Source organism: Python bivittatus, unplaced genomic scaffold (genome assembly GCF_059951505.1).
Source record: "Python bivittatus isolate LINGU-HERP-01145 unplaced genomic scaffold, Pbiv_v1 ctg000410_np1212, whole genome shotgun sequence".
Taxonomy (NCBI): domain Eukaryota; kingdom Metazoa; phylum Chordata; class Lepidosauria; order Squamata; family Pythonidae; genus Python; species Python bivittatus.
Genome location: NW_028277067.1, coordinates 5,428,773 through 5,655,803, shown reverse-complemented (window position 1 = coordinate 5,655,803; position 227,031 = coordinate 5,428,773). Strand labels below are relative to the sequence as shown.

Sequence of the window (227,031 nt, the reverse complement as noted above, 5' to 3'; positions counted from 1 at the left end):
ATTTAGCTTTGAGCAACTATCTGAACGGACAAGGAGTAGGCTGTTATTTTATTTCCTACCAGTATACCTTCTTGCACGACTGCTTTTGTGTGGCTTCTCTGGAATGCTCACCTGGCTTCAATCTACTATTTGCTTTCTTGCCTTTGCTTCCAATTTCACATTCTGTAGAATTGCCCTGATGCAATCGCTGACATCTGTCTATTTTAGTCTTCATCATCTTTAATAATATTAAAAACTTAATATTTGAGCTTTGCTTTTGTGCTCTGAATAGGGTTAAAGGCAGCTCATGACAGGAGATGGATTTTTTTTCTGGCAAGAAGGGAGAAGCGTCACCTATTTATTTTCTACATATCAAGCTTGCATCTTGCAGCAAGGTAATGCCAAAAATGTGAAATCCCTGCACGCAACAAGTTTTAGCACACCTTTCCTAACCATGTGCCCTTATGATATGTATTAAAAAGTAAACAATTACACTTTCTTCTTTTTGAGAAACCTTCATGCCATCCACTTGATTTTCTCACCCTGTTCTTATCCTCCCTGCCTTTCTAGAAAGCTGCATTTACATTTAAAATTTCTAGGCCACTCAATTCCAACGGCTCTGTGCAGCAAAACATATAAAAATGGTAAAAACTAACCTAACCCCCTGCAAAGATAGTGTCATCTGGAGGGAGCAACAACTGGCTCTCTCCCCCACCCACAGTGATAAAAGCAAACAACCTCACTCCCATCACCCTAACTCAAGGAGAAGAGCCATATTTTTAATGCTCTTTTAGAAGTTGGTGTGGTGGGGCCCGTGCAAATCTCCGGTGTGGGGGGTGGGTGGGATGTTGTTCCAGAGCGCAGGGCCTGCAACAGAGGATGCTTGCCTCCTCCTGGGTCCTGCTGGATGATATTGCTTGACTGATGGGATCAGGAGTGAGCCAATATTCCCTGGATTGATGAGTCCAGGAGTGAGCCAACGGGGCAGGCAGGAACTATGGGAAACAGGCGATCCTCAAATAACTTGGCCCTATGCCATCTAGGGCTTTAAAGGTAACAATCGGCATCTTGAATTTCACACAGAAGTCAAGTGACAACCAGTGCAGTTCACAGAGCATGGGTGTCACATGGACATGCCATGGTTGATATCTCACTGCTCTTGCTGCTGCATTCTGTACCAGCTGTAGCTTCTGAATTATTCTCAAAGGGCAGCCTCATATAGAGTGCATTGCAGTAGTCCATCTGTAAAGTTACTAAAGCTTGAGTGACCAGAAGAAGGGACTCCCATTCAGGAAAGGGCACAACTGGCCCCAAAAAGTGAACCTGCATGAAGGCCCTCCTGGCCCCAGAGCTCCAGATTGTGCACTAGACCTGAATGGGGTAGTATGACCCTGTTCAGGGCCAAAGGCAGAAAATCCTCAGCACCAGGAAGCTCAAACACCCACAGACATCAATCACGGCCACTGATAGGAATCTACAACTAACCACAATGATAAGAAAATGATGAAATATGTATTATGACATCACAATGCAACATGCATTTTTACTTGCCCCTCCTTGCCACCATCACCCTCCACCCCTGTTTGTATCCTTATTAGTTTTTTGGAAGTTCTCAGCAACTTTTGATACTATCAACCATGATAATCCTATCTGAACTACCTGATAGGAGGCACTGTTTTACAGTACTGTACTATAGCACTGGTAGGGGGACGCGGTGGCCCAGCGGCTTAATGACGCTGAAAGTTGCCGGCCAGAAATGGTCGACACTTCAGTGGTTCGAGTCCAGCCTTTGCGTTAAACAGGGTGAGCTCCTGTTTCCTCCCCAGTTCCTGTCAACCCAACAGGTCGAAAACTCACATGAGTAGATAAATGGGTACTCTCACTCCGGTGGGAGGAAAAATGCTGGCGGCACCTTGCAAAAAAGGAGTTGGGAGCAGTTGCCGGTAAGCGCGAAAAACCACGCGTGCCCAAAAAGGGCGCAAAGCAACGGAAAGCCGCCTCCTGTGCTTGCCAGCTGGGCTCTGCTCTAGGAAGGAGGCTCTGGCAAACCACTTCCGAAAAACAATTGCCTTGAAAACTGCAAGGACTCATCCAAGCAGTCACTGCAGGGTCAGCAATGACTGAGCGCAGACAAAAAAAAAACAACGATAGCACTGATCCTTTCTGGTGGGCCACATCCAGAATGTGATCCTTGGGAAATAATATTTGACATCTAGGTTGTTGATCTAGCCAGTTCCATATGGTCCCATCTTGTAGCTTATGTGGTTCAATATTTTTATAATTTTGTTAGAAATAAAAATCTGTAGGTTTGGAATAAAGTACCCTGGGCATACTGATGATACTCAGATCTGCTTATTGCTCATTACTATCTAATTCCAGAGAAGCAGTTGATTTCCCTCGATGTTCCCCAATATGGTGTAGAAGAAGGAAAATGTGGAAATTCAATCAAAATACAGGTATGTTGATCAGCAGGAAACAATGCTGATGGTTCCAGTCTGCTCTGGGCAGGTTTGCACTCCTTCTAAAAGAGCAGATCTCTTTCAAAATAATTATGTTAAGACATGGAATGAAGTTAAAAAGGATACGTTAAGATGGGATAAATTACAATTGTCATTACTGGGGAGAATTTCTGTAATTAAGATGAATGTTTTGCCTAGAATGTTATTTTTGTTTCAGACAAGATCTGTTTTGACAACTGATGTACCAATGGCAGAAAGACTATCAAAATTTGTGTGGCAGGTGATAAAACCCCGAGTTAAAAACAAAGTATTACAAGATGCTAAAGTTCCTCTTTCTTTAGCATCTTGTAATATTTTGTTTTTAACTTTGGTTTGGTTTGGTTTGGATTTACCTGACTTGAAACTATATTTTGCAGCTTGTTGTTTACTTTGGATGAAGGAGTAGATAATGCTGAGAAATGTAAGATTATTAGAGTTAGAAGAACATGATTTGAGATTTGGGTGGCATGGTTATTTATGGTATGATAAAGATAATGTTAATGTGGATTTAAAAATCACTTTGTTAGACGCGCAATACTGAGAATATGGAATAGATATACAGTGGTACCTCGGGTCACGAACTTAATTCGTTCCGCGACTCTGGTCGCGACCCAAATTGGTCGCGACCCGAATCAAATTTTCCCATAAGGTTCAATGTAAATACGGTTAATCCGTTCTGACCCCTCCGAATCTGGTCGCCAACCAATTTTGGTTGCGACCCGAATCAAATTTTCCCATAAGGTTCAATGTAATTACGGTTAATCCATTCTGAACCATATGTTGTTGTTTTTTTAAACCACAAAAATATGACACAAAGTACAGCACGAAGAGAGAGAACACTAACCTTGCTCGATGCGACTTCTGGCGTGGAGGACAGGAAGGCAGGTGGGGAGGCGGTTATTGCTTGGAGGGAGATTCCCCCTCCCTACAGGAAGCCACGACCATGTGTCACGGCAGGGAAAATGGCCGCGGATCCTGTTCGTTACCCGATCCAGTGTTCGCGAACAGAAGCAAAATTTTGCGAACGGTGCTGTTCATGACCCAAATTGGTCGTGAACAGAAGCATTCATGACCCGAGGTACCACTGTAAATCTAGGTTGTGTCTGAAAATACCTTTGTGGCTTTCATCACAAGAAGCATATTACAGAAGAGAAATTATAACTAAACATAAATGGTTAACCTATGGTGACATATTAGAATCTCCCCAGGGAGAAATCAAAATGAAATCAAGAGAAGATTTGATATTTAGAAGGATACACATGTCAGTGGGTTTCCTATGTATAATTATTAGAAAGATTTAAAGTAGATAAAAGGACTTTTGGTTTTGAATGGTGTAAGACTAAATTTGAAAAATGGGAGAATATGTGGTTGAAAGGACTGAAATTTACATTATGTTATAATGTTAAAGAGAATTTCTATAAAATGATGTATCATTGGTATTTGTCACCAGAAAATTGTCTAAAATGTATTAAGGCATTTTGAATGTATGTTGGAAATGTAAACAACAAGAGGGGACTTTTTAATCATGCTTGGAGGACATGTAAAAAAGCTAAAAAAAATTGGACCCAAATACATGCATTAATTCAGAGGATTTTAAAGATTAATATACAGCTGAAGCCAGAGATGTTTCTTTTGGGACTTTTGGGACTGATTGACAAAAGTTTGGAAAACACTCATGGAACTTTGTTTTTATATCTGATAACAGCAGCAAGACTTTTATATGCACAACGGTGGAAAGATTCAACATTACCCACAATGGGAGAGTTGATAGTGAAGATGATGGAGCTTGCTGAGATGGCTAAATTGACAGATCTGGTTAGAGAAAAGACATTGATTAATTTTAATGCTGATTGGAAACCCCTTTTGGACTTTTTGCGTGAAAGAGAAAAAAATGAAATTATGATATATAGATTTGATGATTAGAAAAAATAATAGATGATAGAAAAAATGGAAAGTTATGTTGTAACCATAAAGGAAGAGTTTTATTTAATTTTTTACCTACAACTGTTGTAAAAGAAAATTGGAAGTTCATTTCTTTATATTTCTTTTTCTTTCTTTTTTTCTGTATTTCGGGCTTTCTTCTTTCTCTCTTTCTTTACTTTCTCTTTTTCCCTTCTTAAATATTAGGTTCTGTTAGTTTTCATCTTTCTTGCCTAAACATTTAATGAAGTCATTATAAAAATAAATAAATAAAAAAGCAGATCTGCAGTAATCTGGAAGTGCTCCTTAAATCTTCAGCTGCTGTGGATTCCCGGGTGGTGAAGACAGCAAAGTGTATGTTTGCACAATTGCACCCAGTGCATCAGCTGCAACCTCTCCTGAGCTGGTTGGACTTGGCACCAATTTCCTCTGCTTTGGTTGTTCCCCATCTACTGCGATGCCAATTGTCCAGTACTTCAATTAATGTGATATGCTAAGCGAGGCTGCTAAGGAACGAATAACATCATTAACATAATATACACATGCTGTATATTTCCAGATATTTTATAAGATTTTGTTTTTAACTCTAATGGCTAAGAATTAGGCTATCCTAGGTACTGCCTTTCTGTTTGTACCTGATAAGTATAATTATGCCTGGGGAGCATTGTTTTTTCTGCTCTGTCCCTATGACCTTTTGTTGCATTCATCTCATCCCCAGCCCATAAGTGAGATAGTCTTAAGCCAGCTACAGTAATACCTCGGTTCACGAACGCTTCTGTTCATGAACAATTTGGTTCGCGAACAGCAACATTCACAATTTTTTGCTTCCATTCGTGAACTCCGCATCAGGTGACGAACTCGGCCTGCGACCATCTTCCTTGCTGTGACACATGGTCGTGGCTTCCTCTAGGTGAGATCGCGGTCGCAGACAGACACTTGCTGTGAAGCTTTTTGCTGTGAAGCTTTTTGGTGTCGTCTCAAGCAAGGTTAGTGTTCTCTCTCTTCATACTGTACTGTACTGTACTTTGTTTCATATTTTTGTGGTTAAAAAAAAAATACATATGGTTCAGAACGGATTAACCTTATTTACATTGAACCTTATGGGGAAATTTAATTCAGTTTGCGACCAATTCAGTTGGTGACCAGAATCGTGGAACGAATTAAGTTCGTGAACCGTACTTATCGAACCACTGTATACCCATGCTGTATATTTCCAGGTATTTTATAAGATGTTGTTTTTAACTCTAAGGGCTAAGAATCAGGCTATCCTAGCTACTGCCTTTCTATTTGTACCTAATAAGTATAGTCATGCCTGGGGAGCATTGTTTTTTCTGCTCTGTCCCTATGATCTTTGGTTGCATTCATCTCATCCCCAGCCCATAAGTGAGATAGCCTTAAGTCAGCTATTGTCAGCCCTTCAAGGTAGTCCAGACCAGGAAACCAAAACCAAGAATACTAACACCTGCGAGGGCTGAGAGAGAGTGATTGGCCTAAAGTTATCCAGTGAACTTCCATGGCTGAAGATGAACTAGAACCTGAGTCTTCCTGCTCCTAGTCCAACACTTTAACATTACACCACAATAGCTGTTCTTTTTTTTTTTTTTTTGGCCAATTCATTGATGGATGGAAAGCACTTCAACTGAGCACCTGTCTGGACATCAAGATCACTAGGAGAGGTCCTTCTAAGGAAGCTATACTTTCTGAGGTCTATGTGGGACGTGGTCTTCTGCTATGTTGCTCCCAAGCTTTGGGATATGCTTCCACAGGGATTGTGTTTACCTCCCATTCTTTCTGCTCTCAGGAAAAGAGTCAAGGCCTTCTTCCTCAGCCTGGTCTTTTCAGTAAGCAAGTTTAAGAGCAAATTTAACTGAATTTTTAAGTGTTTTATTATTAGTCACCCTGAATGCCATATAGACAGAAAGGTGAGATGTAAACTGTGAAAAAAATAATATTAAGCCAAAATATGATTGGCTAATTTGTGGGATAATGTGTAATACAAACTCAGTTTATGGTTAGTTTATAGTTCAATGTGTTGTGCAGGCACAGGCCATTGGAATAACCATGGGTCAGTCAATCATGGGTTACTACATTGTATAGAGACAAGCCAGCAAGAGATTGAGGAACAGCATTTTTCGTTGCTACAGAAAATTGATATTTATATATTCCTTTAGGAAATGTTTAATACATTTGTTTTTTGTTTTCGATTTGGCATAGAATATACACAGTCATGCCAAAAGGCAAGACCTAGCACATACCAAATCTGAAAGGATATATGGTTCCTGCCATTTTCTCTTAAGACTAACATTTAAAATCTAATAATAAAACATTTTTAGATCTAATCTCCATTTTGGCTAAGTTTTAGAACTGAAACTGCTTTAATCAACTGGTGGGTGGCAATTGTGTGGATGAGGAACAGTAACTGAAGCTCAGCCCTGGTAAGATGGAAGTTCATATTTCATCTAACTGAGGAGGTAATGCTCAACTAGCATAGGATAATGTTACATCTGGCTATGTTTGCATAACATTCATCAGCCACTCTTCTGTGAACCATGGATACATTATTTTCCTGTGAATCCAATGTCAGATGATCATGGTCAAACCTGGAGCAGCCATCTTTAACAATATCTCAGTTACACTTACAGTGGTTGTTATGTCATGTCATGTCATGTCATGTCATGTCATGTCTTTATTTATTTATTTATTTTAGTATTTACAAATGTAAAAAAAAAAAGTGTTATGGCCAGACCAGAATTGGAGCCCCCAAGCCTTTTGTGTTCCTGTTTCATCTCCCCATGCTACCATCAGTAACAGGAGAAAAGAAACAGAGATAATGTGCCTGGAGAAGTTGCCCTGATCTCCTGACTCAGTGGAGGGAGGACTAACCTCAACTTTCTTTTGGGCCTGGATAAGAGCAGGAACCAGGACAAAGTAAATAAACTTGGGAACAAGCTTTGTACAACATGCTAGGCCTTTCAATAACTTGGTTCAGCAGTTTATTTGAATATTCAAGTTAGTAGTTTAGAAGTACTGTTTAAACAGATAACGTTTTGACAGTGGAGGAACAAATGATCTCTGACCATCTGAGGCTGTTGATCCAACTGTAACCTTTTCTGGATAGTCTAGTCATAATTATACTACCATTCCAAAGTAAATTAAGTTGAAGAACCCTGAGAATGGAGAGCAAAAGTCTTGAAGTTACCTCCCAGTAGTTAGTGTCTGAATAGCAGACTGAGTAGAAGCACAGGACACTTGGGTTTCATCTTTCCTAGAAATATGAACTGTAGACCTAGTTCACATGATATGCAAAGTCATATGACTGGGTTAGTTCAACATACTAGGCTTAATTGATGATGGCTAGTTCGTGGCTCACTGTGGTATGCAAAGTGAACATTGTGGTTATAGTTCAGTGTATAGTACAAACTCAGGCAACTGGATTGACTTAATGAACCAAGGTTCAGTGAATCATAGGTTAGTATGTCATGACGATGTATCCAGAGTTGTTTGACTTATTGTGTACACATCCACATAAGTTCTTTGCAACAGCTGAACCCTGCATATTCTCACAAAGTTGGCAGAATCTGGGCACTGAATCAATTTATTACTAGCTTCCCCGTGGTTACTTCAAGTCACTGCAAATCTAGCATTTTCTCTTGAAGTGCTGCAGCTCTGTAAAACCTCTGGCTAGTTGTTTCCCCTGTGGTAGGAACGCCAGTCTCATCTAGCTATGTTCTCTCACCTTTAGTGCTGTTCTGTACATTTCACGTGGCCATGAGGGTGGAAAGTTTGTGAGTATGATTATCTTCACACTAGTTTTTAGCTTGCCTTTTTTTTAGACTTCTGCATGAGTCTGAACATGTTTGGGCTTTTTAATGAGTAGCACAGAGGGGCTATACCACTGTGAGGTCTGAAACATCTATTCTGAATCATGTTCAGAGTGTGCACAGCACCCCCGCAATTGATCTGAATGCTATTTGTTGGTGATTGACAATGATGATGATTATGTGCCACCAAGTCACTGTTGACACTTAGCAACCACATAGATGGTTTTTTTCCATGAATTTGTTGGTGAAGGGAGACAAACAAAGACCATCATTTTCCTCTCCTCGTAAGCTTCTATAATGCTTTTGTTGGAAGAGATACTGGATTAAATATCTCCAGTTGCTAGTTTGGACTAGCTTTTTTTCTTACATCTTTAGCAGCAAACACTGCTTATTTTAGCCTTGACTTTTCAAAGCGGGGGGGGGGGGGATTTTATAAAATGACATTGGCAATCCTCTTCCCCCCTCCCCCAAATCCTAGTTTCAGTTTGAACTGTGAACTGTTATTTTTCCAGAGTCAGGGTTCTGTTTTTAATTTTTACAAAAGGTTTTTCGAACTTTGAGACAACACTTTTCAGTATTCCCAGTCAGCCTGCTGGCTGGGATATTTAATAATCACAATAGGCGTGAAGGGCATTTCATTGAAGAAATCTGTTTTACATTACCTGAATATATTAGTGACAAGTTTAAATTCAACAGGTTTTCCTCCATTTGAACATCTATATTTGAGCTCCTGGATTTTAAGTACAGTAGTAAAAATGAGGCACTAAAGAATGAAATAAAATTCTGAGAGATGTGATTAAACATAATTAAGCACACCCATAAGCACACTTCCCTGGTTTCTGAAAGAAAGGGTACAATCTCAGGCTATTAAATTGATGTTCTAATCATCTTTGGGAATAGTGTGATATGTATGCATATTCGGAAATAAATCCCATTTTTTCACTGACCAGTTGTCCTTAACACACGCGTTAAGAATTATCACCTAAGAACTACAACTCCCAACAGCCTTTGCAGGCAGAAGTTAGTTTTAGCCAATCTGGACGAGTCTCTTTCTAAGGTGCGAAGATGGCGGATCCCAGGCGGTAGAAGCAGTGTGTTTCTTTGATACGGAAAGGATTGCTGGTAAGTCTAATATGGGATATGCATCCTTCTGTTTTAGTATCATAAATGAACCCTAGAGTGATTCTCGCTGTTTAATTTTTCCCGCTTTAGTCCATCAGATTTCGTATCCCAGATACGGTAGTAGAAAATAAAGAATAGTAATTTATTTCAGTTCTGGGGTAAGTGACTTTATCTTTAGGGTTCTATAATTTGTTAATTAATTTGTTTCCTGAGTCCGCCCATCTGCTTGAAATTTAAGATCACGGTGTTATATGTGACTGCTTGGCAGTAAGTCCACTGAATTCTCTGGAACCTTCTTGAAACGAACATATTTAAAATTACAATTTAAATCACCTCACAGATCAGTTATCACTGGTGTGCGAAGTGAGTGTGCTTAAGAACCTAACGATGCCTTTCTGATTCAGACCAAAGTCTGTCTAGTTATATGTTATGTGCTTATTTCTAAGTGTAATTCAAGCATAACAATAAAAAACACAATACACTATAAACAGTATAATAAAATAATAATCAATATAGGTACATTATCTAATCACAGCACTACCATAATTTAAATTAAGTTGTTTGTCTTTTGAGAATTCCAGTATATAATAATCTCCAATGGAGACTGCCCACCAGCAGGAATGTGGTACATTTTCTAATAGGAGTTTTAGGCTGTAGGATCTTATTAGAGGTAATGTTTAAATACAAGAAGTGTAATGATCCTAAATATTTTACAAATATTTGTAACTAAATAAAAGTGTAAGGATCCTAACTTGCTTGTAATCACAGATTTTGTACTGGGTTCCCAGTTGCTTGATCATGGAAACATAAATGGTAATTCACAGCGGTTATTAAGAGATCAGCAGAAGATACTTTCTCTTTGATTTCAGTTAATTTGGGTTAATTTTTGTATGATATCATACCTAGCACTTATTTTTTCTTTTTAATACAAATAAAGGTTGCACTCCTGTAATATGCAGTGTAAGATTTATTGCATAATCTTGCAGTGTTCTAAACTGAAGAGTATTAAAAGCATATACATTCTGGTACAGTATTTTATTCTCCATTGTGCATAGATTTTTTGACAAAGCTGCATCACTTACTATATTGTTCAAACTGGAAATAGCCACTATTGGAGATTTTTGGAAACTGAGACTTGTATCTAAAGTTTTTTGTAGATTGCAAGTCTCAGCTTTTGGAAACCCAAAATGACAGATGCTTTGATAACATGGTAAGCTACAATGCATGATTAAAAAGCTGTGTAATATTTTGTGTATGTATGCATGTGTGCACACCCAAAATACCAGTGTTAACCAAGCTTTTTAGCTTGGCATGTAATGTAAACACCACAGCTGGATTCAGTGGGACTTACTTCCAAGTAAATGTGATGGAAAGGATTTGTTCTCAAAACATAATGTACATTTGGAAATGTAAAGCAAACAAGTGGGGACTTGCATTTTTGAACAACTGTATTACTGTTCAGTATATTTTACATAGGATGAATCTCTGCCCCAGAAGCTTACAGTCCAAAATATGTATTCTAAGCATCCACTCAGTAATAACACTTTTTGATGAGTGTCCTTGTTTTTCCTCAGGGCAAAGTATGAAATGGCTCTTCTGTTCTATGGTATTCAGTGATCTGGTGTATTAACATTTTTTCTTCCCCCTTTCTGTTTGAGAATTGCTGCGTGAATGTGCTGGCTTTTCAGATCTTGCTATATATCAAGCACAAATACTGGCTAGTGTTATTGCTGTTGCAAAAAAACAACAGGGCTGTTCAATAAGATGAATTAAAAGAGATTTGCTAAATTGGACTAAATTGGTTTGCATATTGTATTCAACTGTAGTAGTGGATTATTGGTAAAATACATTGTGCTGGAATTGTACAACATGCCAAGCCATAAACATAGCATACCAGCCACAGTGTGGAATTCATACAAAATGGAAAGCCAAAATCAAACTAATCACATTATGGTTTAGCACAAGATTTGAACTGGTCTGAAAAATAATCGTAGTTCAGCTATCTGCCAACAGTGGTCAGCCAGATATTTTCAGGAAGGTATAACATGCAGAATGTTTATAGCCATTGTAATTAATAGTCACTTATAAACTTCCTTTTTGTAAATCTGTCCACCAACTTTTAAAATCCCATGAGGCTAATGACTTATTTTCAGTTCTTTATTTGTACAAAAACTCAGAGACAACTCTATTAATAAAATGAATATGTATGTATATATATTCTATTAGTGGTGCCATGTGTATATGAACAGCTTTGTGCCCAAAAAGATGCAGCCCCATCACGTCCAGGACAGTCTACTGAACATGGGTATATAAAACACCATAAAACATCCATAATAACTGTGTGTATGATACCTTATAAGCTAAAAGAAGAATATACTACATAATACCAAACAGCTGTCCAAAAAAATCCAGTTCCAGATGATGTGCAGTCATTCCTTAAAGGCTCTGGAAGAGTATAGGTAATCCTTGCTTAACAACACTAATTGGGATCAGAAACTCCATTGTTAAGTGATGCAGTTGTAAGTCAAAAAACTATGTGACCACATCACTTAGCAATGGCAGTTCCACCAGCCTCGGTTGCTATCATTAAGCAAGGCCCTCATGTGACTGTGTCTTCTGACTTCTTGCCAGCTTCCCCGTTAACTTTTCTTGTGGGAAGCTGGCAGGGAAGGTCACAAATGGCGATCACAGACTGCAGGGATACTGACAACTGTAAATATGAGGTCCGGTCATAACTATCACTGGTTCAGCATCGTTGTACGTTTGAACAATCGCTGAACAAGTGGTTGTTAAACAAGGACCACTTGTAAGGTCTTCACTATCTCCCTGAATTGCATCACTGAGGGATCCACTCTGGCTTCCAGAAGGTGGCTGTTTTAAATATGGATGCCATAGCTGAAAAAGTATTTTCTGGCCCCAGCCCTTCCACCTCAAAATTAATGTAGCATAAATGTACAATTTAAGAGAAATTAACAACATTAAGGGATGTATATCTTTAGGATATATCCTATTTAAGTAATGTATCTTTGCTGATCAATTATTTGCAACAATCCTAAACATAAGTAGAAAATGAATACCACTAAATACTACTGAGCACAGTACAATTTGCATCTAATTAAAATATTATTTGGATTGCGTTGTATAAAAGCAAAAAATCCAGAAAATAAAGATATGACTAAGAAATAATATATTTAATATACGTATCTAAAATTAATTAGGTGTGTGATCATGACTGTGAATGATAATTCTGTGTAACTAGTTTTTTTCAGTGTATCCAAACATTTTCAGAAGTGTAACTTTTCTTCCTCATATAGGTTGGTTGTTGAATGACATCTGAATTTTGCTTCCTCTTGTGTAAATGTCAAATATAGCTTCCTAAGAGGAACAACTTGCTGAAGTCAAATGTTCAGTCAAGTTAGGGTTAATACACAGCAAATTGTAAGGAATGTGCTATGGGTTCCAATCATAATACAACCCTGAAATGTATTACTGGGCCTGAGAAAGTGCTCCTTTAGGCTAAAGAAGAGTTGTGGTCTCCCAGATGCTGGTGAATTCCAGCTTCTATCAGTGTAGCCAAGAGTTGTAGTTCAGTGCCTGTTGACATCTAGAAGGCCACATGTCTGGGCCAAGTCTTAGGAGTTGTGAAAGCCTTGTCCAGCATGCGATGTTACAGGTTTGTTTAATGGCCTGGAAACCTGAAGCTTGACAGTAGTATGTGATTGAGTTGCTGTGAATGCTTTCTTTATTTCTTTCAGGAGAGGAAGATGATGAAAGTAGTCAATCTCAAACAGGCCATCCTTCAGGCTTGGAAGGAAAGGTGGAGTGATTATCAATGGGCCATAAATATGAAGAAATTTTTCCCCAAGGGGACTACATGGGACATCCTGAACTTAGCAGGTCTGGTTCATACCTTTTGTACATCATAAATGTTAAGCTGTGGGTTGTTCCTAAATGGTGTGATCTCCAGTGAACAACAAATTGCTGTGAACGACAAGTTGTTTCTTGTTTTAGCAGCACATACATTAGTATTTGACTACTCTGGTCATTCAGGCAGTCTCAGCCATACAGTGGTTTCCAGAGCCTGGTAAGTGCAGTGCTAAATCAAGCTTAGTTACTATAAGACATTCCATCAGTGATGTCATGTTAGAAATTATGCAGGTGGTGCCAGGGATTCAAAGTAGCTATTATTTTCCTTCAGAAAAGAAATCATTGTCCTATCATCTGCTTATATATACTACCTAGAATACTTTGGTAAGTAGGTAGCTATGAATTATGAAACAGATCAATTAAAAAATGGGGGTTGTGGCCTTTTTAAATGCCTGTCTCTTCCCTCATGGTATGTGAAAAAGTCAATATATTTTTGTTGTTATTTAAGATTCAGGCTAATAAGAAAACTGAATCACTGTGGGACTATGCCTTTGGTGTGATTAAATATAGTTAAACATTGCTGAACTTGCAACAATGTGTCATGCAAATGAATACTCTGAATTCACTGATTATTTTAATATTTTACTGTTTAATATTTTGGAGACTTAAAGGCCTCACTAAGGCTTTTGTCCATGCCTAACATTAAGGCATCACACCAAGGACTTTGGTCTGTGCAGGGCAAAATAGGAAACACTGATTTTCATCTTCATACTGTGTGAACAAAGGCAGTCCATGCTGGGTGAAGCAGTGAGCTACTGCTTCATACCTCACCTTCCATGGGGTGGCTTCAGTCGTGCTCACCCTCTCTTGTTGGGAAATGCATGAAGCAGTTAATATACACCCATCTTTGTAGATGCTCCAAGTGAAACACCTTCAAGGGCAATTCTGTCAAATTCTGGCTGCTCAGTATCTGCGTTCTTTGGAGAGTATCCTGTTTCAGGCTGAATGCACATACACCAACTTTATTTGCAAATAATCACACACTTTGCAAAAAGTAGTCACACACAGGGCAGGCAGAGAGCTGGCATGTGCAAATGCCTGTATGCTCCAGAAATGAATATGGGAAGTCCAGGTCTTGCCTGAGAGCTGGGTAGTTAGAGACTTTAGTCCAGGGCCAGTGGAACATGGGTTCAGAGGCTGAAATATAGTCCACAGAATACAGGATGTTAGTTAGCCCGCCAGCCCAGATCAAAGACCCAAGGTTCAGATTACAAGGAGGAATCAAGGACACAGGAACACATATCCAGAGTTGATATGGTTGTTCTCAAAAAGAGGCTGGCAGCTGCTCTGATATAGATTATCGCAGATGTGCCTCAGTTATGGGCAATTGTGCCCTTTGCTTCTCAAGGAATTGAGCGGAGTATCTCTGCTTGTTTCTCTGGAGTTCCTGATGCATCCCTGGGCTGGGTGCTTGGCTGGGATCAGGACCCTCATCAGCTGACTCCTGCATCTGCCCCTGCTAAGTCAGTCTCAGGTAATTGATTCCTTACTAGATCTGGAGGCTGCCATCCCTCAGCCTCTGAATCTAGTATGAATTTGAGTTGGAGGAGACCATCACGCATGGGGCAGCTGAATCAGAGATATGTTTGTAGGAGCTTCAGTTGTAATGCTTACAAATGTAGTTCTGATCATGCTTTCGTCTTTGGGAACAGTATGAGGCTGTTGAGACAGAGTTCTGTAGGTTGAAGGGGCTGATGGGCTGGAGGTTTTTCATTCCTGCACTAAATCCAGGCTTATTTTAAAATGGTTGCTTGAACAAGACAGCCAGTTTCGTAGATAAGTAAAGTAATCGTGTCTTTTTTGCTAATTCCTGGATTGCTTTCCTTCCTTTTTAAGCTTATTTTACATTTCAGTAGTAGGAGTAAAAAAAAACTGATCAGGAAGAAGCTAGGAAGTCATCAGTTAACAATGCATATTGATATGTTTGCATATCAGGCTAAGGTATAGCTGCATGATTTGTGATTTGAAACTGTCAGCCTTTTGGGTAGGCCACGTCAGGAAACAGATACCATAAGAACTACTGGAACACTACTTTAGGTATAATAACAGAATCTATATAACAGATTCTCCCTCCCCCCTCATATACCAAAGAAAATCAAGGTGGGGCAACCTTGAGTTTCTTTTTCATCCCCTCCTCTCTTTCTGGTCTAAGCCAATGTTTGTGTAACAACTCTTCTTCCATTCCTTCTTCAAGACTATCCCTGTGCTCCTTTAACCAACTGCACTTTACTGTACTAAAACCATTTTTTTTTCCGTTGACTACCCACATTCACACCTCACATTAATCCAAAATTAAACACTTTATGGCAGCAAAATGTGTAATTTCTGTTTATTTTTGCCGTTCCAACAACTGTTAAAATGAAACAAAAATATACTTCTTAAAAAAAATAACAGCGGGTATAGGAAATGGACTTAATTTTTATTCTTGCTTAGATGTTGTCAATCAGCTTTTGCTGGAACTAGGCCTATTCCTGGCTTTGGGTTCCTTATGAGAAAGGTGGGCTAGAGATGTCTTGATCAATACCCCTTCTATATCTGATGACACTTCACTTCCTTATTTTGGAATTATTATAGCATCTTCATTTGTACTCAGACTCAATATAAGCTGCTACTGATATTGCAGTTGCCTACTCAGGTTTGAAAAAACATGGGGATAGTTTGCCAGGAAACACATAAGAATGTGGGTCTTTGTAATTGAAAACTGCTCAGCTGCAAATCTGAGATGTCCAAAGAGAAAGAAATTTCCTACTGCTTTGCCGAACGTGTGTGTAAAATCTGGCTTGTGGCCTGGCTGCCCAGCTATAAACATTTTCTGGCTGTGTCCCAATCTTTAATTCAGATTTAGTACAAAAGCAGCCTAGCTTGTGGACAAATTATGGTTTGTGCAAGCCTTTGTTCTTTCATTTAGAGAAAACAGTATGGCTTGTTACACACTGTAATGGAAAGCTTCTAATCTCCCTACCTGGGAGCCATGACTACAGAATTGATTTGGAACAAGTTCATTTTTGAGGTATAGATAGGTTCTCAGTATGTCTTGGTAGCTTTCTTGCCCCCTACAAATCCTCAATCTGTTCTGGTTTGCTTTTGGAACTCCACTCATTCTTTTTTTTTCTTAAAGTTGCTCCAACTTTAGCATTAAAGAGACGAAGAGGTCCTGGAATAAATAAGCAGTTAAATAGAATTTAGCTTTCTCATAAAATTGTAGCTCTTGAGGTTCTTAGAAGATTAAAGGTAGAGTTTGTAGCTTCCAACTTCTTTCTTAGTTTTCAGAAATATGTTAAAAGCTTCTGCTTCTGTTTATGACTTACTGAATATTAGGATTCATCTAAAGACAAATAAAATTTGACTGCTTCAAAGCTGGTTTAGTGAAACAACCCAGCTTGATAATTCATAGGTTGAAGTAGACTTCTGTCAATAAATCATAGTTAAGACCAATGGTAGTTTATCCATTTTGAGAAATATAACTAACAGTACTTATTTAAAAATGGAAGACTTAAAATCTACGTGTCGACAATTAGGAAAAGAAAAGTAATAGGTCTTCATAAAATTACTAGAAATTCTGTTGGAGAAGGTAAAATGTCCACCTGGAGCTCTGCATAAATTAATTAAATTTTGTGTTATCACATAGATTTCTGAGTTTTTCCCACTTATTGATCAATATTTGCATTCCTTTTCTACTTCTTTTTTAAAAAGATGGCCTTTTTATGATAATCCTAGTATCATTTCTTGTATGGTACAAGCTTTGGAATTTGAAGTCTGCTCAACATTTTTTTAAGGCTATAAAGCTTTTAAGGCTGGGTTCTGTTCTGTTTAATTTTGTAACACACCATCTGGATTAATAATGAAATCTAAACAACCATGATTATTATTAATACTTCTGTGTGACAGCTGTAGTTTTCCAACTGAGCTTCAGAAAAAGAATTTTCGCTCTTTGTTTAGACAGAGCACCTTTTTTTCCTGCATAATTGTACAAACAATCCACCCTGTAAAAGCCAGGGGTAATTATCAAAAGTGTGAATTTGTAGAAATGAGAGATTAAGCATGGAGTTAGCATGGAAACTTCTTAAGAACTACAGAAAATGGATATCAGAAGCATCCTTTCTGGTGACCAGAAGGCAGTACTAAGGTTGTCAAAATCAGTTTCCTTTCCCTCAACTGATTGGCCTCCAAAAGTATTAGGATCAATTATGTGAATTTTCTGAAAGGTTGCCTATAAAATCAGGCTATCCTATTAGCTTGTGCTAATCTTCAATTTGCACTATAAATTTTCCTGATACAAATTACTTTGTGCATATATATCTAGTTTACATACAAGAATGTGCATAATTAGTGAGGTAGGGTGAAACATAAAGCAGTGGAAACTTTATTGAGACTACAGCTTCCAGAATTCGCAGCAAGTACGGCCACTCTGTAACTGCTTTAGGGGCAACCCCAGAATACAGATATCTATGAAGAGGTGTAAATAGTGGGATTATGTGAGCTGAATGGTTGCTAAGAGTAGCACTCCTGGCAATGCCTATTGATTGCTGAAAGTTGGAAGTGCTTAACGGTTGGAATTGGAATAATGACAGTGGATGCATGGGACAGTCCATCAAAACAATTGCTAGGAGGGTCACTAACTCTTGAAAAGATGTGGAGTTTGAAGTATCAGTTTCCTTGGGCAGAGGATTTCTCTGACAGTGTTTGTTACTTCTAGACCAGAGGAAGGTTTCTGTGAGCTATTTTTTCCTTTGTTAGAACCCTAAGATTCAGTAACTAGAATTCTAATGCACAAGATGTAAGTGTAAAATAAAAAGAAAAGGAATCTACTGTATATGGTAGGGTTGTTTGGGAGCCTGGTGACTTCTTTTTATCCAGGCTCTGTCCTAAAGAATGTTAACATCTGTTGGCATTCTCCTAAAAGATTGGTGGAGAAGACATACAAATTCTTGGTGTGTGTGTGAGTGGTGGAAAGAACAACAGAGTAGTGATTAAAACCACATTGTAAATGTACAGTACCAGTGGTGGCATATGTGGTGAAAGAAGGCTCATGAATGTATCAGCAGAAGAAGAGGCAAGGTCCTGTATTTATAAGAAGACAAAAGTAGATGGCTAGAGAAGTCATGCAGTGTGGAAGCAGAGAAAACTGTGTGTGGAAGAAGAAGAAGAATGGCATAAACTATCATAAAGGTTATGATTATGGACTTTCATTGTGTAGTAGAGAAAGAAGTACAGTGGTACCTCAGGTCACGAACTTAATTCGTTCCGCGACTCTGGTCGCGACCCAAATTAGTCGCGACCCGAATCAAATTTTCCCATAAGGTTCAATGTAAATACAGTTAATCCATTCTGACCCCTACGAATTTGGTCGCCAACCAATTTTGGTCGCGACCTGAATCAAATTTTCCCATAAGGTTCAATGTAAATACAGTTAATCCGTTCTGAACCATATGTATTTTTTTTTAAAACCACAAAAATATGACACAAAGTACAGTACAGTACACTATGAAGAGAGAGAACGCTAACCTTGCTTGAGGCGTGGAGGACAGGAAGGCGGGTGGGGAGGCGGTTATTGTTTGGAGGGAGAGTCCCCCTCCCTACAGGAAGCCACGACCACGTGTCACAGCAGGGAAAATGGCCGCAGATCCTGTTCGTCACCTGATGCGGAGTTCGCGAACGGAAGCAAAATTTTGCGAATGGTGCTGTTCATGACCCGAATTGGTCGTGAACAGAAGCATTTGTGACCCGAGGTACCACTGTATAAGAGTGCATGTAGAAAGGGAGATAGCAGAGTTGTGAAGGATATGGATTGTGGATAGGACTTTTGCTTGCATTTGTTGAATGGGTTCATTTTTTGGTTTGTGGAATTGGTAGGAAAGTATGTTTGGGTTGAATGGCTTTGGATCCATGAGTTGTTTTGTTTTAAAGAAGCTTGGGATTACTGGTATAAATAGTGATTTTATGGAGGTAGTTAAAAGATTTCTTTGGAGCCGTTGACAAATTATTTACAAGATATATTTACCATTTGTGTTTACAAACTCTTTAATTTTGTTGTATTTTAATGAAGAGGAATCTGTATTATCTTTGTTACTGCCACAACTAGAGAACAATATGGTACAATATGGTATTCTTTCCACTGTGGGAAAGAAGAGTTGTCACCAGGGTTATTCCCATGCTATCTTTTGCTCTTTTCTTTTGCTATTTTGAGTAAAGTGACTTAGGAGTAATGATGTTATTCATTGTTTTTGTAGTTGGATTTGAATTGGTATTTAAGTTGCTGAGTTGGTGCTTTTATATTTGGGCAGGTTTTTGTATAGGTGCTTCATTTTATCAAGTAGGATTTGCATTTGCAGAAGGGATGGTTGATCAGCAGCTTCTAGAGTAGATGGTAGTTCCATAATAGTGGTTCTTTCAGGAAATAGATGGTCAGGCAGATTCTCCCTGTACTTTGATCTGGCCTGATTTCCAGCTAAGTGGGAAGGCACATCAATAACTCCTTTTTTCACTTGTCCTGTCAATTCCAGGTCAGTTGTAAATAAGATCACTATCTGGGTGATCTGATCCTGGATGGTGAGGCTGATCTGATTTGTATGTCAGAAACCCAGTTGGAGAAACTAGGTGATGTCATCTGGGTGCAGCTGCTCACCAGATGTCTGGATTCAGAAGTAGAAACAGGAAGCAGGATGGGGAGAAGATGTGGCCATATCATTGCTAAAGATTCTATCCACTTTGCAAGGCCTAAGGTGCAAGAAGCTAAGAACTCAAAATATGTTTACCTGAAATTGAGTGAGACAGATTGATTATGGATACTGTACAATACTTTGGTAAACTTTCAGGTTATTCAATTAATTGGAATAAGCCTAATATACTTGCTACTGATTCTAAGGTTTCCATGTATTCATTTAAATATCTTGAAATGTTTATACCTAGAAAATGTCTTTGTTGCTAGAAGCTAATATTCTTTAATCAGATTAATACTAGTAAAACATATGGTTAAAAATCCCCATGAGTTTATGGGGAAGAATAAATATAGCTACAATTAATGCTAGTCTAAGATTAATATATATTCTTAGAGGAGTTACTATATTTTTAGCTATAAAATATTAGATTTATAAGATACTGAGAAAGGTTTTATGGAATTTAGTTACTCCTAAATTATGGTATTCATATGATTGGGGTGGGTGGGTTAATTTTTCAAGTGATTTTGGGGCTGACACGGCCTTTTAGTAGTTTGGAAGCCCTCTTTGAACCTTTGGTAGCAAATTGTGATTGATCGATCAGTTTAACTTATATAGCTGCCCATCTCTCAAAGCCAGTGACTCTGGGCAGCTTACAACAGAACTAATAAATACCTAAAACCATTATCATTATTAATTATTAAAAACTATAAAAACAAATACCAAAAAAAAAATAGACGGAGAGATTTTAATAATAACGGAGCCACCTCACCAGTTCACCCATCTCTTGAGGTCCCCAGGCCTGCTGATATAACCAGGTCTTGAGGGACCTTCGGAAGCTCAGAAGTGATGAGGCCAACCTCACCTCAGTGGGGAGAAGTTTCCATAGTGCGAGTGCCACAGCAGAAAAGGCCCACCACCTAGGGCCTGCCAAATGTAGCTCTGTAGACAACGGAACCAGTAACATGCCCTCTCTGCTGGATCTGGTAGGATGGGCAGATGAAAACAGGGAGAGGCAGTCCCTCAAATAGCCTGGTCCCATGCCATGAACAGCTTTAAAGGTCAACACCAGCACTTTGAGTTAGACCCAGAAACAAACTGGTAAACTTTGTTTTCAGACAAAGTTGCTTATGTTCATGGTCATATTCACAGCACCATTTAATGCATTTAATGCAATGATATTGTTGGATCAGTTTCAGTCTGTGAACATGGTGCTTAAATGAGTTTGAGCAACCACATGTCCCTGAGAGATCAGCTGAAGGAAATACTGTCTATGATCATTAATATCTCTCTCAGCAGTGTGGAGATACCGCCAGTCTTAAAGGTGGCAGTGGTATGCCCCCTCTTACAAAACCAATAATAAATTCCTTGTTTTTTAATAACTTTGGACCATTTTTGAGTCTTCCATTTCTGGCCAAGGTGATTGAGAAGATGACAGTGGAACAACTTCAGGTGCTCTTGGATGAAACTAATTATCTAAATCTCAGGCAATAACATGGAGATGGTTTGGGTTGCCCTGATGGATTATCTGTTAATGGAGCCAGATAGGGGAAACCTGTCCCTTCTTGTGAAGCTTGGTAGCTTCTGACATCATTAACTGTGGTATCCTTCTGAACCACCTTTGAGACTTGGGGGTTGAGGCGTGGCTTTGTTGTGGTTCTGCTCCTACCTCAAGAATAGGTTTACATAGTAGTACTAGGAGACTTCCACTCCATTCTGCATCATTAAGGTATGGACTGTGATAGGACTTGATTCTATTCTCCATGATAGTTACCAACTTTATGAGACTGCTGGGAGTGATTGTAAAAGGTTATAGAGCTCAGTGCCACTTTTATGCAAATGACACACAGGTCTCCTTCACTTTTCCATTTTGTCAGGTTTGCTGGGCTCCTGATTGGTTCCTGCCAGGACTGTGCTATAGTCTGCGTTAGTTGTAACAGATTAAAATGAAATCCAGGCAAGTCTGAGGGTTTGGTGGTTGGAGAGAGGGTTCTTAACCAATTTGAGGGAACGTTCTCTGTCCCAAAGGAGGGCATTTTCCCTCTTAAAAGTCAGGTCTGTGGTTTGGGGGTGATCTGAGACATGATGTCCTTGCGTGCTTAGGTTAATGCAGTGGCTAATGTAACTTATTGCCATCTGCAGATGACTTATCAGCAGGACCCCTTTTTTGTTGTTGTGGATGACTTAGCCAGTTACCCATTTAGTGGTTACTTCCTGATTAAATTATGGCAATGGGGTCTACATGAGGATGCCTTTAAGAAGTTATGGAAATTGTAATTGGCCCCAAATTTGGCAGCTGGGCTTCTGGTGGAGGTTTTCTGGAGAAAGCATCTAATACCTGCTTTGGCTAAAGGCGCATTGGGTTCTGGTCACTTTCTGTGCCAAATCCCAAATGCTTGTTGATACCTATAAATCCTTATGAAGCTCAGAATCCTCCTACCTGAAGGAACAACTTCCTCCCTATATTGTTACCCAGAAACGTGCTCTGTAATATGGCTGTTTATGGGTGTTGCCCAAGAAAGAAGGCTGCCTGAAATCAACCAGGGCTAGATAGTTTTTGGTTATGTTATTTTTATTTTCTGGTTCTGGTTTTATTTATTGGTCCTATTGTTAACTGTTGTGGGATGGTCAGTAGATTGGGAATATAAATAAACAGGCTAAATTTAGAATTGAGAATTCTATATGCTTACTATAGAATTAAGGATTCTTAAGGAGCCTAGAAATTTGTATGAGTGCTAGAATTGAGCAGAGTTTATAGTCCTTCCACTAAAACAATCATGCCTGGTTTAACTTTATTCTTTACTCCAGTTTTCTTAATTCCAGAAATTGCTGTTATTTTGCTGGGAGATACGCAGATAAATTTGTTAGTGCCATATTTAACCAGCTGTGAGACAAAAAGCTTACTTTTCTTCTGCCTATCAGTGTTCTGGAGCAGCATTTCTTAAACTTTTTTCTCTCAGGACTCCTTCCCATTTTTAAAAATTATGGAGGACCCCAAAAGAGCTTGTGTTTGAATGGGTTATATTTATCAGTATTTACCATATTAAAATTTAAAATGGATGCATTTGCTGCCACTACCATTTCTCACGATTGTTTGATAGGATTTTAATATTGTATTATTTTTCGACATAGGCTGTCAAACAATTTTGATTTCGAGGACCCCTGAGAGGGTCTTGGGGACCCCCAGGAGTCCTAGGACCACACTTTAAGAAACACTGTTCCAGAGCATGTAAATTTGTGATAGGCTTTAATTGTTAACTTTTCAAAATCTCTTAATTTTTAGGTGCTTTGCAAATAATTTAACACTGATGATCTGTGAAACTATGATTAATGTTCATGGGAAATACATATGTGGATAAATAAATGAAACTTTCTGACAACAGGGAATTCTGGCCCTATTATATAAATGGGAGAATGAATGAAATTTTGGGGGTAAGAAAAAACTAATTAATGAAGACTGCAGAATAGCCTGTGTTGAAGAATCTCCCTATCCCCTTCTATGTTCATCTGTAATCATTCAAATAATTAAAAGTTTTCTCAGCACAGGAAGCTTTTTATAGAAAAGAAACAAGCAAAGAGAAATGGTTAACATATTAAGACTTATTAATACAGGAAGATGGACAGTTTAAGATGAAGTCAGGAGAACAATTAACTGCAGAGGGATTTCGTTTTCAATGGTTTTCATATGCACAGTTTAGAGAAAGATTTAATAAAGATTAAAAGGTAATGGGAATTGAACAACACGAAACAGAATTTGAAAATGAATTGTGTACAAATGATGAACATGTGATTACAAAAATGTATAAGCTTTTGAAATTTGAAACAGAAGAGGAACAAGTTAAAGATTGCATGATAAAATCGGCTAAGAATGCTGGTTATAGTATGCAGATGGATTAATGGGAGAGAATGTGGATAAAGGGACTAAAATTCACATTGTGTTATAATTTAAGAGAGAATTTTTACAAAATGATGTACCACTGGTATATGACACCAGAGAAATTATCTAAGATGTATAAAGGTACTTCTAGTCAATGTTGGAAATGTGAAAAGCATGAAGGGACATTTTACCAAGCATGGTGGACTTATGAAAAAGCAAACAAACAAATAAATAAGGAAGCAAATACATACGATGGTACAAAGAATTTTGAAGATTAATACTGAGATGAAACCAGAATTTTTTTTATTGGGACGTATGGATAATCAATTAGAAAAGACTTATGGAAGATTGATTTTATATATGGTAACTGCAGCAAGATTTTTATATGCACAAAAATGGAGAAATAATGAAATAGTCACAATGGAGGAATGGACTGTGAAGATGGCAGAACTAGCAGAAATGGCAAAACTGACCTGTTTAGTCATGGACAAAACAATAAGTACTTTTATAAAAGACTGGAAACCTTTTATGAACTTTTTACTGAAAATGGAAAAAAGTGAAATGGTGATTTCTGGATTTAAGGATTGAAAAAAGATTGAATAAGGGCCTGGAGGGATTATTGTAATATTAAGGAGGGAGGAGGAATAGTGAGTTTGTAATTGCTGTAAAGAAGGGTGGAAGTTGCTTTAACTTTTTCTTTCTTTCTTTAACTGTATTCTTTTCTGCACTTTTTCTTTTTTTCTTTCTTTTCTTTATATACTTCGGTATTTGTCTTTTAGCTATGTAAAAACTTTTAATAAAAATTTAACTAATTAAAAGTTTGACTGAACAGGTACAGTTTGTATGGTTCTTTCTTCTTTATTTTTATTTAACATTCTTAATATATACCATTAACCACACCATCTTTAAACTTTAAAGAAACAAAGAATACAAACTATGAAAGAAAAATAGAAGAAAAAAAATTCTTACATTTTATACTTGTCAGTAGTCACTGATTTACTAGTAAATACACTAATATAATCAGTACAAAATAGTATTGTAAAAGATACAAAATCTCTACCGTAGTAAGACATATTGCTGCATTCTTTGATTAGTAGAAAATGTTGCCTTTTCCAAAACAGGTAATTCACACATATTCAACAACCATTCCTTAACATCTGGAATAATATCACATTTCCAATTTTTCAGTATGATTCTTTTAACCACTCCTATGCTTGATACAACCATAATTCCTGATAAACAGTCAGATTCCAAAGCTTTGATATATAGTTCAGCATCATATTAACAATTTTAACATTTAAAGATTTCCCCATAAATGAATATGCTATCCCCAAAAGATATCAAATGATCACATGACTATATCATATGGGTCAGTATCTGGTTCTTTCTTCTTACCAAATCCTGTGTGCTGGTAAGCTGTCATGGGGAAATACGTGCCAGCAGCATTGTTTTGAGGTACACTTTGTGTCAGTCCTTCAGCATCTTCCTGTCTCATTCCTAGGAAACATCAGAGCATAGAGGTGATGCCTGACAAAGATTCTGCTCCATCAGAGGCTGCAGAACTTACATATGGCCACGTCCTTTGACTGTAGCATATGTAGCACATGAGAAGAAGATGGTGGCAGCAGTGTCCATTTCCTACCCAGAAGTCCTTGTTGAACAAAGAATAATTTCTTTTCCACCCTTGAATTCTGTTTCTGTTATCCTGCAAAATACTGCAAGATTATACGAGTTTGGTGATTCCTGAAAGTGATCCAAATTTCATGAGAGATTTTAGTAGACGAAACTATGGTCATTGTTATTCTTTATGAAAATTATTGTACTTTTCTGGCATGTGTTTCTTTTCTTTTTTAAATTATAGAAGCACTTCTTGAACAAGCCATGATTGGCCCATCGCCAAACCCATTACTCCTGTCCTACCTGAAATATGCCATCAGTTCTCAGGTAATAATCCCATAATAAATCCTTTCATTTTCAGAGGGTGTAAATTAATGGATTAAATATTACTTTTAGCTATAGGACTGAAGTGTCTTTGAAAAAGAAAAAATCTGAGCTAATCCACTTTTAAGTAGGTCATGGCACAATTTTCCTGCTGTTTTCTGTTTTAAAGCAGTTGGGCAATTTTCTTGTTCTTTCTTAATTTGTATAAATTATTCTCACTTTGCTAAATTGTAAGAAGGGTATGTGCGGGGCATTGAAACTCCGCCCCTGATTTTATTCACATGTCTACTTCACTGATTTCACTTTAAAAAAGCAACTCTTAAGCGTTATTGAGAGTCACTTTTTTTAAAGTGAAATCAGTGAATCTCAGTAAGTTGCTTTCATGGTGATCTGCAGAATTGTAGCAGATATTTGGCATTATTGTGAGGAGAGGGTTCAGATGTTTGGATGAATTAAACATGAATGTTTAATTCATGCTTCTGTAGCTAAAAAATAAAAAAAAATCTTCTATAGCCAAAAAAATAAAAAGAGTTGTGAAAGCCTTAAAATAGAAATTGGTTAGTCTTAAAGGTGCTATCAGACTCTTCCTGATTTTGGGCTAAAATGGCTCCTTTCCTACAATGCAAGCATCTGTGATTCTGAAAGAGAATGTTAGATAGCTTGTACAGATTTTGTGACAGTGATGGTGATGATGTGTTTTCCTGCTGCATGTTCCCAAAATGAAACAGGTGAGTGTTTTTTCATTGCTATGAATTGCCCCATTGCTGTGAGATTTTTCGCAAATTTGCCGCAAGAGAAGCTTTTTGGTTTAATTTTGAACTCTCCTTTTTTCTTGTGCTGCTCACTATAATGTTGATGTGAAACAATACATCATTGTCTAAAAATGTCTGTTTATATTTGTGCCAGACCAGTGCTTCAGCAAAGCTGTATTGCTGTTAAGTGACCTTGCTGCCCCTCACCCACTTTCCACAGCAGTTGAAATGGCAGACTTTGTTTATGGGTTTGTTTGTTTGTTTGTTTAAATGTTAGCTCTAGCCTGTAACCATCTCCCCCTTTCTCTCTCTCTCGTCTTGTTTACAGATGGTGTCATATTCTACTGTTCTGATGGCCATCAGCAAGGTAGTATTCAAACATTTCTCTATCCTCCTCCTCTGAATTTTGTCATTCTGTTCTTTCCTGGTATGGACCATATAGAGGGCACCAGTGTATATTCAGAGCCACCAGAAACCTGTTCAAATATGACATCAGGTGTACAGCTTAGCAGGTTTTGTGAACCAGGGAGAAGTGTTAGTTTCCCTTAGAGCCTTACAGCAAATTCTAGTCCTTGTGGCTGAGTGCAACATTTTACCATTGCTTCTATTGTTCATATCTGAAGATACAGTACCATGAATACTGGGCCTCTATGTATACCTTGGCAAGTTTTGCAAAACAAGAAAAGGAGGACAGTTTAAAGGGATAAAGTCTTATTCACTTAGCAGCATTACCTAGTTGTCATCTACTTGCTTGTATAGACTTGTCTTCCACAAACTTTCTTCTTCCTCAGTCATTCAACGAAGAAACTAATATATGTAATTCACAAAAAAAGCGTAAAAAATATGAGGTGCAGATATAATCCATTAGCCTAACTGGTTTTCATTTCAGAGTCTTGGGACCTTTTCAGAACTGGGTATGTGAAATTATAGACCCCCAGAGATTTTATATGTGTAGGCCTGTAGGTCTGAAGTCAGCCCTCAAATGCCACAATCATTGTAGTTTTTCCCTCCCCTTTCTGAGATGTATTTATACAATGTATAGGCCACCCAACTCCCAATGATTTTGGGCAGTTTACAATCCCTTACTTGCCACTTCCCAGCACTGTATTAAACTTGGAATTTTAAGACTTGAAGCATCTATATCTTTGCTATGCTCCAATCCTGTGTTTTAAGGCTGAATTCATACACTCTGGCAAGCCTAATATAGCTTATGCAGTTTGGCTTAGCAGTATTGTGTAGACTCAGCCATTGTAGTTTTCAAATCACAGTATATGGCTTAGCATGTGGTGTGAATCCAGTTAATTGTGACTTAGTAAAGCACAGTTAGATTAAGCACATAGTGATATAACAAAACAAGGGAACTTATCCTAAATGTAACTGTTTAGCGGTTAGCAGTCAAAATCAAAATACGAAGAATATGTTTCTTCCAGCATTTATTTTTAGAATTTCTAAAAATTTCTAATAGAACCTAATTCAAAACATGTTCCATAGAAGGCTGGATGCAAGACTTGTCTAAAATGGACTGGTCTTCTCCTCCCCTCTTGCCTGGTTCCCCTCCATTTTGCAGGAAGATTCAAAATCAGATGTGGCCGAAGTTTTTAGAGTGCCATTATAAAATCTAATCCAGGTAGAGTGAATAAAAAATATAAAAGGTAAAGATTCAATAGGTGGTGATAGTCTTCCAGTTTCAGACTGGACTGCATTTCCATTTCAAGAATGGAATACTTGGTGATACCTTGATAAAGCGGAAAACATTGTACCTCCATTGGAGACTTAACTGTAAGATATACAGTATGAGAACATTTTAATGAAACATGGGAGCATAATTGTCTATTTATAATATTTGGTAAGGCACTGATCTCTTGAAATAAATTGCTTTAGAAAAAAATTGGTAGGAAACATTAACTTGCAAGACTCAAGTCCATGTTCTTAATTTTTGTATTATTTAAGACCAGTTATTTTGTTTTTGTGGTCCCTATTTTAGTTTGATGACTTCTCCCGAGATCTCTGTGTCCAGTCATTACTAGAAATTATGGATATGTTCTGTGACCGTCTCAGGTAGGGAATGAGCTGTATCTTTAGGTGCGTATGTTGTGAATGTAATTCTGAATAGACAGGAGACTGGCTTTGTCAGGCAGTGGCTCACCAAACATCTGCTGGTTGCTAGGATCATTCTTTTGACTGTGATGTTACAATCAGAAAATGTATTTATGTATGAATGTTTGGAATGAGTTCAGTTTCCACCCCTCTCATTTTGGTGTTATCACTTTGGTCTTCTCTATTCAGTGTGTACTCTTGACAAAACTCCCTGTCACAGAAGCAAATTCCTTTTTTTAATCTTTGAAGCCAAGTGATTCATAGAGGAAGAACCACTGTTAGCAAAAAGAACCAAAGTTCTTTTTTAAAAAATGGAGAAAAGGAGACCCACAAAGAAGCAGAAGATTAAAACATTGGAAAAACTGTAAAAACACAAATGGATCATACTAATATATCTGAGATAAACGAAATGATACATTTACAATCATGATAGATAAACTGCATATAAGTAGACAATGCAATTTCTGGTTTAGTTGGCATAATCTGAGTAAGAGATTTCTTATGTTTTGAAATAAGGCCACATAGATCAGGTTGCTTGACGCCTGTTAGTAATGCTTTAATTGTATGCACTCATATATTCTTGTAACTTTTCAAAAATTCATTGATAGACCATAGAAATTCCAATACTAATAAATGGAATTCATAAGTCTGAAATTGGTCCACTCCTAACACATGCATCAACTAAACACAATATCTACTAACTCTTAAGACATAAGTAATCTGTGTTTTTATATTTATATTTATATTTAGCTGAGAGCATACAGTGAGGCCCACTTCACCCATAACTCGCCTCAAGCACATTCTTGATCAGTCCTGAAGATTGTGATAGCATACCTGAATTGGAGGAAGCTTCTTAGCTGGGCAGATCCAAGTCTTTAAGCAATAGGGAACCACTAACCTACCTGTGATAACTGGCTATTGTTTCAGACTTATTCAACAATTGCCTAAGCTGGTGGCTTTAGTGAGCTAGATAAAAAATATATAGGACACAAAAAAGAACAGGAAGAACAAAAAATACTTTGCTGTGCTGTTTGTGTGAGGAGAAGCATCTGGATTTTAAAAAGCCAGGCAATTAGCAATTGAACAAATATATGTAGTGTAGAGTGATAGCTATTGGAAACTTTATCTTCATAATCTTTAGGATTTGAAAAGTGCTTATTTTTTTAAAAAATGACACAAAATAAACTGACTATAACACAGAATATCATGTACCCTGATTCCCTCCTACCTCCTTTTCAATGTTCCTGGGAGAATCACAATTGTTCGGTAAGATATTTTTTTTCTGGTTTTATCTTTGATTTCAAAGAATAAAACCCCTTAAGGATCTTACCTTTCTAAAATCAGATTAAATGTGTTATTAGAGCTAACAGGTGAGGGTGCTGGAGCGGATTGAAATGTGAGGAAACAAACTTTCTTTTCCTATAAGAAAATAGAAACAATGAATATTAAATTGCCACCAGAACACTGATAAACACCTGTTCCAGCCAGATACAAAGCCCACTACTTAATCCTCTCTCTGCTTAATTCAATGTTCTGCTTTTTAATTTGATCAGAACTCTTCAGCTCTGAAGTGCTTGTCCCATCAACAAGATTTTTCTCTCAATCCTCATCTGCTTTTTGGGCCCAGCCATGTTAATCATAGGGTTGAATAATTTCCCTTTTTAATTTGTTTAAACAAAGACATGAACTGTAATGGAAGTGACAGCCTGCACTATAGTGCCACGGTGTGCAAGACATTCAGTTTCACAACTTTGATACCCCTGGTTGATAATATAAATCCCCCAATATTTTACTCTTTCCTGGGGATGCTGTGAAATCCCCAAAAGAAAAGAGTGGACAGGAGTTTGGTTAGAAGAATCAAAGTAGTAATGCTTTGCATTATATAATATTTTGGGATATTCAGATTACTCCTATGTTGTAGTAATCCTATGCCAACATTGCAGATGGAAGGCTGAGACTAACCACCATGCAAGTTCACCAGGGAAGTCAGATTTGAAATGGGTGTTTTCTGATTGGCAAGTTATTCTCATAGTGGGATACTCACAAGTCTTCTGTTGTTCAAGCCACCATGTTGAACACAATTTTGCTGCTTGTACTCTCTCTTGCACCATTTTGCTCTACTGCTTTCACGGCTGAGTTCATCACTTCCATAAAGGCAGTTGACCTCCTGTTAAACTACAGCTGAGTATCAAATAACTCTCTGCTGTTTACCATGGACATCTATGACTTTCTTTCCATTTAACTGCCTTCTGTACTGTACAGAAGCCATGTTATCAGACACATTTGATAGGACTCAGTAGCCAGAAGACCTTGCAGCAGCATGGCTTTTTAAGAATGGGCAGTGGCTATTGAACTGGGAAGTCAGTAATAGATAGGCAAGTGGAAAGGAGGTCACAGAGATCATTGGGGCTTTCAGAAATAGGGCCATCCTATCTTTTCTCCTTCATAGGTGAGATTTATCTGGCTACCATGACAATTGAGTGATGATGAAAACCGGAGCTTTCTTTCACATTCCTCTTCCTATTATCACATATCTTTTGTCTTTCTCTGCATAATAGCCCATATTCAAGTAGGGGAAGCCTTTGTCTGATATATTTTTGTCAGATTTCTCCTCCACCACCTCCAAAGAAGCCAGGATTACATTTATGTTTCTGAAGATCATGGAGATTCTGCAGTAAGTGTCTGCGTGCCAAGGAAGACAGTCTTGTTGCTAGAGATGATTTGTTTTGTCCCTTCCTTACTCTGCTTGCAGCTGCCATGGTAAGGCAGAAGAATGCATTGGCCTCTGTCGTGCCCTGATGAGTGTTCTCATTTGGATGCTGCGGTGTGCTGCCTTCTATACAGAAAAGCTGAAAGAACTGCTGGAGCAGGGGGCTGCAGAGAACCAGCTCAAAATGTGCTTGGAGCGTCTGGTGAAAATCCTGGGGAGCACCAAAAATCGGGCCCTGATTCATATCGCCAAGCTGGAAGAGACATGTATGTGGCCAGTGTTCATATGGGAAAGATTTTTTGGGGCGGGGGGGTATTATGAAAAGAACTACACAGTGCAGATTTTAATACAAATGTTTAGTCCCTAGGCTTCAAACTCACGTGTGCCTTGAATTTGTTGGGGCTCTTTATAAGGCTCGAAGCAGCACAGCAACTTTCTTAGTGATGCTGATTTTTTCTTGTTTGTGTATCCACAAAACTTCCAGTGCCCTTCCCTGAAACTTCAGGGAAGCAACAGCCCACTTAAGTTAGGTTCACGTGCTTGGTTAGATTAAGATGAGGTTAGGACTTTGGATCACAGCCGCAGATCAGTAGACTGAACTGATATAAAGCAGATCCTTATGTACCTCTTAAGTCCAGCAAAACTACATGTGCCTGCAAATAGGTGAGGCTGTTAGTACAACCAGGAAGACTGGAAGTCTCATCCTTGGTTCTGATCCTGTCCATCACTATTGGATGGACACTATCAGACACTATGGGTCTGAGCAATAAATACATTTAATAAGATTCATGTTGCATACTACTGGGCCTTTTTTTCCACCCAGGTTACAGTCTACCAAATTTCAAGTCATTTTCTAAATGCTTGTGTGTGAGTCAGTGAGAGAGTGAGTGTGTACGTATAAAAAAGAATGGTCTGGAAGGAAAATAAATGAGTTACATTTTGGATTGTTGCTTATCTGTTTTAGTTAAATTGTTGAATTGGGCAAAATATCTGATTGAAATGTAGCCTTTATGGTGTTTTGCGTAGCTTCCTGGAGTGCAATTGAACAGTCCCTTGTCAAACTGGGAGAGAGTTTGGGACATATTAACAACAATCAGTTGCGGAGTCAAGTGGAAGAATGCATTAATCTTGTCAAAAGGTGAGCGAGCAACAGCTACAGGATAAGGAATAAGCGGTTTTCCCCTCCATATGCAAGTGAAGCTAGACAAATCTCTCATTTCTTTGTGTCACAATTCTCTACACAGTATCCCTACCATGCTCTCAGTTCAGTCAGAACAGCTAAACAAAACGGGCTTCCCCACCATACATGCTGTGGTGCTACTAGAGGGAACCATGAATCTGACTGGAGAACCACAGCCTTTAGTCGAACAACTGATGATCGTGAAAAGGATGCAGGTATGGATGGATCATAGAGGAATTCTCAGTGTCACTGTACTTGTCTTTCTGTTTGGCTTTCTTTAGATAAAGTGTGGTAGAGTACTTCCATTTTCAACTATCAGTGAAAGGTTCTCTCTGATAAAGAAAAGCATCTATTGTCTAGCATGTTGGGCAGGATTGGCTAGAATCTTTTTCTCTGACAAAAAAGACGAGGTTCATACAACATGCATAACCTTAGTATGGTTTGGTTGATTGATATAGGATATATAATGTGTTGAACCCAACCAAATGGCTTAGCGTTATGTGTGAGCCTATTGTTTTGTTTTGTTCAACAATATACAGTGGTTAAAACTGTGAATTGCCTGATATATGACCTGGCCATAGTCTTCTATATGCAGAACATATGTATGTGGTGGAGTGTTGAAGTAGGTCATTTCCCCCATATTCGTTCTGCGTTGGTACAGCCCAAGATTAGTTCACCATGTAATAACTATCTAGAGTAGAGTGAACCACCTTTTTGGACTGGGGCTGCAGTGACCCACAAGGAACTGTTCAGGGAATTTCACAGTGGGTAGGCTGGTGAGTGAGGCCATGACACAATCATGTATCTCTTTACATGCTCCATATCTGGTATCTCAGACACACATTCTCTTTTCAAGAAATGGAGAGACATTAGATTCTCTACTTTGGTCCTCATTTTCTGAGGCTACCTTCCTTCCAGCAACTAAGGGGTCCTGGTATGAAGCATTTGGGCTACTATGTACTCTTGATTCTCTTGGGGTTCCCGGCTCAATCTCTGGCCATATCACCATTTCAGCTATTTTCTAAGTGGTAAATCTTTCCCCCTATCTTTTTGGCAAGCATAGCATTGATGACATTCTCCTAAAATTTCAAACATGTCCATCAATCTCCAAAGGTTGGAGACCTGAGGGAAGGAACGTTTTCCCTTTTCATTTGCCATGGTGTGAAAGATGCTTAATTGGCTTGGTGAAAAAAGAAAGATACTGCTCTTTTCAGAAACTCTGTTTCATATCATTGGCTACCAAGTTATTTCTGAGTTCTTGGCAGCAGGAAGCATTTTGAGAGAGCAGGAATCTGTACTATCTGTGTGAGGTTGGGTGAAATGGAATTTCTAGAAAAGCTTTGGATAGGCTATACATTTGCATATTTAGCTTATGGTGAAGGCTAGGTCTTTTTATGTTATAAGTGTCTTCCTTCTGATCAGACCTGCAGTTTGCTGTTATTTTCTCTGCTCTCGGCTAGCATATCCCATCCCCGCTCTTCATTCTGGAAATCTGGAAAGCCTGCTTTGTGGGGCTGATTGAATCTCCTGAAGGGACAGAGGAGTTGAAATGGACAGCCTTCACTTTCCTCAAGGTAAGGCTCTCTTAGGCTTGATTGTCAGGGAGAGAGAGCTGGGCTTAGCCCTTCAGTAGTATTCTGACTGGGAGGCTGGGTGTGTTCATGGTGAACATTTGGCTTCCAAAAAAGGTGAGAGAAGACAATAGCTGAACAGCAGACTCTTTGCATGCAAGAAGTCCCTGGTTCAGTTCCTGACATTTCCACATACAGAACTACAAAAGACTTACGTATGAAACCTTGAACTTAATGCAGTAGAACCAAACTAGATGGACCAATAGTCTGACTTGGTATAAAGCAGTTTCTTTCTCTCCTAATAGAATTGTTTTAGCCGCTTGTCTCTGTTGGTTCCAACAGTATGACTTAGGTGAGAGGAAGGAATTTAATATGAACTCTTTTCAACTCTTTAAAACAATTCTCTCTATTAGGAGAGAAAGAAACTGCTTTATACCAAGTCAGACTATTGGTCCATCTAGTTTGGTTCTACTGCATTAAGTTCAAGGTTTCAGACATAAGTCATTTATAGTTCTGTATGTGGAAATGTCAGGAACTGAACCAGGGACTTTTCTGTTACTCCTTTGCAAGTATGGTTTTGCAGCTGTTGGCTTTTTCTCAATCTTCTGCCAGCTTTCTCTGACATTGCACAAACCTGGTTAAATATCTAGTTAATCTTTCTTGCATTTTAACCCATTCATGCTTGTTTAGCTATGATTCTGGAGAGAGAGAGAGAGAGAGAGATTTCCGTTGGTTAATTACTTTTGTGGGGTTTTTCTTCATTGTAGCGGGGGGGGGAAACTGAAAAATTATGGCTGTGTCAGAAGTACATTCAGATGGCTCTTTAGCTTTCTATATGAACTAGGGCTGCTTTTGTAAGGTTGTTTTTGCTTTTTCTGCAATTGCACAAAGTTACTTTAAGAAGAATGGGAATGAAGATGGAGAATGTCTCAAGAACCTGACCATTCAATGCTAGCTTCTAAACCAGGAAGATCCTTACTTTGATATCATCTGACCCTCAATGGGAATTTTAAAATCCAGTAGAAGTAGCCTGTTCAGACTTCTGACAAGAGAAATCTTTTTTTCTTCCCTGTGAGGAATAGTATGTTGGACCAGAAAGGTGGGAGAAAAAAGGGGATGAGATAAAGAGAGAGAAAACATGGAATGACCTTACTCATTTTGGCTGTGGCCCTGTTCATTGATGGCATGAATTCCCCAAAAGATTCGCTCTTGCTAGAAAAACACACACACACTCCTAGTTCAAAAATTTTATTAGAGACTGCCTATAAGCTAGAAATCATTTGCCTCAGTAGGGCTTAGCCAAGTGAGCTGCCTCTGTGTGTGTTCAGACAGGGAAGGGATGCATTATCAAGCCTTGCAATAAGCAGCTAGTAGGAAGTCTCTGCGCTGGCAATCTTTGATATGGCCCACTAAGAGTCTGGCTTTCTGCCTTTGCTTAGTTCTGCTGAGCAGAATCTTCTGCTTGCTGCACTTTGGTATCTCATTCCTGCAACTGCCCTTGGCAACTCCAGGTCAGACTGTGCTGAGGACCTTGATCAGGTACAGCTGCTCCTGGGGGCAGTATACCAAAGATTAGAAATTTCCTTTTAAAATAGAAGGACCTACCTGATTTGTGTGAAAAGCCTTTCTTTACACACTGTGGCATAAATTGTGGCATAAGTACCACGGCCAGGTTAATTCTTGACTTTGTGAGTGGCTTTGATTCTACATAAATCGAAGATCTATTCTTTCTGTGTGTCTGATGACATTCATTGCTATACTAGTAACCTGAAGCCCAAGTTGTTTTTTGTTCTTCCTTCTGGGCTGTTGTCTTTTGGTAGAGCGTGGAGGAGCCTGCATTTAGCTGCATAATATTTTTTGTAATATAAACATAAGCCAGATGGCTGTGTCTGTCTTCTCCCTGGCTTTCTTGGTAAACACACCATGACGCTACTAGATTCCCCAAAAGACACTCAACAAATTGCAACTTAACATTCCCTGCTTGTTCAATAAATCACTACTGCAGCTCAAGGACATCACGTAACCAATTGTCCATGCAGAGATGAATACATTAAGAAGCATGAAAGAGACAAACAGATATACACAGGCACAGCCTGTGAACAAATTGGAATATTCTGGAATAAAGTAAAGTAAAAGAGAACGGTTAACTTCTGAAACTTAACATTGCATGGAAATCAGATTAAAGACATCAGAGCTTTCCTTTATTTTTTGTACCTTTTCCACAATGGTTGTGTCATTGTTGTGTCTTTAAAAATAAAACAAATGCTTATTGCCATTCAGCCAATGTCATAGCTAAACATAGATTTAAATTTGACCTTTCTATCTCCATCATATCAGAAAATCTTCAGATTTGTCCCAAAAATATAGACATTTACAACTGCATGGCATGTAATAGATGGATACAACAGCCATGCTCTTGTTGAACCTCTCCTGAGGTATTAACTGAGCTAGTTCAATGTCACAAAATGTTCACAAATATTGTAACTTTGCCCAGGCCTTTGGTGAGGTGACCGAAGCCCCCTTTAGATTGTCTGCATTGTTTTCTTTGTTCCCATCTGGTTTTGTCATTTTGCCATCTTTACTCTTTATTTGTTGTTGTTGTTGTTTTCTTGTTTTGAATGTTTTAACAATTTGTAAACTGCCCAGAATTGCTGGGAGTCAGACAGCATATGGAGGAGGAGGAGGAGGAGGAGGAATAAAGGCTAACAGAATCTTGAAAAATGATCCAGTGTTTATGGGGGGAATGGGAATAGGTTTGTATGGGAAAAACAATCTCAGATGGAATCTGAGGACATGAAGATCTTTGTATTCTTAGGAGGACAGAGGAGAAAAGGATAGGGGAAAAATACTAGGAGCAAAGATTGCTAAGAAGCTAATTTTGTTCTTTTTTTAGATTCCACAAGTCTTGGTGAAACTGAAAAAGTATCCTCAAGGAGAAAAGGTAAAAATATACCAGAGTTACATTTATGCATTGTTTTAAGGTGTTTCTGTTTTGTTTCCCATATTTGATTTTTAAATATGGGAAACAAAACAGCAACAAATCCATCATAACCTCCCAATTTGTAATGAAAATTGCTAAGGCTAGTGGTGACTTTAAGATCATGTAAAGTTCAGGAATGTCCATGTCAATGATTGCTAAGAATGAAGTCCCCATATTGAGGAGCGGTGTAGTTTTGATTGTTGGTTTGATTGTTAGTTCTTAGGGCAAAGAGGAAATTAACAGTGATTTTATGGCTGACTTGGAATTTGAATCTAGGTCTCCCCAATTTATTTTAGGAGGCTACATGGTGATCTTTTAAAAAAATTAAATGAGGATAGATCAAGCTCACCAACAGCTTTAAGTTTTAACCCGTTCTTAAGATTCTCCCTTTTAAAATTGGAAATCATAATTTGCTGCTACTTCTTGTTTTGCTGCTGCTGCTGCTGCTCCTCCTCCTCCTCCTTCTCCAAAACACACACACACACACACACTCAATCCGCCTAACTCCATACTTAAATTCCACTTAAAGCTGGAAATGACTAAAGAGCCTCTGTCCCAAAGCACCAATCATTTTTTTATCCAAGGTAATCACATAAAATGTAGATAACAATATACTACATACAAAGGTAGGGGAAAAGAAGTAATGCTTCCCTGCTTTGTAAAATTTCACTCTGTACACAGAAAGAAACAGAAAAACTGACCAGGTTATTAAATGGGGAATAATTATTTTTTAGCCCCATTAAATGTAAAAAATGTATATTCCAGTTACTGTGAATTATTCAGCAGTATATCTTATTGAGATGCACTGTCTCAGCTTACATTTATAAAGAATTGGGGGTAGTTACCAGTGCTCAGTTCCTAGATTCTTAAAGATCTAAGGGAGAAGATACTGTGCTGTGTGCTGTTGCAGGATTTCACAGAAGATGTGAATTGTGCCTTTGAGTTCCTACTGAAGCTGACACCACTCCTGGATAAAGCTGATCAACGGTGCAAGTAGGTTCCTTTTCATTGTAGCATCACAGATTGAAGAGGTAGAACTTTCTGCTTAGAATGAGAGCTTTTGTCTCCATGACCAGTCTCCAATGCTGCCAGGAACATGGCAAGACTGACTTGCAAAATAAAGGTTACATTTGGCCAAAAGCTCAACTGGTTTTAGTTTTTAAGAGCAAGCAAACTCCCATTAGTAACTGAGAGGAGAGGCAGCCAGACAGGAAAAAATGCACGATTAAGATGGGAATAGTATGTAGGCTTAGTAGACCAGAGGAGGGCTAATAGTGGGGAGAGCAGCCAATGTGATTGACAGATGGGATAAATCCAAAGAATTAGCCTGGGTACTATAGGTGGTATTGTTGTTACATGACAGGGTGCGAATAATTGAAAATCTGGGAAAGTTTCAGGTCAGACTCTGAAGTTGATTAACCACTGATGTATGCTTGCTTCACCAATGTGTATGCTGTTTATATTTATACAGGAAGAGAAGTATCCTACTATAAGTGAGTTGAATTGTTCCATTCCTCAAATTTTGGAGTCTAGCCAGCTTATGGAAGACATGATGTCTGTTAGGCCTTCTGCTTTGGAGTGGGCTGGTTTCTGCATTACATGCAATTGAGGGAGAAACAGAGAACACAACTGGAGTTCTCTAAAAGAAATGTAGGAGTAGCTGCTGAGCACTCCATTGGAAGAGATCACAAAGAGTACATGCTTTTTATCCTTTAACTGATATGTAGTTGGCAAGAGGTGGGGAGTTTGAACAAAAGTTTGTTTTTCTACATCAAATTAACATTTTATATTAAATTTTGTGCCTCTTCTATTAAAAAAGCTAATAGCAAAATGCCTAGTGAGAAATTAATTGTTGCTAGACTCTATTTTGTTTTTGCTACTGTAACTACTTTTCTGTTCAGATAGAAGTCAGATAAGAAGTCAGATTGAAATCATGCAAGTGTTTAGCAAATGTACATTCTGAATACATGAATTGTATGACTGACTTCTGTGAAAAAGGATGTTGTTCAGTGTTAGAAGCATCTGCTTTGTGTGTAAAAGATCCTAGGTTCATTTTCTCACATTGGGTAGGGCTGGAGATGTCCTCTGTCTGGAATTTTAGAATTGCTGCCAGTCAATGTAAAAAATTCTGTGCTAGATGGATCCTTGGTCTGAGTTGGTATAAGACAGGAACTTTCTGTGTTCTAAATTCTAGAATGCCAGTTCCTCCAAGTATTTAAGGCAATTAATCAGTCAATCAATCAATCAATCAATCAAAAGAGGGACTCCTAATTAGAGCACTCCAGAACACTGGAGCCACCCAGAGAAGGTTTTGATGCAGTCTAGATTTATGTCTCTTTAGGGCCTCTAACTGATTTTTGCTCATATAATGTCCTGTTTTCTTATGTTTACTTGCCAACAGCCACCTGCTGACTTTTGAAGCTGAATGGAACTATGAATGTTGGGGTCCCAGACCAAATCCTTCATAACGAGTAGTCAACATTGACAATTTTAAAATATAAGATGGCACTATTTGTTTTGAAAGGAGGATCTTTCAAGTCAAATCACTAATGTGTCCCACCACTACTTGATAGGAGAGGTATCACAGATTTTTGAAACTGGTGAAGGGCCAGGCAAAACAGAATAGACCTGTTAACAGTGAGTTGTGTGCAAGTTTGTTGTTGACATCACAACTAGAACTGTTTGTTCTGTAAGATAGATTAGAACCCAAACTCCCCAATGTGTCGAACAGTTAGTATTGCTCCTTCATAAAATAGAATTTCAAATCAGTTGGATCTAATTTTCTTGTACCAAGCTCTGAACGGTTTGTTCAGTCCTGAAGGTATAAGCATAGGCCCAGGAAGTTTTTTTCCCCTTATGCTCGATCCTTTACTCAGCACTGCATAATCTGTTCTAAATATTTGATGAGATGATTTTTATGTTTCTTGCCTTTTGTTAGATAAGCGGTCCTTTATTGTTTCTGAGATAGCTGGATTCTGTGTAGTATTTGTAAGTAGCTAATAAAGCCCACCAAAAGTATATTGCAGATTTGTTTATAACTTGGAAGTACGTTATATGTTCTATGCTCATCAGATATGTATTGAAATTTGTGGTTTGGGACCATAATAAAGTTACTTATTTACTGTATTTGATAAGATGGCTTCCAAGATGTTCTGAATGAAATGGGCAACTTCTGAACTATAGGATTCTCTGTTTTTGTGTTCTATGCAACATCCTAAAAATATTGACTTTCACTTTTTAAAATTTTATTTTAAGCAGGCGCCGGAATTAATGTTGCTAGTAGCTGTTGTGTGGCTTGATTGGTTTTGTTTTAGTGTCTTGTGTGAAACTAAGCATTTTGGTTTGTAAACAGTAGTTTAGGCCTGAGAATATTTTTGTGAGTCCAACTAATTTGCATTATGTAGCAAACTGTGATTAATCGGAAGGTCATAGAATTGTAAAGTTGGATCACAAGGTTCATCATCCCTCTGGAATATTCAGTAAAACTGATTAAAGCACCCATGACAAGTTGCCATGCAGCCTCTATTTAAAAAATTCAAGAAATGAAGAACCCACGGCATACATATGTTACATCTTTCATCATCAAGAAGTTTTCCCTTATATTTAAATGAAATTAGGTAGCTGCAATAAGTTGCAATAGTTTAGGGAAACATTTGTTTTATTTCATTTAAAACATTTGGGTAATATTTCGCATTTTAAAAATTCATGAACCATAGTTTATTATAAATGTATGAACCAGGTCAGTGACTGGGCAGGAGCTCAAAGATGTCCAAAAAGAATTCAGTTTGTTAAGAAACTGCTTTCTGACTCATTGGCTAAAGCAGAATACAGGTAGTTCTTGCTTAGTGACCACAGTTGGGACAGCAGTTCCATTGCTAAGTGCTGCGGTTTCTAAGCGGAAAATCACGTGATCGTGACGGACCTACGACATCACTTCCCATTCGTTTGTTAAGCAAGTCACTGCAGCTGCTAACTAAAATATCATGTGACTGCAACTTACATTTTACTTACATGTTCTCCATTAATTTTGCTTGTTGCAAGCTGGTTGAGAAGCATGCAAACGGTGATCATGTGACTGTGGGATGCTGCAACTGTCATAAATGCATACCAGTTGCAAAGCGCCCAAATGGCGATCATGTGACCATAGGACACTGTGACAGTCCTAAATGCGAAGATAGGTCACAAAGCTGTCTTTTTTACACTGTCATAACTTCGAACAGTCACTAAATGAGGCAATTGGTAAGCGAGGACTACCTGTACTGTATCTAAAGCAAGCACGTAATACAAATGTGCCTTGTTTATATAATATAATAGTCACAGACTGGTAATTTGGTATGCAATGACAGATTTTGCAGTATATACATTTGGAAGGCATTAGGATGATGAAAGTTGGACATAAGCATAGTGTTTGGAAGACTGAGCTGACAAGAATTGTATGTCCTTCTCAGCCAGGAAGCTGACTGAGTTAGCTTGGCTGTATCATCATATCTCTAGCCTAACTATGCACAGGAGGTTTTGTGAGGTTAGTTTGACATTATCTCTGTGTAAGCCACCTGGGAGAACAGGAAGCAATTGAACATGATAAAGTCAATTTAAACTGTTGTAGATTCCATGTACCAATTGCTGGAAGCCGTCTTTGAAGTCCTCTATGGGTTTATTGTTAGTCAACAATGAAAGTATAGGATTCTCTGCATTTGCTGATTACATGTGACCGCCTGGTATAACATGACACTTCTGGTCACTCCTAAGAGGATCAGAGTGGAATACATGAAAGAGTGTGGTTTTTGGATTCACATAACTTAATTAATCCTGATCAGTATTGTTAGGGCACTTTCATGCATTTTTTATTGATAACATTGCTCTTAAAAAATTTTCAAACCTGTCTCCCCCCATACTTGGCATTAGAGCCAATTTTATATCTAGTCCTTCATACCAGGAGTAGATCAAAATACAAATAAAAATGTAAAGCAACAAATAGAACAGCACAGCAATATTTACTGCATGAAACCAATATTATAATAGTTGAGAGGCCATGGAAAATAGGGTAGGTCTTTTCTTGTCACTAAATAGTGTTAGTAGCAAATTTCTCTTCCTGACTCTTAAAGAAGGCGTTGCCACAGAAAAGACTCTGTTGTCATTTGCCACTTCTTTTTAAATAGTTGGGGCACCCTAAGAAGAGCCTTTGTGAAGACAGGTTCATGTGAGAGGAACAGATTATGAATGGATCCATAAAAATAAGGGAAGTGTGAAGCTGTAAAAAAGACTAAAACAGAAAAGGTGCCTGGACCAGATGAGCTACTGGGTTCTTACTATAAATGCTTTTAGGATGAACTTTTACAACCATTACAAAATATAATGAATTCTATTTTACAGAGGGGAAAGATCCCAGAGAGCTGGAAAGAGGCTAATACAGGTAGTCCTCGCTATCTGACCACAATAGGGACCGGAATTTAGGTTGCTAATTGATTTGGTTGTTAAGTGGAGCTGATTTTACTACCTTTTTATGACAGTTGTTAAGTGAATCACTGCAGTCATTAAGAGAATCACATAGTCGTTAAAACAAATGGTTCCCCAATGGATATTTTTACCAGAATTTACTTAATGACCATGCGATTCGCTTAACAACCATGTGATTTGCTTAACAATCATGGTAATTCGCTTAATGGCTGTTGTAAAAAAGTTTGCAAATCACGATCACATGACCACGGGGGTCGTAAAGCACTTTTCCCAAGGCCATCATAACTCCAGACCATTGTTAAATGAATGGTTGTTAAGCGAGGACAACCGGTATAGTATTAATACCTAAGGAGGGACAAGATTTGACTTTAACAAGAAATTATTGGCCAATATCATTATTGGATAATGACTATGTTTACAACGATTTTGGCTGTTGAAAATAATTTTGCAATTTTGAAAGATTATTTAATTCTTAATGCATATTAATATTCTGTTTCATTTTCATATTTGCAATCATTGATTTGCCTGAGATGGCTAATCTTATGAGAACAAAAAGATAGGAATTTTTACTAGGCACAGCTTTCTCCTAACTTTTATAGCTTTATATTTGGGGAGATGTCAAGTTGTCTTGTTCTAGAAAATTCCTTTTGTGAGATGTTTGTCTTTCCTTGTTTCTTGCTTTTCTCACAACATCTAAGGCTATTCCTTGTTGATATCCTCTGTATGTGATATCTCACCCATTGTGAAGACTGGTATCTTGGTGATCCAATTTTGATGTTACGTCTGTGGTTTTGGGTTTCAGCATTTTCCCAAGCTTGCTTTGGTTATCTTGAAATTTCTAACTGTAGATTGAAATAGTTGCATTCAGATAAAGGCCTCTTACTATAGGTAGCATACATAATTCCTTAGAAAGGCACATTCTAAATTGTATCCCCAAATCCCTACATTTTGTAATCCCAGCACTGTGGGTTATGATTGGACATAGAGCAGGAGTCACTAAAATTATTTAAATGCTGGTGAGATAGCAACACAGCAGGCATGTGTAGAACTATGTGCCGTTACTTAACATCTGAAAAGGCAGTATCATGTATTATATATTTTAGAATAGTATAATCTGGAGACGGAAGATCACCAGCTGCCTGAGATCGAAGGAGGATCTGCCACTTCCCCAGATGTTCCCTTCTATATACCTCTTCCCCAGCAGCAGAAGTGCCTGTGCACTCACTCTCTGGCCAGCTGCTCTCTAGAAATGTCACTATGAAACATCTTTAGAGTGATACATTGTGAAGTGGCTGCAGCATTTACCTGAACAGGCAAATACCACTGCAACTTTATAATGCATTGCAATTTGAACTCCCTCAGAGTGATGCACAGAGTAGTGTGCTATAGCATCAAGCTGTGCCTAATGGTATGGGATTGGGTATTAGAACTGTCAACCGTAACATGTTAACACAGGACATCTCCCCTCATTCTGGAGGGAGGAGTAACTAAGGGGAGAGGGATTTGGGTGTTGTAGGTGAAAGGACAGACCTGAGGGAAACTTGGAGTCCTAACCTAATGAAAATCTCCATATGTCAGAGTGAGAGGTTTATGAATATATATTTAATGCCGGGAAAGGCAAAGATTCACAGTCTATAGATATATTAAGGAAGTCAATCTTTAACCATTTTAAGTTACTTAATAAAAGCTAATTCAGATTCTTGTTTGAGTGCTAACAAAGTGGCTGTGCTGGTGTATATCTTCTACAATTCTTCCAAGTCATGTTACCTTAGCCATACTGTACATAAGGAAATAGGGGAGAAAATGGAAGAATTTCCAAACCAGGAACGGTTTTGTAGCAAAATAAAAAACAATAGATCCACTAGAGATATTCCTGGATTAATGCAGATTTTTCAACAGAGGTGTTATATGACTATAACAGCTCTGAACAGTTACTAGGTAGGACACAGCATTTTGTACCAGTTGTAGCTTCTGGATAGTCTTTATGGGCTGCCCCATGTAGAGCAAGTTGCAGTAATCTAGTGACTGATGCTAGTGCCTCCCATTCAAAGAAAGGTTGAAGCAAGATAAACCTCTGACAGGTCTAGTAAACTAAGAGGGTTGTGCTCTCCTATCCAAGTCTTGCTACAAGTTATCCATAAGAGCAACCAATGCAGTTTCTGCTCATGCCCAAGTCTGAATCCTGGCTGGAAGGGATCCAGATAATTCATTTCATCTGTAACTGGCACTCCATCTGAACAACCTCCCAGCAGAAGGGAAGATTGGAGACAGGATGATAATTATCTGGGATGACTGGGTTGGGAGAAGGCCACTTGAGGAGAAGGTGCCTTTTTCAAGGCTGCTGGCATCTCCCCTCAGTTAAAGAAGTAGTCATCACTGTTGGTAGCAAACAGATAACTCTGGCCAGACTGTCACCATCCAGGATGGATTACAATTTCAGCAGAGGCATTAGCCTCACCTGATAAAAAGAGATCTGTGTTCTGTTCAAGCCTTCAGAGTTAAAACTGGATTCCTTACCTGTGAACCTGGGTGGGCAGTGCATTCCCAAAGAAATAAACTGTTGTAAGTCACTGATAGGAAGGCCTAAAGCAAGCAGTGGGTGAAGGTAGAACTGAAAGTGGATGGGGCCATTATTCTGTCAATTCCCTTCCAGCACCTTTTTTTCTTCTTCTTCCTCACAAGGCAGGCTATTGGAAAAAGGATAGTTAATTCTTACCAACAAACTGAAATGCTTGCAAATGGCTTTTAAACCTTGATTGAAAGGTGCAAGTTGCCCATTCTTGTAACCTTGTCTAGAACAAGTTGAGCTACTTCCTTAAGAAAATTCAAAAGGATGTGCAAAACTCACCAATTCAGGAGGCAGTTAAGCAATTTCTAGAAGTAAATATCTGGAATATTTCAAAATCATTTTCAGTTTGGAGGATTTACTTTTGGGAACTCCCTCTCCCACCCCCTCCTCCCCCGCCATAGCAGTCTCCAGGAAGTGATTCAGTGTGGCTTTGAAACATTCCATTTCCAAAACACTGAGTTTTGCACATTTCTAGAATACATAAGAAAATGTAAAGCATGCAGGTCTCAATAGCACAAATGACCAAGATGCTTCCCAGGTGTGGGAACTTTTAAAAGTGATTGTTTTACCTGCTAGTTTTGTACTTTTTCCTATAGCCATGAAAACAAGAAGCTTCCTCATTAGTTTCTTTAAAACAACTACATTCCTGCTCTTCAGGGTAACTTCCTGCAGAAATAATAGTGATTTAAAATGGTTAGAAACAGCAAAAATAATTTGGTGAGTCAAAGCTACACAAACACACAAAGTTGACATTTTAAATAAGGATTCCTTTTACACCTGTAAATTCCCAAGTGTTTTATCCAAGAAGTCCTAATGTCTTCCTTACGTTACCTGCCATTAAGCATTTTCTCTTTGTCGTCTAAGATCCAGCCGGATAACATTCACTTTTGTCCTTTGCCGTGTTCCTTCAGAGATTTGTAAATGAGTTTCTTCTGTTGTTCCAGCTGTGACTGCACAAACTTCCTTCTCCAGGAATGTAGCAAGCAGGGTCTGCTTTCTGAAGCCAACATGAATAATCTCATAGCAAAACGGTATGCTTGTCTACTTTGCATGAAAAGAACAAGAGCCAAGTGCGAGCAAAAAGATCAACAGGGATGGCCATTAGCAGTGTACAGGCTGCCCATCCTCAGCCCTCGCTCTAACCCTTTGTTAGGTTTCAGTTATGAATTGTAGCGGAAGTGGAGAGTAAGTTCTTGGCTGACTTACCATAGCCCAAGGCTGTCCTTCAGCCTCCCAGGAGTCATATATTTTTTCCCGAATTTCTTAACTCCCAAGGGGTAATACTTTCAACCATTTAACAAGATGTGAGAAATTTTGCTTATGTATGTGCAAGTGTAAAGGAATGTTAGTGTGGTCTCCTGTTCTTGATCATGTAATCACGCCAATATTAGTACAGGTAGTCCCCAGTTTAAAAACAGGTTCTGTTCCCAAGATCTGTCCTTAAGTCGAATTTGTATGTAAGCTAGAACAGTATTGTATAGTACTGTATAAGTAGTACTGTGTAATGAACTTGAACCGTTGTGTATTTACAGTGGGGCAAAAAAGTATTTAGTCAGCCACCAATTGTGCAATATCCCACTTAAAAAGATGAGAGAGGCCCGTAATTTTCATCATAGGTATACCTCAACTATGAGAGACAAAATGGGGAAAAAATCCAGAAAATCACATTGTCTGATTTTTAAAGAATTTATTTGCAAATCATGGTGAAAAATAAGTATTTGGTCAATATCAAAAGTTCACCTCAATACTTTGTTATATATCCTTTGTTGGGAATGACAGAGGTCAAATGTTTTCTGTAAGTCTTCACAAGGTTTTCACACACTGTTGCTGGTATTTTGGCCCATTCCTCCATGCAGATCTCTTCTAGAGCAGTGATGTTTTGGGGCTGTTGCTGGGCAACCCAGACTTTCAACTCCCTCCAAAGGTTTTCCATGGGGTTGAGATCTGGAGACTGGCTAGGCCACTCCAGGACCTTGAAATGTTTCTTACGAAGCCACTCCTTCGTTGCCCGGCGGTGTGCTTGGGATCATTGTCATGCTGAAAGACCCAGCCACGTTTCATCTTCAATGCCCTTGCTGATGGAAGGAGGTGTTCACTCAACATCTCACGATATATGGCCCCATTCATTCTTTCCTTTACACAGATCCGTCATCCTGGTCCCTTTGCAGAAAAACAGCCCCAAAGCATGATGTTTCCACCCCCATGCTTTACAATAGGTATGGTGTTCTTTGGATGCAACTCAGCATTCTCTCTCCTCCAAACACAACGAGTTCAGTTTAGACCAAAACATTCTACTTTGGTTTCATCTGACCATATGACATTCTCCCAATCCTCTTCTGGATCATCCAAATGCTCTCTAGCAAACTTCAGACGGGCCCGGACATGTACTGGCTTAAGCAGGGGGACACATCTGGAACTGCAGGATTTGAGTCCCTGGCGGCATAGTGTGTTACTGATGGTAGCCTTTGTTACTTTGGTCCCAGCTCTCTGCAGGTCATTCACTAGGTCCCCCCGTGTGGTTCTGGGATTTTTGCTCACCATTCTTGTGATCATTTTGACCCCACGGGGTGAGATCTTGCATGGAGCCCCAGATCGAGGGAGATTATCAGTGGTCTTATATGTCTTCCATTTTCTAATTATTGTTCCCACAGTTGATTTCTTCACACCAAGCTGCTTGCCTATTGCAGATTCAGTCTTCTCAGCCTGGTGCAGGTCTACAATTTTGTTTCTGGTGTCCTTCAACAGCTCTTTGGTCTTGGCCATAGTGGAGTTTGGAGTGTGACTGTTTGAGGTTGTGGACAGGTGTCTTTTATACTGATAACAAGGTCAAACAGGTGCCATTACTACAGGTAATGAGTGGAGGACAGAGGAGCCTCTTAAAGAAGTAGTTACAGGTCTGTGAGAGCCAGACATCTTGCTTGTTTGTAGATGACCAAATACTTATTATCCACCATGATTTGCAAATAAATTCTTTAAAACTCAGACAATGTGATTTTCTGGATTTTTTTCCCCATTTTGTCTCTCATAGTTGAGGTATACCTATGATGAAAATTACAGGCCTCTCTCATCTTTTTAAGTGGGAGAACTTGCACAATTGGTGGCTGACTAAATACTTTTTTGCCCCACTGTAACTCGAATTTTGCTACAGTAGACTCCGTTCTTAACTGTGGGTTGTCCATAAACTGGGCATTCTTAACCTGCGGACTACCTGTATTTCAAAGAAATCTCTTCATTTGAATATTTCTCCTTCAGGAAAAAAAAAAATCTTGAAAGCAGATTGCATTTTAATCCAGGAACATTTTCCTTCATGCCTTTGAGACTGTGAAGCATGTGAAACTGCACACCTTAAGTTCAAATAAAATACCTTTCTGCCCAACTTCTCATTCTAAATCTGTCACATGATTTTTGTTTCATTTAATAAATATGTAGAAACACTATAGAGGCTAACCACAAAGGTATTAAATTTAAAATATTATTACAATGGACTAGTGAGTTGAGTTTTACTTACACACTGAAAGGTCTCACATGCACCACACTTATAAAACCAGTAATATTTACATGTATTAAAATTATAAGCAATAGAAAAATAGCTCACCTCTGTAATACTTGAAAACCATACAGCTATTGCAGAGAAAACATGCTGTTCCTTAAAAAAAAAAAAACACTGTAGTTTTGAGGATCTACAGCAACATTTTTTAGCCTGCTACCCTCTGGCTGTTTTGGACTATGATTCTCAAAATCTCTTGGCATTAACTATGTTAATTAGAACTAAGGGAGACGAAATCCAAAATATCTAGAAGGCACTAGTTTGTATCCTGTTTGTGGTCTATGGTTCGAGAGCATAGTTTTCTCATATAGCGAGAAGCACTGTTAGCTCTCCAGAATCATTTTGTGTTTTCATTAGTAAAAACAAGTAAGCCAAACTGAGGTGGAAAATCCTCCCATTTGTCATAAGAAATTGATCCCATGAGGACAAGAAATCTTTTTTTGTTTTGTTTTAAGACAAAACTATAGTTTTTGGGAAAGATAAACTGACCTAACCACAATAGTCAAGTTTTAAGACAATTAAAAATTTGCTGTTCTGAGTGTTCACCACAAAAATGCATGTGTGGTATGAGCTGAGGGAGGCAAGGGTTGACATTATAATCTGTTTTCACTAAGACAGTCTTAATATTTTTAACTGCAACCTTGGATGTCTTTCTTCCTTTCCTAACCAGGGCTGCTGATCGAGAACATGCACCACGTTTAAAATCTGCTGAAAATGCTAATATACAGCCCAACCCAAGCCTCATCTTGCGAGCGGAACCTACTGTTACCAATATCTTAAAAGTAGGTCCTGTTTTGGTGCTGATCCTATGCATGTTTGCCCAGGAGTAAAGTCTTTTGGACACAGATGTGTTTCTGAGTAAACATAACTAGAACATGCAATTCTTTGGCTGTATTTCAAGAAGCTTAGGGCACTTTTTAAAATTTTGTAAGGTTATTTTCAGATTGTTACGTGGTTTGTCAGTGGTTAACAGTAGACCTAATAACTTAAGGAAGTCTGAACCAGTGTTTCTCCAACTAAAGGAGTTACTTCAGCTACCGTGGGATATTGTTTTTCTCTGAAAATATTAGCATCTGTTTGTCGGTGTAATAGGATTATGTTGATGTTTAATATATATCGTCACAAACTGATTATGACTCTACAATACTAGATTGGTTACAAAAATATGTAAATGTACATTAAAGGTTTGTTTATTTCAATTAATGTGAGGAATCTGTGCTTGCTCAGCTCATGATTTTTGTTGAAACTGATAGGTAAGGGCTCCTTTTGTTCTGTATTTATTGTAAGGTTATCTCTAAACACATATACTTTTTAGCAATCTCTGGAAGAGAAGCAGTAGATTTAATTTCATTTTCTCCATTCAACAAACATGCCAAAGCATAGTTGGCCCAGATCACCTGCAGTTTACAAGCCAATTTGAAACTGTAGTTTATAATTCTGGTGTGTTAATCAGTTTACACATAATACCAAGCTATAATTGGTGCTTGTTGGAAAAGCCATAGTGGCCTTGTTCTCCCATAGGGTTAAACCAAAATTACAGCACATTATGGCTTAGCATTGTGAGCAGTTCAGGCAAATGCAGTTAAAATTCCTGAATGTCATGGCATAAATGAAGCCAGAATCAAATTCTATCCTAATTCTGTTTTCACCGTTAGAGAAAACTTTAGTAATTCTGTCTAGCCATCATACACCACTTAATATCTCTTTACTCAGTTCAGAACTCAGTATAGGGACTGTTTGTGATGAAACACAAGTTTAAACCACATGAACTGCAGACCTAAATGCCCTTCTAGCCAAATCCCTCTAAATGCGGCTATCAGATTTTAAATATGAAGGGAGGAAAGGCAAAACCAGATGCTAAATCTGATTCATAACAGGTGTAGGCAAAGGTAAGGTAAAATTGCTCCCCAGACTTCCCAACACCAGAGTGGAATTTTTCTAGAGAAGAAAAGGAGCCTGGGCTTCCTTCCTGTGTGGTTACACATATCTAGGGTCATCTTGTTAAGGGGCAAGGAGCTGATCTTTCTTTTAGTCAAATCTCTTGTTTTGTGCTTCTAATAAAGACCCTTCCTCAGATCCACTATCCTTATTTTATTTCTTGTTGCACCAGACAATGGATTCAGATCACTCAAAATCCCCAGAGGGGCTGCTGGGGGTCTTGGGCCATATGCTTTCGGGGAAGAGCTTGGACCTACTGTTGGCGGCTGCAGCAGCTACAGGAAAGCTGAAATCCTTCGCTCGGAAATTTATCAAGTGAGTGTATATGATTAGTTATTGAAAGCCAGAGTTGTCTGTTATTTTCCCATCCTTTAATAAACTGAAAAGTGTGGCATAATACCATCATTTGGTGAGGTTCTTTGCTCCTGGCAATGGCGATCAGTGAAGGTTTGCTGTGGAAATTGCAATGTGACATCATTTTACTTGAGTAAATTGATACAGGGAGCAGGTGGTAACCTTTTTGTGACTTGAGACTGCACTTTCAAAAGTTATTTGTGAGAGCGGCTAAGGGTCATAGTGGTAAAACAGCCACATTGCTAAAGGGGAAGAGGACAGAATTTTCTGTTTACTTCCCCCCCCCTTTTTTTTTAAAGTGGGGATTTTAACTAAAATTGGTTTAATGCATTGATTAGAAAGTTAAGATTGTATTTCACCTGAGATTGGGGGGGGAGGTTGCTGCAAATCACAGATTAAAAGGGCTCCTGTTATTCATTGGTACAATATATTGTGGGGCTGCAAAAATGGGATTGCTTCCTTCCACTCCTGCCTTATAGTGGTGAGCAAAAGAACTATAGGACTACTGTACTCCTTGAAGATTACATTGTAACCTACAACGTGATCAGAGCTTCACCTAAGTCCTATTAATAGATAAAGATATTCTGGTTAAACAAACAACACCCAAAACAATTTACTGTGTCCTGTCTTTATTGAATGTATTCAGCCAACATTCCCTGTCTTTGTTAGACAAAGTATGTGAAGACCTTAAATAATCAGCTCTCTTAAGAGAGTAAATTGGATTAGATTTCCAGTCAATGAGATGACAGTCAGATGTGAGCTTGAGGGGCCCTTCCTTACTGTAAAACAGAATTGTCACCATCAGAGTTTGTTCTTCATGACGCAGGTTTGTGGAAGTCAGCTGTGCCCCCTGTAGAAGAGATCTGTGTGGATCTTTGGAAAAAGGTTGTCAGTGCTCAAGAGGCTGGATAGAGCTTCAGAACTATTGCCAGAGTCTTTGGCCTTCATCAGTCCATCATCATACAAATAAAGAAAATGCAGCATCATTGCTGTTCTTCCTATGGATAGTCATACTGTACTATAAAAGTCACCCCAAGAGCAAAGTATACAATATGTGGAAGATTGTGAAAAATCCCAGGGTAAGACCAAAGGATCTGCAGGCCCTTCTTGAATCCATAATAAGGAAAACACTGAATAAGAGTCGTATATATAGGAGGATACCAAAAAGGGAATCACTGTTCTCCAGAAAACACATTGCTGCCTACCTCAAGTTTGCCAAAAACTATCTGGTTGATGATAGATGAGGTGAAAGTTGAACTTTTGGACATTAATGAAGAGGGAGAAACTCAAATGCTGCATTCCAACAAAAGAGCCTCGTCTCAGTTATGAAGCATGGCAGTATCATGGTTTAGCTGGTTTACAGCCTCAGGGGGGTGTACACTCCATTATTGAGGGAATAATGGATTCTGGATTGTATCAGCAAATGCTATCAGGGTATCCAATCCATCTGTGAGCTGAACCTTAAATGAATGTAGGTCACACAGCCCAACAGTGATCCTACACACAAGGTAATCTGCAACTGAATGGCTGAAGCAGAAGCAATTCCACATTTTGGAATGGCTGAATCAAAGCCCTGAATGTTACTGATTTGAAATGTTTGGTGTGATCTGAAAAGAGCAGCTCATGCAAGACAGCCAAACATACCAATGAGTTGAAGCAGTTCTGTAAAAAAGAGTGGGCCAAAATACTTCCAACCTGACACGATCAAAAGGTACAGGAAATGCTTGCTTAAAGTAATTGCTATTAGTGGTGATGCCACCAGTTAATAAATCTAAAACTTCACATATATTTTCCAAGAAGTCAGTGAAGACATGACATAGCACACTCTTGTGTGTGTTGTCTGTTTGACCAAGTCTCTATCTACTAATAGGTCATTGATGAAGCTCAGATAACATTGTAGGTCATACTATTGCAGGATTACAGCTGCTTCTAAAGGGTCCACAAACTTTCTCTCACCATGTGAATAATCCAGGCACTAAATAAATGTAGAATTATTTGCTTCCCCCATTTTTGCCAGAGAAGATAGAGCAACTCTCTTGCCTGTCTTCTTTTTCCTCTCCTCGTGTTCAAGCTGAGGTTTCCGTCTTTTTTGTAAGCCAGTTTGCGTCTGCCTCGGTGAAGGGGCTCTTCTATTGCCACTTACAGGACTGTTAAGCTTCCTTCGGGTAGCTGTTTAGGAATATACCTGGAACTTTGCTGCTTGAATTAAAAGCGAGCATTTTTTCTGTAGATGACAGGCAGATTTGTTTTTGATATTGCAGCTAGGAGACAGAGCAGAAGGAGCCATGCAGTGCTCTGTTTTTGTCACAAAAGCCTGATATAAATCAATCTATTCTGTCCTTTCTACAGGGTTTAGGTATATTAGACCTTATGCTGAAAGCTAGTTGTAACAGCATGTATTCTGCTGTCAGAGTCGTTTAAGAGCTAATTATAGTCAGCTAACAGTTCAAGACCCAGATACCCGTTTTTCATTCATGGCACAAGCAGAAAACAAGTGGGATAATTTAACACAGTCCAGAAGTCAAGCTGGGAGAATAGTCACTGGAGGTCAAAGTTCACAGGGTGTGTTAAGGAGTTGGCAGGAACAGTTTCTGAGCCGTACTTCCAGGGTAAGGGGCGCATTCAGCTCCTGAGTGATGCGCCAGGAACTGCACTCAAAAAAACAAGCAGGATTATTAAACAAAATGCGATCTCTTCTTATTTAAAAGTATTAACCTTCAGTCAGTGAAATGCCATTAATAATTTATCATCTGTGTGTTTTATATTTTTCCTCTCTGATTAAAAATGATAATTTAATGGCAACGTTGGGGGTTCTGGGGGTTTTCTGTACATAGCCCTGGAACTCCAAGTTGTAACACCTCTAATCAATTTAAGAATGGCAGGATCTGTGCACCAGTACCAAGAAGGCAAAGGTGAACTCAAATATTGTTTCAGTGCCTATTAGTCCCTTAGTAGAGGCTTTTGCCCAGGAAGCACCAGACCTCCCTTCAAGCACAGCTTGTGCTACTTAGCTGTAATCAAATCACTGCAACAGCAATCAATTCTTGAGTAAACTTTCATTACCAGTTTATCTGCTGCCTTTTTGCCTTAGAGATGTCTTTTTAAATATTTATTTATTAATTATTGGTGGACTGTAACAACCAGAAGATATGATGAAATACAACCAAAAATATAACAGTGCTAATATAATCAGAAAAGAATATACTGCAGAGTAATTAAATGAGTGACCTTTGAAGAAACTAAAGATATATCCCTAAAGTGTTAATATAAAACTAGCTCAATCAAATTTATTTCTCTATTTCATAGGTTCAGTAGATTCCTCCTCCTCTTCTTATAAGGACTCTTTCAAGGGGGCCACGAGATCCACAAAAAAAGTTAACATGCAGTTGTGGAATAGGCTACTGAGTGCACAGCTTGGCATCCCACATATAGTTGAAAGTTTGTGAGCAAGACCTGGTGATTTGCATGATAACTTACGCACTGACTGCAATGATGCCGTAAGGCTAATGCTGCACTCGGCCAAAGCGATGCTGTCAGCTGCTCTAATATGATATAAATATGTATGAGTTTCATTTCGGGAATCAAATTTGCAAATGAAAGATATGGGAATACTGTGGCACTGCACATTGAATATTTTGCTTGTAATGGCTGTGTTTCTCCTGTTATGGCAGCAGCTAGAAGGAATGAGTGAGTCACACTTGGGTAGAAAAGGGCTACATGAGAAAAACCAAGATTAAAGAAAAGAGAGTAAATAAGCAGAGTGATATTTCAACTTTGAAGCTATGGTGGGAATCTGACATCAGAGCCTCCAAAATGCCTAAATCCTTGTTGGGATGAAGAGCAGTCTATTTTCTCTTCCCTTCCTTTTTGGAAAGAAGTATTCTTTATGCCAGCTCTAGGGCTAGTATACATTTCTTATCCTGTGTAGGGCACGTTAAAGTCTGGAGGGTTACTGGATTGAGTGGAGCTACAGTCCTGCCACCACCTGCCTCTTTGGTCACCTCCATTATTGGTGAAGACTGGTTCCAGGAAGAGGCTGAGGAGTGATCTTCTAATATAGGACTTTTTTTCCAAGCCAGAACTTTTTCCAACCTTGGAGAAGGAAAGTCCAGAGGTCCCTGAAACATTCTGATAACTATTGTGACATTGCAGCTTAAGAGAGAATGGAGCAGGGTTTAGCTAGGAAGGTTTTACCTGAATATGATTGCTACAGAGTAAAGGATTACTACAGCAAAATAATGCTGATAGTCATGGCCTACCTAAGTCTGCAGATTCAGAATTCCTGTATTTTGACTTTGCTTTTTTCCTCATTTGGAAAATGGAAATAATTGTGATCAACCTGATCTTTTTATTATTTTGCACATTAAAGGGATCAGCTTTTTTAAAATGTCAAAGAACAGTTTAAAAACTGTAATTTCTCTCATATTTTCATTCTTTACACATTTCAGGCTCAATGAATTTACCAAACATATCAGTGGAGAAGGCTGTAAGTCCTCTTTCCTTTTGTCTTTTTTTTTTTTTTTGGCCATCAAGTGTCTGCTATAGCTATCCCTGAAAGTCCAGGCTTTCATGGGTTAACCAGAAAGGGCTGCCAGGGAAGGGGGCCTGGGTCAGGGAAGAGTTGAAAGTGAGCATGGTGCCTGGCAGCGTAGGCTGGCCCGGCATAGCATTCCTGATGCAACAAGGGGGACATTCAAGTTATGACTGGGGTCTCTTTGTCTTTTTGGCTACCACGTGCACCAGCCATTCCTCCAATCCCAAGAATAGTGACTTTGTGCACTTTGGGTGGGGTGCTCAACCCTGGAGAAAAAGGGTTAACTTGCAGCTGTGTGTCTGCTTCCTTCCCTCCTCCTTCACACACACACACACACACACACCCGGGGGTGGGGGGACCTTAGGCTTTGTGCACCCATGTGGCTGAAGTCCTTTGGATGGAGTGATGTTTGAATCCCACTCAGCCCAAGATAAGGAGTCTGAATATGTTTGCATGTGATTACACACGCAAAAGCTCTCTGACCTTCCACTGGACAAATGAGGAAAGGAGTGCTCAGTTGTTGAATTTTTTTTTTTTTTTTGTCCTCATTTGTTTGAATACTGCAGCTTCAAACTAGGGCCCTCCAGATCAATTGGATTTCAGTTCTTATAATCCTCCAACCAAGAATTATGGGAGTGGAAATCCAACACAGCTTGGGGAAGGCTGTTTTAGAAGTTGAGTGTGCTTTAATCATAAACTGTTCTGGAGGGACTGATAACATTTCAGAAGCCAGAAAAAGGGAACTGAACAGGCTTTCCATCAGTCTTTTAATAGTGCCTCTTGTTCTCTCCTTTGTCACTTAGCATCACGCTGTACAAAGTTATAAGATAATGCTGGCTTTGGGGTTATCTCAATACACAAATTACAGCAAAAGACACTGATTTTCTTTATTACTTATGCATCTCTTTCATTAAGAAATATTTGAAGTCTGGGGGAAGGGAGAGAAGGAAGTGTTTAACTGTTTGTTTCCCAAAATGTTTGGTGTCCTATGTGTCAGAATCCTTTTTCTTTTGGGAGAATTGGGTACAAAATGTGAATGTTTTGCTATAGGTGAATGAATAAACGAAGTAATGCACAGAGTATTAGCTGTGGTAACTAAAATTTTTGGAAATTAAATTCCCATTTATCTGGAGGACCATAGTTGGTGAGATTTGATGTATTCAAATGAATGAAAATGAGTGAGTTGGCATACCCCATTAATGGTGCTAGTAAATGCATGTGATGATAGCTACAAAGCACTTCTAACACATCATACATCAACATTTTGCTTTTTATATGACAAGCTGATTGTTCTAAATGTTATCCCTTCCCTCCCCATCTGAAATCTAGCTAAGGGAGCCTCAGTCCGAGCACTTCTCTTCGATATCTCATTCCTTATGCTATGTCATGTCGCCCAGACCTATGGCTCTGAGGTAGGAACCTTCTGGCTTTTGTATTACATAACAGAGGAGAGAAAGTGGTGAGAGAAAAGAACTCAGGTCATGCTCAGATGTTCATTTCTGAACATGTGCAGAGTATCTTTTCTTTGCCATTCTTTCTTCCCTACACTTTTCACTTTAATATTACACATGCTGGCTAGGATTTTTGGGTTTCTATTCCCAAAACATTTGAAGAATACCAAGTTGGAGAAGGCTGGATTTCAATTTTTTTTTTTTAAAAAAATGAATAATAATTAGAGCACAGGGTTGATGCCCATCAGTCTAGAAAAAGTTACACATCCATTTCTAAAGTCCTGGAGTTCTACCAAACCATAGTCAGACAGCCTTCAATTGAAGAAGTCTTGGGACAATAGTGAATCTTCTCCACAGTGGCCATGTTGTCAAAATTATTCCAAGAGTGAAACATAAAATTGTTCAGGAAATCACAAAGAGCCACATCCAGACCGCCAGTACCTCGGATACAGTCAACATTCATGATTCTGTCATCTGGGTAAAAATGAGTAGCAAGGTAGAAGCCATTGCTCATTAAGAAGAACACAGGTATTTGTTTTAAATTTGCTATAAAGCTTGGATGGGTAACCCTCCAGATTTCTGAAGGAATGTTCAGTGGACAGGTGAGCTGAAAGTGGAACTTTTTGGTTTACTTGTCCAAACGCTGCATCCCACAATAAAAACTTCATGCCACCTATCAGACATGGAGATGGTAACATCATGACTTGGGGATGCTTTGCTGCTTCAGGACCTGGATAATGTGCCATCATTAAAAGAAGTGTGAATTCTTCTTTGTATCAGAATCCTACAGGAAAATACCAAGCCATCTGTCTGATGCTGAAGTGCAAGGGAATCATGCAGCAAGACAGTGGTGGCAACCATGCAAGCCAAGAGAATGGATGAAAAAGAGCAAATTCAGTGTTTTGGAATGGTCAAGTCAGAATTCAGTCCTGAACTTCATAGAAATGTGGTGGTGGAGCTTGAAACCAGTAGCCGATGCCAGAAAAGCCTCAAATGTTACTCAGTTGAAGCAGTTGTTCCTTCATGAATATGGGCCAAAATTCCTACACGGTGGGGTGAAAGACTGATCGCCAAGAAACAGGGTTATAGCTATTGCAGCTAAAGGTGGTATACCCAGTTACTGAATCTAAGAGGGTGATTACTTTTTCATGTGGATATGTCACAAGCTGCGTGACTTAATTTATCAAAGAAATGAAATAAACACCAGAGTTTGGTGTTACCTATTCACTCAGTAGGAGTGATACTTGCCAGTAGGACCCACATGAAACTCTGATAACATTCAGGGGTAAGGATACTGCAGGCAGAAGATCCAAGAGAGCAAATATTTTTTTCACACAACTATAAAATCAGCGTTATTGTAATTTGGAAGGCTGAGGCTGGGAGAGAAGAATGGGAGTGGCTTGCTGTTATGCCCTACTTATTGCATTTAGGACAGGGGTCGGATTCAAATAAGAGGCAAGATTCGCAGCTGGTCCTCTCACCCACTGTTCTATGCTAGCTGCTCAGTTGAACGGGAATCATATGAACACACGCTGTTAGCACTGAAACCGAGCTGTTTTCTTTCCTTATGTCTGAGCATTTTAAAAAGGACATTTTTACAAACTATGGAGGTCCCTGACACTGATGAGCCGTTGGGCTGGAGGTTTGGAAGAGAACTTCTTTCATTTAAAGCAGAAAAATGAAGCATTGCCTAGAAGTTTCACCTGCATGTGTCTGAACATGGGAAACAATGTCATCCAAGTATTGTAGTACTAGATTCAGATCTTCTTTCTGACATTTGTGTCCCTTCTCTGCTGCCCTCTGGACATTGGAAATGAAATTATCTCCTGGGATTCTACTCTTGTCCATAAAATTGCAAAGGAGATAATAAAACAGAAGTTTGCAATAGTCAGTTACCTCTGATGATTGAGAATGGCCTTGAAGGAAACAAAATGGGGAAGCTTTTGTAAATCAGATGGTAATGCCTTTTCTCCCTCCCTCTCCCAAACCTTGTTGTTCCCAAGTTCTTTATATGTAATGGCATGCAGTGCCAGGCAACAATAAAAAGTTATGGCGTTAGAAACTGCGGACCGTTCTTTTCACCCAGCACTTCATGTACTAAAAATTGTGTATCTTTTTGTTTGCTGTTAGTAAGCCACATCTCCAAACAGATGGATGAAGGAGATTTATTGTGTAAACTAGTAATAGCAATTGTAAACATGAAAGCCATTAAAATCAATAGAGTCCGCAGCAATAAAATGTTACAGACCTACATATCGACAGATAGTTTAATTACTGCATGTGTTTAACTCTAAATTGCTCCCAAAATTATGTTAATTTGGGGAATAGACTTCTTTTGTGTGTGTGTCTTAAAGCCTCTTCTTTTCATTTCGGGAGTGAGATAACTGTTCCTTTCCCTCCAGTGTGCTATTTGTACAATGCAGTAGCACACCACAAACATATTTTCAGGATTATCCTGTGGTTGTCCAGCTACTCACTAGAGGGTGCTATTGTCCTTACCTAAGATTTCATGCTACATTATTTTTTGGTCGGCTGCTTTCAGGTGATCCTGTCAGAAGCTAGCCCTCCAGGAGAAGTGCCTTTCTTTGAAACCTGGATGCAGACGTGCATGCCAGAAGAAGGGAAGATTCTCAACCCTGACCATCCTTGCTTCCGACCCGATTCCACCAAAGTGGAATCACTAGTAGCTTTGCTGAATAATTCTTCTGAAATGAAGTTAGTGTAAGTATTTACATCGGTGTGATATTTTTAGTGAGGAACCCCTAGTCTTTGGAAAAAACAGGCTGAAAATTAAGTAACATACAAGAAAAAAGACAGGCCTTTCATTGAAGGGCTGTTTGTTGTCTTCCCTTTGTTGCCATAGTTCTTGTATTCCTGAACTGCAATTTCTATAAGCAAAATTCTAGTCCTTACATGACAGGCTGCACTAATATGACTTAAGCATTGTGCCCAGAATATCTGAAAATCTCCAAATATATATAGAAACAATTCATGCAAAGAGACTAGCATGAATTCTCCTGTGATACTTAGAAACTTTATTCAGTTTTCAGTGTTCATTAGGCATTACTAATATATTTTTGTAACAATAGGCTAGAAAACTGGTTAAAAAAAAGTTGAAAGTTGAGAATATTGAACTTGGCATCCAGTATGCCCCTATGTAGCCAGCAAACATGTAATCACAACAAGCCACTTTTTATTTTCCCTTCAAGAATTCTTAGATAAAGGATTTGGGTGAGTGGGGAGCTGGATAAGGGAGAATAATGCCTTGGGAAAGTTTTTATATTCCTTTTGCTTTTTTTGCCTCCTTCTATATCCCTGCAACTGAGAAGGCAGATGAAATGGCAAGAAGCATGTCTGAGCATCTCTGCTGCCATCTTGGAGATCCTGAATGCCTGGGAAAATGGGGTTCTCACCTTTGAATCAGTCCAGGTATCTGCCTTGCCCAGAGATTGCATCAACACACATATGTGCCACTTTAAGTCCTTTAAAAACTAGAAACGTGTGAAGGGAAACACTGAATCAGAAGAACCTGGGTTGTACTAGAACTGGGGTGATCTCTCATTGGAAAAAAAAGCAGCTGCTAGGCTAGGGAAAATTTGTCTAGCTTAGTGTTATCCTCCATGTGCTTCTTTCCTGGGTAATGTGGAAAGTTTTAAAAATATATAAGGAGAAAGTTTTCAACCATGGATTCTCTTGCTGGGAGTCTGAAATGATGCAGTCTAACAGTAGTGGTATCACATAATCCTCCTGATTTTATGGTATGTTGATACATTCTTTCTGTATGCTAGTAGGTCTAGAATGGATAGAATCACAGTAGGATTGGACAGCCTGGAGGATGTGAAGTAACCATATTCAGGGACTTCCGGGGGAGGCATGGTGAACTAAGCATATCTCCAAAAGAGTGGAGATGACCCTGGCAAAGACTGAAGAACCAGCAAGTAGACCAGTTCTTTGGAACCTCTTTAGACAGGGAGAGGACGGGAGATTACCCACATGTGCTCTAGACGGCTGCTCCTCATGAGGAGACTGCAGAACAGCTGTCTCCTATGGGTTTGGGCACCAGGAGACGAAGGGATCAAGCCATCATGCTCACAAGCGTGGCAGAGCCTTTTAAAGGACACTGGGTTTGCTAACCTCAGTTAATCGCTTTCAGAAATTGCCTATTTAACTATCTTGACATTATTAGACACCTTTGGAATAACAAGTTTGAAAAGCCACCTGGTGAGTTTACCTTCATTCTTGAACAAAAGAAAAATTAACCATAAGTTTAAGAATTTAAAGAATTGGAAGTAAATGGCAAAAAGCTAAGTAAAACTTATAAATGAATTAAGAGTCCAGACAAATTTGGAATATTGAGATTTTTACTATAAGGTTTTGGAAATAATTATGTAAAATAAATCGCCTTTTGTGGGAACCAAATTGTTTTGTCTATCTTACATTATAGCAGAGATTTGAGACTTTATGATTTCAGAAATTGAACACTAGAAGGGACTAAAAACTCTAGGCAGAAAAGGAAAAGGAAAAAAAAAGTGTAAACTTGCCTTTGGTTTTCGGTTAATACGGGGATTTACAAAATGACACAAAGCATTATAATAGTTGAAATACTCCAGGAGATTTTCAAAGAATGCGTCCAGGAATTAGTAGCTGCAATGTCAGTAATGTCAGCAGTGATGTTTGCTTCTATGCGTAGACTATGTCCAAAAGATGTTAATGAAGTAATGACAGATGTGAAACAAATTTTGCCTGATGCAGAAATATTAGCACCAGAAATACTGGATAGTTTTAAAAAGTGTGGATTATAAGCCTTATTTGCCGGGGCATCTACCTTAGGGAATATTCTCACCTCCAAAGTGAGGTGGGCTCCACACCTCCTTATTTTCCGGAAGTCCCTCAAGACCTGGCTGTGTCATCAGGCCTGGGAGTCTCAGGGACCGATGAGATCTTGAGGTGACTCTGTTGCTTATTGAACATCTTGCATGTGCTTTTTTAAAAAAAAAAATCTTTTAAAAAATTTTTTTTTAATATGGCTGTGTTTGACATGTTTATTGTTTTATACTTTTTTTGCTGTACGCTGCCCAGAGTCACTTCTTGTGAGATGGGTAGTCATATAAATTTGATAAATAAATAAATAAGACAGAGAAGGCAGCTAAAGTGGAAACACAAATGACAAGCCAAGAGAGTGACCCAGATAAGGACTTTCTGCTGGATATACAAAAGAAGTTGGTTAAAGCTTTGAAAATTGAAGTGGAAATACAAATGATAAACCAAGAGAATGACCTGGATAATGATTTTTTTACTGGATTTAGAAAAGAGGTTTCCTAAAGCCTCAAAGAAGCCTTTGGGATGGGAAAAAGAAAAATTGAAGAGGAACCAAATCCTGGAACAGCATCTGAATGAATTAAAGATCAAGATTGTCAGAAGTAAAAGGAAGGACTGTAAAGTTGGTTTGTTTGACCAAGTTTAAAATGAGACATGTTTCTATAAAGCTCTGGAAACCCTGTACAGACTTCTTGCTGACACCAGGACTGAGAAGTTGATGATTTATGGATTTGCATATAGATAAGGGATGAGTTATAGGAAGAAGAGATATTTGTTTGTAACCTTATAGGGGATGAAGAGTTATTAAATTTGTTTATACTTCTTGTGATGAAGATCTGAAGTCACTTCTTTATATATTTTCTTTTTCTTTTTTCTTTTTTTCTTTGCATTTTTTTTCTTTCTTTCTATTTCTCCCCTCTCCGAGTTTAGTTTGTATTTGCTTTTACTATTGTAATTAAAATCATATATATATAGATACAGATATAGATATGAAAAAAGCATATTCAGCTGAATATCCTTACAACTCTGTGGGAGGAGGGGTTGTAAAAAGAGTGTAGGCAACTGGAAATTGTGTACCTTCCCCTTTATTTCTAAAGCATCTCATTGTCCAGATGGGGAGAGATTGTTTAAAAAGCCCTGTGTTTGGAACAGCTGGGTGTGGTGGTGTGGTAGTGTGCTGGGTGTGTAGAGGAGAGGCAGAAGGAAGCAAGGGAGAGAGCAGCAGTCAAGGTTTGTGGAAAGGCCAGGAGCATTGTCCTTTTAAAGGAGCATTGGTGCCTGGGAATAGTAATAGATATTCTAGGGATAGCAGTAGTGTTTAATAGTTAGAGTAGTATAATAGTAAGTTGAGCGATAGAAATATAGGTTAGGTGAAAACTGTATTAGTGGGACACCTGGGTAGAAAAAAGAACACTTTTGTACTGTGAATATTGGTTTTATACATAAAGGAACCCCAATATAAAAAGGGGAGAGAAAAATCTGTGTGTGCAGTGTCTCCTTGGGAATATCTCGGTGAGTGTGGGTAATCCACCCTTGGATATTAAACAAACCCGTGACAAACTCCCTTGTAGATATTCACGCTAAACACAAAGAAGTATTTTTGAACAGCTGTGTATAAGATGTGAAAAAAGGGCTTGTGTGTGCACCCATATCCTCAATGACTTTAATCTGACATTGATTATAGGACTATACGCTGCCATGTTTCTAACAAAATAATTCTGAAAATCAGAAGCCAAGGCCTTCCTCATTTCAGACCTACACCCGAGCTTATTTTATGTATTTGTTCAATGTATATACAGTAGCTGCCCATCCCACATACGTGGCTCTACAAGAAGGAATATTGCTGAAAAATCTGTCCCAGTTCAAGCCTCCTGCTCTCTGTTCCATAGCATGAATAATTTCTGTTATTCTGTATGTTAGAATTCTCAGCTACCTTCCTGACTCCTTTCCCTCCCATCCCAGAAAATCACAGATAATATCAAGGGAAAGGTGTGCAGCATGGCAGTATGTGCTGTGGCTTGGCTTGTGGCTCATGTCCGAATGCTGGGCTTGGATGAACGAGAGAAGTCACTGCAGATGATTCGACAGCTGGGGAACCCCCTATATGGTGAGAACACCCTGCAATTCTACAGTGAAAGGTAAGCAGCAGATCTCTGGTCTCTTCAAGAGGAAAGCATGGTACACTGCATTTAAAGCAGACTTTTCCAACGTTGTGTTGGAGTACAATTCTCATGACTCCCAGCCAGCATGCCTATGGCTAACAATTATAGGCACTGTATTCAAATTCATTTGGAAGCTGCACTATGGGGAAGTTTGCTTTAAAATATGGGGTGAAGGCGGCATATGCACTGCAAGATATTGATGTTGTACTGTTCTACTTTGTGCCCCATCTGCATCTCCTGCTTATTGGTATGTTTGTAATTTCAGTGTGATAAGGTGTCTTACATAGCACTGAATTCTGCATCCCAAATGTTAATCCATTATACATTGTGTTGCTTGAAGCTTGAAGACTGTAGACTGTAGAATAGGGCAGTCTGAAGAGTTAAGCAGAGCATCCTTTGGATGATCTATATTCCATTCCCCCAGCTACATCTGATATGATTGTTCCAGTCCTTGTAGGCTATAATGCTTTAAAAGTCTTTTTTCCCCCCTACTTCCTTTGAAAGGGTTGTTTAGAGTATTAATTACAAAATAGCATCGAAGCAAACCATAAAAAGAAAACAAGTTTAATAACTGAGTATTTATCCTCCTTCTTCCCTATCCAGAGTGGTGATCATGAGTTCAATCCTTGAGCACATGTGTGCTGATGTTGTTCAGCAGACAGCTGCACAGATTAAATTCCCGGCCACAGGGGTTGACACCATGCCCTACTGGAATCTTCTTCCTGCCAAAAAACCTATAAAAGAAGTGCTGATGGGTGTCTTCTCCAAGGTCCTGGAGAAAGGCTGGGTAGACAGCCATTCTATTCATATCTTTGATACTCTATTGCACATGGGTGGTGTCTACTGGTTCTGCAACAATCTTGTCAAGGTATGAAAACAATGAGAAATATAAGTGAAGGTCAACAATTTGGAGGATTAAAAAAGAAGTTTACTAAATTGTTGGGGTATTGGGCTATTGGTGGTTACTATTTCTGATGGCTGTGTATTAGCCATCACAGATCCAGTATCAGAGGCAATATTCATCTCAGGACCAGTTGCTTGGGAACGTTAGTGGGAGGCTGCTGTTGTACTCGGCCTTGCTAATTATGAGAGCTAGTTCTGGCAAGATCAGAAGCAAATTGCTTAAAACCAGGACTATTCTATTACTATAACAAGGGACATACAGAAACACTTCCTTCTGTTCAAAAGAGACAAGCCTCAAGCCTATTGCATTGCCTGAGCAGGAAAAAAAAGGTACAAGAATTTCAACTTTTATTTCACTATGAATACAGCTTGCATTTAATAGATAGCAGTTGTAGGAATTCTTTCATAATAGCTTCATTAGTTCTTGAAGTAAACTACCAGAAATCTCTGTTCTTCAATGTCTACTGGTGACACTTGTTCTGATATTAGAGAAACCTGACACATGGGTTTCTCCAAGGTTTTTAACTGGCATTGTGGGAATAGAATACTAGACCATATAGGCCTTTGGTCTGATCACATGGAACACATGAAATAGGTGAACTAGATTAGGATCTTCAGCTGTTGGAGGGTTAAAACCTACACTGAACAAATTGTGAGTGCTGCAAATCAGTGGAAAATAAGGGCAAAATTTACTCCTTTTTCTCCTTTGCATTATTGCTTTTGTTTCCTCTCCTTTTTCAGGAACTCTTGAAAGAGACACGGAAAGAGCATGCAATGCGGGCTGTGGAGTTGCTCTATTCTATTTTTTGTCTAGACATGCAGCAATTGACACTCACCCTCTTGGGACACATCTTGCCCAATTTGCTTACGGACTCTTCCAAATGGCATATGCTGATGGACCCACCAGGCAAGGCTCTTGCCAAGTAAGAGACAGATCCCAATGAACTACACCAAAAAACCCCAGATACCTGCAAGCTGAAACTTAATGTAAATTAGATGCACAGGTGCCGTGTGCCTTGTTTTGTTATTTTTGGAAATGGAACAAATGTTGTACTGAAGTGTTATCTCTTCCTACCTGGATATTCTGCATAGTCTCTTCCCTCAATATTTGCAAAACGTTTGTTCATACATATTCTTCCAAATTATGAGAATAAAGAGGGTTTGTTTTTCATTTTTCAATTGCAAGTGAATGCATTCTGCTGAGTGTAAAGGAATGTGAAATAGTGATAGTCAAAAGTTAATGATAGTGATGCGGTATGACAAAAGTTTAATGTAAATTTATGTACTGTTAAGAATTGTACATTTATAAGTGCAAAGTTTGGGACTAACATATACAAGAATCCCTCTGTCTTTAAACCTGGCTGCCAGATCCTGCTAGAAATCGTGCTGTGATGCCTTGGGATCAGAGGACACCATCTTGTTTTCAGAATTGTATTCTCACACAAAATTGTATTCTCTAACAAAAAACAAAACAAAACACCACCTGCAGTGGAAAGGGTGCCATTTAGTAACTAATTTCAGCTTGCCCAGGCTCCTAATACCTACTCAGTCTTCCCCAACCTGCAAGTCCCAGTACATTTGGAGGACACGAAATTGAGGAAAGTTGCTCTACACTCAGTTTCTGTTTTATTTTTTTTTTGTGGCACACATTTTCCATGGTCAGTATGACAGTTTTTATTTTTTCTCGGATACCAGTGAATGATTGGGGTTTGGGATTAGGATAGGAATAAAGCCTATTTATTTATTGATGGAAACATTCTAAATATGATGTAGGATTCCATGATCTCCTAATACAATTTGAGATTGTCAGTGCATTTCCTGGATCTTGTAAAAAAGGTGAAAATTTAATGTAACCTAGCCTTGAAGTTGACTTCTTTTTTGTCCCCTACCAGGTTATCTGTGTGGTGTGCTTCCAGTTCTTATTCCTCCCACAATAAGGGACAGGTATCTGCCTGGCAGCGAAAGAGGCACCGAGAAGATATAGAGGTACATTGGAAGTACACTGAGATATTGGGGAAGAAGAAAACTGTCTGGAGATTGATCAGAGGGAATGAAGTTGGTGAATTTGAAAAGATGATAAGAATGAATGGTTGAGAGCAGGGTCGAGAATCTTTTGTAAATGATAACTTGGTCTTCCAGGCATTTTTAATTAAAGCATCTAAAAATAGTAGATGGTTCTGAAAATCTTCATAATGCCAGGTATGAATATGAGACTCTTACTCAGTTCCTGTGTTCCTGATTAAAGGTAGAATGAAATTGCACCAAGGAGGCGATCTCACTCTGAGCTCTAAGACATAGATACATCTTGACTGAAGCAAATAATTTGGGGGGTTTTTTTGTTTTTGTTAAGTGGAAGATTGGTCATTATTAATTCTGATCATAGAAATGCTGTCTGCTTTTTTTTTTTCTTCTCAAGCTATATAAGCTAGAAGCTTAGTGCCTTTTAAAAAACCAAAAGCCAACATTTTTTCAGAACAATGCATTTTGAGAAGTCACATACAGTGTTGTGTGTGCAGAGTCACAGAATACACACAGCAACATCTAAGGCTATTTTGGACATTATATTTTCCTATTTGCATTTAAAAATATATGTAAGCTCAGGACATCTACCCTTCATGATGCCAAAATAATTCATTGAATTCCAGTCAGTGCTTTTCATACTTGGGTTTAAAATATTAGCAATTTCCAAAACTAATGCTATACTACTAACAGTAACTGTTATTGTTCTTGGAGAGTTGGTTTCAAATGAGGTATTTGCAGATGTACTTTGGATTCTGCATCTACCATACTACATAAAACTCTTATTGAAAGTTAAGCAGAGGTTCAAACCATAATATGTGAGTTATAAAAAGTTTTACTTGGTTTTCTTCTATAATATCCAGAGGGGCTATAGAATTTTGAATAGATTGTCTGGAGCAAAAATGAGGATGGATAAAAGTGGCCAAGATTAAATTCAAGATGGAGATTGGGAAACTGGCTGATTTGCTTAGTAATATGTGGCCTATTCTGGAAGGAGGTGGTCTGGCCTGTGGGCTTGGGCAACCAGAAAATTTTTAAGTTGTTATGCTAGCAGTGTGTCTGTTTAAGCATTCAGACCTTGCTTCAGTTACTCATGTACTAGTTACATACTAGTTTCATATAGATTTTACTACTACAATGATTTAAATTGGATTGCATTTGAAGATAGCTTGGAAGCTTCAACTTACGCTGCCCAGTTGTTGATAGGGCTAGGAAATGTAAACATGTCACACAAATTTTATATCAATGGCTCTGATTTCTAAATATTGGAATTAACAAATGGATAAATATGGGGGTTAGTTTTTAAAGTTTGAGGATAAGGTTTAAGGAACCACCTTCACCTTAAGACCATTTTTGCATGTGGTGCCTCTGTACTTTACACTGGCCTTAAAAACATGATTAGTGTTGAGATCCTGAGCTGTCTTAATACTTCTTTACATGTATCTTGACAGCAAAGCTTATAGATTGCCACTGTAATTATGATAATTCTTGAAGTGTATCTTTTTTTAGAATAATTTTTATTAAAGTTTATATAATACAAATAAAATTAATACAATCTACATAGTATAAAACATATAAAAAGAAAAAAGAAAAAAAATTTAAAGTGCAGAAAGAGAAAAGAAAAAAGAAGAAACCTCCCCCTTCATCCCCAGCAAGTATAATCAACATTAACATCTTATCACCATCTCATAAAAAGAAACTAACCATCTCTTCATCCTATATCTCACCCCCTTCTCTATAAACCAAACTTTAAAACCTCATCACTCCATCTTAATCAGCAAAAGTCCATTAAAAGTTATCAGAAATAACATAACTATTACAAACTATATCTAATAAACCCAGTTTGAATCCTTTCTCTTACAATAATTACATCTTTTCTATTTAAACAAATTCCTCCTATCTTTTCTCTTCAAATAAACAAAACCTGGTCCTAGTCAACAAAAATCCATTAAACATTACCGAAGATAGCAGTCCATTTATTTTAGCCTTGATCAAATAAACCAATTTTATATTCTTTCCTCTTTCTCCCAAGAATCTTTAGTCCCCTCAAACAATGTCCCAACATCTGCTTTCTCTTCATACTCTCCTTATCTCTTCTCCCAGAATTGTCAACATCTCTAACAAGCCCCTTTTGTAATTCCAGTGTAAAAGGTTATCCACATCCCTGTTCATATTCTTACTGTCTCTTCTCACAAAATTGTTAACAACTCCAACAAGCCCCTTTTGTAAATCCAATTTAAGGAGGTTATCCATATCACTCTTCTGGTTTAGTATTTGTGTGTCTTAAATCTCACATAAAGGATCCATTGATATATTTATATCCTTCTGATGCCCTCAAGTGACCAATCTTCAAAGTTGTCAGTTGCATATATAAATGTAGGAAGTTTCCCATGGGAAGGATTCTAATAGTCAATTTCAAAGTTCTAATTCAAGTTCATCTGAACTCTTAATTTATAAAACTTTCTAAAATCAATACAATGCACAGTGCTGTATATTCCAAGGAATTTTTTTTTTTGCAAAACCTTAAAGTAGTAATTAAAACTTCTTTCTTAAAGGATTGAAGAAGAACTCACCCAGTGAATATGATCAAACTTGCGGTTCTGAAGGTCCTCAATCTTTAAAAAGCAGTAAAAATGTTACAAAATTAAACTCCAAAGTGTTTAAGAAGTGAGGTTTGGTCAAACCTTGAGTCCATACAAAAGCTACATTAATGGCTATGAGCTTGGTGGAATCCTGCAACTCCCAGCTGTTTGCAAGCGATCACAAAAATGTCAGTTTCTGCTGTCTACTCATAAAAAAAAAAAAAAAAAAAGCTGCCCAGAGTATGTATGGGGAATCTCAAGATCTCTCCTTTCTCTGGAGAGATTTCAGCTGTCCAGATCCAGTATCCAGCTGCCGTTTTCGGCCGTAATGTCTGTAACTGTCCATGGGACATCAGTTCGCCATTCCCTTACCAGAAGTCTCTCAATTCTTTAAATGTATCTTACATACTTTGTAATTTAAAGTTACCTTCAGTAAGTACCCTTCGGTGGGACTTATTTCTAAAATATTTGTATTTTCTAGGACTGTACAGTGCTTCAGAAATAATTTGGAAAATGTGATTTGGAATGCATGGGGGCACAAACGTAGCACCTCTTTGCAGCTCTTAAAAGTAGTTGTGATTTTTCCCAGGCTCATGCAGCTGGCCTCTGTAGCTGCTATATGATTTCATGAAACGATGCGCTTATTTTAAGGAGTTACAGAGAGGTGCTTCATTTATGTCCCCACACGTTCCAAAGTATCTTTTTAGAATCCAACCCTAACTATTGTACAGCCCTTGTAATTGTACTGTTAGAGTCCTCGCTCCTGATATAAGAGCAATGGCTTTTCAGATGTTGTTCAACTATATCACCCAACATCTCTCTTTATTAGCTATGCTGGCTGAGGCTACTTATGAGTTATAGTTTAGTAACAACTAGGAGTTGTAATTACCATTATGCATTAGATCAGTTTTCACTTATCTCAGCCCTACAAGGTAAGTCAGTATTATGTTCATAGATTTGCAAAAGGAATGTTAGGGCAGAAGCAGTCTTTGAATGAGAGGCTTATGGGCCACAACTCAGGTTCTTACCTGCCATACAGTTCTTTCTTTCTTATACTTCTAGTGGCTTTCTAGTCACTTCTCTTCATCCTTTGTGAAAGAAGGAAGTATCAAAACAGAGTGTGAATCATCCTTAATTAGTTTGACATGGGCTCTGAGTTTGAACTACAAGTACATACTTGAATGAGAGGATGAGGCCCAGAATGCCTGCTTTGGTTTGCATTTCGTTAAGAGTAACCACAGTTTGGTCTTGGGGGTCATCCTCTTCCAGGATTACATCAGTCTCTTTCCACTGGATGATACTCAGCCATCAAAACTCATGCGCCTGCTCAGCTCCAATGAGGATGACACCAGCATCCTGTCCAGCCCCAGTAAGTGGAATCACGGTAAGGAAACTTTCCTGGAATTTGCCTGATTAAAACTCATTCAACTTGCTTGTTTTGTGCCCCCCCCCCCCCACCATTGCTTCGAGAGAGCACTACAGTGTGTTTCCCAGATCCTTGCACATCCTGGATATTGAAATCTGCCATATCTGATTTGGTGATATAAATCTCAGAGGTGGTTAATACCTCTTTGAGGATGCACAGTCCACATAGTTTTGAAGAAGACACTGAGGGAGTATTTATTAAAGAAACCTGTTTGTTAAAGAAACTACATTTATATCCCACTGTTTGCAATAATTACTGGGCTTGGCATAGTGGCATAGGTTTGCTTCTGAACTCAGTCAACATTTGTTTATTGCTAGATTTAGATTCCACCTTTCCTTCAGTAGCGCAAGGCTGTATACATAGTGTTTCCCTTCCCACTTTTCCCCACAGCAACAACAACCCTGTGAGGTAGGTTGGACTGAGAAAGAGAGGGACTAGCTGAAAGTCATCCAGTGAACTTCTGTGGCTGAGGATGACCTTGAACTTGGGTCTCCCTAGCATCAGTTGAACGCCTTAACCACCTTACCACACTGATTATTTAGGCCTGTTCAATCTGATTGCATAGCCAGACCACCTTGGTCTGGATTGACTTGAGAAGCACTGGGACATAGGAGGATTAGTCTCTAGGGGAGATGCTGTACCTAAGTTGGATTACAATGAAGCCATTCCATCATGCTATTGGACAAAACAGCTCAGAAACTTTTAATGGTACAAACTGCTAGCTTGTTCTTGAGTATTGATGGGCATTAGATATCCAACTGTGTAATACAGGTAGTCCTCAGCTAATAACAGTAATTGGGACAGGGAACTCTGTCGCTAAGCGATGCAGTCACAAAGCATGATGTCGTGACTGCACTGACTTATAACAGCAGTTCCGGCAGTTCCAGTTCCGGTTGCAGTTGTTGTTTGTTTGTTTGTTTGTTTATTTTTAAATTTATATGCTGCCCGTCTCTCCCAGAGGGTGACTCTGGGCAGCTTACAATTAAAGTAACAGTAAAGTTACAGTTGTTAAGCGAATCCCACATGGTCATTAGGCGCGATGTCATGTGATCACCATTTGCGACCTCCTGCCAGCTTCCCCATTGACTTTGCTTGTTAGAAGCCAGTAGTGAAGGTCGCAAATGGCAACCACATGACTGCAGGATGCTGCAATGGCTGCAGCTTCAAGGACCAAGCATAAGTCTCCTCATTCAGCACCGTCGTAACTTTGAACAGTCACTGAACGAATGGTCATTAACTGAGACTACCTGTACCTGTATTGCCCCAATGAATAAAATGCATTTTCGAGGCCGAGTCGCCACAATTTTTCCATGCTTTGTTATGGAAAGGCAATGATTTGAAACAAATTATTTAAAAAATAGAAATAAATTTTAAAAAGCCTTTTCCCTACTGTTGCTCTCTAGTTATGTTCTCATCATTGCTGCATGACATACTCAACCCATGACCCTGTATCAGAATCCATTACAATTGTATATGATGCTCTGAGAAAGAGTCAGGATGGCTTTCTGGCAGGCTGCACTGATAGAAAGTCTTTAATGACATTTCATCGTGTTAAGACGTAAATGTGTTAGCTATTGGACCATCAGGTGAAAGCAAGAAGAAGGACTGCTTTCCTCTACCAACTCAGTTATCAACTCAGAAATGGGAGGATCAAATGAAAAGATGCTGTGACAGCAAGACATTAGTCAGAACTCCATAGAAATGGGGAATGTGATTGTTCATCACTTTGGCTTCTTGCCCAATTTTTTTTGTTGTCGTAGTATTTGAGATTTCCTCTTATTTCATTATCCTTCCTTGTGATTTCACTTTTTCCTTTATAGCATTGCAATTTGGGAGTTTTTAATTCCCTAATACTTTCTTTCATAGAAGTGGTTTGAGGTTCCTCTTTCTTTTCTGCTGTGATGGATGGAAAAGAGAGCTTAATAGGAAAAAACAAAAGAGAGCAGCCAAAAAGAAAGAGGACAACTCTATAGGATAGCTCTATAAGCAAGAATAAATAAAGTGGGGGGCAGTAATGACAGAATTGGAATTAGAAAGGAAGACCAATTAGACCTACTCTCTGAAGCCGATCATCCAAGGAAACTAACCTAATTGGAAATGCTTCACCTTAACTTAATTGTGAACCACTTCAGAATTACGTGTAATCAGAAGCAGTATACATTAACGTGTTCCTCCAAGAGAGGAGACAGAAGGGAGTAGCAGAAAAGCCAGTTGCAGCCTTGTCTAGACTCACTCGGCTAACATACAGCAGCCATAACTATGCTAATGAGAATACTTTGCATTTATATTGGTCTTTCCCAAGTTAGTGCCCTCCAAAACTACTGGGCCACAATTTTTATTATTCCTAGTCATCTTTGGTCCTCAGAGATGTAATCTGGCATATCTAGAGGGCAACCATTTGGCAAAGGCTGATTCATATAATGCTCGTAAGTGTTTAAACTTTTTCACGTACCAGCTTCTCTGTAATTCTTCTGATAATCTCACAAGATTTATCCGTGTTGTCATCTCCATTGTTATGAAGCCTGCTCTACAAGCTTTCCTGAGAGTAGAGTTTCCTTCTGAAAGTTCCAGTGGAGCACTGCAAAATATTTAATGTGCTGTTAAAACCAAGTGGAATAATAACATCAGACGTTCAGAATGACAGTCTACTTAATTAAATTGATTTGTTCAATATTGACAAAGCAGAAACCCAGTGTCACCCTGTTTTGGTCAGCCAAATCTCTGTGACTGATTGCCACAAAAGGGGAAGTGGCAGGAAGTTCTGTTGAGGCAGATCTTCTGGACTGGTGGGCACAGGTAGACTTTAGAAAGAATGTAATAGTAGTTACAAAAACCTACTCACTAGAAGGCAAATTTGTGGAATGGGTTCCTGCCACGTGCTGTTCTACCTAGTATGCTCTTTATCACTGTAAATTACTTGTATCTTTTTTGTGGGCACACTTATAAGCAAAACACTGGGCTGCAGCCCCCCGTCATTTTTTTCTCCTAAAAGTGCTTATGAGGCTTAATGGGGCTTAGAAGTTTTTCTTTATAAATAAAGATGATGCTGGATGCTAGCACTTTTAAAAAAGAAAAAACTTTATTAAGTGTACTTAATTATTATAATTAAAAGCATCTAAAAAAGTCAGGTTGGCAGTGCTGGTAGGCCTGTGGAAGCACATGGGCACTACATTGACTAGCCCTGATCTGGTAGAAGAGTCTGCCTTGTTCAGTCTCTTTGTCTTCATAAGTGAGTTGCTGGTTATGGAAATGGGATATTTTCTCTTCTTTCAGCAGACCGCACAATGAGCACGTCACTCTCTGCCTCACAACTCCACACAGTCAGCATGCGTGATCCTCTCAACCGAGTTCTTGGTAAGCTCTTCTGCTCTTACTGGGTCCTGGGAAGAAAATTCCCCAAGGAGGCCAGAAGACTACCTTGTCCAACAGCCCGTATTGCGCAGGGACTTGGCAAACAGAGGGATGACTAGGACTGTCAACTATTTTATTTCAGTCCACGATCAGAAATGTGAAAAGAAAACATTATACGCAGAACAGCGAAATCTGTGTGATATCTAAAGGCCAAAGAAACTAAAGCAGTTGTATGAAGCAGAGTTTTGAAAGGTACCATTTCAGTCTGGAATTGTAAACAAAGAAACAATTTCCAGAACAATAACCTAGTTAATCCCCTGCAACTGTGCAGCAAAGACTTTGTGGCATCTTCTTCATAATTATTGAGGCGGAATTCAGTATTCTTCAGTGTAGTAGATGTCAAGTAGCTAGGACTGTGCCTGTAAGCAGACTTGCTAAGAAATTCATTTCACTGACTTATTTCTAAATCAATATGCATGAGCTTATGCTCCGTGGGATTGAACTGTGATCCAAGAAAGCTGTTTTAAATCTCATTTCTGCAGTGAATTCGCTGTCGTGACCTTACATGAATTGTAATTTCTTGAAACCAATACAGCAGGTGGCGACTCCTAGCCAACCTTGATCTCAAAAAACTACGCAGAACTGGAATGGGTAAAAATATGGAAGGAGGCAGTGGCAAACTTCCGTATTGTTGCCAAGAAAAAAAATGTGAATGTTTTTGTGAATATAGTCACAAAAAATCAAGCTTGACTCAAGGGAGGCTCCACATTTACCCTTACCTTGATGCCTCATAAGATTATCTGCTGTTGTGCCAAAAGTTGAGGAAATAATAATTGAAATCTTTTTTGCTATTCTTCTGTCCCTCCCCAGACTTCATTCATTTATTCATTTATCAAATTTGTATGCCGCCCAAGGACCGTTACTAATTTTTTCCCCATATGCATTCTACTCCCCAGCCAACCTCTTCTTGTTGATCTCCTCTATCTTGGGAGCCAAGACAGCTGGAACACATACCCAGTTTGTGCAGTGGTTCATGGAGGAATGCGTGGATTGCTTGGAACAGGGAAGCCGTAGCAGCATCCTACAGTTTATGCCTTTCACCATGGTGAGCCATTTCCATTTATCTATCAGGCAAGATATTCATTGTTCTTCAGGCTTTTCTCTTGAGTGTGGCTTCCTAACGCTATTACCTGTGAGCCACCGTCTCTAGCATGATCTTAACAAATAGCCTCCCACCTCCCATTAGCCTTTCCACTAGCCACCGTTCTGCTACTGCCATCCAAACCACCATCTCCTGGTGAGTATGGAGTGTTTTTTCAAGTGAAGTCACTTCTGACATTTGCCCAATAGCTTTTTGTGTTTCTGAATCCTAGCTTAAAGTGTCACTTCCAAAGCACTTCCTCCTGGATTTCACCTTTGCTGAGGACATGGGCTGCAGAAGCAGCAGCCAACTCTGATTTGCAAATCTCCAATAATATCTTGCAAATTGTCTGTAAGGATGTCTCTTCTGTGTGTTTGATTCTTCTGACACTAGAGGGAGACAGCTGGCAAAAAATAATATTGTTGAAAGCAATGAGAATGGTTTAAGTGGGGATTATTTGTGTTTACCTGAAATTAGGCCAGTTGCATAGAGTAGGAATTATTTCTTGAGTAAAAATGCAGTGGGTTGAGGCATAAAATCCGTGATCTTTTGATGTAAGAAAATGTAATGGAAAGAATGCTGTTGGTATCTCATCTTTGCATGGGTACTTATACTACTACACTGATTAATTTTGTAGATGTTTGAAGATGCAAGAAAAAATGAGTAGCATATTTTATTTATATAAACTTTCATTTTTCATGGAAGAATGGTCATCTTAGAAATTGAATAGTACCCATATTCAGTCTCAATCAACCCCCTGTGCAATTTGATGAAACGATCAGACTGTAAAGTAAAATTACTACAAATTTAATTTATTTTTAGATATGTATAAGTAGCAACATAAAAAGAATATTTTAAACAGCGGACTTTATTATTACAGTTGGACTGTCAGTACTGAACTAATCAGAAATTATAAAAATAGGTCTTTTGTTATTACTAAAAAAAAATGCAGGATATAAATATTTATAAATATTTCCTGAATCTAAAAAAATGTAAAACAACAGCAACCAAACCCCATACCTCCATATTTGTAGAAAACCTATTAAGGGAGCAATGCAATCAGTTTTTTTTTTTATTTTGAGAAAAAAATGCTTCATAGAGAAGCGTATTCATTTTTATTCTTTCAACTCAACAGAATGTAAAAGGGGCTCAGGACTCGACCACCCATCAGCTATTCTCTTTGGGATCGGCATGGTTATGCAGAGTGCACTAAAGGAGCAAGATATGTTAAGCCAAACAAATTAGAAGCATAAAATGAGAAAAAGAAAAGGAAACATAACTAAAACTAGTGTATTCCAACACCATTTTCATTATCTTTCTATCCTTGCAAATCATCTTAGGGTTCTACCACATTCCTACACTTCTTCACATATTACTTTTTATTCTTTAACCTTCTTCTCTCTTGCTTTGAGGATCTCATCAACTTTATACAAACCAATTTTATCAGTCTTCCCATTGCTCTCTGTCCATTTACTCTTCTTTCTTATATTTCTTTTGTAATTTCTTCCTCATTTATTCTCTCTATATGACCAAACCACCTCAAGATCTTTCATACTGGTCATTCATTTTTGTATTTAGTCTCCATTCATTCTCGACCTGACCAGTTTTTGCTTTACCATCATGTCTTAAACATCCCCATTTCAAGTGTATCCAACTTTGATATTTCTCTTGACATACCCAAATCTTACCTCCATACAATAAAATAGGCAGAAACACAAATAGTTATAGTGTATTCACTTCTTTTGACAAATATTTACATGTCTTAAAATTCTTCAATTTTCCATCTTTAGTAAATATTCTGCTTGCTTTATTTTTCCCCATTCATGTACAACTTGGAGTTGTTTACTCAGTTTTCTTTGTCAAACATAACTAGCTTGGTCTTCAGTGCATTAAACTTTCAGATCCATACTCCTTGTTGCATCATACAGTCAGATATTTACTGCAAATTTGCTGTTCCAAGCCAACAACACAGCATCAACTGTATATGAAAGTATGCATGCATTTATGTCCCCAACACACCTCTAATGTCACCACAAGCATTCCATATAAATTTATTCATAAATGCATTAAACAGTCCAAGGGCCATTACACATCCTTGTCTTACTCCCTGCTTAATATTGAACCATCCCCTAGTATTGCATTTATTTCCACACATGATTTATTTCCGTCATACACCATTCTTAGATATTTAACAAGCAACATTCAATGCCACATTTGTGTAGGACAGTCCATAATCCAAGTCTAGTCACTTTGTCATACACTTCATCTAAATCAACAAATGTACAATAACATTTCTTTATCATATTTGTACATTTTTTCAGCAAGCAAACATTATGCAGCATCTGCCTGTCATAAAGCCATACTTGAATCTGTTGTACTTTTTCAATCAGAATTCTGCCAAACATCTCTCCAGGCACACTTAACAAACTAATTCCACACTTGGTTTTTACATTCATACTTTTCCCCTTGTATAATAATGGCATTTTTCCAATTGTCAGGCCCAAATGCAGTCTTAATGCCTGTGCTCGATGAACTACACAGCCAAACTATAAGCAATCCACCTCCCTATTTTAATATTTCTCCAATTATGCTATATACATCTGAAATTTAGTCATGCTGGTTGCCATTTACATTCTAAGTCACAATTTTCCACATGACGTGATCATCATCAGAATTGGCCCATAGATAATTGACTGTTGCTATCCATCTTGGCTTTGATCAGTTGAGGCTTTTGTATCAGATGCTTTTTAGAATGATAGTAAAGCTATGTTGCAAGTGCAGCCAAAGCCCAGTTTTACTCCAAGGGTGCTTATGCTCTTCTGTGCAAACTAGCATCTTTAATCTAGAGATTACCATGCACCCCAGCATACTCGTGCCCATATTCTGCCACTTAGAAGATTATGTGCTGATGCACACTGAGGATGCAAATTTAACCCCCCCCCCAAAAAATTAATGAGATAGGTCCTAGCTATTACTGACTGCCAGGACAAGGAGCTTGCTGGATAGATGTTCTTATCATCTTCATGTTTAGAAACAGGTCTCACTGGTAAAACCAACTCACCTACCTTTTCTTCCCTCTCACTCACATCTATAATTTCCACCTTTTTCTTTACCAATCATAAAACTCTGGATGATATGAGATATGGGGCGTATGAAACTCTGACTATTCAGAAAGCAAGAAAAAGGAAGAAACCCAGATCAGGGAATTCATACTATCTTCTTTGAAACAACCACATAATATCATTTCTTTTTGCTTTAATATTTTCAATAAGTAACAGCTTATTTTTATTACTAATATTTATAATACAGTACATCTTTCTGTGATACTGGTCCAAGGTGATAAATATTTACAAATGCATAGAACGCATTAATTAGTACACATACATACATTTATAGAGCATGATATACAAACTGAACATTATTTATAGATAAGTGCTTCAATTTTTTGCAGATTGATTCTTCAAGGAGATAAGTGGGCTACTTGGAGGAGGCTTTTTGCTAATGTTTACTTGTTGCACTTGTATTACCTTGGTCAATTGACTTGTTACTCCTGGACAGGTCTCAGAATTGGTGAAAGCATCAACCATGTCCAGCCCTAAAATTGTACTGGCCATCACAGATCTCAGCTTGCCTCTGGGCCGTCGAGTGGCTGCCAAAGCCATTGCTGCTTTATGATCCTCTGGTCACTCTACAAGGGCAGCCATCAGCTGCAGATGCAAAATCACAGAGACAAGAAAAAGTGAAGAAAACTCTTTGCAAAGCTGCTCTGCAGAAGCAGGAACGGCAGCAATGAGAGAAGCTGATGAAGCAGATAACCGAGTTGGCTTCCAGTGCACATCCAGAATCCTCCACCAAGAACCCCAGGAACTTGCCATGGTTGCTATTCCAAGGATTGAGTTTTTTTCTGCTTTCAAATAGCATCATCACTCCACGCCATCAGTGACAGCTATCTTAAGATGTTCATTAATATTTGTAAAATAAAATAAAAATTCTTTTGATTTGCCTTATTTTACAAGCAACTTTTTCCTCCCATTTATTCTCAAATGCCTGAAAGGAGCTGCATTCTCAATCAACATGACTGGAACAAGGTATTGTTGAAGTAATTTTTTATGCTGACCATTTACCCGTGGTTTCAAAAAACAGTTGCGCAGATCTTTATCAAAAGTTATTTTTTAAAAAAGCAATAATATAGATGGTTTTCAAGAAAAGCCTGAATGTATTAGGCTCTTTCCTTTTGTTTCTATGTGCTGATTTTGATTTTTTGATAGCTTTTGCTAATCTGAATTGTTTTATAATGCAAAAGAGTAACCTCTTTCTGCTTTTTCCCAGAAATTCACAATTAGAATTATGTTAAAACAAAGCTGCTGAATTCCTTTATTTTGTGATCACAGGTACAGAGTTTGATTATTGGTTCAACATAATGGCTTAAGAATAGACTCTGAAAAAAATTTTTTTTTGAAAGTTTGAACAAGAAGCACAACTACATGCCATCTCGTAAGATTTACCAAACAGAGTGATTCAAAATAAGCATGTATGCAAATGGCACAATTCCCAGTATATCACTTTCTTTCCTTGTGTAGAATATATCACATATATTTCACATATCAACAGATATGCTTTTCTGATTTAAAATGGTACAAAGCTTGCAATGACAGTACTTCAATGTTAAGTTTTACTATGGTTTTAGATTTCTGGTCTGGCTTGAGAAAAATCTCAAACTCCCAATACAATCTGGAAATTCCAGAATTTCTGAAGGTGCTAGCTCATCTTCAACGGCCTCTCTTTTATTACACACATGAGCAACACACAGCCCCTCATGCATTCTTTTTTATCTCTTTGGCAGGATTAGGAGTACTTAAAAAAAAAAAAAAAAACTAGTTGAAGGAATGTGTTCACTAGTAAGACGCTGCATCCCAAAAAAGCAGTTGTCTTGTAGAGTTGACCCAATAAGAAGTGTCTCTTCAACATACCATCTTAGGAATTCTGTCGTGTTTCCTGGGCAGGCTGCTAATGAAATAGGCAGGGTCCATATTGAATCATAACCCCTCCTACTTTCAAGTATATTGTGTTATGTGACACTTAAAGCAGAAAGCACATAGGCCTTATTCTGTTCCCTCCTTATTGCAAGTTGTCACTTTGCAGCCATGATACCTATAGATAGCACGTTTTGTTTTGGCTTCAGTGGACTTTTGCTGCCAAGTACCCTACCTAAAAAAATATCTCCAGCTTTGCAAATACTGTACATGGCGTGTTCTTTTCACTTCTGCTGTCTGCCTGGAGCCTGTCTGCTTCCCCCAGTGATGATCTCAGATAGCAGCCAGCGTTTGTGCTTTCAGCGGGAGCTGACACTCAACTGTTACTTTTCCTTTTTTTGCAGAAGACTAGGTATAATCTGATAACTCCAAAACCTTACTAGTGATGAATGTATTAAGTTGCAATCTCCATTTTGATGTTGACTTTAAAGTTTAGGTCTTGATGGTCATAACACCTGGCTTAGCACCTTTCTCTGCTTCATCCCTGGCTTTTTCTACTATCTAGTCTGATGTAGAATTCTAGGGCATTTCTAAGCCTGCACACATACACATTTATATGGCATTTTGGTTCATCCTAATAAACCTGTGGATTGTGCATTCTGTTTTCTTACCAACCTCTTAGCATAAAAATCTTAGCAGTATCCCAGAATTCTGAATCCCCCAATGAGACATGATTATTGCAACAGTATTGTCTGAGTTTATTTTCTGTGTATGCCTGTTCAAGAACATTCTGGGTGTCATCACGTCTCTTGAATGTGGCTCTCTGTCCTTCCCACAGCCCCTCTTCAGTTCAGTTCCTAAGACGTGAATGGGATACTCTTCTTACATAAGCATTACATAAGAGTTTGCAGGGTTTCCAGTCAGATTGTAGACAGTTTGATTGGTGCATGAGATGATTGTCATGTGTGTTGCAGCAAGCAGGCAGGCAGGAGACAATCGGGCAGTGGCCAATTCACATGAAAAGGTTGGCCAATCCCTGAAGGGGAACACTGCTGATCTGCAGTCCAGATGAGGAAATTTGACAGGAATTGCGGTTTGAACTTGACATAAGGAATAGCTTTGACTTGGTTAGCTTGGGGTCTAGGGAGAACACATTGCTCTTGGGGCATGAGTTGTGTTTCCTTCCTGTTTGGCTGCATGAGGAAGCAGTGGTTGGGCTTGAAAGACTCTGCAGAACATCATTGCCAGCTTTGGGACTGGAGCTGTACATTTGGAATATTCTCAGGCTGACTCAAGGCAGCGGTTACATTGTACTGGAAAATGCTTACTTGCAGCTTCCGTCTTCCGATTTCTTGCAAACAAACGTTTAAAAATTAGATGACTGGCCTCTGATTCCTAGCTAATGCAACTTCCTGGAGTTGGGTGGCTTTTGAAAGATAGATGGAAGGGCTATACATTATGCAGCACTGCAACCAGAAGAAAGTCAAGAGTCAATTGCTGACTGACAATTGTGTTGTAAATCAAAGGTGATGGGTTATTTAGAATATGACTCAGGTCTTTGCCATGTGGAACATGCACATTTGCAGAACCACTCTTTAAGGCTTGGTAAGTATGAACATACACCAATCTTCCAAATACAGTGGTACCTCGGGTTACGAACTTAATTCGTTCCGTGACTCTGGTCGCAGCCCGAATTGGTCGCAACCCGAAGCCAATTTCCCCATAAGGTTCAATGTAATTACCGTTAATCCGTTCTGGCGTGGAGGACAGGGAGGCGGCTATTGCTTGGAGGGAGAGTCCCCCTCCCTATGACCACGTGTCGGGCGGAAAAATGGCCGCGGACCACGTGTCGGGCGGAAAATGGCCGCGGACCACGTGTCAGGGGCGGAAAAATGGCCATGGACCACGTGTCAGGGGCGGAAAATGGCTGCAGACCATGTCACGGGAGGGAAAATGGCCGCGTATCCTGTTCGTACCCCGAGGCGGAGTTCGCAAACCGAAGCAAAATTTTGTGGCCGGAGCTGGTCGTAACCCGAAAAGTTCGTTAACAGAAGCGTTCGTAACCCGAGGTTCCACCGTACTGTAGTTTTTTCCCCCTCTTTCCTATATAGTAGCATTCTCCATAGAAGTATTCTGCCCCACATTTAGTGGACAGATGGTTGATGAAGGCTGCTGTCTGTAATAACCTTGAAGGCTCACATTGTTTGTACAGTGCTAATAAACCACTCCAATCAGAACAGACTGAATGACATACAATTCCCACCTCCATAACTCAGATTTAAACAAAGTACAAAGCATGTAAATCCATAAAATCACCGGGGGGGGGGGCGCGGCTGAGCGTATACTACAATCAGCCCAACCAGAAATGAAAACACCTTCCATTGCTAAACAGAGCGATCTTACTTTTCAACCCCTAGGGCTGAATGGTAATTGGGTGACGCTGGATCTTAATGGTGAATTGGATAAAGTTCTTCCTAACTGTTGAATGAGCAATGGGCCTAATTTATTCACTGAATTAAAATGTTGCAATATTTTCATATAATATGTTTAAATTATACAGCAATACACAATCAAAATCTTAAGAGCAGGCAAAAAAGGAAAAGCAAAGTATAGCAGCTAGGTAGGAATAGGGACAACAGTGCCCAAAAGTAACTTCAGTGATACAGTGCTTTTTTGAGTGTTCAAAGCTCCTCATATTCATTCTCAGAAATTAATATATAAAACTTGTAAAATAGGCCAGTAATTATCTTTCAACCTTTCTGGAATGTATTTGATTCCTTATCTCTTCTCCTTTTGTATATATCTCTTCCTTTCTGTGTACTATTTTATTTTATTTTATTTTATTTTATTTTATTTTATTTTAATGTTTCTTATAGTAACTGATGAACTTTCAAATAGTTTTCTAATTGTATCTTAGTAAGTACCTGGCTGAACTTGTCCGAGTTTGGGAGTCAAGCAACGTCAGACCTGCTTAGCATGGATGGGATTTCACTGGGGAATTCCTGGGCTACAGGTTAAACTGGGAAATTGAAAAAAATATTCTAGAAGGCAGTGGCAAACGACTTCCTTTTTGTTACCAAGAAAGCTACCTGGACAGGGCCATGAAGTCAGCAAGAATTAAGGGTAAAGACAGCTTTACACTTAATTTAGTTATTTTGTAAATACCTTCCATCTCTTTCCATTTTTCGACAAATCATCAATTCATCTCTGACATTTTTAATTCTTCATCATGTTTATAAGGGCAAATGCAATTTTTGGCTGCCTCAACAGAAGAGTGATTTTCAAATCATGAAAAGTAATCACTTCATTCTGCTTTGGTCGGACCCCCCTCAAATACTGTGCATCACGTATTAAGAAGGATTCTTAATTCCAGGGAAATTGGGAGAGGTTTCAGAGAAGGGCAGTGAGGTCAATCAGCCAACTGAGAAACTAAGATTGAAGGAGCTAAGTCTGGTTAGTCTTGAGAAAAGGTAATGGGAAGATATGATAGTACTTGTTGAATACCTGGAAGGAAGTCACATAGAAGAAATTGAGAGCGGCTCTTTCTTGTTTCAGAGTGCAGATTACAAATAATGGATTTTAGTTACAGGAAGGTAGATTTGAGTCAACTATTAGAAAAACACTTTAATGGAAACAGCAGTGAAACTAATTATTCAGAAAGTAATGGCCTCCGTTTTATTGGTCACATTGAAGCAAAGCCAGTCCTTTTATTTCCCAATATGCTTTCTTTTACCAGCTGAGAAACTGCTAATTTAGGAACTGGCACCATTAATTCTCTTCTACTTGTTTGTTTGTTTTAAGACATTGCAGTGAAAAAAAAAACTAGCTATTTTGGAAAGTTGGACAGGAAGTTTATATAGCAAACTGCTTCATTTGATGTTCCACAACACACTTTGTTTCGCATTTTGAACAGATTGTGCCTTGTGGGCTCAAATAAATTTCAAGTTGCCACTGGTTTGTAACTTCACACCTTAAGCTTGCAAAAATGGGGGGAATGTGTGAGGCCTAATGGTTGCCCTCGACATTTCATGAATGTTAGTTATACAGGTATTCCTCATTTAATGACTATTCGTTCAGCAACTGTTTGAAGTTACAATGGCATTGAAAGAGTGGTACTTATGACCGATCCTCGAAGTTCCAACCATGCCACCACCCTCGTGGTCACATGATCGTGATCTGGGGGCTTGGCAACTTGCTCGCACTTATGATGGTTGCAGCGTCCCACAGTCACATGATCACCATTTGCAACCTTCCCTGCTGGCTTCCCACAAGCAAAGCCAATGGGGAAGCACAGTACACTCTGGTAAGTTGTTCACACCCTCCCCTGCCTGGCAGCAGCCACCCCCAACCCCACCACATTCATGCCGCACCTTGCGCCATGCCTTACCTGTCTGCGGGCCTGCTTGCAAGCCACCTAGGACTCACTTAACAATCCACAATCCTCGCTTAACAACAGCAACTGGAAGTGCCAGGATTGCTGTTGCTAAGTGATGCGTTCACGTGACTTTACACTTTACAACTGCATCGCTTAGCGATGAAAATTCTGGTCCCAATTACCATCATAAAGATAACAGAAAGTTCATCTTTAATGATGTATGGTACTGTTTTTCAATTTTGGCAACTTTAAGATGTGTGGACTTCGACTCCCAGAATTCCCCAGCCAGTGCGGCCAGGCTGGGGGTGGCTGCTGCTGGCTGCAGGATGGTGCACTGGCGGCTGCCACAGTGCCACATGAGGCATCCGGGCATCCGTGCTTGCACTATGTAGTGGGTGTGTGCTATGGAGTACGAGATCCCCAGGACTCCTTGGGAGAAAAAGCGGCAGGAGTGACAAGAGTGACTTGTGACCTTCCCTGACGGTTTCCCCATTGACTTTGCTTGTGGGAAGCTGCCAGGAAAGGTCACAAATGGCGATCACGTGACCATTGGACATTGCAATGGTCATAAGTGTGAGCCAGTTGTAAAGTGCCTAGATTGTGATTATGTAACTGTGGGGGTGCTGGGATGGCCAGAACTTTGAAGACCAGTCGTAAGTACCACTCATTCAACACTGTTGTAACGTTGAACAGTCACTGAACAAGTGGCTGTTAACCAAGGACTATCTGTACTCAGTACTCCAGCTGTGGACTCACCAGTGCTTAGTAGACAGGAATAATCTCTTCATGTTTCAGTGTTTCTTCTAATGCAGCTCAGAACAATTTTAGCCCTTCAAGTGGTTGTATCACACTGCTGTGTCATGTTCAGCTTGTTGTCAAATGCTTCTCAGATGTAGTGTTTCTAACTCATGAATTCTCCATATTGTATGTGTATCCCACATTTTTTCTCTCCAAATGTAAGAGCTGCCCAGAGTCTTTGAGAGTTGAGTGGCATACAAGTTTAATATATTATTATGGTTGGTTGCACAGTCAGCCAGATGTTTAGACTGGATTTGGCATTTAATCCACCTACTGAGTTCTTCCCAAGGACCTGGGATAGGCAGATGTTGTTGTTTGATGGTGTTAAAGGTATCATCACAGGATATAAGCTGTTCCAAGTAAAGCTGCCTTTTGCAGTTGACTGATGGTGATTTTGTCAATGCCGATGGTATACAAGTGGTGCTCCAGATGTTTTAGGATTGCATCTAAGGCACCTGTAACTATTGGTACTATCTTTGCTTTCTTTTGCCATAGTCATTCTATCTCTATTTGCAGGTCTTTATATTTTGTGATTTTCTCCAGTTCTTTCTCTTCTCTTCTGCTGTCTTCAGGTATTGCAATGTCCACTATCCAGACTTTTTTGTCTTTCTTATCAACAACTGTTAAGTTTGGGGTATTGTGTGGCAGGTGCTTGTCTGTTCTAAATTCTAAAGTCCCAGAGCATTTTAGTTTCTTTGTTTTCTATTACTTGGTCTTGTGCAGCCAGAATTAGCTCCTCTGTCTCTTTCTTCAACTTTCTTGCTCTTAGCCATTGCCAGGTCTTTTAGTTATCTGCTTTGTGTGCTAGTTTTTTTGTGTACTGGCCATGTAATGCTTTGCCTTGCCATGTCTCTTTTCTATTCTTCATTTGGTCTTTTGGCCAGTTTGGTTTCTTTGGTATTCAGTAAGCCTTCGTGGTGTACTAGTTTCAGTGCATCTTCTTCACTGTCCTTCAGATATTCTTCTAATGTCCTTTTTTCTTCTTCAACTGTCTGGTGTACTTGCAACATTCCACACCCACCTATGCTCCTTGGTAAGTAGAGTCTGTCAGCGTCACTGTGTGGATGAAGGGCATGATTCATTGTCATTATTTTTCTGGTCTTCCTATCCAGGGCTGCTAGTTCTGCTTCAGTCCAGTCCACTATTCCAGCTGTATATCTAATGAACTGGAATTGCCCAGGTGTTAATTGCCTTGATGGTATTATCTCCACTGAGTTTGGACTTTAAGATCTTCTTCACTCTTCTGATGTATTCACTACTAACCTTCTTCTTGACTTCAAGGTGCTTGATGTTGTCAGCCTGAAGGATGCCCAGGTATTTGTAGTGATCTTCTTCATACAGACTCTTGATGTTATTTCCAGGCTGCATTCTTGTTGTATTTCTTTCAGTTGTCCCATAGCTGCACCCAGAACTGCACTGTTTCTTCTTTGTCAGGTGTGGACTGGTTCATTGCAGTCTCTCTATTAATAGATTAGTAGAAATGTTCCTGATTCAACTGAAATTGGAGATTCTGCCTATAGTGTGCAATTCGAGCTTCATATCTGCTGATCTTTTTGGCTATGGCTGTTATTTGCTGCTTTATTATTTCCAGTGCTTCCTTGATTTTTCTTGTTTCTAGGTGATATTTCTTGATCAGGTATTCTTTGTTCTTTTTGTTCTCCAGCTTCTTTTCTTTCATCTGTTCTAGCTTGCCAGTATGGTTGAACCTCTGCCACAGCTCTCATCTTCCTCGGAGCATGCAAGCCCCACAACCATGTCAAGATAGTGCCTCACTGGGGGTTGTTGTTGTTGTTATTTTACATTTCGCTCTGTTAAAGGTCTTATTCATCTCAGCCCAGTCTTCCAAACTGCCCAGATCAGACTGCAATCTTGTTCTGTCATCCTGGTGTTGGTCAAACCAGCCAGTTTTGTGTCATCTGCAAATATGACAAGCAGCCCATCAATCCCATCATCCAGGTATTTAATAAACATGTTGAATAATACTGGCCTGAAGACAGATTCTTGAGGAGCCCCACTAATTACTGTTTTTCAACCCAAAGTAAAGCAATGCTATTTCTCTAAGTGTGGTTAGCCAGCCAGTTATGGACCCATCTTACTGCAGTGCCATCCAAACCACGATGTCATGTGGAATCTTGTGAAATGCTTTGCTGAAATAAGGATAGATTACATCCACAGCATTCCCCTTAACCTATCATTAAAGCAGATGAGATTTTGTCTCATGTGATCTATTTTTGACAAAGCCATGTTGGTTTTTAGCAATCACAGCATTGTCTCCAACATGCTTACAAATGGCCTGCTTTATTACCTGCTCTAACATCTTTCTGGGAATGTTAGGCTTACTGGACTATAATCATGGGATCCTCTTTTTCCTTCTTGAATTTACTCTTTTCCTGTCCTTTGGCACTTCCCCAATTCTCCAGGATTTCTCAGAGATAACTGATAGATCTTCAGCCAGCTCCTCCAATATTCTAGGGTCTATTTCATCAGGGCATATATTGTTCATATGTATTTCAAATATATATTGCGTACACATAGAAACACAGATGTACTGTAACATGTTGGGAGAAAGGGGAAAGAGAAGAAACACACACACACCCAACACGTGTGCATGCATCCATTCTCCTTAGATCCTTCCCTTCACAGACACAACGCACTACTTTGTTACACTGAAGAAAATGTGAACACTTCCTATGGCCACTGGTGGTAAAGGTTGGAAAGAGTTCCAGAAGTCATACTTCATGTGCTTTCCTACCTTGTTATTGATCTTTCCAATCCAACAGAATGTTGGAAATAAATTAAGGGGCTCAGAACTTACTGCATCCTAACTTTCCAACAATTGAACAGAACAGGACCAAATGTGGTATTTGTGAAGAAGCCAGCAGAAGAAAGATGAGCAGAACACATTCCAGAAAAGGACATTCCCAGTGCATCCCTATTGACTTCTCCATTCTTAGCCCCCATCCCTAACCCCAAACTGAATGGATACATTGTGTGTACAGTTGGGGCAAGCTTTTAGGTGACATCATTATTTTGCTAATAGTTCTCACTGATTGCAACTCTTCCAGTCTCAACTTGTCATGAGCTGGCTCATGTGCCCCCCACCCCCCACCCTGTCTTGTGAAAGCAAGTTCAGCTAGGAAGTGAGGCTTCTGCAGGCATCATCAGAACCTGCAAAAAAGGGGGAAATGAGGAAAATTTCGAAGAATTAACCTTAGCAAACGATGTCAGCAACAAGCTGTAGCTTGGCAAGGAAGTGAAAAGAATTCAAATAAACCTATGGCTGTTACAATGGTTCATTTTATTGCAAGCATACATATATGTTACTAAGAGAAGTAACAGGATAATCCCAGTGGAGATGGAGCAGTTGTGTGACACAGTACTCAGTTGTCTGCTGTGCCTTATCTAGCACTACCAACTTGGGACTCTCCAGCTGTGGTAGATTGCAACTCCCATAATCCCTACCAAAATGGACTCTCTGGCTTACAGGGAAGAATGTTTTCTCCCACTGATGAAATCCAACTTTTCTTGCCGCCACATGAAACAACATTCATGTATTTGTCTTGATAACTAAATGGAAGTGGTCCATTGTTGCTGTCTTCCTGGATTTTTTGCTTCTGACTTCCCAGTCTAGCCCACAGCCTTACAATTTCCTAGTAGTCTCCTATCCAAGTTCTAACCCTGCTTAGCTTTTGTTAACTTAGGCAAGGTCAGCTAAGTATTGCCATCTTGACTCAACCCAGAGACTCAGATTTAAACCCAAACTTAGCCATAAAGCTGCCGGTGTGTTTTTAGGTCAGTCATTTCTTTTTCAGTTTAAATTAATCCAGAATTATTCAGAGGATAAAATTGTCACCCATGCTGTCTTTGGGCCCATGAGGAAGTCAGGGTATAAACAGTAAAATTAATAGAGTCAATTCAAATAAACTAGAAAATGTGCCAGCTTGACTTTTCCTCGTTAATAATTTACAGACAGTCTCAGCAATCGTTTTGCACAATAAGAGCATTAAGCAATCCCATTTGTTATTTCTAGTCAATGGCTGTATATTTCATTGCATCAGAAGCATATAAACATACAATGAATTTTTAACAAGTGATGAAAATGACACAATGGAATCTCCTGGTGAAATTCCTAATTGAAGTGGGGATGGAGTCATTACAGCAGGGCAGTTCATTTGGTCCAGGGGAGAACAAAGTTTCAGAAAATAATTGATTCAGGGTATTTTAAAGAGCTGTATAAAAAAGCAGCTTTTCAAAATAAAATAATTGTGAATGTACATCTATTTTCACTCTTTTGTAAAGAAGATTAAAAAATCATATTTGGCAAAGCAGTGATTTAGGACGTAAGTAAGGAAAAATGCAACTATTTTAAAAGTCCTAAAAGAATGAATGAATTAATGAATTAATGTATTAATGAATTAATGAATTAATGAAATATATATATATATAGAGAGAGAGAGAGAGGGAGAGAGAGAGAGAGAGAGAGAGAGAGAGAAATTCCCCTCTCACCCCTATGGGTGGTATGTGTCTTCCTCAATCTCGGGTCCTCTACTAGAGGCCTGGGAGTTTGAGGGTTCTGCGCAGTATCTTAGCTGTTCCTTGCACTGCACTCTTCTGGACAGAGAGCTCTGATGTTGCTCCTGGGATCTGTTGGAGCCACTCTCCCAGCTTAGGAGTCACAGCCCCAAGTGCTCCTACCACCACTGGGACCATTTTGGCCTTTACTTTCCACATCCTCTCTATTTCCTCCTTCAGGCTCTGGTACTTCTCCAGCTTCTCATGCTCCTTCTTCCTGATGTTGCTGTCACTTGGCACTGCTACATCTATCACTACCGCTGTCTGGTCTTTGTCTACTACCACGATGTCTGGTTGATTGGCCAGTACCTGCCTGTCCGTCTGGATCTGGAAGTGCCACAGGATCTTAGCCCTGTTATTCTCCACGACCTTCTGTGGAATCTCCCATCTGGACTTGGGGGGCTCTAGCCCATACGCTGTACAGATGTTCCTGTACACAATGCCAGCTACTTGGTTATGCCGTTCAGTGTATGCTGTTCCTGCCTGCATCTTACATCCTGCCACTATATGTTGGACTGTCTCTTTGCACAGTCTGCACCTTGGGTCCTGTCTAGTGTGGTAGACCCCTGCTTCTATGGATCTGGTGCTTAGTGCCTGTTCTTGTGCTGCTATGATCAGTGCCTCAGTGGTGTCTTTTAGTCCAGCCCTTTCCAGCCACTGATAGGATTTCCCAACGTCAGCCACCTCAGCTATCTGTCGATGGTACATCCCATGCAGGGGCTTGTCTTGCCATGGTATTTCCTCCACTTGAACTTCCTCCCATGTCTGCTGCTGCCTGAGGCATTCTCTCAGCAGCTCATCTTTGGGTGCCATCTTAGAGATGTACTCCTGGATGCTCCGGGTTTCATCCAGGACAATATATATATACTGTATATATAATTTTTCCTTAAAATGAAAAGGCTCTACAATCAGGAATACTGAGGATATAAAAGAATAGGGTCCCCACACATGGGCCGCAAAACCTCAAAGGACCATTAGATGGCCACACAACTTCTGAGTTCTGTCTCTTTACTGCCATCTAGCTGTGGTCTGGATCTAGCTGTGGTATAGAAATCATTTTCCAGCATTTAATTTCATCCATGTTCCACAGAGACATTTATCACCTTATGCATTATTTCAAGGCTTTTTGCTGTGTGGATCACTAGCTCTTGGTGGATCAATATAAAGAGAGTCACAACTTTTCAAAACCTGATCAGGCTTGCTAAAGTACATGTGTGCGTGTATGTGTGAAAACATGTTCTGGACTTTGCTCTCACTTTCCCATGCAAGTTTGCAACAGGCAGCTGCAGTCCCATGTAGACTGAGAAGCCCTGGGGTACATCAATTAAAATGTAATGATTCAAACTAAGGGGTAGATTTCTTTCTTGTCCAAACTGATTCTCAATGAAATCATGAGCTTTATTGATGGGGTGTAGGGCTGTACCAGTGCTGGCTTAAGGGTATGTGCCACCCCTGGGCCACACTGACTCATGGCGCCACCTCCTGCCAATGCAAAGGTTTGCATTTTTAGAAGGATTCGGAAGCTTTGGTGCCTAGGCTAGTGCCTACTTGGCCTTAGACTAAAGCCAGTCCAGGTTTGCACAGATCTATTTATAGTTTAGGGCAGTGTTTCTCAACCTTGGCAACTTTAAGATATGTGGACTTCAACTCCCAGAATCCCCCAGCCAGCATGGCTGGCTGGGGAATTCTGGGAGTTGGCCCACATACAGTTTAAAGTTTCCAAGGTTGAGAAACACTGTTTTAGGGGGTGCTGATACCCCAAAGTTTGAGAACCACTGTGCTAAGGATTTCCAGGAGTTTGTTCTTACCTTTCTTTCCTCCATAAAAGAAAAGAAGAAAAATGAGGGTTATGTGTGGACAGACAGGCCCATGTAATAAAAGCCCGTAATGTTTTTAAAGGCTTCACATTAAGGAACTTCAAAAAAAAAAAAAAAGTGAAGACATCACTGGGAACCCCCATTGAGAGAAAAGGGAGGGGGGAAGCAGGGTGGTTAAACTCACCTGACGAGTTTAGGCCAAGTCATTACCTTCTAGCCCAACCCAGTCCCACAAAATTCTTTTGGGAGGGGAATGGGAGGCAGGAAAGATATGTCTCCTTAACTTGAGATGTGTATATATGTGTGTGTATTAATATAAAATAATCAAAGAGGAAGCTGGTATACTGTGAAACAAAGCACCCACTCTAGCACATTGCATATATTTCCACTGACCCTGCTGGGCCCAGCCCAGGACTACAGAGATGCTAGAGCCCATCAGAGAAGGGCTCATTTGCATGTGAGTAAATGGCTGCACTGTGATCGGCCATTGGCCATGTTCATCACAGCAGCCATTTTGGGGATGGGCAGGGCTCCTACAGCAGCCATTCTCTGAGCATCTGCTCCATGCTCTAAACATTCCAAAGGGGGGTCCAAATGTTGCTTTCCTTCATCTAGGCAGTGTTCTTCAGCCTTGGCAACTTTCAGATGTGTGGACTTCAACTCCCAGAATTCTGCTGGCTAGGGAATTCTGGGAGTTGAAGTCCACACATCTTAAAGTTGCCAAGGTTGAAAAACACTGATCTAGGCACTACTGTCCGCTGTTTATTCCTTTATTAGCATATCTCTTTCCCACAGATACTACTTGATGGGATAAAACTGGGAAAGCTGTCTTTGGTGGAATTGCAAAATACAAAATGGCTGCTTTCTGGGCATGCATAGTTTTTTAAAAATAGATATTTGGTTGATTGATATGCAGTCACTAACTGGTGAGCACAGCTTCCAGTTACTTAAAATTGAAATGTGAAGAAATTTGCCTTGTGTTTTTTTCCTATATTACTCAAACTCCTCCAATTTTAAAGCACACTCAAAACCATCAATAAATCAAGGGAACACATAAAAAGGACATCTATTCCAATCCCTACTTTTAGTCTTTTCTTGCTCTACTTATTCCCAGGCTAATCTTTTTGCAACAGCAGCTTTCCAAAGAAACAAACCTCTCCTTTTGTTTACATCTTTGGTCTTGCAACCCTGCAAGAAGGCAAACAGGAAGCTCTTCCAAATAAATGTAGCAATTTGGGAAAGTTTTCTTGTGAAGGCTTCCTACGTCATGGCACGATGCCTGGAAGCATGGACCCATAGATATGAACCAACAAGCCTCAACAAAGCTCTGATCCTGTGCTGCTGGCTTGGATAATCCAGCCTTAATGTTTCTTGATTTTGACCAAAGATGATTCTCTTTAAGGATACTTTAGCGCTGCCTGTTTCACTTTCCACTCCATTTTTGACCAATATTTCATCGGCCTTCCTTTAGGACAGGGTGGCCAAACTTTAGTGGCGAAAGGCTGCGCTGAACAATTTGGAGGACTGCAGTGGAGGGGAAGGTAATGGAATTTGGGTGGGGCAACATCAATATGTGGGGGACAATTACTTTTCATTTTCCCTGGATTTGGGGTTTTGGGGGACGGTCCCCCTATACTACTGACCATTTTTAATCTTTGTCATTTTCATGTATTTCTAATCTCAGAATGGTGGGAAACTGACCAGTCTACAGCAACTACGCTCAGAAAAGGCTGTGGGGAAAGGCTATAAAAAGGGGGTCCCACCTAGTCCTGCTTTAGCATAACTTGCTATCATCATCCACTCCACTGGGGGGGGAAATTATTCTTAACCTCTTTCTTCATAGGGACATGTGGCCGTAAACATGTCCGTATCTGAAAGTGGTAGACACATCCTTTACCTTCCCACTTCTTAAAAGCAGGCCTGATTTGCTGTATGTATGTTTATCCAAATCTTGCCAGCATGAGCAGGGGCTGAGTAAATTTTGTGCCATTCATGGAATTTGTGCAGGATTTCTTCTTCATGGTTATATGGTTCATGGACTTGTCTAATGCAGTTATACCAAATTTGATAGAGTGGCTTTCCAAGGGTGGCCCAAATCCAGGACTGGAGGTGGGCCCTTTTTATAAACTGAACTTTGGCTGTCATTAACAAAATGTTTATTGAGCATGAACTAGCATGAAGATTATATTTTGTTTATGAAAAGACTATTAAATTATTAAAAATAATGAAAAGGCAAAGGCAACAGAGATCATCTCAATTTCTATTCCTTCTCTTGATCCATGAGATGCTTTATTAATTTCAAAAGTATCAATCATTTTTGGCTCCAGTTAGTTCATAAGGACCTTCAGATTGCCTTGTGTGTCTTTAATAAAATTCTTGTCCTTTGTACTTTGACAATTAAGTGTGTGGAGGTGTTTGAGGTAGATCCTATATTCCACCATTTCCATTCATGCACTACATATCTGTGGGAGAAGCAAGAGCTCCTAGAAAGGCCATTAGTTTGGGGTGCTTAAATACTTCAGCTGCTAATGTGATTTTTTTGTTTTTGTTTTACTCCAAACTTTTGCTTATCAACATTCCATTCCTGTGCATTTCATGTAATTTTTTTTTAAAAATCCCAATGTGCCCATCAATCTCTTGTAACAAAGTAGGACTTCCTTCCATTTCCCCTTGCTGCTTTGCCATTTTCTAATAAAAGTGTAAAAGATCCTTATCTAGCCAACTTTAGAGTTAGTATGATATACAACTATCTAGTTTGATTTTTTTTCAGCTTATATAATAGCACATCATATTCTTCCTAAGCAACTCCTTCCCCCCCCAAAAGAAAAAAAAAACACAGTAGTACCACAACTTTGAATTGCACTGTGCTCAGGAGCATATGGAAACTGATTGCTAGGAAGCTCTGTCATAACAAGAGTCAACCCATTTTTAAGGGACAGTAGACTCAAATGGACAAGTTGGGTCATGTCTTCTCTGCATGTGAGATAGTCATCATCCTGACAGGATACAATGCCCATTTGAATCCACCCTTGCCTTTCACTTCTGCCTTAGCTCCAAAATAACATAAGCTCTGGCCACATGACTAATCGTGTAAGAATCAACTTGCTATACATTTAAATGTTTAGTACTACTCCTGATAAGTTTTAGACAAGCGTGCCCTTAAAACTAATAAAATTCGATTTCACCAGAATCTCTTATTTTCTCAACTTCTACTTTTTTCATTCCTTTTTTCTTCCTGATAGCCAGCTTTTATTCTTCTGTGTTGGATATAGAAGGCCCTTTAATCCTGTTTAATCCCTACTGCATTGGCAGGTAAGTTTTTCATAAATTTGGTGCCAGGATACTGCACAATTGGAACAGCTTTTAAACTATATTGGCTGGAGAAAGTGTTTGGGCCGCCTTCTCCAATATGCGATCCAGATATGATAGATTATAATCTCACAATCTGCTGGTTGGCAAATGATAGAAGCTTGTTTCGTGGTTTTCAGTAGAGATATGAGATTTTTTTTCAATGTACTTCAGTAAAAGATTGTTTAAATTAGAATGGAACATATGCATGTATTTGTATTTTGAAGAATTCCACTTATACTGGGAGTACCTCCATCCTTGGGGCTTGTACTACTCCAGGACCAGCTCAGGGTCCATGTGGTCTCACACCATTGTTTTTGTTTGGTGGCTGATTTATTTCCATTCTTTATTCATTAGGAACTGATCTCAGTGAAAACACTGGACCCCTAAGGAGCGTTAGGGTAGGCTATTCCTGTATTGGTGGGGATCCTGGCCTTACCCTGGCTCTTGGGCTGTTCCCCCCACCCTGAACAGGTTTAGCCACTGAAAGTAATTTGTGGAGTCCTTGGGGTTCTCTGAGCTTGGTTCTTTTCTTGCAAATGTTTCATTAGCTGGCTAGGTAACATCTTCAGTGCTAAAATGGGTTGGGGTTTGCTCTCTTTATATACTGTGGCATGCCTTGCCAGTGCTGGTGGGGGTTTTGTTTTGCTCCTCTGGTAGTTCCTTGATTAGCATACATTTACTGCTTGATTGTGCGCCTGGTGGTAACCTTTGCTTATCTGGGTGATTGCTGGTGACTCGATCTTCTGGTCTTTTATCTCTCTTGAATAGTATGTAGATGCTGTTTATCTCTGTGTCTGTTAAAGTAATTTCTTGGCTGTCTTAGACCAGAGGACTAGCTACATCCCCACAGCAAAGGCTTAAAAAAAAAAAAAAAAAAAGCAAGCACCGAATGCCACGCATAGTGTGAACAACTTGGACCAGAGGAGAGTAGTTGGAAGCTTTTCTTTGTTCCTAATGTGGGGACATTAGTCACCATTCATCTCTTACACCAGGGTTTCTCAACCTTGGCAACTTTAAGACGGGTGGACTTCAACTCCCAGATACTCTTGGTACTTTGAGATTAGTGGCAATGAGGGTAAGCAGTGGTCAGCTTTGAAATATATAAGGATTGGGAGGTGAAAGTGGTGATGTGGAAGGGACCCAAAGATGCTTCCCCACGAAGAGTCTGTCCCAGCATAAAAGCAACTAGCAGTCCTCTTACTTCAATTGCTACTTGCTAGTCACCTGCTGATTAACACTGATGTCTTCTATACTGGTCAGCATGTGACACCTATTTTTTTTTAATTGCAATTGTAGCTTTATGTATTCCTCACATCATAAATCAAATTCATTTTCAAAGAAGCTTAGAAAAATGAAAATAACAATGTAAAGATTGCTATAATAGGAAATTTATTTAAAAATAGATCAAAATTTAAAATTATATTTAGTGTCATGATCAAATAGCTACAGCTTAAATGTAACCGTTTACAATTTATTTCTCGCCTCTTCAAAGAAACTTACAGATTCAACAGGAATACTGACATTTGACCTCAAATAGAACTGTATGCATGTAATGGCTATGCCACAACTGAACACAATGAAACAGCATTCAGAAAATAAAAGTTGTCAAAGGCTTTGATGAAACTGCTACTTTGAACAAGATTCAAGATACTCATACTATAGAATTTTCAAGCAGTATAATTTCAAATACATTCTGTTGGAGTAGATACTAGCAGCTGGAGAAATTGAACAAGAGTTCTGTGTGAACTTTGAACAGAAGCACAATTAGCCCAGATTGAAATCTTCTATAACTCTCTCCCAAAATGTAAAACCATTTTGAACCCAAAATACAATGGGATTCCACAGAAATCAGCATCAGTTTTGGCAAATGACTGCATTTAAATAAAGAAACATAGAATTCAAGTAGTTAGGAACTGAGTGCAACTCGAATGGCTCTTTAACTTTGTGTTCAAATCATTTAAATTATAACTAAATTCCAATGTAACAAAATAAAATCCATAATTATTAAATAATCACTGCTACATAGGATTCCACAGCAACTTAACACTGTATGCTTCTAAATTTTAAAGCTTGAAATTGTATCATCTTAACCTCTTGGCCTTGTTAGAATTGGTCTGTCTGCCTCTACCACCAGGCCCTTACAGAGAAGATGCCAGAGCCAACAAAGGTGGCTCAGCGATGGCAGGAACTGGTCTAGCACATTGGCAGAGGGAGTGCCATTTACTACTGTACTTCAGTCAAAAATTTATTTTGGACCAGAATTACTGTACATGAAGCAGGGCTAAGCAGCCTGGGGGCTGCTCAACGTTTTATGCTACAACGACCTTATGCCTGATAGCATGACTAAGGATAGAGGATGGTAGAAGTTATGAACAGAACCTCTTCCAAGAAGAGGCTACGCATGCCTGTGGCCTATTTCCCATCTGTAAAAATGGTAAGGACATAGACTGTACTGTATGCCCCAAACATTAATAAAGACAGGAATTGGAAACTTCCCTTATATTTCATCTCATAGTTTGGTCTAGCTACCACCAGCTAGTACTCTTATGTTTAAATATTAAACAGTAGTTCAACATTGTATGTACCTCAAACATACATGCCACACAAGGCTATAGCACTGCAAACCATGCGCTCAAGAAAGGCTGAAACCTAAACAACGGTTTTCTGTTAATCTGACAGTATTGGTATAAATATTAAATAAATAGTACTCAAGTCCAAATTCAGGATTCAACACTGACACTATAAATATTAAATAAGCTAATAAATTAAAAGAAAGTCATTAACAACCTATTAAAAACTGACCACCGTGATATTTCATCAGAGAGAGGAGGAGCAGCATGAGTGAATTGGGAACTTGCCATCACGGGAAGAGTACATTTCTGAACAATCTTGCCCAAAGCTGTTACCTTACAAAGTATTTAAGATATTTGAAAAGAAATCTTTCCATTTTTCATACATCTTAATCACTATCAACTGTAAACAACTGAATTTTTAACTGTAGTAGCCTCTCAAGTGGTGAGAGATTCCTAATATCAGCCTCTGAAAGATTCTGAAGGCAAATTTTCCCATCTCCAAACTCTCATGTACATGTAAGATGCTCTTCTCTCAATATTGTACCAATATTCATTTGAAGTAAATGCTAATTTATAAAACCTTAAAACAGTCAGTTTTAAAACATATTACAACTTAACAGGATGGCAGTGTTCACAATACTGTACAAGACAATGGCTGGGTTTTCACAACATGCTGAACCTCAAGCAACCTGACCCATTTTAGTCTAATCTAGCATGTTGTACAAATCCAGCTAATATTTTATTTCCCTTAGAGCTGAATTTATTTGGATTTTATTGTCTGCTACTTTCAGTAAAAAAGAGTTTATAAAAATTAAAATAAATTAAGCACAAAGACAGAGAAGCTGGAATACTACCAGTCAAAACAGTCCTGTCAGTAAAAGCAAGTCTTAGGGCTTCCTTTTGCACACAGAACTACCTCAGCTTCAAGGTCTTTGGGGAGAATACTCCATAGATTCCTCTCATGAACCACAGTGCCTTAGGGCCCGGAAAATCTCGTCCATAAATTTCTGAAGATTGCGGAGGACCAGGTAGCTTCCAATTTCTCTTTGAACTTCCACAAATTTAGGCACACTTTCTGCCTGAGGATAGACAACGCTGGTCAGGCTGCTTTCTTCCATCTGAAGAGGAGAAAAGATTAGGGGAAGATGGAGTCTCACATTAATAATTGACACTTGCATATTAACTCCAGCAGCATCCAAATCAGGCCTGCATGTTTGTTTATCGTATTTATATAGCTGCCCATCTCACATAAAGTGATTCTTGGAATGTTACTTTTCGATCAATGCTATTGCAGCCAATGTTGCACCATCATGTCCTCAAGTCCCCTCCATCTGTAACCTTATTTTAAATAAGTAGGTTGTGTGCACCATGGCAAGAGATAATGGGATATAACGTTGCATGGTCCCAATGCCTCCAAAAAAGCAGAGAAACATTTTTGCTCCATAAGCAGCAATAGGTCAAGGCATATGCTCATAAATATATTTTGAGCCGATGTAAGCAAAATAATCCACACAGATGCATTTACTTCCTCATGCATGCACATATCCCTGCTGTCTGCCCTACTATAGTTGCAGCAACAATTCTACATGGCCCACAGCTCACAGGCTGCAGATCATGTGTGTTAGGATTAATCCATGAATAGGAAAAATGCCCATACTGTATAAGATACAGTAGAAAGGTGTGCAAAAACTAGGCACTAGGATTATGCACAATACAAAGAGAAATGACTTAAGGTATTATTTGGACATTTATGCTTACAATATGACCAAGGCAAAGCAGAAGCCCCCTTCCTTTCACAAGACTGGATATGCAGTTGTTCAGAAATAACCTCCATTGCTATTATTGTTGAAGGTGAAGTGGGGCCACTAATTAAAAATCATGGCCAAAAGTGCTGTTTCTGCAGGATAACTGAGGTGCTGAAGCAGTAGTCTGCTTCTCAGATCCCCTTCAAAAGCACCCACCAAGCCATAGAGGTATGGCTTCTCTGTGATGATGGAGTATCGTGCATCTTGCAACTACCAGGGCCGTAGAGCACTTTGGATATGATATTCAAGAAGTGCTCTAGAACATGAAAATAACCCATTTTCAATAGCAGGGATGAGCCACAGGCTTTCCCAGGAACATGGGGCTACCTTTCACAGCTGTGTGATCCCAGAAAAAGATAAAGCCTTTGAAGTGTTGCAACAGGTGCTACATTCCTGCTCCATGTGCTCAAAAGTATCCTTTGGAAACTGAATCTAAAGTACTGCCCAACCTTCATATTTGCAATGTTTGGAGTCTCGTCTTCCTAGTTCATCAACATCCACCAAGAGAGAATTGTTAAGGTCCAGATAGGTGATCTGCTAAATTATAGCATATTCACACACTCATTTTGTCACTCCCATAGAGCTGGGTGGTTTCTCCTCACTACCTGGCTCTGTTCCTTTCTCAACCTAAGAGTATTTATGCAACTTCTCACCTGCCGTTGAATGTTGGAAGACAAGTTAGAAACATCCAGTTGAACATTAACTACTCGGTCAGTGTAAGTTGTTAGGATTTGGCTAACGTGTGAGAGATAGCCAGAGTAGGTTTGGAGGCCTGCCAGTATCTGATTGAAGCATCCTTCCTGCATGAAACAGATATAATGGGGAAGGGAGAAAAGTTATTATGCATTCCTTTCTTACTCCAATTTCAGTAAAATTGTTATTTGATTACAGTGGTGCTGTACAACTTCCACTGTGTTGAGGAACACAGAAGCTTTGGAGAAGCAAGTCAGGCTCCATTCTCCAAAAAGTGGACGGGATTATTGAAATTAAGAATAAAGTTATTTCCACAAGAAAATGCACGCATACTGTGAAAACAAACCTGATTCTGCTATGCAACAGTAGAAAGCAGTGTACACTGCAATTGAGATTAGAAGTAAGGAAACAGTGACACTACCCAGGATGAAATGTTAGAATTGGCCTAATTTGGATAAATATGAATAAAATGATTTCTGCTGGTATAAATTAAGCAATGAAGAATAAACAGAAAAATAAAGAATGACTCCATTTCCCTACCATTTTAACCAATGACCGGCCAGGGAGATACTAGGAATTGATAGATTAAGGGTGGAAAAATGAATAAAGTCATAAAAGCAGAAAAATATGTTTCTGAATAACCATACATTTTAATTATTAAACAATAAAATAGATGTAGATAACCTATCTATATGGTTGCTCCAGATTTCCATGCACCCACAGTTGAGTCTATAGACTCTTAAGAAATATTTGCTGGAAAAACAGACAGGGGAATTTTTTCTTAATGCTGTTATCAGTGATATTTACCTATTTTGTAATGTTCTTCTCTGAAGATATTGGGTATCCCAAGATTATCATATTGGAGGGACATGTCAAACACACATTCTGAAACTAAGGTCTTTTGTTTTTTTTTAAATTAGACTCAAGCTCAGAACACATTTTAGAACTAGGATCTGACCAAGGCAGATGCAAAGTAAAATTAGAATACGTGCACAATGGGCTTTCATTACTGGTTAGGGTTCATGTTACATATTCAATGCCACCACACCTTGTTAAGGAATAACAAAGATTTCAAAGTTGAATTTGACACCAGAAGAACTAATGGCCAAATCTAAATTAAGCACTCGTCAAGAAGTTGAGTGCACTTCCTTGAAGGAAGAGGAACAATTTATAGGAAGATTGTGAAATATTGCACGTTTGGGGGTGGGAATGCCATTAAAAAGGTTGGTTATGTTTAAGATGATTAGTAATAGAGGAAACAGTGGGCACTGACAATACATGCAACTATTTCATCCCCAGTGAAATCAAGATAGTGATTTAGGTGGTGAGCTGGTATTACATGGACCTACAAGACAGGGTGCACATTCTTGATATGGTGGATATGAAAAAAACCTGAAAGAATAGAGTCAACAAGAGAGTTTATGTAGCACGCTCACAAAGAAGAGCTGCTAGGTGGGTGGGTGATTTGTAGGGGTGAGTGCAGTTGCTGGCTTAAAACCTGTACTGCTTTATTTCTGCTTAGGTCTGCCTGCAGTGCTTACATAATATCCGATTGTGGATAATACAACTTCCAAGAGTCTTTCTACACATCGCAGGGTTACCCTGTCAACTGTTAACATTAAAACAGGAAGAGATCCCCCTGGGCACCAGCCCAGACCCCCTGTTTCACCTCATTTTCTTTTAAAGGTATTTATTTTCCTTCAGCAAAAAGGAAAAAAAAATGGGAAGGAGGCCTGTGGTAAAGCAAGTGCCAGCTTTTAGCATTATCTTTACTTACAAGAATGCCTCTGGGAACCAAATATACCCCAAAAGCATTTTTTTTTAGGAAATTAAAAATGGTCGGTGACTAGAGCCCGGTGTTTTGTCTGAGAGAACAGTCACCAGCTAGAAAAAAAGATAAAGCCAATCTGGGTAAAAAGGACCCTGAGAACCTAGAAGGGATAAGAAACATCCTTACCAGCTTGCTTATAAGGAAGGCTACTCATGCTTAGTCTTAGTAGCCATTTTACGAACAGCACATAGGTAGCCAATTTGTGAGAACACCCACAGATGCTCTCAAAACTCCAAATATTCCCACGATTCCTTACAAAATTGCCTGCTGCTGCCCTAGTACTTCCTGCGTTGAGGGGAACATACTTGCAGGCCATAATTAGATGGGTGTTGCTACTAACCATGTCACAGGGGTCCTGCCGGCAATGGGAGACATCAGCTTCCTCAACTCCCAGGATTTTCTGTATCAGCATCAGTTCTGTGTCACTGCCAAGGCCAAATGCTTTACGCTGGAGAAAAAAAATGAAGAGAGTCTGAAGAGGTGTTTCTGTAGTTCCAAAAGGGAGCAACTATGTATGAGTGCTTTCATATCCTTGCTCCCCAGCAGTACTCTACAAAATCCTTTCCCCCACCCCTATTTTTAACAATTTCAAAATCCACCGAAGCACAGAGAAGCTGAGCAAGGTACCCATCCTTCATCCCCAATCCTAGAAGCAACTAAGCAAGCAGGTTAGCTTCTGTATTTTAAGTTTGCAGGACCCATTCCCTCTTCAGATTTAATGTCTGCACTGGAACAATGTACTTCATATTAAAAAAATGCATATTAACTCACTTATCTGACTATAAAGGGTTTTATAGATAGGACAGATAGGACAGATATGCAAATAGAAATATTGAAAAAGGCAGAATGATGCTGCATTCAGAGACAGCAAATGTTTGAGACTCACCATTCAAAATATCTCACCAAGTTTCTAAAGCTTTAAGCAGGATGCTTTAAGGTGCTTGAGGAATGCCTATAGATATCTCAGAAGACAGTGAGGACTGTTGGATATGACTTCCAGTGATTAAGATATAAAGAGCGGTCAAATTCTCCTAAAGTTAGCTGCGACTGAGGTAATTTCTTCACTAACAACTTACAGCATCTTTTGGAGTCATCCAACCATTGCTGGACCAACACACTAGTAATGAGAACAACTTTATATCACTTCAGCAATATCTGTATGATGCTATGAAGACACCAGATGTCACTGGAGAAATGGCCAAAAAAATCCTGATTTCATTGAGTCTACCTGAAGTACAGTAAGATGAAATCAGGATTCAACCCATTAAAACTGAGTACAAATTGATGCAATTTACACTGAAGATAAAATTTAGCTTTTACTATAAGAATCCTAAATCCTAACCCTACTCACATTAACAACTATCTATATAAACCAGACTAAAAGACTTTTATTCTATTTAAAGAGTTGCAAAGGTGTCAAGCAGTGAATTCCACTCCCTTAGATTTTCTGTGTGTTTAGTAAGCCTTAATTGCGATGTATTTCATATTTGTTTGACAGATCCAATCAAAGTATTCCTTCCCCACACCCAAAGAGGAAAGCACTGGGAATGCCAAAACTTTGCTGGTTTGTTTCCAAACGATTTTCTCCTTTGAGTTTTGACATTCTAAGTTGGCACAATCTTACATATATTCAGGAAGTATGAGACCGAAGCATCTGGGTAATTTAAGTAGGGGCTGGGCCCTGTTCACAGTGCTAGGAAATTCTGTATGAGATTAAGATTCTTTGGAAGGATAAACTGTAATTTATGGGAAGTACTAGAAAAGGAATCCACATCAGAATGATGTCTCAACTATTTTATCTTAAAATTTCAGCCCAGTGGGAATTCCGTGTTTATGTATATTGCTCTGGTGATTTTAGGCTGTAACTGTTTCCCCAATTATGTCACTATTGCAGGAGAAGACATCTTGGCACCTGCAGGCATCAAGGTACTGCCAAATAACTTCCTTCATGCCCTCTAAGTTTTCTGTTACCACCAAGCTTAAGCCCTATGGACATTTAGAAAACAAAAATGGTAGGTGGCTGCTGCCTGGGACCATGATTGGCAATGTGCCCTCTTAATGGTATAGCCTCCTGGAAAGCTAGGAAAAAAAGTGAGATATTCATGACCAGCTCCAGCTGCCATGACAGCCTTTTTAGGAATACTCACAGCTTACTCCCAACATTCCAGATACAATCACAACCCCAAAAGATAATCTGTGATTTACAGATTACATTTCAGTTCAACATTGGTTGACTGACATTTATCCTTTTAAGATTAAACTTCAGGGATTTTTTTTCTTTAAAGCAAACAAACAAAAAAAATGTTTTGAATACCAAGAGTCAGTCTCTTAGACTTCTATGATGGCATCCTTTTGGATAGGATGTTGAACTGGTTATTTGCTTGCTAGTATTTCCACTCCCACCCAGCTGAAACATTCCAGAAAATGATCAGGATAACTACTGCTTAACACTGTAGTTTTTGTGATGGGGCTCAGTTTCTTTTTTTAGTCCTCCCTGTGCTAATGGTATCCAGAAGGGTAATTGTGTTTCCAAAACAAAGGATTGAATACAAGTATGGTTGTATTTAGATTAGAAATTTGACTATGATTTGTCAAAATGAAGTCCTCGGTAGACCTTCTCTAAGTATGATTAATCAGGATCCAGCCCAAGGGCTTTTTGTTTATGATAAATCATAACAGACCAAAATGTAGAGCATTCACAAACTAGAATCCACTTCCTCAGCTGCATCTTGTTGCATTTTTTCCCTGAAAAATTGGATTCTACGCCACAAGTGTGACAACTTTGGTCTTGTATTATAAGATTGTTAATTTTTTATACTACTGTTTTCTAGCATCTAGAAAACATTAGCTAAAGTGCCATCATTATACTTATGATGGCTTTTATTTCATCCCTTTTCTATGTAATCCAGTTGAGGCATAAAATGCTGAATTAGTAATGGACAAGAAAATGACCAATAATCTGAATCTCAGTCCCACCAAGGCCATAATTCTATTAACACAGCTTTCCCAACTCTGCAACCAACACATCTGGAGGGCTTCATGTTGCAGAAGGCAATTTTAGCAGATCATTTCACTGTCTAGGAAAGCATTTTTGGGGAGGGGGGATGTGACTGCATTCCCCCTAGACAGGGATGGGCAACTTGTAGCTTTGCAGATGTTGAACTTCAACTCCTGGTTTTCCTTTATCACAAGCTGCTAGGAATTGAAATTCAACAACACATGCAGCACCACTGTTTTCCCCCTCCCCTACTAACACAAGGGTTCAGGGTGGTGGGTAGGTCATCGACCAAATTCAACGCTTTCATTGGAGGCCCATGTGGTTTTATAACATGAAGCATCTTCCACCAGTCAAGGATAGGATCTTCTATCAGCAAACTCTCTACTATAGCACAGTCACAGTTATAATCAGATATCCTAATTGGTCTACTGCTGTTTACTACTTCAATTCCGTTGCTCAGGAGCCTAAGAAAAACAGCTACAGGAGATACTGTCAGTTGTTAAACAGTACATCTAAGTGCACACTATCAAAAGTGTTAGATTTAAAGCCATAGTATCTGAAGAGTTACCTTCTCATGAGTCTTTTATGTTACTTAAATTCTTCCCCAAATCTCCCCTTATTTAAAATTATGCAAGTAGTGATTTAAAGGGTCTTTTTAGTTTTGTAACTCTATAAGAAATAACGTTCCAGTGGAGGTTCACCAAACACTGGAAGAAAATTGGAAGACTAAGTTTATCACTTCAATTGTTTTAACCCGATGATTTTTTTCTCTTCTACTATTCATTTTCCATTATTCTGAAACACTGCTGTATCATTTCAACATAACAGGTATATTTTATGAATTTCAGGTTAACTTAAAAATAGGATTTCATCTAACTACATTACAACTCAAATGTTTGAATTCCTGAGCTATCCTGGCCAATAACCAAATTGGCTAGGAAATCTACAAAATGTAGTCCCAAATGCAACACTCCAGATTAGAAAATCTAGTTAAAACTTAATATTAAAAAGAAAAATTAGAACTACCAAGCCTGCAGCTATATATTTACTTCATTTGCATCCTCACAATGAAGGATTTGGACAATGTAGCTAGCAGACTGTTTCATCAAACTACCTTAAAGGAATCTATAGATTTCACTTCTTGTATTCACCAGTGGGAAGAACTTGTACACACAGCAATCCAGCGCATGATTGACTCAAAAGCAAATTCTTAAATGTGCACAACTTATCCAAGAATCCTTTCAAACAACCTGAGAAACGAGGTTGACAAATATACTCACCACAAGCCCATTCAGTGCAACAATATCAGCCTTTATCCCGGTGATAAATTGCTTATTTTTCCGAACAAACTGTTGCAAACCAGGGTCTCCAGAAAATTCTGCCTGGGGTGCAGCTAGGCACGTTAACCAACACAGTGCAATACTGACAAGAAGAAGAACACCTGGGAAGATAAAAAAGATACAGAGGTAAGGACAGAGTGATCGTTAAAAAAATAAAACAGACCACCTATGAACCGCCTGAGTACCACTGAAATAACTAGCTGGAGCTGCATGGCTTCAACCTGAAAGGATGTCGCTCAACTCCTCATAGCTCGAGCCAGGAATAAATTATGAAGTAGCTGAACGCGAGTGGGTAGAAAACCGAGTCCGTCGGAATTAGACTACCCTAACCCGTGCGACAAGCTCGGGGAGACTCAGTTCGGAGTCCAACTCCGCGCTTTCGTTACCCAACCCTTCGAAGTCAGGGGCGTCTCTCCATCACGGAGCAGTGCTATTGATTCCCCCCCTTTGGCTTCGCCCAGCGCGAGTCCCCGCAAGAGCGACGGCGGGCTTTTTGAAACTCAGTCGCCCAGTTCGTTCGGAGGAAACACGGGGAAGCGTCTCTTTCTCTGAACTCTTGGGAGAACTTCGAAGCAAAGACCAGCGTTTCCTTTCCTTCCCGCTTAAGCGGACAAGGGCCGGCATTAACCGGCTCCAGTTCTATTAGCCCACAACCCAGTCCGGAAAAAGCGGCTCGCCGATCTGGGCCACCCCAAAGCCTGTTAAACATTCCCGCAGTCAGCGCCAAGGGCGAGCGGCCGGGAAGCTAAGCTGAGACTCACCCTCCTTTTCTCCCCCACCGCAAAGGTAGTCGAGACTCCCGAAGGGCGGCGGGCAAGTCCTCCAGGGCAGCCCTCGCCCTGGAGGACGCCGAAAAGGCGCCCTTCCCGAGCCGGGCGCCACCACGCGGAAGCTCACCCGCTCGTCTCGGGCCTCGCCCGGCCGCGGCGACGACGAAAGACCTGCCCCGAGCGCTACTTACTCCGTGTTGAACTCATCCTCCTGCGGGAAAATCTTTGGTCCCGCCCTCTTCCTCGAAAACGACGCCCTTGCTGTGCGGGAGACCTGTGGCGAGCGGGTGCCTGGGTTGCTGTGAATGAATCTGTTACCCATGGGGGGTATTTATAGGGAGGACGATTCGGGAACTTCCTCCGGACGGTGAAAGGAGGGGCAGTGGAGGCTAATTGAGGGGGTTGGTGTTAGGCTATGACTCTCACATTTTTTCGTTTATGCACTAATTACGGTAAGGTCAAAATCCATTTAACATCCTTGATCAGGTCAAAGGGGTCAGGGTGATGGGGAGATGAGACAGGAGCCTTTTTCCATTTTCCCACGTGTGAAATGTTTTCACAGGTAATTCTGGGGCTATTTAATTGAAGCCTTAGAGAATATGCAGCTGGTTCCAGTTTTGATACAATCTTCTGTGATCTTCTTTTAAAACTTTATTAGAGTTACTACAGGCTTTTTTTAAAAGCCCAGTCATAAGTCTAAGCTTCAAATCTGAAAATAAATTATTATTTGATGGAACAGGAAGGCAGTAATAAAAGGCTATTCTAATTCTTTTTTAAATTCTCTCTCATGATTTAATTTAAAAAGAGATTATAACTAAGAGATCATATGTTTTCCCAACCTTCTAGAGGCTTTTTATTTCTCACATCTTGGGCCTATCTTTCCTCATATATTCTTTTACTCCTCCCATTATTTATTTATTCTAGATTGGTTCCAGAGTTACAACAGTCTTACTGGAATAGGGTTTAACAAACAAAAAACTAATTAATTTTAATAGCCCTACCCAATGTATGGCAAAATATAGATCCAGTCAGACTTGAGCAGTGGGCTGAAATGAAAAGGATGGTATTTAACAGGGAGAAATGAGGTTCTGTAGCTGCCTAGAAAAAAAATAAAAGGCATGAGTAGGATGGGGGGGGGGGAGCAGACTTGGCAGTAGCACATGTGAAAAAGACCTGGGTGTCTTGTCAACCCCAAGTCCAACAAGAGCTCCCAATGTGATGCAGCTGCCTAAAAAGGCAAATGCTGTCTTGGGATGCATGAACAGGAGCATAGAGTCCATATCGTGGGAAATAATTGTTTGCTGTGCCCTATTCAGACTTCACTTGGAATACTGTGTTCTGTTCTGGGCATCACAGTTTTAAAAATGGGCAGGGACAAATTCAGCCAGTTCAAAGGATGGCTATCAAGATGGTGAGGGGTCTGGGGTCTAAATCCCATCAGGAATGGTTAAAGGATCTGGGTATGCTTCACCCGCGGAAGAGGTGACTGTGGGGAATATGATAGCAGTTTTCAAATATCTGAAGGGCTGTCACACAAAAGAAGGGGTGAACTTATTCTCTATTGCCCCAGAGGGCAGGACAAGAAGCAATGGATTACAACTACAAGGAAGTAGATTTGGGCTAGAGGGCAGGAGGAACTTCCTGTGTGTATGAGCTGTGAGCCAGTAGGCTGCTACTGAAGATCCTTGAAGATCTGCAGAGTCTGGATGTTCCTGTGTACGAGGTGCTCTGGTGACTCCTGCACTGAGCAGGGGGCTGGACTAGACCTCTAATATTCTTTCAAATTCCATGATTCTTTGCAAATTCACACATCATCATCATAATCATTTTTCCAAACTTAGTTTACCCTCTGATAAAGGGTTGAATTGAAAGTATTCAAATATGGTTTGAAAATGGGAAAGTTATATGGAGTTTGCATCCAGTAGCATGTCTTATGTTCATATTAGCCTCACATGATCATTCAGAAGCAAATGGAATCGATGCTGGTGAAGATTGATTAGAACACACAAATTGTTTTATTCCGATGTTAGGACCCATGTCCCTGAAGGAATGCATACTTCCCATCAACATGATCGTTCTTTGTTCTCTGCTGTTTGATACCCTCCAGATGTTACTATTGCCTTCAGCAGAATATTCTTGTGGACAACACTATCTAGGAGGAACACATGGATATAATCCCCAGATGTATAGTCACATGCACATATATCTGTCTACACACAGACATAGATTTATTTATTTATTATAATAGAACTATATCCCACCTTTCATTCAGGAGCTCAAGGTGGTGTACATGACATTCCTTCCATCTATTTTTCCCCACAACAACCACCCTGTGAGGTAGATATTCTGGGTATCATAAAACTTAGTTTTAAAAACAGACCTGAGGTGGGAAAACATTTTATAAAAGTTCTCCAACATTTTTCAGGGATTGCTACCACTTATTGTCTTCTTTTCTGAGAATGCCTGTTGAGGCAAAGAGGCATTCTTGTAAACAGAGGTGGGACTGGTCTTTTGCTTTCTAGTAGAACAGCTTCCTATTCATTTTTTAATCTAACACAATTTTTAAAATCTTTAAATTGATCTTGGTTTCTTTTGCTATCGTTATGGTCATATTCAGACTTCCTATTTAGACACTGTATTTTTGGTATTGTATGCTGTATTTAGATACGGGTATTTTCAAACCAAAATGGTTTTAACCCATCCGATGTGCCTTGTCCACTTTGGATTCTGGATGGACATGTAAATGTATGGGTTAAAGTGGCCAGAAATTAACACTGTGGTTTTCTCTCCTATATTATCTCCTGCAATGGATACCCATATGACTTTATAATCTGCCCAAAGAATTTTTGTTCTAGGATAGATTAAAATGTAATAGAATCACATTCACAGCCAGCATTGGGTCGTTACTGAAGTGGCACGCATCCTGGACAGATCCCAACTGATGAAGGCTTTTCTTAAAGAATGTATGATGGACCAAAGCTAAACATGGTTTGCAGAACAGCAGTTCTTTATTCTTTTCTATGTATTTGGCTAAGATGTTCCTGCTGTACACATCATATATAGTACCCAGTATGTATGGGAAACTTTAGAGCTTGTCTGTCTGTCAGTCTAGCTTTAAAACATTAAAATGTTTGTGCTTTAACACTTAAATGAATTAACTCTGTCCCTTTAATAATAATAAAAAAACCCACCACCCTAAACCCTCTTGCTTTTCCATTCTCAGTGGTTGGGATATTCACCTTGCTAGCCTAGATAAAATAGGGTTAGGTAGTTTGCATTTAGTATGTTGAGAGAAACCAGGCATTGCCTTAGGATGTTGTGTGAACCAGATTATCACATTAAGCCATCATATGATTTATTTGACATAAAATTTTTTGTGAACACAGTATTGTTTTGTTAAGTTAGAGCCAGTTTGGTCTAGCAGTTAAGGCTCCAGGCTAGAAACCAGGAAACTGAATTCTAGTTCTGCCTTAGGCATGAAAGCTGGCTGGGTGACTTTGGGCCAGTTACTCTCTCTCAGCCCACGATGTCAAGCTCAGGTGAAAAGTTGGTCAGTCAATTGTCCTGTCGCAACCAATGGATCAACATTCTTAAAAAAAGAAAAAAAGCAGATCCTGCACCTGTGGGAAAAATACTAGGAAGGAAAAAAAACTATTGTTTTGTTAAGCCAAATTTACTTCTTAGTTGGGTAGGTGAATGTAGTCAGTATGTTCTTATCCAGCTCCAAGCGTTTTTGGGCAGAGAAATGCTAATGTTAATTCAAATAATTGGCATAGCCAATTGGCCTACTAACACTTGTGTCTTGGATTTGTTTCTTTGTTTGTAAAAATAAGTATTTCCATCGTACTAATTGCAGTGTGATCTACATTTTTGGAGAAGTGATGAATTGGGGTGGGAGAGAGCCTAGGTTCTTCTGCTGTCAATATCAATCTCAGGGATGGGGCATGGAATCCAAGTGGAAGTTCTTTCGACCTCAGTGGGGAGAGTCCAATGTATACCGTGGCCCCTGGGAGATAGTATTGCACCCTAATGCTTTAAAACAAAATTTTGAAATTAAGGTTGAAGGAATTGCCAGGATGATGAAATCGGTAGAGGTAAAACTATTTGACATCTGGGTTTCTCCCCCCAGCCCCATTTAGCAAATGCTCATGTAGGTTAGTGTTAGTCATCTTAAAGAATTGACAGAGATTAGCAGTTAAGAACGAATGAATCAGATTTCTGATGAAGATGGATTACTTTCCTAGAATGGAATTTTCCTTTAAGCAGAAAGTTCAGAAAAAAAGTTATGAAAGTAACTGACCCACTCAAAACTATTTCCCTAGAGGAAAGCAAAAACCGCTGGCTTTTAGGTCACCTCTGTATACAGGTGTTAAGAGGTCTGAGGGGTCCCTGGGCCAGATCTTTTGGGAAGTCTCTTTTCCCCTTGTTACTCCTTTGCTGTCAACTCCCACCTGCTTTTTACTGCTGAAAGTGCTTTTTGCTCCAATTCTCTCTTTGAGCCATCTCAACAGGATGCATTTAAACAGCTCTGCTGGCCAGCCAGTAGACACTGCAGAAGTGCTCCGTGTCAGTGCTCTCTTTGGGGGTCTTTCTGCCGTGCTGTGACAAGGGACAGGCCTATCATTCTTCCCATTGGCTGTGCCAGTGGAAAGGAGATCTGATTGGTTTAGCTTCCTAGACCTGGTATTTCAAGAAATTCTTTTCTTTACAATGGCATGCCTGAATGGCAAGTAGCCCAGCAGCCCAAGAGTCTCGTGGAGGCCTTTCTGGATGGCGGCCCAGACCAATGTCTGGTTCTGATTCTATTTGCACCTTTGCAACAATCTGGCAGATGCCAGAATGGGATGGCATCTAAGGAGAATCTGTCACTTTCTGTTCCCTCCTCTGCATTAAGGCAATATACAGTTCCAAAAATACTTTGCTGCCTGAAGCAGAATCCAAATGTTGCTCTCATCCTGCAGCCGGCATCACAGCTTTGAAAACTCTTGCTGTTCAGGTACCAGTTTCTGCTTTCATCTGTCTTTTAGCCACTGTGGTGGCATGAGAAGTGGGTCATATCATCTGCTGAAGGGCAAGGTCAGCCCTTGAGAAAACAATTAGCATTTGTAGGCAATGAGTGTGTTTAAAACTGAATATTGCATTTTAACAGATGAGGTGAGATGCTCCTAGAAATGGGTCCTTTTTGTTTTTCTTCCAGGGAATGCTTTTATCGAATAAATTCCATTGATATGTATTTGCATTATACTCTTGCACAGTTCTTATTCATATATAGAAGTGTTGTACAGGAAGATTTATCTCTTGATTGTATTTATATTTTTGGCAAAAATGCCTCAATTCCAGCAGTGAGCAGAAAGCAAAATGGCTCTGATTATATAATTTGCAGCCCCCTCCCCAAAGGTGTAGAAAATGCAGAGCTGGCTGATTGTTTGATTCAGTACTTCTTATGTTCACACTTTAACATGTATACTAGTTTGTGGTTACGTGTTTGAAATATGCCTAGGTTACATGTTGAAGAGTATTTTTAATATTGTGCAATATTAAAGGGGAGAAACCAACCTCTCTCCCCCCCCATTTAAATATTTTCTGAAATGGAGCGCCATCTTGAGGACAACTATGAAAAGACTGATGTAATAATCTGGAAGTGTATTTGTTACACAAAAAGAGTGTCAGCAGGAAAAGCCTTTTGGATGACAGACTACGAGATGATTCCCTGCACATCCTGTGATCAGTCCAGATTGGGAAATCCAGGACAGTCTCAAATTCCCCTCCTGGCCAGGATGTAGGGAGAGGGAGGGAACAAACTGATGTGAGCCAATCTGTCCTGAAAAGCTGACATCATGAAATCACAGATAGGATGATCAGATGTGTGTGAAGCCACGGGGAGGCTTCTACTGTACAGAATTTGCAAAACTTGGGAATGTTGGATAAATTTTAGGAAGATGGGAACTGCCACTATGATGTCAAGCAATATCCTTTTACGCAATAACTACGTATAGCCCAAGCTGCAATGTATATAAATTGGCCATGTTCATGCTTTCATTCACAACTGAATAGTTCCCTATTATAATTAAGATCTTCTGACTTAACATTAATAAACCACTATATGATCCTGGTTTGTTATGGTGTTTATTAAATGTCATCCAACCATAGTTCCTAGGTCAGAACTAATGGGGAATACTAAATGAACTCTAACCAGGTTCTCTACTGGTTAAAGCCAGTGCCCAATGGAAAATACATATGATGAGAGTATATAGATATGATCATACTTCAGAGAATTCTATTCTGGAGAGTTTCACTTCCAAATTCTTATTTAGCAAGCAAATGTGACTTCCAAGATCACACAATATTTCTGATGTCATTAGTGACTGTTACTCCCTCTTCTCCAGCATTATTTGATCTCTGTATCTAGGCAATATATGATGTAAGTACGTAACTACGGTTTCAGCTCAACCCTCCCAAGTCCGGCTGTGAGTTTTGTGCCTCATGGGTCCTGGAACTGGAGGGATTTCATCTTGGCTCTGGGCAGGATTGCACTTTGCCACTCAGATTCAGTGCACAATTTGGGGATCTTCCTGGACTCATGGCTCCTGCAGTTATGAAGGGGAACTTCATACAACTTCATCCTGTGTGCCAATTATGCCTGTCTTTGGATTTACTTGCTCATGATTACTCACATCTTAGTCACTTCCTGGTGGGATTATTGCAACACACTCTACATGGGGCTGCCGTTGAAGACCATCCAGAAGCTTTATTTGGTCCAGAACGCAGCAGAGCAGGTCGTTATGGATCTTCCTCGTTATGTCCTCATTACGTCTGTGTAACACCTCTATTCTGCATCCTGCACTGGCTTCCTGTGGATTTTCAGGTGCAATTCAAGGTGCTGGTTATTGCCTGTGAAGTCCTGCATGGCATAGGACAGGGGTGTTTGTGGGACCTCCTTCTCCCAAAGGTATCTGCCCGTTCCACATGCTCCAACAGGGAGGTCACACTCCAAGTCCTTTTTCTAAAACAATGTCACCTTGTGGGACCCAAGAAACATGCCCTTAACCTCCCCAGTATACAGTTGGCCCTGACCCTGTAGGCCTTTAGAAAGGCAGCTGAGACCTGGCTCTTTCCCTGGGCACGTGGGCCAGGATGAGTAGAGGTCTCGGTGAGTTGCATTTTAGTCCTGATTACTATTTAATTATTTTAGTTTGCTTCAATGGTATGTGTGTTTTTTGTTTGTGTTTATAATGATTTTGTATGCTGCCCAGAGTCACATCATTTGAGTTGGGCAGCCATATAAATGTTTTAAATAAATAAAAAAACTTATCTTTACAGGGCAGAAATCAGTATGATGGTTAGTTAACTGCCATTGAGCTGCTCCCAACCCCTAGTAACTGTATAGATCAGTGTTTCTCAACCTTGACAACTTTAAGATGTGTGGACTTCAACTCCCATTACATTATAAAATACACATTAGCTGGGTACAGTGGTATTTATGTAATATAAACTAGAAATTGTTAACATGATGTTGGTTCGGGTAAGTTAAACTTTTAAAGATAAGGAGACAAAAGTTTATATCAATGTTAAATATAATTTCTAAAATGTTAATAAACATACAGATGTAGCTAAAAGTATTTGTACCCCTCCACTTTTTCCCAAAGAATCCCAACTTGCCATGAAATAAGTTGAAAATGTAAATGGCGTCCACTATTCGTTATTCCATAGCTTTTCATATTTTCATCTCCTTTTGACATATGACTTGACATATTCTTATAAATAATAAAGCAAATGAAAATGGCATGGACATAAGTATTGGAACCCTCTAGAAGTTAAAAGACGTTATTGGGCTTCCATGATCTCTCAAGCAGACTATTTGCTTTGATTAGCATCACAGGTGTCTTCAATCTCATAATCAGTCACTCAGCCTACTTGAATGGAGAAAAGTGTGCAGGTATTTTGTGTCATTGTGTGCAGGACAGTGAACGTGGACCAGAGAAAGAAAAGCAGAGAGTTATCTAAGGACAAAAGGAAGAAGCTAGTAGCCAAGCTTGGTAAAGGTAAAGGCTACAAACCCATCTCCAAATAGTTTTGTGTTCCTGTGACCGCAGTTGCTAATAATCAAGAAGTTTAAGGTCCACGGGACTATGGCTAACTTCCCTGGATGTGGACAAAAGAGGAAAATTGACCCTAGATTGAACAGGAAGAGAGTTTGAATGGTGGAGAAAGATCCAGGAAAAACTTCAAAACAGATCCTGGCTGACCTCCAAGGTCAAGGTACAACAATATCAAGTTATTGTCTGACTGAAGGTGGTCTCCATTGTAAAGGACCCAGGAAGACCCCACTTCTGAAAGACAGACACAAAAAAGCCAAATGAGTTTGCCAAAATGCAGGTTGACAAGCCACAGTCCTTGTGGGAGAATGTCCTTTGGTGTCAGCCCTCCCAGGTAAACCAGACAGGAAACATGTCCAGATGAGCTAATTCTACTTTATTGTAAGGCTACATTAACAGAATCTTGTAAGGCTGGAAGTACAGATCTCCTGCCCTCCCTATTTACCACCTGAGTAGTTAGGGCAGGTCCTCCCTAAGTTTCTCTTTCTGGTCATTATTCTGTTGTGGACTCCTTTCTCTTTTTTTCCTAATCATCCCCTAGGCAGCATCTCTTTCCCCCCCATCTTCCAAGGTCACCCTCACATTCCATCACATCTGGACAAATGAAACAAAACTAGAGCTTTGGGGGTAAGTCACAGCACTTCTGTGTTCACAGAAGAACAACAATGCTTTTACCATCCCTACTGCGAAACATGGAGAAGCTCCATAATGTCACGGGGTTGCTTTTCTGCCTCTAGCAGCAGGTGCCTTGAAACTCTGCAGGGCACAATGGAATCAGAAGATTATCAAGGCATTCTTTGATCGAGGGGTTGTACTCACAGTCACTCATGCCCCAGTCACCTCTCAGATGGACTACTGTAATGCGCTCTACATGGGGCTGCCCTTAAAGAGTATATGGAAGCTTCAGCTGCAACAGACTGCAGCTGCATGGACAGCTATGTGTATTTCCAGAAGAACACATGTTATACCTCTGCTCCGCGAGCTGCGTTGATTACCAGTCTCTTTCCGGGTCCAATTCAAGGTGTTGGTTTTGACCTTTAAAGCCCTACATAGCATGGGGCCGGGTTATTTGAGGGACTGCCTCTCCCCGATTCTATCTGCCTGTCCCATCAGATCCAGCAGAGAGGGCATGCTGTGGGCCCTGTTGACTAGGGAGCTTCATTGGGTGTGCTAGGCAATGAGCCTTTTCTGCTGTGGTCCCCGCTTTACGGAACATCCTTCCCCCTGAAGTGAGGCTGGCCTCACCCCTTTTAGCTTTCTGGAGGTCCCTCAAGATCTGGTTGTGTGACTGGCGAAATATTGAGACGGCTCCTCTGTATTAACACCTCCTCTTCACCTGATCTCTTTTTAAATTCTGTTTTTAGTTTTGTGCCTTTTATAATTTTAAAGTTTTTAATATTGATAATATTAATATTAATTTGCATATTTTGTTTTTAATATTGTTATACACCGCCCGGAGTCACTTGATTGTGAGATGGGTGGCTATGTAAATATGATAGATAGATGATGGATGGATGGATGGATGGATGGATGGATGGATGGATGGATGGATGGATGATAGATGCTGGAGCGAAATGTAACGCCCAGTGTTAGAAAACTCTGTCTCAGTCGCAGGTCACGGGTTCTTCACCAGGATAATGACCCAAAACATATATCTAAGAGGACCCAAGAATGGTAGAAAAGCAAACATTGGAGTCTTCTGAAGTGGCCTGCTTTGAGTCCTGTTCAGAATCCAATAGCACATCTACAGAAAGCTGAAACTCACAGTTGGAAGAAGGAACCCATCAAACCTAAGACCTCTGGAGCAGTTTGCTGAACAAGAGTGGGAGAAATTGCCAGTTGAGAAGCACAGAAGTCTTATTCAGAGCTACAGAAAGTGGTGGATTGCCTCAAAAGGGCATGCTACAAAATCTTAGATTAGGGGTACCAATAGTTATGTTCATGCCATCTTCATTTGTTTTATTATTTACTAGAGTACATTAAGTCATACAACAAAAGCAAAGTGTCTGCTCTATGGACTATGGCAGTATTTCTCAACCTTAGCAACTTTAAGATGAATGGACTTCAACTCCCAGAGTTCTGGGAGTTGAAGTCCATTCATCTCAAAGTTGCTAAGGTTGAGAAACACTGGTCTATGGAATAACAAAAGATGGATGCCATTTACTTGTGTCAGTTTCAACTTGTTTCACAGCAAATTGTGATTCTTTGGGAAAAAGTGGAGGGGTCCCAATACTTTTGGCTGCGTCTGTAAAGTTATTTGAATTGTACAATTAAAGCTATGTATGGCATTGCTTTTTTTTTTTTTTAATCCATTCAGTTGTGTCTGATTCTTGGAGACTGCCTGGACAAGTCCCTGCAGTTTTCTTGGCAAGGTTTTTCAGAAGTGGTTTGCCATTGTCTCCTTCCTAGGGCTGAGAGAAAGTGACTGGCCCAAGGTCACCCAGCTGGTTTTGTGCCTAGGCAGGACTAGAACTCGCGGTCTCCCAGTTTCTAGCCTGGTACCTTAACCTCTACACCAAACTGGCTCTCATGACTATTTTCATATCATAAAATAATTGAATGCATTTTGCAATTGTCTATCATGGCATGGTTCTATCTTTGAGCTTAATGTGTAATACTAAGGTCTCCATAAATTATTATTGTTTAGTAATGGTAAGGGGGGAAAAGAAAAGAAAAATAAGCTGCTTGGAAAAGTAGATAGGTGATTTTAATCTTCCCCTTTCTTTTTACTCTGACCAATTTGCAGTATTTAGAAACATTTACACCCCATGCTGTAAGTGTTCATATTTGCATTGCTGGGTGATGTATTGGATATATGGAAACCATTCTTGCTTGAACATGGTTAAACTTCTATTGTGGATATGTGCTGGTAGTTTTGCTATTGCTGCATATTCTCCAAGTTTAAGTTCCAATCAGGTATCGTTGGTATTGATATTTTTCTTCCAATGTTGGGCAGTGTTTATTCTTGCAGCCATGAGCCTGTATCTCAGTAAATTATGATGTTTCCTGTTAATATATTCTGGAATTATACCTAGTTAAAATGTGATTTCATTTCAAATTTAATTTCTAAAATTCTCTGGATGGTACTAGGTATATTTTCCCAATACTTTCACGATTTTTTGCCTATCTACCATGTGGTAAAATATTCTGTTTCATGGCTTTTCCAATATTGGTTACTGTATGATTTATCTATCTTGGAAATTGACTGATTTGTGTACCATCTGTAAAACATTTTATACCAATATTCATTTAGATTGTAACTTGGAGTAAATTTTATGGATTTGTTGCATAGTTCTTCCCATTGTGTTGTGACTGTTTAAATTTTGCATCCATTTTACCATGCAATTTTTTATTTATTCTGTCTCCATGTCATGAGTAGGAATTTATATATGCACCCTAGCAGATGCTGTTGATTTGTATAAGCATTTCAAATACTGTCATTTTTCTTAATGTCCTTCCCTCATTTTTAAGATCAGATTTTATCCTTCCAGCAATTTCTAAGTACATCAATCATGGTATATTCCAACCTTCACTGAGTAATTCTTGCTGTCTTTAATCTATTCATGGAGTTTGAATGAACCATATCTGCATATATTATTATATTTTTCTTACTATAGTTATCTCCAACATGGAAAGCATTTGAAGGAGAAGCTAATGATGGGGTTATTACTTTCCTAGTGGAATTCCACGCTTCTATCAAACTTTGTCTCTTCTATGTCTCTGTACCATAAATAGCTAGGGAGTCCATTGGCTAGGCCAACCCCTTCTAGTACTGATGTTTCTATTTGGGAATTTTCTCCACTCTATTAACTATGAGAGGCAACTTCCTTTATCATAAAATTTAAGATTTGGAACGGAAAGACCACCCATGTCTTTTGAATCTTGTAAAATGTTTAAGTTAACTCTAGGTCTTTTCCCACTCCAGATACATTTATTGACCATTTCTTGCCATCCTTGTAAGGTTTTCTCTGAGATTGGAATTGGCAACATTTGAAACAAGTAATTTATCTTGGGTAATGTATTTTGAATGAACAAAAATGAATGTATTTTGATAATTGCAACTGATCCTAACCAAGATGGCTTTAAATGTCTCTACCTTTTGAGATCTCTCTTGATTTCTTGCCATAATTTGGTATAGTTATTTTGATATATTTCTTGATTATTATCTGTCACATGCAGACCAAGGTATTTCACTGAGTGGGTTATCTGACAGATTCTTTCCGCAAGAGACTAACTCTCCTTGCGTAAAGTATCTTTTAATTATTTTTGAAGTTTGGACCAGTTATTCAAGATAGCAGAAACTAGAGAAATGCAAGCAAAAAAAATCTCATTTCTCCAGTTGTTTTTATTTTAAAAATCATGTTTTCTTTCATTAGCCATTAATTTGTTTCAGTAATGATTTTAAAGGATGTTCAGGCTATATTCCACTGCCTGTAACATTGGTGATTTCTCATCAAATAGCATGATATTTTTAGGCATACGAATATAAATCAGGGAAAAAAACAGAGCTTGAACTCCATGTTTCAAGTGACTCCACTGTTAGATCTGAGTAAACATTAGTTCTACTTAACATTCCATACAAGAAACATTTTATTTTCCTCAAACTTTTATTTAAAAGTCCTAAACAAAGTTTGACAAAGATCTGTCACTGAAATTACTTTGCCAGCTGGAGCAGAACTCCAGTAAGGACAACACTGGTCTACAAGTCTGGTCCTTGTAGGGAACATTTATGACTGAAAACCACAGTGACCTATATGGTTCAGAAGCAAGGATCAACCCTTTAATCTGGGCTCCTGTTTTTTCTTCTGCAGCAGCTAGAGGATTTTTTTTTGTACCGCCCCCAACATGCAGAATATAGAAAGAAGGCAAGTTCTGGTTTTCAGCCAATAGATAAGGTTTTGTATTGGAGAACAAAACAAACAAACAAAAACCCTTGCAAACAAATGTGCCACCCCTACGGAGCATCAAGGGAAACCGTCGTCGTCATCCTCTGCCATTTCCTTGGCAAATTCTAGATCCTGCTGCTCGCGCTCCCGGCGCTCCTGGAAAGTGAAGGTTACAGTATGATTTAGTACCATTTAGCTGCTATAAAGCAAAACTGAGTTTCTGTTCAAATTACACCTAGGCCATCCCCCCACAACAGCTAAACATTTATAATGCCGGTTTCAACAAGGCCCATAGAAAATACTTTTTTTTATATCTCGCACTTTTTCAAGTTGCTTATACTGTATGGCTGACAGATTGCACGAAAGAGAGAGTCACATTTTAAATGTTACTGAGGTATTTAATCTGAATGCTTGATATATGTATTTTTGGTATTGATTACATTCCTAATGGTGCATACTCAGTTTTCTAAGACTGAGGAAAGGGAGGGAGGGTGGCTGGTAAACCCAAGGCCTTAAATGTGTCATAATGTTCTAGCAACAAAAGTGCCTCCTTTTGTCAGGTGTTTATAGGAACACTATTGTGGAATTTAGGCCCGAGGATATATGCACTACAGCTTAAGTTTATGTGCCAGAAAAAGATGAATTCTGTAAAATAATCATCAATATAGTTCTGTCAATTAAGCTACTTTGCCCCATTTAATCAACCTTTTTTGTTATTTTGCAAAGGAATAGTCTAGTACAAGTCAGTAACATGATACCAGAGATACCTCTAGATGATATCAAAATTAAACATTAATTTTAAAAAGATGTTTGAAATCTCACACGTTTATGAGATTTCAACAAGTCATTTTGTATTGAAATCCTACAAGACTTCAGCAATTTAATGTTCTAATGCCACTGCACAAGATCAAGCAACAGGACCTAGTTCATTAAGACTGCCAGACCATAATTAGTGCAAAACAAAGCTCCAACTAAGGAGCTTTCTGTGCAATTGCCAGGAAACCTCACCTCTGCAGACTCCAAGTCCTTGTTATAAGATTTTGGGGGGAACCTCATAGCCTAGGAATGGGAGAAAATGAAAAGAGCAAACACCAGTAAGTTAAAGGTAAATTTCACAAAGAAAGCTCACAGGAAGACTATCCATGAAAATCTTCAATTTCCATGGATTGTGCAAAGGCACAAAAGGACAGTTCAAAAAGGAGATGTGTTAGTTCTTCCACTTGAGACTGGTGGACAAATCCTATGCATATTTTCTTACTATGTCTTTGGTGAAAGGAACTGAACTCTCAGTCTGCTAGAATTTCTTTCCAGAATGGAGAGTTTCCCGCCTTCCCCAAATCTTGGTGAAAAAAATGCATTTAATACTTACATGGGCTTTTAGAGATCTTAAAGGGCTTCAAACATTGGTGATAACCCTTCAACACTGCTTCACTACAGAAAAAACTACTGATGATATTAACTGGAAGATCAAAGCTCCCTTCTTTTCAACCTTGTGCAGACAAGGAACACACCCAGAAACCCCTCTGTGGAGTTCTGATGCACATCTGATCTTTCACCTCATGCCACCTGTAGGCACCTCCCCAGCACCCCAAAACTGCATTTGCAGCAAAATGACCAAATTCTGAGCTTTGTGATTTTTCCCCCCTTTGAGGGTGTGAGGGCAGTTTGCCTCTGAGAGGCCTACAACCCCATCCCCATCTTCAGCACACACTCCTAGAGCCCCATCCCCAAAGTGTATGAGAAAAATTTGGCCTTCTCCTTCCAGTGATGTCTGGAGGCTTAAGTATAGCTCCCAAGTCCTTAAACACTGACCACCCTTGCCTTACCTTGACAGACATATTGTGAATGTCGAGGCAGAAGGAAATACGTTGGTGGAAGGCAAGCTGGGGCTCCCGTGTGGAATAGATGTCAGTCATCTCCTTTGACTGGACATACCCTTTTTCATGGTTAATGCTAGCTTCAATCACACCATCCCGAATAGCCTGGAAATCAAGGCACACTAATGGTTAGGTGGGCCTCCAATGACTACCCAGGGGAGCAAGGCAAGGGAGCATCAGAGGAAGATTTTCACAGCTTGTTTGAGAAAACAACTTTTAAAAAGAGGTTACTGAACCTAAGTCTTCTGAACAGTCCAGATGCAGAGCTGCAGACTTAGGCTGTTTGCTAATGGAAAGGAAGAAATATTATCCAATTCTATGTTATTAATACCAAAGGCATAATATGATGCCAGGCATTAAAAACAGACGAAGTTAAAGCAATCAGTAGCGGCTTCTGAACACTCTATTTTTGAATTTTCCAAATAACCAAGACCCAAAGTGGGTCTTATGATATTTCTCTATCATAAAGACTGGCACCTAATGGCTTTCAAGTGCAACCCAGTTGTTCAGTATGTCTGGAAGAAGACTGTAAACTGCACAGTCCCTCACCTTGGCAACAATGAATTCAGCATCCTCTGGGCTGTCCAACTGCAATTTCTGAGCTATATCAGCTAAGGATATGCGTGAATACGAAAGGCTGATCATGCGAACACCTGCATGAGAGGTAAAAGAAAACCAGTGCCAATGTATATGGGATAGGAGCACAAAGGTCAAAAAAGAAGAGAGAAGACAAGCAAATAACTATGATTCTACTTAAAAGGGGCATCCATAAAAGCAGGAATTGGTTCAATTTTTGAGATTCCTCTTCAGAAAGTAAAATGAGAAGATTAATTCACTTGCAACTAGAAAAACAGATACATCTCCAAAATTTTAACTCTATGTTGCTACTGGAAGGAAAACTACAATGAATTAATGGTTCTTACCTGTTTTAATCACATTGTGTCTCAACCGGATGATGAGGGTGTAGGTTCCATCTGTTTGGAACTTATCACCAAATTGATCGAGAACTTGGTTGAACTTGGCCAGATTTCCTGTTCGAACAGCTGTCAAAAAGACGCAGGAGAGGATTAAGCTGAAGAGCTCTGTGAGTATACATGAAGAATGTTCATGCATGTGGGTGAGTACTTCCAGCCTCAGAGTTTTGATTTCCGTACTATAATATATTCCCTTCCTTGCTGATGGTTTGGGTCTACATGTAAATATATGCAGAGGCTTCGCTACACATTGGAAGCATGTTCACAAAACACAACCTTCATTAAACAGCGGGCATCAAGTCTAGCATATACATTTGTTCTTGAGGTTCCTTTAGATATTAAAGTTTGTGATTTAATACCTGACTATTTACGCACAATTCACACATTGCATATAAGTAACGTAATGAATAGTTATAACTGTGAGAAATTTTGAGGGAATAATCACATACTTTTGATTGCGGTAGACATAATCAGGACTTTTTAAAAAAAAATTGCAGTTTCTTTGGCATGCCTGGGCAACTTTTTTGAACCCAATAGCCACTGTCAGAGTAAAGGGGGAGGGAGGTATATATGCATTCAACACCTCATATACTTCTTCACCATCTTTCCAGTAATTTGTGTAGAATCGCTTACAGGAGTTGGAAACAATGAGGCTTCCTCTTTTTCTGATTCTGTTGCAGACTGCTGGTTTTCCATTGCCATTAACAGTGGGAAATAAGTAACCTTGAGCTCCAGAAATTGGTGCTGTCAGTATATCAGTCTGTGCAAACATACTACTGATACTAATAGTGGCTACTGGCCATTCAATGTGAATTTCCATGCTTCCTGAGATCATCTGAGCAAGTTTGCCTACAGTTGCTGTGAGCTTCTCCATCAGTGACTCAGAGTTTCATATTTTTCTGCCTGCACTCCAATTTTTTGAAAGTTAAGGGCCCTAACACCTTTTCACAGGATTGTTAGGTATGATCCTCAATGATAATACTTACCTTGTGTCAAAAGGAAGTAGGGCATGAGTGATCTTTTCAGAGATGGTTGCCGAAACTGCAGTCTATCTGGAATCTCGCCTAGTAGCAACTCCACTACAATCAGCAACTTATGAACCTAAACCATGGGTGCAATACATCAGTTTGTCCAGTTAGTGACCACAGAGTGGGTGCAAATGACAAAGTACTCATCACCAGCCCACAGCACCATCTGGAGGAATCAACTCCCACTCACTGTTTGTTTGAAGCCAACAGCTGTATGCTGTGGTGCTTTCCGCAGCGCATTTGTCATGGTTCTTCGAGCTTCAGAATATTCCAACTGGATGGCTTTGATACGGCCTGGAGAGAAGAAGAACTAAGTGCTAGGAAGGATTCGTGCAAATGTTAACACTAAGGCTACCTTGAGATGGTAAGTTTCCTGCCTTCCCTCCATGATGTGAATTTGTACTGCATTACTAAACTAGAACTAGGAATCGAGAATATTTGGGAGATTCCTCAAGGAAGAGATATTTAATCAAATGGGGGCTATGCTGTAATAATTCTAGGGAACCTTTTAACACAAAGAGATACTGCTAGTATCTATTCTCAGTATAGCTTAAGGCAAGCAAGCAGGGGCTGTGAATATTATACACTTCAATATTTGCACTGCTCTGAATTTTGTGATGCAGTATTTTGATAAATAAATGTGCATGAAACACACACATACACACCCTAGAAATCTGGTCTGAATTTTCATTGAAATTTTTTACTTCAACAAATTATAAGCTGATGTAGAAACAACTTAATAAAAAAAGTGAAGTTGTAGCTACTGAAAAAGAGTCACCCATCCAGATTCATTACAGTTTTGCAATCTTTAGAGGTGGTCGCATTTAATGTTTTAAAGTGGCTGAGACCACAGTAGGTAGGATGATATTCTATTTTAGGATGTATATTGCAATTTCTCTGTATTTTCCACCACAAAATGGCAAGGAATCATGCCACCAGTCTCTGGGCATTGTGGTCTCAATGTTTCCAGAAGCCAGAGAAAAGGCTCTAGTGGAGACACATAATCCAGGGGCTCAGGTTGCCCCTCCCTGATGCCATGCAAAGGTTCCCCATTTCTGTGCCAAAGAGGTATCTAGAACTTATTTTCTCATGTTCTTGTTTAATACCGGTTTCTTTCTGATTCTGTCATTTACAGATAACTCAGCTTTAAACTAGTCTTTGCCAACCCAAGACATGTTGGATTAGAGTTTGTTTCAGCTCATGGTACCCATGCAATGAGTGAACATCAGAAAGCTCTCATGCGTGTTCATTGGAATACAAAAGATTTCAATCCAGCAAATGAATTTCTGAACTGCCTCTTCCAGAAGAACAGGCAGTGGCCTCTCTACAGCCCTACGTAGCAGAAACCTCTGCATAAATATCCAAATTAGAATTTTTAGTTTCTCTATGTTGCTTTTTATTTTTATTGTTAAATTCAAGGCAAATTACCTCTTTGGAAAACAGTTTATTATAACTGAATGTGTTCAGTAAAAATAAATTTACAAGACACCATTACAGTAATTAGTCCAGAGAAAGGACTGGGCAAATAGAAATTCATAGGTTTCACAAAGTTTAAAGAAATAACACTTGCAAATTATTGTTTTCTTACCAGCTACTCTTAAATTTAATGTTGCTTGAAAGGACTATAAAAATAATATGGATGTCTATGTCAATAACAGACAAGTATGGCACTGGTTACCTGTTTAACATCATAAGAATCTTAGCTTTTTAAATGTTTCTAGTTCTTATGGTCATAAAAATAAGTGTGAAAATATATGGAAGATGATGAATTACAAAAATCAGATGAGCATTAAATAGGCTTTCTAATCTTCAAGGAGTGGAAGATAGAAAATGGTTTAGTTTACATAATTGATTCTGCTTTTGCTAATGATAAGTTAATATGCTTAAGTCACTGTGTTTTGCTCTTGTGGTCAGAAACAATAAATAAGCCCCCCCCTTGCCAAACTATAATCAAGCACAGAGGATAGTATTTTATATCAAAAAGGATCAACTCTTTCCTCTTACCGGTGTAGTAGAGGTACCTGGCCCATTCGTTATTGTTTGCCTGCTCAGGGAACACTGATTTGGAGACCAATTTCTCTGCCTGATCATAGAGGTCGTAATGAAGGTAGTTCCTGAGCAGCAAATTTAACAGAGTAGCCTGTCCATCTGCATCATGCCGAAGCGTTGCTGTCCTTAAACGGGCATGAAGGAAGCTTTAAAAGGAAAAGAAATGGAGAGAGGCTGTGTCAACAGGAAAGTACAAAGGAGGGGGGAAAAGATTATGGTAACATCCAGGTGATTCCAGATTTACCTCCTGACTACATCCAACTTATTCAAGAACTCATAGATACGAGCATGGTAATAGTAACACTTGGCCACCACCAGATCAAGGGCACGGCGATTTTGAGGACTTATTTTTTGCATCAGATCATCTGAAACTTTCTGGGCCTGGAGGAAGGAAAGAGACAGCGTGAAAAGCATACAAGGCTCCAGAGGAGGTTTTACGTACTACTACTAAGTGCTGATCACAGTACTCAAGTCTTATACTTCCTGTCTGGTCTGCAAGAAGCACCCAATATTACCTTTTAAGTCTTTCATAAGTTATTTTAGTAAAAACCAATAACAACTCACTCATTTGGACATGAGAATCCTGTGCATATATCTCAACAAAATTCACTCACATCCACTGGGAGTTTCTAATCCCTGCTTTTGTAAAAAATCCCAGATTGTCAGATATTAAACCCAGTCTACTCAATATGGCTTGGTTTTTTGGCTATGCATAAATGAAATGTGTATAATAATTTCCACAAAATAGATAAATATCAGGTTTGGGTAAAAACAGTTCATATGGTACTGAACAAAGAGGTGAGGCAATGAGTAAGAAGAGGGAATGGGACCAGTGCCAAAGGCCATTCTGTGAAACTATCACTAGTTATTTGATTATAAATCTAACCACAATTTTATGGTTTATTAGAATCTGCAAAGGATACAATGTCCCTGTCACTGATATTTCTCCCTGGTTAATATATTGGCTCATGGTTGCACATTCAGTATCTTTCCTGTAGATAAGTGTTAGTTGGAGATGTGTGGAAAGTTCTTCCACCCTCTAGGTCCATGCACAATCCCTGGCAAATCTTTGCTTTCAATTAGGAAACAGCATATATGGAATATCAGTCCATTACCTCTTGGTAGCGTTTGCTATTCATCAAATAGATGACCAGGAGTAGCTGGAGATATGCTTCTACTTCTGGCAAGAGAGGAGTGGAAGCTGCCTTCCCTGTGCGGGGCCGGAACTGTAGGTCCACTTCTGTGTCCATAGGCTACAGAGCGACAGAAGAGGAAGAAGAAGAGAGAGAGAGATCAAGGCAATGGGAGGATGGAAAACCTCCTCCCTCTCATAAAACCCTATACACCAATGGCTCAGGACCATATATTTTCCACTTTCACAATTCAAGACTTAAGTTATCTTTAAATATATCGGAGATGATACACGCCAGTCCTCCTAGAATTCAATGGGAATACCCAGCCTACCTCCCACCTCCACCACCTCTGAACTTGCCTCCTCCAGGAAGCTGATAAGGAAGTCCCGCACAGCACTGTTAGATGTGAAAAAGCCATTGATGGCTTTCTGGAGCACGTTGGGGTTGAGGCGACGGGAAGTAGAGGGCAAAGCTCTGAGGGCACGCAGGACATAGCGTGGCTCCTTCCCTGATACAGCTTTCTCAAGTTGCTTCACATGTTCTTTGATGTCTGCAATGGACAATAAAGAAAGGTAGCTCAACAAAGATAGTATAGTGTGGCAGGAAATGGCCACCGATTGGAGCAACTTAATATTCATACAGCAAAAACTTACACAAAGTCATCAAAATATAACAAAGTCCTACTGTTTTATCATGTATATTTTGGATTCTAAGCAATAATTCTGAAGCTATTTTAATAATTCTGCTGGCTGGAGAATTCTGGGACTTGGAGTCCAAACATCTTAAAGTTGCTGAGATTGAGAAATACTGCTCTAAAGCCTTCACACTGGCATTTCAATTAATCTACTGCTACAGCTAAATTGAAGACTTTACCTCTGTTGCTGGATGAGAAATAATAAAATACAAGTGGGCAAATGCCAACATTATTTTGAAGTGTGGGAGTCCATCAAGCTACCTGTGGATGGCAGAAACTGAATGCTGGCACTGCTGCAGATTAATCTGATAATGAAACATATTTTCAGGGACTGGAACTCAGTTGTGGAATGCCCTTCCAGAGAGATTTACCTAGTGCTCATGTTGTGGTATTCTGGCATCAAATGGAAATATTTTCCATTTTTACAAGGTTTCAATCATTAATATTTTTTAAAAAAATAGAAGACAATTGCTTGAGCTTCTTGCATTTTTTAATCACTTTTGTCTTATTTTGGTTCCATTCTATATCTATTTCAATTTTTTAAGATTCCACTTTGTGAACCATGCACTGAGCTTTACTATTCCAGTAAAAAAATCACTTCCATAAAAATATACCGTTACAAAACTGGCCAATAACAAAGTTTCCATCACCTACTACACCTTTTAAATAAAAATCCCTTGAAAATACTCCAAAGCTGGGCTCTGGCAGGTTATTTTAGACCAGTGTTTTTCAACCTCAGCAACTTGAAGATGTTGTGAACCTCAACTCCCAGAATTCCCACACTGGCTGGGGAATTCTGGGAGTTGAAGTCCACAAATCTTCATGTTGCTGAGGTTGAAAAACACTAACTTAGAGAATAAATTATGCTGTTACACTATGGAATCCAAACCTGTTCCTTTGACAACACAAACTTATAAGAAGTCAAAATTTTGAGCAAGATATCTACCAACTGGACTATATTTTTTATGTACTTCCTCTGTGAAGCTCACAACGTTTCATCATATTTACACAAATGAAAGCCATGTAACAAACAGTGTGTGGATTTTTACAGGCCAGATCTGGTAGCTCCAGAAAAACCCAGTGTCAGCAGCATTCAAATCAAGGCAGTAAGTCTCTCTGTGGCTTACAGGGGCTAAAAGCAATAATGCATCCTGTGTGAGCCCAAGCAATTATAGTGTATTAAACAAACCATGGTTGAGCAATTATGGTTTAACGCTACTGGTGCATCACATCCTTCCTAGACAGGTACCCTTCTCCAAGCGCTTCCGTATGTTAAAGGACTTCTGCAATTTACTTTCTCTTTTTTCAAGAAACAACCCTTAACCCCACTTTCCAGACCGCAGCTCCGCCCCCAGAGCCGAATCCCCCAAAATCGACCAATCGGAGCCCCTGGGAATTTCGATGGGCCCCCCACGCCACGCCCTAACCACAAAGGGAACGGGGGACATTCTAGGCCCCGCCTCTTTCCACTTCTCGGGCCGCTCCCGCTCCACCTCCGCTTTCACTCGCGGATGATGCTACTCCCCCCCGCCCCACCTTCGAGCGTGACGGCGTCGAGCTCGCGCTGCGATTTTTCCGCCGAAGCAGGTTCGGCCGGAGTCGCCTCCTCCTGCATCTCCACATCGGCGGCCAGAGGGGGCGGCTGAGAGGGCTCGGCGGGAGGCAGCTTGGCCTTTTCGGATCCGGCGCGGCGTCGCGACCCGCCTTCCTGCTTCATGGCTCCGTCTTCCACGCACCGGCTGCGACCGTGACAGAGCAACAATCGCGGGGCACGACGGGAAAGCAGGAGCAAGCTCGACCAGCCGATCGCCGAGGGGCGGGTCGAGGAAGGAACGCGGATGGATCTGTCTTCCCACCATCCTCAGGAAAGGAGCGTCCGTAGAAATAGAAAAGGGGGAGAGGCGACTTTTCCCGCCACTTCCGCTCTGTTTGCAGGCTGGGTGGGTGTCTGCTCAGGCGTCGCCGTGTGAAGCGAGGGAAGGCAATAGCAATAGCAATAGCAATTGTAGCAATAGCACTTCACAGAAGTAGATCAGTAGATGATGTTGATCTTTGTCTTAGGGGGGGGGTCTCCTTGTAGCAGCGTTTCTCCACCTTGGCAACTTGAAGGTGTATGGACTCTAATTTTCAGAACATGCTGGCTGGGGAATTCTGGGAGTTGAAGTCCACACATCTTCAAGTCGCGAAGGTGGAGAACCACTGCCTTATGGGAAATTCTTAAAGCCCCCAGTGCAACGCCGTCGTGGGGCTGGTTGTGTTGCTCCCTCCCTTATATCTGCATTCCCTATCGGGATCTACAACACGGTTGTTGGCAAGGGATTGAAATCCATCGCACCTGGAGAGGGTGGGGCTTCGGGCTCGTTGCAACCTTTTAAGCGCGTTTGAGGATCCTGCCAGATTTATGGCAAAATAAGATGCATTTTATTCGGGCAGGAAGGCATTCTGAGATAAGTAACTGTGCGTGTAGGATTGAAGCTTTATTGATCCACCAAAAAAACCCCAAAACACTATACTAGGTCGTTTTGAATATATAATGAAGGGGAGGAGGGGGGGATTTTCTTAGCCTGGCTCTCGCTATCTCGCCTCTGTATTTTTTTTGCTTGCGCTAGGAAGACATTATCTTGAAGCAAGAAGGGACATGTACGCAGAAGACCTTGAGGGGGGAGGGCGCAGGGAAAAGGTCTTGAGGGTAGAGGGGGTCACTGGTTCAATCTGCCTTAAACTGTCGTCTTAGTTGCAATCTATTGTCTTTGCAAAGCTATAAAAACTGCCTTTGAAAGTCTTGTTGGTGTGGACCTTCCCAGAACTTTTTGGGATTGCTGCCCACCCAGCTGCTTCACTTGGCGGATTAAAGGGCTGTTTTCTTTTTAAGAGCCTCCCGCTGAATTCTTGGTATTGAATTCCTTAAGATTCAGGTCTACAAACCTTACATAATTTTAGAATTCTTCTTAAAGTAGTTGTAGGAAATTAAGGGCTTTCCAGGTTCACTTGTTTTCCAAGAAGTAAAGAATTCTAAGCTAAAGAGGTGCTGTAATGTTTGAGATGTATCCAGTTAACTGTATTTCTTCAATCTTGCATACTGTACTTTTTTTCTTTGTGATCTAGAGTCTCCGCTTACCCAGTTTTCCAATATTTTAAAACATTTTATTGAAAAAAACAATAAAACAAAGAAATAGCAACAGATTATAATACAATTATCAGACTAAATATTTGACCAGACTATTCTATAATATTTGTATTATTTGAACTAATAAGATTCATAAATGAACGATACATATCATAAAAATCTTTTGGGTGTGTGTATCTCTTAGTTCTTATGTGTTAATTTTTCCCTCTTACATTTTATTTAACCATGATCAAGTGATGGAGGGTTGATTTCCAACAATGGGTTATTATCTCTATGACAGGTACCATCGTTGTAACTGTCTCTTGGTTTATTCTGACTAATGTCCCCTCAAATTTCTGCATGCCTTGTGTGGAAAAAAAAATGCTCTGTGCAGCTTCTCTCAAACCAAGTACAAATACGTGTGCTACCATATGTGATTTATTTAATAAGTTTATATAGCTGCCCATTTCATATGACACCAGGTGGCTTACAATAGATTGGATACATACAATATATAAAAAATAAAAACACATAGCAGCCAAGCATCCTAAAGCAACCATTAACATAGCCAGGAGAAGGGCTTTGTAACATACTCGGGAACCCAGGCTTGGGCACAAAAACAAGTTTTCAGGGCCTTGCAAAAAGCCAGCAGGGTCAGCCTAGTCTGATATCTGAGGGAATAATATTCCAAAGGGGTACGCAGAAAAGGCTCTCCTGGGCCCTGCCAGCTGAAACTCCTTAGCTGATGTTACCCAGAGCATGCCGCTCCTGCCTGATCAGGTAGGATGGGTAGAAACAATCAGGGAAAGACAGTCCCATGAGTAACCTGGCCCCAAACCATGAAGGGCTTTAAAGGTGACTACCAGCACCTTGAACTGCACCCAGAACAAACCAGAAGCCAATGCAGCTTACGGAGCAGTGGTGTCACATGTGTTGAGTAACCGGCACAGTAACTGCCCGTGCTGCCATATTCTGCATCAGTTGAAGCTTCTGAATAATCTTCAAGGGCAGCCCCACGTAAAGCACATTGCAATACAGGTAGTCCTCATTTAGCAAATGCCTTGGATAGCAACCATTCACAAATATGGCAGTAATAAATAGTAGTAACTGTTAATGAAATCATTTTCCAACCAATGTGTGCAGTTATGCCCAAATTTCTGCACCTGACAACAATGCACGCCAGAGTGAGAGTAAAGCTGGCATTGCTGCATGAGAGAACTTTATCTCAATGAGACAGCAGCAACCAGCAATCTTCACAGCATCTCTTTTTCTCAGGCACATGGTTTGCTTAGCCACCGTGTCATTGAGCAATCATTTCACCAAAACCAACCGTGATCGCTAAAAGAGAACTGGCTGTAATCCAGTCTGGAGGTCACAAGGGCATGAGGGACCATGAGCAGCCCCCCCCCCCCCGGTCCAGGAACAGGTGCAACTGATGCATAACTTGAAGTTGTACAAAGACCCTCCTAGCCACCAACTGCTCCTCAAGCAGGAGCCACAAGTCCAGGATTATGCCCTGGTCTGCCTGGGGCAGTCCACCCCAACCAGAACCAAAAATGGAAGCTCCCTGGAAACAGGAGGTCCAAAAACCCAGAGCCACTCAGGTCTTGCTTGGGTTGAGCTGAAGCCTGTTGCACCCCATCCAGGCCCCCACTGCTTCCAGGCACTGAGAAAGTACCTCCTCAACATCACTCAGAAGACCTGGGATGAATATATAAAGCTTACCCCAAACTGTTGGATATAAACTTCACCTCAAACAGATGACCTCACCCAATGGCTTCATGTAGATGTTCAATGGGAAGGGAGGAAGTGCACCTCAGAAGGAGGAGCTGTGGGTTGGACCTCTTCCCCCCATCAACACTGACTGGAAAGGACCCTGGAGGAAGGAAGAGAACCAGCCCAACACTGTGCCACCCACCCAAGTAAATTGCAAATACACGTAAGAGCAACATGTTAAAATGTTTACATATTTCTTAATTAAAGTACAGAAACTAAAAGTATAATTGTATGTCACATACATGCTTAAAAGTTGTGCCTTCAAGTCATTTTTTACTCCTGGTGACTCTCCCCTGGAGTTTTGGCAATTCCTTCTTCGTAGAACTGAGAGAGAGTGACTGGCCAAGGTCACCCACTGGTTTTGTGCCTAAGGTCGGACTAGAATTCACAGTCTCCTGGTTTCTAGCCTGGTCCCTTAACCACTTTCTCAAACTAGATCTGCATATATGTGCTTACAGATTATAATACAAGCTTGCTAGTCACTGATAACTGATAATTGCGAACAGTATTTTGTAAGCATTTAAGCTTTTTTTTTGAATTTGACATTGTAATGAAAGAAAAAAAGAAAAGCATTATACAAAAATCATTTAAATAGCTCCCACACTCATTAATTTTATACTGAAATCATATAGATCTATTTTTCCTTAGTTTGTTTTTCTTTTTCTTCTAATGTTTAGTTTATTTTAATCACTCTAATGGTTTCTGGCTGGCCCTAATCTGAGTTTGGATAGTCCACTAAGCCAAACCACAAATGATTTAGAGTTTTGTGTGAGTGCAGTTATGGAGAAGTTGAATACAAGAAGTAAATACCTAATATCAATTGGTATTATCCGGCCAACTTCCTTTCAAACAAGCATGTCGGATTACCACCATCATTTTCAGTATATTAGGCTGCTGTATGTGAGCCTATTTCTTTTCTAGCCCCAAACATACTTTGACTTAAAAGAATGGCTTAAAAACTTTTCTTAGATAGAAGATCAGTTGCATACAGAGCCACGTATAGTGCAGGAAGGGCTGAAAGAGCAGCAGGGTATACAGATCCATCAACAGTGCATCCACTTCGTCGAATGGATATTCCACTTATTTCTTCAATTAACACTCCAGTTATATCCCATTCCTCTTCAGTTAACAGCTGGACTTCTACAGTAAAATTCTGTTTTCCGTCCCAGAAATATTTGTCTAGGATGCTTCCAACCTTTGCAAACAAGAAACAAAGAAAATAGAGCTTGCAGCACTTGATCAGTAACATCCACATGCTGGAAATGAATTGAGGCCAATCTGAGATGCAGCATGCGTAATGGAATTATATCAGTGGTAAGAAGACTTTTCAAATTTGCAATGCTATCAATCGGTAATTGCCCCATTTCTGTCTTATTGGAAGCGATCCAGTGCTCCTCCAACCATTCTGGAAGGGTTCTAAGCTTGAAACACCAGCATGGTGACATTAAAATGATCTGTTTCAAGCTTGAAATGTTTGGATTTGATCCAGTTTGCACACCAATAAAATGTATCAACTACAGTGGAACCTTGGGTTACGAACACCTCTGTTAACGAACTTTTCGGGTTATGACCAGCTCCGGCCGCAAAAATTTACCTCGGTTTGCGAACTCCGCCTCGGGGTACAAACAGGATACGTGGCCATTTTCCCTCCCATGATACAGTCCACGGCCATTTTTCTGCCCCTGACACGTGGTCTGCAGCCATTTTTCCGCCCCTGACACGTGGTCCACGGCCATTTTCCACCCCTGACATGTGGTCTGCGGCCATTTTCCGCCCCTGACATGTGGTCCGCGGCCATTTTTCCACCCCTGACACGTGGTCTGCAGCCATTTTTCCGCCCCTGACACATGGTCCGCGGCCATTTTTCCACCCCTGACACATGGTCCGCGGCCATTTTCCGCCCCTGACACGTGGTCGTAGGGAGGGGGACTCTCCCTCCAAGCAATAGCCGCCTCCCTGTCCTCCACGCCAGAATGGATTAACGGTAATTACATTGAAACTTATGGGGAAATTTGCTTTGGGGTGCAACCAATTCGGGGTGCGACCAGAGTCACGGAACGAATTAAGTTCGTAAACCGAGGTTCCGCTGTATAACCAGAGTATATATGCCTCAATGTTTTGCATTTTTATTGTATGCTTATTAGAAGGCAGCCACCCCAAAATTCAGTGAGCATCGCTGGTATTCTACAGTAAATAAGCAGAAGATGTAGTTTTGTACATACAGCCTCTCAGTTCAGCTAGAGAAGACTCATGTATAGTATCTTAATGCCTCAGAGAAGAATGACTGTTAACTAAAGCAGATTATTTGACTGAAATTCTCTCTTACCAGTTTCAGTTGCTGGGACACAATATTTTTTTCCACAGATTCTACCAACAGCATTATCTGCAACTCTGTCAGTTCTGGATTATACAGAAAACACATTTTAGTTGTGAAAAATGCACCTATTTTAGAAAATGTTACATCAAAAATAACTGCCCAAAATTTCTGAAGCAGTAATTGTTTATTCTTAGTTGAAAGAGATGATTTAGGTTAGTTTGAAATTAATAGCCTTTATGTTATCCACAATTAATTCTAAATTGAAATGCATCAGGAGCATGAATAAGCAAAGCTTAACTAACTACACAGCAGTTCTGATTCCTTGCATTTTGCCTTTCAGCAGTATCATACTAAGCCATGACAAGGCTCCTATGTTTCTAGCTTAATGTATTGTGTGAATTCAGCCATTGTGTCTTATCTGACAAACCATTTAATAAACTTTGGCTTAAGTTATCAACCAAGTTTATTTGCCCTAAACCATGGTTTATTTTAATCATGGCTTGTTGAATAAGCCACAGGTGTGTTCATACAATATCCAAAGCCATTATGAATTAGCACTATGGGAGGACTCCATCCATGACTAAGTTTGCATTCCCCGTGTCCTCTGAATTATTTGTTGTTCAGTTTAATCCTAGATACAAATTTAATATTTATTTATAATCAAAATAGCCCATTAAGAAACCTTCTGGGGGCAGTCCCTGCCCAGCCAATGATGGACCTACAGAAATGATGTACGGGTAGTCCTTGTCTAGCAACTGCCTCATTTAGTGACTGTTCACAGTTACGAAGGTGATGAAAAAGTAACTTTGTGACCAATCCTTGCATTTACGATCTTTGCAGGTCTGTAAGGCAAAGGAAAGCTGAAGTAAGATCGTAAGCACTGTTGTGGTTTCACTTAGTGACCACTTCACTTAGTGACCGAGTTGCTGGTCCCAATTGGGGTTGCTAAATGAACTATCTGTATTGACTGTTGCTTCAATAGAATCCAGCAGATTCTGGCATGCCCATGCATTTCCAAGTGAAGATGTTGAACCTATTTGGGACATAGCACCCTGATTATGTGCAGGGTTTATTCAAAACAGGGCCCAGGATATTGAAACTCTGCCCCCCTTGCCCCCTCCCCCATGCATGGCAGCACTAGCTCTGACTAGGCTACGGTACAATTGGTTTTTAAGGTCTTTCTTTCAATTTGGTTAAAAAATAATAGTCATACTAGCTTTTCAGCCTCTGCAAAGTTGGCTGGGATACTGGTCAGGGAAGTCGTAGCCAGATAAATAACTGATTACCTGATCATCTCTGATCAGTTAATAAACTAAGTCTCTATTTGTGGTCACTCAAACAACAGATGGATATTGTACAAAAATACCTTACAAATGTTGTGAAGATGCGTTTGTCTTCCAATTTTACTTACTCTTAGGCTGAAAGGTTGACTAGTGAATGATTAGCAATCACTGCAATTTGAAAAAGATGATTTTTACCATCAAGAGCCTGAAGAAAATAGAGGGTGGCCTCAGCAAGTTCAGTGATAATTGCTCCTTTGACATCTTGCAAGTTCTTCATCAGGTCCTTCAACTCTGGTTTGTCTGTATTCAGCCTGAATTGTTCAGGGTCTTCAAGAGCCTGTTCCAGCTGGGGGTTCAGGTTGGAGAAAAAGGCAGGAGCAACAATATTTTACAAATGGATTTGGTGGTACACATGTATATGGAGGGGCTACTACAATATGAGATTTGAAACACAATATAGCTTTAAATCTAAATACTGGTGACCACTGGGAATTTAAATGAATTCTTTAATATAAGGTAATATTTAAGAACCATAGGGGGAAAATGCTCTTTTTAATTTGTGGCAGTGGAAACGCAGGACATTTTCAAAATATCTTTTCAAAATCCTTTCTAATGTTGGGCAAAAGGGCTGTTGTGACTTGATAATTGACAGGCCAGCAGCCCCACAGTCTAACTTCCTCCTCCCTGCCTGCCTGATCCCCTTGAACTTCCCCCAAATGTTCTTCTGAGGGAAATAGTAATGGGTATGGCTGATGCCTGAGTTGGAAAACCTGGCAGTTGTTTAGGTTATTCCAAAAATTAAGTAAAGCTTTATTGCAAGAGCAGTGGCGGTTGTGGCCAGGGGCACTGTCAGCCCTTCAAGGTGACCGAAGTCATGCATGCTAATGTTACTTTCATTATAAGGTTATAGTAACAGAAATAGTAGTAGCATGCATGACTTTGGTTTCCTAGTCTAGTCTACCTTGAAGGGCTGACATCAATCTTGCAAATCTCAGTGTGCTTCTCCCCACCCTCCCCTTTATCTTTGTGAGAACTCAGAACTCTTTTCTGAGACACTTGCTCAGGTTACAATTCTGCCCCGGACGCAGATTTCTTTTATCTGACTGTTGTCTTGGTTGCGGCTCTTCCTCTGTTCCTCAAGGTTATTCTTTCTGGCCATTACAGGGCCTTTGCAAAAATTTGTCTTGTAAGCCAGTTGTGCCCATTCCTGGACTGGGGGGCTTTCGTCACTCATGCCTTAATCACCTCCCAATTGGATTACTGCAATACACTCTACATGGGGCTGCCCTTGAAGACCATCCAGAAACTGGAACTGGTCCAGAATGCAGCGTTGCACACAGTTCTGGATGCCCTGTGGTTCACCCGAGTTACATCTTTAAAACCCTACATGACTCAGGACCAGGTTATTTGCAGGACCGCTTCTTCCCTAGGGTATCTGTCTATCCTAAAAGTTCAGATAGGCCAGGTGACCTCCAGGGTCCCCTCCCTTAAATGCTGTCAGGCTGGAATGCATGTTGGGTCAGGAGGCTAATAGTCTGTTAGGTCTGGTGCGTGGTGGGGAGGATGGTTTTGTTTTTATTCTTGCTTTTACTGGTTGTTGTCAGCTGCCTAGGATTATTATATGAGACAGGCGGCCATATAAATTCCTTAAATAAGTAGATAAGTAAGTAAGTAACTTTGGTAATGGACCTCTGTTATTAAAACATAATTGCTGACTGGAAGACAATAATGGGGGAAGCCTAATGAGACAGCTCAGCTACTGACTTTCACTGAGGGGAGGTTCTGAAGAGGTCAGCAGTTGTATAGTTATATAGTCTTATACAGGTCATATACAACTGCTACAGCTATATAGAACAAAGGAAATGAACCACATCATTAATAACAGAAACTTCTTTACCTGGAGCTCCAGTTCTCCAAGAAGGTAGTTTTTCTTCATTAGAACCACAAAGCTAGTTAGAAATTTGCCACACAGGTTTGAAGACATTGAAGATAATGGTGCATATTCATTTTCAACTTCCCTTCGAAGGTTTTTCCTATTGTCTTCCCAAACAGAGACAAAAGTGTTAAAATCAGTGTTTGCTGCTCTTATCCTGGCTAATGCCAGAAAAAATAATAATTCAAAATTTGGATATTGTCTCATATTAACTGAGCACCAGCAATAAATGTTGCCAGCACATAGCATCATTGCAGAGCCTTCTAAGTTCTGTATTTCTTATAATTTGGTCTCTGAATTAATAATCTTGAATGTTATTGATTTATATATTATCCAAAATACCTGCTTAATTCTGGTGAACACTCATCCAACATTATACAATTTCTACTCGTACAGTGCAACTCTCCCTTGATTTTTGCTCATCGTCCAAACGGAGAGCATCTCTATTGAGGAACTGGTCTTACGAACTGAAGACACATGGGGAAAAATGGATTTAACCTCTTTTAACTATTTTATGATTCCATACACTGGATGATCCTGTCAGGACAATAGTAAAGAAAATGGATAGGCCTAAGCTCTATAAAGTCACATGTTATGGAACAGAATCTTTTTTCCTGGTTGTAATAAGGGAAATATGCAAAGTACTTGGTAGTAATGTTTATTGTAATCACACTAGTACTCTATGGAAGCACTTTTTTCCCTGTGGATATCATAGGCATATCTCTGACTTTACCTCATGTTTTGTATTAAGATGGAGAGCCAAAGGAAAGAAAAGTGTTGGGAATATAGAACTAGAGTTAAGAAAGCATCTTTTCAACCAATCTTCCCTATCTGGTATCTTCAGCTGTGTTTGGACTTCCTTAATACCTAGCCAAGGTGGCTGTAAGAGGGCAGTAGGTCGGCTCTTGTTAAACATAAATGTTTCAGGAGAAAAATCCCAAGACTCTTGATTGCTCTGGTGCTTGCACTTATCATTTTGGTCCTTTTGAAATATTAACATTGCCTGTCCCCATTTTTGCACATGGATATTGACCAAAATGTGTCATGATTTCTGCTAAGGAGTTGAGCGCCAAAGAAATTGCTAGCTCTGAGCACCAGGCTACCCAATTTTTTCCAACATTTTGTAAAACAGAAAATGGTTCCTCTTCCTTAAATTATGATATATATTCTTTTTAAATCCCACATTAAAGTCCACTCCACTCACCCTAAATGAAGAAATCAATGTACCTTTTACAATCTGTCTGTACTGTGCTTTTCCTATCCCTACGGCTGAGAAAATATAAAAACAAAAGAAAAAACGTTTACTAGTAATCAACAGAAACATTTCATATTAGGCTGGCAAGATTTTTAACTGGGCAATATCCATAATACTTCCCCAACTGACTTGTTATAAGTAACTGCCAAAATTTAGAAGCATCTATTGGAGGCTTTTCATTTTGAACATAGCAGTCTATTAGATTTCCTGTGATCGCTTAATTAGTCCTGGATTCATATGGTTAATTTTCTCTGTGGAATTACACATAATGCATTCTGCTTTTGTTACCTGTTACAACAACTGATTTAATTATGCCCACGGATGCTTATTACAGTTGTATACACACTTTTCTTTTCTTTTGTATAATCATCTGTTTTCACATACACATCTCGGTTTTATGGAATGGATAACCATGGCCTATATCATCTTCAACTAAACAATTGCCTATCTCCATCCTAATCATTAATAAGAATAATCACCAGTAACATTGACATCTTAAACGTACATGCTTGAGGAAAGAGAACTCTGAAATGAAGTATGGATGCCAGAGTGAGAAATGAAGGAGGAAAAAAAAACGATTTTACCTGCATCTGTAGAAAAATTTTTTTTTTCTGAAATGCAAAAGAATTACAGGAATAGGATGAAGAAACAGAATGAGATGCTAAGAACATCCAAGACCTGTCAGTTTAGTTGAGCTTCCCAATCCAGTATAATACAATTTTTGAAAAGATCTTTATATATTCTTTCTTACCTACATCTGCATATAAAGAAATCCTGTTGTCATGCCATAGTTTAGATTTAGAGCAATAATTTACCAATCACAGCCCTTGAAACAAGTTCATACCTACAAATTTAAAATATTTCACTCACATATCCTAAAGCAGGGGGGATGGAATATACCTTTCCATATATCTGTTGGTGGTCAATGAGTAGGCAGTGGGGTTATGCCTTCAGTAAAGACAGGATTAGACTTTTAAGTGATTTTTTAAAATGTGCAGTATAATGCCTAATTCAGGCTTAACCAACTTTCCTTTTCTTTCCCAATGGGAATTCAACTATATCATGATATATTCATTAAAACAATAAAACAAAATGGCTAAAATACACTTACCAAAAGTTCCTGTTTTGTCACTTGAGTAATAGGAAATACCTAATGTAAAAATTAGGAAAAATCAATTGTTTACATTAAACTAGCTAATAATATCATATGCAAACTTTTGGAAGAAGAGCTTATCAGTAATTTTTAAATTTGCAAAGAGACCTAGCATCCAGAAAAAATATATACCTTACTTCTATATTTACTTCAGATCTCCCAGCCAGACACATTTTCTAAAGAGAGAGATGAATTACCCAGCTGTAATCCAAAGAATCTCCCCCCAAGATCCTGTTATGTCCCCCCAAGTCCTGCTATGCTGTCTCACTATGGCAGGTTGAGGGTGGTTCCTGGGAAGGATGAGCAAAGAATGCTGGGAGCGTATGTATGCCAAGAGTATATACTCCCAACAGAGTCACCCAAGGCATGAAAATCATCCCAGCTGCCCAGGCTAAAGCAAGCAGGCACCTATATCAGAGGCAGCACCAGTACAGGAAGAGGCTGGAGACAGATGATCACTTTAATTACAAGGCATAATTTCCTACCATGTGGGAGAAGGCAATGGTAAACCACTCCAGATGATGGGCCCCTCAGGTCACATGGCCCTTAACATGCTACCGAGGGAGAGCTCAGGATCTTTCAGAGTATTAATGGCATTTATGATGTAGCTAGATTAAAGCCTCAAGATGTCTAGTTGCTGATATTGCCATGCAAGGAAAGAACATCTGAAGCTGCAAAGATAGAATTACAGTGGAAACGTGGAACAGAAGAAGAATGAAGGTGGGAAAGCTGAATACAGTGAAGGATGAAATGAACTGACTACATGTTGACAGCTTAGGCATCAGAGAATTGAAGTGGACTAGAACTGGATATTTTCAGTGAGAGGGTCATACTGTTTATATTATGATCCTCTGGACTTAGCAGGACATGAAAAACGAAGAAGGAACAGTGTTGCTTTCATAATCAGAAAGGATATAGCACTAACAGTACTTACCTACAAGGCAGTCAATGGCTGAATAACACTTATTAAATTTCATGGACAATAGATATGACCATTATCCATGTTTATGCTCCGATTTCTGATACAGAAGAAAAGGATGTTGAGGAGTTTTATGGTCAAGTGCAATCTGAAATTGACTCAATGAGTAAGCAAAATGTGCTGCTTGTAGTTGGAGACTGGAATGTCAAAGTTGGAAATAGTAAGGAGAAAAATGTAGTTGGATTCTTAAGAATATCATGGATAGTCAAGAAAATAAACAAATGGATCACAGAACAAATAAATCCAGAGTTCTTACTTGACATATAAATGACTTGGCTCAATTTATCACATTTTGGACATATTTAGCAAAGGCCAAGCTCCTATGAAAAGTCTATGATGTTGAGAAAGATGGAAGGAAAGAGAAATGGATAATGAGCAGCAAGGACTCAATTACAGCAGCAACAGTGCATTGTTCAGAGACCTAAAGGCCACAGATCCTCCTGGAGAAAAATCTATGTACAGTATGTAGTCACTTAGAGTTGACATCAAGTTGATGGTACATAATCAGTCAAAACAAAGAAGGATCACTTAATGTTTCAGAGTCTAGTGGAATATTCATTACCCTAAAACATTCTCTTTCTGATGAATCTTAATGAAGAAGATGGATGGCATAGTGCTAAAGGTGTTTAAGGGCTTCAGGACAATGCAAATTCTCAAGTATTTTGCTCAGTAGTATCCCTCTGGTCCTGTTTGTGCAGAGAGACACTCGAGTGAAATTCTTGAGAACTTGCACAGAGGAAGAGTGGGTGGGATAGAAAGTATGACCAGAGAAGCTGCAGCTTCTAATTGTTTGCTGAACAATGAGGGGGGAAAAGTCATCTGAGCAGCTGCTGATTTCAGTGGATATGTACTGAGACTTGTTGACTACTCACTGTGGATGGTGAAGTCACTCCTTCCAACAGGCACTAGAAGGCATATAAGGCAGCCAGTTTCCAAGGAGCGAGCAAAAGAGTTAACAGGTGTTTGCCACTGGAGTTCAGTGAAGGAGTTTAAGAGGGAATCCCTTTTACATTTTCCAAACCAGCAGTGTGTACTTTGCTAAAGCCTGAGAAAGAGGAAACAATAACAATCTTCTGGCAGTGATACCTTAAGGAGCAAACAAAGAAGATAGATGGACAGTATTCTGCAACTATGAGTACATGAAAACAAACTGGCACATATTTGCAGCAAGTGCAAGCTTGTAGCAATGCTTGATGAAAAAATTAGAGCAACAGAGGCCACACTTCAGCTTGATTTATCAGTTCAAACTCAAAATGTGCTATAATAATTGACAGAGGAAGTAAGACTGGATTTGAAAAGTAATCAAACAAAGGAGTGGATGTTTAACAATCAGAAGCAAGTGAGGGAGAAGATATGCACACTACTGGAACTCAAGCAACTTTACAAAATAAGCTGCTGGTCTTCAGTGGTTGAAAAAGAAATCCTTTGGATCAGGAAAGAGGGTGGTAGAACCCGTGGAGACAGAAGAAGATTTTAGAATAGTAGCTGATTACACTGCTGACTCATGTTCACTTTGTAATATGGCTGGCTGCAAAACAAGCAAATGCAATTTTACGTTGTATCAATAAAAGTGTACTATCTTCATTGTGAGAAATAATACTTCAACTTTATTCTGTTTTGGTCAGACATGATTTTGAGTATTGTGTCCAGTCTAAGCCACTACCTTTTCAGAAGGATTCAGACAGACTGAAATAGTTTCAGAGAAGAGTAGTGATGATCAGAGGATTAAAGGAATTAGGAATGTTTAATCTGAAGAGAAGCTGGGAAGGGATACCATAGTGCTCTTCAAAGGCCCATAAGAAGTTACATTGAAGAAGGTCAAGACTTGAACTCATTCATTCTAGAATCCAGGAATGGAATGATGACTTTAAGTTGCAGGAAGATTTCAGTCGAATGATATAAATAAAATTCTAACAGTAAAAGCAGTTGTAGGCAGCTACGCATCAGGGATGCTTTAATTTGAATTCCTGCACTGAGCAGAAGGTAGAACTCAAATGTACCCACGTCTGCCTTTCTTGAGAAGTGGATGAGCATGAGGATTGCACTGTATCAGATCAAGTATCTGTCTAGCTTATTTTCACCTGTTACCAGCCAGATGCTAGGTCTTTGAGACTTTCAGCTGGGCTGGGACACTAACATTTTCAGAACAGCAATCATAATTGGCGCAGGCCTCAGATAAAAAAAGTCCCTTACTTAAGGTTCCGTCTCCTATCAATAATTTTTTAGCTTTGAATGCCAAGATGCATCCCTTTGGTATAGTGACTGTTTTCTTCTTATCTTGGGCACCCTAAAACATGAAAGAAAACCTTGGATCAGCTATATGGGATAAAATAATTTGATAGGAGGAGATGCATGTTTTCTTTCCTCCAATTTCATAAGTCACTATTCAGATCAGACCTTCAGTCTCAGTCTGACATAGGCTTTATAAAAGATGCTGCTTTCCACTTTGTTGGATTCCCCAAACGTTGCCTCTTCCACAGTTTCTGCGGACTCAGTGATCACATAGAGGTTCCTCTGAAGCTTCTTTGTTTGTTTAATGAAGGGGTGATCATTGTTGATTTTCCTAAAAGAAAATACACGTATACCTCAATAAAGTAGACTGCAATTCAATCTATAATCATTTTTTGAAAAAAATCCAATAAATACAGGTTCAGTTGCAGTAGGTAACCCTGTACATTTAGTTTCCTTTCCATTGCTAAGTTTCTGAGCTATGTTCTTTACCGCATTTGGATAATGTTTAGAAAGAATTAAATGATTGTTGCAGTTGGAGATTTAGATCTGTCAAGAGGCATTAAATTGTAAATTAAATTGTAAATTAAATTGTAAATTAAATTAAATTACATTACATTACATTTTGGACCCAAAGACCTAGTTCTCTGATAAATCTATGATGCTGGGAAAGATGGAAGGAAAAAGAAGAGTATGACCAGCAGCAAGGTAGATAGACTCAATTCCAGTGGTGATAGATGCACCACTGGAAGACTTGAAGGACCAAGCTGGGTACAGATTCTCCTGGAAAAAACCTATCTGTGCGGTTCTGGTTGCTGAGAATTGAAACCAACTTAATGCCAGTTAATTAATGCCAGTTAATCAGAGGCATTAAGTAAAGTACTGTATATATGTAAAAGAAAGGAGACCTTGAGCATACAGAATGGTAAATGTGGTTGGAGTCAATTTTCATTTGGTTGTTTTTGTTATACTTACATTTCTTTAATCAAAGAATCGAGGTCTTGGATGGGAACATGTATCTTTTTCACCTTCACACACCTTTCATGAGAAATCCTGAGAATGCTAGTTACTTCAGCATCAGTAATTCCACTAATATCCCCGCTCAATGTTCCATCTGAACTGTCTTCAAGGGTGAATAACTCTGAATTCTGGCAAACTGGGGAACAAATATTGAGAAAAACCATAGTGTTAAAAGAAGCACTAGGACACATACAAAAGGAGCAGCAGACAACTACTTTAATGAGGGGAAGAAAATGGTGGCAGCAAAGGATTCTGTTGATATTGAATCAGACTGACTGTAATTTAAATCAGCATTATACTGTTCACACTAAGAGTTCCCAGAAAGTGGAAAATACTTCCACTTGCATGTTGGTGTATCTTCAGTTTAAACCTCTGACATGTCCTGAAAAGTGCCTTTGAAGGGTTAGGGTATGCTCTAGAACTTTATTCACCTTTCTGTATGTTGAGTCAGTGTTGACTCCTGGTGACTGCCTGAACTAGTCCCTGCAATTTTCTTGGCAAGATTTTCAGAAATGGGTTGTCATTTCCTTCTTCCTAGGGCTGAGAGAGAGTGACTGGCCCAAGGTCACCCAGATGGCTTTGGGCTTAAGGTGGGATAACAACTAGTGGTCTCCCAGTTTCTAGCCTAGTGAATTAACCACTACACCAAACTGGCTCTCCATGGTAAATTAACTCAAGGCAAGGCAGTTCCCCATACAGTCCATTATGTTTTGTGCAAGATTGTTTGTTAAAGACTCCCCAACTTCCAAAATGTATTTTGGAATTAGAGGTAAAGGAAGAACAGGAAGCTCACCTTTGATTAACTTTGATATTAATTTATTGTAGGATCAAAGCTATATAATCATTTTTAATACTAATTTTGATAAGAAAACAGCCTGTGAATTGAGAAATAGAATTGCAGCATTCACACTTTCAATTTTTAGGTGCGCAACTAAGATCCTAAGAGACCAGGGAGTGCAATGTGTTTAGTTCCCCTGCACCCCTCAATGGCATTTGATATAATCTTTCTGGGTTGCTTAGAAGAGGAAGACTGTGCAGGAATGCAGTATTACACGAGTGTTAGTCTCATCTCAGTGAGACATATCCAGAAGGTCCAAAACCAAAATAATGGTGTTCACTAAAAGTCAAGGATGCTAAATTGATCACTAGGTGGGCACAGTTTAGAACAAGCAAACTGCTTTAAATAGCTTGGAATAATCTTCCGTCCATTAGGGGAAGACGTGCCCATAGAGATTATACGACAGAAAATGTATCTAGATCTGCATCAGCTACCCAGGACTTTTACCTTTCTTGGGGTGCCCAGTTTGTTCCTGCTGCAATAAAACTCTTTTCAGCAAAGACATATGCACAGTTCTTTTATGGAGAACTTCTTGATATTTTTCCAAATCCAGAGTTCAAGGGACTCAAATGTTGAGTCTGTTCAGTTTCTAAGAAATGTTGTTCAAATGCCTGAATATGTGCCTAGTGCTGTTCTTCATATGGAAACAGGACAAAGTTGAAGCCAGCCCATGGATTAATATCTTCAACTTTTGGTGAAGGGTTGTCATTTTCCCTGTAACAGCATTTCTCAACCTTGGCAGTTTAAGATGTGTGGCTGGCTAAGGAATTCTGGGAGTTGAAGTCCACACATCTTCAAGTTGGTAGGGTTGAGAAACGCTGCCCTGTAGGCTTACTGCTTTATCTTGGAAGGATAAAGAACCTCAGAAAATGAATATTTGATATGGAGCATCAAACCGAGCATAGCCTAATTCCTATTAATGTCCTCATGGGCAACCAAGTTACCAGTCATAACTTGCTAGGTATCTTAATCTGGTTACACCAGGATTATTATTTTTTAAACTTTTTCTTCCTCTGAAGGAGCAGCCATTTAACGTCATGGATATTTCTTCTTTCTTGGAAAATATTGCGATATTCTCCCCCATGCTTATGGGGAAGTTCTGCTGAACTTAATGAATTTAAGTAGACGTGTGCAGGGAGAAAGATCGTACAGTACAGTTATCTGACCAGCAGAAGCAAACAAAGGAGTGTGCTGGTGTGAGAGTGATCTGCTCAGAACAGACTGAATGTCTTGGAACGTGGGGCCTTTCCTTTGTTCGATAACATAATTTCTTAAATAGACAAATTTCCATGGGTGGAACACAGAAAAATGGATGGGACTGCAATTATTTACAGGCTTTCCCAAGCACATTGGAGCTTGGAACTCCTTCCCCCATTCTATTGACACAGCTCCAGAACTGGCTATATGTATTCTTTTTGGGGGAGTGTTGGGGAGAGGAACAGTGGGTATTTGGTCAAAGTTTTCCCTCCCTGGAGTGATGCAAAGGGTGTCCATAAGCCTGCCAGCTATCTTAATGTGATTACTTTACCAAATTCCAAAGAGCTCTGATGCTTGCACATTGTAACACCCAAGCAAACTGTGGTCCTGGAAGGGAGATTATCAAGAGTATCAGGCAGACTGTACACATACAGGTAATTTAGGTCTAAGCATGTAACGTTGTCTATACCCAGATAGTGGCACAAACAAATCCAAGAATCTTACCCATTTACTTGAGAAGCAAGCAATGAAACTGGCTCAGATGTTATACAGTGCACCATTAGTACATACTGCCCAGATTGGATCAAGCCTTGGAGCTTCAATGGCAGCACATCTTTTACTTGGCCATCCTGAAGAGCTACACTGGCTAGTTCTTGGCCAACAAATTATGGAGCAAACCTATCTTTTTTCCTGATTGCCAGTGCATAAGTTTTATAATGGCATCTATACCACGTCTGTTTGGATTCAACCCTAGCCCTGCATCACAACTGCTCAAGCTACCCCAGTCGTCACTCCGCAACTGCTCTGAATACCATGGTATGTTACAGACTATGATCCAGTTCAGAGAACATAGAAACCATTCTCCCTGAAGAACCAAGTATGTAGCCTGGAGATACATCAAAACCAGGAGTTCACGTTTTGGCTTGTAAACATACCTGGAATTTTGAATGCTTGGGTTGGGCCATAGGAGTGCCATGGAGAGCACATGCTTATTGACAGAATGATTTCCATACTGGGCATTGCTCGTCACAAAACAAGCAAGCAATAAATCAAGAAAGCAGAAAACACTAATGGAGATGTCTGCTGACAAACTGGCATTCATGGGCACCATCTAGAGAGACAGGGGTTACTGATGAAGAGTGCCTTTGATCAGCTTGAATTGATATGCTAGTGGTGTTTCTATCTGGAGAAAGTAGCCCTTGACTACTTTCTCCAAGACTTAAAGCATCAGTTTTGGTCCTTAAATGCCCCTCATTTTGGGAACAATGAGTCCCAATCTTCTAGCCTCAACTACTCCTGTGACATCATGTCACTAGCGTTACAGATCTTTAGTACAGATACAGGTATACTTTACTGATTAGTCAACTGACCATATCAAACAGACCTTTAATAGAACACAGACCCTATATGTAGTCCTTAGGGCAAAAATGGTTGCTCACTCTGTTTTAGATAGCATAAACGGATTTTGGACAATCTATTTTTTCAACTTTGCTATTTATTCCAGTTTTCATAAACATGGGATCAAGGACCCTGAAAGTTTACCATCAATTACTGAATATTCCCCTATCCTTCAGCCTTCACAAATCTCAGAAAAAATTGTTCATGCATTTTGAGTACATACTTGAACCCACAGGTGATACAACAGTTTAGCGTTAAAAAGCTATAAAGGCCAAGCAACTGAATTCTGCTCCCAATGCTGTATTCTGCATTTTTCTGTGCTTTTCACAAAATGCAACATGCACACACAGCCCCATAAGTAATGCGTGAATGAGACAGACTCTTGAAGATTACCTAGATTTGAAATGTCGTTTTCTGGTAACAGTATATGACATAACTTGCATTCAGTTTTGTGATAAGAACAGCTCTGCCACCATGAAGTCTTCACCTTCCTTTGAAGCAGGCAGAGGGGCCTAAAATTATTATGGTCTATCATGCTGGGTACTGGGACCCAGTCTCCTCGTGAATCCATCAGTTTTGCCAAAGATTTAGTTGCATTATGGAACGACATTTCTGAAGGAATACCTTGTCTAAAAGAAGCAGTGAGGAAAGAAACAAAATCATAATCAACATTATGCTAAGCCATGGTTTGTTTAACAATGCATAAATTACAATTGGCTGGATTCACACCAAACCAAACCAAACCAAACCAAACCAAACCAAACCAAACCAAACCAAACCCATTATGATTTAGTTAATACTGAATTCAGCCTACGAGCTACAATGTGTGATACAATCTTCTGGAGAATGCTTTTCCCATGCCAACTAGTCACCACCTAGTCTTAAAACATATGTTGTTATTTGAATATCGTGTAGGACTTTGATGTAATCTAATACAGAATTAGTTTTTCCCAAATGTGGATAGTAGGTTGTGATTGGGGAGCCTACTGTCCTTCAGATGCTGCTGAACAACAACTCCCAGTGCAACTCACCACTGGCTGTGCTACTTGGAAGTGCCGGGGAGGGTAGGTCTGCAACTTCTGCAATGTTAGAGCCTTGTTCTAACAAGTCAAGGCCTCCTAGTCTGCATTCTGTGTCACACTGCGGCCAACTAGTCAACCCAGCATCATAAATTAATCAGAGGTTCAGTTAAAAAACACAAACAAACTAGGGACACGGAAGTATGACCGGTTTATAATTTTTGATGTAAGAGCAACACCGCTGATTACTTTATACGTAATACCTCGGTTCATGAACGCTTCTGTTCACAAACAATTCGGGTCACAAACAGCACCGTTCGCAAAATTTTGCTTCTGTTCGCGAACTCCGCATCGGGTGACGAACGTGACCCGCGGCCATTTTCCCTGCTGTGACACGTGGTCGTGGCTTCCTGTAGGGAGGGGGACTCTCCCTCCAAACAATAACCGCCTCCCCACCCGCCTTCCTGTCCTCCACACCAGAAGTCGCCTCAAGCAAGGTTAGTGTACTGTATTGTACTTTGTTTCATATTTTTGTGGTTAAAAAAAAAATACATATGGTTCAGAACGGATTAACCGTATTTATACTGAACCTTATGGGAAAATTTGATTTGGTTCGCGACCAATTCGGTTCACGACCAGAGTCGTGGAACGAATTAAGTTCGTGAACCGAGGTACCACTGTATTTTGGGAATTGTAATTAAGTTAAAATAACTGGAAAAGCTAAACTGAAACAGGAATGTTAGCACTAGTAGTTGAAATAAAATGTCTTTAAAAATGTATACCCTACTTGAAAGTCTCTGGAATTCCCTGCGGAAAAAAAACAGCATGCCTCTACTCCCTTAAGTATGTAGGCAGGCAAGCCTACTTCAGTTTTCTCTTTGCTTTTCTCTTTGAAGCATCCTGCAAAGTCTAAGCTCTGCTACCGATAGCAAAAAGGATGATGGGATGCAGATCGAGAAAGTAAGTGGAAGCTGACTTCATGAGTCAGACTCATTAGCTTTGACCTGAACGGGAAATATTAGAGTTTCCAGTAGTTTTAGGGATTGATCAAAACAACAGCAACACATGTTTAATTTCAGAGCCCCTGATTGGGGAAGGTGGGTCTCTGGATCAAAAGACTACCATCAACCACGTTTACAACACGAAGTCTGAATGTCGTGTTTTACAGCCCTTGCTATAGCTGATACTTTAAAAAAGAAGCGATCCTGATTTTTAAAAACTGAAACATCTAGCATGGTATAGCCAGTGTTCCTCAACCTTGGCAGCTTTCAGACGGGTGGACTTCAACTCCCAGAATTCCCCAGCCAGCAAGGAATTCTGGGAGTTGAAGTCCACCCGTCTGAAAGCTGCCAAGGTTGAGGAACACTGGTATAGCGAAGATAATGTCCGCCTTACAAACACTGGTTGCTCTCTTTAGCTCCCTATTTTGTTTTGCTTTCTCTTTTTCGGACTGAGTTAGCTTAAAACCCAGGAGCGGTGCATCACCCCGCCTTTACCGTTTCCACAGGAAAAAAAACCCCGCTGCCATTCCCGTCCCTGGGAATCACCGAAGCTCGCTCAATTGGAAGGATAACCTTCAACAGTCCCCCGCCCAGCGCTCTCTCTTGAAGTAAAAAAAGTTTAATTCTTCTTACCTTCGCCTATACTTCAACCACGCTCCGGACAACTTCCGAGCTGTAAAAGAGACCTCGAGCAAACCTCACTCTTCGCTCTTCTGCAAACGCCGGAGCTGAGCAGGGGAGTTTCCTCTACATTCCGCTTGCGTCAGAAGCGTTTCATTTTGCCTTTTTCTTCCTCTCGAGAAGCAGGCCGGTGGTTGTCTCCGTCCTCGGGAGATATTGCGCTATTCTTCCCGGCGCTTCCGTGGGAGCAAGGCCCGCTGAATTTAAAAGGCTGGCTTCTGAGTAGATGCGCCCCGGAGAACCTTGTACCGGACAGGCAGGTAGCGGGAGTGATTTGCTCGGGTTAGGCGGGACGGGTTAAAAAGGAGCTTTTTCGTTCCTTCAGTAATGCCGTTTCTTAAATCGAGAATTTCCAAGGGTGGAGCATCGAAAGTTGGATGGTCTGACAAGGATCGACGGGCTTTTCCTAAGCTATTACCAACCCTTTGCTCTGTCGTGTTGACGTCGCTCCAGGAGTCGGCTATATGTACACCATCATCATCATCATCATCATCATCATTATTTTGAATGTGGTGGGCAGGAACTGTGATGAACCATAGAGCAGTTGGTCCCCCTCTCCCCGCCCCCGGGGGTAATACAAAGGGTGTCCAAAAATAGCCAAGTAAGCACATTTCTAGGAATCATTTAAATCAGTGTTTTTCAACCTTGGCAGCTTGAAGATGTGTGGGGTTCAACTCCCAGAATTCCCCAGCCAGCATGCTGGCTGGGGAATTCTGGGAGTTGAACCCCACACATCTTCAAGCTGCCAAGGTTGAAAAACACTGGTTTAAAATAATCGAATGAGAAGCAAAACTCTGCATAGGAGGTGAACATTGCTTACTACTTACCACCATTTTGCCGTCATATAAGTACACTCTTTACCTGAAGCCTTAAGTTTACTGTGTTGTCCCAGTCTGAGGTGACTGTCATTTCTGTGTTATGGAAGCCAGAATTTTTACTCTACCATACATTCCCGTTTCTATAACCCCAAGTGGCAGCTGGTATAGATTTGTGTGATCCATTAAGCCTCAAGTTTTGGTTAAAGAGTTGTGTGATACTAGGGGAGAACTAGTAGACTTAGAATTTAGCAGTAGAAGTAGAACTAGAACTAGAGCCAGTTTGGTCTTGGTTAAGGCACCAAGCTAGAAACTAGGAGACGGTGAGTTCTAGTCCCGCTTTAGGCATGAAAGCCACTGGGTGATTTTGGGCCAGTCATTCTCTCTCAGCCCAACCCACCTTACAGGGTTGTTGTTGTAGGGAAAAAAAGGAGGAGGAAGGAGTATTAGGTATACTCACCACCTTGAGTTATTTATAAAAAAATAAGAAAGGTGGGATAAAAAAAAAACCTAACCCCCCCCCCAAGAAGCACATTTGCTAACCAGATTTTTTTTTTTTTTTTGGCATGGCATGGCATGCAGGAAAAAGAGAGCCGAACTGCCACTCCAAAATGCCTTCTCAAAGTTTTGGACTACAACTACTACAATATGCAATTGCCATTGAAGGGGACGAGGGGTGTGGGGGGGGGGAGGCTATTATCCCAAACACCAAACATTTAGAAAGCTCCAGCTAAAATATAATCCAGTGTTTGAAATGGTTGGTTTGATCTTTTATTTATTCAAGGTGATAAAGCTAACCAATTCAAAATAAAATCCCAAATCCTAGAATTATTTCAGTATTTCACACACTTGTTTTACCAAATGATTGGTCGTATTGCTTGATCTGATTTAGCCAAAATATGACCAGTGAAGCCAGCGCTTGGAATAGCTGGAGAGGGTGGCCACTGAATCACTTTTTTACAGCAAGGAACATCTGGTTAAGTGACAGCTCTTCATAGGCATTATTGCCAAGTTTTTCCTTTTAATATGGCAGGAACTCATGCCTAAATGTTGTTTGTATTTTGGAACATGAAGAACATACCATTTTCAACAGTACTTTGCAAGTAAAAGAAACGTCTTTGTCTTTTGATTTTATTTCTTTATTTACAGTCTTTGCAGACTGCCCCCATTGTGTACAACAGAGCAAGAAAAATAACAGAACAAGATTGGGGATTAAATGAAGACAGTATCATGGATAGACAGCAGAAAAGAGAAGTTCCTGGGCATGTTTGTGCTGTGATGAAATGCAACTATTGCAAACTTCAGTGAATAGCCAATACAACAGTTAGATGAAATGGGGCTGTTTTTAGTTGCACCTTAGATTGGCCAGCCAGGCAAAGGTGCTAACCTTGGCTGCGGATCCATGCAGCTTAATCTTTGGCCCAGGATGTCAGTTACTGATATGGAGCCTGAATTTTCCTTTATGTTGCCACTGTACAGTGATTTTGTTCTTTCCCCTGCTTTCTTACTAAGACAGACAATATCCAGGAAATGAAATAGTTCCTCACTTAGAATAGTTATTTCTACCACAGCTCCAGCAATAGACGTGTTTTTAATAGATACTACCAGTCCAACTTTACATCGAGAAAAGGATTGCTATACTGTAATGAGGGTGAGATCTTTTTCTTCACAGGGCCATAGGTGGCATAATAGGGCTATTGCCGTTTTTAATACAGACCAGGAAGTTACATTTTGGGGCTCGTTTATGATTCAAATTCAGTTGCACCTAAAGTTGTTCCAGTCTCATTCTGGTTCAGCCCAATAAAGCTATGGAACTTGTTTGGCATTTAGAAACAGCCGTTCCATTTTGATTTGTGAGAAAAAGCACATTATAAGGCATGTTATTAACAACAGGGACAAACAATCTTTTTGTAGACAGGGCCAAACTTATTTCTTCATAGCAGAAAGATTGTGGTGGGTGGGGCCAAGAAATTTCTCTTTTCTCTTGTTTTCTGGGAGAATTTTAGAGACAGTCTTTGGTTTTTAAAACTACTGTAAATCTTTCATACATGTCCTATCTCAAAACTTGGACAAGATATTTGGCCAGAACAATCACAAAATTAAAAAAAGACGTGTATGTCAGAGACAATAATGGCTGCCCCACAGTCATAAATCAAAGATTTGTGCAATAGGATTGGAGCAAAAAAACATTTCAGGACTTTTTTTAAAAAGAGCATGTGACTAAAATGTTATACTCAAGTGCACTGTCTTCTGCCTGTGTGGTTCTCTTGAGCTCATTAGCATGAAGGGAGCAGAGGAGGATTCTTGCATACAAATAGTGTTGGATTTACACAGAATAAATAGAAATTGTGCATGAATTTTATAGTGGAAAAGCAAGGTATGGTCCTTGTTTTATTATAATCTGAATTTATTTAAAATATGTTCTGCAAATTGGTTAAAAGGCTGCAAATGTATTTTATTCTCTTGTATAGTCCTTTACTTCCCATTCTCTTATGCAAATTTATGGCAGGGTGCTCCTGGGCATGCTTTGAGAGGATGATAATTCTCTCTTAACATGATTTTCAAAATTTGGATAGCAGTCCAGAAGTTGCTGAACTCGTTTTTGGTCATGCTGGCTGGACTGCTGGGATTAATATTTTAGCAATAGTTAGAGATCCACACAGTGCCTACCCCTAATTTATGGGAAGTGTAGGAGTTGTGTTGCAACCTCATTTAAAATCCCAAACGAGCCTCAGTTATACATGTCTTAAATACTTCCAGAGTTGATCAATGTGATCGAACTAGCCAATGATATTTTAGCTAGTGTGCTTATTTTGTGATTCAGAGCGTCATGTGAACCCAGAATTAACCCAATTAATTAACCCAGTTGGACTAATTAAATAAGGCATGGGCAAATGTGAAAATGCCTTTAAACACAGTTTGGGAATTTTGATTTGTACAAAAGGTAGCTGACAGGACATCACAGTAAGCCAGAATTTTCAACAAATTGCTTAGGGAGAATAAATCTATAATGCCAGTACACACAAAGTTAAATTGCTCCCACGTGGCTGCTTCTGCCAGCAAAAGTGCCTACCACATTTACTAAGCCTCTGTTGCTTTACATACCCTTGCCCATTACACAATGCCCATTGCACAGCGCTGATCAAAATCCAGCATTTTGTAATGAGAAGCTCCTACCTATTCCTTGAAAATCAGCATTTTCATTTGTCTTTTGCTTCTTAAAGGGAATGCCCATTTCAGCACATTTCCCCTGTGCTAGTAGATGTTTTCCTACTCCCGTGCCATAACTTACATCTCACTCTCAGCCTGGGAAAAAGCCCTAAATATATTTTGATTGCTTGGAAGATCATTACCATAGTTAAAATTTTCAGCAACACACTGAGCTTACTGATTTATCACCAAATGAAAGAAAGGGTTTTGAGACTGTTTTGCATTTGGGAGCAGTTTCAATGTGAACCTTCCCTTGCAACTCATCCCATAGCACCCTAACAGGAGAAATGCTTGTGCAAACCTCCAGACCAATACAGGTAGTCCTTGGTTAACAACCACTCGTTCAGTGACTGTTCAAAGTTACAACGGTGATAAACAAGTGGTACTTATGAGCAGTCCTTGAAGTTCTGATTGCCCCAGCAATCCCTGTGGTCACATGATTGCAATCTGGATATTGGGCAACCAGCTTGCACTTATGACGGTTGCAGCATCCCACATCACGTGATTGCCATTTGTGGTCTTCCCTGCCACTTTCCCACAAACAAAGTCAATGGGGAAGCCATCAGGGAAGGTTGCAAGTTGCTCTGTTTTGTTTTGTTTTGTTTTGTTTAAGTTTCTGGTAATCCCATTTTTTTTTTTGAGAAAGAAAAAAAAACACACAGAAAGTTCTTTAACAAAAAAGTGAAAGAAATACAAAAAAACTCATGTTCATATGTCATTATAACAGTAAACAATTACAATTCTATAGATACTTATCTAATGCAAATATTATTCAAGTACATATTTATTTCTAATACATTTATATGACTATCATTTTTTTAACCTACTGTATTTTGTATAAATGAGTCCCATAGTTCATTATACTTGCCCATACAAAGTCTACATCCATAGGAAATCTGCTTGTAAGTGGCAAGCGCAATCAGGTCTTCAATCCATTGAATAAATGGGGCATACATTTATCTTTCCAGTGCTGCAGTATCAGTCTTTTGGCCATATTAAGGGCACAGAGAATCCATTTATGTTGTCCAGTTGTCAAGTTCCATGTACTAGGTATATAGTTCCTCTGAGCATTTTAGCTTTTGTCGCACAATCATATTATATAGTCTACTACCTTCTCCCAAAACTTAGCAAGTATAGGACATTGTAGAAACATATGTTTTAAAGAAGCATTATCCTTATTACATCTTCAACAAAATACTGTTTTTGACAATCCTTTTCTATACAAACGTAATGGAATCCAATAAATTCTAAATATTTTTTGTTGTATAAGTCATCACTGACACTCTTGCTATAGAAGTTAAAACATTCTCCCATCGGGCAATATAGGAACCTCTAATTCTTTATTCCACTCATCCCTTAATATCTGCATATCAAATTGATTTGTTAATACCAAAATATCTACAAATACTAATTATAGGTTTTTTAGTTTTAAAGGATTTAACAAGTTGTTCTCATATCTCAGGTTCAGAAGCTGAAAATGCTGCTGGTCCAAACAAGGTTGTGAACAAATGTTGTAACTGTAAATATTGCCATTGGGTTACATCTGATAGATGATATTTATCTCTTAACATGGAATATGTTAAAAACTCATCTTCATCATTTATCAGTTGGTCCAAAGTCAGTATCCCCCCTTCCATCCAATGTTTCCATATCACCATCTTTTTCCCAACTTTTAAAGTTGGGTTGCCCCATAAAGTCAATCTGGCATGGGGGAAAGGGTCAAATCTTTTTTTATTAGACATGACGTTCCATAGTTTTCTAACTGCACAGGCAAGTTGCTCTGGTAAGTTGCTCACATTCCCGTGACTTTTTCCCCTGAGGAGACTGGCTATGGCACCTGCAGCAACCCCCCTGCCCACAGTGGCCACCTGCATACCCTCACGCACCTGGCAGCAGCCACCCCTGGCCCCACTGTGCTCACGCCATGCCTCAACGGCCGCCTGTGCACCCTCCCCCACCTGGCAGCAACCATCCTTGTCCCTGCTGTGCTCAGACTGTGCCTTGATGGCCAACTGTGCACCCTTATGCACACTTGTTGGAAGCTGGCAGGAAGTTGCGATGAGGTTGCTTAATGACAGCAGTGGGGAGTGCCAGGATTTCCGTTGCTAAGCAATGTGGTCACGTGACGTCGTGCTTTATGACCACATTGCTTAGCAATGGAAAGTCCAGTCCCAATTGCCGTAGTAACCTGAAGACTACCTGTAAATGCAAGCCCATATGGATAAATTTGTGGTGAATTCAGTGATTGACGAGCCTGAAGCAGAAAGAATGAGTGCTGATTGGCTGCTCAGTGCTCAATTATTGACTGTCTCAAACCGAGCAATGATTGGGTGAAGGTGTGATGACAGCTCCAGGATCACCACATTGAATGTGCCTTCAATCTGCAATAGGTGAGGACAAACTCTGCGAAATGGGGCATTGAGAGTGAATTGCAGATATAAAGGAATTGCAGAGATCTCTGTAAACTTCAAGCTTCAAGAAATTAGATGGTAGTCCACAAATACTTTTTTTGTTTGCTACGCACATTTTCCAATGACCCCAAATAATACTGAGGAAGAAAAAGGCTTGCACAGTACAACATTATAGTCCTCCCGCTATTAGTTAACACAACCAGAGTACACACTACAACAGCATTTTGCAATTTTCTTATACAAATATACTCGTGTCATGCAACAGGAAGCAAATAGTTCATGTTTTTTGTTTTCAGAAAGCAGTTCTTCAGTTACAGAAGTAAAGACTCAAAGAATGTATATTCAAGATATTACACAGATAATGAATTTTATGCTAAGTGTGCAAAGATCTTATTGAAACAATTATCACACTTTGTTTTTGGATGTTTTCAGACTGGTTTTCATCCTTTGGATGCCCAGAAAAGCAAAGCATAAATAAAAAAGGGGAGGGGGTGGAGAGAAACCCATACTGTAAAATATCATGTCTGATATAAAAATGTGAATGTAAAACTGTTGTCTGAAAGTGCTGAATATAATGTTGCAGTGTATCTTGTTTCCTACAGAAAGTTATTTGGGACAGGATTCCAGCCAATGAAAACTTGGGAGAAGGAAGAGTTTTCATTGGGCTACTTTTCATCTCCCATCCAGCAATATTTTTTCTGCTTCTGCAAGCCTGTTCACGTGTTCCTTAGGTTTTGGGGCTACAGTCCTGGCAGCATTCACCACCAGTTTAGAGTGACTGAAAAACTGAAGTTCACAGAAGACAGTATGGACAATTGTTTATTTTTCTAACCAATTCATGGCATGCAAAAATATGACATCTAGTATCAACTTAGTTACTCTTGTTTTCTAAATGACTTAGTGGTAAAAGAGACCGTTGTCATCTTTAAGGAAACAGTAAAATATTTTCACTGCTAGGCAGTCACCCCTGGTAAATAAATACCAGCATGATAGTCACACCTCCTCCTTCACCATACTAAGAGAGTGCTATTTGCAAGCCCATGGCCTGAAGTGATAATTAATATTGATGGCAAGATGACATCATAAGGGAAAAGTCAGCCAAGCAATTCACTGTAAATGATGTGGTTCAGTGCAATGTGTCAGAGGTTGCATTCCTATAGAACATTTATTGACTAATTTTTAGTGCCACTCTTCAACAGAGAAGACTCCCATACTAGGGAGCAAATGTCATTCAACTCAATGGAGTTTAAACTTCTGTACAGACAACTGGCTTACAGAAGAACAAGAATCAAGAAAATGCAATATAAATAACAGGATTGTGATAAAAGATAATTCTAAATTAATGGCATGGAAGTGAATTTGTAGGTTCAATTATGAATGATAGGATGAAAATGTATGTCAAAAATATAAATTGGTGTCATCTAAATATTGTGGATTTGCATGTAAGTAGGAATTCAAAATATGGCGATGGTTATGCTTTGGTAATAATGAAAGAACTTATGTATAGGAAAAGGACTGCTGCAAAAAATTAGGATGAGAGAAAGTGTGTTTAATATTGCAGTCAATCAGATGTGACACAAAGACATAAAGCAAACATGAAAAGCATTTTTTACATAGTTGTAAAAACCAAAAATTAAGAAAATATTTTTTCTACATAGAGCTGTAAGAAATATTGTGCCTCTTCTGGAGATGTTAAGGTTCCAGTCTGATAATATAAAGCAGCACAAACCAGTTTGGCGCAGCGGTTCAGGCACCGGGCTAGACACTGGAGGACTGTGAGTTCTAGTTGTGCCGTAGGCTGAAGCCAGCTGGATGACCTTGGGCCAGTCACTCTCTCTCAGCCCTGAGAAGAAGGAATCTACCTCTGAAAATGCTGCCAAGTGTGGTACTAAAAGGTATCCCTCCATGCACACGTAAGTTGCATTCACTACCAAACTGATGAGATGCCCCCCCTTACATGTGAACTGCTTAAAGTGCCCTTGTAAGAAAACATTCACAGCAAGCTGAATCGAAGGGATAACTAATGAGAAGGTTACCGAGATGGGTTTATCTAAAACATTTCAATGTCATGTAATTTACACTGTGTCTGCCTTTTTCTTTGCCTTATCTTTGAAATGTATAGGCCAAAGGAATATAAGCTGTGGTTCTGCTTTTGCTCAGGGCTGCTCAACAAGTTGCCAATGCTTTCCTGGGGGTCTGATGTTCATGGTTTTATTGTTTGCGTGCCTAATAAAGTTATGTTGTATCTTCAAAATAATTTGGTTGCTTTAGGTGAGCCAGGTTTTGGTCACAACACAAGAAAATTGCAGAGACTAATCTAGGTCATCGCCAGGAGTCAAGACTGATTCAAAGGCATGTGTGCGCGCGCGCACACACACACAGAGCAAATATTTATACTGTTAGCAAGTGGAATGACAAAGATAGAACGTAAGTTGCTCTAGAAATGTTGGCAAAGGAACATGCCAACTAAAGGTAGCTTCATCCCAACCTCAAGGACAAGTTTGTTCTGCAAATCTTCCCTCCAGTATCACAGATGACACGACATTAAAGCAGGCCAGCGTGTGGTGGATTGCAGTAGAGAGCAAGGCTATCAGGCAGGAGGGGATGCATTGCAGGAAGGGCAAGGAGACAAAAGAAAACACAGTCTGGAGGGGGAGGGTGGGAAACGAAAGAGGTTCAGGATAACCACTCCCTGGAATCTCCCAGGGTATATCCACTTGTTGCAGTAGTATAGATTTAGTCTGGCAAGATGCTGTCTATAAGGTGTAAGCAAATAAGGGAACTGAATTTGGATGAAGTGTTTCCTTGCTGTTCTTGGATTGGGCCTGACACAAAGAGAGAGCTCTCTGGTGTGTTGGATAGGTAATACCAAATAGATAATTTGTTGGGGTGACGGGTTTCCTGTTTATAACCTGCCAGTATTGGTTACCTAGCTGATCTACTAAGAGACTTATATTGAACACCTGATGCCAAATTGTGGTTATAGCTCTTAATAGCCCCAAGGCCAGCAGAGCTTGTCGTGAGAGCTGCGCTGGCATAGTTCAGTCTGGATTCTAGTTTTCCAGGAAGAGGAAAAAAGGTCAGTAAGGATCATGGTGAGCAGCAAATCTCTGGAAAAGTGAACCTTAAGCCAGAAGGGGAGTGGATCTCTGATGCTAGCAGGAACATCCCAGTTTGTGGAGTCCTTGGGGTTCTCTTGGTTCTTTTCTTGCAAACGTTTCATTACCCGGCTAGGTAACATCTTCAGTGCTAAAATGAGATGAGGTTTGCTCTCTATTTATCTGCTGTGGCCTGCTTCACCAGTGCTGGTGGGGGTGGGGGGTTCTGTTTTGCTCTTCTGGTAGTTCATTGATTAGCGTATGTTGACTGCTTGATTGTGTGCCTGGTGGTGACCTTTGTTTATCTGGGTCTTTTGAATAGTATGTAGATGATGTTTATCTCTATGTGTCTGTTAATTGCTGCCTTGTCTGAATACCAGGCTTCCAAGAATTCTCTTGCATGTTTGGATTTGGCTTGGTCTAAAATGCTGACAGTTTCCCAGTTAAAACAGTGGTTGAGTCTGTCCATGTGTTGTGCAATTAAGGAATTTTCATCATGTCTTCTGACTGCTAGTTGGTGCTCATGGATGCGTTCTGCTAGTCTTCTGCCTGTTTGTCCTACATAGTGTTTGTTACAGTCCTTACACTGTATGTTGTAGATGACTCCTGTTTTTTCTTCTTGGGCAACTGGGTCTTTTGGTTTACTTAGGATGTTTTGGAGTGATTTTGTTGGTTTTTGTGCTACAGAGATGCCATATGGTTGTAATGATCTGTTGGTGGTTTCTGAGACGTTTCTGATGTATGGCAGCGTGATCCTTTTCGTAGCTTGTGTGGGTGGTGTTGTAGTAGGTTGAGTGGTCAGGCACTTTTTGATAAAATTACATGGGTATCCATTTTGTTGGAAGATGTTGTAGGGGTGGTCTTTTTCCTTTTTCTGCTGTTCTGGGTTGCTGCAATGCGTTTGTGCTCGCTTGAATAATGTTCTTACACAGCTCCTCTTGTGGGAGGTTGGGTTGTTGCTTTGGTGGTGGAGTACTTGATTGGTGTGGATTGTCTTCTGATAAACTTGGGTTTCTAATTTCCTGTTGTTTCCTCTGCTGATGAGGATATCCAGGAAGGGTAGTGTGTTGTTGTTTTCTTCAAAACACAGCAAGGTACTCAAAATAGTGCTCTTAGGAATCTGGACTGCAGACATATCTAATGGCTTTAATTTCTTATACGCACAGAGCTGAGAGCTGTCTAATGTCTGAGAGGCAGATTTGGGTTTAAAGTGTTTTTTGGCAGCAAGTCTGCACTGGTATTCCTTTAGAATGAAAGAAAACCAGTATGGTTTTAGCACTATTGTTGACAGTATTGTAAATAGATTTAATTTGTGCCAGATTCCAGAAGATTGGAATATTATGCCAAGATATTTGAAGGATGAAACCTGATCTGTATTATTATTGTTTATCTGTCATTGAGACTTACTGCATCTGAGTCCCTTTGGAAAAAAAAAACTTGATTTTGGTTTGGAGTAGTTCATGGTGAGTTTTTCCTCCCTGCTAGACCCAAAGATTCCTTCTCAGGCCAACCCGAGTTAACAAAAGAATAGCTACATTGTCAGCCTAAAGGACAGTCTTTTAAAAGGGTGGAATTCTGCTTCAGTTGAGTTGGTAATTTACTTTCTCTGATTACAAAACAATTATGTCTTAGCTTATTAGCCAGAAGCATACAATTAGGCAGATATGCAGACGATATCACCCTAATGGCAGAAAGTGAAGAAGAACTAAAGAGCCTCTTGATGAGGGTGAAAGAGGAAACCGCAAAAACTGGCTTGAAACTCAACATTAAAAAAACTAAGATCATGGCATCTGGGCCCATTAATTCCTGGCAAATAGAAGGGATAAAAATGGAAGCAGTAACAGACTTCATTTATTTGGGCTCCAAGATCACTACAGATGGAGACTGCAGCCATGAAATTAAAAGACGCTTGCTCCTTGGGAGGAAAGCTATGGCAAGCCTAGACAGCATATTAAAAAGCAGAGACATCACCTTGCTGACAAAAATCTGCATAATCAAAGCTATGGTTTTTCCAGTAATATATGGCTGTGAGAGCTGGACCATAAAGAAGGCTGACCGGCAAAGAATTGATGCCTTTGAACTGTGGTGCTGGAGAAGACTCTTAAGAGTCCCTTGGACTGCTAGGAGACCAAACCAGTCAGTCTGAAAGGAAATCAACCCTGACTGCTCATTGGAAGGATTGATAATGAAGCTCAAGCTCAGATACTTTGGTCATCTAATGTGAAGAGAGGACTCTTTGGAAAAGACCCTGATGCTGGGAAAGATTGAAGGCAAAAGGAGAAGGGGATGGCAGAGGATGAGATAGTTAGATAGCATCACTGAAACAATGAGCATGAAACTGAGCAAACTCAGGGAGGCAGTGAAGGACAGGAAGGCCTGGCGCAATATGGTTCATGGGGTCATGAAGAGTCAGACATGACTTAACGACTGAACAACAACAATATAATCAGGATTTCCAAAACAAGCAAGTTTTATTCAACATAATGGGGTAAAAATAATATGAATAGAATTTTTTTTTAGTTTTCTTTAAGCACCAGAATTCTAGGTTATTGATGGCATGGTTTCATCAACATTTGACTTCTGTCTTATATCTATCTCCATCCATCCATCCATCCATCCATCCATCCATCCATCCATCCATCATCTCCTCATTTCTGAGTTAGTAAAGCTTTCCTTCCAGTCTTTTCCTTACAAGATTAGATCAGCACTCAGTAGGATGGACTAATTTTTCTGAGTAGTCTTGTTAAATGTTGTTAAATGCTTTTACTTCCTTTCAGGGGTATCCACTGGGGGGTAGGGTAGCGTATGGCATCAAAACATTCAAGATGGAGATCTCAGCCCTGTGATTGAATCCCTGCCTTTTTTAAAATGTGGGCATGTACTTATTTTCTAAACCTTATAAAAAGACCAGTGCTGCTGAAAATAACTCTACTGAATTAAATCGAGGAATTTTTTTGCACAATACTTATTCAAATGGGCTTGTACTTCCTCTTTTCCATCCTCCATTTTGGATTTAATCTGTTTGCTGATCAGCTTTGCAAATCCATTTAATCAGATAACGCAATCTAGGATCTTTCTGCACAACTAAATTGGTATCTGCCTGTCTTAAACTAGAAGGAAATTAGACTAGCATAAAATTCATTATCTCCATGCTGATTCCTACCCTCTCTCTCTCTCTCTCTCTCACACACACACACACACACAATTTATTGAATTTGTATAGCTGCCCATCTCAACCTTGTGATTCCAGATGGCTCTCTATACAAAAAGCATAAAAATGCAGGATATCCTTAAAACAATGTAGCCAAGACCTCTAAAAATCCATCTCACAATCCAAATATCATTCATGTTGGACTCCACTAACAGCCTGGTACCAGTACTTGAGGCAAAGCTTTCCTGGAACTCTAGACTCTGTTCTAGCTGTTCAGAAACTCTGTTCAGAAACAACCAACAGACTATGACAACCACATGGCATCTCTGTAGCACATAAACCAACTAAAGCCCTCCAAAACATCTTAAGTAAACCAAAAGACCTGTAGCCCAAGAAGAAAAAACAGGAGTCATCTACAACGTACAGTGTAAGGACTGGAGCAGCCACTGTGTAGGACAGACAGGCAGAAGACTAGCAAAGCACATCCATGAACATCAACTAGCAGTCAGAAGACATGAAAACTCCTTAATCTCATAACAGATGGACAAACTTAATCACAATTTCAGCTGGGAAACTGTCAGCATCTTAGATCAAGCTAAATCCAAAAACATGAGGGAATTCCTGGAAGCTTGGTATTCAGACAAGTCAGCCATCAACAGGCACACAGAGATAAACAATTTTTACAGCTGTTCAAAAGAAAATAAAAAGGAAACAAAAAGACCAGAACACTTCCTTGCCAGCAATCGACACTCAGATAAGAAGGGATTAACACCAGGATTAATTCCAGCCAAACAATCAAGCAGTAAACAATACACTAATCAAGGAACTACCAACTCAGACAACGAAGCAATAAACAACAGCCTAATCAAGGAACTACCAAAGAGAAAACAACCCCCCCCCAACACTGATAGGGCAAGCAGAGAGCAAACCCCACTTGCTTCTAGTACTGAAGATGTTACCTAGCTGGGTAATGAAACGTCTGCAAGAAAACAACCAAGCTCAGAGAACCCCAAGGACTCCACAGTTCAACCCTGAGCTACATATGTTCTCTTCTATGTGTTCTAGCTTTCTGCCAGATGGTGGTGCAATGGTGTTACCTAGCCAATTTGGTCAGGTTTGTTAAACTAGAGTTGAGCCAAAGCCTCCCATTTCCCCCAGTCTTCCTGGACAAACTGACAGGAAGCAGAAAGGACAACCCACAGCGTAGTCTGACACAGGTGCGGCTATGCAAGTGCAGGCATAGTCAAAGCCCTGATGGGACCAGACCGTAGGCTTTACTTGGGCCGGAATGTTGGTAGAGAAGATGAGATCCTAGAGGAGGGCAGTGCCTACATCAGCATAAAAGGGGCCAACAGGTGCTGGGCTGTCCCCATCCCTCAGGGATCACTGCCCTGCTGATGCAATAGTTAATGAAGCACATTGCATTTTGCGTTGATGTTGCCAGAGGATGCTGCTTGCCTTAAGGGGGAAAACGCTGCTTTAAAACTGAAACAGCTCATGATGGTTTAAGCCTGTCTCATTCATGGGTGGAGAATGAGATGAAGGCAACATCATGGGGGCAGGGCAGAATAAAGAGGGTCCTGGGACATTTCTACTGTATACCCAAAATTCCTAGCTCCCAACTTTAGTTGCTAACAACCCTGGTGTTAGTTTGGTTTTAATTTAGTGCATTAAATGAACCGTGGTTTATGGATTAGTGTTCTATGTCAACTAGGTCATAATAGTTTCTTCAACAAACCATGCTTAAAACGAACTATGGCTTACAGTAATGAACTAATCCAGCCTAAGTCCCACAGTCTAACACAAAGTACAGCAGGTTGCAGAAAACTGATTTATATAGTTTCTGTCTGCATCTTCAAGAGAAGGCCCAGGCCCTCAAACACTTAAGCTGCTATTTCAGTATATAATAGTATGCATTTATTTTACATACATAATTATTAACACAGCTTGTAAGTGAGAACCTTTATTAGTTATCCAAATTGTAGAGGGGAGGAAATATCACTTTTATGCTGGCTGGGGAATTCTGGGAGTTGAAGTGCACACATCTTAAAAAGGCTAGGGTTAAGAAACAATGACCTCTACTGCCCTAGTCCACATTTACTAAGGAAAGATGTTCACCTTGCTTGAGTTCTGGCTCTGGTCCCGCCCCCGCATCCTTATTCTAAAGGGAATCCAACCTTCAGCAAATATTCTCCACACCTTTTCTACAGGTTGAAAAAAAATCACTGGGTGTTATTTGCACTGTTTTTTTTTTTTTAAGTAAGTATTTGGCAATATTTTTGTATTTGAGAGATGGAACACTAAGGAAAATTCTCTAATGCAGTGTTTCTCAGCCTTGGGAACTTTAAGATGTGTGGACTTCAACTCCCAGAATTCCCCAGGCAGCCTGGGGAATTCTGGGAGTTGAAGTCCACACACCTTAAAGTTCCCAAGGCTGAGAAACACTGCTCTAATGAGTATTGGGGGGGACAAAAAGCTGGGAGGACTTTTGCTGAGTCTTTCCAAGACATTAGTGACAAAACTAAGAATTGAAGACCAGCTATATACAAAAGATACCTTATTTGTCCCTCCTAACTGAATATAATTTACTTCTTTCCTGGTTTTACTTACTTTTTAAAATTTCAATGTCTGAAAAAACTTGATGGTGTTAAGGGATACTTAGGACTGTGAGCCAGTGGGAAAATTTAGATATACAATGCCTTAAGCTTTGAGTAGAACACTTCAAAAGTTCGTCCTTGGCTCTCAGTCATTGAAAAGCTAATCCTGTTTACTTGATACTAAACAGTATTTCTGCCAAGATTAAAAAAGGAAAATAAAAATGCAGCCTTATACAGTGCATACATGTCTACTCAGACATGCTTTATTGCTTTCAGTGGAACTAAATCTCATGTCCAAATGTGTGTATAAAACTGGGATCTAGTTTATTTCTGCAACTCCAAGAGTATGTGGTTAGATTTGCACTGAATTCTGTATTTTCGGATATTTTTATTATCATTATTTTGATAGCATTCCACTCAATTTTTATCAATGAATTCCTTATGTGTTTTGGGTTATATATGAATCTGATTGCAATAAACAATCAACATACAGTAGCTAGAACATGGAAAAACAGTTCCCAGAGGATATTATAGAGAGAATATATTTCTCACTAAGGATGGGAAACTTTGATTTTTAACTGCTGGATTTTATTATACTTCCAAGATGAAGAATGAACAAATATTGGTGTGTTTCTTCTTCTCAGCAAAATTTAAGATAGTGTTTAATGCAGTGTTTTTCAACCTTGGCAACTTTAAGATGTGTGGGCTTCAACTCCCAGAATTGCCCAGTCAGCATTGAAGTCCACACATCTTGAAGTTGCCAAGATTGAGAAACACTGGTTTAATGCAATCCAACACTGTTTCCATACCTGAGAGGATCCCATGTTTATGTCTGCAGACTAGTTCAACATTCCATCTAAGAGTCTAATCTGGTGTAGATGTGTCTTAAAGATTACAGGTTTTTCTTCCCCCTCCAATCTTTTTAGGAAATATGCATATTTTAAAAACCTTCAGTTAGCAAAGTATTGCTTTACTATGGTTATATTTGTTTTAAAGGGAAAAAATGATTATGAAAAAGAGATATGTAATGTCCCTTCCCACCTGCTGTCAAAACCCCCATTATAATAGTTCTCTACTGGTTCAGGTCAAACATTTTAGTCTGGACATAAAGGCTATATGAGGTATGGTACCAGATGGCAAAACTTCACTCATTTCAAATTATGGGAAGGCAGCCTTTCTGTTTGGGTGCCTCCTGCCCTGACATTTATTCCTAAACTGATAGCACAACTGCAGACCCCATATTAAAAAGAAACAAAACACCTTTTAATTGCTTCTTCTTTTAAAATCTTATTGTTCAGTAGAGGAGAACAATATTTATTTACAAGTGCTTTTACACTGCTTCAGTCACAGTGGATCTAAGCAGCTTACAGTCCTTTATGCATTTCACACTATTTAGATCTTGGCATCTTCAGTTTTTTCCTTTTTTATTTTTTAATGTTTTTTTTTTTTTGCTGCTTCTAGAATTCCTTTGTGTGTGTGTGTGTGTGTGTGTCTGAGGCAGAGAGTCTTCTTGGCAACTGGCTAGAAACTGGGAGACTGTAAGTTCTAGTCCTGTCTTAGGCACAAAGCCAGCTGGGTGACCTTGGGCCAGTTACTCTCTCTCAGCCCTGGGAAGGAGGCAATGGTGAACTACTTCTGAAAATCTTGCCAAGAAAACTGCAGGGACTTGTTCAGGCAGTCACCAGGAGTCAACACTGACCGGAAGGTACCCCCCGCTGCAATTCCTTGGACTTTTGTTTTGAATAGAATCTCTAAATGCACTTGGAAATTTTGCTTCTGGAAAATTTTGTGAGAACATAAGTACATGTTCCTTGATCTCCAATCTTGAGACATTTCATTAATTGTACCAACAGTCTGTGATTCTCTCAGAATTGCTCAGATGTTCAGCTTCCATCTCAAGAGGATCCTCTTCATTTGACCTAAATAGTATTCTAAAGTCAGGGAATCTAATTTAAATATCATTCATGCTCCAGTAATTAGTCCACATAACAATATTTAGTCAGATTGTAAACAGCAGCAAAAAAGCTGGTTGGTTAGACAAATACTGTATATATATTGTGGTTGTAGCAGAAAAGACCGAGCAAAAGGAGAAATGGAATACAGGTAGTCCTCACTTAACAACAGGAATTGGGACAGGAATTTCCATTGCTAAGCGATGGAGTCATAAAACACGGTATCATGTGACTGTGCTGCTTAGTGATAGCAGTCCCTGGTTACTATTAAGTGAGGACCATGCAGGTTGTTAAGTAAGGACCTCGTGTGACTGAGACTTCCAACTTCCTGCCAGCTTCCCAACTGACTACTTGTGGGAAGCTGGCAACGAAAGTTGCAAATCACAATCATGTGTCCATGGGATGCTGTGACGATTGGAAGTCTGGGGCGGTTGCCAGAACTCGAGGACTGGTCATAACTACCACTTGTTCAGCACCATCTAGTCATCCAGTTTGAATGGTCATTGAATGAGTGGTCATTAACAAAGGACCACCTGTAATTGCTAGAGATCCTTTCCTATGCTTTCAATATGTTTGTGTGCATGTCTGGTGTCAGGTATAAAGATGTAAACAGCAGTCACTAAAAAGAACACATAAAACTATAGCAGGACAGAGAAAAAATTGACCTGAGGGCAGCAACCATGAGATGGGGGTAAGCCAAGAATTCCCACCAATCAGAAAACAGAATGGCTACAGAGTCCTGTAACAATCAGATACAACCACCCCAAAAATGGACTTTTGATCTCATTTCAGATAAAAGACCCCCAAGCCCACCCATAAGTCAACTTTCAAAGTGAGATCATCTAATATGACTAGTTCAGAAGTACACAAAGCCCTCCTGTTTAGGTTCCCTTGTTGCGTTCTCTGCACCTGGTTCATTGTCTCTGATTTTTTTTCTTCAAACGTGGTACCAAAACCGAGACTCAATAATGAAGGTGGGATTTGATCAAGGAGTGATTAGTGATTTGGATTTTTTTCTTTTTTAACCAGCAACATCACATGCTTAGTGTACCTTCCAGAGACATATGTGACTTGGAAGTTCTATTCTGCCCCTTATACGATTCTAGTACAGCACAAACATTTCTTAGTGCCATTTTTAACCGACTTGTATTTGAGCTGCATTTCAGAAAAATATTACATCAACGTATTGTCTGATATAAATGCTATTGTGATTTACTCACAATACTTTCTTGTGATTTATCTCTTGGCAGCGTGAAAATCCAAGAAAAGCTGTAATTTCCATAGAAGTTAAAGAGCGGCTTCTTTAATAAAGTTTGATTCCTGATAAATACATGAAAGTGTCCATCGGGGTTTTCTTTACTGCTTTATGGTTTAGTTTAGTTTAGTGTTGATTAGTCTAATGACCATATCAAATAAAATAAGGCAAAATAATATAACGTATTGGGATATTAAAAATATTCAATGAAATAATCAGATAAGATCATTCCCCTTGGCAGTTGACCCCAGTCTGATCTAGATAGGAAGCTCTCCGTGGAATGGCTTTAGATATAAACTTGGCAGTTTTTCTTACTTTCCATGTGTTTGTACCTTGGAGGAAGTAAGATAGCTTATTGATGGAGTCCCAGTGGACTATCCTGTCCATTAGTGACTTTAAAAAGTTGTGCTCTGGCTAAAGCATATAGTTGGTAGTCAAAGAGGATATGAGCGATGTCCTGTATTTGTGGCATACATACACATATCCTCTCTGGATAAGGTACTTGATGAAATCGCCTGTGTTTTACCATAGAATCCAGGAGCTCAAATCTTGCTCTGGTTAAGGCTGTTCTTTGGCACTGTGTCAGGCCCATAGTTAGATATTTTGCTAGTTGAAAGGTCTTCTTGGGCTTTTGGCTAAAATCAAGTGTAGTATCACTGCTTTATGGAACTGCGTTCCTGTTGGTCTCTTCTGGATTTTTTAAAAATTTCCAATCTATGTTACAACCCTGATATTTCCAGGATGTCTCCCATACAAATACTAACCTAATCTGACCTTGCTTTGCTTTTGAAGATCAGCCAAGGTTAGATATGTTTTAATCTGACAAATTCATTAATGTGAATTTGGCCAACATATTTGCTATTTTTAAGTTTCCAGATTCTTCTTGTTCTGTTTGGAACTGAATTTCTGAAACTTCTCATATCCCTGGAAACTTGCAAACGCCATTGGCTGAAACAGTATTATTGCTACATTCATATACAACTGTAAGTTCCAATAACACAGACAGGATATTACATGAATACTGATTTTTGCTTTATTAGCTGGTCTTGGAATACTGTAGAAAGGACTCATAAAAATAATATTCACACTTTGTCTTAGAAAGTTTTCCAGATGAAGGATTTCTTCACTACACAACAAAATAAGGTCAAATCTAGAAATGAAAGGATAGGAAAAGGTAGGATAGGATAGATGAAAGGAAGGAATACAGCTATAATTCTATTCTCACTGCAAAGATGTTCCATGCGAAACTGATTAAACTAATTTAAAATACCATTCACACACTCATTCTAAAAATTGTATTTCACAGATAATGGCAAATCAATGCAATACATTATTTCACTAAAATTAAAGAACAATCCATACATATCCCATAAACTTTCAGTTTGTGATAGCAACTCAGTTACCTTTGCTTTCCTAAAGCGCTTTACTACCATACCTTAAAAATAGATTATTTTTCTTGTTGTTTTGTTTTACATTATATTCTGGTGAAGTACACAGTCTAAAGGTAAAAGAAAGCCTATATCCCATCACACAATCAAACTATCAACTGTTAGCTCCTAGAGAACACTACTACTGTACTATTGCAAGTGTATTCACTAAGCTGGGAAAGCATCCAGCCGGGTTTTCCTCCCCTTCTGTTTCTAGATCTCTAGAGGTGCTACACGGTTCTTTGAACTGTTCTGTGTGCAGTAATGCACACCAGGACTGCCCAAATCAGTCTGTCAAGCTTTGTCTTTGTCAGTGGAAATCCTTCTAAGCCCCCTCCCTTCTGTTTTCCTTTTGTGGTTGGGAAATATAGCTGTGTGTGCCATATGAGCTGTCCTGCAGCCACCGTAAAATAATTTGCCAGGAAGTCAGGATGAGGGACCCTCATCCTGACCTCCTCATCCTCATTGCCACATAGGATACAATTGCCAATCCTATTGGCTACATGGAATCTAGGTGGAGGCAGTCTCATCTTGCCATTTATCTCAGCAAAATACCTTTGGCCCACCCCAACAGATAACAGCTTTAAGTGGGCAATCAATAGCAGGGAAACGGCGTAGACCAGTGTTTTTCAACCTTGGCAGCCTGAAGATGTGTGCTGGCTGGGGAATTCTGGGAGTTGAAGTCCATACACTTCAAGACGCCAAGGTTGAGAAACACTGGCCTAGACATAATATAGCCATGGAAGAAGTGCATCCTGGTTCCTGCCCAAAAGAAGGTAAGCTTCTCTCCATTCTTAAGGGGATGGTCAAAGGGAAGGCTTCAGAGATTAGTCAGCAGCCAATGAGCCTGAATACACTGGATGAAATTTCTTTAAGCCAGGGATGGAGAACCTGTGGCCCCATCCAGAGCTCTTCCCCCCTTAATTTTTCCCTTTGGGCCAAAATATTCTTAGGACCTTCCACTCTCTTTGTCCAGCTTTCTTTTACTATATCTAAGATTCCTCTGGGTCATCTACCATATAAGAGCTCAAAGGGACTGAAACCAGTGGATGCCTGTGGAACTTCCCTATATGCAAATAATAGGTAAGGCGATCACATATACCAATACTTAGGATTTTCTGCTGCATATTTCTTTAACATGTTCTTTAGTGTCTGGTTCAATTGTTCTATAACTCCATCTGCCTGAGGGTGACAAAGATTAGTACAAATTCTACAGTTCCTAGATCTTCACACAGATGTCTGAGTAAAGTCAATTGGAAATTGATCCTCCATCCCTCCAACAGAGCCAACACAATTTTTTTCTGCTCCCAAATTGCTGGTTTAACATTACGCCTATCTGCTATCTTTGACCAAGGAGGCTATTATGCACCCACACTGGAGAAACTAACTACTAATGGCAAGAGGAATCCTAGATTACTCCAGTGGTAAGACAGCAGTCACAATACATTTCATGCCTAATCAGCAGCAAAACTATAATGTATCAGCATAACCAGAAGCTTTTAATTTTAACAGTATGGTACAGGACTGAGGATCTGGTACTACTGCATCATTTCATTTTATTATATTCACAAGACCAGCATTCCCCAAAGACCACACATTCAGTCCTTAAAAGGAAAGAGATAAAATAGAAACAATAAAAAGTAAATCTGCATTAAAAGTAAAGAGAAAAGAACTGTGACAACCCAGTGACTACACTAAGCCCTGAGCAACCATAAACTCTTTGAAGGTAACTACTATAGCACAAAACATAGAAACTGTGTGTCTGTGTGTGTGATGGCTATCTCTGTCTGCTAACATGCATAAAAAGTCAGTGTACTCTGAGAATTCAGCCACTATAGGAAATGCCATCTTTCCAGATGCTGTTGACTCTTTATTAGCCCCACTGGCATCACCAATAGCTAGGGAGAATGACTTATAGTTCTAACTATTCCTGAAGGGCCAAAAACCTAGTATAGAGAAAGTTGTCTTTTTCCAGTGAAAACCCAACACTGATGAAGAAGTTCTTTCTGTTTTATAGAATTGTAAGAAGCACAAGGACAGTTTATGAACTTACACCGGGATCAGAGCAGCTGCTTCATCTGGGAATAAACCGAAGTATAGGTTGGATGCCATCTTGACCTACTGTCATTTTTGTACAAAATCAGATTTGAGCAAATCCTCCACAAAGTGGCATGAAAGATTGATTTATGTTCTCTACCCCATTGTGAAACTATTTTGCAAGCATTATATTGTGCATCCCTTAGTAACTTTTAGCAGAACACCACATGAACTTCATCTGGCCAGCATAAAGACCATGTAGCCATGTGATCACCGAAATAACTCCCTTCCAATCCAAGACTTGGCTTTTAAAATGTTTGCAAGAGCAAGCTGGTAATTCTACATTTTAAAGCAATTTAGTTCTAAAACAGCATTCCTCTTTTAGGAAACATTTTACAGAAAGAGAGATGTTACCTCTAGCAGCCTTTTTCTACCTGGTACTCTCCCACTGTGTTTCAGATGAGCTCTCCAAATAAAAATTATGAAAAATATCAACCCATCTGGAGGACACCGAGTCAGGAAACACTGGCCTAAATATCTGAATAGCCCAGATAAACATACAAAATAGAAACCATTTAAGGTATTCAATGTTTGAACCATGAGTAGCATTCATCAATTTATTAATCTCAGAAATGTGGAAACACATGTTTTCTTCCAGTTAATTTGATTTCTCCTTAACCCAAATGCTAATCTTAAACTGTGTTTACCCAATTTTTAAAATTGCTGCTGAAACTCAGCTTTGGCTTGCATATAATTAACTACTCTGCACATACAGTACTCAGATGCATTAACACTCCCCCCCCCCGATATTGTGCAAGCCTGGGAGAAAAGTATCAGCTTTCCACTATAATTTTGACTTCTCAGTAACTTTCCCTTCAGCAGAGAAAAGAAAGGGGAAAGAAAACTCTAGTACAGAGAGAGCAAACCTGAGCTCATTTGAAGAGCTCCCACATAAGCAAAATAAAGAACCCACCCACACAGAAAAACCACATTAAGTAAATCATTTTTAAAGAAAAAAAGTGGAGCAAATATCCCAGTTCATTTTAGTATCTTTCTACCTTATTTCAAATGCTTCTCAATGCTTCTTATCTTCTCTCTTTATGGATATTTAAAAGTATTTTGCTTTGAAAGCCTTCCTTAATCCAAGCTCCTCCAGATGTTTTTTTGACTTGCAATTCAAAGGACATATTGGCTGGAGGATCATGGAAATTAAAGATGTCCAATACATTTGGAGGCACCAGGTTGTGAAGGATGCCTTAGACAGGAATAAAAATAGGACATACTAAAATGAACAGCAGTGAAGAATCTCAATTATGCTAGGATTTGGGTGAATAGCTTCCAGAGTTAAACCTCTTTGCTATTTTGCTAGATGTACTGAATTGGGAATGCCACTTCTCTCAGAGAAGAATTACACTGGGAAGAACCATCCTCCCTCTCCGGGTGTAGATAAGCCTTCCTCAATGAGATAACCTCAACAATGCATTGGGATAGTCCCCAACTCATTTAGCCAAGCAGGTTGAAAAAGGCTCATTTAGATGGTAAATTCTGAGCCAGACCTGCCACAATTGAAATATCCTGTCTAACTGTAAACCTACTATTGATTCCATAAGTTATAAAGTTATGTGCCTGCACTTTATAATTGTCAGTATCAATGGTAATATTATTATACTTTATAGACAATCAGCAATATAGCACCTGCCAGACTCTAAGAGATGCTCCCCCTCCCCCCAATAAACCTTCAAAATCTTGCAAGATCTTGAAATCTTGCTGTAGTCTCAGGTGGAATCTTGTGACTTGGGAAGGGCACTTGAGCCATCATGTTGTCTTGCATGAGGGCTTCAAGGTTGCCTATTCCTGCCCTATTAACTAGATAGGTGACTGCCAGAGCCTGAGGTTGGCTTTGGGGAGATTGATCCAGGACCAGATCACTGTGATCAAGTTCAGGAATTACAAACTTTCCATGTAACAGGTAAAAGATGTTTTTCATTTAATCAAACAAGGTGAAATTATCTTCCTTGTAGTACTTGACGGCTGGCCAAAGGCATTTTATTGCCAGCTAGCTGGAAAGGCTGTAGTTGGGCATCTGTCTGTCCTAGTGTCTGGAGAGGAAGCTTGAAGTACATGGAGTTAGATGTAGCTTATTGGGTTATGGCTGATCTTTAGATACCAAGCTTATTGATCCAAGCACTAAGTGCTTCAACTTCGATATAAATATTGCCACTATAAATAGGAAGCTGAAAACCCCAAAGCGATCAGCTGGCTAGCCTGAAGCTGTGCCTATTCACATTCTTAACTTTTGGTTTCCTCCTCTTTATCTCCATGTAGAATAATTTCTGAAGCTTCATACATTATAGTACATATAGCTCCCACATAATCATTTAAATGTCCTTTTATATTTCTGGAATATGTTCCATTACAAAATATACATTTGTTAACAAGAAGTCACGTGATTTACTTAGATTCTCTTGAAGCAGAAGTAATGCTTCAGGTACCTGCTGCTATTTCCTGAGAAGTGTCAAAAGAGTTTAATTCTCCAGCTGGAAGAAGTATTTTCCACTCATTTGTAACTCCACCAGCATTCATGTGCAGGCTAGCTTAGCAGAACAATAGATGTTTGTGTCAGTCTTCAATTTTTAGGAACTTGAACAAATAATGCCAAAAATATTCCAGCCATGTTAATTTCCATTACAATCTCCTCTCTTAACTAGGAATTTATAGGCACATCTGCAGGGGAGAGGGACATTAAATTATACCCTTCTTAACAGGTTGCATGCTTAACAATAAGAAGCAACTTCATATATCCAAGATGCTGATCATCAAAATCCATGCCCCCAAAACATTTTTTGGTGCCCAAGTGCAGCCTGAGTTTTAAAAAAAACCTGTTGATGTCACGTCTTAATCTACAGTATTAAGCTTCTACTGTTGCTTGTTTTACTTTCTTCTCGTTATGCCCTAATAAAAAGCAGAAGGAAATCGCCCAATTAGCAGTGCACTTTCCCCAACATTATGCCCTCCAGATGTGTGAAGATTCACTTCATGTAGCACTCCAACTAGCATAACCAATGCGAAACTTATCTGGAAGGCATGAAGGTTGAGGAAACCTGCCTTATTAAATGGACCTTTTCCTTCTGCAGCTTTTTTTAAGGAATGATAGGCTAGCGATGTGAACCAAAGAAAAACCCATTTTCCTTTCTTATAGTAACCAGCACTGTTGATGAGAAACAGGCTTTGCAAGCAGCCCTTAAAAGTAAAGACTATATCATGCTATCTGCACCATTGCTATCAGAAACAAGATCAGTTTTATTCTAACACGGTGATGTATTTATGCAAAATCTGTTCTACCATATGGATGGTAGGTACAAAGCAAACAAACCTTTGCTAGACATCACAATGAGCAATGAGAGACACTAGCTTTTGAACCCCAGCACTCTCATGAATAAGTAGTAATCAGCAACAGATTTTAATCACCTAACTAACTTACTGCTGGATTTCTGACAAAGAGAAAGACATTGGAAATGAGGCCCAGATTTTTTTTGGCCGCATTCCTTGTCTTTTCCACCACTGCTCTTGTAAAACTTCGCTATATGCCAGTGTTGTCCAAACATGGCCACTTTAAGATGAGTGGACTTCAACTCCCAGAATTCCCCAGCCAGCATGGCTGGCTGGGGAATTCTGGGAGTTGAAGTCCACTCATCTTAAAGTGGCCAAGTTTGGACAACACTATCATCTGCCATTTGTGCTAAAAGAAATTGATCGTTCAGCCAATGGCTCTCTGGCCAGGAGCACAGAGGCAGCTGTGACTCAAACTGCGATGCCCACTGCAAAACCAGTGGCAAGAATTTCCTCCGCTTCTCACCTCTCTCCTTCTTCCCCAGTTCTGTTTTAATATCTAAACCCTTCCCATATGGAACACCCACTCCTCCGAGGGCAGATACTTAAAAGCCCAGGATATATTCTGAACAGCTTTACTCTGTTAACTGTGTCCCTGTGGAAGGAACAAGATCTTTTCCTTCCTGCCTCTGCATCATTAAAGGCATTTATAAACAGTCGAGAGGAAATCTGACTACGCTTTTCACAGCGTGCAGCCTAATATTTCTGATATAGCCCTTTCCACGAGCAAGTCAAACTCTCCTAATGGGACAGTTTGATGTTAAAGTGCGTTTCCTATCATCCTAAATCAACGTCACCTTGAATCAGGCTTTTATTGTTCAACTTTCTCAGCCGGAATTCTTTCCTATCAGAGAACAAATGATGAGTACCTTTTACATTGCAGCGTGGCCTGCATCTATTTTCAGTTTCTCAAGAAGAAGCAGTAATAACAAGAGTAATTGCAGTAGGTTTCAGCTTCCTCTTGCCTCTTTGCAAGCTCAGAGCCGTTTATGTTTCGCTGGTTTTTGCAATCCTGTGCAATATGTGCCCATTGAAAAGGAGAGCTGTCCTGCAGCCCCTAGCCTGAAGACACAGCCAGAGCAAAGAAAGTGGGGTTCTCACTCTGGTATCTCACAGCTCGCCGGAAAAAGAGGGAGGGGAGAGAAAAAGCCCCCCCACCCGAACTCAGTACTTGTTGATTCCAAAGATACGGACGCCATGCAGCTGGGGCAACTTGGGGATCAAGACGCTCATCAAAGAGATGGTGTTGATGATGAAATGTACCCGGTCGTATTTTGTGTAGAAACTGGTAAGGAAATAACTGTAAAGGAAAGGAGAGGAGTTTCAGTTTTAAAATACTGCTTAAAATAAAAATATTTATCCTTTGTCCTATGCAACTGGATCTCAGGGATGGGATACAGGCAACCACCAAAACAAACCAGCATTAATATCACAATGATAGCAAAGGGAAAAAAATGTCTAGGTCTGTAATCTGATAGATGGTGGCAAGCAAATCTGGAGTCTGGTAGCACCTTTTCCAACTAACACATTTTATTAAATGGCATGAGGTTTGGTGAGCTGCATCTGATGAAGAGAGCTGCAGCTCAGCAAACCTTATGCCTTTCAATAAAATTTGTCGATCTGATATAAGGACTCTGCTATTTTATTTATTAATTAAATACAGATAGTCCTCGTTTAGCGACTGCCTCATACAGTGACCATTTGCAGTTACAATGGTGATGAAAAAGTAACTTTGCAACCAATCCTCACATTTATGACTTTTGCAGATCTGTAAAGGAAAGCTGAAGTAAGATCATAAGCACAGTCATGCTTTCACTTAGTGACTGCTTCACTTAATGACCAAGTTGCCAGTCCCAATTGTGGTCACTAAATGAGGACCACCTGTATTTGAATACCACTCAATGGTTTTTATAAACTCCAAGCGACATAGCAAGAATGCCACAGCACTATAAAGCACTCCAATAAAAAGACCATATAAAGATGATCTCTCAGAGTTATATGCAGTTACAGGCCTATCCTGTTCACTTGCTTGTATCTCAGTAGAGAAGAACTGGGCTGATGGTCACCCTTACTGAAGCGGTAGAGAAAAGAGCCAACCCACATGGTTATTGATTCCATGTGGCCCCTGGCCAACCCTTTCCACTAGAAAGGATTGAAGGAAGACAGCAAAGCAAAGTGTGCAAAGGGGCTGCCACTTGTTTGGTAGTGGCTTCATCAATCCCCTCTGTTTTACAACCCCAACCTTCCATTTTCATCTCAGGACAGAAATTGGGGCAAGAGAAAAGTAGGAATTCTGAAGATTTGGAAAGAAATAACGTACAAAATTGGCTATCAAAAGATGGGGCGACGATGGTTACTTGAGACAGCTGTTAAAAACGGCTAGATAAACCTGAGGAGAAGTTGGTAAGTGCTGTTGATGAACTCAGGGAAGAGGGACGTTGTCCCCATGACCTGCCATGGGTTTTTGCAATGGCATCTGGTTGGGCAGTACACAAAGCAATGATGATTTCCACATCCCTCTATGCTTTCATATGGTCTGTTTGCCAATAGCTTCTGGCTTAATGTCTTGTGCAAACTAGCTAACTATGATTTACTCAATAAAGCATATTTAAGCAAACAAGCACGAGTGGATTATGTGACCTGTGTGTTGCTTCAATTAGGAAACACAATGCTAGATAGACAAGCTTTGATCTAGTCCAACAGGATACTTTTGTTCTTAGGCTCGGTGATTTAAATGAAGGCTGTAAGCCAGGAGTCGAGAATTGTGACCCCATCCCACCCTACCCCGGCATCTGCTGATCTACAACTCTTGGCAACTTTCATCAGCAAGGCCAGTAGGGAGAGAGGCTGGAAGATGTAGTTCAACAATGTCTGGAAGGTACTCTATACCTGCCATAAACTTATCTCATTCTTGACATTCTTCCATGTAACTAGGCTTGAATTCCCCCATTTCAGTGCAAATTGTGGCACTCCCTGTACGCTGAAGTTGGAAAACAGCAACAGCAGAAGGCTCACAGCTAGGTTCTCTTTGGTACTCACAGTACAATTGGTGTGATAGTCAGGAACTTGCGAGAAGCTGTGAACTGCACTCCATAATCCATCTGTTCCCAATGAGTGAGCAGCCGGGCCTTACCCTGATCGGGAGTCTCAAATGGCGTTCCTTTCACAGTGTGTAAGAAGATATACATGCTCTGTAAGGAAACATAAATGCCTGGTAGTTAGTAGGGCTTTTGAGCTTGCTTGGCTGCATACTTTCGTTCAGGTAGCCGTTTAAGTGGTGGGAAAGGTGAGAACACCCTACAGTATTCTTGCAACAGAACTGACACGATAAGAAAAGGTGCTGAGGTGCAGCACAAAACCACTGTTTCAGTGAGAGTCAGGGTAAGGCAACCGAAAAGAGGGTAGGAGGCTTAATTTCACCTCAGGTTCCTAAGTGATCATTGACATAATGAGAGGCTGTGATTGTTTTTCTTGGTGTTTGTCCCCCATAGTTCCAGGGTCTGTTTATCTATCACCTACTCTTTAGAGCAGTGGCTGGGGAATTCTGGGAGTTGAAGTCCACCCATCTTAAAATGGCCAAGGTTCAGAAACACTGTTTTAGAGTGAAACTATCAATATATAATGCAACAAGGGTTTTTTGTTTACTAACCAGCTTGTTACAAGATTGTCTGATTAGGCTGAGAGGGTGTAACTGGCCCAAGTTCACACAGCTGGCTTCTGGGCGTACAGGAGAACTAGAACCAGGTTTCCCTGTTCCTGGTCCATAATCTTAACCATTACACCATGCTGACTCTCAATCTAATGAGGGGTGTGTCCCCAAAATACCTTAATGAGCAAGCAAGAACACCTAACTTCTAGCAGACAACATGTTTTCTTAGAGCAAATCAATAGCAAATGAATAATCAAACATGCAAGAAGAAATTTGTCCCTTCTTCACATCCATGCAAGTAATAACTGAGAAGTTTGGTACCATAATCCTCCCAGCTTTGTTCTGACTTATTTCATTGGTCTGCAGCCATGAGACACGAGCTGTGCCAAAGACTTTTTCAGCATTGTCATACATCAGAGCCTGCTGTGGAGCTAAACTGCAGAGGATGAAATATAAATGAACAGGAGAGCTAGATCTGGGGTACAAAAATTGATGTACGTAGGCCAAGAAGGATAGAAGCAAGAATTGGTCTCCAAGAGGCTTAAGAGGATGCAGTGACAGAGATATTTAATAGGCTGGAAAATGGTATAATGAAAATTGACCCCTGGGGTGATTAAGGTCTCACCTCCCCTAGGCTAGTGTTGATGCTGGGGAATATGTATCTCTCCAGTTACAGGGATTTTATTTTTGGGGCCTTCAAGTTAGTGTTGACCCTTGGCAACTCCCTGGACTACTAGTCCATGCAGTTTTCTTGACAAAATCTTTACAAGGGGTTTGCCACTGCTTTCTTCTTAGGGCTGAGAGAGATTGGCCCAAAGTTACCCAGTTAGCTTTGTTTCTAAGGGAGGACTAAAAGTCTCCCAGTTTCTAGCCTGGTGCCCTAACCACTTCACCAAATTTGCTCTGTCAGTTACAGTAGAGACGTTAAATTAGCTGTGAGAAGTCTTATTAACTAGAGGCTTTATCACAGGATTGGTGTAAAGATTACCAAAACAGTGTAGCTGGCAGAACTGCAGGACAGTCTCCTCAATTATGGCCCCTACCGGAAGGCGTTCCAGAGATTTAATTGGCCCCTTCCTTAATCTGAGTTCTAATTTCAACAGAGAATATGTTTCAACACGTTTCTAGCTTTCTATTGTTTTTAATCTTTTGCTGCCTATTTGTGTTTAATATAGAGTGCTTTTTAAAAAAACATTATTCTGACTTACTTGGGTGTCTATCTGAAATCAGAAGGGTTTTTTAAAAAATAAAGGGATAGAAAATGAAATATTTTAAATGCTCTAAAAGTACAGCACATTAATTTTTTTAAAATGTTTAATCTATTATAAACTATGAATCTGGGAAATAAAAGCTGCCATGTGCTGCTAGAGTCCACACAGAGCAGTTCTTGAATCAGAAATATTATCTGTTCCACCATCCCTAAAAATGTAGTAGAGATAGAGAAAAAGCTCAGAGGAAAATAAAAACATATTGGAGTATATTAAAATAAGGGCAACCTTATCTGAATTTGAACTGATCCAAATTTCACTTCCCAAACCAGAATGCACTGTATCGATCATGTTAATCTCAGAATAATTTTACTGACTTTTTTCAGTCCCTACAGTGCTGTAGATTTATAGATTAAAGTTATAGTTTAGAATAGTATCTTGTTGATTTTAGAAACTATCTTGTAATGGCTTCAGTTTCATTATGCTTTAGTCTTATAGACTGTAGCTTTAATATTAAAAGTATTAAGTCCTTGAGAATTCCTCTGTTCTTAGAGATACACTTTAGTGCTGTAATGTACTATTCTGCTACTTTCACCTGAGATGTTTTTTTGGGCCAGGATTGCGGCTTTTTATTTTTTATTTGTCTCTTTCATTTTGTGTTGACCATTGACTAAATATTGTTTGAGCATGAATGCTGATCACTGAATTTTAGAATGCAGAATCCAAAATATGCACACAAAACATTCTATTAGGAACATGTGTGCACATGAAAGTATGTTTTAGGGAGAAGAACATACACAAAAATGGATACATTAGAGAAAATGAAATATAAAAACATGACATGAATTTCTGTTCAGATTTTTCTTTTTAATCATAATTGGATGAGGAAATAGTGTGGATCGCAAATTGTAATTAAGATCATGCGAGACAGAGAAAAAGAACATGCAAGAATTTAACAGGGTTATGTGGGAGAATAAGGACTAACAAACCAATAATTACTTAAGCACAGCTAATTTTCTATCACCTGAGCTTTGCCTCTTGGTCAGCAGTTCTGCGATTTTTGTATTTTTTAATTAAAGGTTCTGCAGCTTGAGAAAATCTGAAAACTCCTGCTCTAGATCCTATAAATCAGATGATCAGACAAACAATGTGATATTGAGCAGCAAGCTGACATGGAAAGGTTTCTTCAAACACTGTGCTTCCAGGGTTCACTGTTGTCACTTCTGTTAATAACAGGTAGTCCTTGTTTAGTGACTGCCTTATTTAGCAACTGTTCACGGTTACGACGGTGATGAAACGATAACTTTGCAACCCCATTTATGACCTTCACAGGTCTGTGAAGCAAAGCCAAAGTAAGATCATGTGGTTGCTAAATGAGGACTACCTGAAACACTAAGAAATTCAGAAGCTGTGAGGCTTACAAATGTACCTCAGAATTCATGTAATAGATCCCTGCCTTTCTATGTCTTTCTAGGCAGAGGTGTCAGGAGATTTTTCTCTCGGTGCAAAACAGTCATATATGCTTGAGCAGATGTAGCTGTTCTAGCAATAAAGCTGCCCCTTCATGAGCGGGAGATTTTGGTATAATCTTCAGATCGTATGACAGTGAGATGGATTCCCCCCCTTACAGTCCACTCCATTGGGAAATACTCTTAGGAATGCCTTACAGAAACAAGTGAGATCTGTATTAAGATACATCCAGAGTCTTCCACAGCTTCAGGAAACTCTTGCAGAAAAGGTCTGTATATCAACCTTTCTCAACTGGGGTTCCATGGAATCCTGGGGTTCTGTGAAAGATCATGATTGAAAAAAAATAAACATTGTTTTTTGAATTTGTGTGCTGTACATTGCTAGGGCTTGCAAGCACTGTGAATTTTTACGGGCTGTGAGTTAGCTGCTGGACTGCTGCTTTGCTGTTGTAAACCTTATAAAATGTGGATTGTGTAGGTTAGATATGAATTGCATTGTGAAGTTTTTGTATTTTTTTGCAAATTTTTATGCAGGGGTTCCCTGAGATCTGAAAATTCTTTCAAGGGTAAAAAGACTGAGAATAGCTGCTGTAGATTATGTTATATCTTAGTGGAAACAGGAGAGCCTAAGTTAAATTTTCCAACTTTAATAACAGACTGTCTTGAGCCATCTGGAGTGGAAAGCCCCAACTGGCAGTGGATTCCTGTATTATATGGCAAAATGGGTTTTACCCCACCTTTCTGGCCTTTGTTTATGGGCTGTGGCCCTCAATGTTCCACCCAAAGCCTATCACTCGTACAGCCCTGAAGACCATTTGAGCAGCTAACGATGGACTGAAAGGAATGGTCAGGTAGGAGAAGAACAGAAGCAGGTCACAGAATTCTACAAAATCCAAGAGTGAAGTTACACAGACCACAACCAGAGTCTATTTCAATATTCCTGCCCATCCTAAGCAGATCACATTTCTCTGTCAGGAATGTGCAAAGTTTGTTCCTGCTGAGCACTGCACTTGACCTTTGGCTGAAGTGCAGAAGAATACGCTCAAAATAATGAGTGAACTCGGGACAACAACTCAACTGGCTTTAATGGAAGCTAAATGCAGATAAATAAAATTGATTATGGCTAGTATTATCCCCCTTCTCCCCAATTTAATAATTTCTCCCTTCTATCACAGTAAAAATTGCATTTCAGCACCAACTAATCACATCCAAAGCTTAGGGGGATGAGCATATGCTATTAAAAAAGTCTGACTTCTTGAGCTAAGCCTCATATAATGCAATCAAACATGAAATCTATTCAGAGAGAAGAAACCCCAATGGGATTGTTGTCACTCTCAGTTGTTATATTACTATAATGAAGTAATAATTACAGGCGAGTAGCTGAGGCCACCAGTTGGAGAACTGATTTCTCTCCATGGGTCAAGCTCAGAGTGATGTATCACCAGGAATCTGGCCACCCAGTCTGCAGCTGAGGTAGCGTCTGGCTATTTGACGCTGCAGGGAAAAGTGAACTGAGGGGATTGGTGCTCTGAGATATGAACCAGCTTAAATGACTACCTGATGTGCTCATATCACTGAAACAGGGGGGGGAAAGCCATTTCTCTGAAACTGGCCAGCCACAGTTACAGTTCTTAATGTATTACTTTCTATTACATTTCTCTTTGTGTTTTCCATGCAGTTCATCTGCATGCTATGCTCAGTTTATTTATGACTTTCCCCTATTCTTATAACTGGGGTGTTCTTTTGAGCACGATTCTACAGATAGTCCTCACTTAATGATTGCCCCGTTTAGCAACCATTCAAAGTTATGATGGCACTGAAAAAGTAACTTTACATCCAGTCCTTGCACTTAAGACCATCGTGTCCCTGTGGTCACATGATTGAGATTCAGATGCTTTGCAACTGGTGGGCATTTATGATCATCAGAGTGTCCTGCGGTCATGTGATCGCCATTTGCATGCTTCACAGCTGGCTTCCAACAAACAGAGTCAATGGAGAAGCCAACAGTAAAATTGCAAGATGCGGTCATGTGATGTCTTGCTTAACAACCATGTCTCTTAGTGACAGAGTTGCTGGTCCCAATTGTGGTTGTTAAGCGAGGACTACCTGTAATTTAAAATGTGCATAAATCCAGGAAGAGGGCTGGCAGTGTGAATGTATGTATATAGGTCAGATTAGACACACACCCTGGCTTAATATTTTATTGCAGGGCAAATTAGCATTGTACCAATCTAACTCTATTCATCCCTTCTACACTAGGCTTAGTGAATCTATCATGATGGTTATAGTTTTCAAACCAGGAATAGGCAGCCTGGTTCCTCCTAGATGTTTTAGACATCAGTTCTTCTGAACCAACTCAGCCAAAGGCAAGGGAGTGTAGGACTCTAATCCAAAATACCTGCAAATCTCCAAGCTTCCTAACTCTCCTTTAAACCACTGTTTCCTACTATATCTAACCTGGGAACTGTGGATTAATCTTGGTTATTCGCCAGCACATCAAACTTGATTTTGCATATTAATTAAAACTAAACCAGGGGGTTTTGTGTCTGTAAAGGGAAATGGTAGTTTAAACTAAGCATGATAGAAAGTGCGAAGGGAAGGAGATGCCACTTTGACACAGTACTGGGTTTTGTCTTAGTAAACCAAGATATTTACATGTGAATATTCTGCTCCAGATATCTTACTCAGCTTATTCCACTGCTACATACCTGCTACCCTTGTCCCAAATAACGTGATGGACTTTTTGGCCACATAAGTGCCCACTGTCATCAGATAATCCTAAATTAGATTGCCATTTGGGGAGCACTGAAGGAAAATAGGTGCAGGTGCATCAAAATAGGACCCCGAATCAGCAATTTTTAGCTGAGATGTATGGTTTGTCTCCAAGAGAGTTGACCCAGAAATCTATGGAGGATGATGAGGAAGCACTCAGATCCAGGAAATGGATTCCAGGCAGAAAATATCATACCCACTGGCTGCAGGGCAATGCATCAACTGCACCTGAATCTCCTGTAGCAACCACTGGTGCAGCTGTCCCCAACTCCTTCCCATTTGCTTAGAGAGCACAAAGAGGGAGCACTGCATTGGCCCCTTCCACTGCCTGTTGCAGACGCACCAGTCTGCAAGGCCAAAGAGTACCTTCATACCATGTTGTGAATGAGGTTGGTTAGAGTCCAGACTACAGGGACACTGAAGAAAGGGATGCTGAGCAAGATCACATGTAGGAGGCCAATTCCCAAGACGTAGGAGAGCCAGATGCCGCGGCTGTTCATGACTCGGGTGTTTGGGTTCACTTCACTGTGAGCCGTGCCCACGTTCATCTCTCCAACTCAGCAGCCCTGGAACAGAGCACAGAACAACGAAGCTGGGTCAAAGACAATATGCAACTTTACCAAGGCCAAGGCAGCTTGTTTTCTTCCACATCAGTTAGGCAACAGCTTGTGCTATCAACCTCAAGATGTAGATTCCCAATTCTCACTGATCTGCAGTTTTATGGATGCCTGATATTTTTCAAAATAGCCTTTGACAGCCGGGATGAGCATAAGCAATCACCAAAGTAAAGACTGGGGAGGCAGCCTTTCCCAGCCTTATGTTGTTTAATTGTGCTGAATCTACAAATCCCATCACTGTTAGTTAGCCATGGAACTGTAGTTCAACACTTAGACATTAACCGTGCCTAGAGATGCCTATTATTTCATTAAAACAACAACAATCCTCAGACACTTACTCCCTTGATCCAAGGAAGAAACTGAAAACATTTGAAATCTATATGCACTTCCACTTGGGGTCTTTGCATCAATTCAGGACCAGCTGTAAACATCAGCATTTCTCCCCCACCCCCTTTCCAATCCATGCTGATTTATTTGAAACAGATGCAAAGCTGAGATTTCTTTTGCAAAGCTTTTGGGGAGTTAATTTTCTTGCCTCCCCCTGCTTCCTGGCTCTCAGTTTCAGCATCCTGTTCCTGGTACCTGTCTGGAAACAGTCAGAATGGTTCTTCCTCTCCACCTATTGTAGGGGCATCAGCCAGGATGAGAGGTAGTAGACCCTGACCGCAAACACTAACATTACCATTTCATCATCACAGCTTACAGAGGTCTTTTAAATGTAAGAGGAAAGATGGCATTGCAGGTAGAAAGCATTTCTGCAGAAGAACCATTCTTTTCTTTTTTTCCCCCTAATAGCCAAACAAATGCAAACAATGCTAACTAAAACCTGGAGGAAGAGAGTGGGGTGGCTAGTGATTTATTTTCCTTTCATGTATGGTGGGGTGAGGAATTTTCATGGCTCCAGGATCTGCAATTGCTCAGTGGGTGAGGCTATGATGGGGAGACATTTTTTGCTCTCCTGTTAGTAAGCTGGAAGAGAGCACTGATTGCCTCATGGAATTCCTTGCAAGTTCACAGTGATTCATGGGCATCATGTGTGATGGCTTTATTTATTTCTATATGCCATTTCTAAGGCTGCCCACTCACTGAACAATTTTTGGGTTGCTTTGATGAATATAGGATGGCTTTAAACTGCTTTGTTAGCACCTGGGGAGTGGAAATGGTGTGGTGTGGAAGTGCTCTGAGAAATCTGAGGAGATTGTATATGATTTCCATACCTAGAGGGTAAAGAAGTTCAGTGATCCTGTCTTTGATGATCCTGGGGGCATGGATACATAGAAGAAGCAGCAGCCAAGATCATGAATTAGATATCAGAATGTATCTTTTCTAGATGTGCAGTGAGACCATTGCAAAAATCAAGATTAAGCAAAGCTGGACACAATCAAACAGGTTTAGAATAGCAGCAAAATGGTTTAAATATGTCTGTGGCATGGAAGAGGGTCATTATGAACCAGAAGTAAAGCAAACCTGATCCAAAATATTAAACTAGGATGACCATAATGTAGCTCTCACTGTTAGCCATTTTGACAAGGATTGATGAAAACTGGAGCTCAACAGTAGCTGGAAGGTTATTCTCTGGACATTCCTGATTTGAGTTTTACTGATATCCAAGGGTTGTTCTTGAATCCACTTTCAAGGGCCATCCTGCAGTGGCTTCTTTGGGCTAGCACATGGGAGTGGTACATCAGTTAAAATCCCTATCAAACAGTGCTGCCCCTCATACCTTCTCCATCTCCAACATATGAATATAAGGTAATGTCTGTGTATGTGAAACTCCTGTGCTTCTCACATTAAAAAAATAATTGCTTCAGCAACATTCCCATGTGCATTCTAGAGTATGTTCCTTCATCTGTTTCTCTGTATTCATTAGTTCAACACATGAGCACACTGTGCTTTGCACTGGTTTCCAAAGCAGGCTGTTTGGAGGCTAAAGTGGATGTTGAATTATTAACATCTCATGCCACGCAGGGCCAATGGTGGCTCTGATGTAAGACTGTGAAGTGGGAGATTGCTTTTGCTATCTGTTGCAATCCAAATTGTTGTCCCTTGATTGCAATTTGCAACGCAAGTAAACTCTAGTTGGATGAACGTGAACTGTGCAGAGTCCCAATTCAGAACATGTTAAGAGGCAGGAACAAAACTTTCAAGTCCCCATAACAGGGACTTGTTTCAACCTGGGCCTGATTGTGCCAGTTATTTATTTGGAGAAAGAAAAAGAAAAAAACAACCACGTAAGGACTAAACAGAAACAAGAACAACAACAAGAGAATTGCATCACATCAGGTTTGCCCTACATTAAGCTGAACGCAATAATTTTCTTCCTAAAGTATCTTAGAAAGCATACTCTCACAATGAGATGTGTAGTTATTATTGAAAAATCTATCTATGTGGTTGCTAGGAGTCAAAAACAACTTGATGGCACATAATCAATCAATCAGTGCAAAAGAACTATTTGGATAGATGATTATGGAAGGAACTTAAACTGATACACTAGTGATTTTAGAGTGAAAGCACACCTATCACCCACTGAGGTTTAACTTTTGAGGGCCAGAGACAGTGGTTGATGTGAGTGCTAATTGTCACACAGCCAACAGGTAAACCGCCTGATGCCATATCTGTCCATTACTAAAGCAAGAGACAGATGCTTATGCTACCAGGAGTTGAACCCAGGATCTTTTGTATACAAAGCAGGTGCTCTATTACTGAGCTAGGGTCACTGTGTACTATTCAAATCTTTTTCATTGCAATCCTTACAGTAGCCCTATAAATCGAGATTAACAATGATCTAAGTTAATATGGGATAAAACTGCAGGTTGCAATTTTTTTTTCTTGGCATATGCATTGCATACATTCTCCTCCTATTCTCCTTGGGAGATTCCCATAGCTCCCTTTTCAAAAACAGTTTCTGTTTGCTTCTGTGACTAATGGGTTGCAATCAGATCTTGTGCATCACATGGCTCTTAGATGCTCAATTTTAAATATAGGCTTGGTCCTGGCCTGTTCCAGTCGCCTTCAGCTTTGCTTTTTGCTTCATCCTGGCAGTCAGCTTAGTAAAAGGGGAGGGGGGGTGATACAAGTGAAAACGCTTGCTTCTACAGCTGCTCTGTCCTTCAAGCTTCATGTAACCTCAGATCCCAAACATCTGGTCCATCTAAAAACTGATATCTGCACAGCTGGGATGCGACTCAAGCACATTTTCTGCACCTATTTATAGAACTTTATCTCCTGAGATAACAGTGAGCAAAGTTGGATTTTCCCAGCAAGGGAACATGTTTGATTGCCTATTTAACAACAGGTCACATTTCTCCATTTATGTATCTTTGTTCTGTGAGATTTCAAATCGAGAAATTCATCCAAATGGTAACTTGGTTTTTTTAAAAAAAATGTTTTTAAATCAATCTAATTCTTTATGCTTACTTCCAGTTCAGCCTGGCCTAGTGGTTTGTCCCTTCATTTTTACTTAACTGAAAAATAAGTAGTTGATAAAAATGTGTATGGGTTTTTGACTGTGATAAGAATTTTTGTTGATTTGTTAACTGGGAAGAGAAGGGTAAACCCATTCAGAGAGGAAAAGGATCCCTGGAACATGAATTTTTCCAAAGGAAAAAAGTTCTAGAAGTATGCAGCAGTCAATTCTCTCTTTACCTAACTTGAATCATGACTAAATAACCATATATTTATCCAGAGAAACTCCCCTCCACCACATTTGGGAATACTGCCATTGCAGATTTCTCTAACTATTATGGTATAGTCTGTATAATGCTTTGAAACTTCAGAAACAGCAGAGTATTTGTTTAAAAGACTCAAAAGAGAGAAGAAAAAGGCAAGCTATAGAAATTAATCACCTCTTTCATCAAAGAATTTATGAAGTCTTTAGTAGTATACAAGTGGAATTTGTTTTTACTGATAACTGCAACACGATACAAACACACAGGCCAATGCAAAGAAGAAAAATATAAGCTCTACACTTTCCAGGCCCACTTTTGGAGCCTGGTGATTCTGCTGAGAAGAGGAAAAAAAAAAAAAGGAAAATTTCCATTTGCAGCAGGGTGCAAAATCCAGGTTATTGATTCCTTCTGGATATAAGAGAGGGGAATAATTGGATTGAATTCTTGATAAGGTTTTATAGCTTGGCTCCACCATCCCAGCTGACCCAGGTTTTCTGCAAATTATGTGTGGAATTCATAACTTCTCAAACGTTCATCTTTGCTTACCTCTCTGGCAGGGCAGGACAGATATATTAGGGCAGAAGTAGATGGGACGGCAACAGTCCTGTTTAAACAGAAGAAGAGGTAGGGGTGGGAGCAAAGTGATTTTTCAGAGAAACAAAGCATGTACTGTGAAAACCAAAAAAATCTTTTCCCTGCATAGTCTTCCTTCTCAGCCATGCATAGATAACAAAAATGACATCAGCTAGACTAGCTTGCCTTAGGAAGCATCGCTAACAACAAAGCTAGTGGAGATGACAGGATTCCAGCTAAGTTATTTAAAATACTAAAAGATGATGGCGTTAAAGTGCTGCACTCAATATGCCAGCAAGTTTGGAAAACGCAACAGTGGCCACGGGATTGGAAAAGGTCAGTTTACGTTCCAATTCCAAAGAAGGTCAATGCCAAAGAATGCTCAAACTATCGCACAATTGCACTCATTTCACATGCTAGCAAGGTTATGCTCAAAATCCTACAAGCTAGGCTTCAGCAATACATGAACCGAGAACTACCGGATGTACAAGCTGGGTTTCGAAGAGGCAGAGGAACTAGAGATCAAATCGCCAACATTCGCTGGATCATGGAGAAAGCACGAGAGTTCCAGAAAAATATCTACTTCTGCTTCATTGACTATGCAAAAGCCTTTGATTGTGTGGATCACAACAAACTGTGGCAAATTCTTAAAGAGATGGGAGTACCAGACCACCTTACCTGTCTCCTGAGAAATCTGTATGCGGGCCAAGAAGCAACAGTTAGAACCAGTCATGGAACAACCAATTGGTTCAAAATAGGGAAAGGTGTACGACAAGGCTGTATACTGTCACCCTGCTTATTTAACCTATATGCAGAGTACATCATGAGAAATGCCAGGCTGGAAGAATCACAAGCCGGAATCAAGATTGCAGGGAGAATCATCAACAACCTCAGATATGCGGACGATACCACTCTAATGGCAGAAAGTGAAGAAGAACTAAAGAGCCTCTTGATGAGGGTGAAAGAGGAGAGTGCAAAAGCTGGTTTGAAACTCAACATTAAAAAAACTAAGATCATGGCATCTGGACCCATCAATTCCTGGCAAATAGAAGGGGTAGAAATGGAAGCAGTAACAGACTTCATTTATTTGGGCTCCAAGATCACCGCAGATGGAGACTGCAGCCATGAAATTAAAAGACGCTTGCTCCTTGGGAGGAAAGCTATGGCAAGCCTAGATAGCATATTAAAAAGCAGAGACATCACCTTGCCAGCAAAGATCTGCATAGTCAAAGCTATGGTTTTTCCAGTAGTAATATATGGCTGTGAGAGCTGGACCATAAAGAAGGCTGAGCGCCGAAGAATTGATGCCTTTGAACTGTGGTGCTGGAGAAGACTCTTGAGAGTCCCCTGGACTGCTAGGAGGTCAAACCAGTCAATCTTAAAGGAAATCAACCCTGATTGCTCATTGGAAGGATCGATAATGAAGCTCAAGCTCAGATACTTTGGTCACCTAATGCGAAGAGAGATCTCTTTGGAGAAGACCCTGATGCTGGGAAAGATTGAAGGCAAAAGGAGAAGAGGACGGCAGAGGATGAGATGGTTAGATAGCATCACTGAAACAATGAGCATGAAACTGAGCAAACTCAGGGAGGCAGTGAAGGACAGGAAGGCCTGGCGCAATATGGTTCATGGGGTCATGAAGAGTTGGACATGACTTAACGACTAAACAACAACAAAGACTAAATATGCTCAGGCAGAAGGGCTCTGCCAGAAGGCAAGTAGCATTCAGCATTCTTTACCCATGACCTATTCTGTTATTTACATTGGACTCTCTTCTTCTGTATATTTACTGGGGGAAATCTCAATTTTAAATCCATGGAACTGCCCCATTGCATCAACTCTGATTTTTTACTCCAGTCAAGGAGGTTAGCATAACAATCAAGATGGAGATGTTCCTTTTTGGCTTCCCATCCCAGGAGGAGAACGAAGAAGGTTCCACCCAAATAACACCACACTCTGCCCTGAAAATTGTATAAACAACTCACTGGCTATCCCAAAAGGGTAATCATTTGTTAGTTATGTCATTCATTATGGTAAGGAAAGCAGGAAAGGTTCTTGCGACATTGTCTGCTTTGGGTGGCCAAAATAACCTAAGTGGCCAAGGGATGATGCACTTAAACTTTTTTTTCAAGGGGAAGGGCATTGGCTGCTTTGTCTCACAGAGGAAAGCATCCTGTCATGGCCCTGATTCTGATCCAAAGTTTAGCATTCCCTTCCTTATCCTCGTGTCCTTGAGAAATTCTGGATGTCAAGTCCCAAATGACAATGCTGACAAGGGATGATGGGAGCTGAGGTCAGTCACATTTGGGGTACAACATATCTGGGAGGACTAACTTAGCATGATCAGATCAAGCTGTAGACCATTCTGGATTTGGACCCTTCCCTTCCTCTTCTGGAGTGCCTACATAAGGCCAACTATGATTTAGCACAAGGGTGATAATTTGTGGCCCTCTAGATTTTGAGCTACAACTCACCATGGATCATCATAGTCAGGACTGACAAAGAGTTGAACAACATGTGCTCCCTATTCTAAGCTTATTTGTAATATGATGTTCAATCATATGTTATAGGGTACAACCTGATCTTGCCTTCTTTCTAATTAAAATAAGAAACTGTGGAGAAAGGAAAAGGATACAGGCAGTCCCCGGGTTAAGAATGTCCGAGTTACAGACAACTCATACTTATGAATGGGCTGCTTGTTACCAAAAATGGTGGATGGTGTTCTCCTTTCTGGAGCTGATGAACTGCTGAAGCCATGTGATGTTTTCATGAACTGCTGAAGCCATGTGTTTTTAATATACAGCCTGTTTTCAACGGTTCATGAAAACATTGCATGGCTTCAGCAGTTCATCAGCTCCAGGAAGGAGAATTCCATCCACCATTTTTAGTAACAGGCAACCCGTTCGTAAGTACGAGTTCCGACTTACATACAAATTTGGGTTAAAGACAGGCTTAGGAATGGAACTCATTCTTAACCCGTATAACTAAGAACTGAATGGTCTTAGAACTTAGTTTTATTTTTTTTTAATATGATTTATATGGTTGCCCATGTCACACAGATGACTCTGGGTGGAGTACAAGTATTAAAAGCATGAAAACCACAATATACAACCCCTGGTGCTTAAATATAAAACAATGACTCCACTCAAATGTATCAACAGCGGCAGAGCTCACCTAGCATCTTGACCCAAACACCTGGGGAAACAGACAGATCTCCAGTGCCTCATGAAAGGCTAATAGGATTGGGGCCATCCAAATCTCCAGGAGGATGCTGTTCCACAGGGCAGGTGCTGCCACTGAGAAGGCATGACTCTGGGGTCCAACGAGATTACATTGTTTGATAGAAGGGACCCGGAGCATGCCTTCTGCACTGGATCTGGAGGGCTGAACAGAAACGATGGGAGAAAGGCAGTTCCACAAATTACCTGGCCCTATGCCACTGAGGGCTTTATAGATGATAACCAGCACCTTGAATCACACCTGGAAACCTCCTGGGAGCCAGTACAGCTTGCAGAGCAGTGGTGTTACATGGGCATAATGAGAAACACCAAAAACTATCTGGGCCGCTGCATTCTTGGAAATTAGCAACAACCTCTGGCAGCTCACTTTGCCCTTCAGAGGAAGAGCTGTCCCTTAGGAGAACAGCACTTGTTTTATATAAAAAAGGTGGGCTATAAAGATTCCCATCTGAGATTGTGAAATATGATTGCGAATCAGTGAACACTAAGTGCCCCAGCCTTTTTATGGCAGGTCAACACATCTGGAATTTTGAGAGCATGCAATGAACTGCCATGGGGGACCTTGCCCATTCATCATGTGGCTACCATGGGCATGACACAAAATAATCACAAGTGATGTGACAGAGAGATGCAGAGGTGAAGATGATATGTTTCTGAGTATGTTGGGGCCCACAGGGATCATGTTGGGATTCCAGGTGGGTGTAATACTAAGATAAACAAGAGTTAAGCAGTTTCCTATATTCCTAAGTGATAAGAAATTAGATGATAATGAGCCTATTCTAAAAAATACTTACTGAGTCAATAGGCACACGTACACATAACTATTGATTTATGTGACCTTTTCCATCTGAAGCACCTTGGGAAAATATAACAGATTTGAAAATAAAGATTAGTTAATTGTGCAATATAATTTAACAATATATCCACAGCAATTCAGTTTAAGGAATTGCAACAATGGAAACAGCTGGGCCAAATAACTTTTAGGGAGGAGACACAGCATCAAAACTAATCCTACTCAAAGCTTTGCAAATGCCTTCCCACTTAGCATAATTACTGATGTTCTATTAGCCACATGTAATAGGCTATAGGAAAGAATTCAGTGCACATAATGTTTGGAATGTCAGAACACTGCAAGAATCCAGATTTGCTATTCTGAAAAGCAATCACAGAGCTTCATTTTTCTTTTACAACTTTTCCCTTTTGCCTCAATGAGATGGATGTTGGGAGATGGGAAGCTGTGCCCATCTTTTAAAATGCTTCCTTTTCAAAAAAGAAAAAAAAGATGGTAGTTGGTCCTAGGCAGTCATATCTGAAGTCACAAAAGCACACTGGAGATTATTACTGTAATTAGGACTTCGCTGTGATATAAGTACTCATTAACTGGCTTTCTTTAATACAAACAATTGAAGTTAGAAATTACTTTTTAATGTAGGTAGGAAAATAGGGTGAGGATACAGTACCGTTACTGCCTGTGGAAAACATTTATTGTGTTACCAAGGTTTTTCGAGCGTACATGGAGGTTGAGCTTGATTCCTGATGACTTGATGTGTAGATGTTTGTGCGATGTTGTTTGTCACTCCCTTCTTTTGGGGTTTCATTCAACTTTTTAGTCTAGCCCTCAAACTGCAGTGTTCCCTGGATTAATATTTTAGAATAGCTGATTACAAATGACACTGGGGAGAGCAGGAGTATTCAGTATGCAATGGGAGAAACAATATATCATGTCATTGTCACTTTCTTTAAGAAGATTGTACCTTAAAACCACTCCCCCACCCCCACCCTGTTTCTTTGCTTCTGGTACGCCATGGCCTGGCATGGTCCCAGGCAGATTTGGGAAGGGAAAGCTTTGCTAAATTAATAGTTCTTCTTTTTGGAAAGAAGAATGACTAGATGGTCTTGGCAATGTACGTGCAACATCTACCTTCCAGGAATGGAACGTACTGGAGTACTGGCATGTTCTCTTTTTCCTCCCAACCAATGAAGATCTGGGGAAGGTCCAGCAATTTTTCAGAAATTAATCTTCTGGACTGGAAGTGAATTATCCCTGGAATGGCCAGATCAACTTGTTCTTCTAGCTCACTGGCTGGCTGGGGAATTCTGGGAGTTGAAGTCCACTCATCTTAAAGTGGCCAAGTTTGGACAACACTGTTCTAGCTCTTTCAACTCTGCATACATTATAAATCCATGTCCGGCAAGGAAGAATGTTGCACAATACTGGTGGATTTTAACCGCTTTAATGGTTTGTTTACAGTTCTTTGGAAAAAAAACAAGTTTTGCCAGTTTTGGATGGTTTTATTTTAAAATTAGTTTTATTAAATGAATGCTGTATCTGCAGCTGCATAAAATGAGAGCTGCACCAACTAAGAATTTAGTTGTCTAAAGTTACTTTGTTTATTTTCAATGAATAGCAGCCAGAGGAGGCTGGAAACTCGAACTAAACTGGTGAAAAGTAGTCCTTTCTCTTCTTAAGAAGCACACTCACACACTCTATTTTCTTCATGCAAGGGAAAAGTTATCCAATGAAAAATGCAAGACTATACAATCTGTGGCTGTTCATTGTTTTAAAAAAGTTGGTCCAAACTTTCACCTAGAATTTGCCTCAAGGCAGCCTCTTCAGCATTGCGAGAAAGACTGGAGGAGTCAAGGAGCATCTATTTCAGATTTCGTGATGCAGGGAGCTAGAAGCAGGCAACTTTCAGAGGGAAGCAACATCCTCAGAGAGATTTGACAGGGTAATGCTGGATATGTACATGTTTAACTTGCAGTTGAAAACACAATAAACATTCCAGATTATTTTAATAGCATATGCCACTTCTTCAAGCCTATGTTGCAAGGGATAAATGAATGATATCATTAAATGATATCACCCGATCACACAGAGAGGGCATGCTTCGGACCCCCTCAGTAAAAGAACTCTGATTAGCGGGGTCCAGAAGGCGGGCCTTCTCTGCGGTGGCCCCGCTCTTTGGAACATTCTGCCCCCGGAGGTGCGGTTGGCCCCCTCACTCCTGGCCTTCCGTAAGGCTTTGAAGACCTGGTTCTGCCACCTGGCCTGGGGTGGGGAGGGAATACTTCAAGCAGGGGGATGGCTAGCCCCATAGTGGCCAGCTGTCCGCAGCCTGATTTTCCATCCTCTTGGATTTTCCTTTTTTAGTATTGTTCTTAATTCTGGATGTACTATGTATTTTATATATATTTATAGTTTTAATGTTTTTTGTAAGTCGCCCAGAGTCCCCTATTGTGGGGGAGATGGGCAGGGGAGAAATCCAAATAAATGAATGAATGCATGAATGAATGAATGAATGAATGAATGAATGGTTCTAGAAGCCTCAAGACATAAATCTGCATTGGGAGAGTAGATTTGCCAGAAAAAACCTGCTCCTATCTATTTAAATTTTGTTTGGAAGTTTTCCACTAAAAGACTATTACCAATGCAAATGTTGCCTCATTATGTCTCCAAATTACAAAATTATAGTAATTAGAAAAGAAACCAACCACATTTTAAAGGAGCACGAGGCAACCCTATGAAGTGCCTTGTATTTCCTCCTCTCATATAGCTCAAGCTGGCCTGTACTTTTTGTCTTATTTTGATGTAAGCAAACAAAGCTACAGCCCTTTTTCTCATTGCTGGGCTATCCTAAAAGGAAGCTCCCTCCTTCCATAAAGCACTCTGGATCTGGTACTGAGGCTATATCTGGAGTGACCCCTACATCAGTTTTGTTTCTGAAGATCTCGAGCCATCTTGGAAATCAGATCCAATCAAGTGATTGTATAATATAATAATACAATCTCTATAATACAGGTGAAACTCGAAAAATTAGAATATCGTGCAAATGTTCATTTATGTCAGTAAGGCAACTCAAAAGGTGAAACCAATATATGAGATAGACGCATTACATGCAAAGCGAGATATGTCAAGCCTTACTTTGGTATAATTGTGATGATTATGGCGTACAGCTTATGAAAACCCCAAATTCATAATCTCAGAAAATTAGAATAGTGTGAAAAGGTTCAATATTCTAGGCTCAAAGTGTCCCACTCTAATCAGCTAATGAATCCATAACACCTGCAAAGGGTTCCTGAGCCTTTAAATGGTCTCTCAGGCTGGTTCAGTAGGAATCACGGGAAAGACTGCTGACCTGACAGTTGTGCAGAAAACCATCATTGACACCCTCCATAAGGAGGGAAAGCCCCAAAAGGTAATTGCAAAAGAAGCTGGATGTTCCCAAAGTGCTGTATCAAAGCACATCAATAGAAGGTTATGTGGAAGGGAAAAGTGTGGTAGAAAAAGGTGCACAAGCAGCAGGGATGACCGCAGCCTGGAGAGGATTGTCAGGAAAAGGCCATTCAAAAGTGTTGGGGACTTTCACAAGGAGTGGACTGAGGCTGGAGTTACTGCATCAAGAGCCACCACACACAAACGGATCCTGGACATGGGCTTCAAATGTCGTATTCCTCTTGTCAAGCCGCCCCTGAACAACAAACGTCAGAAGCATCTTACCTGGGCTACAGAAAAAAAGAACTGGTCTGTTGCCCAGTGGTCCAAAGTCCTCTTTTCTGAGGAGAGCAACTTTTGCATCTCATTTGGGAACCAAGGACCCAGAGTCTGGAGGAAGAATGGAGAGGCACACAATGCACGATGCTTGAAGTCCAGTGTGAAGTTTCCACAGTCTGTGTTGATTTGGGGAGCCATGTCATCTGCTGGTGTTGGTCCTCTGTGTTTCATTAAGTCCAGGGTCAACGCAGCCGTCTACCAGGAGATTTTGGAGCACTTCATGCTTCCTTCCGCAGACGAGCTTTATGGGGATGCTGACTTCATTTTCCAGCAGGACTTGGCACCTGCCCACACTGCCAAAAGTACCAAAACCCGGTTCAATGACCATGGGATTACTGTGCTTGATTGGCCAGCAAACTCGCCTGGCCTGAACCCCATAGAGAATCTATGGGGCATTGCCAAGAGAAAGATGAGAGACATGAGACCGAACAATGCAGCGGAGCTGAAGGCCGCTACTGAAGCATCCTGGTCTTCCATAACACCTCAGCTGTGCCACAGGCTGATAGCATCCATGCCACACCGCATTGCGGCAGTCATTGCTGCAAAAGGGGCCCAAACCAAGTACTGAGTACATATGCATGCTTATACTTTGCAGAGGTCCGATATTGTTCTATTTCCAATCATTGTGTTATTGATGTCATGTAATATTCTAATTTTCTGAGATTGTGAATTTGGGGTTTTCATAAGCTGTACGCCATAATCATCACAATTATACCAAAGTAAGGCTTGACATATCTTGCTTTGCATGTAATGCGTCTATCTCATATATTGGTTTCACCTTTTGAGTTGCCTTACTGACATAAATGAACATTTGCACGATATTCTAATTTTTCGAGTTTCACCTGTATAAGCACAAGCCGCTGGTTAAAAGTTCCTTTAAAATTCTGGTTTACCTGGTCTCCTTGCATCCATATTAAATATTTTGGTTTCATTCAGCTCTGCATTTGTCTTAGGTGGGTTCCAACTAAGTGCCACAAAAGGCAAGAATATCAAGACTGAATATCCAAGAGCTTACTTCAGCCAGAAACTGAAACTTTCGATTCTTAACGTTCTTCTTTATTTGCTGAGCAAATGCTTTTAAGAAAGACCTCCCCCACCCCCATCCCCTGCTTTGATTTCTAAGTCCTAGTTTTTGTTTGAAGGACCAGTTCAACTGCCTTGGCTGGAGTGGAATATTTTGTCATGACCTAATGCAGCTGTTTAATGCAATTTTAATTAGAAAGAGCAGCCTTACCCAATATGAGTTCAGCCCAAAGCCAAAAGGTCGTTGTTTAGTTGGCATGAAAAACTAAGAAATCCTGGCAGCAATTACAAATGCTCAGAAGGGGAATTTTATAAGCAGGGCACCTGAATTGAGAGTATCCGTCTCTTGGACTGCCATGCAGCAAGTGGCTGCTAAATGTGGTACTGTGCTTTCAAGAGGGCATCCCCAAGGAAGTTGAATTTTTGGGTAGGCATATGAGGCATATATCTGATATCCAGGACCCACACTGGGCTTTCTATAACACTTGTAAGGAGAGAGCAACTGAGGAATTGCCAAACGCTGGGAATAAGTCAGGCTCCGCTTCTGGGCAGCTTAATTTGTGCCCCAAAATGAATAACTTTCCTAGTCATCAAGTGGAACTAGGCTGTCCAAAAGACAAGCATGGGAATGATATTATTATTATTATTATTATTATTATTATTATTATTATTATTATTCTCATCTTAGACTGTCACTACCCAGGCACAGGCAAAACCAACCCAACCCAACCTGCAAAAACAGATGATGGCCATTTTAGCCGTTTCAGTGTTGCCCAACTGCCCACCCAATCTATACATTCTGGCCGTGCCACAAAAGATGTTGTAGGACACATTTCAGGCAATAAACTATCACTTTTGGCTGCACACAGGGATTTTGGAATGCTTTTCCACACAGAAAAACACCCCTCTCCTCAAGGAAGTATCTAGCACAGCACATTGGAAGAAAGGATCTAATTGGTTAGTCTCAAAGGTTTTATTTTCTACTCTTTCCCCGCACAGAGAGCATTAAGAAGGCAACCCTCCTCTGCAATCTGATACAGTAATTCTCTGCCGTTTCCAAACTCTACCACCTCATTCCTTTGGGATGAGTTCAGTAAAGAAGTAACACTGCATAGTAGCACTGGTGGTGGTGAGTGGGGAGTCTCTTTATCCAAATCCACCCATCATCTCTGCTTGCAGGATGTTTTGAAAACTCTCTTAAGAGGTTCCTATTTAGGCGTCAATTCTCACAGCAGGGTGAGAACTATTGTGACCAATCTCTTTTTCTTTTTTTTAAACTCCAGCACATACTGTAGTTCCCAAAATAGCCTTTCTGCCATATATAGCCAATCTTTATTCTGCCTGGCTTTGAACAAAACTCAAACTAAGCAGTCATTAGTCTGCACTGAGGCTTCCCTGCAGTTTCATTAATATAGCTCTTTAGCCTTTTTTTTTTAAATTGTTCAACATCTTTGAATTAAAGATCAGGCATATAAACTGCTAGGTAAGCCTCCAGTTTCACCTCCCACATTGTGCTGTAGACTAATTCTATCTTGTTTTGGATACTCTCTCCTTCCTCCTCCCAAACCTTATTTTATTAATTTCTTCAGTGCCAGATTAAAGATCAGTCTTCCTCAAAAAGACAATCTCTTGACGTGTTGGAGAGATTCCATCATTCCCATCCTGGATGACTACTACAGTTATGGTCTCAGGCCATCTGGAGAGCACCAGCTGAGGAAGGCTGCTACAGATTTTATTGATCTATATTCATTCTTGGAGACCGAAACCCACCGGGGGGGAGGGGGGGAGAACAAAGTACCAATTGTTTTGGAGCATTTTATCTAACACTGTGAGAAGTCTTGACCAGGCACAGCAAGTCATGAATTAAGGGAGGGTAGAACTTCTGGTTTGAAACCATCTTTTCAGATCCTTTAGTTCAATAAATGTGAAGCCAAATGTTAAAAGTAGTCTCCTGTGAATCAAGCTCAACTTCTGATGGCTTGATACATTCATGCAGTTTTCTCAGCAAGAGTATGGAAGTTGTTTTCTATTCCCTATTTCTGGGAAGTTTTTGGACTTCCCAGTCTAAACTACAGCTCTGGCATTTCCTGTTGGTCTCCCATCCAAGTCTAATCAGGTCTGATCTAGTTTTTTGGGGACCAGCCAAAATAGACTAGGTTCAACCATCTAGCAGGGCAAGTCAGAGAGGCAGACAAATATAATGGAGCTGGGTGGTTGGAGCTAGAAACCTTAGCAAATGCATTAGAGATTTGGAAAAGGTGGTCAAAGGGCATGAGCACTGCTTGCTGTACAATTAGGTAATGTTAAGACTTTGGACTTTATAATATTGGAGGGTGAGCAGGGGGCTCTGAATATGATAAAAATATTATTTCAAAATATTACAAGCCAGCATGCTGTATTGGGGGGACCTCCTGTTCATTCTCCTGAAGTTCTTCTTGCTTGCAAATCTTACTCTGTTAATACTGGCACCAGAAATTTGGTGAACTAAGGAAGTCTGGAACATATTCAGTTCTATATGCCAGATGGATGCACACTTTTCCCTCCAACCTTTCCTCAAAATACTCTAGAATACATTTGGTGATCTGCCTTTTTACAGCTGTAACTAAATAATGAAACTTTGTTTCGATTCCAGCACTTGTAGAGATTCTTCTTCTGTCCTAATCCCCCACAGTTTTTTGAGACCATCAGTTCAGTCTTAAACGGCAATCTTCATTCAGTCCATTTCTGGCCCTTCTCCAGGCATGCACAGACTGAAACTCAGGGCCAAAATGCAATACTGGAATTTTAAGCAAAATGACTCATATTTCTCAGGATCTAAATTTAGTTCTGGGCTCTGACACAGAAAAAGTGTGCGTGCATGTGTGTACCTCGCAGCATTTCATCTTGCCTCTCTTTGGTTTCTCTGCAGACCAGGCTCCCATAATTGAGCCCTTTGAAAACCGGCAGGCACTCTTATTGCCAACTTGTCAAATTCTGCTGTCCTCCTTCCTTATCTTAAGGTAAGCCCCCCACCAGGTTTTCTGAACAAGATATAATTTTTGCGGTAGTCGGAGCATTCACACGTTACTCTGTCCTTCAAGCACGTTCACCCACGCACCTCTCCCGAAAACCCCACAACTGTTCTTAATCTATGCACCTCTCACCCAGTGCAACGAGGCGTGTTTTTGTTCCAATTGCTTTGCACTTTCTTCCACCAATATGTGTCCGCCGTGTCTACTCCTAGGACTCAGATTTTAAATTTTGCTTCCTTGTCCGCCTCCCCATCCCTGATTTTGTTTACTATCAAGCACGCAACCCCTCCCCCCGCGTTGTGCCTTTGCCTACTTTTGGCTGGAAGCAGGCGGGTCTAGTCCCCCGCTCCCTTCCCCTACCGTGCTACTCACTCTCCGATGCACACGGCAGGGAGGCCTCCCTCGTCTCCCTCTGATGTAGGTCGCCTGGAAGAGCAGGGGGTCTTCGAGAGAGAGAAAGACCCCCGCAGCTCAACCTCCGCTTCCTAAGAGCTGACAACACAGCAAGGAGCTTTCGCAGTACCTCCTCTCCAGTGCATCATCACCAGTAGACGGCGAAGCATGTTGGGAAATATAGTTCACAAGAGAGCACGTGGGAGTCGCCCTTCTCTCAGGGCGTGTCCAGCGCCGGCAAGGCGGATTGCGGGGAGCGAATCCAGATGGCTTCTGGCTGGAGAGCGACTCGCGCAGTACGGTGCTGTCCTGATAGCAGACCTTGTTCCTGACCTGCTAGTTTTTGTGGACTCAGAGGGATTTTGAAATCACAACGCAAATATTATTCCAATTTACTGGACGCGTAAACGTCAGATCTCTGCCATTCCTGACTACCTTGGGGAAGAGAGTTACACTGGTCTGGTCTGGCATCTTTGTACTGTACTGTTAACGACAATGCCTCTTTAAAGTATACGTTTTTACAGTGTCCTGTACTTACTAAATTTTGGGAGAAAGTAGTGGATTATATAAATGTGATTGTGCAACAAAAGCTAAAATTTTCAGAGGATAATATTCTTTTTAACTATATACCTAGTACATAGAATTTGACATCTGGACCACGTAAATGGATTCTCCCTACCGTTACTATGGCCAGAAAACTGATACTGCAGCATTGGAAAGATAAATGTATGCCCCCATTTATTGAATGGATTGAAGACCTGATTGCGCTTGCCACTTATGAGCGGATTGCCTATAAACGTAGACTTTGTATGGACAAGTATAATGAAATATGGGACTCATTTATACAAAATACAGTAGGTTAAAAAAAATGATAGTCACATAAATGTATTGGAAATATATATGCATCTGAATAATATTGCATTAGATAAATATATATAGATTTGTAACTATTTACTGTTATAATGGTATACTACATCAAGTTTTTTTATCTTTTTGTTCTATTTTTGTCACTTTTCTGTAATAGCACTTCTTAAAAGTTTTTTTCCCCTTCTTGATAGTGTATTATTATTTTTGTGTTTTGTGTTTCTTTTTTGTTATGAATTAAAAAGCAATAAATTTTTATTTAAAAAAAGGCAGAAGGAGATGCTATCAGGAAAATACAGGATTCCCATGGCTAACATAAATTACGAAAAGAAAAAGGAAAGAAAATGATATTGAAATTACAAGAGAGAAATATGGTATTAATGGACAATGCGGCCATACAAAAAGCATTTCATCAATATTATTCCAACTTGTATAAAAGAAGTGACATCTCTCTAGAGAACATAGATGGATATCTAAAGAAACAAAATGTGTAAGCTGCTGGAGAGCAGGTGTCCTGGTCTCTTCCTTGTTGTCTCTTTTGAACAGTGTACAAATGCGGTTTATACCCAGATAAGCAAGGATTAACACCAGACAAACAAGCAGAAAACAATACCCTAATCAAGGAGAAAGCCACACCCCCACCAACACTGGCAGGGCAAGCTACTGTATATAAACAGGGAGCAAACCCCACACTCACCAGCACTGATGAGGTTACCTAGTCAGGTAATGAAACGTCTGCAATCAAACAACCAAGTTCAGAGAGCACCAAGGACTCCGCAGTCCAATCCTGAGCTACATATATTCTCCTACTCACTACATGTTGTTCACAACTATTTTAGCTGATAGATTGAAAATAATTTTGCAAGAATTTATTCATGAGGATTGGTGTGGGTTTTTACCTAAAAAGTTAAAGATCAATGTTAGAAATGTGTTGGACATTTTGGAATATTTGGAGCAACATAATGAAAGAAAGCCGCATTGATTTTCTTGGATGCAGAGAAGGCCTTTGACAATTTGAACCGGGCTTTCTCATTCAAGGTTTTGGAAGATATGAATTTTGGAGAGAATTTTATAAAATGGGTAAGATCAATTTACACTTTGCAGAAAGCATAAATAATTGTTAATGGAGATCTAACAAAACTGTGTGAGATACAAAAAGGAACAAGCCATAGACTTGCTGGTGTCAAGCAAGTACAATCATAGCCTTTTATAAGGAAGTGGTGTACAGGGAATCCAACAAAAACATAGGGAACCATTTTCAGGAGCTGCTAGTTAAGACCCCTTCCTTTCTGAAGCTTTTGCCTATCAGGGCTCATTTAATGAATCTCCTTCACCACTTTCCACTTCCATCCTGAGCAGGATGCAGTCCCAGCTGTTTGCAGCTCTTCCCTACTGGTCACGCCTCCGAGAGCCCTGGTTTTCATTCCTTGATATTCATGCTGTGAGAATAGCAGCCCCCACTGCGCTTCTGAAAGGAGCAGCTGAGGATTCCCTGGGAGGTCCCAGGAATGAGAAGAGCCTCCTTCCCCTGCTCTCATTCCAGCTGCTTTCTGACATTTCATTTCTCTTTGCATGCTAATCAGTGCTGTTGGTATTCCCTGCATCCTTTCATAAGTTGCCTGGACCATTGTCTGAATGAACGGGGGCCCTGTGGCACTGGAAATGATTTATTGACAATGTACAAAAACAGTGGCCAGACCTTCCTTATGGGAACCTCTGTGCTTTATGGCTGAGAAGAAGTGAAGATAGCATATATTATGCTCTAAAGGCCAAATGGTACTTTTTTTTTTTTAAAGCCGGTATAATATAGTGGTTAAGGGACTGGATCTGGACCAGGGAGATTCAGTTTTAAGTCCTTACCCAACTGGGTGACTTTGGCTGTAGTTGTGTGGATAAAATTAGAGCAGTCCCCCCCCCCCTTTATATCACCTTGAGCTAAGAAAAAGGGGATAAAAATGCAATAGATAAATAAATAATAAGTGGTTTAATAATATAACAATAAATGAAGCTGCAGGGGCAGTTTAGAGGGAACATTGTCTGGCATCGCTTTATCCCAATTATTTCTTTCCAGTCTCTAAGCTTCTGGAGTGGCAGGCAAGGGGAAATTACTGGATTCTTCCTCTAGGCTTGCCCTGTTGAATTAGGAGTTAGGTTTGTGCAAATCAAAGAGAAAAACTTCATCAAAGGCTCCAGTTGTACACAAGGTGGTGGGCTCTCAGATTCCAGTTCCAACAGGAAGCAGAGATGCATCCCGGTGCATGTGACCATCACTAGTCTTTGATTCTCATCTGTATCCCTTTTCTCACTGACTTGACCCCTTACTCTGCTTTCTCTTCAGGTTCAAAGACTTTCTGGGTCAGCTATTTGGGGAGACTGAGTCTTGTGCACAGGCATGCAACAGCCACTGCACAGCTGCATATGTGTGCACCTAGAGGGAACACTGGTGGCAATTTTGTACAAGGAGGAACTAGGTCAAAGGAGTGGCATTTAATCCCCCCCATAAATCCCGTCTCATAGAAAAAAAGGTGTTCCTGGGGAGGAGGGTATTTGAATGGCTTAATAGGCCCACTCCTTCTCACACGAAATCTGCTTTGGCAGCCTGTCCTTTGATCTTAGATGTCATGTCAGGATTGTCCTCAAATGAGAAAAGAGACAAGACTAACGTTTTTCAGGAAAGAAGAAATGTTTCCTTTTGCACTGTTAATTTAGGATATATCTTCCTGGAATGCCTCTGAAGTCTTGTTCTGCTGAAAGATTTGAAAAAACAAAACAACCATCTGGTGTATCTGTGATAGTGCATGGTTAGATTTTTGTTATATTTTGTTATGTTAATATTATTCGTTTTGAATTGTGGAAGCTGCGTAGAGTTATACGATTGAAGCAACATAGAAATCCTAGAAAGAATAAATACACAAACAAATGTACATAGTTTGGTGACTTCAGATGTAGCTGGTCACCTTTCACTGTTATAGCTTTGTTCCCAGTACTTTGCATTTGTCACTTGCTTGAAGCTAGACATAGTAATTTTCTCCTGTTTAGTTTGTGGTGAATGGATTTCCTGAATTATTCACCACAGCCATCAGTTCCTGTTGGAGCCATCCTTTGAACTGCAGGTTACATTTTTATGGAAGTTATTTTTCTTGGACTATGAAAAGGAGAGAGAGAGAGAGAGAGAGAGAAGAGGGGGGGGGGGAGAGAGAGAGAGAGAGAGAGAGAGAGAATTAAACTCTTCCTCCTCATCCCCATGATGCAATGACTGCTCTGAGTTAGATCCACAAACTATCCAATAAAAATATGCCTAATTTGACCCCTAAGGATGATAACACACTCCCCTCCCCCATTCTCTATGCTTCTAATGCCATGCTGAGGTTTTATGTATTTATATATAGCTTTAAATATACACTTTTAAGAAAAGAAAGGTGGTTTTTAATATAATATCTTGAATGTTGCATGCTTTCTAGTCTATCTTCTTAGTGGTATTTTCTTAGCTATGCATAACCTACAATTTCAAAGAGTGAAAAAAAAAGGTATTACCTTTTGAACACCCAGAATACATTTTAAGGTGACATCACTTCACAGGTGCAGATTTTTAAAGTATGAGTAGTAATAGTATATACTAAATTCAATGGGGGCTTATCTGTTTGTTTAATCAGTGACATCATCAGGTCGCGCCAGATATGACGTGCACAACCCTAACCCTCCCCTGGATATGACATGCATAACCCTCCTCCCCACGTGATGCAGCGCTCACAAGGTCATAACCCTAATCAGACATGATGTGTTGAACCTAACCCTATCATCAAGAAAGGTGTGATGGTCAACCCTAGAATGTCTGATTAGCCCCAAACCTAATTCTATGGGTGTTCAAATCAAAATCTAAGTAAAGTGAATAATTAGCAGAACCCTAGGCTGTGCTGTATTTGGGAAGCAAACCCTATTTGGGCCTTGTGAAATAAATGATAGCCTAATGATGCTTTTGTGGAGTTTTAAAATCAGCCCTCGAATGCAGGAAAAAGAACTTTTTAAACCACAGCAGCCCCAGAGTGATAACCTAACCCTAACCCCAACCCATATCCTAAGGGACGTGAAAACCACAGACAGCTTTACCTCTGTAAAAGCTAAAGACGCATAGCTCACAAATTTTAATCTGAAATACACATGCACATGTTTACAAATTTAACCGATAACACAAATATACACATACACGTAAACATTTTGAATCATGACCTTAATAAAATTTTATTTCCATCCCGCTCCCCCCAGCAAAGCCAGGAAATTTTAATGGAGCCAAATACTCACACAAGCAGCAGCCAACCAAGCAGCAAATATTCCACAGTGATACTTATTATTGACACATCTAGACATGCCAGAGCCATGATTCGGAGCATGCGCGGGCGTGCTTGCGATGGATGGGAGCGGATGTATGCACGTCCAGGCTTGTTAGAGCCCGTGATTTTCTGCATGCACCGAGTTGTTGATGTGTCAGCTACGGGCTGCTGTGAAGTTCAATGGTTTAAGCTCCAGCTTGCATTTGAAAATAATACGGCAGACCCTGATGGTGATTTGTTTGATGTAAAATTAACCCCCAACCTTCCAAAACGTGGATGTAGAATCAGAAAAAAACCTGATCCATGTTGCTTCTTTGATGAGAATGCTCAGGATGGACTTATACATCCTTGTTATTGCAAGTTCTGTAAATCAACCAATGGAAAGTAAAAATAAACATCAAGAAAAATAGTATTTTATTAGTTGAACTGGTAGCTTAATTCTATCTTATTTCCTGTTTAGAAATGAAACTGCCTCAAGATGCAGGACTGACCCAGATTCTGCAAGGTTCTGTTATCAGGATCTTACATCATTGTTTAATGGGATGTCTACAAGAAGATGAAGACTGAGTCGATGGAGCCAATGAAACACAATTTATTCAAAGTTTATGCAGTAGACTTTCCAAGCCCAAAGTCCTGTGGATCTTCACAACCATTTCCAACAAACTGGATAAATTATATTTCACAAGAGACACACTGTGTGAACTCTGGGCATTCATACAATTATCGAGAAGAACCCTAATCCACTTTCAGTAATGTCAAACATTGAGGCTGAGTTACCTGTATCTCTGAAGAGGATCATATGTCAGAAGGTAACAGAAATTAATTACAAGAAAATATTAACAACCACCCACTGAATTTTATAATAAAATATATTTACAGGCCATGTGAAATCTGCTTTATTTCTTTTTGCTAACCCTTGTTTAACCATGTCAGATAGTAAACACAGAGATACAATTTAATGATAACATATGTGCTGTTATTCAAACAGGTCTTCCTGGGGGGTTAGGGTCAGGGTTTTGACTGGTTTTGCAAAAGGTGTTAAGAATTCAGCGTCTCTGGTGCAATTAGTTTGTGACATCAACAACGTGTATAAAGGACTGTGGGAGGCCGGTACCGAAACAGTCAGGAACGCAGGAGTCTGAGTTATCCAGCTGTCCATCTTGCACCATTTGCCAGCAAAGCAGACCCATTTCAAAATGGATGTGACTAACATAAGTAATTTATGGCTAATTTTAAAATGTAGGACCTGTTAGATGCAATACCGTATTTATAACTTTTTGTTGTTGTTGTTGGTTTCTTTCATTAGAATGAAGTCTCAGATTCACAATGCCTGAAAGCCTACAGAGGTATTATTTTTCCTTTCACACAAATACATTTCAGTAGACTCATGTAAAGTTTCTACAGCAAAACTGATCTCTGCTTGTCTCTATTCTTTTCCTTCAGAATGAGAGGAAGATCAGATGTTTGCCAATGTTCCAATGTCCACAAATTCACAATGGGCTCTATAGATTACGGACCCCCGGCCTTCTACATCCCATGGAGCACAGGGTCATTTAGAAGGCAAAAATATCCACATTGTTTTATCCAAAATGCAAGCAGGTTTCAGAAAACGATGAAGGGCCATCGCATGTTTACAAATGCTGCCTGTTTTATGTATGTATGTATGTATGTATGTATGTATGTATGTATGTATGTATGTATTGGGTTACTGTTGTTTCTGTTGTTTTATCCAGAGCCATCCTGCAAAAAAGCAAAAATGCATGGTGGCAGATTTCCTACAGGCTCCCCAGATAGTATCAGCAGAGAATGGTCTGTACCTGAACCCCCGTCAGCAGAGGACATGCAACAGTCAGCAAGGCCAAGCGCCACAAATACCCAGAATCTGGACAAGGTGTACCTGAAGAGTATTCAAATGTGGGAATGATTTCGTAATACCATGGAACGTTATATTTGTTATAGATGCATAAATATTGATCATATTTGTTCATTCACACAGGCTATAGATGTTATTCATAATGAGATACAGATTCTTTTGAACAATATTTCTAGGGAGATAAGACCCAGTGATTTCTGCTTCTTGTGAGTTTGACTTTCACATCAACCCCATTAATCAGCAACTTGTCTTGAAAAAAGAGATCACTATGCAAAGGCCTAAGCAGGCCCCATTTACAACTTCCGGCTGTGTGTCTCGCTCTCACTCTGAAGCCCGAGTCGCCTGCAGGTGTCAGCAGGGTACTCTCCATGGGGGTTGAGTCATTGGGTTCCCAGGGCATCACTGCCACCCACTATCTGGGGTTCTACGATGTTTGTATAAACATATAAGGTATTGACTCCTCCAGTCACATCTGCAGCAAAGGGGAATTTTTTGGCCCAGAAACCTGGGAACAAGCCTAATATACAGTGGTACCTTGGGTCACGAACGCTTCTGTTCACGACCAATTCGGGTCACGAACAGCTCTGTTCGCAAAATTTTGCTTTCGTTCACAAACGCCGGATCGGGTGACGAACAGGATCCACGGCCATTTTCGGGAGGGGGACTCTCCCTCCAAGCAATAACCGCCTCCCCACCCGCCTTCCTGTCCTCCACGCCAGAAGTCGCCTCAAGCAAGGTTAGCGTTCTCTCTCTTCGTATTGTATTTTGTTTCATATTTTTGTGGTTAAAAAAAAAACACACATATGGTTTAGAACGGATTAACCGTAATTACATTGAACCTTATGGGAAAATTTGATTCGGGTCGCGACCAATTCGGGTCGCGACCAGAGTCGCGGAATGAATTAAGTTCGTGAACCGAGGTACCACTGTATGTCCAAGTTCTTCTAGAATGGTGTATGTTCCATCTCCTGTAAGATTAATTTTTCGAACCACCGGGTCATCTCAGGACCGTTCTCGATGTCTGGTATAAGCTTGTTCGTAGTTTCTACCAGCTGTTCAATGCTGGCATAGTACCCACTTTTCAAAGAAAAATACCACCTCTTTCTCTCGGTAAGAATTTCAAAATGTCCAGTTGAAGTTAATGTGTTCCATCTATGTGGGTACTGTATCTCTACTAGTCCTACTTCCCATGAACCTGGAAGATCCAATGCCCTCGCTAACTGAATAGTAAAATTAGAACTTTTGTTTTGGGGAAAAGCAGCAGCCGATGTGTTGCTGGGAAGGGTGATATAAAACCCCGCCATATCAAAGATGGCGTACTTCACGCTCCTTAACCCAACTGTTGAATTTCTCTGGCCAGCCTGCCCATTTGACTAGAATCTCTCTATTTTTTCCTCACCCTCTTTTTCTGATCACTTTTTCAATTCTGTATATGAGTTGTTGGTCGTCAGGAACCTTTTGGAGCTCCTCTGGGTAAAAAGACCCCTTTACAGGTTTGTCAGCGTAATCTTTTAATCTATACACCACTCTTTCCCCCCTTGTCCCCAGTTCTTTGATGATGAATATTTCATCCGTATAAGTATGCTGATAGCCCTTTTCAAATTTCCCCTTCAGTCGGGATAGCCTGACGTGATCACCCACCTTAAGATGTTTTTCCATTCTTTTACTTTTTAAAACATACCCATACAGTCTTATCCACACCTCCTTTTCGTTAGACAAGTTTACGGTATTAGGAGCAGTCTGGATGCTAGGATGGTAAGCGTCATTGTAACCCTGAAGAATTGCAGGTAAAATGTCTACGTACCGCTGGGTGTTTCTAGCTGTAAAATATCTTCAGAGTTTATTTTTCAGGGTATGGTTAAACCTCTCTGTAACAGCTCCTTTAGTCTTGTTATGGGCGACAAAGTGATGAATGCCATAATGTGCTAAAAGCTCCTTCAGAGGGATATTTAAGAACTCTCTACCGGCATCTGTCTGTATTTTTTGGGGTGTGCATCCTATTTCAAAGATGTTCTGGAAAGCACCTGCGACCTCTCTCCCGGACTTATCAGATAAAGGGTAGACCCAAGCATATTTAGATAGCATGTCGATAACTGTTCAGATGACCTTTTTTCCATGGTTTTCCTTAGAAAATTTGGAAACATCTATGAGATCAGCCTGCCATTGCTGATCTATGCCACCCACCCGTTTTATTTCTAGGAAACTTAATTCTTGCAGGTTTATGAAGGGTATAAGCATCTTGTCCTGAAAGCCATGTCTTGACTTGCTTCATGGACAGGTTTTTATCATGCTTTCTTCCCTCCTGAAAAAGGGAATTCACAACTCCATAACTCCCCACACAATCAGGTGTGTAATAAATGGACCTCAGAATCTTTTCATACTTCATTATACGAAAAGAACTCTGACAAATGATAGCACATTGCCTTTAACACATAATTTTATTGGTAATAGAGAGTTCAGAGGGGCATGCCTATGCCCTCGGAAAAATACCCCTCATTGTCGTCGTCATCATCATCATCATCATCATAAGAAGGTAAAGTTTCAATAAGTTGGCCTCTCCGGGTGACATTCTGTACCCCACAATCCATGCCCACAGTCACAAGTAACCCAATCTTCACTTGAATTGCAGCCCTTTAACTCATTGTGCAATTAGCACGGCCACTCTGATAGAGTGGAATCATTGCCACATTCTAGATCAGACAAATTATTTGCCAGCAGTGATTACCGCTGGAATATTTATTTATTTATTTATCAAATTTATATCACTGCCCAACTCCCCCACAAGGAGGGACTCTGGGTGGTTCACAACAAAACAATTTAAAATCAGTAAAAACATAAATAATACAAATATAAAATACGATTTTTAAATACAATAAAATCCAAGAGATGGTGATATTATTTCAGCCTGTGACCAGATAATATCGGTCAAAGGTAAGACTAGGGAACCAGCCAACCCCAAAACTGACTATTCCCATCCACACCCCATGCGTGATGACAAAACCAGGTCTTCAGTTTTTTTCTGGAGTCTAAAAGGGAGGGGGCCAACCTCACTTCTTGGGGAAGAGTGTTCCAAAGGGCAGGGGCTGCTGCAGAGAAGGCTTGCCTGCTGGACCCTGTCGGATGAAATTCTCTTGCAGATGGGGTTCGTAGCATGCCCTGTCTGCATGATGTGACGGGGATGAAACGGTCCTTCAGGTACCCTGGACCCATGCCATGTAGGGCTTTAAAGGTAATAACCAACACCTTGAATTTGACCCGGAAGCAAACTGGCACCCAATGCAGCTCACGGAGCAAAGGTGTTACCTGTGCTGATCTTGATGCACCTAAAATCGCCCACGTGGCCGCATTCTGGACCAGTTGAAGCTTCCGGATACTCTTCAAGGGTAGCCCCATGTAGAGCGCATTACAGTAGTCTATAAGGGAGATGACCAGGGCATGAGTGACTGTTCGAAGTACAGTCGAATATAAAAGCAGGGTACTTTGAATTGCTCTTTGTCTAGGCGGTGTTAATTCAGATACTGCAAAATATAAAACATAGCATGTTAGTGTACTATCTGCTCCACCAGCATTTACACAGCAATAATTGATACCTGTTATTTACCCTCTCCGTGTCCTTTGATGCGGGCTAAAGATGGCCCATGCACCATTTCACAGGGTGTATGGTTAGTATTACAGGCTACGTCATCTGTCTTCTGCTGTTCCTCATCACTAAAATTACAACACAGCTTATAACAGCCATACAAAACTGGTTTGAGGTAATTATTTTCTCTATCATAACCCCGGCAACAGCTTTTGGTACATTCTGTTAGTTGAGGTCTTGAGCTGACCCGTGTGCTAGTGGGTTTCTCTAAATCACTCTAAATCACTCTGGGGCTGCTGTGGTTTAAAAAGTTCTTTTCCCTGCGTTCAAGGGATGACTTTAAAACTCCACAAAATTAAAAGCATCATTAGGCTATCATTTATTTCACAAGGCCCAAATAGGGTTTGCTTCCCAAATACAGCGCGGCCTAGGGTTCTGTTAATTATTCACTTTACTTAGATTTTGATTTGAATGCCCATAGAATGAGGTTTGGGGTTAAGCTAATCAGACACCCTAGGGTTGACCGTCACACCTTTCTTGGTGATAGGGTTAGGTTCACCGTGTTATGTCTGGTTAGGGTTATGACCTTGTGAGCGCTGCATCACGTGGGGAGGAAGGTTATGCACGTCACATCCAGGGGAGGGTCAAGGTTATGCACGTCATATCCGGCGCAACCTGATGACATCACTGATTAAACAAACAGATAAACTCCCACTGAATTTAGTATACACTATTACTACTAGTATGTTATAGAACACGTCAGAGACCTACTGATCTATCTGGCTCCCTTTTTGTGACTCCCAGAATCCCCTCTGGCTACACCAATGAACTGTAGCATAAGTCTTAAAACAGATTTAGCAAGAGGAGAAAAAGGATTCAAAATGGAAAATATTAATTAGCTTTATCCACTTGGCATCCCTGACCCAACCATTTAGGGTAGCAGCCGCTTCTTCTCAACCATTAAGTATGGCACTTGGGAACCCTAACCCAAAAAACCCAGTCTTTTGGGTTAGGGTTCCAATAGATTGTAAGAAACATTGTTTTGTGGACTAAAGTCTATGGGTGGAAAGGGAAGAGAAAAAATTAAATAACAGAATATTTCAATGAAGGTTTGATTCACAGTGAAAACTGGCAGATACGTTTGCTACGTCTTTCCATCAGTAGTTATGAAACGGTGAAAGGAAGATGTATGGCTGCAAGTCCCTTGTTGCACATCTAATGCACTTCTCCTTTTCAGATTTGGCAATACATGCTCAACACTGACAATACTGGTGTAAATCTGCAGCAAACACTGATGCTGCTGTAAATATAGGTGACTTGTCCTCTAAAAGTCCAGCGAAGTAAACCACCAGACCATTCCTACTCTTAGCCAATAGGTGGCGCTGCATCCTACCATTTTTGTTCTGCAGGGAGCTGGGAACCTGCTATGAAATATTGCTTGGTTCAGAGTCTGGGTTGACGTCATTTTGTTCCAGTGCAGAGAGAGAGGGTTCCTCTTGGAGAGATTTCCTCACAGCTACAGTTGGCAGCATCAGAGCCAGGGAATTGCCAGATTGTGTAGCTTCTATTCTAAGATCCTGTAAAGTTCCAGCTGGGAATCATCCACCAAACACCCCATGTTCTTTTGATGTGGCCTTTATCCATGCACAGGAGGCTTAAGGAAGCAACTGTCATCTCTCTAGTTTTCTACTGCTGGCCCTGAGTGGCAGAGGATTTCAGACCCATTTCTTTGGGTTCCAGGCAGAGATCTTTCCTAGCTATCAAGACTGTTGGGCCAGAGTGGGTGGGATGGAGACAAGAGAGCATTTCCAGAAAATCCATTTATTTACTGAGGAGATGCATCTATTGCCTCACTCTGGAAGGACTGTAGCCTGCGTACAGATGCAGGTTGTAATCAAAACCGGAATGCCATGCAACTGCAAGCAGGAGTAGGAAAACAAGCAACGATAAAAGCATTCCGGTGCCAGTGACTCCACTAATCAAGTTCCAAAAATTTTCTGGAAAAGCCAGGTTTTCAGAAATTTCCAGAAAGCCAGGAGAGTGGGACCCCTCCTCGCAGGGGGAGGGAAGTTGTTTCGGGAGAGATGGCCACTGCATACAGTATGATAGTCCCATTCCGAACCATTTCCCTGCTCTTCATCCGTTCGTTCACCCAGCCTTTAAATACTATATGGCAATGGCGGAGGATCACAGGAAAGATAAGGGGACTGGTTGTCCCCTGGCATCTTTCCTGGGCATCAGTCGGAATGTGAGAGGGGAGGCAACCACCTCAAGGACCAGATGCTGGGGAAGCAATCCCCCCACCCGCCGCCCCCCGGAGAACTGCTGCTGCTGCTGCTGCACTGCAGAAATTCTTCCTATTTTTCAGAAAAGAACGACAGAGCCCGGAACGAAGGACCTCCAGCGGTTCTGGAGAGGGGGGCCAGAAAAGCGCCAGGACACCCCATCTTTCATCTTTGGGGACAGATGCTTCCCTCCGTAACGCTGCAGGGTTTCTCAAGGAGCTTTTCGCTCTGGAGACAGACCCACCACCCTCACCCACCGTCTATTTTTATCCGCTCTCCTGCCCGAAAGAGCAGAATCCCTCCGCTGTGCTGACATCCAATTTAGCAGGATCCCTGCTGGCTCAGCACGTGAGGGGGAAACCGAAAGCCGGAGCAATTTCCAGTCGCCATAAATATTCATCTCCTTCAGGCAGCCAACGGGGTTGCTCTTTTTTCTTCTTCCTTGCTTTGTAGAGAAGCAAGCGGCGTGCCAGGGAGCCGGCGAGGCTGGGGAATGCCGCGGTTTCTGCTAGCGCTTTCATTGGGAGGGGCTGCGAATTCTCCTTGCTCTGACATTTCCCCTACTCTTTCGAGGAAGGCGAAGGTGTTAAAAACCCGGGTTCAGTACCTCCCGATCCTGACCGCTCTTTCCCCCCACTGGGGATTTCATGTCATTAGACAGTGGGGTTTTTTTGTTTTGTTTTTTTTGCATTTATATTAAACGTGCAGAGTGCCCTGGACGGGACTTGTACAATGTAAATATTCTTAACCAAATTCTTGTAGACTGAGAAGCAAGTATATTGCTGAGCTAAATGAGTCTTCTCCTTAGTAAAAATGCAAAATGTTCCAGCCTTTAATTCAAAGCAAGCTCCGTAGGGAAACTGAACGCCTGCATTAAAATGCAAGTAACCCCACAACGGGCCGCACAAAACCTTCGTTGCAACCTTTGAATCCTTTTGAAAGTAGCCAGTGAACTGTAATTTTTAATGTGACAAAAGGGAAACATTTTCACACGCTTGTGGTATCATCCTCCTAATTTTATTTAACTTGATATTAATTCAGATAGAAAGTCTCCCCTTCTTTTTTGCCCTGGTCCTGCCCACCCACTTGATCAATTTGATAAATGTGCCCCATAAGCTGCCAACATTTTAATAAAAGTATCCATAGAAATTGAGTAAATACAGTATATCCCAAATCCACATCACCTTAGAAGAGATCCTGGGTTTCCTCTCATTCACTGATGATGGGAGATGCCTCCTAAGATGATGCGTGAAGTCACACGTGGACAACAGCTTAAAGAGAAAAGCAAGATGCCTATTTTCTTCAGAATGTTTTTTTTTTAATAATAAATGCAGTCTCAGAAATGCTCACCACATAATTCAACTGGGAAAACATTTTAATTAGTTTACCTTTAGAAGCACTTTTTAGGGCATGTATGGGGAACCTGTGAGTTATTTAACTTCCAATAACATCAATTACATTGGCCAGTGGTTGGGGAGAATGGATACATAGTCCCAACGTCTGGCAGCTTTGGTTTTCCCCATAAACCATCTTAAGCAAAAGAACTTTCACATAATTCCAACAAATGGTATTAAAACAGCTCTTAACATGCACAAGTAAAGCGGCCTGGTCGCACACGAAAGCAAAATACAATAAAAGCAGAGCAATTTCTAGACGGCTCTGTCCATGTTATTTTATAGAATGCACCATGGAGGACATGGAGGAGGGATAAACAGACTTGCCCTGGGGTCATGTTGGAAACGGGTGGCAAGATTTGTAAGGAAAAGGAGCTCCTCTGCGTTGTTTTGGCTGCCCCGTCTCATTCCTGGCTGTGACGCTGCAGTTTCTTCACTGTTTGGGCCTCTTCTCCCCTCCCCTTCGCCCCCCGCCCCAGGAAGGCCTGAGCGGTTTCTCTCAGTACAAGCCATGCACCCCACTCCGGGCCTCCCACCCCACAGGTCAGTGCTGTCTCAGCTTCTGCCATTTCACAGCCTGGGTCAATCGCTGTTTCTATATTTAGCAGGAGCTGCTTCAGCGACATTGACTATTTATAAACCTCTCTGCCAACCTCCCCTGCGCTCCCACCCTGTCTGAATGCAAAATGAGGGGGCTCCTGGCTGCTGAGGAAGGAGTTGTGCGGCACAGATACACTGCACTGCAGCCTTGGTTGGTGGGGTTTGGGGAGGGGAGCGTGAGAGATGGATTTATCTGCAGGCAGCTGCCAACGGGCTTCCTAGATGCAAGAGTGAAGGTGACCATTGAGGAAAATGGACTGCGTGGAATGAACTGTAATTAACAGAAAGCAGAACGGCGACTCAACATAAGGCTGGGTGTGAAAAGGGTGTCAGGGGGAAGGGCAGAGGGTGTTGGCAGGGAAATCCAAGGCTGTCGGAAGAAAGGGTGAGCAAGAAATGGAAGCCATTGCTGGGCACAGATGGGCAATCTTCTGAATAACAACTGGCTGTGATGCATGATGCCCCGAGGATAGATGGATGCATGATGAGGAAGTAGAAAACAATAATGCAGCCTCTCCCGCTTTAGGGCCTACCAGATATGATGGGACCGTAACTCTCAGTGTCCTTGCTGGCTGAGGATTCCTTAAAGTTGTGGTTCCAATATGTTTCCATGGTGGCAAAGCTGCAATGAAAAAAGATGGCACCGGGAGACACTGCCTGTTCCTTAGTCCAGTGTTTCTCAACGTTGGCCCCTTTAAGAGGAGTTGAAGTCCACTCATCTTAAAGGGGCCAACGTTGAGAAACACTGCCTTAGTCTAAGCTTACCTGGAACTGTACTGTCAGTCTCCCGTCATGCTTAAAAAACTGCTCACATCAAGCTAAGGTAAAGCCAAGAGTAGTCATGGGAATACTAGCTTAGCAGCAGAAAGCTCTGAAAAAGATAAGGCAGCCATAGCATTCTCTGCTATACCAACGAGACAAATGCAAAATGCTTTGGATGCTCCACCCATGGTGCTGTTCAAAGCCGATGCTGGCTGGGAATTCTGGAAGCCAAAAATCAATACATACAGAAGACACCAGCTTAGAGAAGGCTGCTTGGCCTTAGCTTAAACATGGGGAAAATGGAGGCTTTTACATCAAATGCCAGGTTGGAGAGGGAATTTAGCAAAAAAAAAAAAAAGAGGGGGAAAACATTCAATTGTGATAATGCTCACTGTTCTATATTCTGTAACTTTGTTATCACCTATTGGGATAGTTTTACACAACCATTCTATGCTATCAGTGTGACAATTACCTCACTTATGGAATACACAATGCATACTCCTACCCATCTCCCTATTGCTATTTTTCTTCAAAAAGTCATTATTTTCCCTGATTGCTTTTATGATGGGTCTTTAGGACAATTATGGTTTCCATGTGTTACAGAAGAAGGAGAAAGCTACTTATATAAACAGGGAGAATTAAGCCTGGGAGTTTTCTTTCTCTTCCGATGTGAAACTAAGGGAATATGAAATTGATTCTATTGTGTTTCCAGATAAGATCCAGTGGTAATCACAGAAAGAAAATCACCATCGGGAGGAAGCCGGGATCTGTTTCCCTCAAAATCTGCTTTAGATGCATAGCAGTGGAAGAATTATGATTCAAACCTTTGATTTGATTCATAATCAGAAAAGTGGAATTTAATAATCAGAAAAGTGGATTTAAAAATCCCCACATACAGACAGTCAGAACAACAATGCTATTGGTGACAAAAACACATAATTAGGATCTCCTAGTTTTGCTGCAATGATGAGGTGTGGGCCTCATAATCACCTTTTAAACACAGTGACTGTTGTATGCTGTTACCGGTAGTCCTTGACTTATGACCATTCATTTAACAACCATTCAGAGTTACCAAGGTGTTGAAAAAGTGACTTATGACCACTTAAAACTGTCGCCGCATCCCCGTGGTCACGTGATCAAAATTTGGGGGCTTGGAAACTGGCATGTATATATGATGGTTGCAGCATCCCAGGGTCATGTGATTGCCATTTGCAACCTTCCCAGGGGGCTTCCAACAAGCAAAGGAGGAAGCCAGATTCACTTAATGACCACATGATTCATTTAACTGCAGAAAAAAGATCGTAAAAGTGGGCACGACTCACTTAACGACTGCATTGCTTAGTGATGGAAGTTCTGGTCCCAACTGGAGTCTTAGCAAAGCAGTCATTAAGCAAAACATCACATGACTGCCCCACTTAGCGATGGCAGTACCAGCAGTCCTGGTTGTGGTCATTAAGTGAATCACCCATGGTCATTAAGTGAGACATCACGTGACCATAACTTGCAACCTCCTGCCAGCTTCCCCATTGACTTTGGTTGTCAGAAGCTGGTTAGAAAGGTTGCAAATGGCGATCATGTGACTGCGTGACACTGCCACTGTCATAAATATGTGACGATTGGTAAACACCCAAATTGCAATCACGTGACCATGGGGATGCTGCAATAGTTGTAAGTGCGAAGACCGGTCATAAGTCACTTTTTTCAGTACCATTGTAACTTTGAACAGTTGCTAAATGAATGGTTGTTAAGTGAGGACTTCCTGTATTTGTCACGTGCCTACATTCAATTCCATTTGGGGAACATACTGCTGTTGCAGTATCTCATACATCCAGTGTTGATCCTACCCTACAATCATAGTTTGATTGTAATATAGGAATTCCTCTCCACCTTCTTTGGACAATTTCATACTATTGCTGTTAAAGACAGGATCTGGGTGAATGGAAATATCTGGCACACATTTTCTTGGTGGAGACTGTCCATTACAAAGCATATAAAATAGCAGGAAGATAAGTCTGTTCCCCAACATCAAGTCAGCTTGTTTGTTGCAGTACATGGCCTAGCTTGCTTACAAGAGTCTGCAACATCATTTTGCATTCTGGATTATACTGGCAGATGTGGTGGGACACTGGGAGATGGATGGCGCTGAATCTTGGTCAAGGGACAGACATGTTATATGTATACCACAAACTTATACAAGCTTAATAATGTACAAGTGGAATAATAATAGACTTGTCACCACCACAGGGGCCAGATTGTATCAAATGGAGAAGTTCCTAGGCAAAAGCTGAAAGTAATTTGTATACATTATCAGGATCCATTATGCAGATCAGCAAGCAATCCTTACCTGGGAACTTGTAAAAAATGTCAAGGAACTATAAGATACTGTGGTCTGATAGAGCAAAAACTAGGAAACTTCTTCTCATAAGCATGGCTGCTCACCATACTGTACATCCTTTGTTTGAAGTTGGGTTTTTAAATATCTATCACTACTTAGTTTACCAGTACAAAACCAACTGTAGATGCTTGATAAATCGTACGTATTTCTAATTAGAAAAACCTCGGAATTATAAGTTGGAGGTGTGAGAGTGGTTTCTCGGACTGATAGGATTCACGGGATTGTTATGTAAACAGCCAGCTACAGACCTCCCGATTGATAGTGAAGGGGAGCCCTGGGAAGAGATTTGCCTCCTTGTGATTCATCAGAAGGCCGCTAGCAAGAGGAGAGAGCCTCTGTCATAATGTACATATTTTGTTGCTAAAATGAAAATAGTTCAGCTGCTGGACTTCTTGCTGAAGAGAGCTCTGTGGGAATTCTACTTGGAAAAGAAGAACTTTTGGTCTGGGCCAGAGAACCTGGGCCAGGAGCTGAAGTATGCGTCCTAGGGAATAGGCAGCTCCTAGGAATGGGTTAGTGAAAGCTGCTGTGTTCTCACCCCTCTCCACTAAATAAAGACCAAGAGCCAGTGGAGGCCTCCCTCAAAAATCTTCATCAAAAGCCACCAATAATATTTCAAACAAGAGTATCAGGAAGAAATCTAAATGCCAACTTATAATTTGCCAATTTGTTTTGATACTGAAGGACTGATCTCCCAGTCTCCCTTTTCTTTGTCTGTATCTTTCTATTTTTTATTGATGTGAGCTGCTTTGGGAGGCTATAATCATGTGGAAAACCAGATAAAAACATGCTCAGCAAATGATGGTTCCTCAGATTCTTTGGGGAAGCTATGGAAGTTAGTGGTATCAAATTGTGATAAGTGTGGAGTACTGATATATTTTAAGTAGCCTTTTGGTTGTTCACCTATGGCAGCATGGGTCTCTTGCACCATTGGCCTCTGAATTTCAACCCTTTAGTCCTCTAGTGGAGAACTGGAGAAGAAGGGACCTCTTGAAGGGATCTTCCTGAAAACTCTGTAGATCTGAGTCTTTTCTGTTTTCCAAACAAGCCCCATCTTGGATGTTGATCCCATTGCTGAGGTTTTGTAGAAGCAATAGAATATCCTATATTATCCACTAATATAGTAGGGGATAATATAGGATAAACTAAGATTAAACCCCACTAGGGCTGGACCTACCATTAGATGGATTGATGGAACTCCATCAGATAGCAGATCTGAGCCTCCCCACCCCCAGCACCATTCTTCTCTGTTGGAAGGCACCTGAATTTATCTAAAGTCTGTTCTGTACTACCCTAGTCTATTTTTCTAGGCTCTGTCCTATCACCAAGATTAAAAAAAAATCCACTACCAGTCCAGTTTGCTTGGCGTGTGGAACAGGAGAAGTGCCATCTTGTCCTTTTTCTGAGGCAGACCCTCATACTATTTCTGACCCGTGCATGGTTATCTTTCTCAGTCTAAGCTTACAAGTGTGTAGTTCAATGAGACAACAAAAAATGGTAGAGAAAGAGCCTTGAACTCTCCATGCTGACCTCTTTAAAGCTCCTTAAGGCCTGGTATAATATTACTCTGCACTTTTCCTTTTGTGGATAATCATAACTGTGATTCTAAATATTTTTGGAAATGGCACTCACATTATTACTTTAGAAGGAAAGATGATATCATCCAAATCATCATTCAACCTTTTAAATAGGATTTTCCTTGTACTCTCCTTTCTGTATAACCAATGCCCTCCATTAATCTTTTTGCACCATAGGAGTTGCTTAAAGCTATTTTTTTAAAACTTTGACCATCAATATTCTTAGAGGAAGTTTAAGCTTGTATCAGTTTAGGAGAATAATGGGATTTTCTCCTCCTCTTTCCTGGCATTCTACTTTTGGATCATAAGTGTTTAGGAGAGAACTTTTCTTGTGATTTCCGGATCCAGCTTGCCCTTTTCTTTTCCCCAGTTTCACAACTGTGTCCAGCATGGAAAGATCATTGTATTTTCATGAGAGCAGCAGATATAGTCATAATCCTCTTGGAGAACTACGTATTTCATGAGAGCAGGCTAACTCCTTACAAAAGGAAAACACTGAGAACATTCCAAGAGAGTGTCAAGGGAGAGGTTGCTTTTTCCTCATCTTCATGAGAAAAGGAAGTTTTCAGACCTGACCTATACAACTTATGACTCACCGGGCCAAGTGCAGTCCATTAGCCATGTATAACCACAATACCCACAAGGACTTGCCACTGGCCTTGTTGCCTAAGGTTGATTAGAGCTGAAGTCCCAAACACCCAAGTTGCTTACTCTTTTATAGACCCTAGTAGTGCCTTTGCCTGGCATAGCAGAAACTATGGCTGAGTTTCAGTATCATGCTAAATCATGATTAGATGAAGAGGTATAGAGCATGTCTTCACAACAAGCTAAATCAAGTCTGGTGTTAAGCATGGGTAAGCTTCTTACCTATCTGTTGCATGATAGATGACATAGCAAATGTGGCCAACCTTTTATGTGGGCTAGTACCCCATCATTTACTGTAGTGGCTGCCCAGGTGATACTTAAAAAAAACTTTCATAATTAAAAACAAACATACACGACAGCCTCATCAACAAGGAGCCAGGCTACTTGTTTTTAGATTTATATCCCACCTTCATTTTATACAACCCATGTTACCTCCTATTTTTCCACAACAACTACTCTGTGAGGTGGTTGGACTGAGAGAATGACTGGCCCAAAGTCACCCAGCCAGTTTTCATGCCTAAGGGAGGATTAGAAATCAAGGTCTCTTGATTTCTAGCCTAGCACCTGAACACCACACCAAACTGGCTCTCATGGAGATGAGATATGTCACATGAAGTGATAATCTGAATAAGTAGTGATAGAATACACCATGAGGACACATTGTACTGAAGGTTCTCTGCCTTAACCTCAATTTAACACATGGCCTGGATTTGAATATTACATTAGACCTAACCACATTATGGAGTAATGTGTTGTGCAAACCAGAACACAGTGGCTGGGGCAAAGACATAAATGGTCTACAAGCACAATTCTCTAAATTCATATACCGCACTAAGATAAAACCAAACAAATCACATTATGGTTGTCACGGTGTGTGAGCCCAGGACATGTGTGGGGTGGCTTCAGCTACCAAACATTTTGTTGGGGGGGGGCTCCTCTTCCCCCCCCCCCAAAATTAACATTTTAAAATTAAAAATAAAACTGCTGAAAATCAGAACTTGGGTCTAACTAGGAAGCTTTCGTGGCCTCAGAAATGGGCCAGGGGCTGAATGCAAACCATGGTGCAATCATTGCTCGCCGCAGATGTAACACCCTGGAAGCCATATAGTGAAGAAAGAATAAGCAAGTGGCAAATCAGCCCTGCCCACAAAGCCGCTTGGGCAACCTGCTGCAGAAGGAACTGCTCCGTCAGCGTCACTGCAGGTCTTGCTGAAGCATTGGTTTCACGGCTCTCAATATTTTCTTCAACAAATGCCTCTTGATTAGGGCTTAGCCCTTAGAAAATTCTCCTTGGGATGTCCTGGAGAATTATTTTCATTAATGGGGGCCAGAACTTACTACACTGAAGTTTAAAACCAGCATTAGTGTAGACCAGGGTTTCTAAACCTTGGCAACTTTAAGACGTGTGGGCTTCAACTCCCAGAATTCCTCAGCCAGCATATGCTAGCTGAGGAATTCTGGGAGTTGAAGTCCACACGTCTTAAAGTTCCCAAGGTTGAGAAACCTTGGTATAGACCCTGCCATCATGGCAAATGCAATCATCAATTCAAATGGATAATATTCTGCTTGCTTCATCATCAGATAGGATTTGTTTAATTGGTTTTAACACATTGGAAGTTGTTCACTATATAGACCTGCTGAAAGTCAAGTTATGCCATGATGAGAGAGTTATGACTTTTCCATTCAAAAGCTGAAGAACCTGAATGCGCCAGGAATCTCTCGGGCTTCTTCCCATCTTGGTATCACACAAACACAGGGGGAGAGAGAAAGAATTGGTATCTCTGGAAGTACGGTTCCTCTCTCAGCTTCAGTTTATAGGTGAGCGTATGCAAAGTGAGGATGACCACAATGACACATCAAGCAAAACTGGCCCCATCATTACATAAGGAAGGCTAGGTAGGCTTTGTACTGGGGAGGTTACTGGTGGAGGGGGTTAAAACCAATTAAACAAATCCTATCTGATGATGAAGCAAGCAGAATATTATCCATTTGAATTGATGATTGCATTTGCCATGATGGCAGGGTCTATACCAAGGTTTCTCAACCTTGGGAACTTTAAGACATGTGGACAACATCTCTGTCTGAACCGGTTTGTTCTGCAGCTTTCATTCCTTTCAGTTGGACTTCTCATTACTCTAGGTTCATTTGTGGTTGCTGGAGAGTGGAAGTTGGGAGGGGACATTTGAATGTTTGACCTTCAAGCACAGAATTATCAGAGACTGGACCAGACTGTGACAATGGTTTGATATCATTTCTTGTTTGAACTGAGCTGGCCACCTCCCCAGCTCTTTTTTTCACGCAAGCAACCTTTCTTTAACACTGTGCCTCTTTCACGCTGCACCAGTTCTGTCTCCCAAGCCCCAGCTCTGTGCAGAAACATTTGAGCATCTCGGGAACCCCATGTGTTTCCCTGTTGCTTGGAAACCAGGGGTTTTTCAAGAGAGATGAAATAAGCTTTTCATCCTGCTCTCTCATGATTTTGCTCCTTCCTTTGCCTCCACAAGCCCAAGCACTCCTCTCCCTATGTATACGTATACACACGCAAGCATGTGTGTGCTCATAAATGCGCGCGCACACACACACACACCAGCAGCGGCACCAGAAAGGGCAGCGTGTTCTAAAAATAGCTGCTGGTGGGAAAGTGCTGAGTGCCTGAATGGAGGGAAATCCTAATGGGGTTCCGGAAAGGAAACACCTGGGGCTGCCATAGCTTCGAATGTAGTAGAAGCTAAAAATACATTGGCAATATATAATCTGTGCCCTTTGAGGCAGAGACAGTGCTGTTTGTGGGCAAAGAATAACGTGCCATAATTCTAGATAAGCCAGTTTCATTACCTTTCCAAGGTTTAGAGCTATAAAATCCTGGGATTGTTGATCCCTGAACAAGCCATCTGTTTGCATGTGAAGTTGCTCATTTTGGATGTTCGTTCAAGCGTCCCCATCTTCGGAGATAGGGGCAAGGTGAGTAAGATCATTCTAGTGGACTGCATGCACCCTGAACCCCACTTTAGGGCACCAGAGAACCCCAGATCACGTGGCTAAAATTCAGTGGGAGAACTACCGATTTAGAGAGGGAGAGAATGAAAAATGTCACTCCTGGACACGAAAACATCGGCCACGCTTGTTCACAGCTGTCTTCATACTGGTTACTAACACTCCTGCTGCCACTACCTATTTATTTTTAGGGTACAGGAGACTACTGTACTCCTCCAAGCTTTCATTCAATGACAAAGTGATGCTGTTTTTAATCATGCTACTGGTAGTTTTGTTTCCAGATGGCTTTATAAGTCAGTGTTATCTTACTGGCACTTTGGCTGTTTTTACTGCTGCCTTCATTCAGAATTGCTGATTTTCCTGCATAAGCCAATGCATATTTATTCAGAATTAGAAGACCCTGATGCTGGGAAAGATTGAAGGCAAAAGAAGAAGAGGACGGCAGAGAATGAGATGGTTAGATAGCATCACTGAAGCAATGAGCATGAAACTGAGCAAACTCAGGGAGGCAGTGAAGGACAGGAAGGCCTGGCGCAATATGGTTCATGGGGTCACGAAGAGTCGGACACGACTTAACGACTAAACAACAAAAAAACCTCATTATGCCTGATAGAGCTTACACCATATTTCATGCATTTAGAATGGAGACTGTAATTTCTATTTTGCACAAACCTCAGAAGAGGTTTCTGGAAACATAGGATTGAGGCTGTTGTTTTTAAAAAGGTAAAATTATAAGCTTAGAAGGACAGCCCTCACCCCCCCTGGGCTTCATCAATGTGATGCCCTCCAGAAGTGTTGGATAACAATTTCCTTCACATGTGGAGGGCCGCGCTTTGTGGAAGATTACAGTCTGTCATCATGTCTCTGAGATTACTAACAATCTCCATCACTTTTGACAGGCACTGCGCAAGTCGCCAGGGGCCCAGCAAAATCACCTCAAAATCCACAGAAACAGACTTGTAACCATTCACAGGAAATTGGCAATCCCAATTTAACCCCTTCCTATAACCATTTCCCTATTATGCCCCCAGCCTATGCTTTATATGGTCTTATCCATTGTACCACAAAACTTCTGGTTTTTCCTCCTTAAGACACCACCATTCCATAAAATGA

At 40.1% G+C, this 227,031-nt stretch overlaps 5 protein-coding genes across 12 annotated transcripts; 1 reads left to right on the top strand and 4 right to left on the bottom strand.

Annotated features, from left to right (window-relative positions):
* Positions 1–9,264: 9,264 nt before the first annotated feature.
* MED24 (mediator complex subunit 24) lies at positions 9,265–79,448 on the top strand. Of its 2 annotated transcripts, none has more exons than XM_007420678.3 (26): positions 9,265–9,340; positions 13,096–13,237; positions 25,662–25,744; positions 26,822–26,860; positions 28,478–28,551; positions 31,343–31,566; positions 32,327–32,438; positions 32,545–32,695; positions 33,941–34,054; positions 36,945–36,992; positions 37,942–38,024; positions 46,002–46,088; positions 49,275–49,386; positions 50,715–50,857; positions 55,345–55,382; positions 56,760–56,842; positions 59,424–59,602; positions 60,211–60,310; positions 63,662–63,837; positions 64,465–64,729; positions 65,506–65,687; positions 66,657–66,750; positions 70,635–70,749; positions 74,065–74,145; positions 75,099–75,247; positions 78,842–79,448. In XM_007420678.3, exons 2-26 carry the CDS (start codon positions 13,105–13,107, stop codon positions 78,956–78,958), a joined length of 2,982 nt encoding a protein of 993 aa, XP_007420740.1. In that variant the 5' UTR covers positions 9,265–9,340; positions 13,096–13,104; the 3' UTR covers positions 78,959–79,448. The 2 variants fall into 2 exon arrangements, with proteins under 2 accessions (XP_007420740.1, XP_007420741.1); XM_007420679.3 differs by having other exon boundaries at positions 74,068–74,145; positions 78,842–79,447.
* Positions 79,449–96,561: 17,113 nt separating this feature from the next.
* CSF3 (colony stimulating factor 3) lies at positions 96,562–107,452 on the bottom strand. Its single transcript, XM_025166748.2, has 5 exons — positions 107,371–107,452; positions 106,350–106,510; positions 102,412–102,519; positions 100,201–100,347; positions 96,562–98,860 (listed from the first exon to the last, which is right to left on the bottom strand). The coding sequence occupies exons 1-5, from the start codon at positions 107,384–107,386 to the stop codon at positions 98,702–98,704; spliced, it is 591 nt and encodes a 196-aa protein (XP_025022516.1). The 5' UTR covers positions 107,387–107,452; the 3' UTR covers positions 96,562–98,701.
* Positions 107,453–119,602: 12,150 nt separating this feature from the next.
* PSMD3 (proteasome 26S subunit, non-ATPase 3) lies at positions 119,603–129,697 on the bottom strand. Its single transcript, XM_025166769.2, has 12 exons — positions 129,453–129,697; positions 127,582–127,772; positions 127,205–127,342; positions 126,334–126,470; positions 126,045–126,235; positions 124,231–124,334; positions 123,999–124,113; positions 122,962–123,081; positions 122,588–122,691; positions 121,988–122,143; positions 121,170–121,220; positions 119,603–120,317 (listed from the first exon to the last, which is right to left on the bottom strand). The coding sequence occupies exons 1-12, from the start codon at positions 129,631–129,633 to the stop codon at positions 120,240–120,242; spliced, it is 1,566 nt and encodes a 521-aa protein (XP_025022537.1). The 5' UTR covers positions 129,634–129,697; the 3' UTR covers positions 119,603–120,239.
* A 1,265-nt stretch (positions 129,698–130,962) lies between these two features.
* GSDMA (gasdermin A) lies at positions 130,963–151,683 on the bottom strand. The gene is made up of 12 exons (XM_088143425.1): positions 151,054–151,683; positions 148,794–149,029; positions 144,923–145,103; positions 144,116–144,281; positions 143,912–144,005; positions 140,698–140,736; positions 140,171–140,197; positions 139,559–139,600; positions 138,296–138,438; positions 136,594–136,744; positions 135,125–135,198; positions 130,963–133,993 (listed from the first exon to the last, which is right to left on the bottom strand). The coding sequence occupies exons 2-12, from the start codon at positions 149,008–149,010 to the stop codon at positions 133,751–133,753; spliced, it is 1,377 nt and encodes a 458-aa protein (XP_087999551.1). The 5' UTR covers positions 149,011–149,029; positions 151,054–151,683; the 3' UTR covers positions 130,963–133,750.
* An 18,922-nt stretch (positions 151,684–170,605) lies between these two features.
* On the bottom strand, positions 170,606–202,771 carry ORMDL3 (ORMDL sphingolipid biosynthesis regulator 3). Of its 7 annotated transcripts, XR_015796616.1 has the most exons (7): positions 202,601–202,771; positions 194,434–194,495; positions 190,374–190,431; positions 185,917–186,108; positions 179,484–179,635; positions 177,314–177,744; positions 170,606–170,740 (listed from the first exon to the last, which is right to left on the bottom strand). XR_015796616.1 is itself a non-coding variant. In XM_025172173.2 (6 exons), exons 4-6 carry the CDS (start codon positions 186,088–186,090, stop codon positions 177,609–177,611), a joined length of 462 nt encoding a protein of 153 aa, XP_025027941.1. In that variant the 5' UTR covers positions 186,091–186,108; positions 190,374–190,431; positions 194,434–194,495; positions 202,589–202,771; the 3' UTR covers positions 170,606–177,608. The 7 variants fall into 7 exon arrangements, 6 of the variants coding, with proteins under 6 accessions (XP_025027941.1, XP_007436687.1, XP_087999549.1 ...); XM_025172173.2 differs by having other exon boundaries at positions 170,606–177,744; positions 202,589–202,771; XM_007436625.3 differs by having other exon boundaries at positions 170,606–177,744.
* Positions 202,772–227,031: the final 24,260 nt, after the last annotated feature.

Coding starts and splice junctions, on each gene's coding strand:
- PSMD3 (XM_025166769.2), bottom strand. CDS start 129,633: ATGAAGCAGGAAGGCGGGTCGCGACGCCGCGCCGGATCCGAAAAGGCC. Junction 127,343..127,581: donor TTATCAGCTTCCTGGAGGAG/GCAAGTTCAGAG, acceptor GTCGCTCTGTAG/CCTATGGACACAGAAGTGGA. Junction 124,335..126,044: donor CAGGTACCTCTACTACACCG/GTAAGAGGAAAG, acceptor TCTTCTCTCCAG/GCCGTATCAAAGCCATCCAG.
- MED24 (XM_007420678.3), top strand. CDS start 13,105: ATGATGAAAGTAGTCAATCTCAAACAGGCCATCCTTCAGGCTTGGAAG. Junction 26,861..28,477: donor TTCTGATGGCCATCAGCAAG/GTAGTATTCAAA, acceptor TCCCTATTTTAG/TTTGATGACTTCTCCCGAGA. Junction 55,383..56,759: donor ACATATCAGTGGAGAAGGCT/GTAAGTCCTCTT, acceptor TCTGAAATCTAG/CTAAGGGAGCCTCAGTCCGA.
- CSF3 (XM_025166748.2), bottom strand. Junction 102,520..106,349: donor TTGCACTGAATGGGCTTGTG/GTGAGTATATTT, acceptor TTTTTTCTCCAG/CGTAAAGCATTTGGCCTTGG. Junction 98,861..100,200: donor CTTCCAACATTCAACGGCAG/GTGAGAAGTTGC, acceptor TCTCCTCTTCAG/ATGGAAGAAAGCAGCCTGAC.
- ORMDL3 (XM_025172173.2), bottom strand. CDS start 186,090: ATGAACGTGGGCACGGCTCACAGTGAAGTGAACCCAAACACCCGAGTC. Junction 179,636..185,916: donor CCAACCTCATTCACAACATG/GTATGAAGGTAC, acceptor GTTTCCTTACAG/AGCATGTATATCTTCTTACA. Junction 177,745..179,483: donor ACTATCACACCAATTGTACT/GTGAGTACCAAA, acceptor TTTCCTTTACAG/TTATTTCCTTACCAGTTTCT.
- GSDMA (XM_088143425.1), bottom strand. CDS start 149,010: ATGTCGTTCCATAATGCAACTAAATCTTTGGCAAAACTGATGGATTCA. Junction 144,282..144,922: donor GATTCTTTGATTAAAGAAAT/GTAAGTATAACA, acceptor ATTTTCTTTTAG/GAAAATCAACAATGATCACC. Junction 135,199..136,593: donor TTTTCTTCAGGCTCTTGATG/GTAAAAATCATC, acceptor TGTATAATCCAG/AACTGACAGAGTTGCAGATA.